This window comes from Xenopus tropicalis, chromosome 1 (genome assembly GCF_000004195.4).
Source record: "Xenopus tropicalis strain Nigerian chromosome 1, UCB_Xtro_10.0, whole genome shotgun sequence".
Classification (NCBI taxonomy): Eukaryota; Metazoa; Chordata; class Amphibia; order Anura; family Pipidae; genus Xenopus; species Xenopus tropicalis.
In genome coordinates, this window is record NC_030677.2 from 54551526 (window position 1) to 54839883 (window position 288358).

Consider the following 288358-nt stretch of genomic DNA (forward strand, 5'->3'; position numbering starts at 1 on the left):
AATGTGGAGCAACACATAAGAAATCTAAGTAGCATACCTCCCAACGTTTGAAAAACAAAAAGAGGGACAAAAAGATTTGGTGCGCGCAGTGCGGCAAATTTTTTGACCACGCCCACTTTTGGACCACGCCCCCAATTAACACACCCCATTTTTTTCTAAAAATACTCCTTTTATATAGTTGAAATGGCGGGATCAGATGCAAATGTGCTATACCCTCATACTGTACTACCTAAGGAAAACAAAATAGCAACTCCTACATATAAAATACAAATATAGAGAGAAGGCAGTCAGTTATGTATGTATGTATGTATACATACTGTACATACACAGAGCCCCCCATACACAGAGCCCCCCAAACGCGCTCCGACTCCTTGTGCTGCTTCTCTCCTTATGCGGCTCTGGCGGTCCCAGGCCCTTTTATAAGGTTGCGCCCCGTGTGTACGTGTGACGTCATTACGCACGGGCGCAACCTTATAAAAGGGCCAGGGACAGCCGGAGAAGGAGCCACAGGAGAGAAGCAGCGCAAGGAGTCGGAGCACTCATCTTAAACCTTCTCATCCCGCTGTCGCGGATCCTTCTATGAATGTCCCGCATTTCCGTAATCTATTACGAAAATGCGGGACATTCAGGGAACTATCCGGGACAGTGGGATGTGCTATAGAAAGCGGGACTGTCCCGCTTGCGGTTGCTAAATGGCATATCTAAGCCAAAAAGAATAGGGCTATGGTTGCCACCCCTTGAAAATCCAAATCTCTGGGGAAAACCTTTTGCTCGGTTTTCAAAATTCTAAAAAAGAAAATGTGCAGCACTCCTCTGAATTGCAATCGTCGGACGTAATAACCCATCAAAAAACATCATGGCATGATGACATTAGCATTGCACTGCACCAATGTCACCACACATGCCCCTTAATACCAGGCAAAGGCAGCAACCCTAAATAGGGAGTATGTGTCACTTGCATGGAAACACCAAAATGAAGCCAGACAGACTATAATTGGTGCAATTGTGCCCAAACTGCGATTAAGTGAACATGCAGTTGCATCCATTTTGGCTAATGGGATGCAATTATGGCACAGTGCATTTGCATCAAGAGAATTGCCTGTCTGCATCTGCAATGATGTTGGAATTTATGAAAGAGCAGTAGGGCCACCAAAAAAAAAAATAAATCCAGTGAATTATGACTTTTAAAAGTCATAATTATGAGATTAAAAGTCATAATTATGACTTTAAAAAGTCATAATTCACTGGAATTTTTTTTTTTGGTGGCCCTACTGCTCTTCTGTACGTACCTTCCGTAAAAGTCAAAATTATGACTTTTAATCTCATAATTATGACTTTAAAAAGTCATAATTGAGATTAAAAGTCATAATTATGAGATTAAAAGTCGTAATTTCGACTTTTAAAAGTCATAATTCACCGGAATTTTTATTTTTTTGGTGGCCCTACTGCTCTTCCGTAGGAATTCTATGAAAAACACTGCATTGTGGGGAAAAAACATAGCACTAGAAATTGCACTCTGCTCACTGCAGTTGTTGACATAAATGAGCCCTATGGGCTAATGGTAAATATGCCGCAGTTCTCACAGGGCACAGGGTCTTTATTGTAAAGTGCTGCTATAGGCAAGTTCAATGGTAACCTTCAGACATTTTGTGGCTGTGAATAACGACAATTCATTATTATGGTTTATTGGTACTATTATACATCAAGGCCAGATTTACAGAAGAGGGACCCCGGAAAAGCAGAAATGCTGAAGTACTAGTGACGAGTACAAATAAGCACGCCTATCAAAGCAAAAAAAAAAAACTGAGCTCCAACTTCCCCCGTATAAACTGCCTACAAATAATGCTGAAAACTGCGGCTCAAAACTAGAATAAAGCGTGTGGGTTAGTGGGTTACAGATCAGTGACAAGTTCCGCTTTAATTTCGCCGTGCCGAACTCATGATTTAACTCATGATTTAACTCCGCCACGCCGCCAGGGGCACCCAGCCAACAGCGCACTGAAACAAAACAAGTTCTTGCTACTCTGTTCCAACTTTGCTAAGTAGTTCCGGTCTGTGTCGTCACGTCCGGTGTGCAGCGTTAGTTTCTGTGTTGGAGGATTCACGTTCGGTGCTGCTGCGGGGATGTCTCAGCGAGAATGGGGGGTGGTGGAGGTGAGTGAATGGCGGGTCTGTACGGAACTGCGCTGTGTATATATTATGTGGTTTTATCACTGGGTTTCCCTTTGCTGCTGCATCATATATCAGGGCGCCACATTGTAGCCTATCAGTGGCTGAAACACAGGGAACAGACTTCCAGGCATGGTAGGGAGGGCAGTTGCAGCACAGAAGCCCCAAGCCGGGGGGATAAAATGCATGTTGTAGAACTACAATTCCTCTACTTTCTACCCACAGCATTGGCTGACTAGAGGTTTTTGTGGGTTGTAGTTTAAAGGGGTTGTTCACCTTTGAGTTCAATGTTAGTATGATATAGAGCAGTGGGGGCCAGTTCTCCTGCTCCATTCTGTCTCCCCAGCTCCCTGCTGCCAGGGCTGAGGGGCCGGGGAAATTTCCTTGGGGGGCTAGATACAGGTCGTAGTTTGAGGATGCCTGATGTAGAGAGTGATATTCTGAGACAATTTACAATTGGTCTTTTACTTGTAGTTTTTTAGTTATTTCATTTTCAGTTCAGGAGCTCCACCTTTGAGTTTCAGCAGCTATTTAGTTGCTAGGGTCCAAGTTACCTTAGCAACCAGGCAGTGGTTTGGATGAGAGACAATTAAACTGTAGCCTCACTTTTTGCATTTAAAAACTGCAAGGAGTTGGAAGAAGGCAAATAATTAAAAAGTTGTTTAGAATTGGCCATTCTATGACATACTAAAAGTTAACTCAAAGGTGAACCTTTCGAGCTTAGATGCTCATAAGTAAGTTATAAAAACGCCCTTTATATGCCGCAGTGCAGTACTCACATATGTTAGTGATACGTATGCAGTGCCCCTGCAGTCGCTGCTCTAATACTGCTTTAGTTTTTAAAGGAACAGTAATGCCAAAAATGAAAGTATTTAAAATATAATGTAATGTTACCCTGCACAGGTAAAGTTGTGTATTTGCTAGAGTAACAGTTTTATAGCTAATATAAATACACTGCCGTGGAGCCACGGGGGCAGCCATTTAACCTTGAAAAAAGGAGAAAAGGCACAGGTTACATAGCAGACAACAGATAAGCTCTGTAGAATATAATGGTGCTTTATCTGTTATCTGCTATGTGCCTGTGCCTTTTCTCCTTTGAATGGCTGCCTCCATGGCTACATAGCAGCTTTGTTTATATAAACTATAGTAGTCTTTCTGAGGCAAACACACCAGTTGTACCAGCACAGGGCAACAGTACATAATATCATAATTGTTTTTATACACTTTCATTTTTTTGGTGTTACTGTTGCTTTAATTTGTTGTAGTTCATTTAAGGACCTGTCAGGTCAGTTGTTTTGCCTTTCATGTGTTTTTTTTTTTTTTTATAACACTTTCAGGCACTGGCTTTAAAATTTGTTGGAGATAATGTTATTATTTCAGTAGTAGGCAAAAGTCTACATATGCTGAGGACTTCCCATACCAGTCAGTTGAACTGAAGAAGCTGCTGGGATGAGTAGTGAAACGTCTTCATTGATTACTTAACAAGTTCAGTTGCTTTAGATTTATTTATACTAGAGGTCCCAAGCCCATGTAGGCAATTAAAATTTCCATGTGATAGACTTGACAATGTCTAGCATTCTGTCTGATATCCCCTGTTCTCAGAAATACTTACCTCTAGGGTCATAAAAGTCCTTCCTACATATAATCAGGGACTGGGGACAAATCATAAACTATGTGCTTTTGCAATTTATTAAAATCTTTATCCAGTACACTGTGCTCCTTTGGGGCCCTGTCCAAACTCCCCTACTGAGGAATCTCCTCTTATTATCCTACTACACCTGCCATGGTTACAGTAGTGCAGGCTTTTCAGAAGTCTCAGAAGAGAGACTTGGTCCCCTCGGACCCCACTGTGGGGCAAAAGGCACCTCCCTCACTTCCATGCTGTCCCAGATATTGCTAGATGGGCACAGCTGGATATTAAAACTCTTGGGGATATAGTTACTGGTGGTGAATGTAAAAATTATGAGCTGTTAAGGTCCCCACAAGGCCCATAAGACTAGCTGTATCAACCCTGGAGGTATGCCTTCATAGACAAGACTCAACCACCCCTTTTTCTGGTTCTCTACTATACTAGCCTCGGCAAGCCCTCAGGAAAAAGCCAAGACCAAATGGCAGAGAGACAACCATAGATGATAAAATGTGGTCTGACGCTATCAAGCTGGTCCCTGATTTATCTATTTCTATAATACAGACAAAGTTTTTAAAGAGAGTATATGTGACCCCTTATTGTCTGGCAAAAATTTATAATAATATGTCTGACCAATGTCCTAAATGTAGAGCGGACATTGGCACTCTGTTTCATATCTTCTGGGCCTGTTTGGTAATTCAGAGATTCTGGAGCGAGTTGTTAAAATTTATTAATGAGAAGCTAGCACTTCCAAATATCTGCTCCCCTGAACTGTGTCTATTAGAAGTAATGGGAGACCTACAACTCCAGTCCTATTCCAGATTATGCTATTCCAAGCATGCCCTTCCAAGTCAGAAATTGTACAATATGCATTGTCTTTGCATTTGCCATTTGGTGCCTAAAGGCCCCCATACACGGGTCGATTATAGCTGCCGATATTGGTCCCTTGGACCGATTCGGCAGCTTATCCGCCTGTGTAGGGGCAGAACCGAGGGGCCTGGCTGACCGATATCTGGCCTGAAATTGGCCAGGTTAGAAAATCCAATCGGATCGGGTATCGCATCGGCTCGTTGATGCGGTCCTCGAACCGACTGCCCCATTGCCGGGTGTAGAATTCGATCGTTTGGCCAAATGATCGAATTCGCCTACATGCCTCCCTGATATCGCCCACCCGTAGGTCTGCCCGTGTATGGCCAGCTTTAGCTGTCTTTTTTTTCGGTCTTTTTTCTTTATTGTTTGTAGTGAAAATATGCAAAATAAAATCTTTAAAAAAAAAAAAAAAAACAATTATTGTTAATATCACGTTAGAAGGTAATAATGCTATGCTTAGAAATATTTTCTCCCTAAAGTAAAAAATGTTAAAAATGTTTAATTACTACAATATCTAAAAAAATAACTTACAATTCTGTTCTATAGACAACATCCTATTCTTTTGCAACTCAATTATATTTTTATAGCATGTCCCTTCTTTTTGCAGGATGTGCAGAAGCACTCTGTCCACACACTTATCTTCAGGTCTTTGAAGCGCACCCATGATATGTTTGTGGCCGACAATGCCAAGCCAATCCCAATTGATGAGGAAAGGTAAATCCTGTATGTTGTGTATTGTATGAAGATTTAGTCCTTCCTAGCACTGTCAGTGACAGCTATTGTCTTCCTTACTAAATCGCATATCTGAAAAGCTTTACTGTGGTTTTATCAGATTTAGCTTGCCGATCAGAACAACTCTCAGGGGGAACTTGGCATCATTAGTGCTATTTAATTAAATATATTAATTGTAGGAGCAATGTATAAGCATAGCCTGCTTAGTTTAAATGATTCCACTGACAGTATGCAGTATCCAGTTTTGGCCACTCCCCTTTTTTGAACCACACCCACTTCAAACCACACCCATTTTATCACAATGGTGGTAGTGCAGCAAAAACCCAAATGCTTGGTCCTCACTGCGGGGATATCAACAGTTATTCATTTATGAAAGAATTATATTATGTCATATTAAAACACACCCTTAAATCCATATGCCTCTTCCTCCCCTGTGGATAGCACAGCAACCCCCAGCAATATAATTACACACCTTAGGGGCCATTTAATGGCTGTTTCCAACTACTAACAAACTCCCAGAACAAACCCCTGCCAGGTTCACTTCTCACAGGCAGCATAGGTCAGGCAGAGTATGGCACACACAGGCAGCACTCTGCCTCCCTTATGCTTTCTGTGTGTGCCATACTCTGCCTGCCCTATGCTGCCTGTGTGTGCCATACCCTCCCTGCCCTATACTGCCTGTGTGTGCCATACCCTCCCTGTCCTATGCTGCCTATGTGTGCCATACCCGCCCTGCCCTATGCTGCCTATGTGTGCCATACCCTCCCTGCCCTATGCTGCCTATGTGTGCCATACTTTGCCTACCCTATGCTGTCTGTGTGTGCCATATACACAGGCAGCATAGTCCAGGCACTACATACAATGTCTGAGGTGTGAACAGGGTAACAATGGGGGTTATTACAGCCTGAGCCTGAGGTGTGAACACTGCAGGGGGTGAACAATGCAGGTATTAAAAGGTGTGAAAAACACAGGGGATTACATTTTTAAACAATACAGGGGGATTACAGCCTGAATCTGAGGTGAGAACCATGCAGGGGGCCAGTTAATCCCAGTACTGATAACATTTAAATCTTACACAAAGTTAATACATCAAAGCAGCCAGACAGGTGGGGGGCCACACAGAGGGGGGTCGCGGGCCACATGCGGCCCGCGGGCCGCCAGTTGGACAGCACTGATCTACTATAACCCATGGCATTGTATTTTAGGTGTTAAAATGTTCATTCTGTGTTATATATTTACAGTTACATTTAAGTTAATATAGTGCATATATTTGCATGGCGTATTATGTATGCTTGAATAAGTTAAAGGATCATGGTAATATATGAACATAAAGCATGGTAAAATTATCAACCCTCTACCACCTCCAAATGTTCATACAGCTACTGAAAAGACCAAACAAGATAAATAGAAATATGTTGTAGGTTGTAAAACGGTAGGTGAAAACACCACACCCAAGTAGAAATCCATGTAGAGGATGGATGAGCAGTCAGATAAATATGGGCAGTATAACAAAAGACCTATGCTATAGCTCTATACACAGAGTAACACAAAATCCCCGCTGCATAGATGTCTGTGTAGGAAGGATTAAGGCTACATCACACCAGAATACTACTACTAAAAAATCATTTGTGAGTGCCAAATAATCCCCAAATAATGACCACCACAGCAACGGCACTCTACTTTTCCCTCCAAAACCTAGAGCCACAGCAAGCATGGATCCCTATTTAGGTGAGTGCATTGTGACACTGCTAAATCAGTCCAAAATGTAGAAGTTTAAACTGACATTTGCTCACTGTTGGGCCATCTTATGTCTAAAAAGTGCTTCAAGAGAGTGAAAAGGTAGAATATGGACACATACACTGAACACTGGCTACTGCCAAATGACAAATAATATATATAACAATATAAAAAGGAGGTTACCTTGCATCTAAGAATAAATTAAAAATATGAATGCCTTCTCCCTGTTAGCCACAAGTTAAAGATGTCTGCAAAGCTACGCACAGAGTACAGCTCCGTCTTACACATGCCAGTTCTGAAGGAAAATCGAGAAAAGGGCCACCATGAAGCATATGAGCATTATACAGCACATCAAGGTACGTTATCTATAGGTTCTAGGAATGGTTTTAATAAGATTTTGTACCTATAAAGTATATTATAAGTACATTAGCCAACTCCATGTTCTGAACAATACAATTATGGTTTACTAACATCCTACATATTTTTTTTACATTTTTGTAAGCGATTTTTATTTTAAAATTTTGTTTTGAACCAGCTTAGTATTTATTATCAGTAAAAGAGTTTATGTAGAAATAGGGTTTGATCTGTTTCTCCAGTAACCTTTGTACAGCTTTGACATCTTGGGTGATTTCTCATTATATTTTTTGGTAGTTTTCATAAATGAGTTTTTAATATTGCATCATAAAATACTTCATTCTGGTTTCCTTAGCATTAAGAAAAGATTTATATGTGATTTGGGTTAAGCCTCAAGATGCTGAACAACTTTTGTTTCTGTAGGGACTGAATCAGAATACATGTTAACTGGAACACACCCATACCCTTCAGGCCCAGGTATGTTCTTTACAGACTTTATACATGTAAAGGTTTTCTATTTACATTTAAGCTATTCTTAAGATATGTTTTTTTTGTAATTATTTAGCTTTGTTCCACAGCTCTCCAGTTTGAAGTTTCAGCAGGTATATCTGGTTAATAGGGTCCAGTTTACGCTAGCCGTCAAGCAGTGCTTTAAATGAGAGAATGGTATATGAATAGGAGAGACCTGTAAAGAAAGATAAGAAAGTGGCTAAGAATGGGCCATTCTATAAAAATACAAAAAGATATCTTAATGATGAATTACCCCTTTAACTGACACTTCTGTTAAGAGTAAGGTTTGTATAAGAGCACTCTCAGAATAACAGCAAACTGCTAATTTGGTGTGTGCCACTGCAAAAAACCACTGCAAAAAAACACTGCCCTTTACCCAATACTTTACACATTAGGGACTTTCAGGATGGACAGACATTTTGAAACTCCCTGATGTGAGCGTAGACAAGCAAAGTTAGATTATTTTTTTCTTACTCTAGGAACAATATGAACTGTGTTCTGCACCCCCAGATATGTTCCTGTCACACTAGCCCATGCTTGTTATGCATGACACTTTTATTGTAACATTGACTTTCTTCCTTCATACTTCTGAGTTTGGAGTGCTGGACGCTACTTTCTAACCTGCATACAGCACTTTTGCTTTTCTCTTTATGCCAGTTCTTTTTTCCTGGCATTTGGATTTGTACATTATAAAAAGTAATACATTACATACAAATATTTTTTTTTCAATAGGTGTGGCGTTAACAGCTGATACTCAGATACAGAGAATGCCAAGTGAATCAGCAGCCCAATCTTTAGCCTTGGCTCTTCCACCATCACAGTCCAGGTAAAAGGCTTGCTCTAAAATAAGGTGACAATGTGGGTCAGTCATACAATATTCTGAATCTGACTAATGCTTTTATATCCGAACAATTATCTTGAGAGATAAGTCATCAGTAATAATTCACCTCGGACCATTTATGGTCTTATTGGCCATATATTAATACTTTAAGCTCCACCACACAGCCTTATATCTTTCTTATCACCATTGGTTTTGTTCTTGAAATATCTAAATTATAGCACTGTAAATGCTGTTTATAATTGTGTTTACGACACAAAAGTGCAGATCTCTGTTCATTTATATCTGTTGTGTTTCCCTCCTGCCCTCCCAGGTTAGAAGCTCAGCGTACTGCTGCCAGTGTCGGAGATATTTACAGGCACGCTGGACATCCTGAACGTTCCCAGCCTCCAGGATTATCAATGGTACGTTGCCAAGTTTATGACACTGGCAATTTCTGTTACTTGTGTTTTATACATCTTTGTTCTAAGTGAGTTTGCACACATATAACTGTGTAGTTTTTGGCTAAACAAGTGCTGTTTGGTTTTTGAAAGGAGGGCAAAGAAATGTAACTGTATGCATTTGTGAAAATGTAACTTTATCAATATACAGGCTTCCATGGAGTCTGGAGGTACCAAAAACTCTGCACTTGTAGCAAAGAAAGCTCCTACCATGCCTAAACCCCAGTGGCACCCACCTTGGAAACTGTACAGGGTAAGTCATGTCTTCTGCTGGATTTGCCTTTATGATTTTTTAGACTGTTGTATGACTTGGAAATGCAAGTAGTTACAGGTTATATTTCTGTTCCAGGTTATTAGTGGCCACTTAGGCTGGGTGAGATGTCTTGCAGTAGAACCTGGAAACCAGTGGTTTGTAACAGGCTCAGCTGACAGAACAATTAAGGTAGGACAACTTCACTGTGTCACTGCAAATTTGTTCAAATTATTTTATATTATATATTTATATTTATTATATGTGTTTATATAGTTAGAATAGAAATTATTTCCTGCTGGTTTTGTCATTAACTTTTGGGCATGACTGAATATGGGACTGGAGTCACACTTCTGCTCCGATTAGCAGTTGGAATCGTGCCACAGCCTAGGGAGAGCATAGGGGCTGTCAGGAACTGACTCAATTACCAAGCCAAGAGTTTTAAGTGTTTACGGGAACATTAGAAAAAGTGTACATGTGGAAATAATTTACATCTTCTAAGTAAGTTTGCCATTACAATTTTCAGAAAAAGCAGATCTTCGATTTCACTTATTTGGTGCTCATAATTATCCTTCCCCCACCCCCAAATTGTAAAGATAAATATGTTAGGTGTCCAGGAGTAAGAAATGGCTCAAACTGAATTGAATTCAAAATCCAGTATTGAAAACTTAAAGTTCAGCTTTTGAGACATTAAAAAATATAAATACTTTGTTGCATATGTAAAAGTAAATCATAATAAAATTTTGGCTGATAAAATACACATTTAATTTAGCTGTGACCTTTTTTGTAGTCTCAACCGAGAAAGCTAGAGCATTTTCCCTGCATAATTCCTGTAGCCTGTTATGCTGCTGAATATGCTGATCCATTTCATGCATTTCATATGTAGTTATATAAATGTTAATAATAATAATAATAATAATAATAATTTTAGAAAATAATAGTGTTGTTTTCCATCATATTTCTATATGTTTAGGTAAATTCAGACTCAGGTGTTTCTTCCCTGAGCTTCTAACATTTAACATTTTTTCCTATTATTTCTGCTCTCACTATAGATATGGGACCTGGCAAGTGGTAAATTAAAGCTGTCTCTGACAGGGCACATAAGCACTGTCCGAGGGGTGATTGTTAGTGGCAGAAGTCCATACTTGTTTTCTTGTGGGGAGGACAAGCAGGTCAAGTGCTGGGATCTGGAATATAATAAGGTATGGACTGGATAAACAAAAGCCCAATTTTTAGTTCTGCATTATTAATCCTAGATATTTTTATCCTTACCTTTTTTTGTTTCTGCTGCATAGGTTATTAGGCACTACCACGGTCATCTTAGTGCAGTCTATGGTCTGGATCTGCATCCAACTATCGATGTGCTTGTAACTTGCAGCAGAGACTCCACTGCACGTGTAAGTAACAATGTCATATTTAGACTTTTTTCCTTAGGACCTCAAAACATAACTGATAGACTTGCTGTATCTTTGCAGCATGTGTTTACTTCCTGAATGCACAGAACCTGCATTACTCATGCTGTAATCTGCAACCTAAACTCTCAAGCTATAGCTTAACTGCAACTTCCATGTCTGCTATCCCATAAAATTCAAAGGCTGCCATTGGGTACCAGGGGTTCTTTTTGTATATGTCATGAAAAATGCCATATTTTGGGGGCAGAGCCAAACATCGTATTTGAGCGGACGTGTTCTCCTGTATCTCTCCTCAATAAATTCCGAAAAGGTGAAATTTAAGCACACTCCCCACATATCTGACCCACCTGTAAGGTCTGATGGAAGCCTACCACCATCTAAAAGTCATGGGACCAAAAACGAAAAAAAGACTCCAGAAAAGTGTTCGAGTTCTTCACGAAGCTGCATACCAAACAAACGGCGCATTATTAGAACAGCATGTGGAACAGTGAACAGAGGCTGACCGCAGTTCCACCAGTCACGGCAGCTGAAATCAAATCCTGCTGATTGGAATTAGAACCTCCTTACAACATGATTTTAAATGGCTCAAGGAGGAAATCAAAAGACAGGTGAGAGATCTAACAAGCGGACTGACCATATAGAGCGCAAGATGGGAGGAGTTTGCTTCAGCCTACCTTATGGACTTGCTCCATAACTTATTACCAGATACGCCACAGATAGAACTGACAAGGTCCCCAAACCCAAAACTGCCACAGAAGCTTCTCACCGATACATCCTCACCAAACTACACTTTTTAAAATAAAGGAGAAAGAGCAGTGGCCAGATAAATATTCAGACCTTAAGCTTTACACAGACCTCTCCATGGCCACCCTAGCAAGAAAGTGATCATTCCTAAAACTAACCAGAGCCAGAGTTCATAAGTGAACATAAAATCTCATACAGGTGGGCATATCCTACAAAATTGTTAGTGGTGACAAATGGAGTCCCCTACTCATTTCCCACACCAGAGGATGCCAAAAATAAAAAAAATTACAAAAATGACTGAATAATGGACCAGATGGAGGAGACAACCAAGAACCCAATAACAACAACCGTCCAACCTCCCCCACTCGCCTGCAATTCGAATGGAAGATCGCATGAGAATCCACTAAGAGAGGGCTGAAGAAGACTTACAGATCTCTTGACAAAAAAAGATATTATCTCCCCCCCTTATCTTTGCACTCATGGTACCGCTCTCGGAGAGAATACACTCCCGTACAGATATTGAAGGCATCAGAGTAGCAGGGGAACAATGCCAAATCAGCCTATTTTCTGACGATATAATCCTAACCTTTAATGAATCCAACCTTCTCTTTAATCGATGTAATACAAGAATTGGTCTTCTTTCAAAAAGTATCACACTACAAGATAAACCACAGCAAGACACAGGCTCCCCCAGTAGGTCTCAACCACAACACAATTACATAACCTTGGAGTTATGTAATAAACTTTGTTGTCAAAATCCCCAAAACCCTTGGCCTCATATATAAAATAAACTACCTCCCACTATTAAACGCCATTAGATTAGATTGCAATAAATGGCAAAAACTAGAGATCTCACGGCTAGGAAGGATAGCAACAGTCAAAAGACTGTTCTACCCCGTATCCTATTCCTATTCAGAACACTGCAGATCCATACACCGCCAAATTTCATTAAAGACCACCAAAAAACTCCAAACCTTCCTATAGAAGGACAAGAAACCTAGAATAGCTCTCAGGACTTCAAAATTCTCCACCGACTCAGGAGAATTAGGCATACCCAATATCTCCCTATATACCACAAGGTACCCTCGAGAATTGATAGGAATGCATAGCACTCAAAATCATAAGAAATGGGTCAACATAGAAGCTTTTTACTTGTCAGGCCACACAATGGCATAATGGCCCAGCCCTACCAAAAGCATTGCAGCCAACTAGACTAGGGTAGTCCACCTTTAAATTAGCTCTTAATATGATGTAGACATTGATATTCTGAGACAATTTGCAATTGGTCAACGTTTTTTAATTTTTTTATGGGTTTCAGTTATTTAGCTTTTTCTCCAGCAGCTCTCCATGTACTATTTTAGCAGCTATCTGGTTGCTAGGGTCTTATTTACCCTAGCAACCAGGAAGTGGTTTAACCAAGAGATGGGAATATGAAAAGTAGAAGGCCTGCATAGAAAGATATGTAATAAAAAGGAACAATAATATTGAATGTGTGTAGCCTTACAGAGCAATAGTTTGTCTGCTGGCTTGTAGCCTTAGAGAGCAATAGGTTTTGGCTGCTGGCATCAGTGACCCCCCATTTGAAAGCTGGAAAGAGGCAGAAGAGAGGCAAATAATTAAAGAACTATAAAAAAAAAAAAAGTAAATATTGAACCAATTGCAATAGGTCATTCTATAACATACTAATATTTAAAAAAATGCGGTCATGGGAAAACATCAGTTAATAGAGCTTCACCAGCAGAATCCTGCATTGAAATCTGTTTTTCAAAAACAGATTTTTTATATTTAATTTTAAAATTTCACCTGGAGCTAGCCATATTCTTCATTTCCAGAGTGCTACAGCCATGTCACCTGTGTTCTGATAAACTTCAGTCACACTTTACTGCTGAGCTGCAAGTTGGAGTGATATCACCCCCCTCCCAGCAGCCAATCAGCAGAACAATGGGAATGGATCAAGATAGCAGCTCCCAGTAGATATTCGAATAGCACTCAATAGTAAGAAATACAAGTCCGGCTTGGGATTCCTCCAGTTACATGGGAGTAGGAGAAACAATAGGTTACCTGAAAGACCCTCCATCCCCCCCCCCCCCCACCCTACTTCACAATCTAAACTTTTGTTCCAAAGCTTTACCCCAGCCGCCACTGTTATATAAAGGAAATAAAAACAAAATACAGAATACTATCTACAGGAACTGCTTACATTCATCTCCCCCATGAACACATGGAAGAAATGGTGGCAAACCTGGAAAAAGAGAGAGATGCCCATGACAAGTTATGGTTACCCTGGCAACATATAGCCAAGATTAGAAACGCACAACCATCACAAAATCTAACCCCAGTCCCAAGGTACAGCATACCCAGTAATAGAACAAAGGACATATAATAAGGATGACAAATATATTAGTCAGAGCAATACCGTTTTCTAATGTTTACTGTTTTAAATGCCATACAAACAGCAATGTATGAACAATCCTACATTCTTAAAGGAACAGTAACACCAAAAAATAAGAGCTTTAAAGTAATAAAAATATAATGCACTGGTAAAACTGGTGTGTTTGCGACAGTAACACTACTATAATTTATATAATAAGCTGCTGTGTAGCCATGGGGGCAGCCATTCAAGCTGGAAAAAAGGAGAAAAGGCACAGGTTACATAGCAGATAACAGATAAGTTCTGTAGAGTACAATAGTGTTTTATCTGTTATCTGCTTTGTGCCTGTGCCTTTTCTCCTTTGAATGGCTGCCCCCATGGCTACATAGCAGCTTATTTATATAAATTATAGTAGACTTTCTGAAGTAAACACACGACTTTTACCAGTGCAGGGCAGCAGCACATTATATTTTAGTTACTTTTATACACTTTAATTTTTTGGTGTTACTGTTCCTTTAACATATATGATCTAAAGCAATGTTTATTTGTGTGGAGTATTTCAATAAAGCACTTTTGGTTTTAAAAAAAAAAAAAAAGTTAACTTGCATAGTTTGCATAAGTTATAGAACACTGGTTTGCCTGTTGGTGAGATTTGTTTTCCTGCTAATATTTCTCCTCTATTTAAAGATCTGGGACGTCAGGACGAAAGCCGGTGTGCATACCCTAGTGGGACACACCAATGCTGTTGCAACTGTTAGATGCCAAGCTGCAGAACCTCAGATCATAACAGGTAAATCACAAATAAACAGAGAAATAGAGGCAGTTCTTACCCGAAGTATTACCCATTAGCAGCAAATTCCTATAGCTTAAAAACTGTTCAGAAATGATGATGCTACATCTTTAAATTTATTTTCTGAGAACCTCTGGGGCAAGAAACCTTGTGACCTCTAAACAGCTACATGTTGCAGCTATTACTCTTCTGATAGAGAGCCATAGTTAGTATGGCATATGCAGCGTTTTGAATTATTTACTACTTATGGGGGGATCAGAATGCTGCATCACATTCTATTCACTTAAATGACAATGCTCTGGGTTGTGTGGCCTGCAGTCCTTTAGGCTTATGATGAGTCTGTGTCCTTCACCTCAGACAGCTGCTTCCTGTGTATTTGAAATATATATCTTGTTGTTTATAGCAGATACTTCTCTTAATCTGTGGGAATTACGTACGTAGTGGCAGGCAGGAGTTCTAGTGGTGTATGGGTTGACCAACAACCAACTGGACCATGTGGGTTTACCCTAAGGTCAGACATGTTAGAGTTGAAATCTGGGTGACCATTGTTCAGACTGGGGAAGTACACTCTTTTCTTTGCCAACTAAGTTTCCCTGCAAAATGCTAGTATATGTCCAACAACTCATCACAGGAGAAGAAAGGCTCAGGTGCAGCCTTCAGCTAGGGGAGCGGATATTGCCTTTTGTGTAGAGCAGGAACTCATCGTGTTCAGTCACTTAATCATAGACCAAAGTTTCCCTGCCTTGTTGCAGAAGTGCCGTACAGAGCGGAAAAGACACGGGTATGCGTTGGGTGTGTGTCCTACAATGGGAACGTTTTGCAGGTTCGGGTTGAGTGCGTGTTAAGGATTTGTGGGTTAGGGGTGGGTTACGGTTTTGTGTTTTCCTGAGCCACACATCACTACCCTTTTCCTATTTAAGGTAATATTTAAATATTTTATAAAATCCAACAACATATTTTCTATTTTTATGCTGCCTTAGGCTTGCTATGTGACCCTTTCATACAACATCACTTTATTAATCATTTGTTCCTTTGTGTATTTCCAGGAAGCCATGACACCACAATAAGACTGTGGGATATGGTTGGTGGTAAGACGCGGGTAACTTTAACAAATCACAAGAAATCTGTCAGAGCTGTAGTACTGCATCCAAGACAGTGAGTATAGAATATTGTGCTAATGAGTTAGGAAGTGCCGGGACGTGCAAAGTAGTGGGACATTTCCTTATAGCATCAGGAAAAAGCAACTACTTTTCATTTGGTTTGGATTTTCATATTTTTTGTTAAAATGGGTCCTGTTGTCAAAGTGGTTATTTAGGAGGTACAGCGTGAAATACCCTGTTAAAGGGCTCATGTTCCAGGTTTTAACAGAAGTTTGTCACTATGCCTACATAAACTATAGTGCTGCTATTCTTTCCACTTGAAAATGCTCACCAGCCTCCCTCGGCTTACCACTTACTAACTTGTGTCGGGCTCCGGCATGGCTTCATAGTTTGAAGTTGAACAGCTTCATGAGTGATGGTGTGCTTGGGGGCAGGACAGTGTTCTGATTGGCTGAAAGACAGCCTAAAACGGCATAGGGGCCAACAGGACTGAGAAGCTCTATTGTTACACCATCAAGCAGGCTGCTATAAGAGCTTTAACCATAGTTAATTGATTCCTAAATCTGTGGGTGGGGTCTTTCTCCTCTGCTTTCCTGTAATATGTTTAAAGGCAAAAGGGTTGTCAGAGTAACACCTTTCTGAGTCAGAAGCTAAAACATTTTCCTGTTTTTTTATTTCACAATACAGTACTATTTTATAAATGCATAAAACAAATGTCACAAAACAGCCTTTATGTAGCAAATCACTGAAGACCTTTTAGTCATTTGAGTGATGATAAACATAGAGAAGGATGTACAGAAAAGCAGTATTCTAATAAAGTGTTCTTATTATATAGAGTCTTGCTTCCTTCTCAGGTGAAGGAATAAATGCCGTAGCTGCAGTTTTGCTTTTCCTTCCATCAGCACAGCTATTTGTATAGAACCATAAACCATATGGCTGTTATGCAATTAAGCAGTTTCTTTTTTTAAATTCCAGGTACACATTTGCATCTGGGTCACCAGATAATATTAAGCAGTGGAAATTCCCTGACGGTAACTTCATCCAGAACCTTTCTGGCCATAATGCTATAATTAATACATTGGCAGTGAATTCTGATGGCGTGCTGGTGTCTGGAGGTGAGGAACAGCTTCTTTCTGCATTTTTATCCTGCTGAGAGTGAAAAAAGCTAATCGTTTCAGCTGCCTCACATCTGTGTAGTGTGAAGTCTCACCCTGTCTGGCATCTTCTCTCTTTGTAGCTGATAATGGAACAATGCACCTGTGGGACTGGCGGACAGGTTACAATTTTCAGAGAATTCACGCTGCTGTTCAGCCTGGCTCTCTAGACAGCGAATCCGGTATTTTTGCTTGCACATTTGACCAGTCAGAAAGCAGGTTAATCACTGCTGAGGCTGATAAAACTATCAAAGTCTACAGGGAGGATGAAACTGCGGTACGTATCAAACTAAAACCCGGGAACCGTTAGTATTTATATTGTTTATAATGTTGTGCAAAAAAAAAAAAAAAAAGTGTTAAGTGCTTGCTACAATCAAAAACATTTGACTTATACAGAGGACTTGGAGCAATTTGGCATTGCAGGGACACCTTCATGTCTTAGGGCTGTGACTAATCTCCCCAAAATGCCATCCCACCGGCTAGAATGTACATTGCTGGTGGGATGGCATGCAAGGTGCTGAAATGGCCGAAGTTTTCTCTCATGGCAATTTCGGCAAATCTCCGCACCCACGTATGCCACCCCACCAGCGATTTACATTCTAGCCAGTGGGATGGCATTTCAGGGAGATTTGTCGCGTGGCAACTAATCTCCCCGTCTGTCACAGCCCTTAAGGAAGGGGGCAGCATTCTCATAAGGCCAGGGGTGCCCTGGTGTTTATGCCATATATGAATTTACTACAAGGGCCACAATTGGTTTAGCTTGTGATGGATTTAACTTTTACTGTTCGCCACTTACTGTATTTCTGCGTATTTCAAGCGTTTCCCATCTATGTACCTGGGATTGGGCAGGTAGGCAGGCATTTTGGCTACTTCTCTGTGGTTTAAACTATAATGAAGAGATAATATAACTGGTAAGTCATGTGTAGCCCCCTCACTATTGATCTGAATCCTTAAGGGCGAGGTGATTAGTCACCACGACTTCTAATTAACACAATCGCCCCGACTTCCCGCCCATAGGGATTACTTGCATCGCTGCGACAAATCGATTAGTCTCCGCGCCTTTCCGAAAAGTTGCAGCAACTAATCGCCCCGTGTGTCTTCGTCCTACAAGTGAAGACACATGGAGCTACTTGACATGGCTACTGAAATAGACAATGCTAATTAATTACTGATAGCTATCTCTACATGTGTTTTAACAGAGGCAGTTCTCAGTATTGTCTATGGCAGGGGATTTTCTGGTGTTTAGTAGCCCTGAAAAAGTAGCTGGTTCTAGAAGCTCCATGTGTCTTCACCCTAAGACAAACTTTCATGCTCGCCATTGTCAGTGTGCACTGCTTTGGGCAACGAGAGAATAACGGTTTCATTCAATTCATACATTTAAGTAGAAATATGTTTGTAATGCAAATTAGCAAGTTGGAGCTGATGATTCCCTACTGCTTCTTCACCCCCTTATTATGTTAACATTTATATATTCATTATTTTCCATGAACAAATGGAGAGTATTATTTGGACTGATCTTGTGCTTTATTAGTGAAAATCTAGCTTCTACACTTATTCAAAGTCCTTCCTCCTTGATACATGAGTAGTGTTTTATTCTGTTTGCTACAGGCCTGTAGTACAGACGCTTTTGAGCTCTGGTGTTCAGTTCCGACCTTTCTGCTTTCATTTTCCTATTATAATTCTGTCCATCATGTAACTGCAGGGTTTTAATAAGACACTTCTCAGCGGTACTTCCCATAATGAGATTCATGATGGGCCACTATCACTTGATGGAAGTCTCACACTGAGAACGTGGTGATCAGACTAGCCATATAAGTGATTGAGACAAGTTTTAGAATAGCCTGAATAAATAGTTTCTCTGTATTTCAGATTTTAGACTGAAATAGATCTGTGCCGGGAGCTGCATAAATGTGTAATGAATAGAGGGAGAGTTTAACCCCAGCTTCCTTGCGGTGTTCAGTGTTTATAGAAAGATGTGTGCTGTTTAAGGATATAATTATGACTCATTAGGCAGCATTGTTTGTTTCTGTTTCCTATAACCCTTTGCTTATTTCATGTAATTGTCTGTTAGTATTTAAAGATCATCAGTTGTAAACATGTTTCTATCCCGGGAGTATGTGATTTAGTGCATGCATATTCTGTTCCTTCTCAGGAGTGCCATGGCTTCAAGTAAGAAGGCATCGTGCACTTTCAAATATAAGGTTTAAACAAAATAAGGAATATTTATTCTATGGCTTGGCCCAACTTGATTATATTTTACCCCATGCAGATGCTAAGGGGTATAAAGATCTGTAATACAAAATGATGTGGGGCTTCCATTCAGGTCTAGAAAAGATGCTGCATTTCTGCCCCAAGTTGCCTCAGTTAGGATCATTGCATGACCATTTCTTTCTGTCTCTTCTGCATTTGCCTGTGCTATGAGCACAGCCTGGGGTGCCAAAATAATTATTTTTTTATTTTTCTTAATGCCTTATCAGTCTGTTCTGGTAACTGCTGATCTTGCAAATACGGTGCATTACATGCATGTAGGACCCAAATTCACTGGTTTAGTGGAGCTTTGGAAGACTGATATTCACGACTCATGAGACAGCCATTGCAATTGTTGATAGGAATATTATGGGGTAGATGTACATGTATAAAATGGCAATTCCAAAAGCTATTGTAGAAATCATTTGCATATTTAGAAAGGCCAGTTCTATTGCCCTGCCGGGCAAGAATCAACTCTGTCTGGCATTAGCCTAATGCCAAAAATGGGCACGTTATTTTACACCACCGCAGCCCTGGCATTGTCCATTGAAGTCAGCCAGGCAAATTTTGGCATGAAAAGTGGTATAAAAAGCAGCAGTGGCCAGCATCAGGTTTATATATTTTCTATATCTTTAAAAGCAACACATAGTAGTAGTTTACATGCTTTACCATGGTTTACTTTATTGTTCCCATAACTTATTCACTCTAGGTGCAAAGGTGTCTGGCTGTTGGGGAAACATTTATAGGATTTAGAGAACTCCCAAAGAGATAAAACTGGCTTGCCCAGGGTGACAATTCGTTTCTAAAGGGATTCCAGCCAGAGTCTCTAACATGAGATCCGGCTGCAGAGGACTTGCATATCGTACCTTCCTTTGAACACAGCAAGTAGCTACTGCCATTAGTCTGTACTGAGCAAGTCATGCCAGCAAGTGCAGATGTTTTGGGGGAACACAGACACAATGTATTTGCTCTAAACCTGTTGATAGAAAACAGAGCAACCGTTTTAACCTTTGCAGTCAGCATATTTGTTTGTGTTTAATGCTGCTGGGCCTGTAATTATCAGGGACATGTGCATGTGGTAATGTACTAACATTTTCCTTTTACTCCCCTTTCAGACTGAAGAGACCCATCCAGTCAGCTGGAAACCAGAAATTATTAAAAGGAAGAGATTTTGATGAGTTGTATCTGCACACTGGTTCTTTCCTTTTTTTTTTTACATTTGTTTATCAGAGGTTGTCTTAGCATGGATTTTGTTTCAGACATTAAGCACATCTTTGGCTAATGTCTTTGTCTTTCATCATTGTATTAAAATACATCCTGTTATGGCTATTTGTTCTGCAATCCCTGGAAGCTAGAACTTTTTTTTTTTTTAAGAAAACATTAAAATGAGAGACTTCCCAATCTCCAAAACAAAAGCTGCTGTTGCCTGCCTGTTCCTTCCAATCAAAGGACAATCAACTCCTCTTGTTGTTTTTCCTGTGCTGCGCTATCCCTATGCTCCTGATCACTTATTAGGTCAATATGATATCCAGTTTTATAACCGCTATAAAGATTGCATCTCAGCTCTATCATACAGCGTAGGGTTTTGTTCCGTAATGGGATTAAAACTATCATTTACATCTCATTGAAACAGAAGCGGTTTAATTGCTGAGTTTTTTTTTTTTCTAATTGTATTTACCTGCATTTGCATAAATGGGGCCTAAAGAATATAAACATGTCCCATTTCAGCTGCTGCCTGTGAAACCCTTTAACAAAACACAAAAAGTACGCTGTAATGGTGAAATATATTTAAAGCAATTTTAACTTGCATTTACTGTTCATCATAAGCTATAAGGGTATATAGACACAGAGAATTCTCCTTGTTTCCATCTATACATATAAGCAAGAGTATTTTGCCTTAGATATGGATCCAAATGTATCCTATGCCATAGTTTTTTAGTTTTTTTGTTTTTTTCACCAAAATTCCATTACACTGTATATGTTGATATATAAATATATTTGGTTTGCTTTACCTTTACAAGACATTAAGTGTGATGCATAACAGTGTACACTTAACATTGATGCTCACGATCTGCATTTATACTGTAACTTGATGTTTATCATACTCATACAGCACAGAAATTATTCCCATTCTGGTAAACACTGTTCCCTATTAATATGGTATTTTAGCTAGGTTTGGGTCTTCAGCCACTTCACGAAGGGTGCTTGTGATTCCTGAAATGTTTTCACATAGGTATATTAAGAGAATTGTTTATACACAGTATAAACTATCCATATTTAGTGCAAGTTCAGATAAACAGCTTACAGTATCCCAGGTGTGTACCACCAGAGGGCGCTGTAGTACTACTGATATTGAACATAAGATTGTCTCCTTGGTTTGTTTGGCTCACGGGGAAACTTTGGAAAACCGAAGCATTGTGTATGCCATCCCACCGACAATTCACGGTCTTGGTGGTCAGAAGAAATTTCCGGGAGTTTAGTCACTTGCTTTAGTGAAAATTTATTGCGGGTCACTAAACTCCCTGTATGCCAGTTCCCTTAACGTAACTACAGTCTCATAACAGATGGCTTGGTGGAAGTTTGCCTTTAATGGTGATGTTAATTTTTGTCTTTTTCTGACTTAAGTATTGTACAATTTAAGCATAGTGTCAAGTATTTTTTCTGGATATGAAGCCAAAAAATGTAACCTACCTGTTCCTTTAAGGTACGTGAGCCCCCCTTTGTTTCCTTACAGGGGTTGCAAATTAAAATATAACATTTGGTATATTAAAATAAAATACAATTCCATGCAAATTTCCAATATACAATAAGTACAATGTATCAACAGTTTTACAATTATTTGTAAATGCTATAGAAAGCAGTATCTGGGTGCCCTTTGCTATTCTCTCCACTGCTGGTTCTGACCGCATGTACCACTGAAACAGTGTAGCATTAGTCAGCTCCTCTCCAGCCTGCTACTGCTTTCTATAGCAAATACACACACACACACTCACACACACACACTCACAGACCAGTATTGGTGAGTTTTTGGAGACATTACACCTATAGGATTTCTTGCCATGTAAAACAGGCACAGAGAAAGACAAAAATGCAATCTGAGCCCACATTTTTGGACATTTGTAAAATAAAACCTGTGTATTCTGCAAAAATTAAATGTTTCATTCAGCCTTCAAAATAAAGTACAGTAATTGTCAGTAATTAATAATGGTATTAGTGTATACTCGGGTCTTTATTTGGTGCCCCAGAACACATGACTTTTACATAGTTTGTATATGGACTCTTTTTATGAATGCTTTGATGCCACAATTAGTCCATTAGCCAAAAGTGGATTTGCTTGCAGCAAAATGTGCAAGAAGGCATATAAATTGATTATAATATTGATAGTTTGGTGTGAGATTGCCACGTGGCGGGACACTTGCATAACCCCTGGCTATAGCTGGCTAATATTGTGTTGGAACATGCACTTTGGGCAGCTGCTTCATGTTTGTGTATCGTTTCATTAGTGAGGAACGAATCCTGCATTTGGCTTACGGTTCATCTGTGTTCAAGGACTTTTTGCAGAATTCAGATATAGTCAAAACCTTACCATTTGGCCAAACTCAACATGAACCCAGACTACATCTGATGCCATGTAATTTGTATTTAGTTGTACAATGCAGAAATCAAATCCCTAATAACCAAAGCCACAAAGATAACAATTCCTCCCAATTCTTTGCCAGTCTATTGCCAGAAAGCTGTGTTTTCTCCTGTTATGACCCCTTATTATTTTTTTTTTTTTGTGTGTCATATACTAGAAAGCGCAATGGGGAGTGAGATCACAAAGTGTTAATAAATAATAGAGAGAGAGAGATTTTAAACAAAAATGACTCATTCTGTGCAGGAGCATAGGTGTATACAGTGACTAAGCTATAAGGGCTCATTATAACATTTATTTGCCATTCCATAAGAATTTTCCAAGCGTAGGCTAACTGTGCTGTGACAAATCTTTGTGATACATCTGTAAGTGATGATGCATTACCTGTGCAAATCTGTCAACCTCAGCTACTATGTGTTTGAAGCTAAAGGTCCTTATGCCCACCCTATGCCACCACAAATCTCTCTGAAGCAGGCTCCCTGTAGACTCTTCCCATACTGGTTTTGACTGAAGTGCACCCAGAAAGAACAACACTGTGAATTGTGACCTACCCTAAAGGCCAGTATGTGCTTCAGTATTACAGACTTTTATGATATTATGGAGGGTTTGTCTGGCACTTCACAACAGCAGGCTTGGGGCCCGCTCCAGACTAGAACTGTACCATAATGAAATAGTATAATGAGCATACCAACTAATGAGACATTGGGAGGTTTAGGGGTAAGAAATGGTTTTACTGTTGCAGACACAATTGAGAATAATAATTGAGATAATAGGCACCTTCCTTACTAGGGCTACGGTTCCTTAGAGAAAGCATTGAATAGGTTTATTACAGCTATTTACACTTAATGATGTATCAGTAAATTATAATTTCCTAACGATCATAAAAGAAAATAGAACATGGAAGTAAGCTTCTTTGCTTCCAGCAGGCCCACCATTGTTCCCTTTACTTTCTGCAGTCTTCGCTCCCTTCAGTCCAGCTCATGCACTCCTCTCAACTCCTAGGGGCACATTTACTAATCCACGAACGCCCGAATGCGTTTTTTTCGTAATGATCGGTATTTTGCAACTTTTTCGAGCGCTCAATACGAAAAAGTCGCGACAATTCGCGAAAGTCATGATGGCTATGAAAAAGATGCAACAATTCTCGAAAGTCATAATGGCTATGAAAAAGTCGCGACAATTCACAAAAGTCATAATGGCTATGAAAAAGTCGCGACAATTCGCGCAAGTTGTAACGGCTACGAAAAAGTCGCAAAATGTTCGTTTTCCAATCTGAATTTTTCCCATTCGGATTTGGATTCGTGGATTAGTAAATCAGCCCCCTAGTGTTAAACTTTATGCAGGTTTATCAGACCATACTTCATACTAGCACATCCCAACTGGTCAGGTTGGGGATGATAGGAATAACCCCACCTAGCACTTGGTTCATGTCCTGTTAAATGGGTTTATAGGAATGAGTCTTTGGTCCCTACAGCAAACGCCCAGCTAGATTTAGGGTTTGATTTAGGGTGTAACCTAGATCCTTCACATCCTGGGAAATTTGCTCTTTAATCAATACAAATCACCTATACACAGACCCACAAAGGCCCGGGCTTAGGGCGGCATGCGGACAGGGGGCAGCCTTAGGGCGCCCGGGTTACAAATCCAGTGCTGCCTATACACAGTGTATAACACATACATACAGCCACATTAACATAAAGAAAATAATGGCAAAACCCAATTTCTTACATTGCTGGATGGTGGAAGACTGTGGTGAAAACATTCTTGGTGCAATGGGGTCTTCTGCCTAAGGCCATTGGTAACTTGCCTGGGCTTTTTGGAACAATCCGGAACAGTGTTCTTGAGCACTTGACCAGAGTCTGGGGAGGAGGAAGGATGACTAAAAAGCATTATTCCACAGTGTAGTAGCAATTTGGGGGACTTTTCACAGTAGAAGCAGGTCTGAGCAACAGAAGTTTAGGATTGAGCTGCCTAGAACATGTCGGGGGCTTGATCCTGTGTAGGCCCCTATAGGTCAGGCATAGTTCTGTTATAGGTCGCACTAGGCGTGACAGATAGTTAGGGCTAGCTAGTTGAGCAGCTCTGGCTCCAACAAGCATCATAGAGGGATTAATATCTCGGTTGTACTGTTGCCCAGAAGTACAAACTCAGGGCTATATAGTGAATTGCCTAGGTTCCACTGGGGAGCAGTTAAACCTGCAAGCTTCGGGAGTAACCCATTGTTGTCCTTGTACTGGGTGACGTTTTGGTGTATCTTATGGTTTTACAAGTACCTAAATTACCATAAGATTATTATTAGAAAAAAAAAATCAAACTTATTGGGACCATCTCCTGTTTTATTGTACAGATTATGCTTAGGATGCAGTCAGCGAAGCCAAGAGAGTATGTGAGGGTACTGTCACAGAGAAGCTTTGGAAGACTAGATTCTGCACCAGTGGCCAAATCTGACTTTGACCTAACTTTGTCACTCTGGACAGAAAAAATACTAAAATATACACCCTGCCCCAGTCTTCTAATGTGCAATGGCCCAGGTCAATCCTTAACCATACAAGCAGGAGAGTACAATAAAAATCGGATTAGATGTGTTCATATATATGAGGGTTTTTTTCTGTTTAATTTGTACTAGTTTACCCAAGTAACCATTTTTTGCAAAGACCAATGACACCTTAGCACCATGGTTTGCAATAAAAGATTGCCTATTAGATATTGGAGCAGCAACTGAGAACAGCACTGCTATGGCATATGCTTTGGTTTTAGCATGTTTATAGCAACTGTCATCAATATCTCCAGAAGGACCCTGACATCCACACAGACAAAAATAGCAAGGAAAAGCTCATTTTTCTGCTACCCAGCCACTCCGGCTTGCAACCAGGAGATTAATATTCAGAAGAGAAGCTGTAGCACTTGGAACACTGCAAGCTTCCCATACAAAACCAACACACACTGAAAACTGTGAGCAAAAAAAGATCAAAGGCTGTCACAAGGAAAACATAGCTACAATTTTACTTTCTTAATCATAAAAGAGTTACCAATCATTCCTCACTCAGTATCCCATATTGTCAGGGCTGATAGTGAACAGGGCCATGAAGGGTTGCTAAATTGGGCATTTTTCTCCCAAAATAGATTTGTATTTCAGTATAGGCAATTCTAATTTCAATTAAAATAACAATGTATCAGAGCTGTCTCTGGTTGGGGGGGGGGGAGGGGGTGTTAAGAGGAGGCCTCCCTGGTTAAGGTTTATGCAGTGAGATGGCCACAGAGTTATGGGCTTCTGATTACTGTGTATTGAACACAAGATGGTGAACACAGGCATAGGATCTATTATCTGGAATGCTTTAGACTTGAGGTTTTACAGATCTTTCCATATTTCAGATCACTATACCTTAAGTCTGCTAAAATTCATTCAAACATTAAATAAACCCAAAAGAATTGCTTTGCCACCAATATGGGTTTATGCAGCTTAGGATCAAGTACAAGGTACCATTTTATTATTAAAAAAAGGAAATTATTTTTAAAAATTTGAATTAATTGCTTAAAGTGGACTGTATGGGAGATGGCCTCTTTGTAACTTGGAACTTTCTGGGTTTCTGGAAAAGGGATCCCATACCTGAGTAGATATTAGCTCAGTGGTTCAATAGGGCAGCCTTATCTCAACCTTTTATTTCATGAACCTTTTTTATACTTATAAAGTTAGTTTTTATTAAATTCCCATAGATTTCAGTGGTATCTTGGTCAGTCTGAGCTGGTTTTGGATATTGAATTATCCATTCAATTCAAGTTTTTTATTGCTCCCAACCACTGATAAATGTACCCCTTACTTAAAATTTGGGAAGACTCCAAAGTGCATAACATTAAGAAATGTGACTTAATGTGCAAAATTACTTATCAGTACAGTTATCTTGAATGACTGGGACCTGGGTTTTTTTTGGATGAGGAATCTTTTCTGTAATGTTTAGCACCTTGCTGAAGGCTACATTTAAAGGGTTAGTTCACCTTTAAATTAACTTTCAGTATAAGATATACATTGATATTCTAAGATAATTTATAATTGGTCTTTATTTTTTTTATTTTTTTGAGGCTCTTAGGTTATTTAGCTTTTTTTCAGCAGCTCTCCAGTTTGGCATTCAGTTGCTAGGGGTTTATTTACTGTAGCTACTAGGCAGTTGTTTGAATGAGACTGAATATAGAATATGAATAGATGAGGGACTGAATAGAAAGATAAACAATAAAAAGTAACAATAATAATAACATTGGAGCCTCACAAAGGAATAGTTTTTGGCTGCAGGTGTCAGTTACACCCATTTAAAAGCTAGAAGAGGCAGAAGAGGAAGGCAAAAAATCCCTAAACTATCAATAATGAAGACCAATTGCAAAGTTGCTAGGAAAAGGATGTTCTTTACCATACTAAAAGTTAACTCAAAGGTGAACCACCCCTTTAAAGAGAAATAGCAAAACAATGACAAATTAAGAATTGTTTGTAGAAATAGAATCCTATTGGAAATTGTCATGTGTCATGGAGCTCTCTGGATAATGCTTTTCAGAATAACAGATTCCCTGCCTGTATTTATCTAGAACCATTGCATCTCTCTCTATAGAAGCTACGTATATATATCTACTATCAGCAGAATTACTCCACCTGCCCTGTTACATGTATAACATATATCGCAAAGATAGGTTGCACATTAATCTAAATTAAGATTTTCTAAACTTTTCACCTAAAAGGACTTGGCATGTTTATAACTCCAAGCTGAAGCGCATTTTAACTAGAAAGCTTGATGTCTCTCTTAAATAAAATCTCCCTTTATTGAGGATGTGCCTGGATTCTCGTATACGCTGCCATATCCTGCATGCTGCTGCCATCACGGAATGATCTTTCCACATAAAACACACTTTGTTGGGTTCTGTTACCGGATACTTTTCACTCTGTCTCATTTCAATGGGGATACAGTCTGAGAGCAGAGCAAACAGTGGAATTAATTTCCAAACCTTACAATAACATGACATTGTCTGCATAAGACAGGATCCAGTATAATTTTGGTGAGCTAAAAAAAGTGCTGTTGTCCATTAAAAACTTTCAAACTACAACATTACATTACATTAACATTTATTTATAAAGCGCCAACATATTCCGCAGCGCTGTACAATAAGTGGGTTACATACATTGGACATACAGAGTAACATATAAAGCAATCAATCACCGATACAAGAGGTGAAGAGGGCCCTGCCCAAAAGAGCTTACAATCTACAAGGAGAAAGGGTTGAGACACAAGGTGTGGGAAATGTTATTGTATAAATATGCAACGAGTGAATCGTTTCACCAAAATGTTTTCAGCAGTGTAGGTGGGCATAAACTACTATAAACTGCATTATAACTACTGCAGCCAAGCAGACACAAAGCTTGGACAAACCATGACAGAAAAGCTGCAAGGGCAAACAAGCTGTATTAAAAGGGACATATATTCACAGGAGGAAGGGGTTATTCTTCCAGTTACAGAGCTGGTAAGGCCCCATCTATAATATGCCGTGCAGTTTTGGTCTCCAGTGTTTAAACAGGACATTATTGAGTTACAGAGGGTCCAGAGAAGGGCAACTAAGCTGGTAAAGGGTATGGAAAGTCTCAGTTATGAAGAAAGACTGGCCAAGCTGGAGTTGTTTACTCTGGAGAAGAGGCACTTAAGGGGTGATATGATCACTATGTATAAACATATAAAGGGATTATATAATAATCTCTCTAATGCTTTATTTACCAGTAGATCCTTCCAACTGACACAAGGGCACCCATTCAGATTAGAAGAAAGGATTTTTTTCTGTGAGAGCTGTAAAGTTGTGGAATTCTCTCCCTGAACCAGTCGTACTGGCTGATACATTATATAGCTTCAAGAAGGGGTTGGATGGCTTTTTTTAAAATAGCTCTAAGTACAAGTTGATCCAGGGACTGGTCCCCCACAGAGGCAGATTTAGAGAAGATTCAGAAGGGTTATATATAGCCATAAAAGGTTGAACTTGAATGTGTATCTTTTTTAAACCTAACTTACTATGTTACTATAATGGGAATCAACATTATGTGCATGGTTTGGCATGCTAACTAACCCCCATTTCATTAAGGTGGTGATGCTCCACTCCAGGCATTTCTGTAACATTATTTCATCCTAAGAGGAAGTACATTAAAACCAGAACCAGATCATTATCACCCTAAAGTGATAATTTAATTTTCTGTAAAGAGGACAAAAAGCCCCATGAATGAGTTGTGTCTAGTTTATATGCAGTTACTTGCCTCAATACATGAGCCCTTGCAAATTCCTGGAACTTCATATGCTATAATCCTTTGCAAAAGGAATGGAATATTATTATTCTTAATAGAACACCAACATATTCCAAAGCATTTTAGAGAGATAATATATGATTCTTATCTGTCCCTGCCTAGAGTTTACAATCAAGGGTCCCTGTCACATTTATACTCATCATGGTTAATTTTATTAGGAGCCAGTTCACTTGTCTGTGTTTTTGTTTTAGGATGTGGAGCTAATATCATCACTGGGATCAAACCTAGGACCCCAGCAATGCCGGGGAAACAGTGCATACCATTGTGCACCAGGCTGACCACAGCAGAGGTTTTCTAGTGCACTAGCCAATGAGCTTAATAATCCAATAAAACTTGGAGTTACCGAGACACCAAATGGCACGACTGTGCCAACATGCAGCAAGATTGTGCATTGATATCACTCTGCACTCACATTTGCAGTGTTTCATGCTCCATCTGTATGCCAATTATGCAGCAGCCTTAGGGAGACGGCCCTCGGGTGTCTATAAAATCGATCTTCCAAATCCAGCAGTGGAGCTGGAGGGATGAGGGGGTCCCACGATGATCGTGGCACATGTGAAGTCACTCCACAGCCTAGGGGGCATAGTTAGGTGCATAGGGTGGCACTGGGCCTAAATACAGCCCTGATTATGAGGATGATGCCTATACTGAAACCTGTTGAAATGCAGCATTCTTTTGTAGTAGAAACTGAAAAAAAGAAACAGAAAGAATGAAGAAGTAAGTGAAAAAGCATTCTTCTTCTCCTGAGCACGATAGCATTCCCTTCTGAAGCTCTACAGGTTCCTTCCAGATCACCGAAGCATCACAGTTTATGTAGAACTTGCCAATGAGTAATTTGTTGCCTACACCTGTGGACAAAGATTAGCATCGGCATACATATTAATGAGCACTTCAGCGATGACTAGGGAATGAGATGCAACAAGCCATGGCTTTCCTGAATCTTAAAGTCAAATTAAAATCCTGGGAGCAACAATATTTTATGTCTGACAATTGTACCCATAAATTCACTGGTAATTACACATTCTACAATGAACAAAGAACATTGCGTGTCAACATCTATCATTCTGTAAGATAGCGTGAGCGCTAATGAGTTCTCAAATTTAGCTCTAATTTTTACATATAAATATATATTTCCTTGAGCTCTGCAATATCTTCTAACTAATCATAATGGAACGAATGAGTCCATGCGTATTAACGGGACTGAGCAGGAATGACTTCAATTACAACCAGTCAGGTATTACCTTTCAGCATTCTACTGACATGAGCCTGATCAAAGCTTATATCTTTATTTATAAAGTGCTACTTTTGTACGCAGTGCAGTAAGTTGCACAATAGTGATGTGCGGGCCAGCTTGGGCAGGTTCTGGATGCCACTTACACAATGTCCTTCCACTGTCCCCACCTGCGAATTACTCTGCCAGACTTCTGCCACCAGCAGCCTCTATTTATATGTGCGTGCCTGCCCCGTCTCCTTCATTATGTCAGGGATGGGGTGGTAGGGCACGGATCTATACAGGTGCCTTGCCATGTTACGTTAGCCGTGGGTTGGCAGTGGGTGGGTTAGGGTTGGGTGTGGGTTAACTTTTTGTTGAACTGCACATCACTATTACAGAATAATATATATATTATTGTCCAGTATATGTCACTGCTGAGTTGGGGTTGTTAATGGGATGTGATCATACCCTTCTAGAACTGCACTATCTTGGCAAATTTAATAGATGCCGCTACCCGAGGCTCTATTTAGGTCTGGTGCCACCCTAGGCACTAGAACTAACTACAGCCCTAGGTTTGCGGAGGTGACATGATTCGTACGGGTACATGTGACGTCATTTCCTTACCCCCCAGCTCAGCCACCAGCTTTGGCCAAAAATCATCTGGCAGTGGCTGGGGAGGGTTTGGTTTTTTTTTCAATTATTGATTATTATATAGGCACCTGAGGGCCATCCCCTAATGCTGCTGCCCCAGGCACAGGCCCTTGGGTCCCTATATATATATAAATACAACCCTGCTGCTAATCCACCTTTCTGTCTCAATAGATTTCTAAATATGCTCTTCTGTCACGGAGAGCGAATGATTCATAGTAAAGCAATAAAATGATAAATAAATAGATCTGCAGTATCACAGTAGGTAAGGCTGGAATAGTTAAAAGCACATAAAAGGATAAGTATTTAGGAGTGCTATTTTTTAGAATTCCAGGGCTTTCTATTAGCTCCATTATAGAGGCAATGGTCTGTTTCATTCTTGCTGTTTTGAAGAACAAAGGAGTAAATTTTACATTCCTTTATGTAGCTCTCTACCTGCCTTGCTTCTAACACTCTGTGCTTATGATAAAATCACAGCTCATCTGTGCTATTCAATGTGCTATACGATATTCCATTGTAATGCGTCCCTCCCTGGATATGAAATAGACGTGGAATGTGTCTGCATGGCATCACTACGGGAAATGATGTGAGACAGTAACACTTCAGCAGAATGTACCTAGTATTACAGGCTAAAATGAATGTTAGAGTGTTGCAGCTGTAACATAAGCAGGTTTGGTTTTAAGTTTTTTCCACTCATCATTTTTCTGATATCCCTGATATTTTCTAATTTTACTGATATAACTCATTTGGTTTGTTTTCCTGCTTTTAAAATTCCATGAGTTTAAGCCATTGTTTAACAATTAAATTATTAATTTCAAATTAACCGCACCTCCTGGCCCCTGACTGTGCCGCTATATTTAAGGTAGGAGAGGGGCCGGGAGGGGGGACTAAGGCACAGCAGACCCCGTGGTCTGGGCAACCCTGGGGTCTGCTGTATATATGCTGTATATATATAGTTACGCCACTGTATATGTAATAAAAGTTGCAAAGAGAAAAAAAATGCACAAATAAGAATAAAAGTTTGCATTTTGCAATGTAATATTCTACATTAGACTTCTGTCCCAATAATTGTGCATAGCACACATGTAAGACATGCTTGAAGGTGGCGAAGGTTTTTTTGGAGCAAAAAGAACAACTTGTTGTGAATGGATGCTCCTGAGGTGGCGCAGACTTTACTCTGGAAATACAACTTCAACTGCATCAAAACAAAAGTGCAATTGCAGTAATCGCCATCTGCATTCTGCTGCAATTCACTAGAATTATGGGAAAAAATGCTACATTGTGGCTACAAAACATGGCAATTGGCATCTGAAATTGCAATCTGCCCACTTGCACTTGTTAATGACCCCAAATTCCATCACAATTAAATAGTATAATTAATCACTCTATATATACATTTTTAACTAATTGACATGTAAAACCTTTTGTTAAACAGTTTGTTCTATGGGGTTGGGGAGTTCGGGAGCAACACAAACATCATAAAAGTTTATGTGGAGCCAAATAAGGGCTGTGATTGGCTATTTGGTAGCCTCTAGGCAGACTATCGGCCTACAGGACGCTCTGTGTGGCAGTACATCTTGTTTTTATTTAAAGGAGAAGGAAAGGCTAATAAAGAGTTAATCTCAAGCTGCAGGCATACCTTCAGTTGTCTCAATAGTGCCCTTAAGTCTCCCCATATTTCTCCCGTTCAGATGATCAGAAGCCAAACAGGAAGAAAAAACACTGAGCTGTGTAAAGAAAGTTCCCATAATGCCTCACTCCTGCACCGAGACCCAGACCAGTGTACATGCTCAGTTTGTAAGACTATGAGTCAGCTTCCTGCTGATTGGCTTAGATCCACATTCCTAAGGGGGAGGGAGTGAGTTCTTATGATTCTTGAAGGAGGGAGGAGCAGGAGAGGGGAGAGAGCTGTGTGCCTCTGGCAGAGGAAAACAGACACAACAAATCTTTTGACAGAGGACTCAGTGCAGCATATCTGTGAGTGCTTATGGCTGCATTTACATAGACCTTTCTGATAAAGCTTACTTAGTTTTTACCTTTCTTTCTCCTTTAATTAAAACTTGCCACCAAGTCAGGAATTCTAAAATAACCATTTGCTTTTGAGACAATGGGAGCAACATCTAACGGGCTGGTGAACAGCATGTTGCTTACGGGCCTCTGGTTGGGGATCACTATCCTATGGGCTAAAAACATGCTCTAAATCCTGTCACTTTGGAAAGGTGCAACACACTGGTAACAGCACTAGAATAAATAGACACAGGGTGAATATTCAGATGATTGTTTTTGTGAAGTTACACAAACTGAAAAGTCACATAAATGTTACAAATGTCACAAACGTTCTGGGATCTATTATCCAGAATACATTGGTTCTGGGGTTTACTGGATGAGGGATCCTGACATAATTTGGATTACCATACTTTATAGCTGCTAAAAGTAATTCCAAAATTAAATAACGAGCGTAGGGATGGTGTAATAAAAGGGGGTGAACCTTTATTTATATTAATCATTTGTATTCATTGACATTATTAACAAATACATATGCAGGATCAATGATTACACAAGTAATAATACAATCAAATAGATTTACTTACTATAGTTACAAGCATAGCCAGTTCAGCATCAGTTCAGCACAATCGGGGAGCCCCACAACCTTTGGTGCAAGACCTTCAGGCAAGCGATGATCCAAATGTCCCGGCACTCGTTCAGGAGTCCTAGGCAAAGCTACTGACACATGGTGGAGGCTCCCTTTTATACCAGAGTTCTTAGCAAACCCCCCAACACCAAGTGCTGACTTGTATAAACTTTATAATAATATATAAACTTGTATAGATTGTGTATAAACTTTTGTCTTGAACAAAACATCTAACTATACAATTTATCTATCAGCTGTCTGTTTGTTTATTCCAAGGATATTTGCTGGGTAACAATACCTGTGTTTACTGTTTGGCAAGCAATATACATAGAACAAAACATTGGACAATAGCTCTATATATTGTAAATCATTATAAAAATCCACCGTGCTACAGATGGGGACAATCTGCACCTGTAGGAACGTGTTTGGGTGCTGTTCTGCAGTTGTCGGTTCAGTCATTAATGACCCCTACTATCAATGTTAAATATAGGGCAACAAGATTGTATTTTATATTACTAAATTATAGTTATACAAAAACATTCTCATAATCATCACCCTACAATGGTACTGGGATGTCTCCAAAAAAGAAAATCAGCAGCCGCCCCAAAGTCGCCTGTTCGTTGCCTTGAGCCTCTGTAGGGGGGCCAGCCCTATGCTTTCAGTACTGCTTTTGGGGTCTTTGGGGTCCTTAAAGTGTTTTTTACCTTTGAGTTAACTTTTGGGGGCACATTCATGAAAACGCGTGTTCGAATCCCGAATGGGATAAATTATGCTTACGAAAAAATCGTATTAGTCACGATAATATCATATTGGCAATCTGAAAGTCACAAAATTTTCATCAGAATGATCATAAAATGCAGGAAAACCTTTCTGACTTTGACCCTTCAGTGCATGATTTTGGAAGCCTCCCATAGGACTCAATGGCACTCTGCAGCTCCAACCTGGCCCAAGGAAAGCCTCCCATAGGGCTCAATGGCACTCTGCAGCTCCAACCCGGCCCAAGGAAAGTCTCCCATAGGACTCAATGGCACTCTGCAGCTCCAACCTGGCCCAAGGAAAGTCTCCCATAGGGCTCAATGGCACTCTGCAGCTCCAACCTGGCCCAAGGAAAGTCTCCCATAGGACTCAATGGCACTCTGCAGCTCCAACCCGGCCCAAGGAAAGTCTCCCATAGGGCTCAATGGCACTCTGCAGCTCCAACCTGGCCCAAGGAAAGTCTCCCATAGGGCTCAATGGCACTCTGCAGCTCCAACCTGGCCCAAGGAAAGTCTCCCATAGGGCTCAATGGCACTCTGCAGCTCCAACCTGGCCCAAGGAAAGTCTCCCATAGGGCTCAATGGCACTCTGCAGCTCCAACCCGGCCCAAGGAAAGTCTCCCATAGGGCTCAATGGCACTCTGTAGCTCCAACCCGGCCCAAGGAAAGTCTCCCATAGGACTCAATGGCACTCTGCAGCTCCAACCCAGCCCAAGGAAAGTCTCCCATAGGGCTCAATGGCACTCTGCAGCTCCAACCCGGCCCAAGGAAAGTCTCCCATAGGGCTCAATGGCACTCTGCAGCTCCAACCTGGCCCAAGGAAAGTCTCCCATAGGGCTCAATGGCACTCTGCAGCTCCAACCCGGCCCAAGGAAAGTCTCCCATAGGGCTCAATGGCACTCTGCAGCTCCAACCCGGCCCAAGGAAAGTCTCCCATAGGGCTCAATGGCACTCTGCAGCTCCAACCTGGCCCAAGGAAAGTTTCCTATAGGGCTCAATGGCACTCTGCAGCTCCAACCTGGCCCAAGGAAAGTCTCCCATAGGGCTCAATGGCACTCTGCAGCTCCAACCTGGCCCAAGGAAAGTCTCCCATAGGGCTCAATGGCACTCTGCAGCTCCAACCTGGCCCAAGGAAAGTCTCCCATAGGGCTCAATGGCACTCTGCAGCTCCAACCTGGCCCAAGGAAAGTCTCCCATAGGGCTCAATGGCACTCTGCAGCTCCAACCTGGCCCATGGAAAGTCACAATACCGAAGCTTGAATGAATCCGAAACTTTCGTACTTGTTGCGACAAATACGATTTTGTTGCACAAATTTTGGTGCAACGTACGAAAAAGTCACGAAAAATACGAAAAGTTGCACAGGTACGAAAAAGTCGCCAAAAATACGCCAAACGAATGCTCGAAGCGTTCGTGCATTAGTAAATCTCCCCCTTAGTATGATGTAGAGAGTAATATTCTGAGACAGTTTGCAATTGGGCTTCATTTATTTTATTATTTGTAGTTTTTTTAATTACTTCATTTAGTTACTTTAAGAGCTCTCCAGTTTGGAGTTTCAGCAGTTATTTGGTTGCTTGGGGGCAAGTTACCTTAGCAACCAGGTTTGGATGAGAGACCATTGAATATGAATAGGAGAGGACCTGGATCAAAAGGAAAATTATGAAAAGTAACAAAAACAATAAAACTGTAGCCTCACAGAGCAATAGTGTTTTGGCTGATGGGGTCAGTGACCCCTATTTAAAAAGAGTTGGAATAATAAGTAAATAATTAAAAAACTATAACAAATCAATAATGAAGACCAATTGAAAAGTTGCTTAGAAATGACCACTTTAAAATATCTGTAGGATATAGAAATTTGATCCATTTTTTATTACAGTCACAGAGAACTACAGCAGACTAGAGGGTTAGAATGTTTATGAAACCCCTATCATACGGAGAACATTAACCCTCTAAGTGCTTTTCATTCATCTTACCATGCTGGATTTCCACTCAGTGTGGCATAGATCAAAGATAAACATGAAACTATAGAATACAAGCAGACTCCCACCTGATACTTTCCATTGGTGCATGCAGAATGTCCCTGGAGGGCCCTGTCCTCCCCCCCCCCCCCCCACCCCGCCCCGTAGTTTTACTGCAGAACATGTGAGAAACAACAGGTTTTCATAGTTCAACCATAAAACGTTGCATGGTTATAGCAATGTTTTACCAAAAGTAACCAAGTGACTCACTCACCTTCCTTTCTGGTTATAATGATGAGAAAGTGTACAGACATTTGGATGTTTTCTCCTATACTAAAAGGATATACTTTTGATAATAAATACCTCTAACCATGGGCAATTTTGTAGAATAAGCTCCAGTTACGTACATACACACACACACAAAACCTACTAGCATACAAAAATAAAGCTACTCAGCCGAAGACTAATTTCCCGTAATACGTTCTAAAAGCTTGTATAGAAAATTTATACTGAAGAAAGCCAGGGTGTTTGTTTTCAAAGCAAGGGCCATTACCTTGACAAATGTTTCTTCCCAATGACATTATTAAACCAGATGCCTGCAAACTTCTTACGATTTTGAAACCAGATAACACTGACACTGCTTTTGAACGGGGACAGTTGCTTCTCTTTGATCCACTGGCATACATCTGAAAGAGGAAACAAGACAGAATTATATTGGGTTTAATATAAGGTGCCTGTTTCTACACAGAAGAAAAAATACTGGTATGGAATCTATTATCCAGAAAGCTTGGAACCTGGGTTGTTCCAGGGGGGGTTTCTGTACCTAAGGTATTACCATACTCTAAGGGGCACATTTACTAAAACTAATTTTTTTCATGCATTGAAAGGCATATAAATTCGAAAATAGTAATATTGAGTAAAATGATGGTTAACATTGTATTATTCATGGCTTCAAAACCACTTATAATATATTACTAACATCTCACAGCTATTAGTGTATTTTATTTCAGACCTCTATTTAGACTCATATAAGCTAAAACTGGCAATCAGTGGTACTATGCTAACCCACTTAGATTGTGAGCTCTGCAGAGCATGGCACAGTGTCTCTCAATAACCATACTTATATTATTATTGCATATTATTATTATTATTACTGTAAAGATAAACATACATACATATATACATCTGTCTATACAAAAATAGCACAATGTGGATAAAATACAATATGCATACAACACTGTAAGAGTGAGACAGGCTTAGCTGATTTGATGTGGCCGAATAAGTGCTCTGCTTTTAACCCTGTTTTGTGGTGCAGTTATAGTTGCGGTGCCACAGATGTTTACGCTTTACATTTGCCAGTATGATATATATTATACAGTTTACAGTGGGGAACTATTGCCTCTATTGCCCTATTTGTCACATCAACAAATAATTTAGTTATCCCCCCAAATGACCTTTTAGTTTAACAAAGCCGGAAATGTTTTTATTGCCCAAGTCAGATTGTTGCCTCTGTGAATCATAGAACAGATCCTTCCTCTAGACGCACAATCATGGTTCATTGCAACAGCTATACATCATTCAGATTAACTTGCACTGAGAGCCTCTTCAGTCACTTCAGCTAAATGTAATAAATGGCTCTGAAATTCATGAGAAAAACTATTTGACATTCTGCACGAATTTGCTTAAAAGGATTCATTATTTGCTGGGTACCATCTTTAGGTATAATGATCCTGTTTGGAAAGCACAGTACATAAACCATATCCTTGGTTTCATTTTGTTTTGTCTAGAGGTAAAATCCAACTGAATCCAATTGAGTTTTGTAATATTCAGCGGTACAGTTCAAAGATAATTGGTTCCATACTTGACAGACCCTAAGATACTGTGGATCATGTGGAAATCTAATATATTAGTATGGGACCTGTTAGACTGCCCAGGATCTGTGATTTTCCAGATATGGGGTCTTTCTATAATTTGGATCTCCATAGTTTGTCTATTATTAATAGTGTAAACATTAAATAAACACAATAAGTTTGTTGTGCTTCCAATAAGTGTTAATCATATGCTAAGGTGGCCATACGTGGGCTGATACAAGCTGCTGATGGACCTAGTTGGCGCTTACGTGCGCATGTATGGGGCCCTCAGACAGGCCCCCAGGGATATCTGAGAGAAAATGTTGTTTGGTCCATCAGCCTGATATAACCAACCTCATCTGCCTCATTTGGTGACCTTGCAGGTTTCTGGATAACGGATCCCATAGCTGTAGTTACTTTTTAGTCACTTTGTTGGTTTGTAAGTCAATTCATTAGACTATATCCAACAAGGTAGGGGTAAAAGGGAAGGCAACAATTAGGTTAAACTTTTAAGTTTTTCTTTCTTTACTCTGATTAAATAACAATGTTTACTTTCTGATCTCTTTTCTATTCATTTTGGCAAAATTCTAATGAAAGTTTTGTCATGACAAAATTATTTTCTAAAGAAGCAGTTAAAGTTTTGGGAACAAAAATCACAAAAATGTACAAAACATTAAAAACGTTCCATAAATCATTGAAATAGGATCATTTGAATGTAATATCTTTTACGATGTTGAAAACTATTTCCGTTTCCTTTAACCCTTTAAGTGCCAGCCGAATTCGTCATTTCGGTTCCCCCCAGTGCCAGACGTTTTTTAAGCATTTTGTACTCATTCGCTTTAACAATGTTTTTTGGTAGGAAAACCTCCATGAAACTAGGGAAATTATATATCGTTTTTTTCGTCACTAATTGGGCTTCGACATACATACCAAATTTTATAACTTTTCTGGAGATATGATGTGTATTTTGGGTGAATTATGTAAAAAAAAAATAAAATTATGAAAAATTTCTGTATATTTTGAGTTTTTTTTCCATAGAAAAGTTAATTTTACACACTTTTTTTTGTTGTTTGTAAAAGCCCTGATACTCCCAAGTCCAACGATACCAAATATGTGGTGGTACCCCACAGTTCCTGTCCAGAAGTAACCCCCAAACGAAAGAAATACTTTGTACAATATCACACCAGAACAAAGCGGAAAAGCGCTTGTAACAGTTGATGCAGCATAACTTATATGTAAATCTAAAATATCCCCTCATGTTTGGTATCTTTAGAAACTACAGACCTTCAGGTTTCTAGGTGCAATGTAGTTTTCACTCAAAAGCCAAATACCTTTTGTCAGTGCATTGTGAAATTTGGAAGTTTTTTTGACATTTTTTTTTTTTTCTAAAACGTAAACTTGGACGCATGATCAAATGTGGATTTGACAAAAAAAAAATCTCATAAAAATTTTCTAACAAAGGCAAATTTGAAAGACAAATTTCTACTGAATAAAATGATGCCCCATATGTATGGGTGCACATAAAGACATGGGCACCAAACACTCCAAAGCAGGGGCAATGCACAAGGGCAATTACAGCTAAAAATGTGGGTGCTGTGCTCTTTGTGCACTACCTGCAGTTTTTCAGTGTTAACCCCCCCTACTTGTGAAATAACCCCCACAAACTATATATTTCTGAAAAGTGCACACCTTCAGCTATTCAGAGACACCACTCTTCTCTTTCTACATAGAAAATTGTGGCCGCAGTCCCTTGCAGAAATCAGCGCTTTGGTGAGAAATCGAGGAAAAAACTGATAAAAAACCTAGATTTCTCCCCAAAATCTCCATGGCAACTACCAAAAACTTACTAAACATCAATATGCAAGTTCCCCTGAATAAAACAATACCCCATATGTATGGGTACACATAAAGACATGGCCACCAAATGCCCCAAAACAGGGGCAATGCATAAGGGCAATTTCAGTTGAAATTTTGGGGGCTGCGCTCTATGTGCACTTCCTGCAGTTTTTCAGTGTTAACCCCCCCTACCTGTAAAATAACCCCCACAAACTATATATTTCTGAAAAGTGTACACCTTCAGCTATTCAGAGACACCACTCTCCTCTTTCTACATGGAAAATTGTGGCCGCAGTCCCTTGCAGAAGTCAGCGCATTGGTCAGAAATCAAGGAAAAAACAGACACAAACCTAGATTTCTCCCCAAAATCTCCATGGCAACTACCAAAAACTTACTAAACATCAATCTGCAAGTTCCCCTGAATAAAACGATACCCCATATGTATGGGTACACATAAAGACGTGGCCACCAAATGCCCCAAAACAGGGGCAATGCATAAGGGCAATTTCAGTTGAAATTTTGGGGGCTGCGCTCTATGTGCACTTCCTGCAGTTTTTCAGTGTTAACCCCCCCTACCTGTAAAATAACCCCCGCAAACTATATATTTCCAAAAAGTGCACACCTTCAGCTATTCAGAGACACCACTCTCCTCTTTCTACATGGAAAATTGTGGCCGCAGTCCCTTGCAGAAGTAAGCGCATCGGTCAGAAATCAAGGAAAAACCAGATACAAACCTAGATTTCTCCCCAAAATCTCCATGGCAACTACCAAAAACTTACTAAACATCAATCTGCAAGTTCCCCTGAATAAAACGATACCCCATATGTATGGGTACACATAAAGACGTGGCCACCAAATGCCCCAAAACAGGGGCAATGCATAATAATGGGGCTGCAATTTATGTGCACATCTCAAAGCTTTTCAGACAAATTTGCCCCTTACCTGTGAAAAAAACCATATAAACTGTATATTGATTAAAAAAAGACAACTTCAGCTATTCAGAGACACCACTCTTCTCTTTCTACATGGAAAATTGTGGCCGCAGTCCCTTGCAGAAGTCAGCGCTTTGGTCAGAAATCAAGGAAAAACCAGATACAAACCTAGATTTTGGTCAGAAATCAAGGAAAAACCAGATAAAAAAACCTAGATTTCTCCCCAAAATCTCCATGGCAACTACCAAAAACTTACTAAACCTCAATTTGCAAGTTCCCCTGAATAAAACGATACCCCATATGTATGGGTGCACATAAAGACGTGGCCACCAAATGCCCCCAAACAGGGGCAATGCATAAGGGGGGGCTTTGCTCTACCTGCAGTTTTTCAGTGTTAACCCCCCCTACCTGTGAAATAACCCCCACAATCTATATATTTACGAAAAGTGCACACCTTCAGCTATTCAGAGACACCACTCTTCTCTTTCTACATGGAAAATTGTGGCCGCAGTCCCTTGCAGAAGTCAGCGCATTGGTCAGAAATCAAGGAAAAACCAGATAAAAAACCTAGATTTCTCCCCAAAATCTCCATGGCAACTACCAAAAACTTACTAAACCTCAATTTGCAAGTTCCCCTGAATAAAACGATACCCCATATGTATGGGTGCACATAAAGACGTGGCCACCAAATGCCCCAAAACTGGGGCAATGCATAAGGGCAATTTCAGTTGAAATTTTGGGGGCTGCGCTCTATGTGCACTACCTGCAGTTTTTCAGTGTTAACCCCCCCTACCTGTGAAATAACCCCCACAATCTATATATTTACGAAAAGTGCACACCTTCAGCTATTCAGAGACACCACTCTTCTCTTTCTACATGGAAAATTGTGGCCGCAGTCCCTTGCAGAAGTCAGCGCTTTGGTCAGAAATCAAGGAAAAACCAGATACAAACCTAGATTTTGGTCAGAAATCAAGGAAAAACCAGATACAAACCTAGATTTCTCCCCAAAATCTCCATGGCAACTACCAAAAACTTACTAAACCTCAATTTGCAAGTTCCCCTGAATAAAACGATACCCCATATGTATGGGTGCACATAAAAACGTGGCCACCAAATGCCCCCAAACAGGGGCAATGCATAAGGGGGGTCTGTGCTCTATGTGCTCTACCTGCAGTTATTTAGTCTAAACACCCCCCTACCTGTGAAATAACCCCCGCAAACTATATATTTATGAAAAGTGCACAGCTTCAGCTATTCAAAGACACCACTCTTCTCTTTCTACATGGAAAATTGTGGCCGCAGTCCCTTGCAGAAGTCACGCTTTGGTCAGAAATCAAGGAAAAACCAGATACAAACCTAGATTTCTCCCCAAAATCTCCATGGCAACTACCAAAAACTTACTAACCATAAATCTGCAAGTTCCCCTGAATAAAACGATACCCCATATGTATGGGTGCACATAAGTACATGGCCGCCAAACCTGAAAATGCATAATATTGGGGCTGCACTCTATGCACCCCTTTTTTTTTTGCCTGCACCCGAATGAATGGAATACGCTCGGGTGCAGGCACATGTAGCCGATATACGCATGAAAACGCGTGAGAATGCAAAGTCTCGCGTTTTCATGCGTATATCGGCTACATGTGCCTGCACCCGAGCGTATTCCATTCATTCGGGTGCAGGCACAAGTAGCAGGCGTAGGGCTGAATTTTCGGCAAGCGTTTTTCCACTTGCTGAAAAAATCAGCCCTACGCCATGTGTGGCATCAGCCTAACCCTTGGCAATAGAAACTACCAGAACAATCTTAGCACCTCTGGACCTTTCTAGAACAACTGAAATCAAATGAAGTTAAAATGGAATAAAACCACTAAAAGCAATCAAAGAACAATAATTGCAATGAAATCGGTGGTCAGAGCCCTGGATCCACCAATGTCACTGCAAAAGCAACCTTTTTGGGGCACTAAATACACAATAAAGAACAATGCAAAGATAAAACACCATAAAATCAGTAAATTCAAATAAAAACCAACAGAAGAACAATTATTGCAATAAAATCGGTGGTCAGAGCCCTGGATCCACCAATGTCACTGCAAATTCAGCACCCAATAGCAATACAAAAGTTATAGTGCAATAGAATAATTCAAAAACAGAAATCAATTATGAAAATGCAAAAAAAACACTAAAATGCAACCAAATAAATCAGATAATTATAGAGCAAGATCAGAAATAAAGTTTTAGTAAAAAAAAAAAGACTGCCAGAGAAAGCAAAGAAAGAAAGAAAAGAAAAGAAAGAAAGAAAAAAAAAAAAAGTGTAAGTGTAAGTGTGTGTGTAAGTGTCTGTGTGTGCTTGGGAAAGTTGTAAATAAGTGTGTATGTGTGTAAAAGTGTAATAATGACAAAGATAGAAGAAGAAATGGAAAAAAAAAAAAAAAAAAATTTTAGACAGTTGAGATAGAAATAAGCAAAATAAACAGTGGTTAGAGAGTTGTAGTTCAGCTTACACAATGCAGGCAGGCGATCAGGGCGACCAATCTGGCAGGAAGGCAGCAGGAAGGCAGCAGGGGGGCTCCAGCAGTCTCACGTGGCAGCAGAGTGAAGAGGCGACGGCGGGGGCGGCGACAATTAAAGGGACAGCAGTGGACACGTCATCAATGCGTGTCCACTGCTGTCATTGGCTGAGGACCCGGATCGGCGGCGCTGGGGGACCCGGATCGGTGAGTATGTCCTCTCTTGCTCGTTGCCTAGGGGGTTGTGCAGGCTTTACAAGCGCTGCGCTGCTTTAAAAGCGAGCGCAGCGCTTGTAAACCCATTAGTGCTGTAGGACGTAGATTCTACGTTCTATGGCACTTTGGTCCCTTGGTACCTAGGACGTAGAATCTACGTCCTATGGCACTAAAAAGGTTAAAGGAATACTGTCATGGGAAAACATGTATTTTTCAAAACACATCAGTTAATAGAGCTTCTCCAGCACAATCCTGCACTGGAATCTGCTTTTCAAAAACAAACAGATTTTTTAATATTTAATTTTGACAGTTCACATGGGGCTAGCCATATTTTTCATTTCCCAGGACTTCCCCCCCAGAACTCTTTTTTGTTCAAAATTTCAGCCGTGCATGTAGCATAGTTCAACGAAGTTATGTTCCTGTTTGAGTTTGTTATTAACTGAAGGCTGTTCGCTGAGCAAGGGGGGATAAAGGGAGAAGGAGTGGCTACAATTCTTACATCACTTCAGTTTCCTGCCTCCTGGTGGGAGGGGCCCTTTACCCCACTGTTCCTGTGTCCCCCTTAGGACTGGAGAGAAAAGGATTTAACCGTAAGTACATAAATCTCAATTTAATTTTAACATTTCACCTGGAGCTAGCCATATTCTTCATTTCCCAGAGTGCTACAGTGACCTGTGCTCTGATAAACTTCAGTCACACTTTACTGCTGAGCTGCAAGTTGGAGTGATATCACCCCCCTCCCAGCAGAACAATGGGAAGGTAGCAAGATAGCAGCTCCCAGTAGGTAACAGAATAGCACTCAATAGTAAGAAATCCAAGTCCGGTTTGGGACTCCTCCAGTTACATGGGAGTAGGAGAAACAATAGGTTACCTGAAAGCAGTTCTAATGTGTAGTGCTGGCTCCTTCTGAAAGCTCAGACTCAGGCACAATGCACTGAGATGGCGCCTACACACCAATATTACAACTAAAAAATACATTTGTTGGTTCATGAATAAAAGTTTAACTGGTAGAGTGAATTATTTGCTAACAGTGTAGTTTAGAAATAAAAATCATGACTGTATCCCTTTAAGTTCAACAGAACATTTACATTATAAGAATTTTAAATCAGCAATTCCTCCCCAGACAAAGGGTCAAAAAAATTCCCTTTATTTTGGAAATTTATAAACTGGGTCTGAAACATAAACTGAATGTATGAACTATATTTTTAGCACTTATCTCCTAGAAACCAGACACAACCGAAATCTTAAATTTTATAACTGTATTCTAAAACTTACATAGTAGAGTTAATTATATTTGGATATAATGTAATTAATCTAGCAGAACTAGCCAAAACATGTGTTATACAGTTATTTCCACTGTGTGAACAAGTGAAACCAGTTGAACAAATATAACAGGATCTGATGTGAAATTGACCATTTTTGCACGGAAGCGCCACGCTCAAAGATTAATAAAGAGCCCTCTGTGTATTTATCTACTTACACATTTATAGGTTACTAATGATACTGCAGCTTTGTTTTTCTGATGAATGATCCTCAACATTTTGACCTTATTTATTTTAAGTAAGACCTGATATCTTCACCAGCCAAACTGCAATGCACCCCATGTTCTATTCTATTACGGAAAACAAAAAATGCATAATATTAGACTATAAACTGAGGTGTAGAATGTTTTACAAAATCACTTAATGATAAAATATATGCAGGGTATAAGTGTGGTTCATACTTTCAGCAGTAAAGAAGAAGAGCAAAGTACTGTGTGCCCAAGGTGCTGTTTGCAAATGTGTCGTACTGCTAGGGTTGCAGCATGTTCTAGCCAGTAAAATATCAGCCAAGGCCTGGGCCAGTATTACAAATTTACCAGCACTGTAGCTGCTGCTAAATTTGTAATCCCTAGTTGCTCAGCCTCTAGCCCACCTACAAACTGCGCTAATAGCCTCAATTCCCTCCCCTGAGTGCCCCCAAACCCTGCCTGCTCACTGTAATCACAATGTCCTTGTCAATTCCACTCCCGCCACATCACAACTCCACCTAGCAATGTAATGACTCCACCCCATGACATCATGGACCTGCTCCTTCTCGGACCCGCCACTCCGCCCCTTATGTCATCAGCCAGTAAAGGGCAAAAGAAAAGGTGGCAACCCTACCTACTGCACATAAGGAGGAGCTGTCATATATATATATGTCTATGTGAAGGAAAGCAGAATGCCCTCTACAATAGGACAATAATTTGAATCTCTATACCTTGAATCTGCTAAAAATAATTTAAACATTAATTACCATCAAAGTAGAAGGTACTGTTTTATTATTACAGAGAGATCACGTTTAAAAATTAGAATTATTTGCTTAAATTGAGTCTATAGTGGAAGAAGGCTGTCCTTTTGGAGCTTTCTGGATAACAGGTTTCAGATAATGAATCCTAGACCTGTACCAGCAAAGAGGATATATTTGAAATTAATTATTTCAGGAATTACTGTCATTTTTTATGCTGTTTGTTTTGCCTTCATCAACTATTCCTTTTGACTGACTTATTTGAAATTAAAGAGCTTCATGATAGCTAGAAGCCTTTTTTTGTGCTGTAAGAAATGCAGCAAACAAAATTCGTAGTTTCTTGCATTAAATGAGAAATAATTCAGATGGTAGTCATGATTAACACATCTTTCCATAAGGAATAGAGATGTTTATTTCTGTCATCCAGGTTTGCCCAAATCCAGTTGTAGCTCAGAGCCTGGCTAAAAACAATTGATTTTTTAACGTGATGTGGATGAAAACTGTCCCACCTAAGATATTCAGGATGGCCTGTTGGTTTTTGGTATAGGGATGTTTGTATGATTCCATTTTTGATGTAGATGGTGGTATCCAGGAAAATGATGTGCGAATAGGAATAGTTAAGGGTAAGGTTGATGAAATTGGTTAAATTTCTGGTGGAATGTCTATAGTTCCTTTTCTTATGCTGTCCATATGATAAGTATGTCATCTATATACAGTAAATAGGTAAAATCACATATTAATGCATTTTCTTAGCACCTACCATAGCATACATGCGAGGGTATAATTCTTTTGCATCTAGTTTTTGTGACCGTATTGTGAAAGCAATAAAAAGTTGCACATAGCTGATCCGTTGTTTAGTTTTATACTAAAGCTGTTTATGTCTTAGTGTTACTTATTCCGTGTAGGAAGGCTCCATGTTTGGGTGATTTGGTAACGGCAGATTAGCTCTCAGAGCTGAGCATTTTATGCAGTCATGACCCATTGAGTTCAAGAAGCATATCATTCCTATAATGCTGGGATTTAGATTTGACTTTACTACAGATTTCCTCCTAGCTTCTTGTCCTCTGCAACGGCCAAAACAGAGCTCACAAGAAAGCCACTCACTGCTGAGATAATTGGTCTATTGGTTTTAAGGATTTCCAATAAAATGAACTGATAGTTTCATTATTATCTCCAGAGGTCTTTATGAATGTGACCCTTAGACGATTGCCCCACAGTGTGATTAATCGCCCATGATAAATCTCTGCTATCGAAGGCAACTAATCTCCCTGAAATGTCTTTCTGCCTGCAACAAAGTAAATTGTTGGTGGAAAGGCATATGCATCACTTCATTTTCTGAAGTCACGTGAAGTTGCCTGCAGCAGGAAACTTTGTGCAATTTTGGAAAAATGAAGCAATGTGTATGCCTTTCCCCCGGCGATTCACTTTGCTGCCTGTGGAAAGGCATTTAGGGGAGTCGCTTGAGGTAGCAGAGGTTTATCGCGGAGACTAATCTCTCTGAGGGGCATTTGCCTTAAAGGAAAAGTAAAGGTAAAAATCACGGGGGGGTGTTAAATGTTAGGCACCCCCCAGTGATTGTTATAACTTACCTTTTACCCCGGGCTGGTGCCCCTGTTAGGAGAAAACCGCACCAGCCTAGGGTAGCTTCAGCAAGTGTTTTCTTTCCCTTCCTTCTTTTTTGTTAAAGTTTGGCTTTTCACTCTACTGCGGATGTGCAAGCTGTGTGAAGACAAAAGAAGAAAGAGGAGACACTCGCTCGCAGGTACCCGGGCTGGTGCAGTTTTCTTCTAACAGGAGCACCAGCCTGGGGGAAAGGTAAGTGATTACAATCACTGGGGGGGTACGTAATATTAAAGCCCCCCTCGGTGACGTAGCCTTTCCTTCTTTAAGCCAGTAGGGATCATACCCCCAGATAAGACCCCTGTTTGTTATAAATTAATGTAAAGTGCCACAGAACTTGCTGGTGCTATATAAATAAATGATGATGACATGGGACCAGCTGTGTGTCTGCTCTTTGCTAAATGACCCTCTGAGATTATTAAACAAAACTCTTATTGATTCTGTAAAGTGCTGCACTACAAAGCAGAGACTGGCAAATACCCAGGCAGCTGTTGGGGTGCTTGAGGCTTAAAGCTGGTGTGCGACGGCAGAAAGGCATGGAATACAGAAAGACACAGCGCAGCACTGCCCCGTCCAGTTTACATTTCAGCCTACTCTATAGACATCAGGAAACCATGTCTCTCACAGCAGCAGGACATTGACTGAAACACAATGCAGAGCTAATTTATTTAGCAGTTTACAATCTGGAAATGTAATTCCTTGGATTTTCAGATCACTGTAAAAATCATCATTAAACCTGCTTAATATTTCATTCCAGCTTTCAGGATGCAAAATAATGATTCATAGCAGTCTGCCAACATACAGATGTTGTTTGTTTGAAAACGGCAAAATGTTTAGCCAGTTATACAGACTGATAATAGCAATGATACAGGGGGATGGGGATTGTTTACTAATAGAGCAGGGTCTGCCTTTACTAACACACAGTAAGGCAATCTGTCACTCATCTCTGACATAGAGCTTATTGGCATTGGTTCAGTTATCCATAGCAACCAATTTGATTTTTTTCTGTATTTATTTGCCATGTAGTGGACTGATTACAATGGTTTGCTATGGAAATTGCACCTTGACAATTTAGCACCTAGTGAATTCACTGCTCTACTTAAAGGCTGTAGTCTTATGCTCAACTTTCTAACTTTGTGCTTTCACACTGCACACTCCATTAACAGCAATTAATCATTTTTATCTAGCCCCATCTCTAGCCCACTGTACCTTGCGTATTCACCTTTTTGCAGTCTACAGTTATCTGTGAGAATAAGTACTGCCTAAAACACTACATTTTTTTGTGCATTCAACGTAAAGCCCTTGCTCAGTCTAACTCCTTGTCAGCATTCTGTCGGTTTATCTCTTCTTTAAGCTGGACAAACATGGGCCGATATAAGCTGCTGATTTGGGGCATTTACCTAGGGTCTACCAGGACAGGGGAACCACCATCAGCATCCCCCTAAAAAGCAGCCCCCACATTTTAATCCACTGGGAGAGCACAGCATTGATAAGTTCTTTATAAAAGAGAAAATACATTTTTCAATTTTTACTTTGTTTTCCAAGTTTTCCATCTAGTTTATCAACTCCCATGACTGTTAGCACAGGGCAGTGCACCTGGACCCCACCTATACATATTATATTATAGTTCACCTTGTGGGTAGCGCTATCATAAAGATCTTATTGGGGGTTGACCAATGAGATCTTTGACCTACTGGTCTGTTTATGGGACCTGTTTTACAGGCTTTTTACATTTTTAGCTGCCTGATCATTGCCCAGATATCTGTCAGCAAGTTTGACAATCCTGTCAGGAAAGGGCGGCATCAGTCTATGATACAGTCTTCTCCAATGGGTCTGGAAGTTGTAGATCTTAGGTTTCAAACCATTTCATGCACTTACACTGGATCAGTGATGCCAAATCTTAAACCTTTAATGAAACAAACTCTTAATCATAGCCCAATATTCATTCATGACATACTAAGCTTTCAACAATGACAAAATGCACCCTGTTTCTCCATCCTGCTGTCTGGGTGTTATAACTGACTCTTGTCTTTCTTCCTCTCAAAACATATAGACAACTGCCATCTTTTTCCATTACTTGCTACATGTGCCCTTTTCTCTTTTTCTCTAAGATGACCAGTTAAAAATTTAGAGCATACTCCAATGTATGTTGAGAGCTGTAGTTTAACAACATCAGGGATGTGTTATTAAAGCAACAGTGCTCAACAGAACAATGTCCTACTTCTTAAGGACCACAGGCTCAACAGATTAAAAAATATCCTTTAACAGAGATTCTTCCTCTTCCACCCTACTCCTTATTTCTGCTACCTAAAAACAATATTAGGTGTATATTTATCATGCTGTGTAAAAACTTGAGTAAAGCATTACTGGTGATGTTGCCCAGGGTAACCAATCAGCAATTAGATTTCAAGAGTCAGAAAACCAAAGCAAAGCATCTTATTGGCTGCTATGACATCACCAGTAATGTTTTACTCCACTTTTTACACAGCATGATAAATATATCCCTAAATGTGCCCCTGAAGTCTGACGTCAGTATTATGTTGGCAAATAAATATTACACATTATTCTCACTATGAGTCAAACCTAATATCTTGATTTATCTCATAAAATGCCATTGGACTCTATAAGGAAATGTGCAATGGAACAAGGAGGTAACATTCTATCAGACTGAATAACAGTTGGAATGTTGGAAGATTCTAACTGGAGGATCCTCTTGTATCTGTAAGTATCCCTTTCCTGCCAGGGCCCTTGGATCTTGCCATGCCATATATTTACTGGCATAGTTATAAATGTACCTTGGAAAAGTAAATTCAGTAGGGTTAGCATCCAGGTCACTGACAGCTGACAACTGACAATGTATGCCAGGCAAGTAGTGAAGGCAGGCATCCACTCACCCCTTGGCAAGTATGTTGTCACCATGCAACCATGTGACCCACTCAACTCCTCTAAGACTTGCTCCACCCATTAAGCTTATTATGGACAAGGCTGAAATTGAAGGGACCCTATGATTTTTATTGGAAGCACAATTAGAAGGCATTAGGGCTGATTCACTAAAGTGCGTAAAACGTGCGCAATTTATAGCATGCGATAAAAATCGTGTCTAAATTTTCACCACTTAACGCACAATTCACTATAAGCATACTTGCGCTAATTTCCGCGCAATATTGCATGCGGCATTTACCGCATGCGCGCTAATTAATACCTATTATTATGTGTGCCAATAGTCGCCGCATATAAATAGTAGCATATAAATAGTAGCATATAAATAGTAGCCACATATAAATTGTGCATATAAATAGTAGCCGCATATAAATATTTATATGTTACTATTTACATGCACTATTTATATGTGGCTATTATTTATATGCTACTATTTATATGCACTATTTATATGTGGCTATTATTTATATGCTACTATTTATATGCACTATTTATATGTGGCTACTATTTATATGCTACTATTTATATGCACTATTTATATGTGGCTACTATTTATATGCTACTATTTATATGTGGCTACTATTTATATGCGGCTACTATTTATATTCGGCAAACTGGAGGCTGCATCACTCTGGGGCCAACACAGACTTGAATAAATCCCACTGCAAAGTCCATATTTTATTGCCAAAAGCTCATTAACTGTACTTTTCTATAATTATCGCCTGCCTAAAGTAGGTGTTAATTTTCGCATAGTTTAATGCGATATTTAGCGCGTCTAAGTGTTTGTGAATCACGCGTTAGTATTCTTTTCTCTGCGCAAATGAACGGATGCGATAATACTGTAGTGAATCGCGCGCTAATTGTCGCATCTTTTTTAACGCAAAAAAGCGTGCGATAAAAATTAACGCACTTTAGTGAATCAACCCTATTGAGTGATATAAAGAGCCAAATAGCTAGAGTGTGGCATGTGAAGGCGAACAAACATTTTATAATCACACAGTTTTAAAATTTCTGTGGGGCAAAAACAAGGATTTTATATGATGGGCATGTCACCTTATTTCATGCTATAGCGGCCCAAATTCCTAGGTCTACTCATTGAGCACTTTAAAAAGAGCTACTGTGAGCTACCATAGAGAAAAGCAGGCAGTAGGTTGGCCTCTTGGTGCAAAAAAAGCTTATGTGAAACTGCTTTCTGTGTTGCTGTTTAGAGCATGAAACCTTGTGCTTACTATATATATATATATATATATAATATTTTTTTATGTATACTAGTAAATAAGGGCCAGGAAGATATTATATTGATATTTCAGAGTTGCCAGGTCATATAAAGCATACTCCCACTCTTACAGGCAGAGGAGGAAGACGTGGATTTTAAATACCATATTTAAAAGTGCTGGGAAGCATCACTCAGTAAAACATTAGAGAGACTGGCACAGCTGCCATCGATTTGATATGTACGAATTGCTTACATTCTACTATGGGCACCTTCCTATTGTCCTCTTTCTAGCCTTGTACCTGATAAATAAGAGCCTAAGTGCTATTGCAAGTGTTGTTAATTACATAATGATAGTAGAATGCTAGAGGAGACAAAGGCCCACCATTAAAAGGTATAATTCATGTCATATGTTACTATCATTACATCTTAAAGGCCAATGCATCTCTTCTACTATTCTGGTAACCATAGAAATCTGCTGTTGGAATGGGAACAAGATTGACTTATGTTTTATATATACATACTGTTAAAAGCCAAGCTGTGCTAGTACATGTTTGGCTGCCTCTCTATTGTGCCTCAAAATGCCTCTTTTTAAGCCACAAACGTACCAGTCACGAAGGCAGTGCTGCCTGCACATAATCACATATTCCAGCCGAATGAAGAATGTCTTGTTTTTCAAGCTGCATCTGTAATTTACATAAAGCGTATTTTTAATATCCGAAATTCAGTTTTTCTCACAGTTCTTTTAGCTCAGTTTTCCATTTGTCAATTTTGATTCTCACATCAGAAGCCTGGTAAGAGACTCCAGTTCCCAGTGGTACCAGATTTCCAGCAAAGCCTGTGTAGTGCAGGAAAACAAATGAACTGCAGGATACAGGGGGGATCAAGTCATTGTATAGGAAAGGCCAAAAGCTGCATGTCTTCCATAAATATTCATTTATTTTCAGAAATTAGATACGGTATCAGGTGTATGTTGTGTTACTATTGTTTTTCCTTTGCTACAGCAATTGTAAACTGATCTCAGTTCTCTATACACTGTATGGGAACTTGCAGAGACATCCAAATGAATCCTTTTCCTTATTGGGGAAATTGTACACATGGAAGTCAGTCTGTACGCATGAACCAATCAGTCAGGTGTGACTGCCATTCATCTCACACAAAGGCAAGATGTGGCAGACAAATCATGGATCATTATTGTAAAGCAGAGAAACACTGTTTTATATATGGTGTCATGGCCATGTGTCAGGTATAGCGGAACTAGAAGAACCCACACAGAGATGCCAGACTGCAGGGTAGAACTTTTCTCAATACACAATATGTTCCTCTCCTTCACTTCTCCTTCCTGTGTGTGCAACCTTTCTCATTACTCTACCCATTTCTGGGTATTTTTTTTAGTTGTAATGTTGGTGTGTAGGCAGCATCTCAGCACTTTGAGCCTGATCCTGTGCTTTTTACAATTGTTTTTTACTATTCAGTGCTATTCTCTGCCAACAAAGTTGGATAAATGCTCATTTGCACATATTAGTAAGCAGATAATTACTGTGAAGTTTGGTCATGTGAGAGGTAAAAGGTTGGTTTTGGGACTTTTGTGCTTTAAAATATTTGGCACTTATATTGTAGTGTCACCCACTGTGACCTACAGCACTTGCATTTGCCCATTTGTGTCTGTTAGTTACCCCTCCCATATAGATTGTAAGCTCTACGGGGCAGGGACCTCCTTCATCTTGTGTTTCTGACTCTTATTGCAACTGTACCTTGTATTTATTTGTATTTATTGTTGTACTTTGTATTTATCCATTATCTTTAACCCCCTGTTTGTATTAATGTATTCTACTGTACAGCACTGCGTACATAAGTAGCACTTTATAAATAAAGATTTACATACATACATATACATACATACTTTGAGAAAGGGGTACTGTGCTATCTCAAAACACCGGTCTGTGTAATATCAAAATAAAATGAGTTTTAATCTGAGTGCCTTGGATTCTGCAGAAAGAATATTGTCATGAGGACTTGGCAAATCCCATCCAATGAGCAGCAGACGATATGTAATTGCTAAGTGCCCTGTATTATCATTACAAGGGCACAGCCAAACCAGTCAGCTGTGGCTGGCATTGAGCACACAGTAAGGCAGGCAGGACTCTCTATCTATCAGCCAATGGGCACCTGTGACATGAGAAATGAAGCAGAGGCATCAGTGAGCTGTGACTAAAATTCAGCACAAAGCAGAGAAGGACTCAGGAGACAGATCACGGATCATTATAAGCCAATAAGCACTCATGACATGAAGAATGGAGCGAAGGAACATGGTTTTGCATGGGGCAGTCAGTGTGTAGGCATGGCAAATCAGTGATCTGTGACTGAAATTCAGCACAAAGCAGAGAAGGACTCAGGAGACAGATCACGGATCATTATAAGCCAATGAGCACTCATGACATGATGAATGAAGCAGAGGAACATTGTTTTACACAGGGCAGTCAGTGTTTAGGCATGGCAAATCAGTGAGCTGTGACTGACATTGAGCACAAGGTAAGGCAGAACTCAAGAGACCCATGGATCATTATGAACCAGTGAATGCCTGTGACACTACTAATGCAGCAAGGCAAAACTGTATAGACAAGTGGTTTTGATGGGGTGTTCCTTACCTGGATGCTCATGGCTGCCCTCTATAATAATGTCACACAGGACATATTGACTGTCACTCCCAAAAGAAAGCAGAAAACAGAAGTCAAGACACACCATTCCACTTGTTAATCTTTCCCATTGTATACAAAATATAGATTAGGGGGAAAAGGAAAAACTTAAACTCCTGGAATGGCAAAAAATACATAATAACAAAAAGTAATTTATATAGACTTGGTATATGGTTTACATAACAAGGTGCTTAAATTAATGCCTCTATTCTCTGTGACAGAATGCAGTGGGTTTCTAAAATCCCTTGATATTATTTAGAAGGACTGGCTTAATTTCTGGAAAGCATGATCTTTATATTGTGTCTCTGTAACATCTTTAGTTTTACTAGTTTGGTTTATGGGAACAGTTTCTAAATATGATTAAACTAAGGCTTTGCCAAACATAATATTAGAGACAACCGACATTAAGGGGGCCATTTACTAACCATCTGATTTTTTTTTTACAATTTGCATATTTGGCATTAAAACTCTTGGGAAAAAAAGTCGCAACTTTTTCAAGATTTACTATGCAACCAAATGGCTAAAAATCCGAATCCAAGAATTCGCCAACTAAATCTTGCTGAGTTTGTGTAGAAATTAATGGCAGATGTCCCTTCCCATTCCTGAAAGATCCTTCTTTTGCTTTTATACTTCAGAGGTTTTGGATTTTTGACGCTTGTTTTTTGTGCAGCAATTTGAAAACTTCTGGATCTCTGCGACTTTTCTTGTGCAGACTTTTTCAGTTTAGACTTTTTTCTAAATGTAAAATATTTGTGAACTCGAGTTTATAGTTAAAAAAAATTACAAATGTTAGAGTTTTAGTAAATGTGCCCCTACGACAACAGCTAAAAAATGGAGAAACACATCAGACACACTGCAATAAAATAATATGACTGTGGCTTAAAAGAAAAAGTTTTCAAATGTTCAGCATACAAATAAATCATATGTCAAATCAGATTAATATATATTCTTTTTGGTGTTACTGCCCTTTAACAAGTCTTGAGAAGATGTGAAGATAAATAATTTTGTCAGTAATATAAACTGTATGGGGGGTAACGTCACTTAAATGGCTTACAACAATAAACAATTCGTATAGAGCAGGAGGAAATCTTCCAAATACACAGGGACAGACACGACTGATCTACATTAGGCTCAATGATCACTCAGTCTCACATTAACTGCTTGACTGAACTCCAAAGTATATAGTAGTTTATCCATTCATCACTGGACCTCATTCAAAGTGACACTTCTTGCAGCAAAAGTATAAAAATTAGTAGAAATGCGGTATGTTATAAGCTGAACTAGTGGCAATAAAAAGGGAAAGTTGTGCTCACCACTAAATGTTAAACCATTAGGTGGGGGTGCAACAAGGCTGTGGCCACAAAATTAATTCAAAGATGAGACGTTCTGCACTCACCCATTTATGAATATATATATGACATTAAGACATTCTGTGCCTTAAGCTACCAAGAAATTCCCCCCCACCCCCACTTTAGCAAAACAGAGATTGTTTATCCATACACTGCAATATACTACAAGTCCGACAATCACTTTCATCTGATTCATTAAGAATTCTACTGTTTCAATGTACATTTTTCACAGGGACTAAGTTTTACCTGCAACTTACTTGCTTTCAAGGTTAAAACCCCCAAATAGTTGCCCTTTTTATTGGCTCCACTGGGATCACCTGACTGTAGCAGGAAATGACTGTGAAATCATGCAGAGATTTAGTCACCTGTGATAGATCTCTGCTACCACGGACGACTAATCTCTCCAAAATGCCTTTTTCCACCAGCAATAATACAAATCGCCAGTGGAAAGGCCTATTTACCAGTTTGGCTTTTCAAAGCAATGTGTAAGCCTTTCCATTTGCATTGTTGCTGGTGAAAAGGCATTTTGGAGGGAATAGTCACCCACGCTAGCAGAGATCTATCGCAGGCAACTAAATTTCTCCTTGGAACATCAGCCTAATTCAGGCTGCTCTAGATTCAAACTTAAGTCAGTAATGAAGTGCTTAGACCTGTGGCTATTCACACAATGCCCCATGCAGTGGGCAAAGTGCAACAAAATGGCTGCTTTCGGCCTTGCACTTTGTGCACTGCATGGTCCACACTGCATGGTGCACACCCCTTTAATGTGTAACATTTCTAGCCTACTTCTTTGTTAAGCTTTCACTCTCCTTTAAACAATATCAAACTCTTTGGATTCTAAAGGCAAAAGAGAGTAAATTTTGCTTTCTGTTACTCAGTAGCAGTTCCATCCTATAAAATCCAATGCCGTATCATTTTAACAAAAGCAAACATGATGTTTTACTTTCATTCCCTGGAGACTGCACTTATAAACAGTAAATCTTTTTTACTGATTTCTTTTTTGTTTGCCCATTTATGCATGCACACAAGAAGAGGAATTAGCCTCACATGCTTCTGCCATATGTTATAGCATTGCATGGATAGACAACTTGCTGGTAAAGAAACTGTGAGCTTTTTAAAGTGACTTTCACTAAACTACAGCTCTCTCTGTTCATATATATATATATATTTGTAATTTAAAAACAGAAAACTATTGTGTTTTATATGCTGGGATTCATACTGCATGTAGAAGTGCTCAGAATCTAATATTAAACTAAAGCCTCCCTGGACATAAAAATAAAAATGTTGAACATGATTCCCTGAATTTTTTTGCAATGTTTTTTATTGAGCTATTTTGTAGGAAAAACCAATTAAGAAATTTTCCGGGAATATCTTTTTTAACAGGCATATAGGCAGCAGATAATGAAAATGTAGGGATGCTAAGTTTTCCAGTGGAATGCCTTCTATTGGTAGCCTCCCTAAAGAAATAAATACATATTACTGGAAACATATATTTTATTTGAGGGACAGTAATAGAGAGGCATATATACAGTAGATGCTGTTGACATACATATCACTGAAGGGGTACACAGGCTTTTATATTCAGATGTATATTGTTTAAAATATTAATAGCACCGGAGGGACACACACAGAACCTGGGGTGGACACACAGAGTACATTCATCCTGCTGCAGGGACTGCTAGAGGACTATTCATAGAGGTGGAGAGGCAGATATTCAACTGTCAGACAAATATTATACTGTTTCCACTTTTATATCCTTCGGATAAATCTTCCCACACAGGGCAACAAGTGGGTCACTAACATAAGTAACATCTTGCAATATATATTTCAAAGAGAATATAAATATCTGTGTGAAGTCATCCATATATTCTGTGGAAATATAAAGGCCCTGCCCATCAGCAGCTATATATTGGTTTAATTCATGTTACTGTCATTATATATATATATATATATATATATTATATATACAGAAAATTTCACCCATAAGGTAAACAGATAGAGAGCAAAGATGGGTTGTCCCATGCCTACATACAGAGACATAGGGGGCCATTTACTAACGATCAGATTTTTTGAGATAACTATGCAACAAAATGGCTTAAAATCTGAATTTGTCAATTCGCCATCTTAAATTTGCCGAGATCATGTAGAAGACAATGATAGATTTCCTTTCCCTTCGCTGGAGGATCCATCTTTGCTTAGAAACTTTAAAAGTTTTTGGATTTTTGATGCTGGTTTTTTTTGCTACAATTCAAAAAAGTAGAGGTCCGACAAGTTAAAAACATGGGGTTTCACTACTTTTCCGTAGTGATCAGCTCATACTATGGAAGACTTTTCATAATGATTTATCTGTTCTGTGAAGTCTGTAGTGCATTGTGGGAAACTAAGGGGCAGATTTACCAAAACTTGTTTTTTTTTCGGATTTTGTGTTTGAAACCATGGGAAAACTCATTTTCACGAATAGCAGTCATTCATCAGAAGACCTGAACTAAAAAAGCATAAATGAAAAAAGTAGCGGAAAAGTCACCAAACTGCACCTTTTTTGACTTGTCATAAGATAGATCTTCTAATTGTAAAAGGGACATCTGCCATTGACTTCTACATGATCTCAAACGGTTTTATTTGGTGTATTTTTGGATAAGTAATTGTTGCAATTTTGTCGCATAATAAGTTTTAGAAAAGTTTTGCTTCTTTTCTGCGACTTTTTCAGGTTTTGAGAAAAACAAAGAGCCCAACAGCTGACTGTTAAAACATTGTTTCAATGGCACCTGTAGTCAGAACCTGCAATGCAAAATATAGCAAAGGCAGACTCACTGTTTTTCAATAGCAATTACATTTTACATAATTTTAACCATTGACATTTTTAGTTAATAATTATCAGAAAGATGTTTATAGGGGCCTTTACTAAACTGCAACTTTTTGGTCAGACTCTTTCAGTTCCGATCTTTTGATAAATGACTGCCATTCGTGGAAAGGAGTTTTTTGAGGTTGCAAATATTAGGGGCACAATTATCAAAGTGTGAGATTACAGCAAACCATGGAAAAACTCAACCACTTTCCATTAATTTCTATAAAATGTATAGAAGTGTATTTATCAAATAGTGAACTCTACATTTCACCCACTGATAAATACAATTCTAAAATTAACAGAAAGTGGATATGTTTTACTGTGGTAAACTCTCTTCTCACATTTTGATAAATCTGCCCCTATAACCAAAAAAAAAGTTTTAGTAAATTCCCCCCTAAATTAGTTGTTTATTTCTAATAATTATGCAGAATGTAAGATAGACATCTATTGGAATTGGAATAAACTTCTACTTATACAAGTAATTTACCCCCAGCCTACAATATAACTTGTATACATATATATATGTGTGTGTGTGTCCCTTGCTGTCCGAGTCAAGCTGGCCATATACGCACCAATACTATCGTACGAAACCTCGTTTCGTACGATATTCGGTGCGTGTATGGTATGTCGGCGAGTCGACCGATATCGCAGGAAGCTGATATCGGACGACTTGCCGATCGGCCAGGTTAGAAAATTTTGATCGGGCGCCATGGAAGGCGCCTGACCAAAATCTGCCGTCAGGGCTGAATCGGCAGAAGGAGGTAGAAATCCTATTGTTTCTACCTCCTTATCTGCTGTTTCAGCCCTGACTGTGCGTGGCGGATCCGACAATGTTTCGTGCGACCATCGTCAGATCGCGGAAACATCATCAGATCGCCATGTGTATGGCCAGCTTTATATCACTTATCATTCTTATCTCTTAGCGCGATTTGTGTAGGGATGAATCTGGCCATACACGTGGCGATCTGACAATGTGCGCACGAAACATCGTCAGATCCGCCACACACCGTCAGGGCTGTAACAGCAGATAAGGAGGTAGAAACAATAGGATTTCTACCTCCTTCTGCCGATTCAGCAGATTTTGGTCAGGCGCCTTCTATGGCGCCCGATCAAAATTTTCTAACCTGGCCGATCGGCGAGTCGTCCGATATCAGCAGCTTCCTGCGATATCGGTCGACTCGCCGACATGCCATACACGCACCGAATATCAGCAGATTTTGGTCGTGTATGGCCAGTGTAGGGAGGCAGATTCAGCATTCCCCGCTGCCCCTATCGGTTATTTAGTCCTTTCTCTCGATCAGTCCGAAGTGGCTGCAGCTCACAGACTTTCCTACCTTTCATTTACTGTACCGATTCAGTCTCCCTGCTCAGACAGTTATTATTATTATACTGTAGCTACACAACCGGTCGGGGTTGCATTGAATACTGGCGCAAAAATGCCCATACATTGATATCTGGAGAAAATAACCTATGGGGCCCCAATAGAAGTTCAAGGCAATTCTTCATACGCAGCTGAGCGTCTGGCTATGTACTGAACACGCACTGCAGTCTGGGCGCTCCGCTTGCGCTTAGTGCTAAGGTGCGGCATGAGTGCGCGGAGCTCGGCGGGCAGAGCGCAGGGCGCAGTTAGTAAGTAAGCGCACCGTACCGCAGTGCTCTATGGAAGCAGCAGCTTTGTCCTTGCCTGGGGATCACGTGATCAGGAGGAGCCGGCAGAGCGCTAGACGCAGGCAGAGCAGCGAGAGGCACAGAGTGTCTGTACTGGGAGGAGGTAGCACTGCGGGGCTGAGCTGCTGCCACACTCTCTCTCACACACTTGTTATTCCTATCAACTTTTTCCCTTCTTTTTTTTCTTCCCTGCTATCACTTATCTTGCCTCCAGGGGATTTCATTCCGCTCCTCTTCCCAATAAAGAGAGAAGGAGGGAGAGAGCACAATACACACAGTCCAGTAATGATGGAGAGCTGCACCTGACCTGATCGGTGGGAAAACTACACACACTGAGCAAAGGAATCCAGATGTGAATGGAAATACGGGGGATTTTTTACTCTGTGTACAGGACAAGAAGACAGACAGGATACAGCTTTTTTTCTGGATCTCTGGACTAAATTAACAGAGACTGCCAGGTCATCGGGACTTTAATATATACATCCTCAGAATATAAAAATGAACTTCACATACTGGAGAAGCTAGGAAACGTCTGGAGGAGTAGGGGGATTTTGCAGCCCCCAAAAGACTTCCTCAACCAAGGGACCTCTGTGCATGGCTGAATGAGAGCAACACTGCTGGATTATTTCTAGGTGTTTTAGGAGCAGGATAGGGGCCCTATCAGTATGTATATAATAGGAAGCAAGAGTAATGGGGTGAAAGTCAGGGCAGAGTGCCAGCTCTTCAGCACTTTCTCTCTGCAGCTGATGCTGCTGTTGTTCTGCTCAGATTGCTGCTGTAGGGCTCAGGTGTATAACCTCAGTTTGGCTGTTGATGAGGGGCTGCCCCCTGGTACTTTGGTGGGGGATATCCGTGCAGGCCTACCCGAGGGAAGCCCAGGAGAAGGTTTTTTCCTGTCAGAGGAAGATGGAGAGTCCCTTGTTCTAAGGGACTTCCAGGTGGACTCAGAGACTGGCATTGTAAGTACATTACAGGTTCTGGATAGGGAAAGAAGGGAACATTACAGCTTTGTGGCAGCTACACTGCAAGGGGAGGTGGTACAGGTGGACATCCTTGTTAGGGATGTAAATGATCACTCCCCAACTTTTCCTGTACACTCCTTGCAGTTGCAGGTCTCTGAACTCACTCCACCTGGTACCTCTTTCAGACTGCCTGCAGCCTGGGACCCTGACATTGGGGAACATGGACTAAAGGGTTATGCTTTACTAAGGGGCAGCCAGGAGGCACCTTTCATTATCAGGTATGGACATGGAAAGCAAGGTTCAGGGGTTGAAGAGGATTTGCCTACCTGGGGACAAACTGTAAAAATTAGTGATAAAGTGCACGGTGATAGGGCCAGAGTGAGCAGAAGTGTTTGGGAAGAGGCAGCAGAAGAGAAACAGTGGGGTGAAGGTAGAACCAGTACTTTGGGAGGTCTAAAAAGCAAACCAGAGGAAATCCAAAAACCCACGGAATATATTGATCTTAGCGTGGGTGCAGGTAGAGGCCTTTTACAGGAAATAGATACTAAAAGACAAGACTATGGCATAGATTCTTCTGCCCATTGGCAGGACTATGCTTCTGAACTACATGTAGATACGTTTGCCACTAATGTTGCAGAACACAGGGATAAAGAGGATGTCAGAACCCACGATAAGAGAATGGTAGAAGGGGTTGGAGCTGACTCTACTCTTCATCCTCTTGATCTGGTATTGATACAATGGTTAGACAGAGAAGAACTAGATAATTACCAGTTAGAGGTGGAAGCTTTTGATGGGGGTAATCCTAGAAGGACTGGAAGGCTAATTGTTGACATTGTTGTAATGGATGCTAATGACAATCCCCCGGTTTTTGACCAGCTTGATTATAAAGGATGGGTATGGGAGAATGCCCCTATAGGTACTTCTGTATGTACTGTTCATGCCACTGACCCAGATTTGGGAAGTAATGGGGAGGTAAGATACAGTCTACGATTTGGGGAGGGTTATTTCACTGTAGATGAGGAAAGTGGTGAGATTAGTGTAAGCAGGCCCCTGGACAGAGAGCAAATATCTATTCATCAGCTTGTGGTGCAAGCTAGAGATGGTGGTGACCAGCCTGAGGTTACAAGTATCTTGCTAACAGTGAAGGTGCTAGATGTTAATGATAACAGCCCAGGTATACACATCACACTAATTACTGAAAGTGGTAGGCCTGAGGTTTCTGAGGGTGCTAGAACTGGGGAGTATCTTGCTAGAATATTTGTGTCTGACCCTGACTTGGAGTCTGAAGATGAAGTTTGGGTGGAAGGTGATACAGAAAGAAGGTTGATGCAGGAAAATGCAGAAAAGAGGGAGGGATGGCCAGAAGAAGAACCTAAAACACAAGGGGTGACAACAAAGATGGTTGACGAGCAAGAAAATGTGATGCACCACTCAATGCCAAATTTAGGACCACTGATCAAAAGGACATTCGTGGAGCAACAGCGTGTGTCTGTCAGACTGGAGGGTGGGGAGGGCTCCTTTTCTCTTCAGCCTGCTGGACCCCAACTTTATTTCTTATGCGTCAATGCACCCCTGGATCGAGAACTTAAGGACATGTATGAGTTGCAAATACTTGCTTGGGATACAGGTTCCCCACCACTACAGAGTCACAAGACATTGCTCCTAAGTGTCACAGATTTGAATGACCAGCCGCCAATGTTCTTGCAGCCAGAAGGCTACCAGGCTACTATATCTGAAGCTACATCAATTGGAACTGCTGTATTAATGCTCAAAGCCCAGGACTTGGATGAAGATGGCCCAAATTCAAGGGTAACTTACTCTCTCCAGGAGAGCCAAAATTCATCATCTTTCATCCTGGAACCAGGTACTGGAGTCCTGAGCATTGCACAATTATTGGATCATGAATCTGCTCCTGTGTTGAATCTAGTAGCAGTAGCAACAGACCATGGTAGCCCTCCTCTCTCTTCCTCTTGTACCATTACTATAACTGTTGAAGATACCAATGACAATGATCCAATCTTCTTGCAGCAGTTTTACAATGTATCCCTCCAAGAACATACTGTTTTAGGCCATTGCTTCCTTCAGGTAAGTGAAGCTTTCTCTCTTTTTATATTGGTTTTGAATTATTGTGGCACTACACATGCATTTTAGTTTTTACAGCTGAGATATTCGGAGACTGTGGCATTTACAGAGGTCACAGATTCAACATCACAGGTAATAAAGTTATACAACGTACAATCTACACAGTAGGTCTGTGTTACTGCTGCCTTTAAAGCAGGGATCCCAAACCTTTTTTACCCGTGAGCAACATTCACATATAAAGAGAATTGGGGAGCAACACGACCATAAAACATGTTCCTGGGGGTACCTAATAAGGGCTGTGATTGGCTATTTGGCAGCCCCTATATGGACTGGCAGCCTACAGGAGGCAGTACACCTGGTTCTATGCAACCAAAACTTGCCCAAAAGCCAGGAATTAAAAAATATTTGCTTTGAGGCCACTGGGAGCAACATCCAAGGGGTCAGAGAGCATCATGTTGCTCACGAGCCACTGGTTGGGGATCACTGCTTTAAAGGGACAGTTATACTAAAGGTGCCAAAAGGTCACAAAGTACAATTTAAAAAACAAAAGGAAAGTAAACATTTATTTAGTTAATTATAAATAAAAATGAACTATGCATGAAAAGTTTAAAAACTATTTTTGGAACTTTTACATTTTTCCATTGTGTTATGTTCATTCAGTGGTAAAATGGTCAGTGCTGCAAGGCTACTATCTCTATATTAAAGCAGGTAGAAATATATTTTTATAACTTTTGCATATAAAGGGCAGATATGGGATCTGCTGTCTGGAAACCTGTCTTTCAGAAAGCCTCAAAATTTGGCAAAGCTAATTTCATCATTTTTGACTGCTTTCATGGTAATAAGAACACAGCACTTTGTGTGTTTCTTAATCAGAAATCAATTCTAATGCCAAAACAATGTTGTTGTTGTTTCTTTTAACCTTTACCCTGGCAGCTTTTTAGGATTGCATCAATTAAACCGCGTTGCAATGCACCTTTTCCTGTAATGTAACCATAAACCTGGAAATGTAGATTCTACATCGACAGGCTGCTATTTTTTTATGCACTGTATGGTACTTACAGGGGAAGCAGCCCTAAGGCACACTTCTCCACATTATTGAGATCTCTTATCTGGTAAGCCCCTTACCTAGGCATTATGGATAATAGATTCCATACATATAAGAGCATATTGTATAGCTTTGCACAAAGATGTAGGGATACAATAGTGACATATGAAAATAAACCAAGTCCCTACTTGTAAGAGAGTATTTAAGAGTAGAGAGATGTTATTATTCCGGTCCTTCAGCTGCTTCATGAATGTGGCTGCTGCGGAGGCAGGGATTTGTAGTAGACAGCTGGAGGGGTTGAGTAGAACATGACTTCTCCAGAGGGTGGTGCTGGCCTGAAATAGTGGGAGGGATGGACTTTCTTAAACACCTTCCAGTTCAGTGTTCCCCTACAGAATCTGCCCTGCCTCTCTATAGCTGTGCACTCTCTTGGTTTTCAGTCAGTTGATTTGTTATAATCTAGTTAGGGGTTCTGCTTTTTTCTTAATATCAGAATTATTATGGAATCCAATGGTGACAAATACATATGCAGCTCATATGTTGTGTCGTTTAGTTTAGGGCAGGGGCGAGCCAAGCCGACCGGGCGCCCTAGGCAAACCGGTCGGCCAACTCCACCCACCTCCCTGCCCCCCCGAACGGCGCATGCACGCCAAAGCACAGGAGGCGGTGGAGGCGGGGCGATTAGATTGGCCATTGCAAAGTAGCACTAGGGGTAGGCAGGAGAGGCTCCTGCCTGGCGCCCCTCAATCGTTGCGCCCTAGGCAGCTGCCTCTTCTGCCTACCCCTAGTTCTGGCCCTGGTTTAGGGATGGGTGTAATCACTGGGGGTTGCTAAAATGTTCCCCCCGGCCTGGGGTACCTGTGAGAGAGTGAACCTCTTCCTTCTTCTGTCTTTGCGTCGCTTGTGCATGAGCAGTAGAGTGAAAAGCTGAACTAACAAAAAAGCCAACTTATACACTGTACTGCACATGTGCGGGCCCCGGGATGGCAAAGAAAGAAAACAGGAGGTAGAGGATCACTCTTGCACAGGTACCCCAATCTGGTGCAGTTTTCTGCTGACAGGAGCACCAGCTGGGGTATCAGATAAGCGATTACAATCACTGGGGGTGCCTAACATTTTGGCAGTGATTATACCTTTCCTTCTCCTTTAATTGTTGCATAGAAGACTGGAGGGTGTAGTTCAACAACAAGCAAATGATGTAGTGTAACAGCATCCTGGGCTTCTCTATAGCTGCTTTAATTATTTCATCTTTTAGCCGCTGATTGTCAGTAATTGTGTGGCCTTTTCTTTAGCCATAATGAGAAAATTCCTCCTGCCATAAAATTGTGTTGTCTGAGTAAATCTGTAAGCTCTGCTGTCTTCGTCTTTTCCGTATAAATCTAGTAGGACAGGACCGGCTGCCACAATCTGCTGCAGTTGCTACAATTCATTCCTTCTCACGTAGTGCTGCTGTTCCCCATAAGGCACTCAATGTTCTTTCTCCTACTGTCACGTCTCAATCCCTCTCTACTGCTCTTTGCAAAGTTACCTTTATGCAGTTTTCCCTGTCACAATTCTTCAGTCCTCCTCTCCTCTTTCCTTAGCTTCTTTGCATACATTTTCCACCACTAGACCTTAATTCATATCTGCCTTTTGTGCCTCTGCCTTGACTGTTTGTTTTCCTGTGTGGGAATCACACCGTTTAGCAGTCGCGCACCTCATGCAGCATAAAGTTTAATACAGGGACAGGCACAGTTTGGCATGATATTGTAGTAGCAGAACTCCTAGCTGCCCACTGCCACTTCAGCTAAAGGAGAAGTAGCTATATTTATAGTATAGGTAAAGGACCTATTATTCAGAATGCTCAGGATAAGGGGTCTTTCTGTAATTTGGATTACTTGAAAATAATTTAAACATTAAATAAGCCAAATAGGATTGTTTTGCCTTTAATAATTATTTTCATCTCAGTTGTGATCAAGTACAAGGTACAAGGACCTGTTTTATTATTACAAAGAAAAATAATTTTGAAAAATGTAAATTATAGAAGTCTATGGGAGATGGCTTGTTTTATTTCAGAGCTGTCTGGATAAGGGGTTTCTGGATAACAGATCCCATACCTGGACTGCAGTTTGGGAGTGCAATGGTGTGATAAACTCCCATACTATATATATATAGTAGGAGATTGCAAAATAACCAAAGTACAATGTGATTAAAGCATGCATCTTGTTTATTTTGGGGGAGTCTGACCCAGCACAACTATACAAAATTGCTCGGGCTCTTGGAATTTCAGAGCTGAATATATACAGCCACGTATTTCAGAATGATATGTAGAAGGCATATACACTGTTAGGGGTTATGGGGGAAAAAAATGAAATGCTGCTTACCAGTTTCAGTTTTTTGTTGTTGCTATGGTTTTGTTGACTTTTTCAATCCTTACATTATGTGCTTAGTCTAGTATTGTCATGTGTTTATTACACTCAGTTTACTGCATTATGACAGTGGCTCGCAGCGCTTTGTGTTAGATGCTGCTGTGCCAAATGAGTTCCAACTGTAAGTCAGAGGAAAAAGGGAACAATATCCCAGTATCCCACAAAGTCCAGCATTCTGGAAGGCATTAATATGTAATTGGGGCTGCTCCCAATGAATGAATTACAGGTACCAGTATATAAAGAAGGACGATGATGATGGATATTGCAAGCAGGGGATTCTGAATGAAGTTTGGGTTCTGCATTGATGAAGCAGGTTAAGACGAAGGTCACAAAATAACTGTTTCCAAATAACAACATCTTTCCTTTTCTGATGAAATGTTAACATGGTCGCTGACATTCTAAACAGTTTGATACCTTACGTCTCTCACCAGCAGCCACTTCAGCCCCTACTGAGCATGCTCCCTGGCTTCAGGCTTTGGCAGCAACTGTGAAATTTTAACACTTTAAACAGGAGTCAGGAGCCAGCATTAATGAGCAGCAACAGGAAACATGGGAGAGAGCATGCACAACTGATTCATGTTTAAAAAATAGAAATTGAAAATGCCCATTTGGTGTACTGCAGTATTTGAAAACAATAAGCTGAAGGTGAACCTCAATTTTAATGGGAAGCTCATGATTCTTGACCATAATAAGGGTAATTTATAACCACAAGTGCAGTGTGCAAAGTGCAATTTCAGAGTGCAGTGAGATGCGCCTGATGCGTCAAAATAAATTAAATGCGTGGTAGCTTATTATATCCGGCACTTGGCGACTATTGGTGCAGCCCCCGCGAATTTCCTGAAATTACCTCCACGGGCTTTTGATGTGTCCATTATGGGCGTGTACATGACAATAGCCCAGATTTAATTAACCAAGCAAAACTTATTTCCTTGTTCAATTGTAGACTTTAAAGGAGAAGGAAAAGTACAAACTAAGTAAGCTTTATCAGAAAGGTCTGAATGTAAATACAGCCATAGATACTCACAGAAAAGCTGCACTAAGTCCTCTATCAAAAGAAACACAGGATTTCTTGTCTTCTTTTTTTGGGAACATGTTCTTCGGTATTAGACTTCCTCTCTTTTAGAGCTCTTTTGGGGTTGGGGCTTGAGTCTGCTCAATTCTTTCCTCTCTCCCTCTCCACCTCCCCCTCCCTTCTCCTGCTCCCCCCTCCCATTAGAATGCATGAGAACTCACTGCCCCCACCCTTAGTATGTATGTATGTATAACTTTATTTATTAAGTGCCACAAAATTACAAAATTACACACAGGGAGGACAAGTGTTATAATAAATAAATACAATAAATATATATAAATGCACAGGGAATAAGTGCCATGTGGTATGAGACACAGTAGGAAGGAGATCCCTGCCCTGTAGCGCTTACAATCTAAGTGATAATGTGTGATCTGAGCTTCCAGTGTCTATAACTGCAGCAGGAAGCTACCAAGACCAAGCTAAAATGGCAGCTGCTATCAGAGGGATCTTCTAGGGCTCTTACTCAGGTATAGTAAAGCTTTCTGCTGATTAATATAGTGTTCTAGGTAGCACTAATGTGACAAATGCCAAAATGACTTTCCTCTCCTTTAATAGTTTCGAGTTTTCATGTGATAAACTACTACTGCTCATTAAATTCAATCTTGGCAGATATATGGGTTGCCAGTGGGCATGGCGAAAATCGCAAAATGACAGGCTTTGCAGGTACTGCTTAATTGTTGCTCTGTGTTCCCTTAATAAATAAGCTCCCCGCCAAAAAAAAACCCCTCTGTATCAGATGTTTTGGCACAAATGTTACGTCTTAACTCTGAAACAGTATGTGCCCTGCTCAGTGTTCAAAAATGATAAAAGGCACAAAATGTCATTGTCAGGAGGAAAACAGCTAAATCTGTTCTGAAAAGGCAGTGAATTTGATTCTGACCTTCTGTTTCATTTTGTGCCATATGGGAGAGTGTGAAAGCAGTGGACGTCATCTGACTCCTGATAACCAAGTAACGGCATGCACTTGAATATTGAAATGCTTAAAGATGGCATTGCAGTTTGTCCCCTCACGGTTTTTTTAAGCTCCTAGCATAGCAATGTGATTATTTTCATTGTAAAGGGCTCCTGTTTAGTTTCCAGAATTAAATTACGCTGCAACGAAACAGCAGTGTTCAGGTCTGAATGGTAGCATAAATACTGATAACTGATATATGAAACTTGTTACAGTGCAAAAACACCTGTCAAAAATTAAGATTTTTAATTGAAACAGGACTACGGGGCATATGGTACTTTTTTATTTGAAAATGGGTTTTTTGAGAATGGGTTTCCCTACCTGTATATGCAACTATCAGTCTTTATTATCTGTGATAATAGTGACCAACAGAAATGCCCTCTTTTGGGTGAAAAACTGTATTCCCATTTATTTTTCATATAGTGTACCAACATGAAATGCATACAGTAACTTTGATCTTGTCTGCGAGAGGTTTTCATAATCATTGTACAAATACATACATATATATATTTAGCTGGTACAAGCAATACATAAGGATTTTCAGACCTGGTAAACAAGGAATGATAAATTGCTGCCTGGTAGCAGCCTGACAATATTTATTTGTAGCAGGAGAGTCACTTTTAGCGCTTTGGTTATGCTCAGCCGCCTCAGCCCCAGAATGATCCAGTATTTATTTTGTGGTCATTGGCTTGAATCGCAGAGCGTGAAAGCTCTTAAACTCCATTCATAAAGAGATGCTGTCAGCACCATTTTCTGATGCACTGGGATACTGTACATGCCCTGCAGTGAATTAGGCCTTTTCCATTGTCCAGTCTGCAAAATTACTTCTTTGTACAATGCTTTGAGAATGTTTCCAGTTAACCTGCTTGCACATGTGCAGTTATAATTAAGGGGCCTTTAGCATCCGGGGGTATAGTTCTTCTTTAAAAGTCAGTTAGGGTGAGACATTTGCTATTCTAGATAATTTTGAAAGGGTGGCTAAAAGACATATACACCAATGTTTTCCTATACCTGTAGAGCTAATGGGGGGTACTGAGAGTGGTACTGTGGGTTTGCACTCATTTGAGCTAATTTATCAATAATTTGCCTGTGGGCAGTAACCTATGGCAACCGCTTGCTTTTTATTACTGTTATGGGTAAATGTGCCAAGTGTTAATAAATGAGCCACAGAATATAGCTAGTTTATAACAATGTAACCAGGTTGTGGCTGGATTGGGGACTCAGCATGACAAAGGAATCAGGGTAGAAATGAATCCACCACTTATTAATTTATAATATCCCAGCAGTCAGAATCCCTGGGGTCATAAACAGTGACTGCAGCAGATTTGCATAAACCATAGAGGAGTATCACCTTCATGTTGTGGAGAAAGACATTTGCCATGATAATAGAAACCTCTATACAAGCAGAGCACGAAATGTAAAATCAGCAGGTAGATTGCACTGTCAGGACTTGCATTACAAATAGACACGGTCCTACTCTTTGTGCATGCACATATGGGATTGATGGGTAAGGGTTGTAGCAGTATAAAGATTAGGGTACAGGATCCATTATTCGGAAACCCATTATCCAGAAGTTTCAAATAATGAAAAGGCCATCTCCCATAGACTGCAAGCAAATAATTCAAATTTTTAAAAATTATTTACTTTTTCTCTGTAATAATAATAATAATTATATCTTGTACTTGATCTCAACTAAGATAATAAATCCTTATTGGTGGCAGAAGAATCCTATTGGGTTTAAACAGTGGCGATTCTGGGGCTGCTGGTGCTTCGTGCTTACAACTTTAGCATCGGAGTGGGTCCAGAGGGGGCTGCATTGCTAGTTAGCAGAGCCACATTTTCGTTTTAAAAAAACAAAAGTTCGGCTGTAAAAGTTACCAGTGTTGGCTTTTTGCTGCCGCTGGTAAGTGGCCGCTCACTTCCGGCTGAGTCAAGGTTCTCACTTTGCCTCATGGTAGAAGCGGCCCTGGGTTTAAATAATGTTTAAAGTATTTTTTAATAAACTTTAAGGTACAGAGATCAAAGTTATGAAAAACCCCAGGTCAAGAGTATTTTGGATTACAGGTCCCATACCAGTACTTCCATTTTCAGTGTCTAGAATTTGTAAGTGTATAAGAGAAGAGTTAGGATCAGAGCAGATTTATTAGTGTACCGAAACCCTGCAGCCTATTCTGTGATATAAGAAAACATATCAATCAGGAATATATTATGCTGGAAACTAGGAGTTTTGTAGAACTGCGTGGCACTAATACATTTCACCATGTTCTTACTTGGAATCCATAACTTCAAAGACAGACATGTGCTACCCAGTGTTGTAATGTGGAAGAATGTGTAATATCCATGTAAGTGGGAGGTGAACACTTCCTCACAGAAAACACCCTGGTTGGAATCAGAGTCCAGACCCCAGCACGACAACGCAAAAGGAACACCATGATTCATTAAAATTCATTAAGCAAGGATGCATTGATTATAAGTGCACTAGAGGTTATACATAAAAGTAGTGCGGCATAAAAAGTGGCGGTGACAGTGTTTGGTTTAAAATTACCCTAACATATTTTGCCTAACATCCTGGGTGTCCACCGTGCCACGTGATATTGTGGTGCAGTAGCAGCTTCCATAGCTCCCAACTGTCCCGATGTTCGCGGGACAGTCCCTCTTTTGACAGCTCAACCCGCAGTCCCAGATTCGTACTGAAAAGTCCCTCATTTCCCTTTGATCTCCTGAAGCTAAAAAAGATACAAATGTTTCTCAAACTTAAATAAAAAGTAGCTTTTGGCAGAGAGCCCAGAAATCTTAACAAGCTTCACCTGCATTAGAAACATTGTTTCTTACATTTAATTAAATAAGTGGGCTTTTGGCAGAGAGTTAAAGGGAAGGGTAATTTCAGCTTTTTTTAACTGTAACAACACATAAAACAAGACCCCAGAAATTTGTTCAAACTTTAAATAACCTGCCAAATTTAGTCAAATGGAAGGGGTATTTAGGGGGTGTGGTTGCAAAAATGGGCATGGTCAACATATTTTGTTTTTGTCCCTCTTTCCATTTTCAGTGTTGGGAGGTATGGCTTAGCCTATGCTGATCCTTTTTTCTACACACATGCATACATATAGGGCAGCAGTCTAGATCGCTGCCCTAGGATGAGAGATGTGGTGTACATGTTCCCATGGCTCTGATTTAGCCAGTGCATTATGTCACTGCCAGAGAAGGCTAGGTAAACCAGCAGCCATAATGTAGGCCCTTGCATTTCAAGTACAGAGGCTCAAACAGCCCCCCACCAGCCCAATAAATAATGACTGTCCATGGCATCTTATAGCAGCCCCTCTGGCATTTGCCAGAAGTCATAAGATTGCCAGTCTGGGAGTGAGTGTGTTGGGGAGAAAGAGAGTGTAGAATGACTATAATGTAAGTAGCATGTGACTGCTGCCTGTGCTTCTCACTACAAGGAGGAGCACAGGTATTTACAGGCCATATTGGGTGCCAGTAACATAAAAAATAGAGGTACCTGCTTCCTGTATTTTTGTATATAAATCCTTGCTCCCTACCATTTCTGAAGTAGGAGAGAAAGGGGGACAAGTAGGTTTTTTCTATTCTGCTCCCCTCTGAAGACTTTTTTGTGGGGGGAGCCTGGCGCAGAGTAGCAAACCCTACTTGGCGCAGAGTTGTGCCACTGTTGTGTGCAATAGTAAAGGCTTTTAAGGGGTGCTCTGCCAGTGATTGCCTCTACAAAGTCAAAAAAACAACAGCTCCAACTTACATCTATGAACAAAAAAAAATACTTATATGGTATATTTTTATAAATGAATGTATTTTCCATGTATTTGCTAGATATATGCAGTTTCTATCAGTAATAATATATTAGTACTGAATCAATGACAAATGATGATTTAAATCTGGAATGCAAATGACATCTTTGGTAAACTCACCACTATTTATTACTGGGCTTCCTGAATTAATTATTAATTTTGTAATTAAAGCAAACGCCAGGGGGATCTGTCCCATTTACATTTGTTAATAATCACATTTCATCTGGTTTATCAAACAGCATCTCCATGTACAACTTAAATACATTACCAAGGTTTGTTCATTGTTCAGGTCTAGGATGGTCTGTGACAGGTGCTGTATATACTATCCTTCTTCTGTCACCCCCCTTATTTCTTATTTCAGGGACATGAATCAGCTTGTGTAAATTGGGAGAAAATTGTGAGAAAGGTTAATATCAGGGAAACTCCCAAATAGGGAGTTGGTAAGACCAATGGAAAAAGCGCAAATTGAAGGTAATATAACATCCATGAATGTACAATTGAGGTCTGAATGTACAATTACAGTTCAGGCTCATTAATAAAGATACACTGCATTTTTCTTGTCTGCTTGGGCTCCACATTTAACCTTCTGAAGCCGCCCACTAGTGATAGCTATTATACTGCTGTCTGATTGCTGAATTAACCTCCCTGACGTATTCTGTCTGATGTGCGGCTGATGTATGACAGGAAAAGACAAATAAAATATAACTAGTGTCTGAGATCACCTTGAGATTGGCTAGGAAAAGTGATAGATGAAGAATAAATGTACATACTTTGTGGGAAAACTTTTGTAAAATAGTAATAATGATTGTGATTGTACATCCCAAGCCATGATGTGCTGCGGTGAATGCATGCATACATTTTTAAACACAGGGATGTAAGTACGAATATTTGTCCCCAGGACTGCTCCGGGGATCAGGGGAGGCAAATGGCAGCATCTGGTATCTTTAAAGAGTCAATTTTTTTTTTTCAATGACAATTCATGTATTCTAGCATAGAGAGCACAATTTTGCTCCTGCACTAGCAATGTGGTCCCCTTCAATGTGTTCCAATGCAAAAAGCCTACTGCCAGCTTCGTTTGTTAGGTAAGTCCTACATTTGCTGTTGGACCTATAGGTGCAGGTAATAACCTTGCTGCAACAGTACAGGTATGGGATCTGTTATCCATAATGCTTGGGACCTGGGGTTTTCCAGATAAAGTTTTTTTCTGTAACTATGATCACCATACATTAAATGAGAACTATACCTACCCTATACCCCAGCACTCCACAACTGGCCTCCACTGGACTCACAGATAAAGATCAGAACAGGCACAAGATAGTACCTGTGAACTCTGCTGCATGTATATGACAGGTTTACATGTAGGAACACTTTTGACTGGAATATACAGTGTAGGGAAGTAGTAGGGGAAGACCAGTTAAGGGGGCCTGGCATTTGTGGAAGGCTAGTTATTTTTTAAACCTAAAATAAATAAATAAATATTAAATAAACCCAATAGGACTGTTTTGCCACCAATATGGATTCATGCAGCTTAGGTACTGTTTTATTATTACAGAGAAAATGGAGACAAAAAAAATTGAATTAGATTGATTAGGTTGCTTAACGTGGACTTGAGAGATGGCCTTTCCATTGTTAGGAGCTATCTAGATGTGTCTGTGTAAGAGATCCCATATCCTTGCATATGTTTGTAACCTCTATTTCTGCTTAATAGCTGCCTTCACGGACTAGTACCAGTAGAACATGGGTTACACTGTACTCTCTTAACCAGAATGGGCCTTCGCTAAGTGGAAGAGGAAGGTGAGGGTGTTGTGCAACTACACCTCTCTTACTGCTTTGCAGAAAAATAAAAACAGAGGGTGCCAGAGGTTCTTGAAAACAACAAAATAATAAGTGTTTATTTAACATCCACAGGGTTACTCACAATACAGCTTCTCTAAGGCCAGTGGTATAGGCAACACCACATACAGAGTGTAATACAGGCTGACACTCCCCTGCGGACAGACTTGGTAGGAGAGATACCTCCAAAACTGCCAGTCCTATGTAGGAGCTCAGAACTGCTCTTTCAAGCTCAACCCTAACTGCCTTACACTCCTAGAGTGTACTGGTGGGAAAAAGAGGCATATGTGCTGCTAGTGATGAATAATTGACTTTACCAAACTCACTTTCCCACTTGACCGACCCAGGTTGTAAAGGAGAGTAATGTAATCCACCCTTTCCTTATGGAACCAGTAATCTTAATAAAACAATGCATTCTCTGCGTACCCAATGTTGGTATTTTCTGTTTTGATTGCAAATACCTATACAGAATGTTTCTGTGCGGTTAAGCAAGGGTTCTGTAAAAGCCATAAAAACAGGCTGTTTTCCTCTTCTGCAATGGGAGCTGCTCTGGCATCCACAGCCTTCCAACTAACCACTGAAAGCAAGTGACTTTTACATCTTGGGATTCTCAGGAATTCTCAGCCTAGGGGTCAGAAACAAAACTGGGTTCCTGTTGTGTTTCTGATGGGTCTCCATTATCTCTTTTAACATATTTAGAATTTGACCTACAACAGACAATATTGAATAAAATTGGCACTTACCCACAAAAAGCCTAATTATATCATGTCACACAATTACACTGCAAGAAGGTAGTTATAAGAAAATATTTTATTTAAAGTATGTAATTCCATTCATCAGCCTCATGTGTTCCTGTACATCATATCAGTCAAATAAATGATCTACTTTGTGACCAGTTAACTAAACAGGTGTGTTTTATCCATTACGTTAGTTGGATTCCCATGAATGTCTCATTCTTGTAGTTGTAAATGATATGAATGTAGTGAGTGAGAATTACCGTTGCAAATGAATTGCAATTCAGAAATCTGATAATTAAAAGACAGAGTCGGGCTAAGTAATTAGCAGTTAAGTGTAATGCTGTAGACACAGAATGAAAATTGTGTAATGTCAGGCAGCTAATTATTTCTGGGTATTTCAGGCAATGATGTTCTCATGTCAGCGATGGATCTTAACTTTTCATCAATGCAAAAAGATAAAAGAGCTTTTCCCACACAAGCAAACATATTTTTGCAGCTTTACTAACTATGGTGTACAGCAGGGATGCCCAACCTTTTATACCCGTAAGCCACATTCAAATGGAAGAAGTGTTGGGGAAAAAGTACCTGGGGGTGCAAATAAAAGCTGTAATTGGCTATTTGGTAGCCAATATGTGAACTGGAACAGAAGGCTCTATTTGGCTTTAGCCAAAATTTGCCTCCTAACCAGAAATTCAAAAATGAGCACCTTCGTTGAGGGCACTGGGAGTAACTTCCAAGGGGTTGGGGAGCAACATGTTGTTCACGAGCCACTGGTTGGGGGCCACTGGTGTAAACAACAGTTCATTTCTTGTTAATGTCTGAAAAAGCCAGTGTCATTTGATTTCTCTAACTCGAGAACTTGTATGGTTTTAATGAAAAGATTTTTTAGATAATATATTGATAGATATAAATAATGAATAGAGAATAGCTCAATATAAATAAAGATAGATGATAAATGATGATTGCTAGATAGATAGATAGATAGATATATAGATAGATAATAACTCAATAAAAATATAGATAGATGATATATTGATAGATAGCTACATACATAAATAATAAATGATGAAGCCTTTCCTTCTCCTTTAAGGAATTCAATTCTGCCTCTCTGTATTCACAGCTATCACCCCTGCCCCATTCAAGTGAATAGAGCAGGGGTGGGCAAACTACGACCCACAGGCCACATCTGGCCCATTGGCCTTTTTAATCTGGCCCGCGCTGTGCGCATGAGTAGTAGGCAGCGGTGTGTGCATACGCCTGTGCGTCATTCATCTGTCAAATTTTAAAAGTTAATGTGGCCCCTGAGCCAAAAAGTTTGCCCACCCCTGGAATAGAGAGTGGTGGAATTTCACTTGGGCAGACTGTAGTGGGCTCTGGTTCCACTCTTTAGAGATACAACTCTTTGGGGCACATTTACTAATCCATGAACGTCCGAAAAGCGTCCGAATGCGCTTTTTTTCGTAATGATCGGTATTTTGCTACTTTTTTGCGAATTATTGCAAATTTTTTGAGCGCTCAATATGAAAAAGTCACGACAATTCACAAAATTTGTAATGGTTATGCAAAAGTCACGACAATTCACGAAAGTTTTAATGGCTATGAAAAAGTCGCGACAATTCACAAAAGTCGTAACGGCTACGAAAAAGTCGCGACAGTGACGAAAAAATCACAAAAATACGAAAAAGTCATTTCCAATCCGATTTTTTCCCATTAGGGATTCGGATTCGTGGATTAGTAAATCAGACCCTATATGTCCACTTTTGCTTTAACCTCCCACCTGAAAATAAGTTTACAGGCATATTAAAACGTGGCCTTAACAATGACACTTCTAATGTTTTATGAATGAGTAAGACAGTAAATGAGCATTTACCCCAAATTTCAACCTAACTGGGCTCTCCATTCACTGCTTTGGATCCCTTGCTCGGGGGAGGGGATGATACGTTTGGGAACCTCTTTCCTAAGAGCAGGATTCTACAGCAACTTAGTAAATATTTTATGCAACTTGATTTTGAAATGAATACAAGTTACATCAGTATCTGGATTTATTTTAGTATTTGACCAGTTCTTGGCATTTACATGGCATTAGGGTGTTTTCCTTGATGCAGCACTCTGAGGGAAAGCTGGAATTGTTGTGTTTGGGCACAAGTACCTTTAAAGGAGAAGAAAAGGTAAATATAACCCAATGTTAGACACCCCCAAGTAACTTTAATCGCTTACCTTCTACCCCGGGCTGGTGCCCCTGTTAGGAGAAAACCGCACCAGCCGGGAGTTCCTCTTCCTTCTTTCTTATGAATCCTGGGGCCGGCGCATGCGCATTAGAGTGAAAAGACGACTTTTTTGTTAAAGTTCAGTATTTCACTCTACTGCACATGCGCAAGTGCTTGAATATAGAAGAAGGAAGAGGAGACACTCGCTCGCAGGTACCCCGGGCTGGTGCTGTTTTCTCCTAACAGGGGCACCAGGACCAGGTAAGTGATTAAAATCACTGGGATGCCTAACATTTTGGAACCCCCCGTGATTTACCCTTTCCTTCTCCAATAGCCACATCAACTTGGGCTCATAAATGAGTCATTTATATATTTAAAATAAACCCTATTTGTAAAAATAATGATTATGCTTGGATTATAGTTAGGGTGCTTATTCCAGCGACAGTGCTCCTTTCAGTATTGTGATGATTATATTCACAGCCTGGGAAAAAATTGCCTTCTGTCTTCCTGTTCCATTTATCGGAAGTAAATATATAGCTGTAATTTTGTGTGCAAGTCTGTTTCTAATCCTCCAACTAATTTATCATTAAAAAGAACAATGTTTAATTGTTTTCTTATGGGCCATTAATATGTCTCCAGTTATGTGAGTTTCCTTGTTTTCCATCATTTTTTAACCTAATTGAAGCTTTTTTAAAAAAAAAACAAAAAAAACCAAAAGCTTTCTTCTGGAATAAAGCAATAATTAGGATTACCTTTTCTGTCAGTAATATAAGAGAGGGACACAGTTATAATGTGAATACAAGTGAAGAATAAAATGTATATTTGGAATGCTTACGAAAGAGTGGCACAAAAAAGTGAAGAGTAATTATTGCAGGCAGAGAGTATCAATTCAAAAAGAATGGCTTATAATTTTTAAGTAGAATGAAGAGCAGCAGTGAGCAGTAAACCCTATAATAAAGCACAGGGGGAGTGATGCTAAAACCATTCCAGTAAAATAATCTAAGCTAATACAAAGAAACAGAACAATTGGACCAAAATGTCACTCTTTCTCTAAAACTCTTGAGGAGCTTAAATGGAACACATTAGCCTCCCACCTTAATTGCCTATTTAAAGAAAGTGGAAAAGAAAGGTAAGAGAGTATTAAGAAGGTGGGGGCAGAGAGGTGTGAAAAAGGTTCAGAAATGTTGGACGTCCCGTTGCCCTAAAACTTTCCCTGCGGACCCTATAGTTATATTTTAGGCACTGTTATAAAACAACATAGTCACCAGCAACATTCCAACCCATGTCAGGAACATTGCAGCTGTCTTGATTTGTGCATAATAGCTCTGATTTTTCACTACAAAACCCACATCTCAGTATCGCAGGTTAAATGTCCCATTATGCCAGTCATAAGAGGTGAAAATAAAGGATGGCTGTGCGTTCTACTGTGATTTTTTTTTACAGAAGTTTCACTTAGGCAAATAGAGAGCCAGAGAGAGACAAGCAGCTCTGGGAAAGAAGAATAAGTTTGTGGTTTATTCTTGTATAACTGTTGGTAAGGTAATGCTTTAAATATGTCCATTAATTTTTAATGGCATGTCTGGGGTTATTGGCTAATTTTTCACTGATCTTACTGCCATGTTTTTTTTTTTGCGTTCATGGTATTTGGAGGGGTTTACCAAAAGGCAGGTTTAGTCAAAAAATGTTTCTTTTACTCCTCTGTCTGGTTTACAGATGTTGGGGGGTATAAAGTTAGGATCTACCCTGAAGACAGCCTATAAAAAGTAATATGCATGTATAAACTATAGAGGTAATTTACATGCAGAATGACAACAGCACTAAGGGGAGAAGGAGCAAGACTCTTGTTGCTCATGTAGGGGCTTCTGCCTGGGGCCTGGCTATGCTTAGCTCATGCTGGATAAAGACAGGCAGTAAGTACAGGGCCAAGTTGCACTGCTCAGTGACAAGCAAGTTAGGCAGTGGGAAAGGGTACAATTATGTGCCTCCTTCCCCTCATGATTACAGGTTCAAAACAGAGCACAGAGGGCTGCAGGAAGTCACTTCAGAGTTCCATAACCTCTAAAAAATTTCAGCTTGCAGCATTGTGTATTTATATGGTCAAGAAGCTTCAATGTGACTTTTGATATTTTTATATATTACAGTAGGCAGTACATTATCCACTATATATGTTTGTATATATTTATATCTATGAAGAGTTTCGTTCATCCAGGTCATGGTATATCTAGCAGAAGTTAATCTAGAACAACTGGACTTGTTGAGTAATCACTGAAGATATTTCGCTGCTCATCCGAGCAGCTGTCACCTCTTTGAATAGTTACAGTGTGCCATTGTGAATTTAGTGCATCCATAATATATTTATATCAGTATGTCCCAATACGTGTATGTTTGTATATATATGTTCTGGGGATAATTAGGAAGGGTTGAACCTGATAGACTGTTGTCAAGTTAGTTGTAAAACTTGGAATTAATCCCACCAGGCTTTGGAGAGAACTAGCAGAGAAAGAGAGATTAGAAATCCTTTCTATCTTCCATAACATCATTTACAGAATTGCTACTACAGATGCCTTGTACAGGTGACAGAGATATTGTACCCCATATTATTATCACTGTAACATCTGCTACCCAGAAAGATCTGTTTATATAAAAGCTGCTTTCATGGACATGCTTTTGTACTCACATTTTAATAGTGGAGTGAAAGAGCTAATCTTTGCACTATCTAGCTATTTGCTTTCAAAGCTTGCCCTGTTAGCAGATGGTTATTATTTTGCTTTCTGAAGTCAGCATTCCATCAACAACCATGAGCATTTCTGTGCAACACCTTCCATTATGTTGTAAGCATCCCACCCATTGTGACCTATTGTATTGACATGTGTCCCACTACATAATGAGATGGACAAAGGAAGAGTTATGGTGGTGGTGCTGTTCTGTTGATGCCAAGTTCGTTTTCTAAATCGAATAAACTTGCATATCGAATGCTTGCTTAGTTATTAATGTGGTAAACTCGTTCAAATAAAACAACTTACAAACTCAAATAAAAGTCAAAAACTCAAATATCTCGAATTGAAAAAATGGCTTGACTTTGCCTAGGACATCTCCCATTGACTGCTATTGAAACTCACAAGCTTTTAGATAGCAAATTCTTGCATTCGAGTTTTCTGGGTTTCCTTATACAGCAAAAGCCATGGCATTTTATCTGAAATGTAAGTTTAATAGAGCCTACATATTACAGGGTAAATACAAGCTTCTGTCTAAACCCTTGTCTTTACGAGGTCCATGAGAGCAATTTCATTTTCTCAGGACTTAATTAAGCAAGAACTGACTGGTCACAATTTGTAACGTGGTCTAAGAATGCCTGATTACTTAGCTTAGAACACAAAATACTTTAGCTACTGCTGGAGTCCCCTAGCTGATCAGGATGTGATAGAGACCTCAATTTTGTTGCACAGATGACCAGATTAGTGCAGTAGGTCATCTTCAAATGACAGAATTGCAAAACATGTGGACCAAGCCATTTGGACATGAAACAAAGAAGTAAATCACCAGCACCATGCTGTAGTGTTAAAGATGCTAGAAATAGCCATATGCCAGTGCTAGATTGAACCTACATTCTGGGGTTAAACATTTGCTAGATGTGAAATACATCTGTTTTGCACATAAGTTAATTCTAGGTAGGTTTATATGAATAAATATAAAGAAAAAAAGTGTTAGAACAGGTAAGGGACCTGTTATCCGGAATGCTTGGGACCTGGGGGTTTCCAGATAAGGGATCTTTCTTTAATTTGTTTCTCCATACCTTAAGTCAGCAAAAATATCATTTAAACATTAAATAAACACAATAGGATTGTTTAGCATCCTATAAGGAAATTATTATATCTTAGTTAGGATAAAGTACAAGGCACTCATTTATTATTACAGAGAAAGAAAAGGAAATTAGTTTATTAAAATGAAGTCTGTAGGAGATGACCTTTCCTAAATTTGGAATGCTCTGGGCAACTGGTCTCTGATAACGGATTCTATACCTGTACTACACTTTGGTCAAAATATGTAAGCTAACAGGCAGTGTCAAAGCCCTACTCTGTCTGTTGCTGATGTAAATACTTGGGTAAATGAGAGTAACTAAGAGGAGCTTTAACATTTGATTGGTGTTCTAGTGAAATTCATGTTCGTAGGCCAATCTATTAACAGTTACCTATAACATCTCCCTCAGGCAGCCCATTTTCGGTGTTGCACAGACAGCTCCCTTTTTCATAGTTACATGGTGCTGTAGTTCTTAACTGTGGGAAAGTCAAAGAAACTGTACAAGGTTAAATGAAGCTATAAGCATGTTAGTTGGACAGGTGCATATGCAGAATAAATGTAGTCCCCCCCTTTCTTCTTAGTTGGTTTAATCAAAATATTTTAGCTCCATTACACTTTATTCCTGATTCCTTATTCTCAGCTGATTAACTGATGCTCACATCTGCTTCTCGGCTTCCTAAATTCTGGTTGCAGTGTTAGAAATTTATTGCTGGATTTAATGCTCTGGGGCACTGATTCATTTCAATGTGATGAATATGAAAACACCTTTTTTTAATACAATTAATCATAGCAAGAGAACTATAAATTAGAAAACCCAACGTTAAACATAAATGCATGGTGAACCCTAAACGGTCTGCTACAAAAACAGGGCAAATAGACGGGAAGCCTGTGTAAACCCTGTTTCTCTCTATGCTGGACTAGCCAACAGTGCAGCACTTATTGGTGCAGTAATATTTAGAAGAAAAAGAATAGCACAGGTGGATCTGCACACGTTAACCACCCACATACTGGTCCATCTGTGCTGCTCTATAGAAATATAGACATGCACAATGGCTTGCAGCTCAAGGACAGCTATAAGAATAGACATTAACTAACTAGCAAGCTGAGATCATTTAGCTGTTTAATTTTTGCTGCTTTTTTAACACGTTTTTTCAGGGCCATTTTTGGCTTTCTGTGTTGGGAATGTGTGCATTATAATTAAGTAATACATGCTGGTTTTCCAAAGTGCATAACAAAGTACGTATCTCTTTTACAAATAAATTATTATTGTTTTGGAGGTAGTAAATAATTACCAATATTTTTACCTGCGGCACACCTTGCTGTTAGCTATTCTAGATCAGTGAATTTTGCTGGAATCACTTTACTAGAACAGGGGTATCTGGCTATAGGTGCAACCTGCTGTTTCAGGTTTCAGGCCAACCTAAGCCCAGCCTATGGCCCCCCTTGGAAAGTTTACCTATTGGCCAAGGCCTGCCTAAGACAAATTTCAATGATCCCATGCATACCTCCCAACCGTCCTGATTTTCGTGGGACAGTCCTGATTTTAACAGCTCAGTTCTGGATTCTTATTGAAAGGTCCCTCATTTCCCTGCACCTAACTCCAATAAAGATACAAAGTTTCTCAAACTTAATTAGAACAGTAGGTTTTTTGCAGAAACCCAGAACATTCAATACCTGCGCTTAGATACAATTGTAATTAATAAGATAAACAGGTCGCTTGGGGGAACTGAGACGTGCATCTTAAAGAGCAATTTTACCTTTATTAGCAAAGCTGTAATAACACATAAAAAAAAACCCAAAACCCCGAGAAATCTTTACAACCTGCTAAATTTTGTAAAATGGGAGTGGAATTTAGCGGGTGTGGTCACAAAATTGGCGTGGTCAAAAGAATTTCTGCGCAGCATTTCTTTTTGTCCCTCTTTGCATTTTTCAAATGTTGGGATGTATGTACATTTGTTCAGTTTTGTCATCAGAGAAAGCTGGTCATGTACATTTGTACTCAACCCAATCATTGTAAAGCAGTCACCTTTTGTTATTTCATTTGTTATTTTTTACTGGCGCTGTGTTCCAAGATATAAAACATTTATTGTAAATGGTAATAGTGCAGCCGTTCTGACTAGCTGTGTATATAGTGTAATTAGAAATCACTTAAAACAGCTATACATGGAGCGCTCATGCAAACCCATTGTGAGTGAACCACATCAGTGGCACAAAGAGGTCCTCATCTTACTTGGATTTCTCTGCCTTCTTGAGTAATAGCTGAAGGAGGCCCAATCTAATATTGGTTAAGAAGGATGATGATCTAGTCCCCTCCCCACATCGACCAACAGAGTCAGCAGCCAATACTGGCCCATGCTTGGCCAACTTTTGTCTATACATTGCTATCACCACAGTTATATACAAATATATTTTATATCTACAATCTATACATTATGAAGATTTTGTTAATAAAAATAAAAGAGGATAATATCAAAAGTGACTTAAAAAGCAAGCACAGGAACTTAGATTTTAATAAAGCAGTTTAATATATTGAGATATCTTTAAATTATGATAGAGGTCATATAAACATGTAGATTAGCAGTGAGGCAGAATGTGAAGGGAAAGGAGGAATACAGAGAAATTAGTAATTCAACAGCACGCTGGTAGCCTTGAAACTTGAGATGGTATTGGATTTCTAAGCAAAGAAATGAATACATAGGATATACTGAATGTGTGGTTTGAGAAGTTGGAACAAAACTATTGAAGAGCGACCAGAGATCAAAGTAATAGTGATTATAACGCTGATTAGTGCTGTCAACTCTTTTGAAGGCCACATAAAGGTCAGGAAAGAGGAAAACACTAATGTTTCCCTAAAACTTTGAGGCGAGCAGAGCATTTGCTAGTTTTGTAAGGTCTGCAGCTGTATAATATTTACTGTGTAACCTAAATGTTGAGGGATAAATTAAATGCATTACCTAAGTCTTACCACAGGAATATTGTCCAGCTGGTTTTAAGCCGGTGGAGAAGCGCATGAACATGTCCCTTTAGTCACGTTCATTAAATTAAATGGCATCTGCCTGTAACTAGTGGGAGATTTCAGCCTGTAAACCCACAACTGGGCTCTTCCCTGCCAGCTGAAAAATGATGGTGAGAAATACACCCTGTGTTTCATAGACCTTAGAGGTAAACAGATGCTGAATGGTGGACTTGTAATTTGATATAAATTAGAGGTAAAGGTAAGGTTAGGATTATGATAAGAGCATGTTTATAGGTAGAGGGGATAACAGCAGTGACAAATAGTGATGAGTGAATTTTTTGGCTAGGCATAGATTCGCTGCAAAAGTGTACATTTTGCCACTGGTGAATTTTTTTGCAAAACTTCTCAAAAAAATTGCCACAACAACAAAAAAAAAAGTTGCAGTTGAGTCAAAAAAGTCACGGTCACATCAAAGAAGTTCCAGTTGCGTCAAAAAGTTGTAGTCGCATCAGAAAAGTTGCACATGTCATTTTGCAAATTATTCACTGTTTTGTGAAATTTTCAGCAAAGCGAAACAGTACAGATTCGCTCATCACTAGTGACAAAGGTTAACAGAATATCTAGCAAGAAACTGAAATTATATTAATTCTTATTATACTAGAGAAAAATGTATTAAGACATTATAGTATACAGCAGTGCATAAGACATAAGAGGAGCATTGATACCTCATCTTCCTGTACAGATATAATAAAACATTAAGTACAAAGGGAGAAAAAATATTGTCTAGAAACTTCTTGGAAATTGCAGTTTGTTTCAGTTTTTGTTTAGTCTGCAAGATCTACTTGAGTCATTTTAGGTAGGACCATATGTTAAAGGATTGAAGGGGAATTGTGCGATGCTTAAAGATATTTTTGGCACAAGAGCAATAGTAAAGTTATAAGAGGTAACTGACTTGGCTTTTCTTGGCTTGTCTTGCTACCAGGACACTCAGAAGAACTGGAGAGCCTTTGGCAGTATCTAGTTTGTTGACTGTACCAAGGGTACCTGCTCTACAGTGACCATTTATAAATCGACATTCTATATGACTTTTCTTTACTCTTAAAGGAGAAGGAAAGGCTAAGTCACTTGGGGGTGCCAAAATGTTAGGCACCCCAAAGTGAATTAAATCGCTTAACTTTTGCCCCAGGCTGGTGCCCCCGTTAGGAGAGAACCGCACCAGCCCGGGGTACCTGCGAGCGAGTGTCTCCTCTTCCTTTTTCTATCTTCGAGTGCTTGCGCATGCGCAGTAGAGTGAAATACTGAACTTTAACAAAAAAGTCAGCTTTTTCACTCTACTGCGCATGAGCCGGCCCCAGGATTCATAAGAAAGAAGGAAGAGGAAACATTCGCTGCAGCTACCCTGGGCTGGTGCGGTTTTCTCCTAACAGGGGCAGGGCTGTGGAGTCGGAGTCGAAGAGTCGGAGGCAATTTTGGGTACCTGTAGTCGGAGTCGGCAAAAAATGAACCGACTCCGACTCCTACTAAATTTAAATGGGAATAAAAAAAAAAATAAAGCAAGTTTAAATGTCCCAATTCACAAACAGCCATAATTAATTACTTCTCTGCTATAAGAATAAAGCCCAATGCACGCAGTGCATAAACAAACACGTTGAGTGACCATGAAGGAGAATTTATCTACCGACTCCACAGCCCTGGTAAGTCACTTGGGGGTGCCTAACATTTTAGCCTTTCCTTCTTCTTTAAATAAAATCATGTTTATTAACAAGTATTGCATTTCGTAAAAATGTTTAAAAGAATCACGTGTGCTACATAGTACTGTCGTGTGGTTGAGGGGAAACGTAGCTATTAATTTAGCATATGACAACATGACTTTCCCTGTTGATCAGAGTCCAGACCAAGCTTGCAAACAAAGCCTTTTAACATTTAATCTCAGAACATTTTAAAACTTTAAATAAAGGATGAATTCATTAGCAGCGTGTATCTGAAACCGAAGTCAATTTATTGCGTGCTCATTATTTTCCTGTGTCTTTGTCAGATGTTACACCAGCATAACATCATCCTGTCAGTGGTAAAAATTTAGGAGACCCATTTATTTTTAGATTTGCACATCTGTTCAGATTTACACATTAAGGATCTGGTTTCCCCCAGATGTTGCAACAGTGTCATTTTCTTATCAAAAGTTATGCAGATCTGATTAGGAAAAAAAAAAAAGTTATTCATGAGTTTGCTCAGTTGAAGTCTGTATTTTGACTAGGCTTGTTAACGCATATGGAACACTTCTTTTCATAGCCAGCTCTGGGAAGCCGCCCAAAAACAATCCTGAATTAAAAGTAAGAATTACTAAACAATCTGACACTAATTTGTAGATAAGTGATTCAATGCCGCGTTTCATCTCGAATTGAGACCAATTCTTTCAGAACGCAGCGCTTAAGACTGTTTACGCAATGGAAGGATTTTTGGGTTTTACACACATTCATTCACAATTTAAGACCGGATAAAAACATTTATTTTTAGATACAATGATTGCTAAAAAAAAAAAAACCAAACCACTAACATTTCTGTGCAGCAAGCAGTAACATTATATGTATGTGTACAAACACGCCATTCTACTAATTAAAAGGAAATTATTATGACAAATGTTTTGTGTAGCAGAGAAATAACTGGTTTGAGATTTTTTTTTCAGTCCCATTATAAATGATATTACAGGTATGGGACCCATTATAAAGAATGCTCAGGAACCTGGGGTTTTCTGGATAAGGGGTCTTTCTGTAATTCAGATCTCCTCTTAAGTCTGATAATAAAATCATTTTAATAGTAATTAAACCCAATAAGATTGTTTTGGCTCCAATGAGGATAAATTATAGCTTAGTTGTGATCAAGTACAAGGTTCTGTTTTATTATTACAGAGAAAAAGGAAATCATTTTGAAAAATGTGCATTATTTGATGAAAATGGAGTTGGCCTTTCCGTAATTCAGAACTTTCTGGATAATGGGTTTCTGGATATGGGGTCCAATACCTGTACAGGGAGCGTAGATTCACATCAAGGCAATATAATATTCAAATATTTTCCAAGGCACAGTTTCATTTAAAAGGGATAAATTGCAAATCATTTTTGTTGTTGAGATTTCACAGGCGCATTGAAATGAATGGAAAAACTCAATTTTTATTAGCGATTGGCTTTTTTTGACAAGATTAAAGGTGATATTCTTAAATATGCTAGCGGCAGCAGGAAAAGAAGTTGCCTGACTTCTGTGTTCTTTTTCTCCCGTGTTACAGTGTTTGGCAAAACCAAATCCAAAGTCTTGAGACTTTATCATATTGTTTTATTTATTTGGAGGGATTTTAAACTTCCTGATGTGCAGATTGGGCATTGGATTCAATTTGGTATTTTGTTGAAAATGTTATAATTCAGACGATTTTTGTGTATTCTTAATTGTTATTAAACTTTATATTAAATACTGTACCGTGTGTATTGCAAAAATGTGTAGCACATCCATTAAATGTTCCTATAAGTGAGTAAATTAAATAAACCAACTGCAATGGAAATTAAGGAGCTAGAAAGTACAGAATGTCACACTTCTTTCATTGTATCACCACTGTCAGGAAATCATGACCTGTTAAGATAATTATTTTTTTTAGCTTATATGTAATGTATTACAGGGATATTTCCCCCAAAAATTACTATTGCATGACTTTATGATAACTTTATGATGCTTTTTATAGAGTTCCTTCCATAAAATGCAATTAATGCAATGAGGCATTCCTGAGCCGCTAAAGGCAAGATATATAGATATTTTACCATATCCCTCCTCTTCAGAAGGAACAAGGAAAAACTGTACTTACACATTTATATGTATTCCAGCCAAACTAGGATGGCTGAGACTATGCCACTGAGCTTTGTAACTCTAAGCAGATCTTTTATTTGCACTTATGGAAGTGCCTCAAAGGGGATATTCGCCCAAAAGCTGTTTTTTGTTTGCACAATACAAGAAAATGTAACTCTAAGCAATTTTCCAATATACATTAATTATAAACAGACAGATACAGCTTTCAATAGCAGTTGCATTTACAAATAACTAAAAATATTGAACATTTTTGATTCAAGTTCTTTTTTTTTTTTTAAATCTGCTTATAATTATATGTTCTCTTATTATGCAAAGTGCCATTTTTGCCATTTTACTGTGTCCAGTTATAGTTTTTTGCTGGGGCAATCTCAAAGAACTGTTCCTTCCAGGGGGAATCTGCAGAATACAGTTACACATAACCTTGTATTACTAATTTAGATGTTAGAATTGATGATGGTTCTAATGATAACAAAATATAAATAATTAAAGTAAATAAAGCTTTCAGTACAGAGTTGATACTGGCTTTTAATACATATGTGACCAAATGGAAGCACCTAACTGATATCTAGCCAAGGCTCAGTATGATGTTGAGTGAAAAGATTGAAAAAATCTGAGCAGAAATTTATATGGTTATTTTGAGCAATAAAATGCCTAGGGTGCTATAGGCTTTAAATGTAATACTGTCAGCATGTGCAAGTATATGTGTTATCAGTGCAAAGGCTGTCTAATAAACATTTTATCTCTATATGTCAATAGGTCATTTACGTAGAGTTGAAACTGGAGGAGAGATGGTGTCACCATCAACCTATAATGATTAGATCACTTTCATTAAGTAGGAATAGGAATTTGTTTTTATGATAGTTAATCAAAACATTAGTGGATAACTCCTTATCTTATTGATGCTTGCCACAGGTCAGCAAACACAAAATATAATACAGGTATAGGATCTGTTATCTGTAAACCAGTTATCCAGAAAGCTTCTAATTTTGGAAAGGCGATCTCCCATTTTAATCTAATAATTCAACAATTTAAAAATATTTCCCTTTTCTCTGTTATAAACAGTACCTTGTACTTGATCCCAGCTAAGATATAATTTATCCTTATTGGAGGCAAAACAATCCTATTGGGTTTATTTTAGTTTTAAATAATTTTTTAGTAGTATTGTTTTATAGTGCCACATAGAAAGCTGTATTTTTTCTGTAGAAAGCCTTACCATACCTGAGTAAACAGCCCTAGAAGCTCCCTCTGTTAAGATTGCAACTGCCATTTTAGCTTGGTCTCAGTAGCTTTCATGCTGCAGATCTGGCTGCTGGTAGCTCTAATTAAACAGCACTGTTGGGAGGGGGAACCAGAGATGATGGGAGGGGGGGAGGGAGAGAGGAGCAAACTGAGCAGACTCGTGCAGTGCCCTGAAGGAATTGTCTCAAAGCAGGAAGTCTGACACAGAAGAATATGTATACACAAAACAAGACAAGGCTTTATTTAAATAGACCTTTCTGATAAAGTTTCTTAGTTTTTACCTTTCCTTGTCCTTTAAAGTATGGAGACCCACATCACAGAAAGACCCTCTTCTCTGGAAAACATCAGGTACCAAGCATTCTGGATAACAGGTCCTAACTGTATTGACATGTCCAGCTCCTGTGTGATTCATTCACGTGACCTACCAGTAGGCAGAAATCGGTGTTGCACATTGCCTTAAGTTTTTTAATATGTGTGTAAAACCAATTGCTAACCATGTATTTTATTATTCCACACCTGACAGTATGAGTCCAGCGCATGCATCCTGCTCTTTTGTTGAATGGCAAATATGTCACCATTAGTAGGTTTTCTCTTTTCAATGTAATATGCTTTCTTGCAAGACAGGTTGTTTTATCATTAATAATAAAACTCATTTCACAAAGAAACAAGTAGTAATAAGTGTGATAAACTGCTTGGACTGAAAGCCGCTGATATTTTTGGAATCTATTTAACTCCAAGCACTCAAAAAGGATAAATCTTGTTGAGAATAAATAGTGCAGAGAAAGTGTTTCTGTTCTCACTGTGGGCCAGGAATCAGAGATTTGCAGCTACAGTCAGGCATAAGGATATTTATTGGTCGGTATTTCAGTAGTAATTGTTCCAGTGTTATCAGATGGAGCTGAAGGTACAAATTTACTGCGGAAACATTAGTTTATAAAAATGTTTTCTGGGAAGCTAGCGATATGTAGGTCCCTTTTATTTATTAACGGCATATCTTTAAAACTTGGGGGGTATTTCTTTTATTTGTGCTCACAGCTGCATACTGTACATGTAAAAGTAAGCGTCTGTCTTATACTTAAGTGTTCCCAGGTTTCTTTTTATAAGCAGGACTTTGTACTTAAGAACATGTGCTGGAGCACATTAAACAAGCCTCGCCTGGCTGCTGAGAAGCAATTGCTAGCACACACATCAAACATAACCTAATATCAAATTGCACAATAAAGCCCTCCAGTTTAAGAAGAGCCTTTATTTGCTTGTGAACTATTAACAGGCACAATGAAAAATTCAGTATACCCCAAAGGTTGAACATAGTTGCCCCATATAACTTACTAAATAAAGGTGTCTACATATGTGTCTACATATGTTCAGCAAAAAAAATTGCTAAACACACACACGTGTGTAACATGTAGCAAAGGAGGTAAATGTAAGAAAAAACAGACTGATACTGTTGGTCCTCAGTTTAGCATAAAATGCCTGAGTGCGAGTAAAAGCAGATATTAAGTGCTCCACTTGCCAGGACTTAAATGGTCCAAAAATGTGGTTTATTGAGTCTCAAAGTTATTGGCCCATTGAAATGTCTCGGGGAGTTCTATACTATATTATTACAAAACATCTGCTTTTGCTATATGTATATATATATATAATATAAAGGGCACACACCAAATAGGAAAATACCTGAGTGCCAAGTTATAGTTCTGAAATAGACCAAAGAGTATACCAGCACTCACAGGGTTCTCTGAAGAAAAATCACAAATTTTTATTAGTAGATTGAAGTTTAGGTCTGTGCTTAGACCTTTCTCATTGAGAAACCCATAGTAACCATTAAGACATTCGCTTTTAAACACGTGACCAGTAAATGCTTCTTGCTGATTGGTTGTTGTGGGTTACTGCTCCTGGGCAAAATTCCTGTGTCTTTTATTATATAACCCCATAAGTCTTTTTTTCTGCTAAGTCCTGTCCTGGTTCCTGTGTGCCAAACCTTTATATTTAAACTTAAAACTGTTCAAATGTGGCTTCATTTGTGTTTTACAGATAGATAGATAGATAGATAGATAGATAGATAGATAGATAGATAGACAGACTATAGATAGAAAAATATTAATATTATATTATATAATTATTATATTAATTATATTAATATAATTGGTGGTTTCATGGTTTCATTTTGTTTCCCAGTACATCTTTCTGAGTTGCCAGCTGTCACTTTTTTAGTGTGAAGTACTGGATAATACACAGCACTTACTTCTGTCCATAACACCTGCTGAGTTGATGTGCTTCAGGCTGTGCAAATGAGCCATTCTCATGTGGTGTGTAGTTTACGGTTTCTCTCTTTCATCATCTTTACAGTGACGTTTTTGTCTGGGAATTAAAAATGTACCAAACGAGGCTGATATTAAAGAACTTCAAGAGCCCATGATTAGAGGAATCATGGCTCATACCACACGGATGATGCAGTAGTAAGAAGACAATCCTTCATTGCTAAAAGCCGGAGTGTCAGTCCTGTAACTATCCACCTGTTGCATCTCCACACCCATTATGGTTTACTTTGTTTCTAAAGGCTTGGTACCTTCATTGCCACACAGATACATAGCATATAATTCACTCTACTATTTAAAATGTTATTCTTAAACCAATGTATTTTTTAGCTGTAATATTGGTGGGTAAGCAGCGATCTCAGTGCATTGTGCCTGAGACTGAGCTGTCAGAAAGAACCAGCGCTACACATTAGCAAACGTTTTTTCTCCTTGAATTGAAATAAATGTGATATAAACCATGAGATAAATTTTCCTCACTGAACTGCATATTTGAATAGGCAAATACATTTAAAAAAAACTTACTTAAATGAAACTCTGTGGAACATACCAATGGGTTTCCTATAATAAAATCACACACATACACACACTAGCACATGGACCAGGGCGGATTCACTAGCGTAGAGCGCACATATGTGCTGCTTGCACTAAAACATCTGTATTTCTGGTTAAACAAACAGAATTTTAGCTATTAATGGCTTTTTGGTGCCACTGGGAAAGTTCCACCACTTCCACCTGAGGCAACGTTGTCACCTGCAAAAACAGATTTGATGCCATACGTGTAGTATCTTTCTGTAGGCAGGAGGTCCAAAACTGAACATTCTACAAGTATTGCTTCTCCTTTTACAACCAGGTTTATTTGCTTTCCCCACCACTTATTTGCTTACTTTTAAAGAACTGGAAATCCTAAATCCCAAATACCTTCCAGTATTGCTCACAGTAAATGACTATTTAGTCTGGGTTCAGGAGTAGGATATCTGTGCTATTTATCATTAGTCTACATTTTGCCCCACTGAATTAAAAATCCCAAGTACAAGTATAATAGCTCAATGTAAAACTGGAGATTAAAAGTGCTTCCATGTGTTCAGTTGGGGAAGTTTAGTAGCAACAAAATGAAAGCATCTTTATTCTTGTGGAAGCCATAAAGGGCACTTTATTTTATTTCTCAGCAAAATATTGTCTACATTGTACTGTACAGGTATAGGACCCATTATCCAGAATGCTCAGGACCAAGGGTATTCCGGATAAGGGTTTTTTCTGTTATTTGGATCTTCATATGTTAAAAAAAAAGCAATAAAACGTTAATTATCCCGGTAGGATTGTTTTGCATCCAATAAGGATTATTTACAAGGTACTGTTTTATTATTACAGAGAAAAAGGAAATCAGTTTTGAAATTTTGCATTAGTTGATTAAAATGGAGTCTATGGGAGACACACTTTCCGTAATTCGGAGCTTTACTGCAGTTACAGTGTCATTTGGACCTGCCATCCTGCATTACATACAGAATGACACTATATACAGGAGCTTGCCATTGCTAATTGAATGGTTCAATAAGATAAATCATTGCAACTGAATTTCATATTATAGCCCTGCAGTATGAATTCAGATGTTTTATTATGAAAATGCTGGGAAAGATTAGGTTTGCTTGTGGAAATTGCACACAGAACTTATGCTTTAGTAGCAGATATTCAGTTAACTTGTTTGCTGTGGAGACTGCATTGCAGAGAAATTACTGTAAGTGGGCTGGAGAATACATTTTGCCTTGCTTTTATCTTACGCCTTCAACTTTTTATAATAATGTTATCTTTATAGGCTTTTACCATTAAAGGAGAAGGAAACGCTAATAAAGAGTTAATCTCAAGCTGCAGGCAGACCTTCAGTTGTCTCAATAGTGCCCTTAAGTCTCCCCATATTTCACTTGTTCAGATGATCCGGAGCCAAACAGGAAGAAAAAACGCTGAGCTGTGTCAAGAAAGTTCCCATAATGCCTCGCTCCTGCACCGAAACCCAGACCAAGTGAACATGCTCAGTTAGTAAGACTATGGGGCAGATTTATCAAAACACGAGTTTGAATCCAGAATGGGAAAAATTCGGATTGGAAACGAAAATTTCTGAAGATCGCAAATATCACGTTCGCATGAATGCTCCGAGCGTTCGGGTCTTGGTAAATCTCCCCCTATGAGTCAGCTTCCTGCATCTCATTTGCATCTCAAACCTGGGGTAAGGTCAGGCTCATGAGAATGTGCGGGTTTAGGTGTGTGTGGGTCAGAAAATGCTCCATCACTAGTGTGTAGGCAAGCAGTGAGGCCAGGCTCTGTGGGGGCCATGTGAGCTCATCAATCATTGTTCTTTATATAAAATATATTACAAAATGTCAGTCTCTTCTTCTCCTGTACTAATATGACCTTTGAGTCATGATTTTATTCTGAAATGCCACAAAAGGTCCAAAAGACATTATTTTATATAATTACAAATTTACAAGTAAGATTACAAGTACAGTTTCTTCTGTGGCCTCAATGTAAAAATGCTTAAAGTACCATTTGAGGACACCTATAACCTTATTTTAGACATGGTGTTCCAGACAAGTCTGACGTGGGTCTAGAACTCAATGTGGCACCTTTTTTTAATATTGTTATAATAAATTAGTCGCTTTAGGAACAGAACGTTTCCCCCAAATTTCCTACATTGCCTTAGCCTCAGGGCTGTTTAGTAGACTATAAATACCTCTGCCTTAAGAAGAGTTTCCTGGGCAGAGCAGGCAGAATGCAACAAAATGTCCCTGCTGATGAATATGCTCCTTTGAGTACATGCTCTCCATCCTTTTTAATTCTTTTCTCTTGACAGCAAAATGAGTCATAGCTATTCATTATAAATAAACACTTACAATGAAAAGAGTTTGCCCATATTAAAAAAAAAACACTTAGAATAAAAAAACTCTATTAACCCCACATGTTTACAGCTACAGACTACAGTGTGAATGTCTGAACATCTACTTTATAGCTATATACTATGCCTACACTTTATATTTGTATTGTGAGATTTGCTGCTTGCCCATCATAGGATCCCCTTGAGGCACCTTAGCCTAGCTGGATTCCATTTATTAAGGTCCAACTGCAAACTAAGATGCAGATAGAAGAGATAAATGGTGAGCCCCTGGGTACTTTGTACCATATAACCTGGTCCCTACCCCCAGTAAGTACATGTCAAGCTACTTTAATCTTGGAGTGATGAAGCTATGGGTATAAGACCTACTCTGCTCACAAAAGGGACCCTTACTTTTCTTAGTGGCAATTACCTTACATTTGTTTGACATGAGCACAATGAATAGGGTTTGTAAAAGACTGAACTGATTCTTTCATATACGGAAATGAGGTAAAGTGCAAAATAGACATGTCTGAACATAAACATGATATTTCTTTAATATAGATATGGGATGTGTTATCCAGAATGCTCGGGACCTGGGGTTTTGCAGATAAGGGGCCTTTCCATAATTTGGATCTCCATACCTTAAGCCTACTGAAAAATCATTTAAATATTAATTAAACCCAGTAGGATTGTTTTGCCATCAATAAGGACTAATTACATCTTATTTAGGATCAAGTACAAGGTACTGTTTTATTATTACAGAGAAAATGGTAATATTTTTTTAAAATTAGAACTATTTGCTTATGATGGAAATGGCTGTCCTGTAATTCTGAACGTTCTTGATCTCAGCTTTCTGGATAATGAATACGATACCTGTATTTCAAAAACCCAACCCAAACCCTGCTTACTGAGCTCAAAAGAGATCCAAATCCATCCATAAATTCTGTAATACTACACACTGGTATGAATCTAGACATACACCTTTTTACTTCAATCCCACTGAATAAAATTCCATGTTTGTAAATATACCAAGTGCCTGAAAGATAAAGTAAAAAAATAGGTTAGCTGGTTCAGAAGTATTCTCTTCTGATTCATTCTGATATTATTCTTAATTATTTTATGGGGCACCATGAATTTGTAAGTATATTGGCAGTTTTATAAGTTTGTAAAGATTCTGATAATAATATGTTCCTGCAAAAGTGTTGAATTCCTTCCCTTGTTATTAGTGTAGAAGTGGTTCTATACAAAAAAACATTCATACAAAGGACCAGTGACCACTATGTGATGGGATGGTACCCATGGCAGGGTGTGAAGACCCCTTGTTCCTGTATAACTATGTAAAAAATAATAAATGCTCAGTCTCAGTAAGTTTATAGTTGCAAGAGGGCTGACAGATTCAAGAATAAAGTTAAGCACTAAAAATCAGAGAATATCATAATATCATATTGCCTTTGGTTACTTTGGGGCTGACCCATCTAGGAGGATGAAGAGCATCAAAAGTGGGAACCCAGCTTGGTGGCCAATTGTTATATGAGGGGCCCGATTCCATTGTATATCTGCAAAAGTGGGCCTGATGTTAACAGCTCTGCTCATATTCCCAAAGGAATAAACATGCACCAGCCAAAGCCAACACCAAAAATCATATATATTCTCTAGTTTTTTCTAAATGTGCAGTAGGAGTAACAGAATATGGATATAGTTTAGCAGTCTGCTTAAAAATGCAAAACATGAAAATGGTTACTCACATATCATACCCACATTTATATAGACACATAGCAAGATAGTGCTTGCCTACCTGAGTAACTATTTAACAGGAGTTTTTCTTACGTCTCATATCTTTATCTGAACATATACCCTTTAAGTTAGAGAAAAAATACTTGAATAGGTAAGGTAAAGTTACAAGTTCTAAAATGTAAAATCAAACTAGTGTAATCACGAAGGAGGAAGAGGCAGTAAAATTTACCCCACTTTGGCTAGCAATGAATGCACCTCCTGTATCTGTATCTGAGCAGATTAACACGCAAAGATCTAAATATTTGTGAATTGAATACTTTTAGCTGAGACTGTGCCAGCCCTTGTCATGAACAAGATCTATACAGTTTGGGACATTTCTTAACACCTCTATTGCTTTGTAACATTTCAGTGCAGCCCTTTCTGTGGCTTAAGGTGTTAAATGTAGCTCGGTGCTGTTTAGCTTGTTATCCTTTAGAACAGGAAACTTCTATGCAATGAAGTTTGGATTTTATAGTCAATCCATATGGCTATCCTTGTCCATTCATCACATGAACACTCAAATTCCATTTTGGATATGCCAATATTTTCATAAAATATAGTGCTATCCGATATCAGGCACATTACCAAGGTAGCAAACAGTGAAGTAGCCCAGTCCGATTCCTGCTGTTACAAGCTGAAATGTTTAGCCTTGGAATATCTTTAACGTTTCCTTGCCAACTGGTGGGAGTAAACCACTATTTATGGAACAGAGAAGGAAGTCAGAGTTGTAAAAATGCAATAAAATCTGGATTATTATATATTAATTAATATAACAGGTATGAAAATATTATGCTATTACTGAACTGAGTTTCTGGAGTTTTATAACTTATTTACAGATTATAGTTGATTTGGGTTATGCTGTTATTCTTTAGGTTTACGATCAATCAGTTCATTGCCAAAACAACTCAGCACCTTCCAAAAACATGTTAATTAGGAGTTTATTTAGCAAATACAGAGCTTGCCGATTGGTCTGCAGCATCAAACCGTATAACGAATTGCTATAAGAAAAGTAACTTTATTGTTACGGACAATGTTATTCAACATTACTAATCCAGTTTATGCAGTTTAATCAGTAAAACACTATTTGGTGCAGTATAAATATTCCGCAAGTATAAAAACAAAACGGATTTCCAGAATCTGGAACAAAAAACTAAAATGAAACAGGTGCATGTGAGTTTTGAAAGTAAAACTTCTATCTCTGCTTTAGTTTTGCCTTCCTATCCAGGTAACAAGGATGAAAGAAGGAGGAAGGGAGGGCATTACATCCAAATCCATCAAAAAACAACTTTGGAGTGGATTGAACCAGATTTGGGTGGGGGTTTGGGGCCCCAGATCTCATATTTATGGAGCATCTGAGATACTGTACCAGGATTTTGGATAACAGGTACAAAGTATGAGGCTGAAAACAGAGCTTTATCAGTGGAATCAGCCAGGTTTTTTGATTAAATTTATTATTTCTTAAACTGGCCTTTGCTGAACTGCTAGACTTACCACATGTTATAAATCAGTGCCGAGAAACTGAGACCATCAGTTTAAACCCTGTAGGTTCAGGACTGGGTGCAAACTGCAAAAAATGTTAACCTGCCTATATGTTTTTGCAGTGTGGAAGAAAATGAGAATACAAGTAGAAAACTGACACATAAACAGTGAGAACATACAGTCTCCTTGACCAAGTCAGAAGCAAACACAGGAGCCCATCTATTTACAGATATACAAATAAAGATGTTCTGTCTGGGTGCAGTTTTCCCCTTCTCTGCCAGCATTGGTGGGTCTGGTAACTGGGGTAATATATATATATAATATAAAAAAAATCCTAAAAACTTGGACTGTAAGCTTTGGTGGGCAGTGACCTCCTTTTTTTATGTTTCTTAACACTGAGGGGGTTAGTGGGAGTTTTTTTTAGACCATTAAGGGACAGATTTATCGACGTTCAAATCCAAATTTTTCTGAAATTTGAGTCTTTTTGCTCTAACTCACAAACTCAAACTTAAGTTTCTGAAACTTGTATGTTTGAGATTTACTATGTTCAAGAACGTTGAAAAACATGAAAGTAAAGATTGGGCATCTAAAGCTGGCACATTCATGTAGAAGTTAACAGCAACTGACCTAGCAAAATTCAAGAGATTTTTGTTTTTTAAAAGTTGATAGACTAACTGAAAATTAAGTGATCAAGTTTTTCAGATTCCAGTTTTTTAATAAATAAGCGTGCACTTGAGTTTTATGAGTTTATGAGTAATAAAACGTTCTCCAAGTGCTTGATGTTAAATGTTATTGGTCATATTCTATATGGGATTTCTAGTCCGGAAACCCTTTGTCCAGGAAGCTCTGAATTACTGGAAGGCCATCTTCCATTGACTCCATTTAAAGCAAATAATTTTGATTTCCTGTTTGTCTGTAATAATAAAACAGCAGTTTGTACTTGATGGGAACTAACCTGCATGGATCCATATTGGTAAAACAATCCTATTAGGTTAATTTAATGTTTAAATGATTTTATGCAGACTTAAGGTATGGAATGATCCAATTTTAAAGATCCCTTATCTGAAAAATCCCAGGTCTTAAGTATTTCTATACCTGTAGCACTATATAAATAAAATACATACAGTATTTAAAACAAGCTGAAAGGCTTCAGGGTGGACATCCCCAATCTCTACTGAAATAGTGTTATGGAATATGAATTATTAGAGCTCATTAATATCTTAGAACAGAACCCTATTGAATTCACATTTAGATATTTTTGGACATGAATAAAAATTTTAGAAGTCATAATAGTCTTGTCCAAAGAATATTGAATAACACCAACCGAGCTTTGGGAATCTTATTTTAGAAACATCAGCTTTAATATAGTCACCAACTTTCTCTTTTATGGCTTGGGCATTAATAGTAATAAAATAGCCACAATAGATCTGTATTCACATGTGCAGAGACAGGCCTGTCATGAGAAACATGATTTATAGTTTGAAATGAACTGATTACTATAGGTACGGCTTTACGGTAATTCAAGACGCGCCATCATTCTTGAATTTTTGAAAAAACATTTTTCTTGGTTGTCTTTAAATTGAACCATTTGAAGTCCCTATAGAGTTGCCGTTTTACATGTTTTGTTGTAGTAGTGATGGTCACCTCAGTATAAGTTCTTGTGAGCAGGGCTATCTGTAACCCTTATTTGTTAAATTATTGTTATTACCCCCTTCTTTGGTATAAATGAAAGCGCTGCATAACTGGTACTATATAAAGAAATGATTATGGTATTCACCAAAGCAACGTACTTTTTACTAATCCGAGATGATCTCGGGGGTTTATATTCAACACTGAAACCCATGAAACAGCTGCAACTATTTGTGTGCAGTGCCATGTTTGTAAATATACGCAACAGTGCGCATAGTGCTTCAGTGAAGAGATTATATTAGGCAATGGAAAACAGATTATCTTTTTTTTTCTTTCAAGATAAGTTGCTGAATGGGATTTGAGTACAGAGTAAAAACATGGGGTCAGGGCCATATTTCTATATATGGGTAGGGATGAGCCTACTGCAATTGTGCAGCAAAATTTGCCCTTCAAGCTGTGCAAATTTTTGCTAATCCATTCTATAATTTTGCGATGTGTTTTGTTTCATCAGAAAAAGAACAGAAAAAACATAATTGGCATTAACAGGCATGGATTTACTGCGTTTCGCCATTGGCGGATTTATTCACAAAACGGGAGCAAAATCTCGCTGTGGAAAAATTTGCTGCGCAACAAAAATTGTTGCATAGGCTTTGGCACATATAAAACAGCATACATTTTATACATTTTTTTATTCTGCCGGAATTTACGTAAAATAAATTTGCCATTTATTGTACACATTTTTTTTTACACCTTTTTTTCTGCAAATTTCGTTTTAAGCAGCATAATAAATAGGCCCCTTATTTTAAAAAAAGCTGACACAGGAAACCAGATTAGTATCACTTTGTAGATCATCCAGAAGCTCTAGTAACATTGACCAGTTGAGTGTAATATTTAGAATATGGGGATGGGCTGTTTACGATGATACCACAGGTGCCCACAGAAAAAAATCATTTTTTGGTTTGTCTTAGTTACAACTGTTTGTATTTTTCCCTATTGTAGTGTTTGATTAATAGTAATTAAATAGATATATAATTTTTCATTTTTCATACAGCCCTAGTCTTTTGGAGGTTAAAAAAACGGCTAAAATAGTCCAAGAAATAACATGGTAACAAAATGCATTTGCATGAAAGTAGGCATGTTTATTCTAAATAAGGAGGTGTCTAGTGTGAATGGAATCCAAAGGAAGAGCAAATTTGTTCTACTACAGTGTAAATACTATCACATGAAAACTGAATATTATAGTTCAGTTGTCAGTTATTAATTATTGTATGTATTATTCCCTTATTTATGTAGTAACAGACTACAGTTTCTTTTTCTGTTGAACAAAGGAGAACCTGTGGTGTTTTGTGAGAGACAAATGGTTCCCCTGGGTCATTTTCAACACATATCAAAGAGGGTAACCTCAATTACCAATTAAAACACTAAAATAATTGCATTTGATCTTTTGGTCCGAGGCGTCTTTTCAACACGGTCCCAGAAGTAAGGATATATATTTCCAGTGAAATTAATCATGAGATTTGCAAGGCTGTTGCCACTGATGCTTTTATGTTCAGTCTGTGAGAAAACTTTATGTACCATGGCAGCAACGTAACCAAGGATATTAGCTGTCTCCTAATTTAACGCATACAAATACAGACAGCAGCTGTGACTTGTCCAACAGTCCAAGTATAGGATGGTCTCCTAGATAGACACACATGCCTGACCCGTGTAAATAAAAAAAGCTCAAATACCTCAAAGTTTTGAGCATATAAATTTGAATAAAATTTGAAAACCCGAATATCTCGAATTGCATATATGGTTTGACTTTGCCTAGGACAACTCCCAATGACTTCTATAGAAACTCACAAGCTTTTCTATGGCAAAATTTTACATTCGAGTTTTGGGTTTTTTGCACTTAATAAATACCAGACATTCAAGTTTTTAAACCATAATTAGAATTTGCGTTATTTTAGCACAAATAAATTAAATTCATGAAAAAGAAATCAAACTTGAACACTGATAAATCTCCTTCTAGGTGCACATTCATTTTTCAACATGGGTTTTATCCAGGCTACTGTATGTCATTTTAATAAATAAACAAAAACATTTTTTTACAAAAATGTTGTTTTACATCAAATTATCCAAAGTGTATGTAGGTTTGGGGCTGGCTACCTAAAATATTTCCACAGTGCTGCTTGCTTTCCCATGCCATCTTTATGCAGTATGTGCAGCTTCTCTATGTTGCCATATTTCTTCCAAGTTTTCATATGTGCATAAACCCCAAAGTATAATTTTAACAGAAGCCTAGACAATGGAAATATGCTATGTTAACATTCCTCCCAACATTTGGAAAATGAAAAGAGGGAGAAAATGAATTGTTGCACATATTGCTGCATAAATATTTGACCAAACCCATTTTTGTGACCACACCCCCTAATTTTTCAGTGTTTGGTGTGTGAGTGACATTGGCAGAGCTACAGCCTAGTCAGGAGGTAGTAGCTTCAGCATTCTCGCGCATCAATAGGCACAATAGCGCCTGATTCAGAACAGAAGTCTTTTGTGGCAGGTTTGTGACAAAGCAATTTAGAGTAGAAAATAATTGCAGAATGATCATTTCATTTCTAATCTATAACCGTATTGATCTATAATCTCTATCCACAGTTAAATGCTGTATTCATGACTGTTTAAAACAGCAATAAATTACTTAATGGAAATTTCTGTGTTTAACATTAAAAATTTAAATATTATACTATGCTTGACATGCCCAGCACACCAAAAATGCTTATTAAGGCTTCAGTTCTGGCCAGGGCATTGGTCAACATTTGAAGAATCGGAAGAGGAACACAAGAGGATTTCCGCATTTCCGCAAAATACACACTTCCATTTAACAAAGCTACATCCCTTTTCATCTCTGAAGACTATGACTAGTAGTGCAAAGGGGACAGCCTACACCAGGGGTGGGCAAACTACGCCCTGCGGGCCGTTGGTCTTCTTAATCTGGCCCACAAGTCTTATCACGCGAGACTTGGTGTCTGCGGACTGACGCAGGCCCGTCCCTGTCTGTCTGTAAGTCAATGTGGCCCCTGAGTCAAAAAGTTTGTGGGACAGTGTAGGCTGCTATCCAGGATAGTAGGAGAAAATATAAAAACATGGACTCTTCTGCAGGGCAGTCGGGAGATACGCATGGTGTAAACATGAGTGTGCAAGGATGTGTATGCTCTTCCGAAAAGGGATTTTGGTGGGAGAAACGTCTGTAAGAAACTTGTAACAATCTCTGTTGAAGGTCTAAGTGATATGTTGGAGCTGCACAAATAAAAGATAGTAATAAAATATTCTTGGCCTTAATTGTAAGATGCGGGTTTTGGATGTTAAAGCCTTTTAAAAACTAAAAGGGAACATCTTCTGCCTTTTTTCTAAGCATTTACTTTTCCTTATAACATTTTATTTGTGATTTGTTCATTATCTAAGTATAGAAATCAAAATGAGAACATAAAGGAGAAAAGGTTAAACCTGCATAATTAATGTAAATATGCAAAGGTAGGATTTATAGCCAGTGCATTAAACTAATAAATACGCTAACATTAAGATGTTGTCAGTAAAACAGTCAAAACAATCTATAATATAAAGCAAAAGTACATGAGTATAAGACATATACAGTATTTTAGTTAGAAATCAACGTATATACTGTATACAGAAACAGTGGTTAATTCATCTGATATTCCCAAAAATGGGACAAATAATCGTGTAGCTGCTCTCAGCTGGGATATCGTTATCTAAATGCTGATGACCACAAAATTCACCAAAATAATATTCCACAACACTTGGGGATGTTTTTTTGAGAATTGCCACTTAACCCCTTACAAAGTATATGCTCTTAAATTATTTGGGGGAAAAAAAAAATGGAACAGTTGCTTGAACTGCAGCCAAGGTTTGGGTGGGGTACTGGGAGCTTACCTGCAGATGCAATAGCTTCCAGCATGTTGGTATGTGCTGATAGGGGACACTAAGGGGCACATTTACTAATCCACGAACGCTCCGAAGGCGTCCGGATGCGTTTTTTTCGTAATGATCGATATTATGCGATTTTTTCGTACATTGTCACTACTTTTTCGTAGCCGTTACGACTTTTTCATAGCCATTACGATTTACACGAATTGCCGCAACTTTTTCGTAGCCGTTGCGCCAAGTACGAAAGTTTCGGTTTCATTCAAGCTTCAGTATCGTGACATTCCTTGGGCCAGGTTGGACCTGCAGAGTGCCATTGAGTCCTATGGGAGGCTTCCAAAATCATGCAAAGTCTGAAAGGTTTGCCCGCCGTTTACGAGCGCTCAATACGAAAAAGTCGCATTAATATACGAGCAAATCGTAACGGCTACGAAAAAGTCGTGACAATTCGCGCAAATCATAATGGTTACGAAAAAGTCGTGACAATTTACGGAAAAGTCGTAACGGCAACGAAAAAATCGCAACAAATACGAAAAAGTCGCAAAATGTTTGTTTTCCAATCCACATTTTTCCCATTCAGATTCGTGAATTAGTAAATCAGCCCCTACGTTTCTGCATGGCCTTGAACAGTCTCTTAAAATGTAACCATGAGCATCATTCAGTATTGTTTTATTTCAAAATATACACATGGGGCAGATTCATTAATGTACGAATCCGAATCACAAAATCTGATCATTTCTGATGATCGCAAATGTCACGAAAATTCTTTTTGTTTGAATACGAAAATTTCTTACTTACAATCCAAACCTTCCTAAATTTCCGTATTAATAACGATTGTTTGTGAAAGGAGATCCGATAGTCACAAAATGTTCGTATCCCAACGATCGTAAACGGCGCAACACCCTTTCTGACTTTGACACTTCAATACATGCTTTGGGAAGCTTTCCATAGCACTCATTGACACTCTGCAGCTCCAACCTGGCCAAAAGAAAGTCACAATACTGAAGCTTGAATGAATTCCAAAACTTCTGTACTTGTTGCGACAAATACGATTTTGCACAACGTACGAAAAAGTTGCACAAATTAACTAAAATATCATAAAAAATACGCACAGTTCTAAAACTTAGAAAAAACACGATTTTTTGTATTCGGACTCAATTGTACATTGATGAATGTGCCGTGCCTAGTCTGGTCTTCACAATGTATCACTCATAAACTGTTCAAATGGTGCCCATGATTCCGTGTTCAGCCAAAATAATATCATAATATCTGTAAAATGAATGTAAATCTGATGCAGATAGAGACATTTCGGCAGCAAAATGTGAATACGAAAGGCCTCTATGGTATTTGCAGGACAAAAAAAAATGATACAAAAGGTGAAAAATAGAATGGGAAATATAGAAAGAAACTAGAAATGATTGTCTGAGACTTATATATAGACAACAGGTTATCCTAAACCTCCCTTGACTTTTTAAAAATTATTAGTGATGAGTGAAACTGGGCTAGTAAAATTTTACTGAAGTCAATGAAAAGGCAAAATGATATTGTGGTTAAAGTGTTTTTCGCTCTGCAATAATATATTGCCCTTCGTTTTTAGAGAAGCTCATTTCCTATGCTAGAAGAAAAAGGCTCTAATGTTCCCAGTTTCTTCTTCTTCAATAATAATGTTCACCGCTAGCGAAACTGCATATTTTGTCATGAAACGGTACTGGATAAAAAATTTTGTTCAGCAGTAATAATTATTATTATTAGCACAAAGGTATTTTATTTACTGTTTGCTGTTCTGTGATGGAAAATATAGTCTTTTTATTGTTTAAATCTTAGTTTAACATATTGGGCAATGGTTGCACAAAACAGACTTATGAGTAAAATACAAAATACTGCCACATTGTGAATGCCATTCATTTTTTATGCCTTCCTTTATCAAAGCCCAATATATCATATAGTACAATATATCATATAATTTATAATAATCTGAACACATCCTTAATTATATAAACCAGAATGCACAGCGACTGAACCCACAACCAGACTTAACACTGTCATGGTCATCTTCTTTGCCTTACAAGGAGTTGGACAGTAGTTCATAGCAGAATGTTGCAGGTTGGACATCACTGTCTGATATAAACCAAACAAGTCTTATGTTTTCTCAGACAAACCAGCTGCATTTGAATGTATTCTGTAACCTGCTGTCTCGCTGAAGAAAGCCAGCATTGACTTGGAAAATGAAATGCTTTGCTTCATCAGCTGTTTGAATGCATTGTACTGTTCTCCTGTCAGTACCAGATAACTCCTACAAAGGCGCTGGTACAGAGTGGGATATGACTCCACAGTGCTCTATTAATGCTGACAGAACATGTTTTGCTATATTGAACATGAGCTTTCATTGATATTGGGCTTTTGTTTTACAAGTTACTTCATGCTGTCTACTTAATTTTTCATCTCCATTATACATTATTTGCTTTTCTTTGAATTCTAGCAGACTCATTTGGGCTGTTGCTTTGCAGACTTGCAACATATCTTAATATATAAGTCATCCTTTTGTTTTTTCAACGCTATGGAGTAGGGAAAGTCTCTGGTTTTGGCATATAACCAGTGGTGTAACTTGAAAGCACCATCTTTGGGGGGATCTGTAGATTTTAGGGCAATATTTATTGATGAATCCATAGCTGGGCTTCCTGTGTCAAAGTAAAATGTGAAATGAATTGTTCAGGTCTGAAACGAAAGCTATTAGTGGTGCTGTCCAACCAGGGTTGCCATATCCTGAGATAATTAGAACACGAGTTTGTAGCAATGTTTGGTTATTATAGATACAATCGTATTCGGTGGTGGAGGAGTTGATGAGCCCAATGTTAAGTGTGTTACTGGGCTGGTATAACCATTCTGTACTTGCAGTGTTGATATGTGTATTTTTAAGTGTGAGTTGTTGGATGTGTGTGTAACTTTTATTCCACTCAGAACCCAATTCCTATTGTTGAAGTATTTAATTTACTAGATGGAAATTTTAATGTGAATTTAAAGGTAATAAGCCAAATATCTTATATACAACAATGAAAAACTGCACTTACTATGTTTAAAAATGAAAATCAGATGTTTACAAAAAAATAACATCAAATGACATGAGGCAATTGGAAAAGTCTTTAAAGCCAGACTGAGATTCATCTTGCTTTGGATCCAATTGCTGTGAAATGAACACTTGGGAAACACTGTAGTGGGAAACTTGACAACTTGCCATCTTCGCATATTGAATTGAATCCGGCCCAATGTTTTTGTTTTTCATCCAGTATGTTTGAACATATCCCCTATTATATGGATGTTTAACCATTGGTTATGGGAAAGGTTTTACTTAATTGTAGTCTCTCGGCTCAAGGGAAAACTTGTGCTTGGACACAGACATTTTAAACACTGTGACGAAATCCATAAAACAAATTTGTATATAAAGCAGTGAAAAGAAATCAGGCCTGTAGGGCCTTGTTAAATGTTATATTTTAAAGACATTTTAACCCTTGCACCATGGAAAATTGCTTTGCATGAGGATCTCTCTGACCTTAACATTAAACATTTATTAAAGGAGATTAAAGAGATTTTGAGATACAAACTCAAAAAAGGGCCCTTACACAGGAGTGTTGATAACACGTTCTCTTGTGGTGGCTTCCTGATGAGTTCCAACACACAGGAACACAGGGGATAAGGAATACTATTATTTTCATGTTTTAGCTGCCTAGTTATTATCTCAAATTCATGGAAAGAAAAAAGTGCTTTTACCCTAAATGGCCTTGAATAGGACTGTTAGCAGAGCAAATTTTCCATAAATCTCATCTTTACTGTTCCTCAATTTGACTCTTCAGCCACTTCTCCAGGTTCCCTCAGTTGGGCTGCCCCACAATATACGAACCACGGCTTTAGTGTAACATATAAAATTGCAAAACACTATAAAAACTTAAAAGAGAGGGAAACAATTGCAATAATAAAAATTTTATATAAGCTTCATCTAGGGTTGCCACATTTTTTGTGCAGAAGGTCTAGGCAGAGGGGTGGAGGAAGGTTATGTTGGGTTACTTTGTGCAGGAGTTAGCTCCTTTACTGAGCCTTTAGAGAATCCGCTACTACCACCCCCTCACCCACCTACCATCTTACTTAGCTGCTCTTCGGAAACATTAAAGAGTGGAAAATGAAACATAAATTGTAGAAAAACAGTAATCAATAGAAACAAATTGAAAAATATTAATTATTTCTGTTATGTTTGAAAACATTGGAACTGAAAATGTGTTTGTTAGGTGAAATACCATTTTAAAGCTGCAAAAACCCTGCACCATATATATAGCATTAAACCAGAGCTATCTACAACAAATAGGACCAAACTAGATAGGCCCGGATTTGAGGAAAGGCCACAAAGGCCCGGGCCTAGGGCAGAGGATCGCTGGGGCACTGGTGTGCGGCCAGTGTCAGACTGAGATGCCAGGGGCCAACCAGAAAACCTTGGACCATAGGCCCACTTTCTACACTATTATTTTTCCTTTCCTCCCTCAACCTCTTTATTTTCCAAGTCTCTTTTTTTCTATCCTTCCATCTCTTTTTCCCCAGTACAGAAATAGGGAATGGCCATGCAATTGGCCAAATGGTTAGAACCAAGAGGGCCCACTAACACCTGGGCCCTCCGGGAGTTTTCCTGGTAGTGGGCCAGTCCGACACTGGTTGTTGCTAACCTTCAATAGCCTGGGCATGTCTGGAATCAAACAACTATGCTTGCATTGATCCACAGAGCCACTGGTGGCTTTTAGAGCTGGCTTTGGTCAGTTGATGTGCATCCGGTATCTCTCCCTTCCACCCTTTTGTCTCTGCAATCCTTTTTTTTATTTTATTGGGGGGGGACTTATACGTGTATATCCACAAAATTGCCCAGACGCATACAGTCTTTCAGATTTCCCATGTCTTTAGCCAGCCCTGTACACCCCCCCCCCCCAGCCTGTTACTGGATTCTGCATTTGCCTTACACTAGCCTTAACCACTGCCTTGTATTAGGACTTACTGTTTCTCAGTTTAAATATTATTTTGTTATTTTCCACTTTCTCATTACATTTTTGTCTTCACCATAACATGGCTTGTGATCATAATCTAGCTATTAATGATTGTATCTTGAATTACTCAGCACATAGTCCTACCTACTAGTCACTCACTGGTGGGCAGACCTGACAGGGCAAGAGCTGAATCAGTTGGGGGCTTGAGAAAGATGGCTGCTGAGATGTTTCTTGAAATCAGACCAGACCAGACTTCTTTCCTGCTGAGCTATAGTTAAAATTATTACTGTTCAGTACACCACATTGAGGGCTATCTTTGGGGAAAACCTTATTTGTGGAAAACCTTATTTGTGGAACTTTTATTTTTTTTAAAGGAACAGTAACACCAAAAATGTATATATTTTAAAGAAATTAAACTATAATGTACTGCTACCCTGCACTGGTAAAAGTTTTGTGTGTTTGCTTCAGAAACATTACTAGAGTTTATATAAACCCTGCTGTGTAGCCATGGGGGCAGCCATTCAAAAGAAGAGAAGAAAAGGCACAGGTTATATAGCAGATAACAGATAAACCCTGTAGAATACAATGGTGTCTTATCTGTTATCTGCTATGTAACCTGTGCCTTTTCTCCTTTTTTCCAGCTTGAATGGCTGCCCCCACGGCTACACAGCAGCTTATTTATATAAACTATAGTAGTGTTCCTGAAGCAAACACCCCAGTTTTACCAGTGCAGGGCACTTTCATTTTTTGGTGTTACTGTTCCTTTAACCTGATACTGAAGTTTAAATGCAAAACTACAGCATCGAAAAGCCTGTAAGATTCATGTAGAATTCATTGGGAGTTGTCCCAGGCAAAGTGTAAGCAATTTTTTCAATTCAAGATTTTCAGGTTTTTCAATTTTTTTTTTGAAAGTTTGTATAGCCATTAAAAATGATAAGTGGAGTATGAATTTGATGCAATCAAGGTTTTTTTTGTAAAAGTGTTTTACAGTAGGAATTTTGAATAAATAAGCAAACATTCAAGTTTTGTAAAATGTTGAGTTTACTCAAATTTCCTAATTTCAAATTTTGATAAATAAGTCTCCCTAAGAGAATATGTTTATTTTTACTTGGAACTGTGAAACTGAATTTCTAAATGTACTATCTTACAGGTTACACAATAATATAAATATTTAGTTGAAGGTTATTTAACCAAAAGGAGCATTTTTCTTAGCACAGATAAGTAAGGGGCAGATTTATTAACAATCTGAATTTTGTGGTTTAAGGTTTTTGAAACCACAACTAAACTCATTTGAACTAAAACCACCAATGTCTAGTCATTTATTAGAAATTGAAAAAGCACGAACAAGTTAAATGTTGAACTAAAAAGAAGAGAACACGTTTCCACAAATTGCCGTGGACTTTTATACGAAAAAACAGCCCCAAAAACATTAGAAGCAAAAATTACAATTTGCCTAGGATATTTACCATTGACTTCTACATGATCTTGACAGCTTTTAGAAAGTGAAGTTTTGTATTTGTGGTTTTCATGGTTTTTACTAGGGATGTAGCGAACCTCAAAAAAAAAGTTTGCAAACCCGTTCGCGAACTTACGCCAAAAAGTGCGAAAGTTCGTGAACTTTGCGAACCCCATAGACTTCAATGGGAAGGCGAACTTTAAAACCTAGAAAAGCCATTTCTGGCCAGAAAACTGATTTTAAAGTTGTTTAAAGGGTGCCACGACCTGGACAGTGGCATGCAGGAGGGGGATCAAGGGCAAAAATTTCTCTGAAAAATACGTTGTTGACACAGCGTTGCGTAAAAACGCAAGCTATTCCTATCTATACGCAAAGGCATCTGGCAGACCTAGCGGAAATACGCAGCATTTTTTGCTATTTCGCACTATTAGCACCATGGAAACGGGATTTGCTTACACCAGTACTAGGCTGAAAAACGCCATGTGTGGCTTGTGCGGCGTTTTTAGGCCGAGAAAAAACGCAGCGAAAAAACGCAAGAAAAAACACCTAAGGTGAACCTAAGTTGCGAACATTGCAAAAAGTTCGCGAACTTGCGAACTTGCGAACACCCGATGTTCGCGCAAATTAGTTCCCGGGCGAACAGTTCGCTATATCTCTAGTTTTTACTCTTAGTAAATTTGAGTTTAGCGCAAAATATCACAAATTTTGAAAAAAATAAAATACGTTTGCCCTAAATCTGCCCTTTAGAATTAGAGATAAGTAATTAGAGTTTGTTCAATCCTTAAAAGGATAGTATCTTCAGCTGGATTTAGTAACACAATCAGAGGCTCCATGGGTATAAAGAGCCATTAGGGCTATCTCCTTAGTTAGCCCTGGTTCATTATTCTAATTGCAAATTTATTAGAAAGAATAATAATCATGCAAATGTAGGCAAGGAAATGTATGCAGTATATTTTCATCAGTAGAATCATTTTTAGTTATTGTAAAGCATAGGGTTTGATTGAATTTGGCCTGCTGTATTAATACATGTACAATCCCATGATATTATTACTGCGTTAAATAGAAAGAAAATGGAATCCCCATTTTCAAACATTCCAGTTAATAAATAATAATGCTTTAAACATATTTCATAGTTAGTAATGATAACTATCATTAGATGTTTGCAAATCCATAAACAGTTTGAACAACTATTCCTGATCCGCCTTTAGGCTTTTTCAATTATAGATTTTAGATATATTTCCTATCCCCAGTGTTTACATTTTTATAGTGATGCAGTTAGGGAAAGAACAAAATTGCAAAGTAAATTATTACTTCTAATTAATCAGTACAAAACTCATAGCTGGGAATTTTTAATTAAAACTCAATAATCCTATAAAGACTGCTTATTGTTGTATATCTTGTTGAACTTTATTTAAACAATTTCTCCAGTAACATCCCAGATTATGGATGCCATAAGGCATGTTATTGTATATTACACTTCTAGATTGAAGTAAAATGCAAACTTCTGAGACTCAGGGTACACAAAGTGATTTATTATTTATTTATAATGGCAAGTGTATCATTTACCAATTTATGAACAAATATGGTGAGACAAGTTATACAGTTAAAGGGGTTGTTTACCTTCAATGTCCAAATCTTATTAAACCATCATGTCAGAATATCCATTTTCCATAATAAAATTAAAAATACCTGTTACATAAGTCCTTCTGTCTCTCTGTTCATCTTTTCTAAAGTGATGGGAGTGGCCTATTTCGAACCTGACACACTGAGAACTTCCTATATACTTATATCATCACGCCCAGGCTTTGCCCTTACTTTTTTTCCTATTGGACCAGTTCATTAGTTGCTTGTGAACTCTGACCAGTTGCACAAATTAAAAGGCCATTGGTGAATTTCTCCCTTGCAATGGCATAGGCAAACAGACTCAGCATATCACAAATCTACTATGCTGTTATGTTAGATATACAGGACAGGCACAGGAAGCAATATCAGGCTGACAGGAGACACAGCCAATAGAAGATAAGTCTGCTGCCAGTACCATGTGTGACATCATATAAAAAAAGTAAAAATGCAACTGTAGTGTTTATAGGGGTCACTGACCCCGCCAGCACAGGGTCTGTTCAGAAGTGAAGGATCAGCAGAGGAATGATTCTGAGGTGAATATCTCTTCAGCTGCACATTTTGTGTTAACCATGTATATGGCAAATATTGTTCTGTTAATGTGAACAGGGTCGGACTGGGGGGTGCAGGGCCCACCGGGGCTCCCGCCCCAGGGGCCCTGCAGGTGCCCCAGCCGCGTCCCCTAACCCCCCCAGGGGCCCCCCTAACCCCCCGAAGGGCCCCCCTAACCCCCCTGAAGGGCCCCGCCTGACGTCCTCCCCGAGCGCGTATAAATTGAACGCGTCAGGGGAGGAACAGTCAGTAGGGGGGAGCGCCGGCAAAGGTCGGACTGGGACGCTGGGGCCCACTCAGATCCAAATTCCTAAAGGGGGGGGAGGGAGTTCTTAGCATTCTTGAGCAAGGGGGGAGCAGGAGAGAGGAGAGAGGAGAGAGCTGCGTATGTCTGGTACAGAAAAACAGACACAACACATCTTTGTGCAGCATTTCTGTGAGTGCTTATGGCTGTAATTACATAGACCTTTCTGATAAAGCTTACTTAGTTTTTACCTTTCCTTTTCCTTTAAGATATGTTGCTCACTTACTAATGAATGGATCATGTTGGAGTGTTCACTGATCTCCTCAAGCACTCATTTAGTAATGAAATATATTTATTAACATGTCTACTCAAAGTCTGATTCTAAGAACATTTCAGTCAAAAACACTAACCCACTCGTTTTTGAACCTAGTGAGCTGGATCTTCTCAGCAGTACTCACAATAAACAATGAATATTGCTACAATGGTTACTTAATTTGTTCTGTGGGCTAAAGGTTCTCTAGGAAAATACTTACCCAGAGCAATTATTCAATTATTCTCCTGCATCCACTCTGAAAAATGTTTCCTGGGACATCAGTTATGGTCTTATAGGGTCTTAACTGTATGCCTGCTACTTCCATTTCCAAACCTGTCCCCTACAGTTACTAATAATAAAGCAGGAGCTCTATATCACATAATCCCAAATTAAAGTTAGCTTGAGTAAAATGAAACTTGCAGAAATTGTTTATAGAATATAGAGGAAGGAGATTAAAAGTGTCAGGGAGATATAGATTCATAGATGTTTATATAAAAAACATATTATTACACTGGTTGCTACAAAAGTTAGTTCCTTTATTTTAATGCATCACATTGCACCATATTTACTTGGCTTTTACACATGCCATCTAGCAATGTATCAAGCCCCAAAAGATAAAGTAATAATAGTTTATCGCCAGAATTCCTTTCTTCTTTAGAATGTTTCTTTGCAATGTATAACAGATTTTCTATTCAGCTGTCTTGTAATGTTTATTCAGATTTTATATTATGCATTGTACACAATAAAAATGACATGTTGTCATAATAAGTAGATACTGTTTTACATTTGAATATGACTTGTGAAGCTGAACTTTAGAATGACATTCTGTCTTTGTCTCTGAAATTAATGTTTGTGTTTTCCCTGACCATGTTAGCCTTTGAAATTTTAGTCTCACCGGGTCAATGTGAAAATTGTAGAAACACAAAATGAGATGCATAGACAATAAATAACTCATTAGTAGTAGCCCTACTTTCTTGAAAAAAATGCTTTCCTGTTTTAATGTGAGTAGTGTAAAAAGGAATGTGGATAAGAATTGTATGTATGTATGTATGTATGTATGTATGTATAACTTTATTTATAAAGCGCCACAAGGGTACGCAGCGCTGTACAGTCTTACAGAATACAAAATTACACACAGGGAGGACGAGTGATATAATAAATAAATACAATAAATACATATATGTATATATATATATAAGTGCCATGTAGAGATTACAATCTGAGAATTAAGAAGAATTAACAATAGAACCTGATTTGGGGAGAGACAGAATAACAATACAACAAGAATCCAGCTAGTAGTACTGATAACATTACATCCAGTCCTCAATCATGTGGAGTGCCTTGCTAGTACAGGTATGGGATACCTTATTCGGAAACCCGTTATCCAAAATAATTCTAATTTTTAAAAATGATTTCCTTTTTCTCTGTAATAATAAACCAGTACCTTGTACTTGATCCCAACTAAGATATAATGAATCCTTATTGGGGGCAAAACAATCCTATTGGGTTTAAATGATGTTTAAATGATTTTTTAGTAGACATAAGGAGATCCAAATTACAGAAAGATCCCTTATCCGGAAAGCCCCGGGTCTCGAACATTCTGGATAACAGGTCCTATACCTGTACAGAGAATGAACCATCACTGGAGACTAGATAAGGATGAACTACATGTAAGCTTGAATTGGAAAACTCAGACATACAGGTACTGAAAGATTATTGATATTTTAAGATTTACACCACTAAAACACAAAGAAGACTTGTTCTAAATTTCTCCCCATGTGACTTTGCTTGCCTGTGTGATCTATAACAGAATTGTCTGATGCTGAGAGCTACACCAGTAAAGTTTTGAGACTGGCAAAACACAGCAGCTATGCCTAGTTACTGTATATTGAAGGCAACATAGGAATGCAGCCAAAAAGTTCTGCCTGAAGCTATTTCTTTTGACACTGGTTTTTTTTGGCACCCCACAGGGGTCCGACTGCCACCGCATTTCAAATGACTTCCCTATGAGTTTTTATACCCTCTGGGAAGTCCCTCATTGTAAAATTGTCTTATTGTCTTTAGAAATGGAAAACCTGGAGATGTAAAAAAAATTAACTAAACCATAGTAAGCATTGCACAAACGTTTGACTTATACTGTACGTCTATGAAGATTCTCATTCATCCAGGTCATGATATACAGTATCTAGTAGAATTAAGTCTAAAACAACTGGACTTTTCTGAGTTTTTCCTTGAAAACGTTTCACCACTCAGATGAGATACTAGATACTGTTTGACTTATACAATTATTTAAAAATAATAGAAAATTGTGCAGTAATAGTATAATTTTATTACATCATGTTGTGTAGAGAAAAAAAAAAACTTTATTTTATTTTTTTATTTTGTATGCCTTGAAAGAATTTTTTTTTTTTAAAAACTGAACATTTTTGTGTACTCTACATTTATATACTGGGCTGCCACAAAATAGTTATCCTTAAAAAATAAAACAGAATAAATGGCAAACAGTGAGTTCTAGCCTGAGATCAATCACTTTTCTTTGGCACAGATATGGCCAATAAATGATTGTACAATACACAGATAAAGCTCCTCCTAGTCTGCAGTGAAGTGGCATTCTTCCTAATGATGGCAGTGGAAAAATATGATGGTTATGATCCTGTTATGTTTTGGTATGTATAATTAAGTTGGTTTGTGCATACAGTATATCCCAGGGATCCCAAAACTTGTTTACTCCTGAGCAGATGTAAAATGGGTTAGTGAGCCACACAAGTCCACAACGGCCTACACATATTGTGACAGCAGCTGGGGAAAAAATCAGGATTTAGTTTCATATGTGCGTGAAGGATATTAATATTATCTAGTCAGCATGGTCTAGGACAGTGATCCCCAACCAGTGGCTCACAAGCAACATGTTGTTCACCAAACCTTTGAATGTTGCTCCCAGTGGCCTCAAACAGGTGCATATGTTTGAATATCTGGTTAGAAGACAAGCTTTGATTGCATAAAAACTCAGTGTAATTGCCAAACAAAGCCTTCTGTAGGCTTCCATTCAACATAGGGGCTATCAAATAACCAATTATAGCTCTCATTGGCACCTCCAGAAACTTTATCCATGCTTGTGTTGTGCTCCAAAACTTTTTCCATTTCAATGTGGCCCATGGGTATAAAAGGTTGGGGAACCCTGGTCTAGGACCTACAACATGAGTTCAGGAGATTTAAAAAGAATGCAACGAGAGATTTAAGTGTTTAAAGTGTGGGAAAAAAAACAGATCCAAACCACTAACTAAACTAAGCATTGTGGGTTTGTGAATGCTAGAGTTCATAGTAATATACAGTATGTAATGATGGAGAAAATATTTAACCCATCATCTGACCGAATAATAATATTTTTAAAATTATGAATTACTTTTTGCCATTCATTTACAGCACATCTATCTATCTATCTATCTAATTAACTGTCATGGCAAATTAACTAGAAGAACCCTTGAGGGTCCAGAATGCTTTTTAAGGCAGAGCATGTGTTTAGAAAAACAAGGGCTGTGTAGACCCAAGAGCCAGTACAGATGTTGGGTCTGTAGGCTTGGAGGGGGCTCTTGACCAGGAAGTGGTGGGCAAACTATGGTAGCTTAAAGATCTGAGGAGAAACACAGAGGGGTCATTTCTAAAATTTGTGCAGCACGTTTGTATTCGCATATGGTTGTTTTGCACATTTTTCCCCTAAATACTTACATTTTGCACTGCTGTGCTTGTCTTTACTTTTTTTTGTGAATCACAGTGAACATGCCCTCTGTACTGTTTAATGTGTGCAAATTTGCAATTTGTGAAATCAGTTTAGGAAATATGTTTTCCATCACCAGAGTTGTGGCATAAGAGTGTGGGCATTAATATTCGTAATTTGCGATTTTGCTATATTTTGAAAGATCCCTGTCTTGTGGAAACCCCCTGCTGTGAATAAAATACAGGCACTTACCCTTTTGAATTTATACTGTGTGTTGGTTGTACCTATCCTTATCCAAGTCTGTCTGTCTATCTGTCTATCTATCTATCTATCTATCTATCATCATCTATCTATCTGTCTGTCTGCTATAATATATTTATAACTACCAGCCTCCTTTAACATATCTGTGAACCCAAGGTTAATGCAACTCTGTAAAAATGTAATTGGACCTGGACTCACAAACGGGCCTCAGTGCCACCTGATTTAGAGGTGCTCTAATGGATTTTGCCAGCAAGAAATATAAGCTTTTAACCACAGGCAGATTTTCAATAAGGCTAGGCTAAACCTCCCCAAACCTGCCTGGCACCTAACTAAATGTAACTGACTTCAGCTGCTCTGGTACTTGAGAAAAAAAAGCTGCTCACTTGAACATTTGCTACAGATTTCATCCCACAGGTTTTGTACCATGTACTATATAAAGTCTGACTGTTTTTTGTCCCCTAGCAACATAATATACCGGATACCCTTTCACCAGTCCTGAATAAATTCTTTCCCCTGAAAAAGCAAATTGTGCTTTGGGGTCTTTTTGTTTTTGCACTTGTTTTTTTTTTTCTTACTTTTGTAATTGTCTTGTTCATTTGTAGTTAGTTAAGGCAGAGCCATCATGAGACTGGCTGGGATACAAACCCATGTTTTGTTTCAGTGCAGTGTTACAGTGTGGGGGGCATGCCTGATTATCTGGCATCTCACTGTATATAATGTGCCAGTACCTGCTGCTTTTTACTGTATACCTAGCAATGCATTTTTTGTTTTCATTAATTTAGACACAGTGGGAAAAATTCAGAATGTGTGTTGGTTGCACTCTGAAACTTTTATTCCAGCAACAGAATCTACATTGTTGGCAATTAAAGGGTTGACGATGACGACTGAAAATCATACTTGAAATATTCACTTTGAGACTGAAATACAACACAGTCTTCATCCTGTTAATTTTATTTTATGGAAAACATTGTATTCATTGTGAAATAACAGATTTCCAATAAATTTCACATAGTTAAAACAAGGCTTGAATATTTTATGAAGCTAGCCAGGGATGTGTAACCTCATCGTTATGTAAGCAATGAATTACAGTTTAAGGTTTACCACAGAATTTGGCTTGAAGAAGTCAGATTTTGTTGCATGCTGGGCTGTGTGAAAGGCGCACTATTGCATTAAACTCATTTGCACTTCAAATTTTTTCTCTGCTTTTGTTCTTCTTGAGTGGTATTTCTGTGTCTCTGGTACTGTATGTTGTCACAGTCACCAAGGCCCCTGCAACAAGGGGGGAACTGTAATAACTGTAATCACTCACCCAAAACATGGCAGATATATGTTTATTATTTATCATTCTAGAGATATGCAGGGTTAGTCAAAACTGGTCTTTTTCAAACAGTTTTCAGTTTCTTTCTGTTTGCTATTTTTTTCTAAAATGCTAATTGTACAAGGAATTTGTTCTATTTAGTCCCTTTCATGTTTCCTGGGATCAGCACAATATGCACTTACTTCATACACTGTTACAGTTTCATACATAAACCTGCTTCTGGTAAATTAAAGGGCACCTATTACCCCTATATTGTTTCCCCCCACTAGAGGTGCCGGCTAATAGAGCCCACACACCGGCTGGGGAAACAATAGTTTATATTTTAATAAACTCCCCTGCCAGGACAGGGCTACCTGCACTGGGATGGAGCTCCTGGTGCGGGCAACCATGTTGGTTAGCGCACATGAGAATAATAAGCAATCTCCCCCCCCTCGCTTACTATGCGTATGCTCCTGATGTAGGAGTGGTGAATGTAAATTACCATCCTACGTCACACACATGCACATAATGAGTGAATTGCGGCACTTGCTCATTATGTGTGTGCCAAAACATTGGGGACTCCCTCCTGGTGTTGGTAGCCCAGCACTGGCAAGGGCAGTATTTTTTTAAAAAAATAATGTTTCCCCATCTGGAGTCTCTATGAGACCACACTTCTGGTGGGGGAAGCAATATAGGGGTGGTAGGTGCCCTTTAAGTAGAAAACAGAAAGCAAATGAAAAAAATAAAAACGCTGATAATGTAATATTATTTGAAAATGAAGATTTTTGTACCGTTTTGAGTTACCATGTTTTCCTCAGTCCTGCTGTTAGCAAGTTACACAATCCAAACACATTTGTAATCAGTTTGTTAGAGATGAGAAATCAGTAACTGAACTAAATAACTAACTGAAGCAAAACCGTAAGTGCATTTTTCAGGAATCAAGCTGGATCGCTGTGCGTAATGTATTTTACTTGCGAAAATTTGCAGTCGCGTCAAAAACGTTGCAGTCGTAGCAAAAATTTTGGTCCCGTCAAAAAAAGATGCGCTCCGCGAATTTTTCTCCGTTTCACAGATTCACAGTTTTGTGAATTTTTCGGTGAAGCACAACAGGACGGATTTCTCAGCATAACTGCAATTTTAGCAGAGGTTTCCTTGCATGATGTACAACAATGTGGTATTTTTCCCATCCCTAATACATGGTTTTTCTATTAGAATTTGTTTTGCACTTTAAAAACTAGAATGCTAGTTCCACCTTAGTTGGGCTAACACATGAGTTTAAAGAAAAATGGCACGCACTCCTTGGTCCACTAAAACTTGTCTTTATTGCAGAGATCTTAAAACAAAAAGGTCCTGACGCGTTTCGTATACAGAAGATACGTAGTCATAGGCTAACACATGAGTCTTTCTTGCTTCCTTCTTTTCTTTGGCACTTTAAAGTGGGTCTGTAGAACTACAAGTATTAACAGATCCGGCATTAGGAGTTCTTCCAGAAAAGCTTTGCAAGGGTAAAAACAGGGGTGACTGCCCTGAGCCATGCACTGGGAGGGGCCTCACAGAACACCAGTATCATGAATGGCATAGGAGACCCTTTAAGTCATTCTGTGGTTTGTTTGTTTTTTTCATTTTCTTGATTTGTTTCCTATGCAAAGTGCATTGGAGTCAATGAGCATTTTTTTTGTGCACGAAAAAAAGGCAAAATCACAAATATAGGTTTGGGATCCGTTATCCAGAAACTCGTCATTCAGAAAGCTCCAAATTACTGAAAGGCCATCTCCCATAGATTCCATCCCAGGTCCCGAGCATTCTGGATAACAGGTCCCATACCTGTATATAGATCTTATGCAAACCTCTAAGGCTTGACACTCTTTTACACAGAAATATTCTAGCACATAAAGAACAATGTAGGTTACTGTGTGAATTTGTATTAAGTATATAACTTTGTTCCTGATTTTACTTAGGAAATAAAAGGGAAAAAAACACATACACAAGCTAAATGTGGCGTTAAAAATAGTCTATATATAATAGTGGAAAGAGCCAAAGCATCTACTTTTCATGGAATATATGTGTTTAATAGTCTGGTCTTCAGGCTTTGCTTTGGTAATGTAAACATATTTCAATGTCATTTTAGCCAGACATCAAAGGACTGCTAACTAACAATTTATTTGTTAAATTTGTTTCTTTTTTCCTCTAGAAATTTAAACAAGCTGATTTGTGCCCTTTTAAGCCTGCATTTATTTTTGTATGCCACAGATGAATGGACTGGTGAAAATCTAGGTTATTAGTTCAAGAAAGAGGGCGATTATGGAACATTCATTAAGTGGCTTATTCCTTAGATTTATATCGGATTTACACTAGAAAAAAAGCTCTGTGGCTCATTTAGGTAGCAAACACTTCCTAAAATGGGGTCATGTGCTGCATTGTTCTTTTACCACCAATCAAGCGGCCTGAAAGTCAATATGCTACATTTAATCATCCAAGAGTTCAACTAAAAAACACATTGTTTATAACCAATGTTACATTAGCCTCTATTATCTCCATGTCATACACTATATGATATTAAAACCATATTGCCTTGCATAAAGTATATCAGGAATCAGAGAAAACAGTAACGTTATCTTCTCCAAGATAAATATTCTTATGGCTTTAAATGTCCAGTAATGTAACAAACACTGACAAAATTATACTGGTATAATCATTTCATTAAACCCCTTTCCCCTTCCTTCGCTGAGCTTATTTTAACAAGCTTTTCAGAAATCTGGCTGAACAAAAACAAGAGTTAGACATGAGTAAAACATGCACACAGATGTTCCCTTCATTCTAACAGTATGGGAAAACAAATGCATCTTAGATATTTTAACTTGATAGAGGGACAGAGATGACTCATAGATGTGTTACAGACATTAGAATCCCTAAAAATAACTTAATCTGTACTATACAGGAATGGGATCTGGGATCCGGAATGACTGGGACCTGGGGTCTCCAGATAAGGGGTCTTTTCTGTAATTTGCATTGCCATAACTTAAGTCTAATTAAAAACATAGAAACATGAAATAAACCCAAGGATTGTTTTGCCTCCTATAAGGAATAATAATATCTTAGTTGGGATCGAGTACAAGATACTGTTTTATTATTACAGAGAAAAACAAAATAATTTTTAAAACTTAATGAAGATAAGATAAGTGATCCCATACCTGTTTGTTATTTTTATAAAGATATGGCCTTTTTTTCCACTCCCCAGCGCCTCAGGAATCCCTAACTCTCCTGCAGAAGAAAGCTATATGGTTGCCATAAACACTTTTTTTTCCGTTCACCGATAGCCAGTCAGAAGCGAGTATACATGGCATGCTAAGGCACAGTGTACACTTGCTTCCAGTTAGGCTTCCTATGGGCTGCAAAAACTGGAGCAAACATTGTGCCATTTGCTACGTAACCCACTAATATATCCTAAGTATCCCTCAGAGGTCTTAACTTTTAAATAGTGGCTTAGAATACATGGCAAATTTTCTGCATTGTAATATAATGTGTTACTATCCAAGTATAAAAACAAGAAGAACTGTAGAATGCTGATCAAATATACACATTGTTACTTTGATATCATGTTGCCCAACTGTTGCTCTATTATTTCTGATATGGAACTTGCATTGTATATATTAAGTGAGGTCCCCAGCCAGATAAATTATAGAGGAACTTTAATGTTATTGCTGTTGAGGTACAATGATGTCTGTAGCTGTAATTATGGCTGTGATGGATTTCTGGCCCCTTCTGTGATATCAATATGCTCCAGAATTACAGACAGCACAGCCTGATCCACAAATGTCTACCTCAGTTTTATTAGTCTGGAAGAAATATCATGTTTGGCTATATCATAACTAGAATTAAATCACTAAATATCACCCAAAGTTTATTGGTTGGATTCCAGGAGATCTACCATTTTATATTGTCATTAAATAGGGACTAGGGGCAAGTTTTTAAATAAAAAGGCATTCCATAAATATCTATTTAAATGTTTATTTAAGCTGGTGTGGACATGCTGCTCACTTATTGAATGTTGCATTTACTTTATATTTGAATTCATATGCAGTGGCGAGTTAAATTTTACTGCGCATAAGAAATAAATTATGCTTGAAGTACACGTTTTGCATCTGAAGGCAATAATAATCATATTGTATATCATTGTGGGACTCAGCAATCAGGGTATCATGTGCCTTACATTTATCACGTCATGCTTTGGAAGATTAATGGTTCAGTTCGCTGTTCTTGGTAGAGTTTTATAGCCCATTGTTTTTAAAACTGTAAAGGCATAAGAATAAGGTATTGCTCTATACGTTGTGACATGCTGACTGCCTGTACATGCAATTTTGGGGGAATTAGCAATGGTAGACAGTTATGCAGAGGATCTGGAGCATAGAGACAGGGACACCACGTCTTCAGGCAAAACACAGGTTTATTTAGCCAATTCTTCCCAACAGAAACATAAGACAGTTCATAAACAGTTCAGTGTTATGATATGTCCCTCCTTCAGGGCTCTCACCTTCCAGGGTTAGTTCCACACTCTTGAACACTAAGGCTTCACATTAAGCCTTGCTGACTCCTCTCAGCACTCATCCATCGGGTCATAACTCCCTCTGCTCCCTGGCAGTGGCAGGTGGCACCCCCAGCTCCTCTGGGAGTTCCTAACACAGGCAGCCCTCCTGCCCTGTGCCCTGCTCTGAGAGTGACCTTCACTCAGTCAAGGATCAACCTCCAACTCTCTCTCTGTGTAAATCACACAGCCCTTTTATTGGCTGCTCACCTGCAGCCTAATCAGGCAGCTACCTACAGCTGGCCAAATGAAAACCTTAAAGGGAGTTTGGAATGAAGGACCTACCCAATTAACCCTCCATTTACTCCAGGGACCTATTCATTTGGCTTTTCCTAAGTCAGTATCATAAACCCAGCATCACCTGCTGCAAAACCAAACAGCAAAATGAGAATTTCACTTACCTCTTATCGTAAATTCCATTTCTTCTAGTCCCGACATGTCAGTACGCACGGGCAGTATTGCCCCCACAGCTAGGAGGTAGGACCTATATACCAAAGCCAATCAAAATTATCCCTTACCTATAAGACCATGTGACTTCCTCCTCACCACTGTTATACATTTGCCAAGCAATACAAGAAGCAAATAATTGGGATGGGAAACCCCGTACTGACATGTCGGGACTAGAAGAAATGGAATTTACGATAAGAGGTAAGTGAAATTCTCATTTTCTTCTTCGTCCCTTCCATGTCAGTACGCATGGGATCTACCAAGCCATGCCCCTAAAATATAAGGGGTGGGAATAATAATATCAACAGATGCTAAAAACAAATCAAGCATCACAAGAAAAAACGGACCATTCCCGGCTACAAGAATCCTCTCAGGGACCAGAGGGATTGCCACACTACGGTTGCCATAAACATCCAAGCCCGGCTCGGGAGGATCCTCTGCCAACAAGAAGAAAATGGTCACAATCATAACTCTGACACTGGGCAGTTCACTGGTGTTACCAGCCCCGCAGCAACCGACCAGTTAACCACAACTCTGATGCATTATCCACTAGAGCTGTCTCTATGCCCCCAATCCTTAGCACTAACCTGGGGCCCTAGAAAAATAATTGTGACACACAAGCCTCTAGCTCCAAAGCATACCAGTATCAGCTTAAATTGGTGTTGACAGCCATCAAACTCAACAACCCCCAGAGATCAGCCAAAGATAATCCAAGCACAGATCTGAAGCAACGAACAGTGAAAGGGCACACTAGCCATCAAGCCCCCCTATGGCACAAACAAGCTAGGGACTCCAGCCTGTAACAGAGCATGACAGGCTGAAACCCAACTTCCTACCACTCACTGTAGCTACCAACCTTGAGAGGCTACCTAACCAGCAATGTTAGGGCCAGGTTTAGGAACTGTACACGACCTGCAGATGGAAGATCAGCTAACCAGTAAAACATGACTGGATTCAACTGGAAAACATGCATGGAACAACTGGTGCACAGCCAGCCCATACTCAATGTACCATCTAGCCACCCTGCATGAAAGTCAGAAGCGCCATATACTATGCATGCTAAACAACCAGCGGACAAACCAACACCCTGCCAGAAAGCAGCGGTGGACATGTCAAGCAAAGCACTGGAGAACACGGCAGCTGCCATCCCTGCATGCAAGAGCCCAGAGTGAAAGACAGCTAACACACAAGCAATAGCAATTGTGCTTGCAATACATGACTCTGCAACCACTGATGGACTGTTCAGATACTGTAACTGCAAGAAACCGCTTCCCAAACTAGCCACTGCTAGTAAGGAGTGGAATACAAGGTGAAAAACAAGCACCCACACATGCCAAGAAAGCAGCTAAGGTAGACAGCCACAAGCGCCAAGGCAAACCATGACATGAACCAAAGACCATATCAAAGGCAGCCAACCACATGCCTGCACCAAGGACCACAGCATGACTGGCAACCATATATGCCAAGGACTAAGCCAAGGCCAGCAGCCACCTGCGCCAAGGAGCACACCAAAACTGGCAGCCTCCTAAACTATTGCCAGCATCCTATGAGACTAAGCTCCTAACCAGGGCCAGTCTCCCTGGGAGCCAAAGGACAGAAAACAGGGCAAGTTGGCAAGCAAACCAAGGCTAAAACCCGGCCACAAACCAGGACCAAAGGCCAAACTGGTCAAACGCCAAGCAAGCCAAAGGCCAGAACTAGAGCCAACGGCCAAGCAAGCCAAAGGCCAGAAACAGAGCCAACAGCCAAGCAAGCCAAAGGCCAAATCAATGGGCAAGCAAGCCAAAAAGTCAAAACTGGAGCCAATGGCCAAAAGCTGAGCCAATGGCCAAGCAAGCTGAAGGCCAAAAACAGAGCCAAAAGTCAAAACCTGAGCCAAAAGGCCAAGCAAGCCAAAGGCCAGAGCCAAGCAAGCCAAAGGCCAGAGCCAAGCGGCCAAGCAAGCCAAAGGCCAGAACCAGAGCCAAGCGGCCAAGCAAGCCAAAGGCCAGAACCAGAGCCAAGCAAGCCAAAGGCCAGAATCAGAGCCAATGGCCAAGCAAGCCAAAGACCAGAACCGGGCCAACGGTCACACCAGCCAAAGGCCAAAACCAATGGGTAAGTGAGCCAAAAGGTCAAAACTGGAGCCAATGGCCAAAACCAGAGTCAATGGCCAAGCAAACTAAGGCCCAAAACAGAGCCAAAAGGCTGAAACCAGAGCCAAAGGTCTGAACCAATGGACAAGCAAGTCAAAGACTAAACTAATGTCCAAGCGAGCCAAAGGTCAAAACTGGAACCAATGGGCAAGCAAGCCAAAGGCCAGAATCAGATCCCACTGCCGAGCAAGCCAAAGGCCAGAATCAGATCCCACTGCCGAGCAAGCCAAAGGACAGAACTGGGAAAAACGGCAAAGCAAACCAGAAGACAGAACCAGCGGCCAAGTGAGCTAAAAGCCAGAATGGAAGAAGCAGCCAAGTGAGTCAAGGCCAGAACCAGGGCCAGCGACCAAGCAAAGAAAACTGCCAAACCAAGGACCAGTGGCCACTCAAGCCAACAAGGACCAGCAGGCAAGCAAGCCAGAGTCCAAAACAAGGACCAGCAGGCAGGCCTATAGCAAAAATTCTGCTGCCAGGGGTGAGAGGCAGTAGCAAAGCAAGCCAAAGGCCATAACCCGGAACCACAGCCAAGGGCAACAAAAGCCATAAACAGACCCAACAGCCAAGCAAGCCAAAGACCGTAATCTGGGCCAACAGGCACACAAGGCAAAGTCCATGACAAGGACCGGCAGCCAAGCAAGCCAAGGCTATAGCAGAAAGTCTGATGCCAGGGGTCAGAGGCAGTAGACAGATGAGCTCAAGGCCATAAGCAGAAACTGCAGCCAAGTTAGGCAAAGGCCATAGACAGAACCAACAGCCAAGCAAGCCAAAGACCGTAATCTGGGCCAACAGGCACACAAGGCAAAGTCCATGACAAGGACCGGCAGCCAAGTAAACCAAGGCTATAGCAGAAAGTCTGATGCCAGGGGTCAGAAGCAGTAGACAGATGAGCTCGAGGCCATAAGCAGAAACTGCAGCCAAGTTAGGCAAAGGCCATAGACAGAACAAACGGCCAAGCAAACCAAAAACAATAATCACGGCCAGGGTCAACAGGCACACAGGCAAAGCCCAAAACAAGGAACATCAGTCATGCAAGCCAGAGACATAGCAAAAAACTGGCTAACAGGGACCAAGAACAGCGGTCACGCTGACCAAAGGCCATAACCAGGACAACGACCAACAGGCACGTAAGCAAAGGTCATAGCACAAGCCGGCAATCATGCAAAATGACAGTCACAGAGCAATCAAACATTTACTAATGTTGGCTCCTATCATGCTAGCAGACAGAAATATACCTGTAAACACACAAGAAAAAGGAGTTGTTGAACTACAACTCTGTTCATACCTGGTAGGAAAAAACTGCCTTTTAAGCCAAAGACCCAACCAGGGCCTGCAGAAATAAAATAAGCAGGAAAAGGTACAACACTGCCACAGCAGAAACCCCAGTTAAACCAGGAAGCCCCTGATGAAATAAGGGCTGCTATACCTGCTGTGTCTGCACAGTAGATTTGACTCACAAGGAATTCTACATATATGAAATAGCAATAACAAGGAGCCCAAGAAGCATACAAACACCTAACAAGATAACACTGGCTTGTAGGTAAAGGCAAACTCCAGTCAGAACCCTGGAGAAAGACTGGTTAAAAGGTGCAGACTCCCTGTGAGAAAAGGAGACACCATACTGCTACAGCAGTGCAACTCCCAGCCAGTCTGGGCACACCTGGTGTAATAATGAGCTCCTATACCTGCAGAGTCTGCATGGTAGACTCACAAAGAAAAGCTAACAATATGAAACAGCAATAGCAAGGAGGCCTAGAAGACTACAAACACCTTACAGGATAAAATTGGCTTGTAGGCAAAATGCAAACTCCAGTCAGAACCGTGGAGAAAGGTTGGTTATAAGGTTCAGACTCCCTGCGAGAAAAGGAGATACCATACTGCTACAGCAGTGCAACTCCTAGCCAGTCTGGATGTACCCAGTGTAATAATGAGCCCCAATACCTGCAGAGTTTGCATGGCAGACTCGACTCACCAAGAAAGGCTAACCATATGAAACAGCAATAGCAAGGAGGCCTAGAAGCACACAAACACCTTACAGGATAAAATTGGCTTGTAGGCAAAATGCAAACTCCAGTCAGAACCCTGGAGAAAGGCTGGTTATAAGGTGCAGACTCCCCGTAAGAAAAGGAGATACCATACTGCTACAGCAGTGCAACTCCTAGAACAGTCTTGGAAGCACCTGGTGTAAATGAGCACCCATACCTGTACCCATACCTGCTGTGTCTGCACAGAGGACTCAGGCTTACAGTAAAAACACTAAAGATATCAATAGCAAAGTGCCCTAAAGGAGCTTTACCAGATAGCAGTGAGTAGTCAGCAGCATGGCAACTCCCACAAGAACCCAGACAGCATTCAGCTGAGGGACATAATTAGCTCATTAGTATGCAGGCTTCTCAGTGCACTGAGCATTTCAAACACAGTGGAGACTGAAGATTCATACTCACCAGATTCAGGCTTAGTTATCACTAGCCCATATCCATACCCATGGCCCTTTAGTCCGAAATGTCTTCAAAGGCTCAAAACACCATAGGAAAAAGGAGACTCAATTGATCACAGGCAGGAATGTGGAAATACCCACGCCTGTATACTTTCCCACTAAGCAGCTGTTTGCATACTGTGCATACATGGGAATAGAGCAGGGGGCTATTTTAGCACAAGGCTAGGACCATGGGTATGCCCACACCTGAATTTCTTCCCAATAGGTGAAAGTTTGATTACTTTACTTATTGGGGCATCAGGTAAAATCTTCTCCATTACCTGGGAATCATCCCTCTATGTATACACAGAGGTAAAAAATAAAATAAATAAATAACATGACAAAAACAAAAGAAAAATCAAACTGTGAAATCACAAAATGGTGAGGAGGGAGATCCTACCTCCTGTTCAGTAGGACAAAAAATAACAGTGGTGAGGAGGAAGTCACATGGTCTTATAGGTAAGGGATAATTTTGATTGGCTTTGGTATATAGGTCCTACCTCCTAGCTGTGGGGGCAATACTGCCCGTGCGTACTGACATGGAAGGGACGAAGAAGAAACAATGATCTTTTCCATTGCATCTCTCACAATGTTTACTTCTGCCTGAATCTGCAGTCCGTTAGTATGAAGGGGTGGTTGCATATTGTATGCTATAACCTGTTTACTAAGGGGCCCTGACCCTCACTATCTATCCTTGGTAAAGCCTCATCTGCCTTCTTTAGAGAAAAACTAAATCCTAAAAATTCATATGGCTAGAATGCTGTGTTTTCTACACTGAACTTAAGGTACCAGCAGAGATCTTGAGCATCCCTTTAACAGTGAAGATCCAATTAGGCTTAGGGAGTCACTGGAAATCATAATTTGTCACAGAAGCTGATGCTATTTCTATTACCCTACTATTGTGACTTGTCATCTAAATTCTACCCACTGACTTGAATAAGTTATGCCATAAAAATAATGATGTAAAAAAAAAAGGCCACATACACACTCTGTAAATGTGTCATGTGTTTTACATCATTTTTCCAGCATGATACATAGGCTTCTGTGTGTGTGTGATGTGTCACATAGAGCCACATGAAACTATACCCATACTGGATTCACATAGGTCCTACCTGAAGCTCTTCCAGTAATTCAGCAGATAGGTTCCATCAATCTCTAGCAGGCAGAGAAACCAGGGAACACTTGGATTGCCATTTTACTGCATCCCCACAATAGTTAAAAAGTATACTACTACATCATAGTCCCAAAGCAGAAACAGCAAACTGCCTTACAAAGCGCACAGTCCAGCAGGGCTGCTTTTAAAACTGAAATTATTGTAATTCTATTGCTCTAAGTGGCAGCTGCTAAAAATTTCCTTCATTTGATTTGCAGCCAAACACATTATAGGTTTATTATTTACAGCTGCAAATACACCTTAACAAACTAGATTTAAATGCTGGCTTGTAGCTTCAATAAATAAGCAATCTGTTGTTCTCTGGTAAAACGAAAACACAGGTTTCTGTTTACATTAGCTAATTTTCTTTTTCCTTGTGTATGCGGATATACTTGTGCTTTGCAAGTTTGTGTTAGTAGTGGAAAAAAAAACCAGACTTCTCTTTCAGAAACAGAAAATAAATATTGCAAGCTTAGTGTATTTAGAAGAAAAAGGTTATTTAATGACTTAGCCGGAATATTAATAATTAAGCAGAGCTCTGTGTGATTCATTTGCTTTTGAGGTTGCGCTATTATGCTTCTTGTGTTGTCTTTGGAATTCCGTGTGGTCCTGATTGTCCCATGCTTTGGGCTGATGAGTATTTTAAGGATTTGCTTTTTAAAGCAGTGTTTTTTTTTTTAATTAATGAATTTTATGTGAATGTTGCTCAATCACTCTGACATTTTGGCACAGATGTTCCACAAATGCTTGTGGGTTTTGTGAGTTACTGATATTAATTTATGCAGGATCAGTCTATGCATGTTCTAATCCATCGTCAAGATGGACTAACAGAGTTGAAGCCAACTCATCCTTTTCATTGTCTTTGCATTACCAGTTGCCTTGAGATGTAAATGCCATGTGAAAAGCTATTGATGGAAAACATATTTATTTGTTATGTTTACAGGCAAAAGTATAGATCACGATGATACTCATAATGTAGCACTAAATTGTTTGGTACCACAAGTACATTTACAGATATCAGTGCAATCTCTGGAAAAGCATGCTTCATTCACTTTTTTAAGATTACTGGGATATGCTATTGCTGTTCCTTCCACTGCTGAATTGGGCCATATCTCCCAAATGACAGCAGTATGCTATACAACAGGGTTGTCATAAAGGTAAACAACTGTGCTCTTGTGTAAAGAAAATAGTCAGGGAGGAGAGAACACTAACCTGCATTACCAGAGTGGTGTATTGACTTACAACATAGTGCTTAAGTGGGTATTTCTGTGATCCCAAAGGAAACAGGTTGAGTAACGTTTTACCTGCAGACAGTTAAATGCTGTAAAATATTTTTATCTAGGTTTGCCTCCTAGTTGGTGTTGGTATTTGATGATACTTTATGCCACTGTTAGTTCTAGGGAAAGCCTATAAATGAGGCTTGTGCAGTGTTAGACTGGGGTGTCATGGATCCACCAGAAAACCTTAGATCCCACAATCATTATTTCTCATTCTGTCTCACTCACTTTCTTTATTCGCTTAATCACTTCTCCTACATATTATTATCTATCCTTTCTTTAACGTCTTCTCTTTGTTCTCATACAGAAATGATAAGTGACCATGGTATAAAGATACAAGGCAAATGGTTGGGTGGGCAGGAGGGCCCATGACACTAGGGCCCCTAGTATGCCAGTGGGCTTGTAGTAAGGGAAAATGAACAAAAAAACATATCTTATAATGCTTTGATTTTTACTTGTGCATAATACAAAATAGTGATGCACAGTAAACATAGAGCCCACTGAACGAACTTACCCAGGATATTATGTGTGTCCAATATCCACCCTATTTCTTTATGTCCAAAATCCACAGTAGTATAGGGTGTATTTCACAGGAGCATATAATAGTTCATTTGATAGAATAGAGCAGACATTTCACACTAACAATGGGAAACATGTTGCCTTTGGCACAGTGCTAAGTTCATACTTGGTGGATGGCAATATTTTGTACAGAAATACTTTGTGCAAATAATGATTAAAGCTACAGCACAAAGTAAATCTGATAACAATAAACAAGGCAAAAAGCCTTTGAAACATAAAAAAAGGAAAACCTGGATTTTGGTTAAGTCCTAAATTCTTCTGTTTTAGCTCACAAAACCGTTCTTTTTTATGAAATGCTAGATACCCTAATCTCCATCTGTGAGGTTTAACTAAAGCCAATAAGATTTTGTTTGTTTTACAAACTTAATGGAACCCTTTTGTTGTGCATCTCTTGTATCGGCATGCTGCCAAAGAGAAACTCTGATGCTTGTGTCGCTGTGACCAAAGGGTCTCTGACTAGAAAGGAAAATACCACGAGACAAACCCTCCTAATCCAGCAACCAAATAAACACAGGCCTTGGGATATAAAGATCTCAGTAAATGAATTGCCTAAATCTGACATGTGTGGGAGGTTTTATATCCTGTATTGAAGGTATCATATGTTTCCTCTTGCTCTACATGACCTGATTTTGTCCTTTGACATCAAATATTGCTTCAAGATGGTGGTAGAACACATTACTTTTTAAACTGTGCATTTGTTCAAGTCAATACCTTAACAGAGTACAGTGTATAAATGTCATCTATACTGTAAATAGCCAAGATGACCTGACCAATAGTATTGGGTGACATTTAAGTAGCTTTTGGACTTCTCAAATAACATGAATAACTCAGTTGGACTACTGTATTTAATGGTGAAGAATACCTGCCACCAAAACTTTGTTTGGTGGATGATTCCTCTGAATGCTGTAATTATATTCTGATTATACTATATTCTGATTATATATCACTCCCCTATATCTTTAGATCTGGACAAAGGGGTGTGCATGATGATCATCACGCAAACCACTGATATCATCAAAGGATGTCATCATGTGATGACGTTTCTGGCCATGTGATGACATCAGGGGTCGGGTTATTGCAACCTGCAAACACAAGGATTTATGCCCGGTTATCTGAATGTTGACAACCGGGCAAACGGTTTTGACCTGGACAGGATGTTCAGATCGAAACCAGGCAGAGGCTGTTCACTGGTTAATTGTTTTGTGGGGTTTACGTGTCCTTTGAAGGGAAAAGTTATAATTATCAATAGTAGTTTTGAGTAGTTTCTGTAGTCTTGAGTAATTTATCGATGTGAAAAATATGACACTAATGACAGTGGTTGCTTAATTAGCACAAATGTTCTGGTTCTACTTTTTTAAAGAATTAACCAATTCATTTGTAGCTGATGTTTGATTGTATTAGATTGTAAGCTCTACGGGGCAGGGAACTCCTTCCTACTGTGTCTCATACCACATAGCACTTATTCCCTGTGCATTTATATATATATATTTATTGTATTTATTTATTATAACACTTGTCCACCCTGTGTGTAATTCTGTATATTGTAAGATTGTACAGCGCTGCGTTCCCTTGTGGCCCTTTATAAATACAGTTATACATACATACATACATGTTTCAACTGTAATAGATCTGACAGCGTCAACAGAGGCTTTATTGAACAGCATATTTGCGATTTATGTTGTCCAGGATTTTAAACTGTTGCCCCATTGATGACTTTATAAGGGGTAATTTACAAAGTGAAGGGCAGTGTGCCCTACCCTACACTCTTTTGAATTACTGCAAGTCTCTGCACTTAAAAGTATAGTGCAGAGACCTATGTGTGGCCATGGCCTATGTCAGGCAGTAAGGACAGGGCTGCCTTGCACCTTCCACACTTGCATACAGGATCTTGCTGTGCTTGGCACCAACTGGAAATAGAACTGAGCGCAGAAGTAGCAGGACAAGGCAGTCCTTTGCCTAAAGCTGCCATAGTGCTCCCTTACTTGTGAGTCTTGTGTTTTTTGCACTTTCCTACATTTTATGCATGACCCCTTGTAGTGCTTTTTTTCTTTGTATTTCTAGAATAAAAACGCATTTCAATTTACTGTGTAGGCAACAAACATAACAACACTTGCAAACATCTAGTTAGATGTCATTTGCTGTTGTCATATTTTAAATAGTTATGTGTTGGATACTAACTGTGGAAAGCATGTGAGGCCTTGGTGAAATAAATATGTTAAGAACCACTGATCTAGAAACCCCCTGGAAGACCAACAGATTCCGTAGTCACCAGCCATTGAAATCTCATCAGGTGAAAAGAAAACATACAGTAAATTATCAATCCAGATGCAGTCATCGTGCCCTTGGGTAAAGCAAGTTAGGAATTTTCCAGAACACCTGGTGATAATCACTCACTACACAATAACTGCCAATGGCCGTGTTTTATGAGAGTATGGCATGATTTCCCTACTGTATGTAGTCTGTATTCACTTTTATATCAGTTGTTTGCCCCCCATTGGTTGACTTATTGGTTTCATGTTTTCTCCCTTGAAGTTACTCCAGTTTCAACACTGTTGATCTAATGCTTATATGCAATTCATGAGTTCCCTTGCCCACAGGAGGTCATATGTTTTATGGATAGTTTGCCCATAGTTTTCCAAGAGAAAATTATATGTACAGTGCAAAAACAATTATTAGAAACTTCAAAAGCTTGATGGTGATTAGTTACTTGGCTAGCAAGAATACAGTGTGTATGCTGAGGCATGAATATCAACACAATATTAACCAGGAGCTACTTTCATATTTCTTTTACTATCTACATATCTATTTTAATAGTAGTGTAATAGGTATGGGACCTGTTATACAGAATGCTCGGGACCAGGGGTTTTCCAGATAAGGGATCTTTCTGTAATTTGGATCTTTGTACCTTAAATAATCCTTTAAATCAAATTAATTAAATGCAACAGGATTGTTTTGCCTCCCTAAGAATAATGATATCTTAGTTTGGACCAAGCACAAGATACTGTTTTATTACTACAGAAAAAAAAGTAATTTTTTTTACAAATGTGAATTATTTGCTTAAAAAGGAGTCTATGGGAGATAGCCTTCCTGTAATTGAGAACTTTCTGGACAATGAGTTTATACCTGTAATTTGGTAGCCTTTGTCAGTACTAAAACTGCATGATGTACAGATATGAAGGGACTTAAATAACACCTGGGGGGGGGAGGGGGGGGGGGAAGCAAGTGCACATTTATTAGAACTTAATCACCCTGATCATGGCATGGGGCATTGTAAATTAGCCCAGTGGTGTTTTATAGATTTTAAAGGTAGATTTTAGAGGTAGAATCAAGTTGAGTAATGATAAGGCTATAGAGGTTTTTTACCTCACCCTCATTAGATTAATAGAGCATGAACCAGGCTCTGTCAATGCAGGCATGTTCTTTAGTTTTTAAAGTGACAGGTGATAGTTACTTCTGGACATTTCCTTTTGTACCATGACCCATTAACAACACCGTGTTTTGGTATCTTTTGAACATTTTGGTTCAAGCGCCCTCTGTAATCCAGCATTTTACTAAGACCCCTTTTAGAGTGCCTTAAAACATGTTTATATGTTATCTGCTAATACAAAATGATCTTTAGGAAATATTTACAATCATAACTAAATGTTTAACCTGAACTCACCCTTGTGGCAATAAGGTTTGGCTTCCAATAATATCTAAAATGATGGAGAAATGGAGCTGCCTTCTGTCCTGGAGTGATAATGCATAACTTTTAACACTGAAATCCACTCCATGTTTGAGCATAAAGATTGCGTTTTCTCTGTTGGTGTATATGTTTTGGTGGGGGTGAGAGGGGAATAGGTGGAGTTGTGACGTCCCAGAGCGGGGAAGAGGTGGGGCTGTACCATCGCAGGGGTGGGGCTATGGCAAGGGGATTGCCTGATTGCCGCATCAATGTTAGTGAGTCCTGCCTGGTTTTCCTAATTTGGGAAACCGGGCAGGAAGTTTTGACCCCAACAGCCTTACTGAAAACTGGGCTGTCTAGGTCAAAGCCGGACAGGTGGCAACCCTACTTCTGGTGCGATAGAACGCCATTAGTGTGTGACACTTTTGGTGACATTTTGCTGCGCCTATTAACCTTGCATGCACAGAATATCCCTGCATTAAGCTGTCAGTAAACACAGACATTGAACAACCACATTGATATTAATGTTTTAGCCATAATGTAAAAAGCAATCTGACCCGTAGCTTATCACCTGCAGCGTTGTCTGTACAGTGCTTATTGCAGATTGTGGACAGAATATTGTTCCAGCGATCTAAAAAATCTGTAAATGTACAGAGAGAATGGCATGACTGCCAGGGAACAGTTATAATATAGAGAAAATACACCTCTCCATGCAAGCAGAAAATGTAAATAATTTGTATAACACAGCTCTAGCACTAAACATTGTTCCAACGGCAAATAAAAAAGTACAGATGAAATCATCCCTTTAAGGTATTTTCATTTAATGTGCCCATGACAAAGAAAGAGTAATTTGAATTTTATGAAGTGGAATGTATCTGAGGTAACATCCGTGTCTCAAATTAGAAGTGAATAAAACACCATCCCTAAATAATGAAAGTTAGGAGGCTCCTAAAATACTAGCCTTAGGGTGACATGGCAGCAATCAAATCCTTCTATTTATAACTTGGTACATCATGCATTTAGGAAATGTCATTCTGTGATGTGAACTCATTTTTATTCCGGGCCTGAAGAAATACATAATATTGGGGGCAGATGTAATTTGAGTCCAATCTCAAAATTCAACAGTCTGCCTATTATTGTAATGTGTGGAAAGCTGGTGTGGTCCATATGAATGTCATTATAGGCATTATAATGTATACATCTTTTAAATAGCAATGCACTTATACATATTTACAGTTGGAGTAATTAGGGAACAATGCATACAACATGTACGTATTGAAGAACTCTAAGAATGGCTGTTTAACCACATATTTATTGGCAGAACTGCTATAGACTGATAGAAACATAACAGATTCATAAATAAGGGACACATTAAATAAACAGCATAGTTAGTACTAGGCTTGGGACTGGAATTCTTGGGACCTGGGGTTTTAGCTCTTGATAGTTAGGGACAACGCTTCATGCAAATCACACAATTCTATGTTGACTTTAAAATGTTTTGCCTGCAGTCCTCCAGCTTTAGTTTAACCTTATATACAACATACTAGAATGCTCTATAGAGCTTATTATGAGCTTCTTATGTACCTTGTATTACACAACAATGTTGTTTGCTTGAGAAAAAATGTTTTTTTCTTTCATATGCCTGTAAAAAAGAAAAATAATGAAACACAATTAAGGTATAGTTATAGGTAAGGTATATGATCCCTGGAAACCCATTATCCAGAAAGCTCTGAATTAAAAATTAAAATTAAATTTTTTTTAAAAATTTCCTTCCTCATTGTAGTAATAATAAAACAGTACCTGATAGCTAAGCTGGATGAATCCATATTGGTGACAAAACAATCCTTTTGGGTTTATTTAATGTTTAAATGATTTATAACAAACTCAAGGTATGGAGATCCAAATTAAGGAAGGACCCCAGGTTTCAAGCACTCAGGATAATAAAACCTATATCTGTATTAACGATGCAGGAATCCAGTTCTGTTCAGCATTTGGCCAAACTGCAGCATTTGGATTCAGCCCACTTTTGTACCTGGTTGAACCAAATTGGGATTCAGGCAGACCTATTTATCAAAATTCAAATTTATAAATGTTAGAGTTTGTTTTTAATTCAAATAAACTTGAAATTTTACCGAGTGCAAAAAAAAAAAACTTGAATTAAAAAAAAAATCTCTTTTTCTGTGCTAAACAAATATTGAACATTTGAGTTCTGGAGGCTCTTATTCGAATCCATGAGTTTTAGCACAAAGAAACTTAAATTGATGTAAAAATTTAAATTCAAAGGTTGATAAATATGCCCCTTCATGTCATATGACAGCTGAAGATAACATGTTTTCAGATTATACCATTATTTTTATATTTATATTTACCTCAAACAAAGTTTTAAGCCAGGGGTGGGCAAACTACGGCCCGCGGGCCACATCCGGCCCGTCAGCCCTTTTAATCCGGCCGCCGTCTCCGGCACAGCGTCAGCACGCACGGGGCGCAACCATATAAAAGAATGCACTGGGGAGCCAGGGAACAGAAGGACGGGACGGAGGAAGCAGCGGGTCGCTGGGGAGGAGCTGAGAGGCCCCATAATTTTTTATGGCAGCCCCGGGCGTAACGCTGTCCCGGCCCAGTCCGGCCCCTATGTTAATTAATGTGGCCCCTGAGCTAAAAAGTTTGCCCACCCCTGTTTTAAGCCCAACTAGTGCAAAAAAATTGTTATGTAAAATATCAGTGCAGCACATACAGTTTTACACTTTATACACTGGTGTAAAATCAGGGTCATTTTTAAAGATATTTGTGTTAGACAAATTACGAAAATATCAAACCCATGAAAACAGAGCATAACTAGGCTGGAAAACAATATCTATATTTGTGTTTTCAGATTAATGTTGTCTTTATGGTAATTATTTTTAGTATTTTTTATGTATTTGAAAGATAAAAATATTTAGCCTGGTTGGCCAGTAACAAGGCCAGTAACAATCACTGCTATTTTGTTATGTACCTTGAGTAATACCATTAAACAATTAAACACATCTTCACCGTCATTAATTTGGCTAAAGAAACATACATTAAGCTGTACATTCCAGATTTCCAATTATAGCCCAGATGCCTTCTTTAGTACCTTTTAATAGCAGCCGGTAGGATTACCATAGGTTTTATACCAATTCTTCATTCCAGAATAAACATCTGTGGTGTTTTTATTGTTTCTTGCACTTAGAAATTGTATTTCATTTGCCGTTGAAAAGACTGCACTTATTCACTCCCTTTGAATAGCACTTTGTCATAAAACTGATCAGTGGTTCCTACATACAGGTGGGTGGCATTATTAATAAGAGGTCTGTTACCATTAACACTCTGCTGCAAGGTTATTTGCTGGGATTGGACCAACCACCAACTCCTTACTATAGCTTGACAGCCAGTTTTAGGTGGTTAACCCAATGTTTAAATCATACTCATTTATTGCAACATGCAATTCGTTTGCTGTACAACTACCCTGTATATATATTTTTTCCTTGTATTTATATAGCACTGACATGTTGCCACCACACTTTAGAGATTATATACTGTAGTACCAGTGCCAGTGGAGCTTACACTCTAAGGTCCCTATCACAATCACACCCAATTTTATCAGGAACCAATAAACCTGTGTGTATGTTTTTGGAATGTAGGAGGAACTGGAGTATCTGGAAGAAAACACAGACATTGGGGGAACATACAAACAGATGTACTGGCCACAAAACTCAGGCCCCCAGTGCTGCAAGGCAGTAGGGCTACCCACCAAGCCACCCTGCTGCCCACCATATACAAATCTGACACCAAAAGACCTTGGGGCTAATGGTCTTGCACATATTAATTAGTTATGCTGTTTCCTGGCCATAAGGGACCCCATCAACAAATAAAGCAACATTTACCACATAATTTGTACACGTGTACCCAAACCTTTGCATTCAACTATACATGCTAAACTACGCAGCTGCGTACCTGTGTGACATCTTCCCTGCAATCGAACATTCTTTGGGTCTCTCCGCCGATACAAACCCTGCTTGCGCAGTTTAAGCTGTTCTCCTGCTACCACCAACTGCGCACATGGAAGCAGGGTTTGTATAGGGGGAGAAACCCGATGACTGTTCACTTGCAGGGAAGATGTCGCCTAGGTACGCAGCTGCGCTACTCTGCTCTTTTAGGTTGGGGTTAGTGATAGGGACAGTTTTTAAAGTTAGAGGGAGAGGTGAGAAGGGTCAAGGCAGACCAGTTAAGGGGGCTTTTACATGCAGGGAGGATGTTGTTCTCCTTTAAACCCGACTGTTTTGCCAACCTGACTGTCCCTTCTGAACTTGTCAGTTACAGCGTGACTTCTGGAACACTCAGATAACCCAAACCGAGGGAACTGAAATGCCATTCCCAAGCATTCCGTATAATAGATTCTATGTGTATCTATATATAAATATAGAGGGAAGGTACATATCTCCCAGAATGCTCTATTAGATCCAGCATATGAGGAGAAGCACAGAAGCTGTGAGTACAGGTACTGTAAGTGATGAATCACCACCTGGGGGTGGGGAGCTCTCTGCCAAGGGAAGCAGGAAATAGGAAGTCTGTGAGGTTCTGGCAAAGGGAGTTTTGGTGTGGGAAACAGTCCCTAAGAGAACCGGGGATGGTGAAACAAATGTATATGACTCACTGCCCTAAGCAGAGCTAGGACATTGGTGCAGGAAGGCAGACCAGTGTATGCAGTCTGCCAGTGAGCCAGGCTGTTTTGGTTGATGAACAAAAACCGCATGTTGCTGTTACATTTGTTACAAACTGTTATCATTTACTTCTCTCTTTTGAGTGAATTCCCATATCTATCTACCTTTACCTCAGCTCAGATACAATTAAAACAGTTTAGTCACCACGTCTATTATTATTTCCCTGCTGGACTACTGCAATTTACTCCTTGCCAGCATTCGAACACATTGCCTCTCACAACTACAACTCATTCATTTATTTAATCACTTCCCTATGCATATCCATTTACTGGCTCCCAGTATCCTCTAAAATCAATTTCATATTACTATTATTCTCATTCAAGGCCCTAAACAATAAAACCCCTCCCTATAATTCAGCTTTGATCTCAAAATACACTCTTTTACAAAAGCAATGCTCTGCTACTGACCTTTGCCTCTCTGCTCCTCTCATCACTTCATCCGATTTTTAACTGCAAGGCTTCTTTCAGACTTCTGCCGGTCTCTGGAACTTGCTGCCTTGTGCTAACAGATTTCCCTTTATTCCAAACTTTCAAACACTGTCTAAACACCCATCTGAAATGTATTCAATGTATCTTGATTGATCAGACATTAATGTAATATAAATCACCATTTTGTTCTAGTATTATGTTTCAAATGTACCTTAACTCTTTAGAAGAGTATGGCCCTCATATCCTATTCTTACTCTGTAAACCCTTTTTTATTGTAAGATCCCTGTTCGCTATAAATTAATGTAAACCACTGCATAATTTGCTGGCACTAAATAAGTAAATGACAATAATGATATGTTCACATGTAATTATAAATAACCCCAAACAACAGTCCCCCCCTCCTCCTACAGTAACTACTAGGGTGTCACTAATCCAAATTTTTCTGGATTTGGCCAATGCACAGAACACTGCACAAAAGATTTTAATGAATACAAACCTATTGGCATATTCACATTTGTCCAGTGATTTAAACTCACAACATAATAGATTCTGTCCAAATACTGCAAGAAGTTCTGTGATTCAACTGAATCCTTAACAAAATCCTGGAGCCCTAGAAGCTTCACTGAAAGGAATTGTTATGGATTTTTTCATTAATGCAGAGTACACTCTCTCTCCTTTCTGCTTTGGTCAAAGAGCAGGTTTCAGTGTGAAATAACCCTGGCTAATCTTTTTGTTGGGATAATCTTGACTGTTTCTGGAGAGTTAAGCTCTGTTATTTTGGAGCCATCGATGGCAGTTAAGGCTTGGGAGCACAGCTTTGAAAAAGTACAAACAGAGTCTTCATGTTCTTCCAATGTTCCTGCCTCACAACCACAAGCAAATGAGCTTTGAGCTGGAGGATTTTAGAGAAATAGTTTAATTGGGATATTATGGGAAGACTGTTTTTATAGGGGTAACTTGGCTCTTGGATTTATCTCTTCTAGGAGCCGAGAAACAGTTTTTGTTCAAATGAAGAGCTAAGCACCAATGCAGCAAAACAATAGGAAGCAGGAGAAATCCAAACATAAATTCAAATACACACAGTGTTGTGGTTTGAAGGTGTTAGCAATTTTATACTACAAAAAATTGTTCAGCAGTACAGGGAGGGCAATAATTTGCTACAGTAAGACAGAAAAACATAGGGAGAAAGCTTACTGAGAAACAGCTTATTGTTTGTTTGTCATTATATGAAAACAAATATGCATAAATATTAAATAGTATGAAACCAATATCTTGCATAGGTGCAACTTTTAATTAGGTTAATTGTGTCTTATACTCAAAGCAAAAAAAATGTTTTTGCATTACCTCACATGGCCTTTTAAAGCTCTTTCTTGTGAGGAAGGAGTTGGGAATAACAGGCTCTAAGTATTTAGGACTTAATCTTTTATGACAGTTTTATACCTTTGCCACTCACTCTTTCAGCACCACAGATGCTTAACCTCACCTTAGCATTAATGTCTTTAAGGGATCAGGATTATTATTCGCAAGGACAAAGAGAGACACAACAGCTTATAATTTGCCATATGGGGAAATGCTAAACCTACATTGAGTTCTAAAGAGAACCTAGTTTTCTGCAAGGTGTAACAGAAGCCTAACTAGAGAGAGGGAGAAGGATGGATTCTTTATTCTATGTTAATAATTTGATCAATCACACAATTACATTTATTTATATGACTATTATATTACTACTGGGCTGCCAGATGTATTTCTGAGTGCTGCCAGGTTTAGTTCTGAGTGCTGTAGGTAGATGGAGCCCTGGTATATTCAGTTAAATGAATTCTCTGGTGACTACTTCCAATAAAGCACTGTGGCTGTTTTTAATGCTGACTTTGCATAAATAGATATATCATAATCTGGTCTTTTAGAATTGGGCATATACTGGATCAATGAGGAGACTATAGAAACTTGATCAAGCAACGCTAAGGAAGTGTGCCTTATTTGAGGGACTGCCCCTTGTGGGATAAAAAGCAGTGAAACAGGGGAGTACACTGAAGGAAAATCAGGGTGAGGTTTGGATATGTGCGTATTTAATGTCTATGATAGCCGCTGAATTGCAGCACTGATCAATGTGACCTTGTATGTAACATTATTTCAAACAAAGGTGTTACATCTAGAGATGAGCAAAACTGTTTTTGCTAAAAAATGTGCAAAACCACAGAAAAATTTTTAAAACTGCATAATTTCACCAAAATGCATTGAAGTTACTGGTAAGGCTAAATTACATTGCAGGGAAGGTGTCTTTTTCTGGCAGGTCCTGATGGTGCGCTGGGTTTTTACAGGCTCCCTGCTCCATTCATTTGACACTTGCCAGACTGCAACATAATACCTCTGATGTGCTGATCTTGACACAGGATTGTCAGAAGTGTCAATCTTGACACAGAAACACTGGATGCATAAATCTTCACACATGGATTATACATGTGACAAACTTGACACAGAGATGTCTGATGTGTCAGTTGTAAAGCAAGGACATGCGTTGATCTTGAGGCAGATTTGTAAAAAAAAAATCACTTTAAGATCTACTACCTGGGCAAATAACAACCGCTGACTAAATCCCGCTGCTATTAGTATATGAAATTTTAATTTTTTATGAAATGTTGATTAATATGAATTCTATTTAATGAAATACTTTTGATTAATTTTAAGGTATATAAATAAATGAACTGTTTTTAATACTGATTATGTTCTCCACCTACTTGAATCACTGAGACTTATAATCAAGTGCGATATAGAGGGCGCTGCTCTTATAAAATTAGCTAAGGTAAAAAAAAATCACTCCCAGCGAAACCACAAATACTGTAGCTTATCAATAGCCACAACCAGATGTGAGGTGGCAAGATTTAATATTGTGTTTTAATTTTAGTACCGTAAAAAGAAAAACAAATTTGGGAAATCATTTACTCGTAATGACCGAATAGACACACTGTTATGTATTGTCACTTTGTTCATTTTCATCTTACAAAGCATTTTTAATATGAATTTAGAAGCAGGTTCAAAACTGAGCAAAATGCTGTAAATCCGGGTCCTAATGAAAGCTTATGAAACACAGGCAATATGTATTTATCACCTGTCTCTTACTTTTCTGTAATATCTAAATATTCTTGCTAGAAAAGCCATGTGAAGCATAACTCTTGCCTACTGGCATCTCAATGAATCAATTTTGCAATGAACAAACACACTTCTGTGCCAAAACTTGTATTGATCTTCCTTCCAATCAAAGGCAGGAGATATCTTCTTTGAAAAAGGATGCAGGTAGTGCAGGAGTGTTTTCTTCACACTAAAGATAAATGTTCAGATGAAAAACATTATTTATGTTGATATTAAAAGCAGTTACATACATAAGAATCCTTTTTGGACTGCAAGAGCGTAGGTTCAGATTCTCTTCTCTAAGACACTTTCAGAATCTGTTGGTTCTATGAAACTATATTTTTAATAATGTGTGATTTATGGAAATAAGTTTCCAAAGTGTTAGTATGGGCCCCATGATCAGTTATAAGACACAGGTTACTTTTCTTTTGGAAAACATATGAAAATAAAACAGCTAAACACAAATTCCTGCTGTAACATTAACTCATGTAGCTGCCAGTAAGAATTTGTCTATGTCTTATAGCACTGACATGTGCAAAAACTTGTATGTGAGATGTTTACTGAAATAGGCGCAACACTGGTACAGGTATCGGACCCCTTATCCGGAAACCCATTATCAAGAAAGTTCCGAATTATGGTAAGGCCATCTCCCATAGACTCCATTGTAAAAAATGGTTTCTTTTTTCTCTCTAATAATAAAACTGTACATTGTACTTGATCCCAACTAAGATATAATTATTCCTTATTGGATGCAAAACAATCCTATTGGTTTTAATTACCGTTTAAATAATTTTTTTAGTAGACAAATAGTAGACAAATTTCGGTAGGAAATCCGAATTATGGAAAGACCCCTTATCCCGAAAACCCCAGGTCCCGAGCATTCTGGATAAAGGGTCCCATACCTGTATATGTGCAACAAAGGAGAGAAATCTTTTATCCTAATCTTTTATCCTTAATAATACATTTTAATAGGTTTAAAGCAACTGGACTTGTTTAGTAATCATTGAAGACGTTTCACTACTCATCCGAGTAGTGAAACGTCTTCAATGATTACTAAACAAGTCCAGTTGCTTTAAATTTATTTATACTAGATATACCATGACCTGGATGAATGAAAATCTTCATAGACATATTTTAATAGGCTTAACTATGAAGAAATGTAACATACATCAGGTATTGTATCAGAAACAATTCAATAGGAGATTTGATGTTTTAGCTACTAACCATATAAAGTAAAAGGAGGTGTTATAATATTATTTTTCTTTCTTTGCTATGAAGGTTAAAGCCACTGATGCAGACTCGGGTCCCTTTGGCCAAATTCACTATTCTGTTTATGATGGATTTCACAATACGAAGGAATCACAAAGCTTTCGGATTGATCCAGATTCTGGGCGTATCTGTGTATCCAATGATATAGACAAGGAAAGCGGGCCAACCAGTTATGATCTTCTTGTCAAAGCAGAAGATGAGGTAAGTTATAACAAAACTATGGTCTGCCCTTATACCTTAACTGACATTGGTATTTGTGCAATTATTAGGTAAATATTAGGTGTAAAATAAAATGAAAAAACAAAAACAGCTTACTGTTACTAAAACAAGAAAGAAAAAAAAATGTTTTGGTTGACATCAAAACGAGCATAATGTACATCAAATATAAGTCAATAAACCCCTAGTAAAGTCATTAGCCCCTCTTTGAATAGAGTCTGTTTAAAGGGGACCTGTCACCATAAGAAATAACTCCAAATTATTTTCTATATTGTTAGTTGAGCAAAATAAACTTTACTTACTCTATATAAATAATATAAATCTTGTTTCCTTCCGTCTTGGAATTACTCAATCACAGCCAGCAGGCAGGCACCATTTTGCTACAGGCACCTTTGATACAAAGGCAAGCTTTGTATCATGTCAAAATCTTGTTTATGTGCCAGAATGGGGGACCTGATGCCCAGGCCCATGCACTGGTTACACAATTAGATAAGGAGGAGGGAGGGGAAAGGTGAGATGTGTAGTGACATCTAGGTAGTGCTGAATGGAAAGCTAAAGTTATTGTCTGCCCTGCCTCTATGCCTAAGGCATAGAGGTGGGGCAGGCAATATATGATTGACAGCTGGGATTTTTAAATGCCTTTATAATGGGTTTGGATGTGTTAATATGTTTAATTTGAAAAGGACTTTTATTATACAGCTTTTTATGTCTGGGTGACAGGTCCTCTTTAAGAAGAGGTTTCCTGGACTTTCAAACATAAAACCAATATATACAGTTCTTGTCTCAGCACCATAGAAAGGTTATAATTAGAAATGTCCAAGCTATTTTGCCAGTATCAAAGGAGAATACCAGCAATATGACACTTACTATTAAAGCATATCTATGTAGAAAACTATAGAAAAAACATGTTACAGTAGCATAATACTGCCAAGAACGAAGGACTCATCTTACACCGCCCACTGTTCTGTTTTACTCTTTTTTAAATGTTTAATGAGTGCTCAGTGACTTGCAATATTTTAAGGATGGGTACTTAATAGGATATTTGCCAAGACTATAAGTTCCATGCAGGATGCTGCCTTTTTGCAGAGTGATTTAAATAAATTGGAGAACTGGGCAGCAAACTGGCAAATGAAGTTCAGTGCAGATAAATGCAAAGCTATGCACTTTGTTAGAAATAACAGTTATATAGTGTTTTGGAATGTCTTTAAGTGAGAGGGATTTGGGGATTTTTGTGGATAACAAACTGTGTAACTCTAGACACTAAAGATCATTGGCTACAAAAAAAACATAATTTTACCTCTATATAGATCCCTGTTAAGGGCTCACTTTGAGTTTGCAGTGCAGTTTTGGGCTCCAGTCCTTAACAAGGATATTAATGAGCTGAAAGGTGTGCAGAGACTGCAACTAAACTGGTAAAAGGAACAAAGTAATGTAAAAATTAAAATATGGGAAAAGACTGTAAAGGTTGGGGTTGTTCTCTGGAATAAAAAGCATGTGAAGGGACATGATTACTTTTTTATAGTACAGTAGAGGACTTTTGTGCCTTGAGGAGATGAACTTTCATCTGAAGCAGTGGAGGCTATAATGATCTTAAGACTTACAGTTAGTTAGTATAGGTATCAGTATATATAGTTACTGTATATATGTGAGTGTATAGACAGGCCTGTATAAGTATGTGTATATACTGTATGTGAACTGGGTTTCGATTGGAGGGGTTGAACTTGAGGCATTCTGGTCTTTTTTCAACTCAGCTTAACTATGTAAGAGTTTTAAGTGTCATTCATAATTAATTAAAAAAATAAAAATCAACAATGTGGCTGTAAAATTTGCATTTTAAATCTGTACTTTTGTATCATCTTATTAATACCATATTGAACTGCAAAGTACAATATATCTATGTATATCCTTTTTTTATGCTTTTTAGTTTTCCCACAACCCTAGGGGGTTCATGTCTTTGTTTTCCTTTACTCCTTTACTCAATTAATTCTTAAGAAATATCTTATTGCTGTAGGTTGGGTAAATTTTGCCCTTGTGCCAATGCCAGGCAAACCTACTATTAATCCTCATACATTTTTATTTGTAATTGTTTTTACTCTCACTTTATTTATAAAGAAGTTCAAAGGTCATCAAACATTTTTAAAGACCATTTGGAGAGTATTCCTCATGCATCAGAAAGATATAAAATTGTTATACTTGCTCCTGTCAGCGACACCTACCCATTATAATTTTTCTCATCCGGATGATTTGTATTTTTATTTACAGACATATGTGCAGTAATATTGTTAATTTAGACTGGAAAAAATACAATTGTCTATCAAGTGCAACACCACCAAATGATCACAAGTGCATATATATATATATTTTGATATATAATTTGATCAAGTACCTTTAATGAAAGTGGTTTTACTTGCAACTAGCTGTAGGGAAATTGCAGGGACTGCAATTGTGGGCATAAATGGTTCCTTATATCTTTATACAGTTTGGTCATTTCCCTATGGGACCAAACTGTAAATTATATCCTTATAAATGGTGCTTAGTGATGTAATTTCTGTCACATGACTCACTTGTAAATTACTGCATAATAAATAAAGTACCCCCCGTTGTAAAATATGGTGATATTAGAAGTCACCTCGGAGTTCCATGACCTGTATAAAAAGCCTTCAGCCTTGTGCTTTTAAATGGTCATGGAACTCCTCAGTGACTTATAATAGTCATAGTTAGGGAGTACCTTATTCAATATATAAAGAGTGCTTAGTGATGTCATCAGTTATAATCCATTATGTACCCCCTGTTGTAAAGTATGAGGATATTAAAAGTCACTTTGGAGTTCCATGATGTATATAAAAGTTCTTGACATTCGGACTTTTGTCTTAAATGGCCTTGTAACTCCTTGCTGGCTGTATTTTATGACAGGGGTTACATTATTCCCTAAATAAACAGACACCTACCTAACACAAACATATATATTGTGCAAAAATGATGTTAAGTTAGCAACCATTCGTTAGGTAGCGTTAACTGGTCAGCTTTTGGAAACAAACATCTGTTTGCTATCTATTACTAGATGTTGGCAAACTTAAGATTTTTTATTACGTTACCTGGTAAGTCTTTTTTTTTATTTGATTTGTGTTATTGAATCATACTCTGTCAAGTATAAGAGTGGGGAAATGAAAGAGAGGAAAAAGCATATTGTCATATTATATACATTGCATTGTAATCAGCATCATGAGACAAAAGATAAAAAATGAGTGACTCACATGACTAACACAGGATATCCATAATCTAGGGGGGATGCAGTTGTGTAGACATTTTTTTTTACTGTATGTATAACTCAGGGCATCCTTAGGCAGTTGCAAAGTAGATTATTATAATTGGGAGACTGATGTTTCCCCACCCCTGCATTAAATGATTAATATCATCTCTATGTATTTGCAAAAGGCATATGCGTTTCATGCTAATGAATTATTATAGTGTTAGAAGTTCAGAATTAATATAAATCAACTGCACCACTCAATAGGAGCAGGAGGCCTTCATTACACTGATGATATATAATTTACAGAAATGTCCAGGGGATGCTCAGTGGAGCTTAGGCATGAACCTGAACTAACATTTTGTCTTTGAAAATTTACATTTTGTTTTTTTAACTAGAATTATTATTTCCTGGTGGGATCTTAAATCTGATTTTGTGGTCTTTGCACTTTTTCCTTTCACACTCATTATCTCTTTCCTCTCATCAGTAAATGGTACTACCAATATTCTGTTAAAAGCCTTATGCTTATTTCAGCAAACCTTCATCTGGAACATATGCTTGCCTTAGTAAACAGATCAGCATCTCAGAGAAATAACAACTGTTACTTTTTCATTTAAAGTGAGAATTAATATAGAGTATCAATTATTTTGTCTTCCATACCTTGCCTACTTAAAGGAAAAGTAACACCAAAAAATGAAAATGTTTTAAAGTAATTAAAATATAATGTGCTGTGTAGTCATGGGGGCAGTTATTCAAGCTGGTAAAAAGAGGAAAAGGCACAGGTTACATAGCAGATAACAGATAAGCAGATACAATATATTACACAGCTTATCTGTTATCTGCTATGCAACTTGTGCCTTTTCTCCTTTTTACCAGCTGGAATGGCTGCCCAATGGCTACACAGCAGCTTTGTTTATATAAACTGAAGCAAACACACAACTTTTACCAGTGCAGGGCAATAGCACATACATATATTCATTACTTTGATACACATTAATGTTTTGGTGTTACTGTTTCTTTAAGTGTATAAAAGTGTGTATGCACAATAGGTGGATGTTGCCTTTAACATGACATGTCCATCTGGAGATTCAGTGCAAGAGATTCTCTGAAGGTAGCACGTTTATAAGACATTCCAATAATGGGCCTGACTCTTTCTATGCACAGGGTTAATGATCTTTCATTATTGTGGGGCTGCAGTGGCTAGGGGGCAAAATGAAGTATGTTAGAGTGAGGTTTAGAGATAATGCTAATTTTTGCTCTCTAAGATACTACTAGAAGCCTAGTTTTGAAGGTCATTTAGGGTGGGATTTAAGGAGAATGCTTATTTGGTGCCCTTGGAACTGGAACTGATTGGCTATTTGTAACTTTTTTTATGAGCTGAAGTACAGCTCTGGACCTTAAAGTTGTTGGTTACCTTGTAACCCATAATACCTTGTTGTAGAACAAGATTTTGAGACAAGGTTCTTGGCCTCATTGCCAATGGGGCTGTCAACGCTTCTCTGTACATATTCTATATGTGTTTGGCAGGCAAAGTGTTAAATACTGCTACCAGAATTCTCCTCTCATCCAAGAAAGTAAAGGCCCCATCTCTGCTGAAGTCCTTATCATGGCTTCCCATAAAACAAACTCATTTTCATTACTTACATACACACATACACACATTAATAGGAGAGGAGGTGGCATCTAATGTACTTCATTATTTTTGCTAATGAGCTGCAAAGTACCTGATTACCAGCATTACTTTCCCACAATATAAACTGGTTCAAAAACTGTTATATTGAGAACTACACAGAAAATATTGCTGTATAAAAAAAAGGATGAGTTTATTTGAGAAAAACCAGGTCTAGAGCACAGAGGGGTGCAACAACATACCTGTCAGTGCTTATTAAAAAAACACTTTCATCTTGGTTTACACTGCAGTCTGCACCTCACACTGTCTGAATGACACAAACATTATGGGAGGGGTAGGGAAACTTTGTGACACCCCACAATCACCCCTAATGAATACAGCATCAGTCAGCTGTGACATGTGACTCTTGCTGTAATATCATAGGTAGAGGGTCTCCAAGCTAAGTCACGCACACAAATATCAAACTTCTTTAGATTAATTTTAGGTACCAGTGGATTGTAGCAACAATAACTTGGACATAATTGTTGAACAAAATATTCAGAAACCGGTGGTACTTCCATTGATATAAAAGAATTGCATCAATAGATCACACACCCAATAAATACCAGTTGCATTAATAGGATAACTTCACCCACAGCTGTCCAGCCCTCAGCGTACTAGAATTCCTAGCATAGAGTCAGGTGCCTGGAAACTTTGCATCGTCTCAGATCTAAAGTATGCCCCAGGAAGGAGGACCTTAAGCACATACCTATATAGAGGCTATGCAATTATAGACAGTAAGGAGGGAAAAGAATTGAGAGGCATGCAGTGATGTACAGGGAGTGCAGGAACAGAAGTGAAAGTACTTGCTATGCCTGAGGAATAGAGGCAGGGAAGGTAGTATATGAATAAAAAAAACATTTATAGCAGGTATTGATGATTTAAAGGAACAGTAACACCAAAAAATGAAAGTGTATAAAAGTAACTAAAATATAATGTGCTGCTGCCCTGCACTGGTAAAAGTTGTGTGTTTACTTCAGAAAGTCTACTATAATTTGTGTAAATACGCTGCTATGTAGCCATGGAGGCAGCCATTCAAAGTAGAAAAGGCACAGGCACATAGCAGATAACAGATAGAACACTATTGTATTCTGCAGAACTTATCTGTTATCTGCTATGTAACCTGCGCCTTTTTTCCAGCTTGAATGGCTGCCCCCGTGGCTACACAGCAGCTTATTATATAAATTATAGTAGTGTTACTGTAGCAAACACACCAGTTTTACCAGTGCAGGGCAACAGCGCATTATGTTTTTATTACTTTAAAGCTCTTTCATTTTTTGGTGTTACTGTTCCTTTAATAAAAAAAGACTTACGGTTCATGTTTAATTAAAAAAAAAAGGGTTTTATTAAATAACTTTTTATGTATGGGTCGTTTCTAAAGACTGTGCAAAGCTTTAAACACTAAACACTGACCTGGAAAAGGAAATAGCTACTCCTCCTAATGCTTATGGCACTGCCTGAAGTAAAGGTGAGTATAACCTTTACCGTACTACATATGGCTACAATCTGTTTGGAATTGCAGCCCATTATCGATGCAGCCCACCAAACCTAATTACCGTACTTGCTTAAGTCAGTCTGTCACTACCATGCCAGTCAAATGCAAAAGTAACAGCATTGATCTTAAACAGAAAACAGCTTAATTTTGCATTTGAGAAATTAGCTTTTAACATTTGGGAAGTGATTTCCCACCTTAGTAAATCAGCTCCTAGATGGTATATTCTGTTATATATTTAATTTGCTCAATTTTTTTTCCTGTCAATTCCAATAAAGTCCTTTTATCTATAACAATTTAATACCCTTAGTGAACAAAATCCTTCACATGAAGAATGTCTTCTTTTGTTGTCAGTGGGACACAGTCAGTTGCAATTGTGATCACGCTGTCATTTGCTCTTTTTTTCCAATAAAAACTGCTTTTATCTTCTAGGAATTTTATGACAGAATGGAAGAGCAAAACATTAAAAAAGACTTTTGATGACTTCAAAAAGTAGACTGCCGACCATATGAAATCCTTTATAATTATAATCAGAGTCCAAATCCCAAGAGTATATTGCATGAGTGGCTCACATATTGTGCATTTGAGTTTAGAAAGAGCTTTATAATTCTATCAGCAACATTCAGTCTCACATTGCCCTATTAAAGTTAAATTACTTTTGGGAGACAGAAATAAGAAACTATTTGGATAATCTGGCTTTTGCTGTTGTGCAAATATAGAGACAGCCAATGTTCAAAATGTGCATTGTGCAAAACGACACCATTCTTTAAAGGTACTTGTGGCCTAAGCCCCTGCTTGAACCTCCACATAGTTACACTTATTCATACTGTGTCCGTCCCACACCATGTTCCAAATCACACAGAGGTGTCATTTCTACACTGATCACTAAAAAATATTCTGTGCAAATGTAGTTACAGGTTGCATTGGATACAATTTTGTAAGGAACATATTTTCCTCTAGGCTACAATTCCACCCTAAGCATGGGTAAATATACTGCATTGCGGTATAGAAACATTGTGAATTGTGTCTGAAATTTCACTTTGCACACTTCACTTGCACTCATGAATAACCCCCTATATGTCCTATAAGACACTTACATAATGTGTATGATATCTGTGAGAAGGTTTAAGGTCTAATAGATGATTTTAAACCATCTGGTATTAGCTGTGTCGACAAGTTAAGTATAGAAATTTTCATGTTTCAAGTTTGACCAAAGTGTGGACAAGGGATTTATGGTATTTCACCTGGTAAATTATAGGTACCCTGTTTATAAACAGAGTGAAGTATCTAAACGCCCTTGTGGGTTGGAGATGATGAAACACCACAAATATAAACAGACAGAGAAAGGACCTCTTACTTAACTTCTCAGTTGTTAAACAGTTGAGCAGTAAGTTGAGGCACTCCTGGTGTGCTATTTTAAATGTTTCTGTGTTGCTATAAATGCCTTTAGCAAACAAATAAACAAGTCTACAAACTTCTTGACAACCATGGGCTGTAGAGTGTAGGAGGTAGGAGTTCTAGTACTCTTTCAATTAATTGGGGGGGGGGATGCTCAGAGAACCCTGCTCAGATGCAAAATGTCCCACTTAGTTTGTTCAACATAAACAAAAATCTTCAGCACACCACTTACATACATGTTCTCAAAGGGTGCTTAACTTCCACAGCCGCTCCCAAGCCTTTTTTCCATGTAGATTTTTTTATATGCTTTTTGGGGAAGAGAATGGAAGTGGTGGGGCCCAAGCATAATACCTCGATGCTTCTGATTAAAGTTGCCATTTTACCAACCTCATTTTGATGATGTTTCTTTGTGAAAAGCTGCTTGATCTTAGAGTCCTTATAAAGTCTAGACCCTGAAAAACGAAAACCTCTCTCTCTCTCTCTATATATATATATATAGTAAACTTACTGCCCCGACCCAGCATTTATCAACCTTATAATAGTAATGATCCAGGTGTTTAAAGTTGTAGTTCCAAGATGTAGGTAATTGTGATCCATAGCAGTATCAGTCTGACTGCTTACATTCTCTGCATTGTTGGATCTGACTCCTAAAACAATGTTGTCAGTCAGCCAATTAAAGCTATATAAAGAAATGGAGGATAACTCTTCTTACAATGACCCAGAGAACAGAAAGCAATAGGGCAGTATGGTGGCTCAGCTGGTAGTACCTCTGCCTTACCTTGCAATACTGTGGTACGGTGCTCAATCCCTGCCTGGGGTTGTCTGCATGGAGTTTGTGTCTTCTCCCCATTTCTCGTCTAAAGAGATAGATTGACTTAGATCCATATAAAGTTAGGCCTCTTTGTCTTTCACAAATATTTTCATATTGCCTATGATTATATATTGGATTAAAAGTACTTTATCCATGATGCCACTAAAGGGTTAGATTTGCTGTGCGGTTTTCTGCTGCTAAGCCATTAATTCACAAGTGAACCAACTGCTTTACATTTTCAAGGTGACTCAACTACTCGTGTGTTTCCATAATGGAGTTATAATGAAAGCATTTTGGCAGCATGTTACTTCATTCTGAGAGTATACACTCTGCCTTTAACAGATTTTAATTCTCTTAAAGAAATAGAGTATTTTGTAACATTTTTAAATATGTTATCACATAATTGCTTATTTGTTGCACATTTAAATATATGTATTAAAATGTCCTTATTTGTCTGCTGAATTTGTCACCTGATATTCTCAGAAATAATAACAATCCTTTTTAGCATTAAAGTGAATTAAAGGGGTAATTCACATTCAAATTACATTTTGGGTATGATGTAGACAAGAATATACTGAGACAGTTTGCACTTTATTTTTTTGTGTGTGTTTAGCATTTTGTTCAGCGGCTCTCCATTCTCTAATTTGGGCAGCTATCTGGTTGCTAGGTTCCAGTTTATCCTACCAACCAGGTTGTGGTTTGAACGAGAGGCTTAGAGATGAATATAAGAGAGCCGGAATAGATATCTTTGGAATAAAAAGTAACAACAACAATACAATTGTGACATCAAAGAGCAATAGTCTTTTGGCTTTCAGGGTCAGTGAACCCCATCTGAAACAGAAAGAAAACAGGAAAGGAAAATAATTCAAAATCTATAAAAAATAAAAATATTTGTTTAAAAGTTACTAAGGATAGGCCATTCTATAACATACTAAAAGTTAGTTTAAAGGCGAACTGCTTATACCTGTAAAAAATGGATGAACCTTTCTTGGGCTGCAGTTCAATTTGGCTAAATCACTATGCATTAACTCACTGCAACTGCTAAGTAAATCACCGAACAGATCTCACGCTTCATGGCTGTGTTAACTGCCAGAACTCACTGGTGTCCTGCTTGTAGAGAAAACATCTCTACTATTATTGGCTGCAATTAAAGCAGTGTTTATTTCATGAACCAGAGCCTTTAGCTGAAACCCAATAGGAGAATGCGTTGGTGGTGGCAGAAGAGAATATCAAGGATTAAACATTTTACAATACATGCTGTTACTGGAGCAACACTGATTGCCATGAACAATGTCCCTTTACCTACTTGCTGCTTTTTAATTAGTTGAGGCTGACTATAGTTAATGTTATAATTGTTTAAAATTATATATGAAAATATATATCTTTCCAGCTTATATGATAGAAATATGTATGTTCGTGCTGCTAAAATACACACAAGAAATCTTGGTGTTGCTGGTCTTTTTTTCAATATATATAAATATTTGCAAAGAGCAAAAAAAAAAACAAAAAAAAACAGGCACAAGCCTTTACACTTTGCACCCTTACTGTTTTTGTGCCCCTTTGTGCTTAAGCAATTTGCGTCCGGAGCATAGATAAATCACCCCTATGGTTTGCTGTTATTGATGCATAGAAAAGCCACCAGAAAACACAGCAAGGTGTCCGTAGCTTTTAAAATCTTGCTGAAAGATACTAAAACTACTTTGTTAAATCATATACCACATAATTGTTGCTTAGAGATCCATGATCCAAGATCATTATTCAAAAAGTTGTATTCATGTAATCATATACAGCCAATGTGATGTTCCGGTCCACATTGAGAACTTTCTCAAGGTGTTAGAAAGTGCCTGCTTATAAGTATAACAATATTAATTTAAAATTGTTAGGTTGTACGAGATGTTAAGTGTTGTTCTGATTGCCTTTATCTTTGCTTTTCAGGGTGGGCTAAGTGCCCAAGCCTTTGTTCGAGTTGACATTGAAGACATAAATGATAATGCCCCCGTGTTTGAGCCTTCTACATATGTGACAAGCATCAGCAGCCATACTCAACCAGGAACAGAGATCCTTAATGTCATGGCTATAGACAGAGATGAAGGATTGTTCGGTGATGTGACGTATGAACTTCTATCAGGAGAACACTCGTCTTTGTTTACCATTGACTCATCTACAGGTTGTGACATTCATTTTATCATTACTGTGGTCTTTATGTTATTAATAGTTTTAGGATAGCTTTAGAAAGGGCATGCCTACACAATAGAATATACACAAAGTTCTCTGGAAACATCAATTACCCAGATACAGTTACAGATCTCCTTTTGTTAGATCTCACTGTATAAATACATTTATTATTTTATTTATTCCTTAGTATTTATATAGTGCTGACAAATTTGCGCAGAACTTTACAGAGATTATACATCTTTCGCATCAGTTCCTGCCCCAGTGAAACTTAGTATCTAAGATCCTTATCACATTGACACACAGTAGGCCCAATTTAATCAGATAGTACCCTGTTACCCAATGTGTGCTGAATAGTTTGGCATTTATTAAGCAATTCATAGACTTACAGTATGAAATATATACTGAAAGTAATGGCAATAATGTGTACAGTGGGTATGACATTAATAGACAACAGACATTAAAATAATGTTCAATTCATCAGCCTTAATATAAGTGTTACAATAACATGATGCGATCATTAGTAAATGAAATTCAAAAAACCCAGTGCTATTAAATTTTTGTCTGGAACACATGGTATCTAATACTGTATAGTGGGGTTTGGCGAAGACAAAAAAGGTTAATATAGCCCAGAATTTGTAATTCCCCACCCACATGCAATGCATACAGGGAACGAAGCCGCTGATTCTCATGCTGTACAATTAATGATTTTCTGGAGCACAGACGTTTTGGGAAACAGAAGAAATATGAGTTGCTAGACAGGGAAAGGAATGTTTCTCCACTGATAGAAAATTAAATATCACCAATAGTCTCCAATAATACACTTTTGGCCATATCATTATGAGAAAATGAAAGAATGCACAATGGCAATAACAGTTAACAAAACACCTCTATTTTTGTGTAATTTCCATATTACATGGCAAATAAATAATTGCAAACGCATTAATTGGCTGTGTAATGTCCCATGTAATTCCTGACCCGTTAAAATCTAAATCACCACATAATATGATCAGCCAATCAGATTCCAGCAGTTATTAGAAGATATATTAACAGTTTTGCTTTTATTTTGATGACAAACTGGGGGACCAACCTATATTCCAATCATACTAATGAGTTCAGTAAGTGATTACGTGTTTTTGCAGGGCATTCATCTTACATCATTGCCTAATTAACATTTATCTTTTCGCCACAGCAATCTAGCATTGTGACTCAGATGATGAGCTGCAGTGGCTGGGAGAGAACACAGTATGCATGCCAATGCTGTTTTATAGACTCCTTCATCATAGAAACTGTAATGTTTGTATATAGCTACATTTATATTTGAAATTCTTTCTTGAAATTCTTTCTTTAAACATGAAATAAACCCAATAGTATTGTGGTGCCTCCAATAAGGATTAATTATATCTTAGTTGGGATCAAACACGAGGTACTGTTTTATTATTATTACAGAGAAAATAATTACAGAGGAAATCATTTTTAAAAATGTGTCCATGGGAGATGGCCTTCATGTAATTTAGAGCTTTTTGAATAACAGGTTTCAAGATAACAGATCCCATACCCAGGGCCATATTTTTATATAGGCACCCGAGGGCCTGTGCCTAGGCAGCAGCTTCATGGGGGGCAGCCCTTGGGTGCCTATATAATTGAAATAAAAAAACCTCCCCAGCCACCAGATGATACCTTTGCACATCCCGCGGCAGAACTTGGGGGTGAGGGTTCAAAGGGTGATAGCAGGCAAAAATTATCACTTCAAGCAGACACCACCTGGGGGCGAGATTAAGTCCGGTGCCTAAGGTGACACCGAACCTAAATCCAGCCCTGCCCATACCTGTACTAGTCAACAGCAGTTTGATGTACATTTTGCAATGTTGCTGTTTAAAGAGCAGAAACTGTCATAGTTACATAGTTACACAGGGTTGAAAAAAGACCAGAGTCCATCAAGTTCAACCCATCCAAGTAAACCCAGCACACACAACCCACACCTACCAGTCTATACACTCACATACATACACTATATATACAACCACTAATAGTAACTGTATATATTAGTATCACAATAGCCTTGGATATTCTGATTGTTCAAGAACTCATCCAGGCCCCTCTTAAAGGCATTAACAGAATCTGCCATTATCACATCAGTAGGAAGGGCATTCCACAACCTCACTGCCCTCACCGTGAAAAACCACCTACGCTGCTTCAAATGGAAGCTCCGTTCCTCTAATCTAAAGGGGTGACCTCTGGTGCGTTGATTGTTTTTATGGGAAAAAATAACACCCCCTATCTGCCTATAATCCCCTCTAATGTACTTGTACAGAGTAATCATGTCCCCTCGCAAGCGCCTCTTTTCCAGAGAAAACAACCCCAACCTCGACAGTCTAACCTCATAGTTTAAATCTTCCATCCCCTTTACCAGTTTAGTTGCACGTCTCTGCACTCTCTCCAGCTCATTAATATCCTTCTTAAGGACTGGAGCCCAAAACTGCACTGCATACTCAAGGTGAGGCCTTACCAGGGACCTATAAAGGGGCAAAATTATGTTCTCATCCCTTGAGTCAATGCCCTTTTTTATACAAGACAGCACTTTATTTGCTTTAGTAGCCACAGAATGACACTGCCTGGAATTAGACAACTTGTTATCAACAAAAACCCCTAGATCCTTCTCCATTAAGGAAACCCCCAACACACTACCATTCAGTAGATAGTTTGCGTTTATATTATTTCTACCAAAATGCATAACTTTGCACTTATAAACATTGAACCTTATTTCCCAGTTTGCTGCCCAGTTTCCCAATTTTGTCAAATCGCTCTGCAAAGCGGCAGCATCCTGCATGGAACTTATAGTTTTGCACAATTTTGTGTCATCAGCAAAAATAGAAACAGTACTGTCTATGCCCACCTCCAGGTCATTAATAAACAAGTTAAAAAGCAAAGGCCCAAGGACTGACCCCTGCGGTACTCCACTAACCACCCTGGTCCAATTAGAAAATGTTCCATTTACCACCACTCTTTGTAATCTATCCTTCAGCCAGTTCTCTATCCAATTACAAATATTATGTTCTAGGCCAATATTCCTTAATTTGATTATTAACCTTCTGTGAGGTACTGTCATATGATTCCTGGTTATTTATTCTATATTATTAGATCTGAGGACATTAATGTAGTCGGTGTACATGTAGTACATCCTTAGAAATTATTTAAAATAATTTACCAGCAAACTCCATTAGTAATCTGAACCTTGATTATGGAAGCAGGTACCTTTCTCTAAATCTAGCCTTATTGTTGTGCTTTTGTGTAGGTGTCATATTGTTCATCTAAAGCAAAACTGTGAATCTAAGTACAGTTTTGTTTTCCACACAACCAATGGCCCACACACAATGCTATAATTTTCAGAATTCATCTTTCTCTGATGTATGATATATACAGGTATAGGACCCATTATCCAGAATGCTCGGGACCAAGGGTATTCCGGATAAGGGGTCTTTCCGTAATTTGGATCTCAATACCTTAAGTCTACTAAAAAATCAATAAAACATTAATTAAACCCAATAGGATTGTTTTGCATCCAATAAGGATTATTTATATCTTAGTTGGGATCAATTACAAGGTACTGTTTTATTTCTACATAGAAAAAGGAAATCACTTTTAAAATTCTGAATTATTTGCTTATAATGGAGTCTATGGGAGACAGGCTTTCCGTAATTCGGAGCTTTCTGGATAACGGGTTTCCGGATAAGGGGTCCGATACCTGTACCAGCTTTTATGTTCTGCAGTGAAGCTCTGAACTAAATACTGTGCCTCTAGGGTAAAGTTGAATGTTTGTCACCAGTTAGATTACTGAAAGTGTTTTCTGATTTAACCATGTCTATTTTGTTTTGGCACTATGTAATGAAGGTGATGACTAAACACTCTCATTATTAGTAGACCAAATTATACCTAGTTTGTGTTTATTTTTGTTTAAGGACCAAACTTTAAAGAAAATTGACCAATTCTTCCTAAAAGGACAATCATTTTTCCTGAAAAGATAATTTTATTAGTATCAATATTCAATTAAATTAATTGAATCCATGTAAAAATTCTTTATCAAAAACAAAAATTATCATTATCGCCCATAGCCTGTGATTGATTCAGACTAGTAGATGTAACTAACAATGATCAAATGGATAGAAACTTTGCAGGATTTTACATTTGAGCTTTGATAAATCATTGTATCTGCCCCCAACCTATTTGCTGAATGAAACTCTCGCATTATTAAGCAAGCATTTCTATCTTGATTTTGTTATTGGAATGAATAATAAAAAAACACAAATACAAGAGTTTTATATAAATGATACCTATATTGGCTAACAATAAAAATACATTGCAACTTGTAAAGATAATAACATTAATTAATGTTTATTAGGATGGGTTGAAACAAACAAATCATTAGGGTTGGGGAAACTGCCTCATACAGATACAAATAAACAAAAGGAATTCTGGGAATGAATTCCAAACCAAAAAAAGTCCCATTTACATGGGTTTATCCTATAGGCAAAAGCTCACCCACTGGGTTTTTAAAGCAGAAGCCAAGAAAGACGAAAATGGTCTGTAGTTGGGAATCTGATCAGCTATTATCCTGGCTTCTGCTTTAAACCCAGCGGGTGAGCTTCAGCCTATAGGATAACCCCATGTAAATGGGATTTTTTTTGGAGCTTGTTTGGAATTCATTCCCAGAATTCCTTTCGTTTAATAGGATGGGTTGTAAATAGTCATGACCATGTAGTCATAATCATGACCACAGGCTTCAGGACATGAAGGTGTTAATTCTTAAAGGAAACTTGGAAACTGAACGAGAAAGGAAGATCTATGAATTCAAATGTATGGAGTTATTTAACACATTAAGACAGGGCCTTAATTTGTTGTCAGGTTTCATGTCACACTGTGTGACCTGACTGAATCCAGCATTAAAAAGCATTTAAGCTTCAGTCTAAAAAGAATCTTTGTGTATTTCCTTACAGTGCTGTGAAACAAATTGTGCAATATACAAACCATGAACATATGGGGAGCAGAACTCCCCAACCAAACTCCCATAAATAATAGAAACAAATAATGGAACAGCACCTAATACTATTCATCATGACTTCTCTTTCCTTGATCCCTGTGCAGTTGCCCTCTATCCAAGGAAGCCTAGGGGTCCCAGTATCCTTAGTATAATTATTACAAGGCCTGGTAACACTTTTGATTTGTTTAGGTACTTAAGAAGCTAGAGGGCAAATATGAACTCCCTCTGTTTAAATATTCCAGTGAAATGCAGCAAAATTCTGCAACAGGATAAATCAAAGTCTGTGTGTTAGAAAGGATTACAAGAAAATATGTTGCAGACTTTCTTAGTAGCAAAAGGTTTAAGTTCCCATGCATTGTTCACACGAGATTCCCCATCTGGAGTTGTCAAGCCAGCATACTAAAAATAGTTTATTTTAGCGTTAGACTCACAAAACACTATTGTTTATTGTCTATTGTCTACACTATTGTTCTTAATAAAATGCAGCCATTTGGGCCTTTAAGGTTCAATGCATAAAAAGAGAGCAGGTCCCTTTATGAACACCCAACAAATCTTTTAATACTTCCAGGAGTGGATGGATGGAGGCAGACCCCTTAACAAATCTCGGACATGCTGTATAAAGTACTGATATCATAACTATGACAGTATCAATTTGACTTGGCTAAGTTGATCTAGCTGCTTTAGACGTGTACTTTATACTCTATATACTCTATATCATGACCTGCATGGCTAATATGTGATATGACTTTATATTTTAAAATATCTTGTCCTCGCCAAATCCTGTGACAAATAGGCAGAACAGATTTTATATGAGAAAGCCATGTGTAAAAAGATAAGTCCACCTTACAATTCAGCAACTTGTAGAATCTGTTTAGCAGCAATGAATTCAAATAATTGGTTTCTGCATTACTAATACAATCTCTGCTGGTATGCTTGAGATCATTGTCCTGTCCAATTTCAGCCAAGATTTAATATCAGTTGCATGGCCTTACATTTCCCTCTGCAATGCTCTGATGTACATGATTAGTTTAGGGTAAGCTTATGACTGGGAGGGGTCAATGTTTTGAACTGCAATCATCCTAAATCGTCACCCCTCCACCAAATTGCTTACGCATTGGAGTCATTATTAATCAGTTCTAATACAAAAAGCATTTTGCGTGTTACACCAAAGGATTTGGCATCTTGTTAGTGCATATTTATGTGCATGTACAGTACAGGTTATAAAATGAATGAGTTTCTAGGGTGCTAAATGACAACCATATGCCAATGCATTGGTAAAAAGACTTATAATGAAACCTAAACAAGTTGTTTAATTAAACAGCCAAGCATTTTGCATTTTTGCCTCTTCAACAACCATAATTTTGCTGAATGTCCTTCTTATATATATAGCAAAATAAATAAAACATCAATTGTAAAAAAAATCCACAACTTAGTTTTTCTTTCCATAATGGACTTAGAAGAACATATAATGTTATACATATCTATATACCACATACGCACAATAATAATGGTTAATATCCCTGTAACTATTTAAAGGACAAGGAAAGCCTTTATTAATGGTTTTGCCCATTAGATACAGACCCCTTTGATGCACATAATCGCAAAGTTTATATTTCTGAAAAGTGCCTTCTTCACACACACCGTGCTGGTTTGCAAGTCTCCTCCAGTCCTTTCCACACTGCCATGATTTATGCAATAATGTAGTTATTTCTACTCTGCCACTCAATCAATTCTGCTTCCCTGGGAGACACTACTGCACAGAATCATTGGTCTTGGTCTTGTCTGAAATAGCAGCTTCATGGGAGATTCAGAATAGACTCAGATAGAGATTCTCTGCATGACAGTGCTGCTTGTAAATGACTGCTGTTGGAGGGGATTACAGATCACTGCTGAAAGACAGAAGATGTATCTTTTACTTTGGCGTGTGGCAACTGTAGCTGCAATGTGTATTGTGTTTTAATCATGGATTCTTTGTCTGTTTGGGGTGGGTCTCCATTTCTTTTCCCCCACATTGAGGAAAATGCTATTTTTTCCGTATAATGTTAAAGTTGCAAAAATAAAGTTCTAGTTTCTTCTTAATATAGATACTATACAGGATACAGATATATAGTAGCTAAATGGAAAATATTTTTCCTGTGAATAGAGATCACCTTAAGAATTTGAACACATTTTAAATAAAGCAAACTTTAAAAAGGAGCCTTTTAACAACCAGAATGCAGGGATTCATTGTCTGAGGCTGCAGTATATACTAATGTACTTCCACCCTACTCTGATGGGTTATCTTTTTAATTTTGAGGATTCTTTTTAATTGCAATATATATTTAGTCTATTAATCTATCCCTTAGATTGTAAGCTCTATGGGGCAGGGACCTCCTTCCTACTGTGTCTCATACCACATGGCACTTATTCCCTGTGCATTTATTTATATTTATTGTATTTATTTATTATATCACTTGTCCTCCCTGTGTGTAATTTTGTATTTTGTAAGATTGTACAGCGCTGCATACCCTTGTGGCGCTTTATAAATAAAGTTATACATACATACATACATATTAAGAATATGAAAGGACTGTCTCTAAATCACATTTCAAAGGTTTTACCTGTGAAAAGGTATTGCATAGAAATTTTAGTACAACTATTTTATGACTCAAATAAATGCTTTGTACAAGCATTTCTACTGGGGGCAAAGTTGTGAGTAGTGTATATTCATTAGAATGTTTACAGGCATTAATGGATTCATTAAGTTGCAGAAGAACGTTACCTTTGTGGCTTTACTTTTACTTCAGGGACAAAGTAGAACACAGTAATTGAATAAGTATCTATTCCCAAATCAACATTAACAGATTAAAAGAAAGTACCTACAATTACCATGTCTGTGAAGCATCAAATGATTACACAGAAATCTTTAAATACAAAGGTGAAACAAAGTTTTTTAGCCCAAGGGATGGCTGAGTGCTCGGTCATTTTATATACTTTCATACAGGGCAGTAATCAGCATGGAAGACATAGAAATTATGTGCAGCTTGCAAAACAGGTTACACTCATTCTTGGCTGATTCTTATATCAATTAACAATGTTTAATAAAAGCAAATTTAATTTAGAATTGTACAACATAAGAACATGAAATTGTTTTCTAAAAAATATCTGCTTTAAATTTGGTGCTAACAACAGCGGCAACAAAAGACTGGAAACGTTGTGTAATTGTGTAAAAATAGTGGATCCCAGAGAGGCTGGGTCTCTCAGTAGTAAAGAGCTGAAGGTGTACACAACTCTTAATGGGAGCAAATATTGTGACAGTTTAAAAATAATGTTCCTTGATGTAAAAATGTAAAGAATTTAGGGATTTCATCATCTGTAGTAAATAATATCATTAAAGGATTCAGAGAATCCAGAGAAACCTCGGTACGCAAGGCACAAGACCAAAAGCCAATATTGGATGACAGTGATCTTCAGGTCTTTAGGTGGCACTGCATTAAAAATACACTCAATTCTAAAGTGGAAATCACTGCAGGGGCTCAGGAATACTTCTGAAAACTGTTGTCTGTGAACACAGTTCATTGGAGCAATTATAAATGCAAGTTAAAACTCTACCATGTAAAGAAGAAGCCATATATAAACATGATCTACAAATCATGGACTTGAAGGAGAAGGAAAGGTAAAAATCACTGGGGGTGCCAAATGTTAGGCACCCACATGACTTTAATTACTTACCTTTTACCCTGGGCTGGAACTCCTGTTAGGAGAAAACCACACCAGCCCAGGGTAGCTGCGAGAGAGTGTCTCTTCTTCCTTCTTTCTTATGAATCCTGGGGCCGGCGCATGCGCAGTAGAGTAAAAAAGGGGACTTTTTTGTTAAAGTTCAGTATTTCACTCTACTGCGCATGCAAAAGCGCTCAGACATACTGTAGAATAAGGAAGAGGAAACGCTCACTCGCAGGTACCCCGGGGCGGTGCTGTTTTCTTCTCACAGGAGCACTAGCCTGGAGCAAAAGGTAAGCGATTAAAGTCACTGGGGGGTGTCTATCATTTTGGCACCTCCCAGTGACGTAGTCTTTCCTTCTCCTTTAAGCTCATTTAACATAGACTGAGGTGAAGTGTCTTCTGTTCTGACAAATCTAAAATTTTGGAAATCATAGACACTGCATTCTCAAGGCTATGGTATGGGGGTACATTAGCGCACATGGCACTACTTGCACATCAGGGAAGGCACCATTACATCATGAATGATATATACAGGTTTTGGAGCAAAATATGCTTCCATCCAGACAACATCATTTTCAGAGAAGGCCTTGCTAATTTTAGCAAGAGAAAGCCAAACAGCATTTTTCACGAATTACAACAGCATGGCTCTGTATTAACAGTCTGAGCCCTAAAACGTCCTGTCTGCGGCGCAAACTTGTCACCCATTAAAAACATTTGGTGCATTATGAAATGACAAACATGACAAGGAGACCTCAAACTGCTGAGCAATTAAATGTTTACTTCAAAAAGAGAGGCTCTCAACTGAACTACCAACGAGTATCAATAGTTTAAAACAGTAATCTTTGGGAACATAACAAAAAAGTTTTTAAAGTTATGCATTTTTTATTTCAAAACTACGACAACTGGTCTCCTTAGTTCCAAAACGAGTTCCAAACGAGTGTTGCAAAAAGAAGAGGAGATGCAACATGGTGGGAAACATGCCACTTGCCCAACGTTTTTGAAACGTGTTGCTGTTATCAAGTTCAAAACGAGCACAAATTTTTCAGAAAACAAAAAATATCTCAATTTCAGCATCTGATATGTTGTCTTTACTATTTGCAATTAAATATAGGGTTTCAAATAAAGATTTACAAATCATCCCATTCTCTCATTTTTTGTATTGTATCATGCCCCAACTTTTTTGAAAACCAGGTTGTAAATAAAGCTTACTGGACAGAATAATGTATAGTTTATAAATATTTTCTGGAAACTTTTACCTTGAAACTGATTTGTACATAGAACTGAATGTAGAACAGTTTCTTGGAAATACTACTGCTTTTCTCTGTTTACTCCCCAATACTGTCATCGTGGGCTTGTGATTATTAAAATCCCTTTATACTGTCATAAGTCATCCTCGGCACAGCTAAGAATAGCTCACACTAATTATTTTCAACATTTTAGTACTTCACTGTTAGAATTGTTGTAAAACAGATGTGCCACATGCAGACTTTGTGAATTGTGCCACATTCCTTACTTATTGTGCCTCTTTGCAAAACATTTAGCTTTTCAGTCACGCATTCATTTTAAAGGTGAGCATCAGTGTTTGGAGACCTCAAGAGAAGTGGTTTGTAGGACACAAAGGGGTTGGCTTACTAACCAAGGGCAAGTCATTAATTAGGTACAGAAAAGTATTCATAGTTGTGAATTTTTACCCATAATGGTAGTGATTGCATGTTGATAGCAAGAATGAATGAAGTTTAAGTAGTCTTACAAGGGCACCATTATCAAAGAGCAGGCAGGAAGTATAGGGCTCCTTTGCAGCATGCCAGTGTTATCAAAGGGACCAAGCACCAAAATGGAGCGTACACTTTAACCCTTACCGTCCCATCCCATCCCCTGTCCGCCCACTGGCTCACATCCCCAGCTTCCCACTGCTTACAGTGCGGCAGGAGTGGGGGGTTTCTTTAAAGCTATAGCGGTAGCACATGCCCCATGCGACGGTAGGGTCTGTTTTCTCTATACTTATGCCACTGGGTGTTACTTTACGTTAATTAAGAATTCTTTCATGTTAAATTAGGAGAATGTAATATTTTAAAGATCTTGAATAGAAATGGGAATTGTGGTTTGTTTGGGACATAATGGGTTCACACCTTGCAGTTTCTTGAGTTAAGAATGCAAATGTTTTCTTGGTCAGTTGCTTCAAAATGTCCAATTGCCCAGGCACAGGCACTGGTGGAAGTGCCACTAAGAAACCAGGGGAACTAAAGCCCTGTCACCTTGTATGTTTAGTTGGTGCTAAAATTAGAAGTGAGGAAAAACCTTGTAGTAAAGTAGTAAAGATTCATTTAGTTCAGTCTGTTTTTATCTGTTTATTTATTTGTCTTCCCATTATCCCTTTTTGTTCCAAGATAATAATAAATACAATAAATTTATTTTCCAAACTCAGTGACTACTGAGCTTTTTTTAGGAGGAACAAACACAGAATTTGCCAGTTGGGTTATGAGGTTTAATATAATATTTACAATTATATTTGTAATTGAAGTCTGCATTGTGCAGCAGAACTTTAGAAATATATTCCGGGGAAGGTGTATGGGATTCTTGGGTAAATAAGTAACATATTGACATAAAGAGAATGGAACATCATTAACATTTTTCAAGTGTGCCCAACAGTCTCCTTCCAAAGCTATTTTGACTCAAACACACAAGTGTTTATATATAACATGCTACAGATTGCGTAATACTTTTGTGTAGTGACTTGTTAGGAAATTGTGAACTGTTTATTGCAAATCTAATGAATTGGAAAAACATTGCTTTTTTTGTATTTAATTGATATCAAATGTGTTTTAACTGTAAAAAAAAGGAAAAATGAAAATATTCTGTTATTTTCTATGAGCTGTAGTAGAAGTAAGCATATTTAAAAATTAAGTTGCAAAAAGAAAAAAGCCACACAAAAGGCTGAATCACACACATATATAGTACACACATCATTTACAAACCACAGGGCATGGTGAGAACTGCAAAAATAGGCAAAAACCACAACCCCTGCCCTGCACATAGTGCTCATTCTATATGTACTGGTCTCTGCAGTCCAGAATGGTGCACAAAGACCTTCATTCCTGCAATGAAGACAGCATTGCAGGCACTCAAAAGCACTGTATGCATGTGGGGCAAATGCTAGTGAGGGTAATAGGTGTCATTCAGATGTGTAAGCTAGGGAGCACCAGTAGGCTCAAATTATTTTGCATCCCTGTACTTTCAGCCTGCCTATGGCAGGTATTATGCTCTGGGTTGCCTTGTGCCCATTTATTCTGCGATCTAGAGTGTAGACTGCAAACGCCAGGTGTTAGAGGCAAGTGAATGGGCCCAAAGGGTTTGCATTTTTGCTTTAGTTAGTTACATAGTTAAGTTGGATTAAAAAAAGACCAAAGTCCATTAAGATCAACCCTTTCAAGCAAACGCCAGCACACACACATAGACCAACCTATCTATACACTCACATACATAAACTATATATAGTAACATCAATGCTAATTGTAGATTTTATTATCACAATACTATGCTTGTTCAAGAAATCATTCAAGCCCCTCTTATAGGCATTAACAGAATCTGCCATCACAACATAACTAGGAAGCACATTCCCCAACCTCCCCTACATCCCCCATCTGTCTATAATCCCCTCTAATGTACTTGTACAGAGTAATTACAGTATTTCCGCTCACAAGATCCATTTTTCCAATGAAAACAAACCCAAGCGGCCAAGGGGCACATTGTATCATGGACAAAAAGACATGGTGACTTGTGCATGTTTGTTGCTCTCTGCACTTTCCCTCCATTGACAAATGAGCCCTATTGGTTTTCTTTTCAGATAAATTAGAGATATTTATAAGCTCCATGGTGCTGGGATATAGATTCTTCATTCACTGGTTTCCTTATGTTCTGTTAAATAGTTAGATAGAGTTAAAAAAACCATCAAGTCCAACCCTTCAAAGTAAACCCAGCACACATAAACCTATACTGACCTATCTATACCCTCACATACATAAACCATATATACCAACATCAATACTAACTGTAGATATTGGTCTCTCCAGCTTATTAATATCCTTAAAGACTGGAGCCCAAAACTGCACTGCATACTCAAGGTGAGGCCTTACCAGGGACCTATAAAGGGGCAAAATTATCCCTTGAGTCAATGCCCTTTTTATACAAGACAACTAGTTATCTACAAAAATCCCCAGATCCTTCTCAATTAAGGATCCCCCCAACACACTACCATTTAGTAGATAAATCGCTTATATATTCTTTCTACCAAAGTGCATAACGTTGCACATGTCCATATTGAACCTCATTTTGCTGCCCAGTTTTTCAACTTTGTCAAATGGTTCTGCAAAGTGGCAGCATCCTGCATGAAACTTATAGTTTTGCACAAATATCATCAGCAAAAATAGAATCAGTACTTTGTATGCCGACCTCCAGGTCAAGGACCAAGGACTGACCCCTGCAGTACTCCACTAACAACACTGGCCCAATTAGAAAATGTTTCATTTACCACCACTCTTTGTACTCTATCCTTCAGCCAGTTTTCTATCCAATTATAAATATTATGTTCTAGGCCAATATTCCTCAATTTTATTATTAATTTTCTGTGAGGTACTGTATCAAACGCTTTAGCAAAGTCTAAGTAGATGACATCCATTGCCATTCCAGCATCGAGGTTCCTACTCACCTCCTCATAAAAAAGCAACTAAAGAAGTCTAGTAAGATCTGTTACTCATAAAACCATGCTGGCATAAACTTATAGTCTTGTGATTTGAGATGTATTCAAGTACCCTATCCCTTATGACCCCCTCCAAAAGCTTTCCAACTTTGGATGTCAGACTAACAGGCCTATAGTTTTCAGGCTGAGAACGGGATCCTTTTTTAAATATCGGCACCACATTAGCAATTCTCCAGTCCCTCTGCACCATGCCAGACCTCAATGAATCCTGAAAAATTAAGTGAAGAGGTTTGGCAATCACAGCGCTCAGCTCATTTAATACCCTGGGATGAATCCCATCCGGCCCTGGACCTTTGTTTACCTTTACATGTTCAAGTCTCTTTTGAATTTCCTCCTGAGTGACACATGTATCAGTAGTTATATTACAAGAATTGGGTCTATTAAAAGGGAAGCCTTCATTAGCTGGCTCCTTAGATGTATAGACAGATGAAAAAAAAATTCTGCTTTTTCCCTGTTCTCGTCAACCAACTTACCCCCCCCGTGATAATAAAGTTCCCACCCCTTCTTGCTTCATTTTTTTACTATTTACATATTTCAAAAATAATTTTGGATCCCTATTACTCCTAGCTGCAATATCCCTTTCCATCTCTATTTTAGCTGCCTGATAGCTTTTTTGCAGGCTTTATTTGCTTTATTGTACCTGATGAAAGTTTCCACTGTCCAAATAACATGAATGTTTTAAAAGCACGTTTTTTCTCACCAACCTTGACATTGTTAGGGGTATATTTATCATGCTGTGTAAAAAGTGGAGTAAAACATTATTATGATGTTGCTCATAGCAGCCAATCAGATGCTTTGCTTTGATTTTCTAACTGTTGAAATCTAATTGATGATTGGTTGCTCTGGGCAACATCACCGGTAATGTTTCACTCCACTTTTTACACAGCATGATAAATATACCACACTTTTATTTAACCATAAAGGTTTTGCTTTTGCAATGCCTACATTCTGTGCCACGCTGAGTGTTTGAAGGCAACAGGTGTGTGGCACATATAAAAGAGCCTGCTAATTAACAGACTATATATTTGAACTTCAATCATTTTGCTAGGTCAGTTAAATTAATATATTGATAGAAGAATAGGGAATCTGTTAAAGGTCTATACAGTTCTTTTGTGATATAGGTAGCATTACATATAAAAGCTTTGGTTAAAGGCTTTCATTTTCTTTTTAAACTTTTGAAGAATAAAAATCCATGAAACCTATTATTTTGCCTGCATTGTAATAGCCACTATTGTTACATTGTAAAACTCTTTTGGCTAAAATTATTTTGTTTTGTAAAAATACTATAATCATTGTGGGAAATAGACAGCAGTAAAAAAAAGCATCCATATAAAATGTTGGAGAGTAGAGATACGCTTTTCTTTTTATATTTGGGCATAATTAGAAGAGAACGCTTGGGGGCCAGTACTTTTAGGCTACTGAAGCTTAAGAATTTTGCTAAAGCAGACAGTTTTTGCCTGCAGCGCACAGTTGTTGGATGATATAAATAACTTGTGCTCGTGATGCCAGAGCAGCAACTTTTATAGATCTATTTGCCCATATCTGAAAAACTTTTTTCTAATGTATGTGGTTATTTTTAGCAAAGCCACATTAGTGAATAAATTGGTATATTTATAGTGAATAGAATATATTACTGTTGTTTAAGTTGAGTTTATCAGTTTTTAAAATGATTGAAAAGGACTGGGGCTACTGATTTTTTTGTGCAAAGACTGTATTGGTTGCTATTGGCAACATCACCGGTGATGTTTTTCTCCAGTGTTAATAAATACACTCCTTTGTGTTTCTGGTATGAAGGACAAATAGTTGGGCCCTTCTACAAATATGTTACCAGAGGTAGACAGTTGTGTCTGCCATGAAAGTATCTACATTTGAACAACGCTCAAGAATCCCCTTGACTGCCCTTACATGCAACAGGAATGTCTGTGAACCTAGCCTTTGGGAGATGTTAAATACAGGGTCCTCTTATTCCCAGACATCAAATACAGGGTCCTCTTGCTAAATTCTTTCATGCTATCTTTAATGTTGCTTTAGTAAAATATATGACACTGCCTAAAGTGCCTTGGTCTGGTATGCTACTACTGCATTGTATCTTTGTGAGATGGTCCATGACTTCCATTTGTAACAAGATGTATTGTTAAGTGTCCCCCTCCCCTCTGCAGTACAGGGGCAAAGCTGGTCACAATGCACTCAGCTGCACGCAGCAGAGAAAAATAACATAGGGCACTGTAAGGTTATCCGCCCTCTTTGCAATGGAACATTAGAACAGTAGCAGGTCACTGAGGTTTATTAAAGCTCTTCAGTTTATGCTGCTTATCTAAGTATGTGACCATGACCAGGTTCTTTTACAAGAACAAAATATATTTGTTCCATACCTTACTTGTACTGTGTTAGGGAGAAAAAGACATCTGAATTGCTAAAACTGCTTTATTGGCATAATATATTACATATCGTGTGGCAGAGCCCTAATGTATGTAAATAACATTTGCAGTTGATATGTTTTTAAGTTTAACTGAACTTCAGCATGCTAGCCCCAGATCCTACTTGTTTTTCCATTAATCAACACTATGATATATTTAACTGGAACCAAATGACGACATTAGAAGATAGTAACACTGGCTTTATTCGTTGCAACCCACTGTGCCAAAACACATGCTGTCTTTCATTAATTCATCAAAGTTACAAATAAGCCTCTAGACTTGGGCCAGTTATTTGCTTGAATCTTATTTTCCAACCATTCTCAGCTGAGTGCCGGTCACCTTGTCATGCCATGTTTTTTCATACAACACACAGTGCAATGTAGATCAAAGAGTAACCTGAAACGTAAAATCTACGATGCTGGCAATTAGGTACTTAACAGCCAGCCCACTGATTCTATTATCTGTGGCGGGTAAGTAGTTAAAGAGCATATATGGAACTTATAAAAGATGTTGAAATTAACTTTATCACACAATAAATTTGTTAGAGGCTTTTATAGCACATTAAGCAAGCAGCGCTGAGTGGTTACATGCATCAAAACATCCTTTTCTGTTTCGTCACTTAACATAATTTATGGTAGAATACTGATTGTTGAATTAGCAGCAACATTTTGCTTCCATGTTTATGTCTGATTGAAAAACCATAAGAAGTAAACACCTTAATTAACATGGATGAAGAAACGCTGCAAAGGTACTTATATGCTGCTGGCAATTTAGCAAAAAAAAGTTAATTAAAGCCTTAGGGTATTTTGTTTAATTTAATTTTATCCAGATTATCTATTTCAAGCAAATCATTTATGGTGGTAGAAAGAACCTTACAAACACAAAAATGTATTTCTGTAAGCAAGAAAACAGATGTTTCCGAAACTAAACATTGATTTATTTATATTTGTTATTTTAAAAATGTTTGTCAAGGGTCATCTGAGGAGACCTAATTCACAGAATTCATTTAAAAAAATCTGTAGTGAAGCACTGAATATAGTAGTATTGGTATTATGCCTGTGCTTAGCTTTTTAACCTTTCCTGTCCTGCCTGCCCCAATGCTTGTCTTGGCCCACCCTGCCTGCTTTCCTGTGCTGACTTCCTACTCCTACAACCTAATCCAGAAACAAATGGCCCTGGCAAAAGCTGGGCAATAGTCAGGTTGCTCCAAGTGCAAGAGAGGTAAGCCTGGAGGGGTGAAGTGGGACAGCCTTAGTGCTGATTCTTCAGGAAGGAGCAACCCTGGAAACTCCCCTGCTGTTAGTTGGGGGTGCCAAAATGTTAGGCACCCCCAAGTGACTTAAATCTCTTACCTTGTACCCCGGGCTGGTGCCCCTGTTAGGAGAAAACAGAACCAGCAGTTCGGCTTTTCACTCTACTGTACATGCGCGCGCGATCGATCAGGAAGAAGGAAGCGCTGCAGCTACCCTGGGCTGGAGCTGTTCTCTCTGTACAGGGGCACCAGCCTGGGGTAGAAGGTAAGCGATTAAAGTCACTTGGGGGTGCCTAACATTTTGGCACCCCCAAGTGACTTTGCCTTTCCTTCTACTTTACAGGAGAATGGAACCCTTTTTATTAAGTTGGACCCCCCAGAAATCCTTCCTACTTTCTTCAAAATGGTACTACTATGGTACTTTGTGATCTTCCAACAGGAGCACTGAAGGTTGAAGCCGATTTGGACATGGCTCCAAATGCTTGTGCTTGGTGTTGACAATCTTAAAGAAGAGAACCTAAAGTAGAGCTAGATGGCACTGGCCTGCTGTGTCTCTCTGCTTTATAGAGCCAGGTGCAGCAGACAGGGAATATTAGGGGGCCACAGTATTTATGTTTCAGGAGGAGACCAAACTATTAGGTGTCAGTTTTCCCGAGAGACATAGTCAATTACTACATTTAGTATGATAAGTGAATTTTTTCGTCAGGCATGGATTCGCAGCAAATTTCTGCATTTTGCCATTGGCAAATTGTTTTGCGAAACTTCCGTGAAAATTCGCCGTGCGTAAAAATTTTTTTGTTGCACATCAAATTGGGCGCAGTTGCATCAAATCGGGCATGGACGCTTCAAAAAGACACTGGCAACAAAAAAAAATTATTTATTTTATGACAAAGCGAAACGTGACAGATTCGCTCATCACTAGTTTTAAGTATTTAAGCTATTAGATGTTTCATTAGAGCATAAACAGTATTGCTCCATATCATATTTACTATTATATTGATGTGAGTGTGACAATATAGAAATACTTCGATGTTTGATGTACAAAGTTACTTAACTAAATTATTATCAGAGGGTTCAAAGCTAACATGCAAAAAGCTGATTTTATGTCTCCATTCATGGAAAGATATAAGTAAACAATGGCATCTGCGTCTCTGTTTCATTGCTTTTGAGGATACAGCAAGAACTATTTGTATTGGATCAAAGTTTTTTTTAAATTGACAGGAAATCAATATATATTGGATTTTTAGTTAGTACTTGTGACTCAAATGTATTCTGCCATGGGTTTGCATGTTATTGCTTATGACTAAAAAGCAAATCTGTTAGTATCTACTGGGCAGAAAATGAATATTAAGAATTTTAAGTACTGTCAGTTATGGTTGGAGCCTTAGGGCTTGTTTACAGTTACCAGATGCTAAAATGAATCGAGAATTAAAATGACATACAGACGTTCACTTGTCACCTATACTGGGCCCATGTGAACTTACTTTGTTGCAGAAGGTGCAATGACAGAATGTTCTGGCTCAAGGGAGCCTTTTGCATAACACCGTTTTTAACCAGAACATGGCTTCTCTGTGTGTGCCCACTTTTGTTTCACTATTTGGATTCAAGCAAATAAGTGTATGCCCATGTCATGGTATAATAGCATTTTCATGCTTTAAACAGTCTTAGGGAACTATAAAATTTAACATTAGAAATGCTAACTTTAATGAACTCAGAAGCACTTCAAGAAGAATCAGTTGGCCCAGAAGTCAAGTATCAAAGTAATATTAGTTCTCTTCATAAACTTCATATGTAAAACACTCATTGAGCACCTTCTCATTGTCTATCAAATATTCTTGCATAACTGATGATAGATAATAAGACATAAGATGAGAGGTGCCTTAAAAATAGATATGACTGAGCAAATAGTACAGATTAAGCATAAATCATAGCAATTCAGGGGTCATGAAAACCCTTGCAAATATTTTTACATGAGGCACTGCCACAACTTGTTAAAAAACACCAAAATGTAATTATTAGTTTTATTCATTGATGCATAAAGCTGTTTGCAATACAGGTATGGGAGCTCTTAATTAGAAACCCATTATCTAGAAAGCTCCAAATTACAGGGGGGCCATCTCTCATAGACCCCATTTTAATGAAATAATTTAAATTTTGAAAAATGATTTCTATTTTCTTTGTAACGATAACGCAATACCTTGGGTTTAACCTTTCCTAACTAAGATACAGTTAATCCCTATTGGAGGCAAAACAATCCTATTGGGTTTATATCATGTTTAAATCATTTTTTAGTAGAATTAAGGTATGGAGATCCAAAATCCAGAAAGGTCCCATGTCCTGGAACCCTTAGGTTCTGAGCATTCTGGATAACAGGTCCCATACCTGTATGATGACAGTTGGGTATACTTATTTTGCAGCAGCTGCCACCTTACTTTTATTTCTTTTACTGTCACTAGAGATACTTTTGTAGGCAAGCAAAAGTAAGTGTAGAGAAGGGATTCTGGGTCACGGGGGGACAGAAGGATACACTACAAAGTAATGGAATGTTTCCTTCATTACTACTTTACATAACAATTACTTTTCCATATGGAAATCATAAAACCTTTTTTTATGTTTATGTTGAATGTAGTGCTGTATATCCCCCTAGATTTCTTCCATTTTAGTATTGTATAACGTGTTCATTTGTTTTGGTCTATGCCACTTTAAAAATGTTCTGAAGGACATTCATATGAAATCCTTTAATCCTGAGCAGTTCTTTCAATTATTTTTCAATAAGATTTTAAGGTTAGTTTGGGTAATGTTGTCCATCTGCCTCATGTCTTGCTGAAATCTTGTTAACTAATTGGCGTGACACAGGGACTATGCTTACCTATTTGCTTACAGCATTTATTATAATCTGTACATTTTCCTTCATTTTATCAGTCAAAACAAATTACTAAATACACTTATTTGAGACATTGTAGGAATTAATTTAAACTATTATGGGTCTATTAATCAAGTGTCTTTTCCCACTGTGTAACCACTGATTAAGCTACACCCAGCATGCTGTATGTATAGGAGGTGCTGTGCTTGATTGGATACAGCAAACTTAATAGATCTTGGCTCACCACCAATCCATTCTAGCAAAGTATAAACCAATACACCACTTTTATCAGTGATACCTTCATTTTCTTTTATCCCCTTGCATATGCCTGATGGAGCAGTTAAGAGGTGAATATTAATTAGTTTGCTTACAAAAATCTAGGTAATTTTTGCTTAACGTTTTAGGGCAATATTTAAAAAGCTTTGTAAAATATTTACAAGAACGGTGTATCAAGGGGAATAGAATAAATATCATAATCATAAAGCTGTGTTGGGTTATGCTTGAATTAACACCATGCATGTAGTAGTCATCTATTACAAAGAGTGAATTTCAGTTTATTTATATAAGTCTTTGTTTTCTTATTTAGTTATACACACAAATATACATACACACACACACATATATATATATACATTTATATACAAGTACATACATATACAAAACTAACTGGAGACTTTGAGATTATTGTAGCTTTCTCTCTCTTTCTCCCTCTCTCTCTCTATATATATTTATATATTGTTCTATCCACTTGTATGTTGCAGTGTCCCCTGTACTGAACATAGTTTATGGGTTTATAATTTACAGGTACTTTTTTCCTTGCATCAATATATGTGTCCTGTCCCAATACAGAACCATTATTTAATCATTTGCATTCTTTAAATAAAATGCCACAGTCTGGGTTTTAAAAAAAATTTATTAGTAGACTATCAAAATATACTCACTGTATATCAATGGTGTGTAATAATAAGATCAACTTTTTATTGGTTATGCTCTCAGTTGCTTTCTTGCCAATATTCTGGTATGAGTACATTTGTAATATGATGTACATTTTACTCAGCAGCTGTAAATTGTATAAGCATATTAGTAGATTCTTTAAATTCCATGGAAATCCTCAGTCATTAGAAATAACTACAGAAGTAGCATTATCCCCAATGTAACCTTTTGTGTTTTGTCAGCATTAATAAGCATTGCACATAATTCTTTGTAAATAAATATATAATTTAAGACAGGTATTGTGCTAGCATGCATTATGTCAGAGAGGCTTAATATCAGGGCTCACAACTGAGTAAGACGCCAGTGATTTATGTTCCTGAAAGAGTGTAGGCCTACTGGCCTTGTAACCTGTACTGTACTATTCTTAATTTAGGATGACACTGAAATTTTAAAATTTGGCTGAGAATGGGAATGTGCTTATGTGCTACAGGGTAAAATAATTGCATATTGTGAGAGTTGTAGATAGTGATGGCAGATTCTAAGTCCTTTAAGAGTGGTTTGGATGTCTCATGGACAAACAGTATCCACAGCTTTTGTGATCTTAAGATCTACAGTTGTTTTAGTTGAGGTATGGGTATATATAGATTATACATGTGACTGTATAGATAGGTCTTTATAAGTATGTGTATAGATGTGCACTGGGGATCATTTGGAGGGGTTGAATTTGAATGTCATTTTTCAACCCAAATCAAGTATGTAATGCTACTTGCTCTTCATTATTAAGAATTTTGCTGTCCATCTATATTTTTCAGTTTCAACAACAGGTATGGAACCCGTTATCCAGAATGCTTGGGAATCTGATCTTTCCATAATTTGGATCTTCATATCTTAAGTCTACTAAAAAAAATCATTGAAACCTTAATTGGACCCAATAGGATTGTTTTGCCTCCACTATAGATTAATTATTTCATAGTTAAGATCAAGTACAAGGTACTGTTTTATTATTACAGAGAAAAAGAAAATCATTTTTAAAAATCTGAATTATTTTCTTGTGGAGTCTATGGGAGATGGCCTTCCTGTTATTCAGAACTTTCTGCATAATGGGTTTCAAGATAACAGATCCCATACCTGTATTATGTTAACATGTTATGTGACCTGCTACATCCTAGCAGTAGTTCCGTAGTTGTATGTGTAGTACATTTTCTGTTAAGATTATTTATTCTACTTTATAAAACAAAGAACTGTATCCTGTTTCACAACCATTTTTTTTCTCACATACAGCCATACAGAGCGTAACAAGCCTTTCTTTTATTTAATGTCTAGGAATTATCTATTTGATCTCTGTGCTTAGTCACTTGGAAGATTCCTGGGTGTCCTTGTCTGTGGCTGCTCGGGACAAGGGTGGTCTTACGTCTGCTGTCAATGCTACTGTCACCATGAACATCCTGAAAACTGCCACAGCTCCTGCAATATTTGAAAAGTCTCGATACACATTTGTGATTGCAGAAGATGTTCCAAAAGGTAGTGCTGTTGGTACAGTCAAAGCTAGAGAACCTTTAAGTAAGTAACACTTAAGCTTCTCTAAATAAACCCTGTTTTATTTTTTAAAAGTACTGTACAAAAGAAAATACAGGGGCCCAGTGCTACCTGGGTTGCACCACTAGTGGCTGACTTGTGCTGCCATCTTTTATACAGCACAGCTAATGTCTTATGTCATCAGGGGTAGAAGACAAGAGAGGGTAAATAAGAGATCACTGCTGCCAGCTTAAGCCCATTTTCTAATTGGACTACCCTCAAGCAATAAGGGGAGAAAACATAGAAATAGCTTGTGCTTACTAAAGCTCACATAAAGTCCAGGCACTCCACACCGCACCAACAGCAATGGGAGCAGATAAACCATAATCCCAAATACCAGCTGTTTATTAAAAACATATCCCCTAGAAACAAAGTTCTAATGGAAATTAAAGTAAATAATAATAATATATGGGTCCAACATGTGGTGCACACTCGAGTTATATAAACTTTGGCACTAGGTGTACAATACTCAAATTACAGAGAGTCAGTCCGTTAATTAATATACCATCTGATCGAGTCACACTCTGTCATATAAAACTTAGCATTTAATAAAGCGTTAAGTTAAAATCCATGTTCACACTTAAACTTTAATGAAATAGAGAGGCATAAAAAGTAATAACTTATCTGTACCGAGTGCCATTTTCCTGTGAGACGTTTTGGGATTATCACACTGCTTTTCTGTATCAGTATCTTGTAGCATCAATCGCCATCAAACTTCTTACATACAAAGAAGGGAGAAGTGGCATGTCCGTTTACAATGGAGACGCAGCGTATTTTTATTAAAAGCTACAATACAACTTTACACAACAACACTGACATCTGCTCTAAAAAATAAATCAAAATCACTTTTTTACCCTTTTGGGGCCAACATTTGACATCTATGTATCCACTGTACTTCAGCTCTCTGAAGTGACTGGATACAATCCCCACCTCTTTTATGAGTGGAACATATTGTATCATCCAAAATTGTAGATCAGCTGATGTATGTCCCATCTCTAAACATGTCTTGACACTGGAAGTGTCCAATTACTAGTTGGTAATAGTCGACTAGTTGTTTGCGTAACGCATTTGTCACGCAATTTTTTTGTGGCCACGTCTTTTTTGTGGCCCACGTCTTTTTTTGTTGCCTGCACAAATTTGCAGCGACCGTGCCCAAATTTTGACGCGACCGCGCCCAATTTGACGCGCAACTAATTTTTCCACAGCGAATTTTTACGGAAGTTTCGCAAAACAATTTGTCAATGGCGAAATGCAGAAATTTGCTGTGAATCCATGCCTGGCGAAAAAATTAGCTCATCACCAATAGGCACACCAGACTGGCAGAATGCCAGAATGGCATAACCCACCTTGGAAAATGTTATCTGTAACTTGCACCCAATCTGCTAAAACATGTATGTGCAATTGTGTTGGATTTGATGCACCAGGCTCAATTGTGGTAGGGGAAAATCAGCAGATGGCTGCAAAAATATTGCAAGCCTGAGAATAAACACTGCATTGTGGGTAATAAAATGGCAGGTTGTATCTGAAAATTGCACTTTGAATTCTCCATCTGGTTTTAGTCTACTGATTTTCTGCCAGAAGACTCATTTAATATTTATAGTCCTGTTATTTAACTTATTTTGAAAATATTTACAGCAAATTATACATTTATTACTAATCATGTAACACCTTATTTATCAATGGAGTTGTTTTTTCTTGAAACTGATAAATGCTGTTGTTTGTTCATTCTTATCAATAGCCACTTCCAAGTGACAGTTTAGAGCAGAGGTATCCTTCTATATGGTTTATACAGTGGCACTCTTCCAATAGTTCTCCATCTGCTGCTAAAGGGTCAATGTAATATAAAATCACACCTGGCACAATTCACAAGTATATATTTAAAATGTATCATACTCTGTCAGAACCCAAGATTTTTCCCACTGCATTCATGCTGTGCTATGTGGCTAAGAATAAACCATTGTTCTTTGTGATCAGACCTGTCTTTGAACTGAGTGGAAACCGGCTGTGTCCTTCAATAGACTTACAGAAAGAAAGTAAACACAATTTCTTCTTGATGTCATAAAGCCTCTACATACCCCCACTGGTAATAAGTAGGGCAGTCCCTAATTTTGGGCCCCACACAGGGCAGGGCTCACCAAAAAGTAGATGATGTTTTAAGAGGATTTGGAACATTTCTTGGTGTGACTGGGCTTGACCAACGTGGATTGTGGCTGCAGGGACATTACAGAAGAAATTATACTGTATAGGCTGTATTTTTAGCTTGACTAACCCTTAATGTAATGGATCAATATTATGAAACTAAGAAGTGTTATTTCTGATAAACTGTATTCACAGTTATGATAAAAAAAAACCTAAATTGACACTATAGCTTTATTTTTGATTCATTATATATTTATCTAAATGAAACATATACAGGTGAAAGTTAATTTCCCATTTACCCTTTAGCCTAACCTTCTAAAACAGTTTTTCCAGTTCAGTTTTCAGTTCCAGTTTTGTCTATTCCTCCAGTACTCTCAGACATAGTTACATAATATAGGGTTGAAAAAAGACCAGAGTCCATCAAGTTCAACTCTTGTTACTCCAAGTAAACCCAGCACCCACAAACCTATACTGACCTATCTATACACTCACATACATAAACTATATATACCAACATCGATACTAACTGTAGATATTAGTATCACAATAGCTTTGGATATTATGCTTGTTCAAGAACTCATCCAGGCCCCTCTTATAGGCATTAACAGAATCTGCCATTACAACATCACTAGGAAGGGCATTCCCCAACCTCACTGCCCTCACTGTGAAAAACCACTTACTCTGCTTCAAATTAAATTTCTGTTCCTCTAATCTAAAGGGGAGGCCTCTGGTGCGCTGATCATTTTTATGGGAAAAATGAACATCCCCCAACTGCCTATAATCCCCTCTAATGTACTTGTACAGAGTAATCATGTCTTCTCGCAAGCACCTTTTATTCCATAGTTTAAATCTTCCATCTCCTTTACCAGTTTAGTGGCAAGTGCTCTCTCCAGCTCATTAAATCCTTCTTAAGGACTGGAGCCCAAAACTGCACTGCATACTCAAGGTGAGGCCTTACCAGGGACCTATAGAGAGGCAAAATTATGTTTTCATCCCTTGAGTCAATGCCCTTTTTTATACAAGACAGCACATTATTTGCTTTAGTAGCCACAGAATGACACTGCCTGGAATTAGACAACTTGTTATCTACAAAAACCCCCAGATCCTTCACAATTAAGGATACCCCCAACACACTACCATTCAGTAGATAGCTTGCATTTACATTATTTCTACCAAAGTGCATAACTTTGCACTTGTCCACATTGAATCTCGTTTTCCACTTTGCTGCCCAGTTTTCCAGTGTGGTCAAATCACTCTGCAAAGTGGCAGCATCCTCCATGGAACTTGGAAACCATAAAAGTTTTTCTTTGCAATGCCTTTCCATGCATGCAAGGGGAATATACTGATCTGTATACTTGCTAAGCAATGTTTTAAAGATATTCCATTTTCCTTCTGTGTCTAACCCTATGAAAAGCCTTTCCCAGTTGACACATTGCAGAGATGCCCTTATACTGGCAAAGTCTGAATGTCTAAAATTGAGTGTTTTAGTTACTCCCTTATAGAGCTGTCTTTGCAGTATTATCCAAAAGGAAACCATGTTGTGATCACTGTTCCCCAAATGCTCACCCACACAAAGGTTAGAGATGAGTTCAGTATTATTAGAAATCACCAGGTCCAAAACAGAATCATTCCTATTAGGTTTTTGAACTGCCTAAAAAGAAAAAGTTGTCATTTAGCATATTTACAAACCTACTAGCTTTTTCTGACTTAGCCACCCCATTACTCCAGTCAATGTCCGGATAATTAAAGTCCCCCATAATAATAACTTGACCTAGTTGTGAAACCTCCTCCATTTGCAGTACTAGCTGGACCTTTCTGTTCTTTTATTATTTGCATACAATCGTCTCTCTAGGGCTATGGCTTAGCAACCTAGGAAGCATGGTCTGCTGTTATTGTAGGTGTGAACATTTAAATTAGGCCGTTAGTAAAATACTCTGGCAGGGCCCTTTTACTAACTCTTTTTAGGCTTCCTATCCCTAGTATTAAAACTGCAGCATCAGTCAGGCCCCACCCAGTCCAGTCTGGCAAAGTCCATTCACAGATTCTACAGATTTAAGAGATGATTATATCAAATGCTTAAATGATGGTTGAATTCCTTGATTGTATTCACTTTACCTGTACAATTTTATACTTAACAGATTCATTGGAGCCAGTTTCATACAGAATTATATCTGGGAATGTCCATCAGATGTTTACTATCCACACTCAGTTTGGTATCATCAGAACACAAAAGGAGCTGGATTTTGAGTCTCTGCCTCTGGTGGTGCTCACCGTTCAGTCACAATTGGGCAGCTCTTCTGTGTTCAGCAGTACTCAAGTCAATGTTACCATAACAGATGCTAACGACAACCCACCAGTATTTTCCTCTGAGAATGAAAGGATAAGCGTACACCAAAATACCTCACCTGGAACTGCTATATACATTGCTCAGGCAACAGACCTCGATAGTGGATTCAATGGTCAGATCTCATACAGTATTGCAAGTGAAAACCAAGACCTGTTTATTATTGACTCTACCTTTGGTGTTTTGTACCTGAATGCTACATTATCATCTGTCAGAGAACATGTTCTTCTTGTATTAGCTGAGGATTATGGTCACCCTGTCCTCAGTTCTCTTCTTACACTGACCATTATTGTAGAGCAAAACAAACAATCAAATACTTTGTCCTTTTTTAACCTGGTGCATCGGACAGAAATAAGTGAAACCCTTCCGATTAATTCCCATATCTTGCAAGTGAAAGCCTATACTCGTAACACACAAAGTACATCATCTGAAATAATGTATTCTTTAAGCCCAACTATTGATTCAGCTCCATTTAGGATCCACCAGAGCACCGGATGGATCTTTTTGCGCAGGTCTGTCGACTATGAAAAGTCTAAAACCCACAATCTTAAAGTGGTAGCAACAAGTGGTGACCGTGAAGACCAACAAACTGCGACAGCTTCCATCATTGTGAAAATACTTGATGAAAACGATAATTCTCCTTCTTTTGATCATGCAACACATTTTTTCACTGTCAATGAAAGCCCGGTCCCCCATGGTGTGATAGGCTCAATTCAAGCATTTGACAGAGATTCTGGGAATAATGGACAGCTATCATATTTCCTCTTGTCTGAGGGAAACAATTTCCTTATTAGTTCTAAGACAGGTAAATGAAATAATGACTTATTTATATTCTTTTCTCCCTTATTACAGTATTATTAGATTTTATAACTCATTAAGGAGGACATTATTCTAATATCTTGTTATACACCGTAATTGCTTTTATGATTTTTCATATTGAAGTCATTTAGAAATAAGTGACTTTATGATGAGTGCCTGAGTGATTACTGACTAAGGTAATGGCTTGGTGTGCACTTGAAGTCGACAAGTCATTTGTACTACTGTACTTGCTAAAACTTCACCTACTGATAGCAAGAATATTTGCTGAAGACGGAGTTTAGTCATTTTTAATAAAACAGACAAGAAGAAAAGGCATTATTTGATCTTAGTTTCTGTTGCATTCAGCATTTTGTGGCATAAATTGCTTTCTGGAGGCAGCCAATTAGATCTGTAAGGAGTAGCCCAGGACATATACAAAGCAAGCCAAATCCTAAACTGAAGTGAAAGAATACTTGTTTATGGCTCAAATAATTTCCTTATATGTTATTAGCAGTTTGACATGCAGAATATCCCACCTGTATTTATAAAGCTTATAGATGGAATACCTCCTACAAACAAACAGTAAGAACAGGGTGTTGATGAATGTTTGCTGCTGGTATAGTTTGTAGAAAACAAGGATCTGTTGGCATTTTGTGGTCATCTAGATAAAAGTGTGGTAGCTGGGGATTACTAGATCTGAGAAAACTTTGTTCGCTTTATTACATGAACCTTCTGTTTGATGTGGAAGTGATAATGTAAGGCAATTTCCAGCAGTACAGAATACCCAAATTCCCCCCCAAAAATGGCAGTCTCTAAACCACCTTTGCTGCCCTCTTCTATATTCCCTTTATATCAGATTTCTTCATGCACAATAGCATTAAGCCAGTGATTCCCAACCAATGGCTCACAAGCAACATGTTGCTCCCCAGCCCTTTGGATGTTGCTCCCAGTGACCTCAAAGCAGGTGCTTATTTTTGAATGTCTGGTTAGGAGGCAAGTTTTAGTTGCATAAAAACTCAGTGTAATTGCCAAACAGAGCCTCCTTTAGGCTTCCAGTCAACATAGGGACTATCAAATAGCCAATTATAGCTCTCATTGGCACCTCCAGGAACTTTTTTCATGCTTGTGTTGCTCTCCAAAACTTTTTTCATTTAAATGTGGCTCACAGGTATAAAAGGTTGGGGATGCCTGCATTAAGCAATGATTTCCATCAGCCCTAGCTCCCTTCTACTATACTATAAACTACTGTACTCTCAACTAATCCAATCATCTGCAAATTATTTATACCTGTTACTATAGTTTCATTGGTTTCTCCTGCCCCTCTGAATGTGTAATTTCACACACTCTCTGTTCCATTCATAACAGATTGTATTACAATGTCATGGCCTGGATTTGCCCATGATTGTATGGTGCTGGGAACTCTTTTCTGAATAAATGATAATTGCAGTCACAAAGATAATGTATATAACAGTTATTCCCAGAGTCTGAAATTGTTGTAAATGTGTTCCCATGGAATATCTGGCAGTCTATAGTGTAACTAGGTTGTGTTTATGAACCGTAGGATCCCTTTGTTGAGTGCAGTGTTGCATCTCGCTGTTATGTATTCTGAATATGTGTTAACTGCTAACTTAATTCTTATATTGTTGAAGAGGCGATACAGGGCTGATAAACATGACTTCTCTGTGGCCTAATTTTACTAATGACGACTATAAGCTTGGAAATATGAATGGGTTGTGAATACTATTTCTCCCTAATCTTGGACCAAATGCCTTCCACATTAATTCAGTGGGGGAATACAAAATTTTAGAAAAGCCATTCATTATGTTTTGCACTGTTTTTGATACCTTACATAGACCTGTTTATGATCATAGGCAATTTTAGGTTAGGCTTTTTTTTAGAGCCCCTGTTTAAGTCCATTTCTGCTATGAATGCCATTTGTGACCTCCATGTTTACTATCTGCACTCTAACAGACAAAGCTCATTGGCACTAAAGCACATATCCAAGGGCCCAAAAAATGCTGTTGATAAGTCTCAAGGAACTGAATAATCTTCCCACTCATCTGAGCAACTTCTCCAGTGCAAGTGGTAGGGAATTCACCAGCATTTTGAACCAATTAATAAAATATGGTCACTCAAAATCCAATCACAGTGGTTCCATTGTAAGTGCTGATTCTCACTGGGATGTGCAAGGGTGATCTAGTCATAATGGTAACGTGAATCTCTTTGAGACAGGTATTCATGTTCTGAGTTACATGACTAGAAATGTAGATTGTTGTGATCAGGTTAAAGATGTTAACGTGAGAAGCGGTGTCGCAGGCCTTTTCCTCCATGTGTTATTCAGTCCAGAGTCCTGTCCAGATTTCCTAATTTGGGGTGATTTGCCAAAATCCTCTGCGCAGCATGTGCCATCCCACCGGCAACTTACATTTTCGCCGGTGGGATGGTAGTTCGGGGAGATTAGTCGCTCGTGACAAGGGAGATTTGTTGCGGGAGACTAATCTCCCCGTGTGCCAGAGCCCTTAAGCAACTGTACTTTCTTGGAACTATTTCACCACTAATCCAAGCAGCTTCTTTAGTTCTGAACAAAGGAAGTGGCTCAGATGAGTGGTAAAAAGTTTTCAAGAAACTCAGAAAGTAATTTCTGCTTGATACTGCATATCATGACCTGGATGAATGAAAATCTTTATAGGCAACTGAGTGGTTAATTTTATATCGCCTTTCCTGTCATTTGCTAAGAATGTGCACCTATGTTTCCCAACTTTGTGGAGGGTAAGAGAGCAGCCTGCTCTGGGGGGTCCAGGATATTAATGTCCCTGGGAAATATCATTCTAGCAGATATTTTTTCTTTTTTAGGTGAAATTATAAATTGTGCTTCATTAGACCACGAGCGGAAAGCTCACCATGAGCTCAACGTATTAGTGACTGACAATGGCACACCACGCCGCAATGCCACAACCACGGTCTACATTATAGTAGCTGATTTAAATGACAATAAGCCTTATTTTCCTCAGTTAGCTTCGGGAAAACAACTTCATGTCAAGGTTTGTTGCTCCTTTCACATCTGTATTTCTGTTCGACCATTCTATACCCTACAGTGATTTTAAGTTAAAGTCTGACTGCCATCTAGTGGTGTAATGTTTTAATAGAGACTAAATCATTGTTAAAAATTATGAACTTAACCATGCCTAATGTTTCCATAAGAGATTAAACAGGTTAAGTGCAACCTATATCTTCATACATACATAAATATTGAGAAGAGGTGATTTTTTTTTTCTGTGGACATTTTGCAGATGTATTGTCCCCTTGTTATAAGAAATGACATTGCAATATATGAGGCAGGGATCAGTAACTAATAAGAACGGTAGTGCTAGAATTTCTGGGCACTAGCAGCCTGGTAATGCATTGGGAGCACAAGAGGAAACAGATAAGTTTGTTCTTGATCATGATTTCCAAAATAAAACCCGTAAGCCTCTCTCTCTCTCGCTCTCTCTCTCTCTCTTTATATATATATATATATATATCAGTAACTAATAAGAAAGGTAGTGCTAGAAATTCTGAGCACTAGCAGCCTGGTAATGCATTGGGAGCACAAGAGGAAACAGATACGTTTGTTCTTGATCATGATCATGATTTCCAAAATAAAACCCGTAAGCCTCTCTCTCTCTCTCTCTCTCTCTTTCTATATATATATATATCAGTAACTAATAAGAAAGGTAGTGCTAGAAATTCTGAGCACTAGCAGCCTGGTAATGCATTGGGAGCACAAGAGGAAACAGATACGTTTGTTCTTGATCATGATCATGATTTCCAAAATAAAACCCGTAAGCCTGTCTCTCTCTCTCTCTCTCTCTCTCTCTCTCTCGCTCTCTCTCTCTCTCTCTCTCTCTCTATATATATATACATATATTTAATTAATTTTGTTAAAGGTCATGGAAGGCCAAGCAGAACCTATGCTGGTGGCAACAGTATATGCAAAGGATCCAGACGCTGGGAATAATGGAACAGTTGTGTACTTCTTTGCTTCAGGTAGGTAAAACCTGCAAAGGAAATCATTGATCTGCTTCTTATTAACAACTTCAATGTGCAGAACCTCCAGTGTTCCTTTTTGATCACAATGTAAATAAAACTACTTTCTTAAAGTATAATAATAGTTGGGGGCATAACGACTTAGGAAGCAGACCATGCAGGGGGGCCCAGGGTTGTAGATTAGTGTAGATTAGATATTGTTCTCCCTTTACACCCTTTCTTCGGGAGATCACATCTGCTCATTTTGCTTTAAATATCATCTAAATGCTGATGATATCCAAATATACTTTTTGACCCCTTTATTAACAGTTGAAACTGAGACTCAAATCTCTATCTGTCTCTTAGCTATCTTTAAATGGATGAACCAACACCACCTCAAACTCAACCTAACAAAAACTAACTGATTATCTTTCCACCTAAGTCAGGTCCTACTCTTCCCTATACTTTCTCTATCAATGGCACCCTCATTAATCCTGTCAACTCAGCACATTGTTTGGGGGTGATGTTTCTCTCTCCTTCGCTGACCATATTAACACCACTGTCAAAACCAGTTTTTTTACACAATATTGCCAAAATCAGTCCCTTGCTTTCAAATGTAACAGCTAGGATGCTTATGCATGCTCTCATCCTATCCCGACTAGACTACTTTAACCTGCTACTAACTGGCCTCCTTAACTTACATCTCTCCCCACTACAGTCTGTTTTCATATAAAGTTGATATTTGCTGCAAACTGTGTGTGATTATTTCCTAGTGGAAATCCCCTTGAGGTATGCTCCTCAGTGTCCATTAAGTGGAGGCACTGCGCTAAATCCCAGTTCCCAGTACCTTTTATCTGTTTTAAGCATATATACAGCCCAAAATAAGTGAGTTTGCCAAGAAAGGGTTATAAAAGTATACCGTAAAAACCTGGCATTATCCCTTTAAACACTGCTGCCAGAGTTCTCCTACTCTGTACAGGCCCTTCCACTGCTAAAGCCCTTATCATGTCTTCCCATAAAAACAAGAATAACTCCTTCTCTTAACCTTCAAAGCCCTTCATTCTTCGGTGCCTCACTACATGGCTCCTCTCAGAATGGCCTCTTGGTTGAACACCCGCTACTACTGCAGTTTACCGCTTTAAAACTTTCTGCCTTGTTGCTCCTACATTTGAAATGCCCTCCCTGGTTTCCTATGGAGAGAACCCCCCCTCAGACTTTTTAGAACTAAACTCAAAGTCTCCCTGTTGGAGCACTCGCACAGCACCTGATCTGGGAACTAGCACTTATATCAGTGTGTCACCCACTGTGACCAACAGCACTGTTATCTTCCTATTTGTGTCTGTAAGTTACCCTCCCACTTAGATTGTAAGCTCTACAGGGCAAGGACCTCCATCCTCTTGTCTCTTTGGTTCCTAACTTATTTCAACCATACCTTGTATTTATTTGTATTTATTATCATACTTTGGGCCCGATTCACTAAAGTCCGAAATAAGGAGTGCTATTTATAGCATGCGTTAAAAATCTTATCACATAATTAAGAAGCGATGTTCTTGGCGTTATTTATCTTGCGACGACATATTTTCAAGCAACGTGCTGCGTAATATGTTGTGCGCTGCGTAATATATTGCTTGAAAATATGTCGTCGCAAGATAAATAACGCCAAGAACATCGCTTCTTAATTATGACAAGTGTCCTTTTAGTGAATCGAGCGAAAAATAAGAAGTGATAAGATTTTTAACGCATGCTATAAATAGCACCCCTTATTTCGGACTTTAGTGAATCGGGCCCTTTGTATTTATCTGTTATTGTAATAACCCCCTGTTTGTTGTATAAATCTATTGTTCTACTATTCAGCCCTTCATAAATAATTTGTGCTTTATAAATAAATAAATATATACATACAATCATACAACAGTTAACAGAATTGTGATCATGTTTTCCCTACAGATGAAAGTTTTGGTCAATTTGTTATAAATGCCAGTACTGGTGAAATATGGACAACCAAAGCTCTTTCTGCAAAGCTAAGGCCACAATATGGACTAACAGTAACAGCAAGTGACCAAGGCACCCCTCCGCTTGTTGAACACACAGTTGTTAATATTGAGGTATGGATGAATATGCTGTATGTGTATCTTCAAAACACCACTCACATATATCTCACTTAACTCATTTATTATTAGTATGATCATTATAATGATTATTAATAAGTAATAGTAATACCACATCTTTTGAGAATGCTTGTTCATTTAAAATAACAATCACGGCAGAAGTCTTACAACATGAAAGATTATTGGCGGTTCTGTGATGTCTGGGTTCATATACAATTTTTTTTTGCCACACATATGGGGCACAAGTGACCCAGCCTGTTCAATATGTGTGTGAGTGTGATATTGAGTTGGTCAGTGCATTCCCCAATCCTGTGTTACATGCATGTGCATAATGGGTGAGGTTCGCATTTCTTCAATTACAGGTATGGGATCCATTATCCGGAAACCCATTATGCAGAAAGTTCTGAATTACGGAAAGCCCATCTCCCATAGACTCCATTATAAACTGATAATTCTAATTTGCTCTGTAGTAATAAAACAGTACCTTTTACCTGATCCCAACTAAGATATAATTAATCCTTATTGGAAGCAAAACAATCCTATTGGGTTTATTTAATGTTTAAATAATCTTTTAGTAGACTTAAGGTATGGAGATCCAAATTATGGAAAGATCCCTTATCTGAAAAACCCCAGGTCCCCATCATTCTGAATAATGGGTCCCATACCTGTACTTTGTTTTATAATGACGTCTGCACATAATTCTCTAGGGGCAAGTTCACAGCATTTATTGATGAAATTACCCCCAGCTTGAAGGTGGCAGTAGCTCCAGGGTGCCCTTGTGTCAATAAGTGCAAAGAGTGTCTTTGCCTGCAAGTTGCTTTATTGAATGGCATCAATATGTGCAACTAATGTGCCCATTATATTGCAACAGCAACTGCCCTGTATACTAGCCTATTATGGAGACTTCTTAGCACTTCTTCTTTGGCAAAGAAACATCTGGTACTCAGAATCTCACATACGGGAGCTTTAAGTGTCAGTTTTTTGTTAATTATATTATTACAAAGGCAGGTCTTTATGTATTTAATCACTTGCCAGAAAGGTGAGGCCCACTATTTATTTTGATTAACATAGTCCTCTTACTAGGGTATGTTGCCATAGGCAACTATATGGAAGTTGGGCACAACTTGCTGTATGGAATGGCATCAAAAAGGGGGGGGGGGGGGGCAACAGCAGCTTCTTGTTTTTCAGCACAGGAAGTTAAAGTTATACACATATACTTAGAGGCACATTCATCAAAGTACGAGTTCCACAGCGCTGTACAACAAGTGGGTTTATACATTGGACATACATACTGTAATTACATACAAAGCAACCAAAAACTGATACAAGAGGTGAATATTAATTGACACTCCCACAACCCTAGCCTTGGAGGTTCATTTGTTCATTGCTAGCCACTGTAGCCAAAGCCTGGTGGATATTATAGTCACTAAAATTCAAACTTTGAGTGTTTGGGCACTTTTACATGAGCAAGTCCACTGCACCCATTTGTTGCACTTTGCCCAGGAGATGATAAATTACCCCTAATTTGTTTTTATTACCTAAGGGGCATAAACTGGAAAACATTTGTATAGATAATAACTGAATTTGCATAGCAATGGCTCCTCATTTGACAATTATTGCAATTATTTTTTTTCCCACTGGTTAATGGGTGGCTGAATAGTTTAATGCAGGGATCCGCAACCTTTCTTACTCGTGAGTCACAGTCAAATGTAAAAAGACTTGGAGAGCAACACAAGCATCATAAAAGTTAACGAAGGAGCCAAATAAGGGCTAAGATTGGCTATTAGGGGCCTCTATGCACACTATCAGCTTACAGGGGCTTTATTTGGTAGGAAATCTTGTTTTTATTCAACCAAAACTTGCCCCCAAGTCAGGAATTCAAAAATGACTACCTGGTTTGGGGGCACTGAGAGCAACATCCAAGGGGTTGGGGAGCAACATGTTGCCCCTGAGCCACTGGTTGAGGATCCCTGGTTTAATGGGTTCGTAAAAGTAATATTCACTATTGATTAAGTACATTCCCACACACATAAATTCAAAAGATCTGATTAAGATGTTGCCAAGCCACACAGTTGTCAAATGAATGAGCAGAAAAATGAACAAACACTAGGATGTATCCATTCAACATAACATTTTCTTCTCTAATTTACTTTTGGCAAGTAGTGCATGTAATAAAAGTTTTTTTAAACTTTAGTTTATAGGGAGAAAAACAAATTAAATATTTAAGCACGTCTAAAAAATTTGCTATATTAAGTTAAAATTAATGATTTAATAAGTGTTTAAAGATAGTTATTACAATAATATTCTACTTTTATTATTTATGTCTATTGAATTATTTGAATTATTAAGGTGTTATGTATTAAAGGGCACTAAGTTTGCCCAGGAGTAGTAGCCCATAGAGATGTAGCGAACTGTTCGCCGGCGAACTAATTCACACGAAAATCGGGTGTTCGCAAGTTCGCAAGTTCGCGAACTTTTAGCAATGTTCGCAATTTTGGGTTCGCCTTAGCTGGAGCCAAATTTTGACCTCTCACCCCAGAGCCAGCAGATACATGGCAGCCAATCAGGCAGCTCTCCCTCCTGGACCACCCCCGGACCACTCCCTTCCATATATAGACTGAAGCCCAGCAGCCATTTTACATTCTGCCTGTGTGTGCTTGATGAGTTAGTATAGGGAGAGAGCTGTGCAGGGGTTTGAGGGACAGTTTAGGTAGCTTTGCTGACTAGTAATCTACTTTCTACTGCTCTGTATGTAGCTGCTGGGGACAGCTGTCCTGCTGATCTCATCTGCTGTAACCCAATAGTCCTTGTAAAATCAGTTTATTACACAAGTTTAGAAACGTAGTGTGATTTCTGCCCTTTACAGCACAAAACGCAACGCTGTGTCAACAACGTATTTTTCAGAGAAATTTTTGCCCTTGATACCCCTCCTGCATGCCACTGTCCAGGTCGTGGCACCCTTTAAACAACTTTAAAATCAGTTTTCTGGCCAGAAATGGCTTTTCTAGGTTTTAAAGTTCGCCTTCCCATTGAAGTCTATGGGGTTCGCAAAGTTCGCAAAAGTTCGCACTTTTTGGCAGAAGTTCGCAAATGGGTTCGCAAACTTTTTTTGTGAGGTTCGCTACATCTCTAGTAGCCCATAGCAACCAATCAGCAGGTACTGTAGCTGGTTACTCATCATTTGTTTCAAAGCAAACATCTTATTGGTTACTATGGGTTACTGCATCATGGCAAACTTAGTGCCTTTTATTACATATGGCAATTGTCTTGCATAATAGTCTGCTTAAACCTTGTCACATATATATCTGTCTATATTAACATCCAAAGGTTCAAAATGACCTTATCAGACTTTATGAGGCATTACCCATCAATCTCAATACCTCAATACCCATCAATACCTGAAAGCTGGGAAGAATAACATTTCCCAGCTCTATGTTTTGCTCCCAAAGGACTTTCTTCCACAGGTAACTGTGTGCTGATCCTAAAGGCTGGGCATTTTTTCTGCCAGGATGGCCTGGTGTCTCCATACATCATTCTTGCCTCAGGCTTTACAAACTCAGATTTAGCCATGCTGGTCTCCTGCTGACCATCAGGACAGAAAGATATTTCACTACTGATCATCAATCAAGATGCCAAGGCTCCTATGTGATACTTTTTGTTTCACAGTATCAAAGACCTTAACCAGTGTTCCCATTTCTTACTTCACCAAGGCCCTCTAAGTGTAAGCTCCCTATTGGGGATATAAACCCTCCTAAATCTAGTATAAATAAATCTAAAGCAACTGAACTTGTTAAATAATCATTGAAGACATCAATGATTACTTAACAAGTCCAGTTGCTTTAGATTTATTTATACTAGATATACCATGACCTGGATGAATGAAAATCTTCATAGTCAAACCCTCCTAAAGTCTCCTATGAGGACTTTCGATTTTTAGTGGTTTCTGAGATATTTGCATTTCATAGATCTTGGAAACCACTTAACAAAGAAATTCAGCACTCTGAATAAATCTACACCAATTCATTTTTGGTTTAAGATCTGCTTTAATTCACATAGCCATTAAAATTAATTTAATGTTAATACATTGTATATGTCATTAGTAATGTCTCATGTCATTACACATTAAATTGAAATGGTGAAAAATATAACCGTGGTATTATTAATGCTAAACAACCAGTTTTACTCTATTTTTTTAGGTTATTTCTGCATTTAAAGAGAAAACTAAGACTGTTTCCAAAATAAAGACAATGAAAGTTCCTGAAAACACCTACCCTACCCAAAAAATTGGATCAGTAATTTCACACGAGGAAGCATTTTTATTGAGCAGTAAAATGCATTACAGACTTGCTAATGAGGAAAACAAGGGGCATTTTGTAGTTGACAGTTTGACTGGAGATGTATATGTTTCTAGACATCTAGATTTTGAAACAATCTCATACTATGGATTAAGCATTGACATACAAGAAATTGATAAGATATCTCCTCCCAATCTTTCTGTTTTCCTTACCATTTACATAGAAGACACAAATGACCATCGACCATTGTTCCCTGATCACATTATAGTTTTAGGAGTTGATGAAGATGTACCTGTTGGAACTCTTTTATATACCTTTAAAGCTAATGACAAAGATGGCAGTTTAGAGAATAGCAAGATAAGGTATTCCTTAAACACTCACGGAACTGGAGAGAATCCATTTTTTATCCATGAATGGGAAGGTGCCTTGACCACCGCCAATGAACTGGACCGAGAGATGGCGGAGTCATTTGTTCTTACAGTAACAGCAACTGATCAAGCTGCCAACATATCACATCGCCGATGTACCTCAGTAATTGTTAGGATTGTTATACAGGATATCAATGACAATCCTCCACAAGTTTTATCATTGCCGGTTGCTTCAGTTATGGAAGATGCACAAATTGGCTCTCTTGTTCATCGTATTGTAGCTAAGGATCCAGATGAGGGAAGAAATGGGAAAATAGGATTTCACATTAAGGAGGGGAATGCTCAGCAAGTCTTCCTTTTGGATGAAACCACAGGTATTTTTCAAGTTAAAATGGCACCCATTTCCACAAACTTCAGGATATACACACCCTGTTGTTTTATTTATGGGTTCATTGTTCAGCTCCATCACACTAGACTTGTTCAGTCTGAAGGGCTTTTTTGCATACAGAGGGACATGGCCAGCTAGTGGTCATATTGTGCTAGCACATCAGGGCAAAAGCACACAAAACAAAAACTGTTGAAAAAAGAGAACAGTTAATAAAAACATTTCCAACAAAATGATAATTAGTTGTTGTAAAACATGTCAGAAAGTGATTATGATGTAATTTATATATTTAATGGAAATGTACATAGTTTACATAAAGATGCTAAATTTGTATAAAAACAAGGTTGAACTGAGCTGGCAAAACACTAGGAAAAAACCCCATGGACCGAACCAACTCAGTGCCAGTCCCCACTCTGAAATATGGGCTTTCCCCCACGGTGGGAGATGGTGGTGGACAATGGCTGGCAGGTTTGGCAAGTGTTGGAGTTAGCGACTGGGGTGGGGGCCCATGAGGTGGCATTCCAGGTGCGCCCCAGACACCCCAGTCTGACACTGTATGAAAAAACAGTATAAACAAAGATAGATGGTGCTGAATATATAATAAACAATTGCAATTACTATATTTCTAATCAATTACTAATCCAAATAGTTGATAAACATGTATCATAGGAAAAGTTCATATGATTAATTTATTTTATATTACACGCCATTAGAGTAGGCAAAAGCAACCAGGGGTGAAATAATATTATTGCTTGTCTTGAAGCTTACCTTAAATTATATTTACCCTGAATCATTCCTTGCATACAGGCTAAGGCTGAAATAATACAGCCGACATCTGAAAAGGTCATCACACACACAAAAACACAAAATAACTATTGTATTTCCATTGCATTGTCTTTCTGTAAAAGTTCTAGCATAAGTTTGTTCAAATAGATATATAATGGAGCAAACTGGCCTTACAGAGCAGGTCACTCGGTTAAAACAAATGTATTTTTTATTGCTATACAATTAAGTGTGTGGGTATGGAAAGACTGTTTATTTTATTTATTTATTATTCTTATATTTCTGACACATTTGCACTGCATTTATCATTCAGCTTCTGCATATTCACACACAAAAGCTAATTAACCCATTGTATGTTTTTGGAGTGAGAGAGGAAACCCAGAGACAGTGCCCTGGTTGGAACCAGACTTAGGACCCTTTTGCTGCTGGGGCAGCATTGTACATTGTAACTCACCAAACTCACCAACAAAGCTGAGGCCCAATGAGACACGTCTTTAACTAATATTTTACCACATCATATATTCTATGGAGAACTTTGTGGACCTAAACCTCTTATATTTGAATTGTACTGTATTAAGTCACAGAACTTTTTTGAATTTGTAGGATGGCTGACCTTACACTCTGAAATAGACCGTGAAGTTCAAGACCATTATATTTTGACCATCTTAGCTTTGGATGATGGAATCCCATCTCTTTCTGTGACACAGACATTAACAATCAGTCTTATTGATGTCAACAATAAGACTCCAACATTTACGCAAGGTCTATATGAGGCTGCAGTTCCAGAAAATCAAGATCCTGGACTATATGTCATAAAAGTGGCTGCTGTGGACTATGATTTGGGTGCGTTTTCTTGGTTCTTTATTAATGTACTGTAATATATGGGGTCATATTCTATTCATTAGTTACAATGAATTATTGCTCTGGTGCTATTAGCTGTAAAAGAAATATTATAATTATAATAGTGATGAGTGAATAGACTTTTAAAGCCAGGAGACACTTCATGCAGAGCAGGTTTAGGTTGATAATATATTAGCTACAAATGCAGCCAGCAAGTTTTCACATTTTGTCGAGACAATATTTTTTGATTGTTAAATCCTGCCTCTAGATGGTGCTAGAGTGCAAAGACTTGCCAGCAATACGCAATAGAAAATGCCCACAGATAACCCACAGACTCTTTTCTGATGCTGGGTGCAGCAAAACAGCCAATGAAGATTTATTTTATATCAATTATATAATTATGTGGGTTGATCATGCATTAATACACATTTGCATCAGCAATGTATGAATTGCATAAGTGACTGGTGCAAATAATTATTCTAGTTACATATTTAGAGGTTAATTTACAAATGTAAATGCAATGCAACTGACACAAAAATGCACACAAATTGTAATGGTTTTTACCGACAATGCATTCTTTTTTCCAGATTATCAGCATTATAGTGGCTACCGGTAAAAACTGTTTAAAATTGCATGCAATTTTCCAATACTGATGCAAATGAATGCCTGTGTTGGTAAATTGATGCAAGTTGCAGCCCTGGTTCACCAGAGTGTGTTTAAATGGCATCATTTTAAGTGTGCTAATATTCACTAAAAGTCAGCTGTATGAGTCAGTTGCATGTATAGGCAGGAGTTAATTCTGGAGCTCCCTTTTGTCCATGGGTCCCATATTATATATTACATTTCAAAATATTGCATGCATTTTCAGTCAGTACAGCAAAGTAGACTGGAGGAGCACATTGGAGCTAGGCACAATTTGTAAGGAGCATATACAGTGTAGGTGCAAATTTAATTCATCGGGTCTTTAACATGTATGGGACACATTATCCAGAAACCCATTACCTAGAAAGCTCCAAATTATGGAAAGCCATCTCCCATAGACTCCATTATAATGAAATAATAATTACAAATGATTTCTTTTTTCTCTAATAATAAAACAGTACCATGTACTTGATTCCAACTAAGATTACAATTAATCCTTATGGGATTCAGAACAATCCTATCAGGTTTGTTTAATGTTGAAATTATTTTTTTTAGTAGACTGAAAGCATGGTGATCCAAATTACTTAAAGACCCCTTATTCAGAAAAACCCAGGTCCTGAGCATTCTGGATAAAAGATCCCATACCTGTTATAATAATTAACATGTAGTAATATGTCTTTTTGTGTCTTGATTGCACATACAGTACATAAGCATTTTTAGCTTTATAGACTATTCATATAAATTTTAAGATATTTCTTGGCATCATTTTATATGATTTTACTATTGCATAACTCTGCCATTCTAACTTAAGCCAGATATTATAATGGATTCATTGTAGAGGGAGGTGTTGGTTTTTTTTCAGCATTGAATGCTATTATTGTCAGAATTCCAAATTACAGAACGATTCCTGTTTCTCCTATTTTCCATGGTGCTAAAAGATGGCATCGCCCTGCAGAACACTGAGTTTTATATGAACAACTAAAAACATAACCCAAGAACTGAGTCTTAAACCTGAACATTCTGTACAAACCAAAAACTCTCTCATTTCTTTAACATTCATTCCCACCAATTAATCTGTTCTTTCTCATGACTGAGGTAGCAAAAACATCCAGACATGCCTATTAATGCAGCTTTATTTATCTGCTGTTTGCTAATCTGCTGGCGGGCTAGTCTGTTGGATATGGTACAATATGGCCAGATACATGGATGGCTAGAACACACTGATCTGGTGTATACTCCTCTAGGACAGGCAGTAAGACCACTATGTATAAATGCTGCTCCATAATCTTAAAATAGGGGTCATGGGTCTGTCTAGGTTCATTTGAGAGCCCCCCATTTATGGGCCAGTAATTATATAGATAGACCTATTCTATAGCTAAATTACCTTGTGTGTGTCAAATTTACTAATTAAGGTGTTGCCATTGTTATCCCTTTAGCAGTATTCAGTGCCTTTGGGTACACACTGAAATTCTATACCTTGGGTTCCAATTTCCGTGGGATACCTTAATCCAATCTTTTTATATGTATAATACAAAACCTTATAAAGCCACATATTAATACGAATACAGAATCAAAGAGCAATATGTATTAGGGCAAGGTCACATGGAGCTTAGATCCGCTTCTCTCAGCCTGACAGAAGAACACAGGGCTAAGAGATCTAGGCTCTGTTTGACCTTGCCATTAATTGCATAGTGCGGAAATATCCATATTTATTGTGCTTTTTTGGCAGTATTCAGTTTGGGGCTCATGTATCAACATTGGGCAAATTTGCCCATGGGCAGTAACACATAGCATTGAACCAGTGATTGGCTTTTTTTAGCCAGCTGCAGGTAGAACAATGAATACATCAATTTGATTGGTTGCCATGGATTACTACCAATAGGCAAATTTGCCCAGTATTGATAAATGACCCTCGAGTTGTCTTTTTTACATTTAGACCATTAGACCTATCTTGCCCAAGTGTTGGGCACCCCTGTCTACTTTACAAACCCTTTTAAAATGTATGGTTTTTCTTAGTGGTAAGGTCATAACAATTTTTTTTCTCATCTTACCTCTGAATGGCCAGCTGTAAAATAATACTTATTATAATGATTAGACTTATGAGAGAACCTGTCTGGGATCCCTCAAACAAATGTATCTTGTGGTTTTATTAAAGGAACACTAACACTAGTAGTAACACTAAAAAATAAAAATGTTTTAAAATAATTAAAATATAATGTACTGTTGCCCTGCACTGGTAAAAGTTGTGTGTTTGCTTCAGAAAGACTACTATAGTTTATATAATAAGCTGCTGTGTAGCCATGGGGGCAGCCATTTAAATTGAAAAAAGGAGAAAAGGCACAGGTTACATAAGAAGATACCAGATAAACTGTGTAGAATACAATGGGAATCTGCTACTTATCTGTTATCTGCTTAGTAACCTGTGCCTTTTCTCCTTTTTTCAATTTAAATGGCTGCCCCCGTGGCTACACAGCAGGGTATTTATATAAACTGCAGTAGTGTTTATGAAGAAAACACACAACTTTTATCAGTGCAGAGCAATAGTATATAATATATTAATTATTTTTATACACTTTCATTTTTTGGTGTTACTGTTCCTTTAAGCTCAAAATAAAAAAATGTAAGCTACTTTTACCATACATTTATCCAAGTTCCATAAAAGACCATAGCAATAAGGGGTGAGAGATTGTATAAAGTAAAAGAATACAATACTCTTTCTGTTGCACTATGCTAAGGGTAGAGCTACATGGCTGGTTTATAAGAAATTTGAAAGTATTTTTGCAGCATTAAGCCACTATTTAATAGTTCACTTAGCCATTAGGGACACAGTGGGTTTGAAAGCTATGGTAGATCACCTTTTCTCGAGAACAATATAGGAAACTGCCACCTTTACAAATGAGTCTGCTATAATTCCCTAAACCACATGTGTCAAACACAAGGCCCAGGGGGCGAATATGGCACTTCTGGGTGTTTTATGTGACCCCTGGTGACTGTGCCTGACCATACAGCAGGGATCCCCAAACTTTTATACCCGTGAGTCACATTTAAATGGAAAAAGTGTTGGTGAGTAACACAAGCATGAAAAAAAACTCCTGAGAGTGCCAATAAGAGCTATAATTGGCTACTTAATAGCCCCAATGTGGACTGGCAGCCTACAGAAGGCTCTGTTTGGCATTATACTTGGTTTTTAACCCAAAATTAAAAAATAAGCACCTGCTGTAAGGCCACGGGGAGCAACATCCAAGGGGTTGGGGAGCAACATGAGCCACTGGTTGGGGATCACTGCCATACAGTACCTGTATGTGCTTGAGTTTGACACCCCTGCCCTAAATACTGTTAAGCATTTCTTGTAATAATAAAACAGTACATTGTACTTGATCCCAACTAATATATAATTAATCCTTACTGGAGGCAAAACAATGATATTGCCTTTATTAAATGTTTAAATTATTTTTTAGTTGACTTAAAGTATGGAAATCTAAATTACAGAAAGTTCCCTTTTCCGGAAAACTCCAGGTCCTCCTGAGCACTCTGGATAACAGGTCCCAAACCTGTACTTCAAAGAAGAGAAAATTCATTTAAAAAAAGGCACTGAGCAGGATTTGAAACATTATGACTTACCTCCATTTGTCCACAGAGGGTCACTGTTGCCACGTTCTAATCGATTTTACCACATGTAAATACAGAGCAAAGGAAATATTTATATCTAGTTATACCTGTTATAAATATTATTGATGTTAAGTACCATATTAAAAAGTAAATTCTGTTAAAGAAATGTACATTATATAAAATATCTGCTGCATAGCTATTTTATTCACGATAAAGTGGTAGCATCGGAGCCCACAGATATAATTTGGGTGCTAGTTCTCATAAAATGTTATCTTTTCCCCAGAATATCAGAGATTTATTTCTCTCTCTTCTCTCTACCAACGGAAATGCATGCAATGAGTATGGTATTCTGAATGTATTTCCTGTGTAAAACATTAGTGTGCAATCAAAGAAGGATCCCATTGGTCACTTGCCCTTGACTGATAAACATTTATTATACAATTTATTTACACAGGAAACAATTCCGTTCTCACATATGAGATTTTGCCAGGACCAGCATATGGACATTTCCGAATAAATCCAGAAACTGGGGAGCTAGTAACGACAACTGTTTTTGATAGAGAACAACAGGATCGTTTTATCATTGAAGGTATCCTGAATGGATTAAGCAATAACATTTTTATTTTGTTTACATGTGGATTATTTTATAGTCAACTGACAAATGATAGATTATTAGATACTTCAGCTAGACTATACTGTATCTCTGTGGGTCATATAGGTATTAATATCTACCTACCCTAGGGCATAAGTTTCCAAACCCTAACCCCCATCACCCCACTTTTATCACAGTGTGGCACTGAGACTAAGGGGTAGATTTATTACATACAAGTACGACAGGTCCGATTACAAAAAATTTAGTTAATTTGCATGACTTCTTCAAACTTTGTGACAATTTGCACAACAAAATCGTATTTGTCGCAATGAGTACAAAAGTTTCGTTATTCATTCAAGCTTTGGTATCGTGACTTTCCTTGGGCCAGGTTGGAGCTGCAGAGTGTCATTGAGCCCTATGGGAGACTTTCCTTGGGCCAGGTTGGAGCTGCAGAGTGCCATTGAGCCCTATGGGAGGCTTTCCTTGGGCCGGGTTGGAGCTGCAGAGTGCCATTGAGCCCTATGGGAGACTTTCCTTGGGCCAGGTTGGAGCTGCAGAGTGCCATTGAGCCCTATGGGAGGCTTTCCTTGGGCCAGGTTGGAGCTGCAGAGTGCCATTGAGCCCTATGGGAGACTTTCCTTGGGCCAGGTTGGAGCTGCAGAATGCCATTGAGTCCTATGGGAGGCTTCCAAAAACATACGCTGAAGGTTCAAAGTCAGGAAGAGTTTCACGCCGTTTACGATTGTTGGGATACGATAATTTTGTGACTTTTGGATCGGCAATCATAAATGATCGTTTCAATACGAAAATTTCGGAACTTTCGTATCATAAGTACAAAATCTTCGTATTCAAACGAACAGAATTTTCATGACCATCGGAAATTATCGGATTTCGTGATTCGGATTCGTACATTAATGAATTGGCCCCTAAATATTTGTGCATGTATGCATGTATTGCTAGAACTAAAGTGGGATGACAATGTTTCACCCATCTTTAAAGGAGACATATCCTATAACAATTATGAATGTACCAGTGAATTATACTCCTCTAGATATAGAAGGATTGTGCTTTAAAAAGTTGTGTTTCTGACTGATTTATTGAGAAATTCCACCAAAACCCCACTAGCCCCGCCCATCTGTTCCACTTCCTGCTGGCTGAATTCTCTGGATGAGCTGGGGAGCCGGCGGCCCTCCATACCCTGCACTGTAGGATAGGAACCAATCAGCAGCTAGGCTGACCTGATAGGGAACTGAAGCCTGTCTTTGCTTGTGTGAGTGCAGGGCTGTGATTGGCTCTCCCCCTCCTACTGTGCTTCTGGCAGGGACCGTTAGGACACGCCCACTCTCCATTTCAAACTCGGACTGAGAAGTGATACGATCTATAGGGAGCTCCAATAAAGGGGCCATTGTTACAGAGAGGATTAATTTCTAGCCCAATGGGAAACCAGCACCGTATATTATTCATAATTGCCTACAAAATTAGGGTTTTTCCCATTTATCCAATATGTCTCCTTTAATCTTTAACTAATTAAGGGACTGTGGCCAAATGTTGGGCCACAAAAGGGGGCACAAACCCAACAAGCCTGGAAACATTTGCCCTGGGTATAACTGGTTACTAGACTCAAGGGCAGATTTATCAAAATGTGAGTTTAGAGCTCAATACATAAAAACTCACCCATATTCTATTCATTCCTTTGGGATCTTAAGAAACGTATTTATCAATTGGTGAACTCTTACTTTCACCCATTGATAAATATGCCTCTAAACATTTCATACGAATACAACATGGGTTAGTTTTATGTATTAAGCTCTAAAGTCAAATTTTGATAAATCTGGCCTTTAAAGTTTCTGTAGTCAACAGTTCATGAAGTTTGTATAAGATGAAGCATTACACCTTTTACTGAAAAAAACTCAACTTTTTAATTTACAGAAAATATTCAAAAAAGTAGTAAGTGATGAAAATGTTGCATTTGCCAATGTAATAATTGTCTATATCTAAATAAATCTAAATAGAATACTCATTGATTTACAATAGTGATGAGCAAATCTGTCCCACTTTGCTTTGCCAAAATATTTGCAAACTGCTGAAAAATCAGTGAAATGTTGAAAAATGTGCAAAATGTCACAAAATTGAGGCAGTTGACTTTTTTACACGTCTGCGCCAGTTTCGGCAAAAATTTGGCTGATGGTGAAATGCAGAATTTCGCGGCAAATCCATGCCTGGTGAAAACATTTTCTCATCACTAATTTGCAATAATTGTTTCAATGATTTAAATATATTCTTCAAGATCTAATGCCAGTTAGTAGTTCTATTTAGGAAGGAATGATACACCAAATTAAGGAGTAAAACCTTAAACTGACTAGGGATGGGATCTCTTATCCAGAAACCTGATATCCAGACAGTTATAGTATGGGGATCCTCATCTGGAAAACCACAAGCATTCTGGAAAATTGATCCTATACCTGTATTTCCTTTACTACACAAAAATGTACTTATTGTTCAGAGCTGAACTATAGTCATTTGTTAAAATTTTGACTAATTATGATAAACTGTTTTTACATTTTGAAATATTCAGATTAGAATTTTGCATGAAAATCTGAAAATGTACCCAAGTCCTAACATTATGGATTCCCCAAGTGTGGCAGTTTTGACATTAACATAAATGTCCTATTACAGGTATGGAATCCATTATCCAAAAACCATTATTTATAGGAAGGGCATCTCCTATAGACTTTATTATTAGCAAATAATTCCATTTTTTAGGAATGATTTCCTTTTTCTCTGTAATAATAAAACACTAGCTTGTACTTGATAGAAACTAAGCTGCATTAATGTATAGTGGAGGCAAAACAATCCTATTGGGATAATTTAAAGTTTAAATGATTTGTAGCAGGCTGTAAAGATCCAAATCTGAAAAGAACCCTTACCTGGAAAACCAAGCATTCTGGATAATGGATCTTATACATTTACTGGATTTTAAAAGAGTATATTATTCTAATACAAATACTGGTTTGCTGTCAATGTTTAAACATTGTAAACGTTTCATAAACTTTCGACTGCCAAACAGTAGAACTGCGTTGTATGCAGCTGCATTTTACAGCTAATCTACATCCATGTAAATACACTTGTACAGCGCCCTATTGAGTAAAATACGTTAAAGTCTTGTATAAACTTAACATAACCTAGAAGATTAGCAAAGCTTTGTTTTCCTTTCTTTCGTGTTAGTGCTTGTGAAAGACGGTGGATCCCCTCCACTTTCCAGTACAACAGCCATTCTGTGCTCCATATTAGATGAAAACGATCATACCCCAGAGGTTTTATTTCCTGATGTCGAGATTCGGGTCCCCGAGAACCAAGATCTGGGAATTATTCACACAGTCCTGGCTGCTGACAAAGATGCAGGAAACAATGGGCGCCTTCATTTCCAAATAACTGGTAATTAATTATGCTTGCTAAACTGGCCCAACAGCTGTTTAAATGCACATCACTGTTTATTGTCTGCAGTATGCTTACATTATTTATAGATTTTGGCTTTGGGGAGATTACACAGATGATTTATTTCTTTCTTAATGTAAGATACATAGCTAGTATTACACCATGTTCCTGAAGTACTGTAGAAAAAGGAAATAATTGTGCATTTACATGTAGCTTATTATGTCTACTAATAGGCGGCTTGTCATTGGTTCTATTTGTTTGCCAACGGAATTAGCATCAGTATAGAAGGATTTAGGGGAGGGCAGGAGAATCCTATCCTTCATTAGGAAAGGATATTTAGCAAAATACAGATATTTTAAAAAGTTCTGTAGGTCTTGCCCCCTTAAAGGGGTGGTTCACCTTTTAGTTAACTTTTAATATGTTATAGAATGGCCAATTCTAAACAAAGTTCAAATTGGACTTCATTATTTTTTTCCATAGTTTATGAATTATTTGCCGCCTTCTTCTTCTTCTTCTGATTTTTTTCCAGCTTTCAAATGGGGGTCACTGACCCCAGCAGCCAAACAACATTAGCTCTGTGTTGCTACAATGTTATTGTTGTTGTTACTTTTTATTACTTATCTTACTACTCAAGCCCTCTTCTATTCATATTCCTGTCTCTCATTTAAACCACTCCCTGGCTGCTAAGGTAATTGGGACCCTAGCAACATGAGAGCGGCTGAAATTCAAACTGGAGAGCTGCTAAACAAAAAGTGAAATAATTAAAAAACTAAAAATAATAAAAGATGAAGGCCAAATTGTAAATTGTCTCAAAATATTACTCTCTACATCATACTAAAAGTTAACTCAAAGACTCAAAGGTGAACAACTCCTTTAACTTGTCCAGATAGGCAGCAGTATTTACTGTGATGTATAGTATGAATAGTCCATAGTGAAGCTTCTGTAGCCAAGAAATCCAGTCCTGGAGTATCAGGTTCATACTACAAGTGACTTCACTAATGAATATTCCAAGGAGTTTCTGGTTGTTTCTTTTCTAGCAGTTCATCCACATTATAAACCTTATCATATTTTCTCCTATAGGGTATGAACAAATAAAAATTAATAAGGGATTAGCTGCCAGACCTGTACTTTAACTATATTCTTCTCTCAATACCTAGTACAGGTATCGGACTCCATTTTAATCAAATAATTCAAATTTTTCAAAATGATTTCCTTTTTCCCTGTAATAATAAAACAGTACCATGTATTTGATCCCAACTGAGATATAATTAATCCTTACTGAAGCCAGAACAATCCTTTTGGGTTTAATTAATGTTTAAATATTTTTCTAAGTAGACTTAAGGCAGGAGATCCGAATTACAGAAATACCCCTTATCCAGAAAACCACAGGTCCGAGCATTCTGGATAACGGGTCCCATACCTGTAGTCAAAAATTATGAACTTATTTATGTAGATGAGTGAAACTTACATAGTTGCCACTACCAACTACATGCACTTGTAGTACACGGCTGATTGGTTGCTGTTGGCAACTATACGTGTCAAATTTGTACAATTTGGACCCTGTGTTTTGAATCAGCCCTTATGAGTGGAATGTATGAAAACACCTAAATGGCATAAAATATTGAAAAAATAACATCACATTTCAATTGGAATTAGGCAGGTGCCATTTTTTGGTGCAAAATAATGCATTTTTCAGTAAGACAATTTATTAAATATGCTGCACAAAACACACATTTATGTATTTGCTGAAATAAAAGAAATTATCTTTACACTTATCACGTAAATAGTAGAATGCTGTTTCACGAAAAGTCATAATAATTTACTTTCAAAATGCATACAGGGACAATCTAAAAATTCCTTTGAAAACCTGCTCAGCATGAACCTGAGAAGTGCGCTATTCTGAGGGCAAAAAAAGAAGAACCAGAAAATAGTTGACTAGTTTATAACTATGAATGTAGCCAGAATATTTTCAACCACACACATTGAGAGAAACCACAATCTATAGCGTTATTAGAAACACGTTTCATTCAGAAGAGTGAGCCACCATCATCCGGCGAAGCAGAATCCCATACTTTCAAACTTGATGTACTTTTAGTGGTTGAAGCAAAGCCATTGTTTTGATAGAGCAGCACATTAAGTCAGGCATTTTATAAGGTGCGTTGCAAAGGAGGATAGGCGTCTGCCAAAGTCATTTCACTCTAAAGACATCCTGTAGTTGCTGACTGTCCATGCCACCCACTGCTTCAAATAAAATACAGTTTTTAATTCAGACAATCATGTGCCAAAGACATTAAATGCTCTAGTTGGACAAACTGAAATGTTTTATGTTATTACAGTTAACACGTTTGTGTGGTGCTACCGTCATATATATTTCCACTTGCTATTTTCTTCTTTTTATTTGGTGACCTTATGTTCTTTTGTTTTTTTTTTTTGTTAAGATGGAAACATGGGCGGATACTTTGCCATTAATAATACCTCAGGACAACTATGGGCCACCCGCACCTTAGATAGAGAGGATGTCAGCAGTTTTACCATTACGGTGGAATGCCATGACCTGGGCACTCCTCATAGAAGCACCATTGCCAAGCTTCGCATTACAGTCTTGGATGAAAACGACAATCCGCCTACGTTCCCTAAGAGCCAGTACCGCACATTAGTCAGGGAGGATTTAAAGATTGGATCTGCTGTTCTTAAACTTCAGGCTTCAGATGCAGACGAAGGCTTAAACAAGGAAATTATATATTCGTTAATTGATGACACTCAGGGTGCTTTTACTGTAAACAGAACAACTGGAAATATTGTGACTATAAGGACTTTGGATAGAGAAGTCAAACACCAGTATGTGTTTAGGGTTGTGGCAAGTGACTGCAGTTTGCATAACCCAAAAAGTGCCACTGTGAAAGTTCTGGTGTATATAGAGGATGTAAATGACAATAGTCCAGTTTTTACAGAAAATCCCATTCATGTTCTTATCTCCCCTAAAGTACTAGAGAACAAGACTATAGCTAATGTACACGCCAGTGATGTGGACTTGGGTTTGAATGGTACAGTGGTCTATAATTTGATAAAGTCTAATCCATTCTTTTACATTACTCAAGAAAAGGGTGAAGTAAAACTACAAATGCCCCTCCCAGCCGAATTCAGTAGTACAGTTCTCCAAGTACAAGCTTCAGATCTGGGCATCCCGCCAAACACGGTCACAGGTTTAGTGATCATTGATATCCAAGGCCTGGATAAGGAAATTGCCTTTGTGCACAACTTCTACGAAGCCATCATATTGGAAAACAGTGAGGCAGGTTCGTTGCAATAATGAACCCTTCATTCAAACATTCAGAAATTCTATTCTGCTTTACTTTCCAGATAAGATTAGAAAAAAACTCCTAAATGTCTGTTCATGTTGGTTTTTGGATGCTTGGGATTATAAAATTTGTAGAACTTTAAAACTTTGAATTATTATAGCTATAGAAAATATGATATGATTTTTCATTCTGTAAAATCTCCTTACAGAATATATAAATATCTACAGATTTGTCACTATTTAACAGCACTCTAGATCTAGGGGCTGGTGTATTATTCAAGTCGGCTCGGGATCTGGTAAAACAAGGTTAAAAAAGCAGTTGAGTTCATCTGACTAGCCTTTTTTTTTTTATCAGTTTTTTTATCAGTTTATCAGCCAGGTGAGTCACAAAGAGCATTTACAGATTTAACAGTGGGAGCAGAAGCTGACTTATACAAAATTTAAGCAATTTTTACAATTACAGTTTTGCTAAATTTTTAGAAAGTTGGTAGACTCGTTTAAAACGATGAGTAGAATGCAATATTGCTGCGTTTGATTTTTTTTTTTATACATTTTTAAGCACACATTCAAGTTTGGTGAGTTTTCAATTTTTTTAATTCAAATTCACAAACTCAATTTTTGATAAATAGGCCTCCCCATGTAACCTTTTTCTTAATGTGTCAAATTTAGGCAGCAAAGATTTCAGGAAAAGTGCTATATGCACAGGGGGGTTTCAAGATAACACCTGTTATTACATAGCAATTTGCTACAAATCAATCCCCAGCTTTAAAATTCTGTTAATGAGTTAATATGGTTAATAACTGTTTCTTTATTTTGTATTTCTGTATTCTGTTATTTTGACACAGTTTTATTAATAACAGCCCACATTGCAGTACATTACTCCAGAAAAACTCTCCTATCATATTGGTTTTATAGGCTTTTATTTTTCCTGTATTTATTGAACAAACATTATATGATGTTTTAATCTATTTATTATGGACTAATTTGTCATCATGATTGTAGCCAAAATGGGAGGCAATTATCCTTATTCATTTTAAACAAATTCAGTTGAAAAAATACTAATGTGGAAGAGAAATGAGAGAAGTATTTGTGTGCCTAAAAAAACATATTTTTTTCTTTTCCAATAGGAACTTTAGTTGTGACTGTAAAAGCCCTCTATCATAATCCAAATGATGAAATAATACACTACACAGTTTTCAGTGGAGACAAGAAAGGGGCTTTTAATTTAAATCCTATAACAGGTGAGATAATAGTATAAATGTGTTTTAGATATACATGCAATAATTATATACGGTTGGGCCGGAACTAGGGGTAGGCAAAAGAGGCACCTGCCTAGGGAGCAACAGTGAGGGGGCGCTAGGCAGGTACCTCTGTTGCCTTCCCCTAGTCCAGGATCTCTTGGAGATTTCCTGCGCTTCCCCATCTGCACGCCTTACGCGCTGCGCTCCCCCCCAATCGTGTGCGAGTTGATGGGGGGGGGTGGAAAGGGAATGCAGCGGTGGGGAAGAAGTGCCGGCCGGGTTGCCTAGAGCGCCTGGCTGGCTTGACCCACCTCTGTATATGATGATAATAATAGTTTGTTTTCTTCAGTTTGTTTTCTTCAGTCTTTTTGGTGGCAGTCAGCATTTCCAGTTAGCCCAGAGGTATAGTATAAAGCAAAAAGGGCCTGACACTTCATTATGAATAGCAGTAGGGGCACTTATATTAACTTATATACATTTAAGTTTAGCTGGTGAACTAAATCTTAACTGAAGTAGTTGGATAGAACTGCTGCACATTTTTTGGTTGTGTGCCAGCCAAAGGCAACCACAGCCCTTTAGCAGGCACAATCGTTGCCTCCAAATATTCTCCCAGTAGCTCCCCATCTTCTTTTCCGCTGATTCACATGCTCTGCCAGTTACTGGGCTTAGGGACAGAAGCACAATATACTGTGTATACAGACTATAAATGTCCCAATATAAGGCTGAAGTAATTAATTTATATTCTCATTACATAGCAGTTAGCATCAGAATAATAATCAGCCCTGTAGCATCAGCTTCTATGACAGGCCAGCCATCATTTGCAATAAGCCCTAGGTTTAACTTAAAGGAACAGTAACATCAAAAAATGAAAGTGTATAAAAGTAACTAAAATATAATGTGCTGCTGCCCTGCACTGGTAAAAGTTGTGTGTTTACTTCAGAAAGTCTACTATAATTTATATAAATAAGCTGCTATGTAGCCATGGAGGCAGCCATTCAAAGGAGAAAAGGCACAGGCACATAGCAGATAACAGATAAAACACTATTGTATTCTACAGAACTTATCTGTTATCTGCTATGTAACCTGTGCCTTTTCCCCTTTGAATGGCTGCCTCCATGGCTACATAGCAGCATATTTATATAAATTATAGTAGACTTTCTGAAGTAAACACACAACTTTTACCAGTGCAGGGCAGCAGCACATTATATTTTAGTTACTTTTATACACTTTCATTTTTTGATGTTACTGTTCCTTTAACAGCAACTGCCATCAGCATGCAAGTGTCCCTGATGCTTTTAACAAAATACAGGATGTGTACAGCTTTGAAGGCCTGGATCATTACTGCTATAGAGATGATGAATGTTTAGACTGGTGCTTTAAAGGAGAAGGAAAGGTAAAAACGAATCAGAAAGGTCTACATAAATACTGCCATAAGCACTCAGTAATGCTGCACTGAGTTCTCTACCAATAGAAACACAGGATTTTTTTTTTTTGTGTATACATGTTCTTCTGTGGCAGACTTCCTTCTTTTAGAAAAATCCTTCAGGGCTCCTCCTCCCCTCCCATAAGAATTTACTCTCCCTCCCATTAGAATTTGCACCCCTTCCCAACTCTGTGTAATCTGAGCTACCAGCAGCCAGCTGCAGCACTGAAGCTACTGAGAGCTAAAATGGCAGCTGCTATCTTAAACAAACAGAGGGAGCGTCTAGGGCTGTTTGCACAGGTATGGTAAAGCTTTCTGGGAATAAATAAAACGTTCTAGCTTGCACTAATGTGGCTGATCTATTGGCAGTAAAATGCCTTTCCTTCTACTTTAAGTTCAGTATATAAAATATTGGCATTTTTAGCCATATTCGTTTTTGGGGTTTTGTTCTTCTTTAAGCAAGCAGTTACTATATATTTGCTGCAAAGATTGTTTTTTAAGGAACCTGTGATGTGCAAAATCTATAACCTCTTAACACTCAAAGAAATGGACTTGAATATGCATTCACGCTACCTTGTCTTTAGGCAATAATTACATGATAGCCAAGTTGTACTTGTGATAGAGTAAAAAGACATATACTGTATTTCTGGCCGTTTATTAACTAGTATCTTTTATCTTGATGTTAATTAGGAGACCTCATGGTAAAAGAACCCAGGCTCCTTGATTTTGAAACTGTCAATAAGTTCAACCTAATCATCTCCGCTGAAAGCAGTCAGTATACCACGTACTGCAGAGTAACAGTTTTCATCCAAGATGACAATGACAATGCACCTGTTTTTGACCAACTGGATTATATATCATTTGTATCAGAAGGACAACCCTTCAATACGTTTGTAATACAGGTAATTCTTGTTCAATTTTATGATTATTTTTACACAGTATTGCATATTGCATCAGCCTTTAACCTCCATATTACACTTGTTTTTCCATTCTAAAGTAAGATGTATGTAAACGTATATATGTAAAAATTTGCTGCAAAAAAAGCCCATAGACTGTAACAGCAGATATAAAGTGTCACAGCAGAAAAATAATTGCTTCAGAAAAGTCACCATGAAAAAACACCCATAGACTCCAACGTATTTTGCTTTGAAAAAGTCGCTACAGAAAATTGATTTCAATCTGGCAAATATTTTAGCTAAACATGTCTACTCTAGAATAAAAAATATTATTATTAATAATAATAATAATAATAATAATAATAATAGTGCTCATTTATAAATAATTGCTTGTGCTTTTCCCTGTAACCAGTTGCGCCTAGAACCATTTTCATTAAAGGTACTTAAATGCACACTTAGCACATATAGTTGTACTTGGCACCACTCAGTCCTTCCCACTTTCCATTTCAAATAAGGCACTGCTGCACTTATTGATGCAGGGGAACCCTGGAGCTACTGCTGCGTTCTGACCAGGCGGTAGTTCCAGGTTCCCCTTAGCACCCAATAGGCGCAGCATGCTAGTACCAAAAAAATAGGGCACACACATCACTCAAATACTGAACACCCGAATTGATGCCAGGCAGACTTGGAAAATATTCAGCACAATTGTGCCAATTTACAACGATAGCCAGATAGGCCAGGGTAAAAAGTGACAATTAAATAGGGGAGACAGGGCCACTACAGGCCTGCAGGGCAAGATAGAAAAATGGTGCATGTTGCAATCATGCAAATCTCCTTTGCCAGCAGTGAGGGGATGGTGTGGGTCAGCGTAGCATGTTGGCCTATGGGTGTCAAAAGGAAAATTAATGTCTGCGTCCGGTAAAAGGTATTGCATGGGTATACCAAGTATGGGTTCTGTTTAGTAAAGACCCAGTTACATTGTAAAAAGGCATAAGTGTCAGCAGATTTAATAAACAGTAATGGGAAAAGCTGTAGGTACTGGCAAATAATTATGGAAGCAAATGTATTGTGCTCTAGTTTCCGGTACATCAGTCACTGACACATTTTAGAGCAAATACAGTCAGAAAAGGTATTAACAAATGAACGCATTTATTAGTTCTGTACCTGTATGGTTCAACATGACAAATGTGGTGAAGCTTTAGCCAACCAAATGCCATTCTCATCTTTTGGGTGGTAGTGTTTAGCTCAACTGTCCAAATAATATTCAGACAATAATCTTCTATGTTGGAACAAATCATTTCAGCACTGAAAATAAACAGCATCAAAAAAGTATTGCTAACAAAAAGATCACTAAAATCTTCTGACTATTAATAAACCTGCCCCTGGTTCTTTTTGTGGAAGAAAATAGTAAAGAGATGGAGAAAGACATGAACAATACTGATATGCAATGAGATGTCACCAAGCAGTTTTTTTTATACAGTTATTTATTTTATTTATTGTTTTACTTATTTCATTAATGTACAAATTTTATTCTGCGAACAGTAATTTAAAAAAATATGAATTATGGGCTATTCATTTATGGTAAATTGTGGGAAAAGTGTGCAGAGTTCTTCTGAAATTGCTGTACAAAATTAACTGAATCTCTGTAATGATAGGAAATGAAATAAAGTCAAGTCCTACAACCATACTACACTGGAACTTGCCATTTTAATAGTTCCCTAATGCCAGCTGACATGTTCTCATTTATTTTATGCCCAGGATGTTGCTTTAAAACCTTAAAACATAATTTGATAGTAATGACTTCCAATAACAACATGCTACATTTTCTTGCTCCCAAGGTTTTTGCTGCAGATGGAGACAGTGGAATAAATGGGCAGATTGATTATTCTATAATAAGTGGTAATGAAAACAATGCGTTTGTACTCGATTCAAGACATGGCATCCTTTCTACTAATGTAATTCTTGATCGGGAAATAAAATCCTCCTACAGGTTTGTGACAACAATCCTTGGTATTTCTTGGTAGCTTAATGCCCTATATATATATATTGATAATGGGTGAGTGCAGAGGACCTCTTGTTGTTGTCATGTTATATCCTGTTCATGTTATAAAATAATTTGAAAAATTTGAGAAGCAGTCTTTGTGGTTGCAATTGTGGAGGGATTGTAGCAAGTGTTGTTGTAGTTAATGCCAATACATGATACAGATTGTATATATATTCATTTAGATATTGTTGTGCATTCCATGGATCATTAATAAACAAACAAACAAAATGGCTTCTTCCCTATCACCTAAACATGTTTTATGAAAAAATCACATATAGGCATGATGTTGCCCCATGCAATGGGCCTCCCAAGCTTTGCCTACAAATCATGTTGAGGATTCTTTCTTTAGCTTGGCATCAGTCTTGGAATGGGACTAATTGTCTTCTAATCCTTAACTTCTTTCAGTAATGTAATCATCAAGAACACAAGAGAAAAACCATGTCCCTTTTACTGACTTGTAATCCCTGTAAAATCAGATGCCTTACTCTAAAATTGTATCTTGTCTGGGAGAGTTTATGACCCTTTAGTCTCTTGTAAAGTAAGATGTCTTACCCTAGAACTTCATCTATGACCCTTTTACTATCCTGCAATACCTTGTCAGAGGCCTCAACCTGGAACTTTACCTTTGTGCTCTGTACTGGACATATTGCTGTGTTGTATTCTCTAGGCTACATCTGGACACAACCAGCAAAAGTGCAAAATAATGTAACAGTAAGTGGCAATTGGCAAGACCCTGGCAAGAATAAGACCCTGGATGGGATATGGGATATTTCTGTTTTTTGTAATCAGATGCCCCTGTACATGTATAGCTATTACTTTCTATATACTACGTCCCTTACTGGAAGCTCATATGCCCCCAGAATTATATTTGGTTCCCTGAGCAGACTGTAGATGTTACAGAATGTGCTATACTCCCTCTCTCTGTAAAGGCTGTAAATATTTATGTTTTGTTTTCCTCACATACTGGGGTTCTCTATTCCATCTGTATCTTTCCCTCTAGGCACCTAAATTCTCTCTGAATCTATCACCTACTAGGTTTGCTCACTTTGTTCACTCTTGATGCTCACATCAAAAAACACACAATACCTCCATAGTGGCGCTGACTATGCTTTCTATAGGCTTTCAAATCCTATCCAAAATTAGCATCTCACGGGTTCATTAGGTTCTCATTCCTGAGATCTCACAGAAATCGCCATAGAGACTTGTTCAAGTTAAGTTGCCATCATCCAGCTGTTGGATATCGAAGGGAAGACTGGAGAGGTGATTGCCCTGGTCACTGAATTTCACAATGAATGTACGCTGTTTGCACACCCAATTATGCTGCTGACAATTACAAGAAAGCCATTTCCAGAGATTTGACACAACTAATGATATTTTACAAATATTTAAAATGAAATTAGACAAATAGTAAAAAACTAAATTCCTTGGTAATTATACCAAATCAACAGGAAAGCTTAAAAATGATGGAATAATATCTGCAATATGGCAAGGGAAATGCAGACATTCATTACAGAGGAAACAAAACACTTTTCAAGATGTTCAGCAGTCCATTAGTAGCATTTTATAGGCATTTCTCTAACATTTGTTATTTTTTGAACTCTGTTTAAAATCTTGAAGTGCTATCTTAGAAATAACAAGTCATTAATTATGGTGCTCATGGACAGGAGGAGGTTTGGATTTTTCCTTCTGGCTTCTTTCCATGTTCATACAGCATTAAACCAATAAATCCCAACTAAAATGGTTGAACACATAATGCTGCAGACTTAAAGAATGAGCTAAAATGACTAACCTTGGTGTTATAGTATTCCAAGTTTTTGTTTATTGGGATCCATGAATGATCTGTTTTTCCCTGCTGAGGTTTAAGTACCAGAATTTTGCACCATTAGTGTCAACAGTTCATCAGTCATAAGAATGATCTGTTTTTGGAAGAGGAATACAGAAAGGTTCTTGTGTTTTTTGAATGCAGACTTTTTTTATACTCTCTGTATGAAGCTGGATGCATATTTTAAAGTCTATGACAGGGATAAGAAAAGTGTGTCAGACAAGAACATACAATACTGTGCCATCCAATAGAGTGTAATGTTAGAATGAAGCCAAATGTCGACTCCTTGCCTTGGGATATTGTCAGGTAGTTATGCAGGATATGGTGGTTTGTACATATTTTATACCATTACACAAATATATTCAACATGTTTTCTTAATTTTGGAAGAAGGAATGGAATACAGTTGTTTAATTTATGTTACATGCACACTATTCTTTAAGAGAATCCTTTAATCAATAAATCCTTTAATCAATAATAAATATAGTGTTCGTTTTAACTTATGTACAAGAAACATATAAATTAAGTGCTATTAATTTGACAGCACTGAATCGCTTTTATATTTACAGTATATATATTAACCTCTTCTATTATACTCACTCCCTTACTTTACAATGCATCATGCCTTATTTAAAGGAAAAACATTTATTCCTAAGTACTGATGAGCGAATCTGCCCTGATGAAATGATGAACAACGAAAAATTGGTGAAATGCATTGAAGTCAATGGGCAACAATTTTTTTCGTTACACGTGACCATTTTTTCTTACATGTGCTGATCTTTTTCTCACCCCAAATGCATCAGTCAGCAAGCGTTTTTTCTCACTCCTACAGTGTGACTTTTAGGTGACAAATTTTTTTACGCTTTGCAATTTTTTCTTAAGAACACAACTTTTTTTTCTCACTCCAATACATTAAAGTCAAGGGTCGTGTTTTTTTCTGCAAAACACTTTTTTCTCTATGCGGCAATAGGTTTTTACTACACAGTCAATGCACTTTAAGATAAAACCTCCTTTCTTCTAATCTCAAAGAGGATGCCCTCATAATGCTAGTTTCCTTCTTCTCTATGCAAACCATCTTGCCTTGTCCAACCAATCTTAGTTACGGAGACCCTGCATTTACTGTTTTAGCTTGGCTATCCATCTTGCCATTTTGGGACTTTTTGGTCCATCATATCTTTATAAATTCTGGAAACCAATACTCTGCATCCTCTAGACTGGGCATATGCAGGCTTTATACAGAGAGTATTACAGAACAGTATCCCTAAATGTCAAAGAGAGGCAGAAGCTGTCTACAGTCTATTATCAATAAGTACTCTTGGGTCCTTCCCTATCAAGCATTTAATTCAAAAAATCATATCCCATTAAATTTGTAATCATACTGCACATGTTAAACCCTAAAGGTAAAGTTTCCTCTCTTTTATTTACACTAAATCACAATTGTTACCTGCTACAATGGTTATTTATAATAAATCCTACATAGGTTCAGTTACTGTGTATAGCAGGGGGCTCAAACTCAATTTACCTGGGGGCCGCAGGAGGCAAAGTCAGGATGAGGCTGGGCCGCATAAGGGATTTCACAAAAAATTGGCTTTCAAGGGATAATGCAAGGCACGGCAGGCGGGAGCTGCTGATTGCGGAAATGACGTTATGCCATCATAACAGTTATTATGGGAAGACGTTCTGTGTGCACAATTAGCTCCTTAGCAGCTAATTGTGCACACAGAACGTCTTCCCATAATAACTGTTATGATGGCATAACGTCATTTCCGCAATCAGCAGCTCCCGCCCGCTGTGCCTTGCATTATCCCTTGAATCGCAATGAAAATCGTGATCCATTCATTGCTTCTGAGAAGGCGTTGGTGCGGGCCACAAAATATTGTACCGAGGGCCGCAGATGGCCCCCGGGCCGCGAGTTTGAGACCCCTGGTGTATAGTTTATTGAGCAAACATTGAACGCAATGCCAAACTCATTGATAGACAATTTTTTCACATGAAGGAAGGTGGCTCCCCTCAAACATTGAATTAGGTGATGTCCTCATAAAACATTTAAAAGATTCTTAGCAGTTACAGTGTGTGCAGGTTTCCTTGAGAAGAATGCTGAATCTTCTTTAACTCTTCCCAAGCCTAATGCTTGACACAACACGCTGCTGCTAAATTCTTGCAGCTAATAGCAAGATATAAGTCATTTCAGACCACCCTTGAAGCTGCAATAGGCTCCAGCTACCGACTTGGCCAGCTGCTCCTGTGCTGTCTTTGTTTATTTTTATTTTTTTCCAAGCTGTTCTTAGAAGTAATTATCAGGGAAATGATTAACATAACATATATACAGTTTTTTGAGTACTTTTAAATGATGCATACTTATTTCAAGTGCCAGGGTCATTTAATATGTACCTGATCAAACTGAGTTCTAGCAGAGTTCTGAACTGAACAAAGCCCTGTCCAATCCACCAAGATATTGTTAGAGCTGCACTTTTCATTTTAAACCAGCTACATTCCTGGTGCATGTCTCTATAAGACACTACTTTAATACAGGGAAGGACCTTGATAAATAGGCGTGAAACATAACTTCCCGGTGCGCAAAATAATGCAAAGAAGGCATTTGTTAATATTGGTGGCCTGTCATCTAAATAGAACCACTACTAGCTACCACATGTAAGTATTTACTTTTATAGCCAATCATAGCTTGAATTTAACTGGACATTTAATAACCATACAATATGTGACTATACCTTCACTGGTCTAGCAATGAATGTTTAAGTTGAATTAGGCCAAATTTAGGCACAAGACTCTGAATATCAGTAAATTATACTGATACCTTTCCATGGTAAGTACGCCAGCACTCACTTAAGATGTAGAATCCTTCTACCGGTATAATCATTTTAAAATATGTAACATGAAATAGAGAATTTGAAGAAGTTCACAAATGAATTCAGCTGAGCCATACACCATATTTTGGAATGTCTGTATTAAATTTCCATTTTACTGACTTTTCAATGCTTTGGTTTCACCAACAAACATTTTAACTGTATCTGTGCGTTATTGATCATAATGTGTTCATTGCAGGTTGACTGTTCAGGCAACTGATCGAGGTTCTCCCAGTTGCTCTTCAACAAGCGTAGTTACAGTATTGATTCTGGATATCAATGACAATGCGCCCACAATTCCCCCTATGAATACTGTGTTGATTGCAGAAGGTAAACTTTCATAAATGTGTAATGCAAGAAAAACTGACATTCAGTATGGACAGAAATGCTATTACTTGCTATTACTATAATAATAATGTACAGGGACAGTAGTATGTCTCAAGCTATCCTAGATATTTATCTTTATAGATATTTGGTTTGCTCTTTCAAAATGTCTCAAAATAAGCTAAAATATTTAGTGGTATATCTCCTCCATCTCTACTTTTGACAATACAACTTAGTTTTCCTCTTATTTAGACTGCACCACATTCAATAGATTATCATACCTGCAATATCTCCACACCTTACTACTTACCTTTACTCACCCCTAGAACCCATGCTGTGTTGCATGATGGGAATATACAATTTATTTTTAGTTAATTTACAAAAACTGCTGAAATATGTATTCACCTGCTCTTATTCTACCCATCTATCCATTTGCTGTTCCCCTTTTAACAATGCTAGTGCTGCCTGTTCCAGTCAACCTTGGATACAGAAGGCAAAGGCCAGGATGGAAATTAAAACATAATTTTATAAATCATTGCATTAATAAAAAATCTTGAAGCTGCTGCTACTTCTTTTCTCCAAAATTATTCTTAGAACTATTTTTCATTTCAGATGCTGCTCCTGGATACAGCATTGGAAGTATTTCTGCAAATGATGTGGACTTAAGGCCAGACTTGTCATATACTTTTACAGAAAATGGAAATCCTGGTTTGAAATTTGCCATTGATAGATATTCTGGAATTATAACACTAACTGAGTCATTGGATTACGAAGAATCATCTCAGCACTGTCTAAGGATCCAAGCCTCCGATTCAGTATATCATACAGAGGCAGAGCTTATTATTAAGGTTCTGGATGTGAATGACAATCCTCCTGTATTTACTCAGAATATATATAAGGTAAATGTTTAATGCACGAGCAAAAGGGAATAAACGTAACAATAAAAATGGCCAATTCTTGTGACAAGAACTTTTATTACATATACATATGGGTGTAACTATCTAACTCCTTTGCATCTTACATGCCTTATTTATGTATCTTGTTATACTGAATATAAGGTATACGAGACAAAGTGTTTTATGAAGAAGCTGAACAAATGGTTCTATATTCAGTGACGCCACAAGGGTGCAAGCCCAATAGGCGCCATAGAGAAATGACATATCGAAGGTATTAGTGATTTTTGTTACCACTAATAATAGTGAAATTTGGATCAACCTGCTAATATCACTATGATAGTTGCTCTATTAGGAGAGTATCTTCCATCTGAGAGATGTGTTATTTCTCATGTAATTGTATTGAATTAGGTCTACCTCTGGGAAACTTGTCATTCAACTTAACTATTCCTGTGCATGGTCAGGGAGACTCCACTATCAAGTCTTTAACTTTACAGAAGCTACTGCAGATAACATGGTATGGCAGAATTCCAGAATTCTAGTAAGGTCTAGGTAGGCTAGAGACCCTCTTCCTACAGAATATGGTAGATAGTCTTTGGGTGGTGTAGGAGTTGTGTTTACAGGTTGAGACTGGATGGAGTAGCTGACTAGGGTAAGCGAACTTCTGACAATGTAAGGATAGGGAACTTGGGGTGTTGAGGGATAAACTAGAGTGTACAGAACCTGGATATGGAAGATGCATCTAGCACTGGCATGGTTTTTTGGTATGGTTTGTTCTATGATGATTCACTGTCATTTGTGTCTGACTGCCAGAAACCAGTTCTTCAGTGCTCCTGGCCTCTTTACGACTTATACACTGTACTTCTATTTATTAGATTTCATTAGATGAGAGATATTTCCTCCCCCAAAGTGAGGATAAACATATTAACTGCCTCACTTGGGTCTTTAAAGCTGAATTTAACCTTGCTGCCTGTCTAACGCAATGCAAAGTGAATCTGACTACCTCTCAAAACATTCCATGTGACACCTTCTGATGGTGCAGAATAAACTGAATGTCTCAGTTATTTGCTAAAGCTGCCAACATACATGGACACCCTAGACTGAGTCTGAAGCTTCTGGGATTTTAGAGCAATGAAACCTTTTATACAATTAATAGGTAAAAGTCTTTTCAAATTACAAGATTTTGTAGCTAATTCTTGACCTGTTTGACACCTCTGAGGCCTGTGTATAGTATGTAATGAGCCCCCTGGAAGAGGAGGAAGTATTTAGATCTGAGGACAGAAAAATAACAATCTTGGCTCATGATAATGTAGCATGTCTGCTCACCATTTAAAATGCATCACAGCAGTGTCTTTAATTTTACTCTAGAGGCCAATTTGAGTCTAACAGACATCAATACTGCTTGTTAAAATGTATGTCATTTTAGACTTTGACTAACTGTGTCATAATTGGGCTGCAGATCAAAATGTGCTGACTCATAGGAACCACAGAGTTTGACAAATGGTTTATGCACAGGCATTTCTACACATGGATTTAAATATTCATCTGATTCCTCTTTAATTGAACCCAGAGTTTCCCTTGTGCAACAACATATTTTAATGAAGCATAATTTTTGTCCTACACAAAGAAAATAATGGACTTTTCAAATGGTCTATTTATTTTTTAACCAAATTCCGAAGCTGTAAAATAATAGCGAAGCATTCTAAATTAAATCTTAATTGATATTTCTTTTGGCTTGCTAAAAAAGCTTGCCACTGGGACATTTCCTTAAACAGCAAGATGCAGGAGAGCAGTCAGATGTATCTGTAATGTTGTCTCAGCCTTGATTGCAGTGTGATGTATGAAACACTATACCAGTTTTACACTGTACCTCTCACAAACGGGCAAACATGCAATAATCCTTTCAAATAGACTATTCATTTTGGCGCAATGAACTGTATGGGCACTTTAACTATGTTTAATTCTTTATTTGCTTTATATGTCGATTCCGCTTGACTTTTGGAACTTTCTCTCCCAGTTCCAAAACTAGAAGGTCAAATCTAAAACACAAGTGATCTCTGTGCCTAAAAAATGTATATATTTATAAATATATATATATTTTATATCCCTTTCTGAAGGTAATCATATTTACATTGTCTGCAAGTGGTATTACTGTTGCTATCTATACTGACTTTCCTTAATAAGAGCAAAACATATGGCAACTTCTATTCAAAAATACTTCATTTGTTTCTCCATCGAATGATAAACTCAAATAAAAGTTTTTTTGTAATATATTTATAAATGTAGTAGACTTGTATATTTTTCATGATGTTCCTTTGCTTGAAGGTTGCATTGCCTGAACTGACTGAATCAAACACATTTATTACAACTGTATCAGCTACAGACCAGGATTCTGAGATCTATGGCCCCATTACTTACAAGATCATTTCACCCTTAAAAGGATTTGTTATTAACACAACAAGTGGTAAGTTACTTATTTAGATTTCAGTGTACTAATTCTGGTAATGTTCCACCCATTTCCCAGACCTAAAGGGGAGGTAAAAAATACTGACACCAACATATGTGAATTATACATTTTTGTTGATAAATTGTTAACATACAGTGTGTTCGCTAAGCAAACTGTACTGGTAACCTTATAATGGTAAAATCTAAAAATAATAGTCCAGTAATTAAGTGTAATTAAATGTAAAACAGCATTTGTGTCTGACTATGTTAAAAAATTGTATCCCATATATTATGTGTGTCCAGGACAAATATATTTCCTGTGAAAAGATCTCAGCATTAAAATATCATGGTTTGCCAGCCACTTTCACACTCTTGGAGTCCGTTATCCAGAAAGTTTCAAAATATGGGATGGCCACCTCCCATACACTCCATATTAAGTAAAGAATTTTAATTTTCTTTTTCTCTGTAATAATACAACAGTAGCTTGTCCTTGATGGGAACAAAGCTGCAGGAATTCAAATTGGAAGCAAAACCATCTTATGTCCTGGAAGTCCTATCATAAAAATAATTTAGACCCCATTTTATAAATTGGGTAAAGTTTTTCTAATCTTAACTCACAGCAAGAGTTATAAGTAACAATAATTAGAACAATTTTGATTGTAAAGGGGAATGAGGTGTGGTTGTTCCCTGTCTATTGGCTTCTTTGTGATTGCTAAGGAGCGTTTAGCCAATCTTCACTCGCCAGTTTAAAGTATTTGGCATTATTTTGGCAGAAAAAAATAGCTAAACTGATCTTTTGCTCAAATTTATATTTGACTCACAGCAGGTCCCAAAATAAAGGTGGCTTAGCTGTCCCATACATGTTTCCATCCTTTTCAGCTACTCAGCTATGACATGGTGATTAACCATATGCAGAAAATACATCAACAGTTCTGTCTGCAGCTATGATTTGCACATTTGATCATGTGGTTCACCTCGCCACTTTGGAAGTGGATGCAAAAACTAGTAACCCAACCACTGTGGGGGAACACATACCACTTCTGGGCACTCAGGGGGAAAAATATGCATTACAGGTGTTCACAGAGATAAATATAGAGATAGATAGAGAGAGAGAAAGAGATAGATAGATAGATAGATATGCCCTTCAAACAGGTGGGTAGGGCATTCGATCTAGCCGAGGATAATAGGACAGTGATAAAGGCTGGCTAGTGTTTAGCAACCTTTAGTCGCAGGTGCTTTCCCCTCAGGTTTGAAAATCAATGTAAAATGCATTAGTCAATTCTGTAATATCTTTTAGTAAATATGTTTCTAGTGCTTCCTTAGCGCATCAGGGTTAGAGCAGGAATTTTAGCAGCAAAACATATAGGGGCTGATTATCTAATGCAGGTGTTAAATTGCAGTGTTTTAAATTATTTCTTAGAATATCAAATATAATAAAATACAGTATAATAAATAATACATTGTTAAATAGGTAAAATAATAGTAGATGATAGATTGGAAAATGGGCCATTATTGGCTATTAAAATGTGGCCAAGCTTGATAATCCAAATGTCATGTATGCTGTCTTAACCACAGGTCAGAAAGACAATTGACTTGTTCCCCCATGTAACAGAACATTCCCTTCAATACATATTGTTCCTTGGAACAATGAGCTAACATGTTGGACATATGGTATTTTTAGAGGAAATGTGTGTCTAATTTTAATTTGTACTTAGAGAACTGTTTTTGAAAACTAGCACTACTGTTTTTATGCGTACTAAAGCCTAATTATGCAAATATATTTATTGGCTTTCTCCTAAAATTAACGAGTTATAGAAAGCATGTTATATTAGAACTCATCCAGACTACTGTTTCCAATACCATTGCAGTCAGACTGCCTGTCTTTATTGATTTTATTTAGTCTTATTTTACTGCAGGCATCTATTCGATACAATGCTGACCCATTGCATTAAAGTCAAATATAGGTTTGTAGTATGTAGTGGGCAATGGGACATAAACTATCACACCAACTCCTGTATATTGCCTCACCTACACAGCCAATCAAAGATTTCACAAGAGTTTGCAGTGCTACTCCATTTAGATAATACTGTATCTCCAGGCAACGGCTTATATTTTTTGGCCAATATGTTGTTAATCTTTGATGAAGAAATATAAGTTTGCACGTTACTGTTGGTAGTTTTATCTACTGGAACCTTATTTTATATAACTCAGAGATAAGCCAGTTTTGCAGAAATGGTTCCTTATTGTAAGTCTGATAGTATCTGATAGTTTATCAGATAAGGAGCTTCCGTTACAAGGAAAGCAGTCTCATAATTGCCTTAGCTCTAATTCTCCCTTAGCTAATGTAAACATCAGAGGGAGAAGTAATAATCTCCGCTGCATGCTGGCTAATGCGCGTAGCTTGTCGGGTAAATTAGGGGAGCTGCAAGCTATTGCATGTATTGAAAATTATGATTTAATAGGTATCACTGAGACCTGGTGGGATGATAAATGCGACTGGGCTGTGAATTTAAATGGGTATACACTTTTTAGGAGGGACAGAGAGATTAAAAAGGGTGGAGGGGTTTGTCTTTACGTAAAGTCAGACTTAAAGCCATGTAATAAAGATATTACCAATGAAAACGTCGAATCTCTTTGGGTAGAAATTTCAGTAGGGCTGAAGGTCACAAAGAAAATGATCATTGGTGTATGTTATAAACCACCCCGTATAGATGAGGGGGATGAGGCCCAGCTATTGTTGCAAATGGAGGAGGCTTCAAAACTGGGTCAAGTTGTTGTTATGGGGGACTTTAATTATCCGGACATTGACTGGAGTAATGGGGTGGCTAAGTCAGAAAAAGCTAGTAGGTTTGTAAATATGCTAAATGACAACTTTTTATTTCAGGCAGTTCAAGAACCCACTAGGAATGACGCTATTTTGGACCTGGTGATTTCTAATAATAATGAACTTATCTCTAACATTTGTGTGGGTGAGCATTTGGGGAACAGTGATCACAACATGGTCTCCTTTGAGATAATGCTGCAGAGACAGCGCTATAAGGGAGTAACTAAAACACTCAATTTTAGACGTGCAGACTTTGCCAGTATAAGGGCATCTCTGCAATGTGTCAACTGGGAAAGGCTTTTCATGGGGTTAGACACAGAAGGAAAATGGAACATCTTTAAAACATTGCTTTGTAGGTATACGCAACAGTATATCCCCCTAGTAAGCAAGGAGAGGCATCGCAAAGCAAAACCTTTATGGCTGAATAAAAGTGTTATTGTCGAGGTTGGTAAGAAAAAACGTGCTTTTAGGGCATTCAAGTTAGCTGGGACAGCAGAAACTTTCATCAGGTACAAGGAAGCAAATAAAGCATGCAAAAAAGCTATCAGGCAAGCTAAAATAGAGATGGAAAGGGATATTGCTGCTAGGAGTAAAAAGAATCCAAAATTATTTTTTAATTATGTGAATAGTAAAAAAATGAAGCAAGAAGGGGTGGGAACTTTATTATCACGGGGGGGTACGTTGGTTGATGAAAACGGGGAAAAAGCTGAAATTTTGAACTCTTATTTTTCATCTGTCTATACATCTGAGGAGCCAGATAATGAAGGCTTCCCTTGTAATATGCCCAGTTCTAGTAATTTAGCTACTGACGCATGGGTCACTCGGGAGGAAATTCAAAAGAGACTTGAACATGTAAAGGTAAACAAAGGTCCAGGGCCGGATGGGATTCATCCCAGGGTATTAAATGAGCTGAGCGCTGTGATTGCCAAACCTCTTCACTTAATTTTTCAGGATTCATTGAGGTCTGGCATGGTGCCAAGAGACTGGCGGATTGCTAATGTGGTGCCGTTATTTAAAAAGGGATCCCGTTCTCAGCCTGAAAACTATAGGCCTGTTAGTCTGACATCAGTAGTAGGAAAACTTTTGGAAGGGGTAATAAGGGATAGGGTACTTGAATACATTGCAGTTCACAATACTATTAGTTTGTGCCAGCATGGTTTTATGCGTAACAGATCTTGCCAGACTAATTTAGTTGCCTTTTATGAGGAGGTGAGTAGGAACCTTGATGCTGGAATGGCAGTTGATGTCATCTACTTGGACTTTGCTAAAGCGTTTGATACAGTACCTCACAGAAGGTTAATGATCAAATTAAGGAATATTGGCCTAGAACATAATATTTGTAATTGGATAGAGAACTGGCTGAAGGATAGAGTACAAAGAGTGGTTGTAAATGGAACATTTTCTAATTGGACCAGTGTGGTTAGTGGAGTACCGCAGGGGTCAGTCCTTGGGCCTTTGCTGTTTAACTTGTTTATTAATGACCTGGAGGTGGGCATAGACAGTATTGTTTCTATTTTTGCTGATGACACTAAATTGTGCAAAACTATAAGTTCCATGCAGGATGCTGCCGCTTTGCAGAGCGATTTGACAAAATTAGATAACTGGGCAGCAAACTGGAAAATGAGGTTCAATGTTGATAAGTGCAAAGTTATGCACTTTGGTAGAAATAATATAAACGCAAACTATCTACTGAATGGTAGTGTGTTGGGGGTATCCTTAATGGAGAAGGATCTAGGGGTTTTTGTTGATAACAAGTTGTCTAATTCCAGGCAGTGTCATTCTGTGGCTACTAAAGCAAATAAAGTGCTGTCTTGTATAAAAAAGGGCATTGACTCAAGGGATGAGAACATAATTTTGCCCCTTTATAGGTCCCTGGTAAGGCCTCACCTTGAGTATGCAGTGCAGTTTTGGGCTCCAGTCCTTAAGAAGGATATTAATGAGCTGGAGAGAGTGCAGAGACGTGCAACTAAACTGGTTAAGGGGATGGAAGATTTAAACTATGAGGTTAGACTGTCGAGGTTGGGGTTGTTTTCTCTGGAAAAGAGGCGCTTGCGAGGGGACATGATTACTCTGTACAAGTACATTAGAGGGGATTATAGGCAGTTGGGGGATGTTCTTTTTTCCCATAAAAACAATCAACGCACCAGAGGTCACCCCTTTAGATTAGAGGAACGGAGCTTCCATTTGAAGCAGCGTAGGTGGTTTTTCACGGTGAGGGCAGTGAGGTTATGGAATGCCCTTCCTAGTGATGTGGTAATGGCAGATTCTGTTAATGCCTTTAAGAGGGGCCTGGATGAGTTCTTGATCAATCAGAATATCCAAGGCTATTGTGATACTAATATCTACAGTTAGTACTAGTGGTTGTATTTATAGTTTATGTATGTGAGTATATATTGGTAGGTGTGGGTTAGGTGTGCTGGGTTTACTTGGATGGGTTGAACTTGATGGACACAGGTCTTTTTTCAACCCTATGTAACTATGTAACTAACTATGTAATAAGGGAAAACATTCCTGGGAAACATTCAGCCACACAGAATGAAATGTATAACATAAAGCTTCAACGCACCATTCTGTACTATGTAATATACCTGTATATTTGCCATCCTAGCTCACCTGTCTTGGGTTGTCTTTCAGGTGACACCAATGGCAGTCTTAGGCTGGTCCAGACTGACAGCCAGAGGGGCTGCTGTAAGATGCCATAGACAGTCACTATTTATTACACTGCTGTAGGCCCTTTGGGACCTGTATAATACCAAGGCCTATTTTGAATCCCAGTCCAGATCTTGACTCATGTGTTCCTTTTAGAACATACCTGTCATCAGTGAATGTCCCTAACATTACATTAAGTACTATATTATTGTCTTACATGTATGTTGTATTTTAATGCATTGGCTCTGTTCCAAAAATATGGTTGATGGTTTGCTATTTTAGATTCAATTTGTGTATTTAAATGTCCAGGGCAATACACAAGCAATATATTGCAGCTAATTATGATTACTAACTACAGCCCATGAACAATATCACTGAATTTGACTTTAAACCCACATTTGTAAACCTTCCACTAGTGTAAGTAAGCCTTTGCAATTAGGGCCTATCGTCACAACTGCTGAAGCTACAGCATATGTGCTGTATATTAAATATATAAAGTTGCTAATCATATAATATATCTTCACTATGGTAGTATAGAGCTGACTGTACAGTGGCTGTGTATGGAGCCAAAACAGTGGCATCCTAGAGAGATAGCTGATCACATCCTAGTCACATAATGACTGGAAAAGCTGTAAAATTCCATTGGATTAAGGGCTGTATTGCACTGGATAGTGCTTAATTGGCAGCTCTGAACTGGTCCCCATGTAATCTGATAAGTGGCACAGAGCCCAATCTGTCAGAACATCCTGATTTGACCCAACAATTGGGTGGACTAATTGTACAAAGATCCATTAAGTTGGTGATCTTATTTAGTAAGTTTACTGTTCATTGTTTTAGCGACATTCCCTACCAGTCATATAAACTGAAGAAGCCACTAGGATGATTAATGAAACGTTTTCAAGAAAAACTCAGAAAAGTCCAGTTGTTTTAGACTTAATTCTACTAGATATTGTTTTAGCTCTTTTTTTAATGTTTGATTATTTTACTTTCCCAATCTGTAAAATAATTTTCTTTCTATGCGTTTCAGGCTCGGTATACACAGATATGCCTTTGGGAAAAGAGAATAAAAGTACAGAGATTCAAATTTTGATCGTGGCCATGGATAATGGCAGCCCACCATTAACTTCCACTGCAATGCTTTCAGTTACTATACTTGATGTCAACAATTATGCCCCAACATTTTCTGAAGACATTTACTATGTCAATGTCAGTGAAGATGCCTTAGTAGGGGATACAGTTCTCACATTAACAGCAATGGATTTGGATTGGTCACCTAAAAATGCACTCATTGACTTTTCTATTATTGGTGGCAATGCCCATAACCTGTTCTATTTGGAGAGCAGTGAAGTACTCTCCCATATTCCTTTTATAGTAACTGGAAAACTTATAATAAATCAGCCTTTGGATTTTGAAGTTGCCTCTGCACATAGGTTAGACATATTTGTGTCGAATCAAGGGTTTCCTCCACTAAATTCTAGTGCAACCATTATAATAAATATCCTGGATTCAAATGACAACCCCCCGCTGTTCAGCAATTCTGAATACCATGTAAGTGTGAGAGAGCACTATCCATTAAAAAGTACAATAATTATCATTTCAGCAACTGACTCTGATACAGGAGAAAATGCAGATATTACATATAGTATTGTGTCTGGAAATGATGAAAATGTTTTCACGATTGATGCACAAAATGGTACTGTTACACTGGTGCAGCCTCTGGATTATGAAGAAACCATGAAATATTCACTGACTTTACAAGCTAGGGATGGGCATGGAAGCAAAAGAAATGTGGCGTTTGCCTTACTGTCCATCACTGTACTGGATGAGAATGACTTTGCACCAAAGTTCCTTTTCCAGAGCCAAAGCTGCAATATCTATGAAAACGTGCCATTCTTTTCACCTGTATGTTCAGTTAATGCCATTGACTTGGATTCTGGACAGTATGGTATCCTGAGCTTCTCCATTCAGTCATCCTGCTTTAATGACCAACAGCACCCAGCTACTTTTTTAATTGATTCATTAACTGGAGATATTTATACTAAGCACAGAATTGATTATGAAATGCAGGAAAGACACTGCCTTGTAGTGCAGGTGAAAGACAGAAGTGAGTCCTCTGCTTGTGTTTTAGTTTATATAGACATTGAGGGAGAAGATGAGTTTCAGCCAGTTTTTTATCAAAACCAATATTTATTTGACTTGCCAGAAGAGAACATAGGAGGACAGGAAATTGGCAAAGTAGGGGCCTTAGATAATGATGAAGGACTTGATGGAGTAGTGCATTATTTTCTTGAGAAACCGTCTCAGTTTTTTTCCATTAATATGACAAGTGGGATGATATACTTAACAAGGACTGTCCATAAGAAAAGAAGTAATACAAGGAAGAATGATGAATTTATTGAGTTCCATGTAAAAGCGCATAGTCCAAAATTTGATTCTAAGTCAGCAATGTGTACTGTGAGAGTTAACATTTCTTCAGCGCTTGAAGATTACCCCGTTATGTCGGCAAACATACTTTCCATCACTTTCAGCATTTCTTTTGTGGTTTTCTTGCTTTTGGCTATAAGTCTTATTGGTATTATCCTGAGACATAAGAAGAAAGAAGTTGTAAATCCTTGTGGGATTAAGGATCTTGCCATTCCAGCACCTGATTCAAACGGAAAAGACTGCAAAAGTAAAGAATGTCCAAAATATGATCATATCAAAACTAGCATTTCTCCAGATACCCCTGAGTGGCTGGGTTTAGTTGATATAAGAGAAAAGAAAGATACAGGGCCTAAATGCAGGAATTCAGACTCTAGTGGACATGGCTCAACAGAAGGAGAAACTGCTGAAGATGAAGAAATCAAAATGATCAATGAATATCCTATTAGGAAAGAATCTGGATCCGTTCTGAGTGATAGAGCCTCTCGGGTGCCAGACTCTGGAATCCCTAGAGACTCTGATTTGCTGTCTTGTGAGTCTGATGAAACTGACCTGGTGTTGAGGACAGAAAGCACAGAGAGTATAGTCATTCTTAGACATGGTAAAGATGAATGTAATTCAAATAATATTCATGACAAGGAACTGCCACACACCAATCACAGTCCTCTAAAAAAAAGTAAAGATACGCCTTTGCATAACAGGATGGACTACATATTTGTTCCAACACCACATGAATCAAGATATGGGTCTCTTGCATCACTGGTGGCATCTGACGAGGATCTAAGAGGAAGTTATAATTGGGACTATTTGCTGAGCTGGGAACCAAGATTTCAGGCTCTTTCTTCAGTGTTCTGCGATATTGGAAAGTTAAAGGATGAGAAGATGCACAGGCATGGCTTACCAAAACAGAAAAAACCTTTTATATTTCCACCTCCTTTAATTACATCTGTAGCACAGCCAGGTATAAGGGCTGTGCCCCCACGAATGCCAACTATAATGTCTGGACAAACATTTTTAAAATACCCACGTTCTCCTTTTTTCACTAATCTTGCATGTCAGCCTTCACCCATGAGCCCAACATTTTCTCCTTCTCTATCCATGCTCACAGTACATACTCCTTCAACCTCTCCTGTGCTGTCAGGTACTGGTGTTTCTGGAACTTCTATGCCCAGCCTGTCAGAAGAACTATTAATACAACAAGAGTTTCAAGTGTAAACCTTAAGGAATTTATGGCCAATTAGCACTTATATGGACCAAATAAAGCATATCCTATGTAACCCATTCTGTTTGCTACAGATAACAAGGAAATATTGACATTCTGCTTGTAACACTGAAACTTTCTAAATCAGACAGTAAGTCAATGGAGTGTTAGGTCAACAAAATGTTATCTTAAGAAAATGTCTCAATCTTTTTTATTCTTGTTGTAATGAACTGCACACATATTCCTTCTCTCTTTGTACATTTACTTTCCAAATGTACATATAAGAAAATGTTGACAGCAGTAAGCTCATTTTTACAGATTAAGACCTCAGCATATTCATGTATTATATTTAGGTTCAAATTTAATTTAGTATACAACTTCCCAGTTTTTATTAACTACTAAACTTCTAACTATTTGATTTCATATGGCTATTTATTGTCAATATTGTATAGGTGCTGTAGGTTCTAAAAGTGCCTTCCTTAAATAGCCAGAGAGATTTCTCATCATGCTGCACTATTGTTGCCATATGAAATATGCTATAAATTGTTGCCCAGATGCACATTAGGAACAGTCAATAGACGAGCATATACTATAACAGGAATTTAAATGTCATAAACTATTCATAATAAATCATCCTATTCATTTATGAACTGCACAGATGCCTTCCAGTTAAGTTTAGAACTGAGGAAATCACCTTCCTTCCAGTAGGAAAGTGCCTAAGGAAGGCACTTTTCCAGTCATATTGTCCCATACGGCACACCCATACCTGGAATACCTGAATTCCTATCTTGCTGTGCTTTTCTGCCTATAACAACCCTCTTTGGCTGTGGGCCTGGCTCTCAGCTACTCAGGTGCCGCCAGGTCTTACTACATATGAATTCAGTCCCCACAGGGAAAAGCAAGGGAGACAAACATATACTGCAGGGATGGAGCTAGTAAGGAAAGAGCTGGACATAGTCAGACAGGTCAGTACCAGATAAAAGCCATAGAAGTGTTCGACAAACCCAAAGTCAGGAACAAGCCAGGGTCAAAACCAGGAACCAACATAGTGGACAGGACCAGGGAAGCAGGAAACAGCAATGGGAAGCAGAGCACCTAGGAACAAGCAAGCTTGACCAATAATGGGCAATTAATGAGTTCAGAACTGTGGATTTTTTAGGCAGAATGATGGATAACACTAAGTACCTGTGGCCAGATTGTCAGCAGCTGAATAAGGCTTGCCAACTTAACCAGGCAGGGATACCAAGGATTGATTTGCTCACAAATAGCTCAAGATGCTGTTGGTACTGGGCTATAAAAAAGGAAATATTGAAAACCTAATAAAAACCCTATATATAGAGTTGGTTATATCTGGCCTCATTTTTACATGCCATTCCATTAATAGGTGCAAAATAAGGACACATGTATGGCCTATATCTAAATAAATATTATGATTCTCATAGCAATTCTCTTTTACTAGGGCTGCACCAAACATCAGTCCCTTAAATCCTATTGGCACCTTCCATATTCAGTGTTCTCTGAAAGAGGCCTGAGCTGCAAAATTTCATTTATACCAAGGTTAGAACGGCCTATGTAGTTGAAGCATTGAACTCATTATTGTGATCTGGTAAGATGACAGCAACAGAAAGAACACTGTAGTCTCCATTCACTAAAGCTGCAGTAAGTGTCCTTTCTGCCTTTGTTACTTCTAGAATTACAAATCTATCTTGAGTGAGTGAGCATGCACATTAGCATTTTTAAACAAATGAAAAAATAAAAATGAATATCAAATCATTTCCATGATTTCACTTGTTTAAGCTTGATGGATCAAGAAGTTATACAATATTAGCTGCCAATATCTCCCACATCATTACCCAATAAAAATAACTCCAGTCGCATTGCATGAATGAATGAAGAGATAAAATGACCTTACATTTTATTAACCCAAGAGTTATTTCTTATTGCTCTAAGTGAAAGGACAGGGCAATCTGTATTTTTGGAAGGTTAGAGATGCAAATATATAAATATATGAATCTTGTGATTTCTACAAGTTGGGCAGATGCTCAGCCAGCCCACTTAAACATGACCTAACAGTATCCTCAGGATGGGTCAAATTAAAGGCACCTATTCAGGGATTGTTAATTAACAGTTACCCATAACAACCAATCAGGAATCAGATCAGACTTCTGCAGATGGAATCCTAAAAGCAAATGAACCCACAAACTTTTGTTTCTATGCTTTTCACAGTGCAGCTAATTTAGATTGTATATTATTATATTTTATAAATTCTATATGTTTACATAGTGAAACAAAACTGACAGACAAAATTGTGGTTTATTAGGACCATATCTAATCCGTCTTTTGTCATAGAAATCTAGTTTCCTACATACAGTTGTTTTCTATTTTTCACAAGGGGAATAGTACACTATTTCTAATGCCATGTGCCATATTTGGTGCTTCATTTAATCCCTAGCTTTATCATTTCAAAACCAAAAGGAAACCAAACAAAGAGCAGTCGAGCCCTCTCCCAAAGTACAACTATACTATATAATGTTTGGTACCAAATACTATAGGCTGTAAATGTTATGTTTATTGAAATTTACTGATAGTATTGTTTTATATTTTATACATACATTGCATTCAACTTACAGAATGATAAAGTTATTTATGGATTATATAAATACTTTCTGTTTTGACAAAATACTATTTCAAGGCAATTGTCCTAATTCAGTGTTTTCAGTTCAACTTTCATTTAAGCCAAAATAAAGAATTTGTATATATCTTTTTTTTATAATAATATGCAAAAAAAATATACAAAGAAATAATGTTTAAGTCACTTGTGGCTTGTGTTTATTTATGTCTGGTAACTGCAGGAGAATGTGGGCATTTTATCTTCAGAATGATGAAGGAGAACAGTCAGAAGATCACACGGGGACATCTGGCTTGATGTCAGAATTCATATATTTATACATTCCAGTTCTTCTACCAGCAGGTATATCATTTATATATGGTGCACACAGAGAACTCCAGGTACTGCCTGGGTGCATGGTTAACATAACATAATTAGTAAGCACAAACAAACCGCACTCACAGGACTTGTATGAAGCAAAAGAATGGTGTTTAATTCAACGTTTCGGCTTAGACTCAAGCCATCTTCAGAACAATTTTACACACAATTACAATGTGATCAAGTGAGGTCTGTAGTAACCCATAGGGCCGGTAAGTTGAGGATAATAACACTTCATTTTAAAGAAATCATTTTTCTGGCTGTCTCATTATTAGCACTGTCAGTAAAGAGTGACAGTCAGTGCCTGTGTGTACTCGATAATGACAAAATCACCCTTTTTTCCAGTATTATACCTTGCATTAATACAAGGATGCAAAGATTTCACAGTTATGAAAACACAGTTGCCATTAACAGTTCATGAATATGTTTTCCCATAATTAGAAAATTAAATTTCTGCAGAAAATTTCCCACCAGGCTGAAGGGATTTCAATTTATTTTTTTTTAAAGAAAATCTATTATATAGGCACCCAAGGGCCGCAACCAAAAAGCCACCACCCTAGGCATAGGCCCTCAGGTCCTGCCTTCTGACATACCCTGTATTGACCACTATTTTGCAAATACATATTTGCTAAAAGAAATGTGTCACTTAAAGATGATACATATATAGATAAGTTACCGACATCACAATGAGCACACACAGTATAACCATGCGCTCCTTAGCCATAAAACTGTGGGTGTCCCCCAGCTCCTTTTCCTAATTACAAGGCATGATTACAAATTGTTTCAAGTAATGGAGTAAAGCTCAGAAATCCAAAAATGAAGATATAAACGTAGGAGAGGTTCCTGTGACTTTTTATCAGGATTGTTTTATTAAGAGTGTTTTCTTTAGCCTTAGCCAGCTCTAAATGCATTCAAATTGCAACATCGTACGGCTGTGAATAAAAATTTCTTTGATGTCTTTTAGTGTTAGTTTTGGCTGTCAGTAATTCAGGGCAAACCCTGTTTCACCAGCCATGTTTTCTGCAGTGCCTTGGAGAAACATTTTATGGATCTTTCAGAACTTTCCAGAGTTTAATATGAACAAAGAACCTTCCTACTGGATTATTATGGGTTTACGCCCACTAAACTCAATTAATTCTATATAGGGGGGGGAATGCTAATCCATGGAGTAACTTGAGCGACTGAGTAACTTGAGCAACACCTTGAGCAACTGAGTAGCTTTGTTCAAAAAAAGAATATTTCTTTGATATCTTTCAGTGTTAGTTTTGGCAGTTGGTTGCACGCAGAAAGGCCTGCTGCACCACCCTGTTCTACAGACTTTGTAAGGAACTTTCTGGACTTTCCAGACATAGTTTTATAGGTACATAGAACCTAATTGTGGAATTTATACTGGCCAGGTCACCTGATGAACATAGCGCTTCTCTGACTGCTCACAACTGTGTGTTTGTATTGTGATTATAATCACAGAATTGGCTGATTACTGGGTTCCAATGGGGACAAATATAGTGCAGCATTCCTAATCAACAAATATGAACCCTAATTAGTTGATTCATACACAGTACAATGATCTTAGGGAAAGAAAAACAAAACGAATTGTGGCCATATATGTATTGATAAAAGGTTTCCTGTGATTTTCAGTGTGTGTATCCGGCCTTCACAATGCCAACTGATATCTATGAACAGCAGATGAGGATTTGAAAAAGAGCCACAGCTCAAATACCTTACAGAATAAGCTCATTACATGACTGCCTTACAAAGTTTAGAGACATTATGTTCATGTTAAAAAGCATACAGTATTTGGGGAAAGAGTACCATTATGATTTTCATGGTGAATGCTATAAGGGAAGGCTCACAACAAGAAGTTACTGGGTTTCATTGTAAAACCTTCCTAAAGCCCCCAAATACAAAACATATATTGAATATGTATCTGCCAGATCCCCACTGGCGCCTCGATATCCCTGGGCCCTCCAGATTATTTTTGCTTCTTCCTTTAGAGAATCTTCTTTCTTCTTGCTCTTGGTACACAAACCCTGTGCAGCGATTCATACAAGCAGGAACAACCCTGAATCAGAGCTCTAACAACCCTAATAACTGCATTGCAACTTCAGCAAAACCCCACACACCATATATTAATGTTCAGTGTTTGGGGAACATCAGTGAAGCCCCTTACCATTCATTATAAGCCCAGTAAGATGCTAACGCTCACTTAGATCAATAACAAAAGCCCTGCTGCTTACAAACCTTTCCAGATTTGCTGGGACTGTCACACATAGTGGGTTACAAATGGGCAGGGCTTACAATAAAATGGGGATGTGGCTTAGGAGTGATCAAGGATGTGTATAACAGGGCATGGCTGGGAGTTGGGGCATAGTCTTAAATGCAATTCAGTTTATAAATATTAACAACTGGTTACAATATTAGCTACATGAAAGATCGAACATGTATGTATGTATGTATGTATAGCTTTATTTATAAAGCGCTACTTATGTACGCAGCGCTGTACAGTAGAATACATTAATACAAACAGGGGGTTAATAAGATAATAGATAAATACAAAGTATACTAATAAATACAGATAAATACAGCAGCAATAAGTTAAGAGTCGAGGACACAAGAGGAAGGAGGTCCCTGCCCCGTAGAGCTTACAATCTATGTGTGTAAAGGAATGCTGCATCAATTAAAACATGTTTTTGTATGAACCAAACGAAGGGTCTTGGAACAAAACAATAAACTGTGAGATGCAATGTAGGAGATATGGATGAAGCTAAACCCTGGGACAGGCAGTACTTTTTTATATTGCACCAAAGAAAACAGCTCCAAAAACCACAAAGCTAAAATGGTTTAATTGTAATGCTGGGTTCTCTGGCCACGTGTCTTTGTGCTCAGTAAGTTGCTTTAACTAAGGGAATAAGTCTCAGCTAATTCCTTCCATTCTGCAGGTTTCCTCCCTTAGAAGTGCTCTATGGGCCACAAGTGTTGTAATACTGCTGTTTTGATTTTTCCACTTGATATCTGCATGGCGTTTAATATAATATACATATGTTGCTCTAATCTGATCGGCTGCCGATGCTCAGAACTTGTGTAACCGTGAAGAGAAAACTGAAACTTGTGCAATGCCAGACTGCTCTGGGAACGCATGGCTCTGTGTGAAAGGCATTCCGGACTGCTGGATCAACTGGCTATTCCAGCTGCTGCTTTATTGGTCTTTTCAACAGAAAAAAGTAGCAGAAATAGAACCCTGACCAACTGCAACTTACACATTGCTCCTTTATTGAACATGCTAGAAATACAGATATATAGGGGGGGCATTTACTAACTCGCAACTTTGTCAGGTTGCAGTTTTTGAAAAAAAGTCACATAACAAGATAAACTTGAGTTTTAGTAAATCTGCCCCCTAGGGCACATATTTCAGTTGCAGCTTTGGTCCCACTCCTCACAAGATTTTTACAGGACAAACTCCTTATTAGTGTGGCCACATTTTAGTATCACTAAATGCAAAGTACAATATTTGGAGAAAAGGCCTGCATTTTCCAGCAAATTTAATCCTTATTGTGGGAGCTGCTTAATAGCAAACAAACCAGTAACATTAGGGGGGCATTTATTAACATTCAGAGTTTCGTGGTTTTAGAGTTTTTTGAAAGCACGGACTAAACGTATTTCCATGAATGTCAGTCATTTATCAAAAGATCTGAATTGAAAAAGCATGAATGAAATAGACACAGAAAAAAGCTAAACCACGCCTTTTTAATTTTGTTGCACGAAAACTGCAACTTTTTTCCTGTTGTCTTACAAAAGCCAATTTGTCGTGGTTGTGATAAAATCATGACAAAATTATGTTTTTTTTCCATGACAAAATCGTATTTTGGTGTCAAGAAACCCAAACTGAAAAAATTGAGCATCATTAAATGCTTCCCTAGCATCCAATTCACTGGATGTAAGGAAACCCTGGCATTACCTGCAGGTTGGGAATAATTCCACGTTCCCTTGTGTCCATGACATTCATCAGAGAAGACGGGCAATCATGGTCACACAGGAAGGAGTGTATATAGGCATCAAATTGCATTCAGTTGTGTATTCATTTCAGGCTCATACACCTCTCCAACCGCTCCTCCTCTGCCGTGCCACTCTGCCAATCCCTGCACTGGCTTCCCCTACCATCCAGGATAAAATTCAAACTAATGACTCTCACATACAAAGCAGTCCATAACTCTGCCCCACCCTACATCTCTGAACTCATCTCTAGGTACCATCCAACCCGCTTGTTATGCTCCTCTACTGACCTGCTCCTCAACTCCTCTCTCATTCCCTCCTCACATGCTCGCATTCAAGATTTTGCAAGGGCTGCCCCCCTTCTCTGGAATTCGCTCCCACAAACTATCAGACTTTCTCCCAATCTCTCTGCCTTCAAGAGATCTCTAAAAACACATTTATTTAGAGAGGCTTACCCTAATCTAGTTTAGCAACACCCTGTGCCACACCTCTCACAACTCTGGTCATGCCCATTCCCACACCTTGTGTCTCAACCCTTTCGCCTTGTAGATTGTAAGCTCTTTTGGGCAGGGCTCTCTTCACCTCTTGTATCGGTTATTGATTGCTTTATATGTTACTCTGTATGTCCAATGTATGAAACCCACTTATTGTACAGCACTGCGGAATATGTTGGCGCTTTATAAATAAATGTTAATAATAATAATTTGCTCATGTGAATTCATAAGGAAGCCCTCTCTTACTGTTGACATGACCTCCACTAAGTAAATTAGATGTCTCTTTACTACTGCTACCACGTAACAGTCCTGTTAAAGAGATACTGACACCAGAAATTAAAATTTTTTTTTACATCTTTCACAACATTGTCTTTGCAAGAACTTTATAAATTTTGCCATGAAAGTATTTGCCCAATGCTTGTACATTACCTGTCTAATCCCCCATGTTCCTCTATGAGGGGGCGGCCATATTTGTGCAGCAGGAGGCAGTTAGCATTAGAAGCTGTAACTGACAGACTGAGAAGGGACAGTCAGGTTGGCAAAACAGTCAGGTTCATGAACTTCAAGTAGCAACAGTTATCAGTAAATGATCAGCACTGTCTATTTTAGTAGCCATGATAAGTAGCTGCTACTAGTAGCTCTGTGTGTCTCTACTTTAATTCTATTCTGTGTAAACGCATACGCCCTGACCACTATCCTTCTAGAACTTTGCATGGAAGGTTTTCAATAATTCAGTCTGATAAGGACTGCTTGTTCCACTCATGGAGAGCATGGAGAAAAAATACAGCAGATATTTTTTTTTTTTTACAAATTCCTGATACATATTTATAAATTTAGCAGCTTTATATATTTGTATGTGTATATATTATGTATATAACATATGTTATATAACTTGCATGTATGACTGGATATTTATAAACAATTGAATGTAACAATAAATTACAGATATACTAACAAAGTACTGAGCAATTATTCATGTGCTGTGTCCTCTGCATAATAGTTATATCACTGTAGAAATAAAGTATACACTCCCTTGACTTATTATATTGTATACTTTGTACACATTTCCTGGAATTGCTTTGACTACAGAGCCTCGTATGAGCTTTATACTGAGTGATTAAAGTAGGTAAAACGGCAACAATTAGAAACAAAGTTTTAAATCTGGAGTCAATTAATGGCAGATTCATATCCCTCTAATCCCAATAATAATACATCTGCCCACAGGATGCCAAATATACAATGCATGGCAGAATAGGAAGTCTGCTTCACAGTTGCTAAGTAATCAGATGCAGAGTTACAGATGAAGAAGGATATCCAAAATCAGAATAGTTAGGGGTCGTGGACTGGTACTGCATAGTAAGTCTGAATACGGAATATAAGACGTTAAGCACATTTTCTATAGTTATTTCTCCTTTAAACGTATTTCCATAAAGGTAAGAGAAAAGAAATCACTGGGAAAATAAATGTCTTGCTATGTGTCCAACTCCTTGACAGACGAGCTTTGATATTGACATGGTAATATTACTGTGGGTCACCTGATTTTTTTTTTTATTAAAAAGAAGGTAGAAATAACTGGAAAGGAATGAGCTGCACGACTACTGTGAGATATTTACTTTATGTCCCCCAGTTTGGTGTTTTCTAGGCCTCAACCATCAATGGATAGCGTTACATCTTGTTTGCTGGAGGTGTACTGTACATGGGAGCCTATGGGTTACCAGCAGCCTGTAAGCTTAACTATTTAGATTCCTGACAGTTCTAGAAGCCCTGGCTTTGCTTTGCACATTTGATTTTGATATTACAGTAACTACAATAAGTGCCTTCTTATTTGGAAACTTTACTGAAGGACTATAGGAACACAAGCCTTTTGTTCAGTATACTGGATACTGTATAAAGGGATATTTCCCTAACAGAAACAGCTATACAGTTTACATGACAACAGATAAATATATGCAAGTAAATCATCATATTTCCGGGTATATTAAGAACTAGGAGTTTTGCCAATCAACTGTCCATTAATGCTGAAACAGCTAATTTAAAGTGTTTTTGATGTTAGCAGGGGTACAAAGGAACAGTAAATTAGTAACAGAAACCATAGCATCCGTCTACTTAAGAAGAAATGTATGTTCTCTAAATTTAAAAACCATCAGGTATCAACTTCTTTGCTAATGCAGAATAGAAATTGGTGGAATCCACAGCATAGTCCAGCTATTTTATTTTCCATGACTTTCATCTGTAGAATGTTTTCATGCATTTCTTTTCTTTTTGCTTGCTAAAACAGTGGTAATGTGGGTAATGGGGGAGCTGCTTTACATAGTTGGTGGTATAGAGATTCCTTGGAAAGCAGAGAGACTTCTTCCCTCCTTTATTTCACAATAGAATAAGGAGAGAGATGTTGCACAAAAATGGGAGGTTAAGGGATGCTGGTCCTTTACATAGTTACATAGGTTACAAAAGTTGGGTTAAAAAAAGAACATCAAATTCACCCAAATGAACCCCATGTATACACAATATGTACACACACTCTTATACACATAAACATCTCACATATATAAACTGTATATAGCAATATCTATACTAATTATAGATTTTAGCCTTGGATACTATGCTTGTTCAAGAACTCATCCAGGCCCCTCTTATAGGCATTAACAGAATCTGCCATTACCACATCACTAGGAAGGGCATTCCCCAACCTCACTGCCCTCACCATCCCCTATCTGTCTATAATCTGTACTTGTACAGAGTAATCATGTCCCCTCGCAAGCACCTTTTTTCTAGACAAAACAACCCCAACCATGACCATCTAACCTCATAGTTGAAATCTTCCATCCCCTTTACCAGTTTAGTTGCACGTCTCTGCACTCTCTCCAGCTCATTAATATCCCTCTTAAGGACTGGAGCCCAAACTGCACTGCATACTCAAGGTGAGGCCTTACCAGGGACCTATAAAGGGGCAAAATTATGTTCTCATCCCTTGAGTCAATGCCCGTTTTTAATGGGACAGCACTTTATTTGCTTTAGTAGCCACAGAATGACACTGCCTGGAATTAGACAACTTGTTATCTACAAAAATCCCCAGATCCTTCTCCATTAATTTCCCCAACACACTACCATTTGGGGGCAGATGTATAATTGCCCAAGCAATCATAAAGGAATCGTAAAGGAAACCCTTGTCAGTTAAGGGGTTGAGGTATTTTTCCCTGAGCAGCTTTCTTAAATAAGAAAAAGTATGGCAGCTTTTAGTGCATGACCTTACACTTATCAACATTGAACTTCGTTTTCCAGTTTGCTGCCCAGTTTTGTAATTTTGTCAAATCGCTCTGCAAAGCGGCAGCATCCTGCATGGAACTTATAGTATCACCAGCAAAGATAGTACTTTCAATGCCCAGCTCCGGATCATTTATAAACAAATTAAATGCAAAGAACCAATGACACACCCCTGTGGTACTTACTAACACTGGTCCAATTAGAAAATCATTCACTTATTATCATTCTTTGTAATCTATTCTACAGCCAGTTCTTTTCCAAGCTACAAATATTATTTTCCAATATTCCTTACTTTAACCATTAGCCTTCTGTGTTGTACAGTATTAAATGTTTTATCAAAGTCTAAGGACATCACCTCCACTGCTATCCCAAAGCCCAGGTTTCTGTTCACCTACTCATAAAAGGCAAATAAATTAGGTTGGTAAGATGTATTACACATAAAACCATGCTGGCACAAACTCACAGCATTGTGATTTTCAAAGTATTCAAGTATGTTATCCCTTATTACCCCTTCTAAATGTTTCCATACCACTGATGTCAGCCTAACAGGCCTATAGTTGTCATACTGACAACATGGCCCCTTTTTGAATAGCGACACCATATTAGCAATTCACTAGTCTCTCTGCACCATGCCGGACACCATTCCTCTAAGCTGTGCGCGTAATAATGTATAATAATAATTATGTACCTTGCACACCAGTTTTTTAAAAACAATTTTAAAAAGTGTGAACAAAAGAATTGTTTTGCACTCACAGCCAAGAAGAAATTAGGGGGAACACTAATGCTAGACCTGAAAAAAATGTGTGTATAAGAAAAAAATACATTTATATTTGTAGTCCCTTTACTGGGGTTCTGCTTTAGGCATACCTCCCAACATTTGAAAAATGAAAAGAGGGACAAAAAGATTCGGTGCGCGCAGCGCGGCAATTTTGACCACGCCCACTTTTGTGGCCACGCCCCAATTACCACACCCCATCCATTTTTTTTTTCAAAAAATTCTCCTTTTATATAGTAGAAATGGCAGGATCAGACGCAAATGTGCTATACCCTCATACTGTACTACCTAAGGGAAACAATATAGCAACTCCTACATATAAAATACAAATATAGAGAGAAGGCAGTGAGTTATAAGTGAGTTATAACTATCTACCCCCATAGAAAGTTCCCCCCATACACAGTGCCCCAATAGCCTAAAAGACAGTACTACCCATACACAGTGCCCCCATACACAATGCCCCCCATAGAAAGTGCCCCCCATACACAGTGCCCCCAATAGCCTAAAAGACAGTACTACCCATACACAGTGCCTCCCATACACAATGCCCCCCATAGAAAGTGCCCCCCCATACACAGTGCCCCCAATAGCCTAAAAGACAGTACTACCCATACACAGTGCCCCCATACACAATGCCCCCCATACACAGTGCCCCCAATAGCCTAAAAGACAGTACTACCCATACACAGTGCCCCCATACACAATGCCCCCCATAGAAAGTGCCCCCCATAGCCTAAAAGACAGTACTACCCATACACAGTGCCCCCATACACAATGCCCCCATACACAGTGCCCCCAATTGAGACAGTGCCCCCCATACACAGTGCCCCCAATTGAGACAGTCCCACCCCATACACAGTGCCCCCAATAGAGACAGCCCCCCCATACACAGTGCCCCCAATAGAGACAGCCCCCCCCATACACAGCGCCCCCAATAGAGACAGCCCCCCCCATACACAGTGCCCCCAATAGAGACAGCCCCCCCATACACAGCGCCCCCAATAGAGACAGCCCCCCCATACACAGTGCCCCAATAGAGACAGCCCCCCCATACACAGTGCCCCCAATAGAGACAGCCCCCCCATACACAGCGCCCCCAATAGAGACAGCCCCCCCATACACAGTGCCCCCAATAGAGACAGCCCCCCCCATACACAGCGCTCCCTCCTTCTTCGTCCCCAGTGGCTCCTCGGTGTATGCAGCTCCTTCTGCGGCGGTCCTAGGCCCTTTTATAAGGTTGCGCCCGTACGTAATGACGTCACCCGTGCGTAAGGGCGCAACCGTATAAAAGTACCTGGGACCGCCGGAGAAGGAGCTGCATACACCGAGGAGCCACTGGGGAAGAAGGAGCGCCAACGCATCGCGCTGTCCTGGGTCAATGAACGTTCTGCATTTCCGTAATTTATTACGGAAATGCGGGACATTCATGGAACTATCCGGGACAGCAGGATGCGCTCTAAAAACCGGGACTGTCCCGCGGAAAGCGGACAGTTGGGAGGTATGGCTTTAGGCAGGCATGCCAGCAAGTGACCTTTATTTAGATGTGCACACCTAAAGGTGGTCCTAATAATGTGCTTACTATAACTATTCATTCCAGGTTAAAGAAGAGATTCCCCTGCAGTTCAGGAGTGACCACTAGGTGGAAGTGTTCTCTAATATAAAAGGGGATGACTCACATGTTCATGAGGTCTTCTTCCTGGGACATCATTAAGGAGTGTGTTTAGTTAATGTAGCTAGATCTGTTATAGTCCCTGTAGTTGCAGGGAAAACCTAATGGTTAGCTTAGGGCTTAAGTAATACCCGAAGAGGAAGGATCATTGATGTGCAAGAATTCCCTGGGTTGGATATCCATAAAGGGAAACCTGTGTCTAATTATACTACTGATGCTGTACTGGAGTAAATAAAGAAGTTATTGTTAGTTTGCAAGCAACCTCCAGTGTCCTATCCAGTCACTTCACAGGATCTCCAGCTACCTGGTAAGCACTCATTAAGGGGCAACAAGGTCCCGGGAGTTGCCATTTAGCAGGCCTACATAATCGTGCATAGCTCAAATAACACACGTGCTCCAAATACTTCTAGCCAACACTCACGGGTGTGCTACATATTTATATCTGGATACATTGATGCATCTTTTCTACATAAGCCCACCTAAATGTGCTCAAGCCAGAACAGGGCTATAGTTTGTTGCTCATACTTTTTTTCTGGAACACCAGGGATAACAAAACATTGCATTTCTGTTGTTTTGTTTGTCCTTAATTAATAACAAATAAATAGTATTCCTAGACTCAGAACAAGGGATGCAACTTTATCTCCTGAGTAAGAAACCTGCCTTAGGGATTCTTGTTGCACACCTGCCAGGAATGGAGTGATGAGCGTTAGGTCTCCACAAGCGCAGGGAGAAATAAAGCAAACATAATCTGAAGAAAGAAACAGAAAGGGAGAAATGAGAATGCAATCATGGGGATCAGAGAAACAAAAACAAAGCACTGAACTCTATATTTGCAGATGAATCGCAGACGTTGCCCCTGTAATATTGTAGCTAGGGTCTGGCAGCCATTCAAGCGCAGCGGTTTTTCGCATATTAAGATGATTATCTCCTCTAAGATGTCTGGCAGGGAGAAGCCATGTTCTTTTGGAACGGTGTAAGATTTTGTTTTTATCAAAAGAACACGGATATGAGTCTGTAGTTTTCCCTCCTAACTATATGTCATGAGAAATTCTCAGAACATCATTATTGGATGTTTTCAGTGAATCTCTGGGTCTTGTTCCTAAGGATGCAATGGAGAAAGAAAACACCAAATAACCTGATTTATGTGCATTTAAAGGAAAACTATACCCCCAGAATGAATACCTAACTAACAAATAGAGTCAGAAGAGCATTCTGACTTACTATAATGTGGAAAGACCATAACTTATGTTTGCTTCCCTGTGCACTAATCGTACTGCAGGAGGGCTAATATAACTCTGTTGCACATCATTAGTGATTAGAATAAGAGAAAAGGTCAGCGGGCGCAAAACACTTGTATGTGGGGTTTTTTCAAGTGATCACCTCTGTTTGCTCACTTATTTATTAATAAGGAAAACTCATTTGAATAAATAATTTGAATACCTTATGTTTCAAGTTTACAAGTTAACAAAATTGGAAAACTCCAAAAATTTTAGTTTGAAAACATGGCTTGACTTTGCCTAGTGCAACTCCTTTCTACATCTATAGAAACTCGCAAATTTTTACATTGGCGTTTTTGGATTTTTTGCTTTTAACAAATACCAAACATAATTCAAATTTGAGTTTTTTTAGTGCAAAAAACCTTTAATCGTGAAAAATAATCAAACTCGTACATTGATAAATTACCCCCTAATTACAACTGGTTTGTTTTACTCCTCAGTAGTGCTGAATTTCTATCTTTCTGCTGACACACACACCCTTACCCGCATACATGCCTCATGCTCCCAGTCCCTCCTAGCCGCCTGCAGTCTTCCCTGGGACCCCTCCTTAAAGGAACAGTAACATCAAAAAATTAAAGTGTTTTATAGTAATTAAAATATAATGTGCTGTTGCTCTGCAAAAAAAATGGTGTTTTTGCTACAGAAAAGCTACAATATAAATAAGCTGCTGTGTAGCCATGGGGGCAGCCATTCAAGCTGGAAAAAAGGCCCAGGTTACATAGCAGATAACTAGTAGATAAGCCCCATATAATGGGGGTTTATCTGTTATCTGCTAAGTAACCTGTGCCTTTTCTCCTTTGAATGGCTGCCCCCATGGCTACACAGCAGCTTACTTATATAAACTATAGTAGTCTTTCTAAGGCAAACACACCAGTTGTAGCAATGCAGGGTAACAGTACATTATATTGTAATTACCTTAATACACTTTTATTTTTTGGTGTTACTGTTCCTTTAAGGTGCTTAATTCTCCTATATGTCTCTGTCAAGTGCATCACTGCCAGGCACAATTTGTTTTCTGCTCCTTCTGGTAATCCCATAGGTTCCCACACATCGCCCTAGACCATCTCACAACCCCCTTATAAAGGTTCCTGGGCTTAGGACCTCCTCTTTTTCAGAAACTTCCCAGGATTCCTAATCATAATTGCCCTTAGGGGTTGCTGCCATCTAGTGACAAAATTACAAATTGTATTTGCCCACATAAAAAAATCTAGCTTACCCCCTTACATAATTATAATTATTAACAATAAACCTCCGAGATATTCCATAGTGCTGTACAACAGAAGGGTGTATACATTAAACATACAGATTAAATATGAAACCCAGAGGTAAAGTGGGCAAACTGTTGTAGAATATCACCATCTACAATATACTGAAATTTCATTTAAAGGCAAACTACCCCTTTAGCAAAATAAAAAAGGGAAGTGACTGAAATAGGAAGGTTTAGCAAAATGAGGAATTTGATTCAGTTTTACCATTTTCTGAACGTTAGATGCAGTTAGCACCATAAAACTGCCCTGTACTAACAAGCCAGGGATAAACAAAAAGATGGTATGAATGTTTATTTTTAATCCCAGGGTTCCACCATATTTGCTGTCTGTAAGTGTACATTAAATATTGGCAGATACTGACTGGTTCTTAGGCAGTACAATTGCAAACAAACAATAGATATAAAATATTATTAAAAAATAAATTGACTTTGCACAATGAGAACTTCAGTAAATCAATAAAATGTGTGAGCTGTTTCTAATTCTCTCTCTAAGCTTTTCCTCTTTGTGTATAAAGCGTGGGTTTCATGCGTATTGTATCCATTCAAAATGCTCAAGATCAGTTGATAATTTTTTTGTTTCTCCTTTTTATCTTTGATTTTAAATTTGCTTCAGATTAAAATAATGATTGTTTTGCCAAAAATTATGTTCTTTTTTTTCTGATATTTTTTTTCTGCATTTTTATTCCACTTAAAACGCAATGGGATCTATTTGTCCAGTTTTCATTTCAGAGATTTTAAAAAAATGTTTGTTTCAGAAGTGCTAAAAACTGCAGGACTTTCACTAATCATTTAGATTCCATATTTACAATTTATCCCAACTGGCTAAACGAAAAGCAAATACGGGTATGGGATCCATTATCCAGAATGCTTGGGGTTTTCTGTATAAGGGGTCTTTGTATAATTTGGATCAAGTCTGCTAAACATTACTTTATATAAACCCAATAGTTCTGCCACCAATATGGAATCATGCAGCTTAGTTACCATCAAGTACAAGCTACTGATTTATTATTAAGAATAATAGCAATTAAGAATTATTTGCTGAATTGGACTCTATAGGAGTTGGCCCATATTTTGGATCTTTCTGGATACTGGGTTTCTGCATAATTGATGCCATATGTTTATAACAATCAATATAACAGTATTAGTATTTGTAGATTGTAAGCTCTTTTGGGCAGGGCTCTCTTCACCTCTTGTATCGGTAACTGATTGCTTTATATGTTACTCTGTATGTCCAATGTATGTAACCCACTTATTGTACAGCTCTGCGGAATATGTTGGCGCTTTATAAATAATTGTTAATGTAATGTAATAAATCTTTCAGCTAATTCCCATAGATACAGGGCACAAGCACTGGTCATTTCTCACTGTATATTTGTGTGTTTGAATCAACAGAACAGGGTGTTATTATTTCTGCTACCAAACTGGGGAGAGAATATTTGCAAAAGATTTGCCAGTTCCTTATTGAGCAGACACAGATATCTGGCAGGAGCTGAATGCTTGCCTACCCAGCTTCATTTATTTATAAAGTCACTTGGCTGGATTTGCACTCTTCCCCTTTCCATAAACTCATTTTTCAGGAAGGTGTTATCAGTTTTACGCATTGGGGCACATTTACTAACCCACAAACGGGCCGAATGCGTCCGATTGCGTTTTTTTCGTAATGATCGGTAATTTTGCGATTTTTTTCGTATCTTTTGCGATTTTTTCGGCGTCTTTACGATTTTTGCGTAAAAACGCGAGTTTTTCATAGCCATTACGAAAGTTGCGCAAAGTCGCGATTTTTTCGTAGCGTTAAAACTTGCGGCTTTTAAGAGTTAACGCTACGAAAAAAATCGCGATTTTGCGCAACTTTCGTAATGGCTACGAAAAACTCGCGTTTTTACGCAAAAATCGTAAAGACGCCGAAAAAAATCGCAAAAAATACGAAAAAATCGCAAAATTACCGAAAAAGTCGCAAAATGTTCGTTTCCAATCGGAATTTTTCCAATTCGGATTCGAAATCGTGTCTTAGTAAATCAGCCCCATTATGTTAGTTTTGATTTGAATATGAATATGGTGTGTTTCACTGGCGTATAAGAACCTATTGTATTCTGACTATTATCCTGTCTACACACACCACACACACACATGTATGGGATCCATTATCCGGAAGCCCGTTATCCAGAATTACGGGAAGCTCATCTCCCATAGACCCCATTATAAGCAAATAATTCTAATTTTTAACTGATTTCCTTTTTCTCTGTAATAAAAAAAAAACCTTGTACTTGATCCCAACTAGGGTATAATTATTCCTTATTAAAAGCAAAACACTCCTTTTGGGTTTATTTAATGTTTAAATAATCTTTTAGTAGATTTAAGGTATGGAGATCCAAATTACGGAAGATCCCTTATCCAAAAAACCACAGGTCCCATTCTGGATAATGGGTCCCATATTTGTATATATATATATATTTATATAAAATAATATATAATGTATATAATATATATAATATATTTATATAAAATATATATATATACAATTTGTTTTGGAAATATTTGATTATACCATTTGCATATATTGCCCATGTTATTTGCAACACAGTTGGATTGTTTTGTATTTTATTGGTAACATTTTCAACTAAATTTAAGGCAGGGTGTTTCATATTAATTTAATAACCTTGCCAACACAAGGCCCTAAGCATTCTAAATAATAGATTCCCAACAATATATTTTTCTATTCGAATTTTTTACAACTAGGAAGGCTTATTCACCAGTTATTTTAATTTGTAAATTTTGGGATTTTTTTAAAATTTTAATAAACTCAAAATTTGAATGTTTGCTTATTTATGAAAAAAATTGAATATAAAAAACTCAATAATATTAAACTGTAAAAAAAAAAACAACTGTAAGTTCACCGTATTTTTATTCTTCTCATCATTTTTAATTGGTCTACAAACTCCCAAAAAGTTTTTAAGATTTTTTTACCTTACCTTATTGAACATTCACATTTTTGAAATCATCATTTGAATTTGTTGGGGGCAGGGGGGCAACACTGAAAACAATTTGAGTTTGAATGTTAATAATTCACCCCCTAAGTTCCTCACATCTCCATCACACAAACCTGCGCAGCCAAGCACGGCTACATGCCATAGAAAACATACACACTTATGAAGGGCTATTTCAGGGCCTACACAGTTCCTACATGGGTTACAGAAATATGTGAACAAACTTGTGCCTAAAAATGGCTGCTAATGGGATTTTAATGGCAGGGGCAAATGATGGTAAAATTGTTGAAAAATGCATTGTGGGTAAAACATAGGGGGATTTGCATCTAAAAATAAAAATACTACATATTCTTATAGCTGAATATTTTGGTGCTGGAGTTAAATATAGATGAAAGACTTGAAAAGGAGGATGATATAGATACTTGTAAGTAGTTAATAAAAAGTCATAAAAACCATAAACAAGTTTGTTAAATCAAGAAGACAATTATATTTTGCAGTGTGATATTGTTTACTAGACTACATTACTATTTGCATTGCACATTTCGGAGCTGCTTGAATGTATCAGATCTTTTTTGGGCCAAGGACATTTCCAGCAGGACTGAGCACTGACTAGAAAATATACTTTTTTTCTGGTGGAAGGCAAATCTATCTATGTTGAACACATCATTTGCCTTTTTATTACATAATTACCCCTTTTTTGTGAGTTATTGAATCCTTTAGGATCATATGTACATAATATAACCCAATATACCTCCTTGTTCAGATTTAATATATGCAGTATTCATTCCACTTTAAGTTGCACTTATACTTTGCCTGCTTAAAGGGGCCTTTTGCCCAACCAAGTGATTGTGATCAGGACTGACTGAAAAATACATTGAAATCATTTTTTAGTTCCAGGCTTTGACTGGTCTGAAAGGGGATCAGGTTTAGCTCCTCGGGATCTGATATGTTTATTTGGAATATTTTCCTTCACAGCATACTTTATACAAAGTGATTGGTTATAGCGATAAAATCTTCTACTAAAAAGCAAATGCTGGTATGTAGGTGGAGTTTTGCCCAAAGCAGGAGGAACCTGGCCTGAGAAGTGAAAGGGAGATTGTAAGCTCTTTTGGGCAGGGCCCTCTTCACCTCTTGTATCAGTTATTGATTGCTTTATATGTTACTCTGTATGTCCAATGTATGTAACCCACTTATTGTACAGCGCTGCGGAATATGTTGGCGCTTTATAAATAAATGTTAATAATAATAATAATAAAAGGGAGACTGGTAGCCTTTTAATTGAGCTTTCTGGTGTTGGACTTGTTCATAGGAATCCCTTAAGCTTGTAAGAGGATGCTAAGAGATGTTTATCTGCACCCATCATCATAAGTGCTCATTATAAAGCGAGCATTTAAGGTTAACAAGGTATTGGCTGTGAGCTGAGAGGGTTACTAATATTGTGTACAGTATGGTGTCATGCTCAATGTCATTAGTAGTTCTAGAATAACGCACATAATAATAATTATTTTTGAATATTATGTCAAGAACAGGAACTGGGATAGTAATACAACTTATAACCTTGGTAGCTTTCCATATAAGTAATAATATACATTGAAATAAAATCTATACAATTATCTAAGGTGCAGGTGTTGGTGATCTACAGCTCACAGAGAGTTGAGATATAAGCCATGTTTTATGTAAATTACCTCCCAGCCAACTAATATGTACAATCTATAAGAATATCTCTAGCCTGGTCCTCTAGCCAATGTTCTACAATGCTTCTATTTTTTTTTATTTTTATTTTTTTAAATCTTTATTTATAACTTTTTAATTTGGGGAGGGGGGTACAGAAAAAAAAATGGGGGGCTGGGGCGTGCTCAATTTTAGAGGCAAAAAATAGCATTTCACAGTAAATCTCGTCATGGTTAATACTATATTGCTTACTTTTATAAGGAGAGCTGTATGGTTTCCCTATCTGGAGATAGTCTTTTATATAAAGAACCAGAAAGCGTGGAAAATAAAACCTTTGTGTGTTTGAAGGCTTTTCACTTGTTGATAGTGATTCCTTTTGGGATCCGTCTTGTGTATTTTGGTCAGCGTGTGTGACATGGGTTTAATAATTTCTTGGGGCAAGACCCCCTTTATTTAGTGGCTTTTTCTACAATGCTACTATTGGCCTGGTTACTACATACCCTCATTGTGTTAAATGTAGTTTTCATTCGGATAAGTAGTGTCATGGAAAATAATTTGCCCAGGCACTGTAACCCATAGCAGCCATTCAGAGGTGAGCATTGCCCCTAAATGTGCAACTAAATCCTGCTGTAACAGAAGCAATCCTTATTCATATCCCCCATACACAGTTTTGAAATGATAAGAATTGTAAGTAGCATTTGTTTTCAGATTCTGCCCATTTGAATGACAGTGATGAAACATAACTTAAACCATTTAATAAAAAAGAATTTATATCCTGAAGCTAACATTCACAAGATAACAGATAACTTAAAAAGAAAGTTATAGTTTTTAAACAGGGCATCGTCAGATTGAAACGTGTGCATATGGCCTTTACTTATTTGGAATTAGGTCCCAGTAATGAGACTCAAACAGACCATCACAGTATCTTATTATTATGCTGCAGTGGGTGGAACATCCCAGAATATCAAATCCTGGATTCATAAAACAAACAAATTAAATGTGGCTCCAGTGGTTTTGGATGCCGACCAGGAAGTTATCTTTATTAATGCATTTGAGGAGAAAGTCTCATTTTATTACATTATTTTCCTAATGATAAAGGAGGTAATGGAATTTCAGCAGAGAACATTAAAGAAAATTTTGTTTTTTGGCAGCTTGGCCAATATTACTTTGTTTGGTGCATGGTTATGACTTGGCAGTGTCCAGAAATGACTGACTTCTGTCTTAAAAGCAGTCAGTGTAGCTGTTTCATGGTGCATAGCTTACAACTTGACATTTATTTGGCTTAAAAGGGAATTTTGACACGTAAATCCCACATGTCAAATGATACTGTAAAACAAGTATCCAAGTGTCAGCACATAGTCCAATAGTCTAGGGACCAGGGAATTGAATGAGGAACACCTTTTTGGAGACTTTCATCTACTATTAACCATCTGCAAATAATTTAACTATGTTCAAATGGATAAAGAAACATCCTTGAAATCTAGATCTGATTTAATTTAGAAGGAGACTGCTTGCCAAATTGAAGTATATGGATAGGCATAATGCTAGGATTTACTATTATCGACTTCAATCCCTAGTCTGCATGTGCTTGATGAGGTCTATTAGAGGTTCTAGATGCTCTGCATAATTTTCACATAAAAGGAATGTCTCCACATGAAGGTCTATGATTACACGTTTATATCATACCTCCCAGAATGTCTACTTTGCTCTCCATAGTGCGTATGTATGTGAGCGGGTCCATGCAGCCCTTTCTGTACTTACATGTTTGTACTAATAATGAATTATCTGTAGCTATAAATCAGTTATCAACCAAGTTGACATTGATTAATACACATTATGATTAACACCTACTGAATAAATCATTATTAGTGACCTCTTATAAATGTGAACCTCTGTCTAATGCAAACATCAGCTAAATATACAGGAAAAAAGACATTAAAAATTCATCATAATTATGACCCTGATCATACCATGTTCTAAGCTATCTATGTAAATGCCTTCTCTGATAAAATCTGCTATAATTTGGTTCACTGTATAATTTCTGTCATATAATTTCTATTTCAGCAGTTATGATTAAAGGCACAAATGTTAGTTTACTTTCAAGGATGGCATCACCCACCTGTCTATTCTATTCCCCTGATTGTCTAATTGCCCCATAGCTCTATACATCTCTTCTATTTAACAGACAATATCTCACATTAAGTCCATTACCAGGCTTTCTTAGGAATTTCTTTGTAAAGGAGGTGTGGTCAGTAATGAATCTCAGGTTCAATACACACCTGGGGGCCCATTCATTAAAGTACGAATTTCGGATTGTTAAAAGTATGATTGGAAAAAATTCAGAGTAACCACAATAATTTCTGATGTTTGAAAATGTCATGAAAATTTGTTTCTTGGACGTACGAAAATATTGTGGTTACGATCCGAAAGTTACGAAATTTTCTTATCTGAGTGATCGTAAACCTTTCCGACTTTGAAATTTCAATGCATGATTTTGGAAGCCTCCCATAGGACTCAATGGCACTCTGCAGCTCCATCCTGGCCCAAGGAAAGTCTCCCATAGGACTCAATGGCACTCTGCAGCTCCAACCTGGCCCAAGGAAAGTCTCCCATAGGGCCTCAATGGCACTCTGCAGCTCCAACCTGGCCCAAGGAAAGTCTCCCATAGGAATCAATGGCACTCTGCAGCTCCAACCTGGCCCAAGGAAAGTCTCCCATAGGGCTCAATGGCACTCTGCAGCTCCAACCTGTCCCAAGGAAAGTCTCCCATAGGGCTCAATGGCACTCTGCAGCTCCAACCCGGCCCAAGGAAAGTCTCCCATAGGGCTCAATGGCACTCTGCAGCTCCAACCCGGCCCAAGGAAAGTCTCCCATAGGGCTCAATGGCACTCTGCAGCTCCAACCTGGCCCAAGGAAAGTCACAATACCAAAGCTTGAATGAAATTTTCGTTGTCGTTGAGCAAAGTATGAAAAGTATGACTTTTTTGTGGAATAACGAACGTATCACGTAAAAAGTCGTACTATTTTAATGATAGTATCGTTAACAGTACAAAAAATTCTAAACTTTAGAAAAAAAGTGAATTTTTCACAATCGTGGTCATTGTGCTTTAATGAATGGGCCACCTGAATTGCACTTTTCACCTTTGTTTGTATGCCTTTTATCCTTTTCAATTGTAAGCTTTTTGAGACAGTAGCCTGCCATCTGTGTCATATTTTCTTAGTGCTTAGCTAGAGTGAGTGGCTCACATCCATCCTAATATACTGTAATTCTGGACAGAAAAAGTAAATCCATAGGTCACTTATATGCAGTACCACTCAAATAACTCTTAAACTATTCATAGGCAAGTAGTGCAACCTTTACTGCTGTTCCCTGTAGGAGACACAAATCTGTCTCACACACAACAAATAAATCCATAACATCTCCAGTAGTCTCTGGGGGAACACACTCTCAGTAGAACACACTAAGGGGACTTGCTTGTTGCATCAGAAACTTGGCAGATGGCAAAATACTCCTGTTACAGTGGGTAGGGGCACACTCCTGGTCTCTATCACAAGTCATGCTCAGTAGTATCAGCCCCCTGCCACTTTCTCAATGTGGTGTTTAAAAACCTCTAAACAAAATTGCAATTGAAGGACCACCTCTCTTCTATCCCAAAGCTTCTTTGGTTAGTTCCCCTCTAGTGAATCACATTATTTTTTAGTCATTGGGTCAGTAGACTAGAAGGGGATGCACCACACTGAAGCTAGTAGGAAACCCTCACCATACAATATTTTAGCTATATATTTACATTTAAAGACATGAGAAACAGCTGGCACATCACTTGCTGTGCAGAGGTAACTACTCTTTGTCCCATTATATCTACAAAAGCAGTCACAATGGTGGGGGAATGAACCCTTTGCTTAAGCAGACATGACCCCTAAAGTTTGCATCTTTTGGCTGTGGCTCTATTTTTCTTTTAAGCAAGGAAGGTTAGAAATATGGACTTTTTTAAGCCACACTTTCTCTTATTGTTCTTCAATGGTCCAATTCTCTTCATAACACTCCTGCTACTAGCTGCTGCTGCCCAGTGCTTAGTACTGGTAGCCCTTTATTCATGTAAGAAAAAAAGTAACTGAACATGGCATTGCCTAGAGGAAGTTGTGAATCCAGCGAGCTCTGAATCGACAGAGGCTAAGCTATGGCTGTTGGACCAATGACAGCCTGCTGCATTAATCTAATTATATATAAATAAAGGAATACTAAGTCTGTACCTTTTGTTAGAGGAGCAGTCAGGTAACTGAAAAGAAAACGGCTAAATTGTCAGCAACAGAAGAGCCTGTATAGCAAGGCAGTTATCCCAGCGTGCGCTTTATTCATGTTCTTAATTAAGAAAGAAAAGAAAAAGCTTTTATAGGTTAATGGTAATTAGCTTTAGTAGTATTCATTTTAGGATACACTTAATGCAAGGGTGTTTATTGTAAAAGGGAATTGATGTTGTAATGTATTATTATCTGACATAGCTTCATTTGTTCATAGTTTTTGGAGTACTTTCGTCATAAAGTAAAAGTAAAGCAGCAGGATCTTCAGTTTGTGGTTTTGGCACCGGTTGCCGGAGATTCCTGGCAAATAAGCTTGTTTGTGCCCGCTGGCTATTTTGGTAAGCAAAACATTGCTATTTGTTTGGATTTAATTTTGAATTTAATTTTTAAAATATGGTCATTATATTCAGCCGCAGACTTTGTCTGATTGTTTCTTGGTGACCACTGTGGTCAAATTAATATGATTTTGCACTAACCACCCATATAGCACACAGAGATGGGGCCATGGGAGTGTAAGATGCACACGATCCTGATAATACTAATTAAGATTACATTAAGCTTAATTATCAGTGCAGAGTAGAAAAAAAATGTTCTGAGAAAGGCTATCTGCCATATTGATTTGTACTAAACTAAAAAAGGAAAAGAAGATTGGGCTGTGGGTGGGTTCAGCCAGTCTACCCAATGGGATTATTCTCTGCTTCTTTATGCTTGGATTTTCTATTGAGTGGCTTTATTCACAAAAGAAGGAGTTATAAACCCAGAACTGACCAGTGCCATCCTGCAGAGCAGAAAAGTAAAACCCCTTCACTTCATTGTAGAACTTTTTGCTAGATATTTTTTTAGAGATTATGATCTGCTTTTTCAATTTCTTTTCACATCATGTGAACATAAGAGACTGCGATGATTATCTAGCACACTGAGTTCCATTCAAATTAGAAGTCAGAAGAACATAAAACATGAATAATTGCAAAAGAGAGAGTCATAAAGTATATTTGCTTTGCAGATCTCCCTTTAAAAACGAATAATTCAATGGACCTTTACAATGCTTTGATGCACAATTGAAAAAATGTGTGCTTTCAGATTTTTATGGCAGCAGAACTTGAGAACAACATCGACTATAAATAGATTTTTTGGCATTGTCATCAGGAGATACAGGGGTAGCTAATTTGGTGAGGTCACTCAATCTTCTTCGTTTACATCCTTTAAAGGGTCAATGCACATTCATTTAACCAGAACTGTTGCCCTACCTAAGGCAGGTAGTAAAAATCATGCCCCTCCCTGCACCTTCCAGCTATACACAAAGCTAAATAGATGGATCACCATTAGTCACAACTCAATCAGCAGTGGCTGTGGCCTGAAGGACATGTGATCTATTACAGGGCCTGCTGGTGTGAGAACCTATAATGAAGCCAGGCCCGGATTTGTGGAAAGGCCACAAAGGCCCGGGCCTAGAGCGGCACAAGTTTAGGGGCGGCATGCCGCCCCACCGCAACAGAATTTTTTAAATTTGGCTCCCATACGAAGCAGTCGGGACCTCTCCCCACTACTCCGTATGGGAGTTTAAATGCGCGAATGCGCATGCGCACTCAGGGGGAGAGGGCGCCGCGCGATTGCGCATGCGCACTCGCGGTGGCGCCCGCGGGGCGCCGCCAAGTGAAATCCGGCCCTGAATGAAGCAAAACTGGTGGAGAATCTTGTGCCATGTGGCTCATTATGGGGCATTTCAGGCAACAAAGCACCCAATAGAGAATAGATATGAGACAATTCCTCAACAGATAGCCTACTAATTTTAAAATAAAACTATTTCCCATGTGTAGGAAGTTGGAAGTAGGAATACCAATTAATTGATTCAGCATCTCCAACCTTTTACTATAGACCAGTGATCCCCAACCAGTTGCTCGAGAGCAACATGTTGCTCACCAACACATTGAATGTTGCTCCCAGTGGCCCCAAAGTAGGTGTTCATTTGTGAATTTGTGGCTTGAAAGCAAGTTTAAGTTGCATAAAAACCCAGTTTAATGCCAAAAAGAGCCTTCTGTAGGCTGCCAGTCCCCATAGGGGCTACCAAATAGCCAATTATAGCTCTTATTTGGCATCCCCAGAACTTTTTTTTACGCTTGTGTTGCTCCCCAACACTTTTTCCATTTGAATGTGGCTCATGGGTATAAAAGGATAGGGATCCCTGCTATAGACCCTATCGCCTCAACACAGACCTCTATCACTATGTGGTAAAGTACTATACAATTGAAAAAGAAAAAATACTTTCATTTGAGCACATTGTGCCAGATTCAATTCCATGATAAAAACTGATCTTATGGTTTATCTCATGAAACTCAATAAAAGTCTATGGGAAATTCTGGATTTGAATTAGATTTTTCTCATCAAATTGAATTTGCCTCATTATCTACTATGCATAGAAAAATGTATTCCCTATATATAGAAAGGTCCTATTGAGGACTGAAACGTCGGATTCTTTTAAAACAATATGTCTAAAATAAATTTATGATCATTTAAAAGGGTGTGCCGGTCACAGAATATTTATTGCTATATATATATATATATATGTCTCATTAACAATGTCTATGAGTCAGAAATCCTTCTGTTTGCACGAGGACTGTGGGACAAATGGATATAATATAAATATAACACAACAATATAAACAAGCTAGAGAAACTATAGAAAACAATTTTACTGTATTAGTTAATCATACCTCCTACAGAACAGATAATTTACCAGATTTGCAAAGTGAAATCCAAGAATACAGATGGAAATGTGCCATTCTATTTATTTATCAATCAGGCTCCCACTATCAGTACAAAAATTGTCTTTACACACCAGACAACCACATGGAATGTGAATTAAATGTGAATTTAAAAAATCAAGCTTTATTTCACCTGATAAAAAAAAATGCCGGTTTTATACAGGAAGCACTAACTCAGTCATTTAAATTCAGGAAATTACAATGATTTCAAAGCTTCCACACATTGATTTCCTGGAATGTGGCACGCCACTGTGCTATGTAATACTTCTTTAAAGAGGTGGAATGAGGGAACACATGACCCAGATTGTTTCAAAAAGCACCAACATATTCCGCAGCGCTGTACAATAAGTGGTTTTCATACATTGGACATACAGAGTAACATATAAAGCAATCAATAACCGATACAAGAGGTGAAGAGAGCCCTGCCCAAAAGAGCTTACAATCTACAAATGTGCATTTATCCGCTATCTAATCTCTCATATTCTTTATGGCTGCTCTACAAACAGTTTGTTTCCTACTCTTCTCCGTTGACTGTCTACTTTTAATACAAGGTCAACTGCCAGACCTTAACTATTTGAAAGCTTACTATTAAATATATTCAGTGCCTCCTAGGGATGCACCAAACTCACTTTTTTTTTTATTTGGCTGAACCCAGAATATTTTGAAAAATATTCGGACAAATACCGAACCAAATCTGAATTTGTATATGCAAATTAGGGCAGTGAAGGGTTAAATAGAAGTGTGCATAAAAAAAATGTTTACTTTTTTGTTTACGTGCCCAAAAGTCACATGATTTTAAACATTCGGATTTGGGTTGGCCAGATCCCAATCCTGTAGAAAAATGGCGAATCTTGGCCGAATCCTGAACCGAATCTGAACCAAATCCAAACCGATCCTGGATAAAACTGTGTAAGAAGAGAAAGAGCAATATTTTCCTGGACTCACCATTTCAGTAAATTGTATGCCAGAAGCCATAAATGTTGGATGAATTCTACCCTCATACGTTTAGTGTAAGACAAGCCCATATTATGAAACCTTTAAATGAATCACATTCTAGGGGACGATTTTAAAAAAAGGAGAGTCTTTTAAGTGCTTTACACATCTTTGTTCTTGCTTTATCTCCTTTTGATTTCATTCCCTCACTTATTGTTTTTTCATTTCATGAATTCCCTGAACAGTATGTTTCATTACAAGAACTTAGAAACTTGTCCCAATGATATGTTTCTAAATGTTCATAGTAATATTTTCATGCAAATGTTTGTTCTGGAATCTTCCTGATTCATCTAGACTCATCTAGACTCTATAAATATATTTTCAGTCATATTCAATATTAGGAAATGTTTTTCTTCTTTCTCTCATTTTGTTCAGGCAATAAAATGATCAAAGTAAAAGCTGAAGAATACACTGTTAGACCAGTCATCTTTATTTTATTCTTCACTAATGAGGTCTCCCTGCAAGTGAAAACCATAAAATAAAATAAAAAATTCCTACAGAAAATATTGTTACTGTTACTTCCTTATTCTTCAAGGCAAAATACAACATTTTATATTTTCCCATTTCCTGAAGAATTCTGTTCCATGCTTTATATCCTGATTCTGATCTAAGCTCTGGAATGTAGCACTTTCCTAATGTTAACGCTATTGGAAACTTGTGGGTCCCGAAAAAATAAGAGAAAGAATTTGAATTTTCATCATCAGACTGCAGTTTCTCAGGGAGGATTTATTGTTACGTTACAAAAAGAGCCACTCTGTGGGTCATATATTGAGATATAAACAATGCTTTTTCAACCAAGCATAGGTCATAAGGTTTTATAAAAACTCTATACCTTCAAGAATGAGGTGTGAAGAGCCCTTATTTAATGCTGACCGGGGAAAGATAAAAGCATAAAAAGTAAAAGGACTATAGGGGAGAAAAAAAATGTAATAATAATAACAAAAATAATAATTTTTCAATAAAAAATAAAAGTAGAGTAGAGTAAGGTTTAATGATAATAGACCCATAAGAAAAAGGAAAACCAAAATCATTTAAGGCCAACCTTCTAATGTAATGGTACTAGGCACTCAGATCTGTAAGGCTCATTAGAAGTCATGAGAAAGGTGGTACAGTTCATGTGGTCTCTAGTCTTTTGTTTTTAATTTTATTGCTGTCTTCTGCACTGATTAGCCAGTTGTAGCTCTTGGTTAGCCAGTTGCAGTTCTTGGTTAGCCAGTTGCAGTTCTTGGTTAGGTAGTTGACGTTTTGGTTAGGCAGTTGAAGTTCTTGGTTTGGCAGTTGAAGTTCTTGGTTAGGCAGTTGAAGTTCTTGGTTTGGCAGTTGAAGTTCTTAGTTAGGCAGTTGAAGTTCTTGGTTAGGCAGTTGAAGTTCTTGGTTAGGCAGTTCAAGTTCTTGGTTAGGCAGTTGTAGTTCTTGGTTAGGCAGTTGAAGTTCTTGGTTAGCCAGTTGCAGTTCTTGGTTAGGCAGTTGCAGTTCTTGGTTAGGCAGTTGAATTCTTGGTTAGGCAGTTGAAGTTCTTGGTTAGGCAGTTGTAGTTCTTGGTTAGGCAGTTGAAGTTCTTGGTGTGGCAGTTGTAGTTCTTCAATACATTTTACCTTTGTAACTTTAACTATCTTGCTGGAAAGTTAGCAATTTTTATTAAGATAGGCCCTCCCATACATGCATCAATTATGCAATTTCTCTGGTATTCAAACAATTCTGCCATTGTCATGTTAATAGATACAATACAAGGTATAGTTCTAGATCCATGCTTACAGAATAAGACAGTAGTTGGTAAAACCAGATTGCCTGATGTAAAACTGGGCAAACTGAAACCCAGGATGCTGAAGCTGCAGATGAAGTGATGTTAAACACCTTCTGTCTTATACCCCTTAAGCTTATAAATTGTAAGCTCTTTAGGGTAGGCCCTTTTTTTCATCTTGTATAAGTTACTGCTTGGTATATGTATCTTATAAATGTATATACCCATTTATTGTTTAGTGCTGCAGAATTGGTTGGTTCTTTATAAATATGTGTTGTAAATAATAATAACTTAAATTACTACTAAATTAGTTTAAATTACTACTTTCTTAGTAAGTCAAAGAATTTAAATATAAAGATCTGTTCTTTTTCTGAGGTTTAGATTTGAGGAAAGATACAGTCAGCGATCATGCACTGAGGGGCTCCAACTATTCAAGATTCTGTTTTGGGGCTATAGTGGAATTCACACTGGTGGCACACATTGCAAATTTGCTAAAACATAGACTATAGCCCTTTTATAATGTGTTTAGTCCCAATATCATGCTGCCAGTCTAAAGAAACCAATGTACAATAACAAAGACAAATGTGCATTTTATTCCAACATATCTTTTCACACTCTTTTAGTTTAGTAATTCATCATTATGGCTAGCAATTAATCATCATGGTTATTTTATGTGATGGATTTTGAAAAGCTGCACTCAAATTTCCCCCCTTGCCAGTGAGACTTGGCTCACACTTCTGTTGAGAAACATTTTAGCCAGAGTTTCACTTTTTTGCAGTGCACAAAATCCACCTCCCTGTGACCCTTACTCGACAAAATCTAGTCTTGCCACAGTATATATGATGATAAACCCTTCCCTCCAAAGCTTGCTTCAACCGTTGGCAGACTCTCTAGAGCTCATTTACTGTCACTGGATGCAGTAGGCACTACACGTGGGGCAAAACTCAAGAGCAGTAAAATAATGAATGAACACCAACATTCACAAACAGGTTTAGACCCCAGTAATAAGAAGAAGCACAAGCCAGTTGTGTACCACCTTTTTTCTGGCTAGGCACTTACTAACCAGTTAACAAGATTTGAAGCAAGGTGAATGCAAACATTAAACACAATAGAATCAATGGGTATGACTGAGGAATGGTTGTATATATGAACTTTGTAATGCATTATATCTGTACAAACCATACCATGCTACTTTTCTTACAAACCACTTAAATAACAGGTACATTATGTAACATCCCTATAGAATGAACGAAAATGGACATATTTTGATAGGGGATAATTACCTGTGCACAATATGCCAATTGTGAAACAGTCTATATACCGTATTTATAATGTAGTATAACATCTCGGACAATTAGAAATATGCCTTACATGGTCGAAATTCAAGTATTGATGCTCTGTGGGTAGCATCAGTAATATACAGTATAACCTGGTCAATCAATTAAGGTTTTGGAGGTTGTAGATCATTAATAGATTCTTACTAGTAACTTCTCTAAATACCTGAAGAAGGATCAGAGTCATCCAAAACATATAGTCCAACTTCAAATCTCTAAATTAGTCATGAATTCACTGTTTCTCTAATGGATTTTTGTTTCTTACAGTTCCTACCCACTCTTTGATTGTTCACAAAGCTATACACCGTTCATATTCTTTCCTCCAAAACCCTGTTTTCATTCTTTGTAAGCTTTTTAAAGGAACAGTAACACCAAAAATGAAAGTGTTTTAAAGTAATTAAAATATACAGTTGCCCTGTGCTGGTAAAACTGGTAAGTTTGCAACAGTAACACTACTATAGTTTATATAAATGAGCTGCTATGTCAACATGGGGGCAACTATTGAAGTTGGGAAAAAGGAGAAAAGGCACAGGCACATAGAAGCTCTGTAGAATATAATGGGGTTTTATCTGTTATCTGCTATGTGCCTGTGCCTTTTCTCCTTTGAATGGCTGCCCCCGTGGCAACACAGAAGCTTTATTTATATAAACTATAGTATTTAGTATAGTCTTTCTAAGTAAAACACACCAGTTGTACCAGTACAGAGCAGCATTACATTATATAGTAATTACTTTTATACGCTTTCATTTTTTGGTGTTATTGTCCCTTCAAGGGGCTGATTTATCAATGTGCAAATTAAAAATTTTTCCACAGTTCTACATTTTTTGCACTAAAACTCATGAATTCCAATTAGGGTTTTCAAAGCTCAAATCCTCAATTTTTATAAATAGTAATGAGCGAATCCGTCCCGTTTTCGTTTCACTGAAAAATTAGCGAAGCAGCAAAAAATTAGCAAAATGCAATAGGTGACTTTTTTACTCATGACAAATTTTACAAAATCAATTTTTTTGTCGCAATGTTTTTGTCTCTGTGACAATTTTGTGAGTTTGGTAAAATGTTTATTTTATTTGATTAGAAAATAAATTGAAAATGTATAAATTAGAGTTTTGCTAAATAAGCCTCCCCAGCTCATTTACGATCACTAGTGAAGAGTGACATTTTTTGCCAGGTATGAAAATATATTGCAATTATCGAATATTTGCACAAAACGACCACAAACATTTGTCGTGAAAATTGTAACCTCATTGCTGCGATAAATTCCTTTAGACTCCAGTGTATTTTGTATGGAAAGGTCGCTGTGAAAAAAAGTCGCCACAAGAAAGTTGCTGCAAAAAAACACCCCAACGGATTTCTTGAATTTTTGCCATTTGGCAAATTATCCCATGGGCAGACTAATTGATCACCAGATGCAACAGAAGGCGCTAAAATATAACAAGGCTTTACTCACTGGCAATGAATAGCATTATCACAGAGATTAAACACATAGATTGTGGATTTTTACATTTAATGCAATAAAAGTTATGTTTTAAGTATTTGGAAAACCAATTTTGCTTTGGCTAGTGTTAGTCTGGAGTGGTTAAAACCACAGTACATAAGATATCAGATAAATAAGCACTGGTATTTAGGAGATATGTAGCATTGTTGCCCGCGTATTATTTTCATAGACAAGAAGATTTGCATGTAAAACAATAGTGGCAGCATGCTAAAGCAAAGTATGGCATTAAGTCCCCCTTTAGTCAGAGGGCTGTTGGATGATGAATACAGAAATACTGCGGTTGCTTTTCATGAAGGCTTTGGACAACATATTCTTCCATTTCACCATCAACAGCACTGGTTCCAGCTTATCTTTCAAGATCATTTTATGAAATACCCAAACACTAATCTTGAATAAATAGCAGATGCAAAAATGGAGTATCTGTTGTTTATGTTAAAGGGCCAAATATAAATATTCATAAAATCTTTGTGCATAATATTAATTTTGGGAAGCTCGGGCCCACCATAAAAACAATTTATGTCTCTAACCTGAACAACAATAAATATCCATGTGTTTTGCTGAGAGTTTAAAGCATGATTAATGCAAAATACAGACATTACATCACTCTGAGGGGAAAACAGACCTAAAGAAAATCTTTCAAAATGAAAAGGCATTAAATAAAAACTATAGTGAAACCATATTCTTTAGCAGTACTATTCAGATATCAGAGGGCACATCTGCAAGTGCAATTTGGAGCACAATTACCATGTTTTTTTCCCACAATGCAGCATTTCCCCCCACGAGGATTCTGGCATTGCCCTTGGCACAATTACACTCAACTCACCACAACTTTATGCGATTTGCCAAAATTACAGCAACAGCATGCACATTTCATTGTGCTCCAGGCATGACTTTCAGCTTGCAAGTGATATCTGCACCCGATTCTTTAGGCGCAATTGTGCTGCGTCTACTGACACTGGGGAGAAGGGAACCCCGGAGTAACTGCCTGGGCAGGAGGTGGTGACCGCTCTACATTTCCCTTGAGCCAATAGATGCAGAAGTGCTTGATTTGGAATGAAAGGCAGGAAGAACTGAGCAGCACCATGCACATTATATGGATGCACAAAGAGCACATTTTGACATAAGTCCCATTAATGAAAGTGGTTTTTACGTGAAACTGAATGCAGGGAAAATTTGGGTACTGCAACTGCACATGCAGACATACATGATACCTTAGGTCTTTTAACTGCCGTTGCTTGTAAAAATGAGCAAAATGTACAAATTATTTATTTTAGTCTTATTCTCTAATTAGGTACATTGTAATTGTTGAAACACTAAGCCAAAGTGGCTCTATTTGGCTGCTTACAAAACGTAGATTACATTGCACACAGCAAGGGCTCTCACCATAAATCACACAAACTATTTGTTATCAACAGTCTGACACAGAATATGTACAGTGTAAATGGAAATGCTATTTCTTCCCTTTTACCCATATCAGAGTCTTCCTCTGCTTTTACACACTAGGGAGTTTTTTTTTAGTTTTAGTCTTTTATTTACTTCTGCCTCTGAATACACATCCGTTCTTCTCTCATTAGGGTCCAAGAGATTCACAGCAAGTCGACTAAAACCTTTTCTACACTAGGGGAGTGGCCTGAGCTGCCAGTACCAGTTATACTGTAACTCACAGGATACCTGACAACACATCTGGAGCAAGTAGTCCTCTACTCACTGTTTACATTTCTTAATGTAGACCCTTCTCAGGGCAGAAATGGTACATGAGATCCACAAGGGATTTTTTACAAAGTACAATTTTTAGACAAAACTTGCCATTTTTTTTAGCAACAGTGCTTTGCTTTTTGCAGAATTGCAGCTTAATAGAAGTAGTAGTTAAGTAGTGTCCACCCCAGTGTTTGCAATGTACATGTTAGAGCCAGCTTTTTATTAATTGTAAATCAGTTGTGTCTATGGATGCAACGCACTAAATCGCGCCGCCGCGTCTGCCATCCCGCCGGCGACTTACATGTTCGCCGGTGGGATGGCAGGGGAAGGCAACTCGTGGAGATTAGTCGCCCGTGAACAGGGAGTTTTGCCGCCGGCGACTAATCTCCCCGTGTGCCAGAGCCCTAAGGGGACTGTGAAATTACTGCTAGGTGTGGGGTTTTGGTAGTTCCAGGGTTACTAGCATCCATGCATGCAATTCATCAGACCAGGCTAATAACACTGGCTCTCTCCACAATTTGCTAGGGGCAATAATAACAATTTGCACTTTACATTGTCTTTTGTAATAAAGCTCCATGATAGAATTTACACACATCTTTTTAATTCTAGTGTTGCAGAAAATTTGAATTATATAAACATAACTGAAAACCATTCAGTTCACTATTTTGGTGGTGTTAAATTAGAAAATGCAAAGTTGCCCAGTGTATTATATAAATGTGTCTCATTTATCCATATTTCCTTAGATTGCAAGTGAGTTTATTGGCCAAGGAAGCCCAGTGGAGTGGGTAAAACGTGTAGCTAGATTGTAATAATGCTATACAGGCATTACAAGGTGAACCCTGGTTGATTCATATTCACCTGGAGAGTGGCCCCATACCTTACATGCCTTTTTCAACACATCACCCAACCCCATCACCAACACTGGAATTCTGGTAAAAAGTGCTGCCTGGTGGGAAAAAACATGGGCATTGCCATTGAACTTTGTTTACTGCACTTGCGGATGTAAATGAGCCCTAGGGGCAGATATATCAAAGTATGAGTTTGAATCCGAAATGGGTAAAATTCGGATTAGATACGATTATTTCTGATGATCGCAAATGTCACGAAAATGCTTACGATAAAATCATAATAGTCACGATAATATCATATTGGTGATCTGAAAGTCACAAAATGTTTGTATCCCAATGATCGTAAACGGCAGGAAAACCTTTCTGACTTTGATCCTTCTGTGCATGATTTAGGAAGCCTCCCATAGGACTCAATGGCACTCTGCAGCTCCAACCTGGCCCAAGGAAAGTCTCCCATAGGGCTCAATGGCACTCTGCAGCTCCAACCTGGCCCAAGGAAAGTCTCCCATAGGGCTCAATGGCACTCTGCAGCTCCAACCCGGCCCAAGGAAAGTCTCCCATAGGGCTCAATGGCACTCTGCAGTTCCAACCCGGCCCAAGGAAAGTCTCCCATAGGGCTCAATGGCACTCTGCAGCTCCAACCTGGCCCAAGGAAAGTCTCCCATAGGGCTCAATGGCACTCTGCAGCTCCAACCCGGCCCAAGGAAAGTCTCCCATAGGGCTCAATGGCACTCTGCAGCTCCAACCCGGCCCAAGGAAAGTCTCCCATAGGGCTCAATGGCACTCTGCAGCTCCAACCCGGCCCAAGGAAAGTCTCCCATAGGACTCAATGGCACTCTGCAGCTCCAACCCGGCCCAAGGAAAGTCTCCCATAGGGCTCAATGGCACTCTGCAGCTCCAACCTGGCCCAAGGAAAGTCTCCCATAGGGCTCAATGGCACTCTGCAGCTCCAACCTGGCCCAAGGAAAGTCTCCCATAGGGCTCAATGGCACTCTGCAGCTCCAACCTGGCCCAAGGAAAGTCTCCCATAGGGCTCAATGGCACTCTGCAGCTCCAACCTGGCCCAAGGAAAGTCTCCCATAGGACTCAATGGCACTCTGCAGCTCCAACCTGGCCCAAGGAAAGTCTCCCATAGGGCTCAATGGCACTCTGCAGCTCCAACCTGGCCCAAGGAAAGTCTCCCATAGGGCTCAATGGCACTCTGCAGCTCCAACCTGGCCCAAGGAAAGTCTCCCATAGGGCTCAATGGCACTCTGCAGCTCCAACCTGGCCCAAGGAAAGTCACCATACCGAAGCTTTAATTAATCCGAAACTTTCGTACTCGCAACAAATACAATTTTATCACACAAATTGTTGCGCAAATTGATGCAAAGTACAAAAAAGTTGCGCAAATTAACGAAAAAGTCGCAAAAATATGCACAGTACGGAAACTTAGAAAAACTACTAATTTTTTGTATTTGGAAACAAAGTCATAGACAAATCAACCTCAATACCATCTGAGTGATTGCAAATAAACTGTAAATGAGGGTCATTATGCCAAATCTGTTTGCTTTACTTTAGAGGATGGTTTACTTCTGTGCTAATGCCATAGGCCAACATTATAATACACTTAATTCTCTTTACCTAGTTGCCAAAAATTGCGTCTACCCATGGAATCGATCCACTGATGCCCTAATGCATCTCTTTTTGTAATCTTTGTTATTGGACAGTAGTTTTTGCCTTGGATTTACAATGGTACATACATAATAAACAGAGAATTCTCATGTATTTATAGTTTTTTTATTTTCTATAGCCTGGGCAAGCACTTAATAGCCCAAAAGCATGTAGCTGCTCTTGTCATAATACTTCTGTAAGCGCCACCGCAGTCTCAATAAAAGTAACATAAATAAATACCCATTAGCAAAATATTTCTTGTCTTGACAAGTACATTTTGTATCCCGCAGCACCACAGATTAGAACTTGAAGAAAATTGTTTGGTTCTGTAGTGTTGTTTAGTTGTTCAAGCTAAATTACAATAAGTTCCAGTACCAGCAGTAGGAGTATTCCATTTACTTTGTTCTGAAATAGTGGTATAAAAATGCTGTTTATTTTATATTTCCCAAGGGCCAATTACTCACATTCTAGCTCTTTAACTTGTTTATTAACTTGGCTTTATAGAATGACTTGCTCGGGCATATGACGTTAATTTCATGGAGGACGTGTTGAATCTTAGCTTTATTAACTTCCTAACATCTTCGTACCACTTCTCAGGAGGAGGACTGAACCATAGCATCAAGGATTGTGGCAACACAATTTATCAGGCAAATGAGTTTCAAGGAAAGCAAATTATTGTCTTTAATTGCTTTGTCTATTTAACTTTAACTCCAAACAATTTACGGCAACAGCACTAATGTCAATGCTTCCTTAAATCTTGCCATTTGTGCTACTACAATGTTATTAGAATATCCCAATGATCATTAGCTTGAAACGGTAAACTAAACATCGGTTTACTATTTCTGTTCCTTTATTACTTACAATAAATCAATTGTAGGTGTCTCCTAACTCAGCTTCTTAGAACAGCAGCAGAAGGATAAACTAGGAGAGGAAGATAGGAGAGGAAAACTGGGAAAATACATCCCAAATCAGTACAGTTTCGCTGAGTATTTTCCATGTCTGGTGCCCTTTACAGTGTTCGCTGGCATCATTTTCAGTGTTCAGTGTGCACCCTATTTTGTAAGCACAACTGAACTGCAGCAATTGTCACAGCGTTCTGAGAGAACCCTGGGGCTAACACCTAGTCAGGAGCTGGCAGGAGTACTTGGGGTTTTCCAGATAAGGGATCTTTCTGTAATTTGGATCTCCATAATCTCCATAGTCTGCTAAAAATCATTTAAATAATGAATAAAAGCAATAGGCTTGTTTTGCCCCCAATAAGGATTAATTATGTCTTAGTTAGGATCAAGTACAAGCTACTGTTTTATTATTACAGAGAAAAAGGAAATACTTTTATAAAATTGAAATTATTTGCTTATAATGGAGTCTATGGGAGATGGCCTTACCGTGATTTGGAACTTTCTGAATAATGGGTTTCCGGATAACCTGTATCTTTAATGAAAATGTGTTTACATGCAACAAACTGTGGAGAAATTGTGGGGGCTACAACTGCTCTTCTTGATGTACATGAGCCCTCATAATAAGATTTAATGTTTATATTTGTTTTGTAGAACAAGAACAGCCAAACATAAAAAAATCATGACTTTGAAGGTTAAATCTTTTTGAAAGGCTAATTTAAAGATTAGCTCATTGATAGGGGCTTTGTTTTGGTTTTTATGGAGGGGGTAGAGCTGGAATCTGGACTTTCCTGCCTCACATTTCAGTAGTAAGTGTGCAGCAGTACTGAGATACAGCAGGTAACCAATATATATATATAATTTGTGCTACAGCAACAACACTGGGATTGACTGTGCAATATAGTTCCCACAGACAGACTCTGCAGAAGGAATGCTCTGTGTCAGTTGCTACAGGATGTATATACTGCACCAAGCTAAGGTGGGAATATTATTGCTGACTAACACAAAGTGTTCATACAGTGAAAGTATTACCTAGAGCCAAAGATAACTATATTTAAAGTGACAGTATACACTTAAGGCTACTATACAAGGCTTAGACATTCTGGAAGCTAGTTGTTGTTTAAGGGTCCCAAATGTTGCCAGCTTTTAGTACCTTATTCTATTTTTTCCATTTAACTACTAATTAATTTTCAGCCCAGTTGATGTGTAATAAATCTGGGTTTGCTCTCTACTTGTGTTGGTATTTACTGAGAATGTTTGGGGTGTCACCACCACAGTCATATTGCTAGTACACTAAGAGATACCTTTGGGTAGGATTTCTGAGGAAAAGCCGCAGAACATCTCTGCAAAAAGTTAATATTAATACTAAGACCTGGGCTAAATCAGGTCATCCATTAAATATACAGCACAAGATGATGTCAAAGTGTGCATGTTATAGTAATATCCCATGTACTTCTCAGGCCCTATCTGAATGGCAGTTAAGGTAAAAATTAATCTTAGAGTAAGACTTGGTTTTTGACCTAGCTGCTCTTGAAACTATGGTTGTAACCTTGCAGACAGCTATGGGGATCCTGAACAAATGCTGGACCTCAAAGCTGGGCTTGAACCCAGTCAGAAATCCACTTTACTAGAATGTAATAAAAGTTCATACTGAAAAAGTGACACCCTAAGAGCACATTTTGGTGAGCCTCATACTCTACTGATACATAGCGTGATACATTATCAACTACTCTATAAAGCATAAAGGCAGCAGTATTATTATATAGAGAATTTTCTCATCTGCAATGAACTGGCCTTTGAAAAATAATGGAACAAACTACAGATTAGTCATTCAAGACAAACTATAGCCCTCTGAAGGAATTCTAAAATGCATAAAGACCATAATTAAAATGGCAAATGGTCATGAACAGTCAAAGATGTAGTACCTGTACAGATAATTTGGGAAAAAAGTGGTAACGTTAGAGACTTACTTGCCACCAAACTATGTATGCTAGTTCAGGTATTGTACATAACCCTGGGCCATATAGGCACTGCATGGTAGGATGATATTGTATGTGCACACATAAGCTCTCACAGGTTTGTACAGACTGAGGGGACATGTGATGTTATACAGCATCAAACTAACATTACCTTGCCAGCACTATAAATAGGTGTCTTTAATAACAAACATGAATAAGTAAAACAGATATAATAACCAAAACATTGAATGATTAAATATGATGGTTGTTTGCATAAAAATAATTTACTTAAAAATTACAGAAAATGTAATATATTGCAAGACCCTGGAATGACTAAGCTTCGGCACATTCCCTAATTTGTTATTAGTATGTAATGATGTAAATGCAGAAAACAGGCTTCTTTAACAAAAGGCTGCCAAATATAAGGTGACATTTAGTAGAGAGGAGTGGAAGGGAAAGGTGTTGTGTGCTAGAAATGAATTTGGATGAGGTAAGGGGTTTCTGGCTTAGGAGTTCTCCAGTGGACTCATAAATTTTTTGGACAGCTCTTTAATAACTACCAATATACTGCTCATGATTCATTAAACTGCAGGTGATTTTTTTAAACCTTTTTTTTGGGAATTATTTTAATGGATAAGGACATAAAGTTTCAGGACAATGGCAACTACTCCATCACTTGAGAATGATTAATAATAAAAAACACATATTTTTAAGGATACTTGCAGTGGCCTAACACAAGAACAGCAGGTGCTCCGACTTGTTCATGCTCCCCAGGAGTTGCATTTTTTATTAAGAACTGACTGAAAACCACAACGTTATGAACACCTATTTGTTTTACAATTATTTTTTACAGCTTTTATTGCAGTGCTCCCAAGGTATTAATGAAAGTAAAGGTAACAGTGTTAAAAGCTATCAGCAATAAATGGACTACAGCATTCAGCCACCGGCTCAGCTTCATTTATTATGTGGTGAATGAAGATCAAACAGTTTCAGGGACATTGCTCTTTCTCAAGCTAATTCAGCTGGTGCTGTTCATTCAAACCCCAGTAATTGTTGTTACTTCAGTTCCGTGCTTTTGATGATCTTCAGTGCATTGTGGCTTGAAGAACTTTTTACATTATAACAATTTGATCAGTCTAGCCACTGCTGGGGTGGAAGCACACAGTCACATATGCCGTATTTGTATATTAAAGACATTCATTGAAAATTATAAACATTTATGCAGAGGCAGATATTTATGTGAGGCAGATAAACATCATGGGAATAAGCAATGTTTGTCGAATGGTGGTGATTGTAGCTCAGCAAAAGCTGGAGGGCAGCCATCAAATGTATAATTTAATATAGGAAATTTCTAGGTCAGGTGAACATTACAGGTCGTATGAGTTCAATGCAATGCAATTGCAATTTAACTTTTTCAGAATTGCTGTTCTGTTCCAGCTAAACACTTGGCTGATACACAAGTGCAGCTATGTCTTAAGCTGGCCATACACCTAAAGACCTGCTCATTTGGTGACCTCTTCCACCAATATGTCCACTTGAGATGGGTAATATCGGGCTGATACAATTATTTGGGTCCTGGGCCCCATGCAGGCACTCTGATCGAGGACGCATCAATGCGCAGATGTGGTCCCCGATTTATTGGAAAAAACAAATCTGTCTGATAGACATTAAACTTGATGTTTGCAGGTAAGTTACTGATCTCTAGAGAAAGTGCTGTATGCAAAGCATCATTCCATTTTATTAATTAAATGTCTAACTAATAAACTAATTAAGAACTTTTTAAGAATGCAATTAAAAAAATGTATAATCGCTAAGCTGGCTTAGCTGTTTTTGTACAATAAATTCATTCTACTGTTAAACCCCCAACCCAAACAGAAGACCCTAGAAGACCCAGGAATACGTAAATGTGCTCAGAACTTGGTTTAATAAGAACTTAAACATATGACAATGATGAAACAGAAGACAAATGAAAATCAAATCCGAGTGATAGAATAGAGGATACAACCTGAAGATAAGTCCGTATAACAAGCCAGAGGTTGGGGGAAGGCTGCAAGCTGAAAGCTGAAGCAAGTCCATATAAACAGGTGAGAGGCCTGGGGGGGGGACGGCAAGTGGTACAAATCAGTGGAACAGACCAGAGGCAGCAGGAACAAGGGACTAACGGGACTAAAGAACAAGCAGGAACAGGGCAAATCAGGTTTCAGGTACAAGTGGCAAGAACACTGACATGAGTCAATGATCCAACAATAACTGTCAGGAAAGCATTGGCTTATATAGGGCCTTGACAACAAGATTATTGACACCAGGCATTAAAGAGATTAGAGGAGGAAACTGAGAAAACAAGTTAGATGGACTGTGAGCTGCAGTAGGAAAGAGGGAAATGCACAGTACAAACAACCCGCAGTGATAGGTTTGAAACCCAACAACCCCTGACATTATGTAAATATATTTACATTTTTTAAAAATCATACAAACAGGTGACTTCATGCTTAGGTCACAGGTTACATCTGACTGGATCAGCAACAGCTTCCTGGATTAGACATGTTCTGAATCTGTAGTCATTTTTTTAAAAATATAGTCTTTGAGAAAAGCAACAAGAGTAACGTTAAAAGACGAGCTTCTAACACAATAAGGTACTATAGTATCATTATATTTTCTCTATTATATTGTAAAAATCTGTAGCGGTTCCTTCTCCAGTGGAGCTGTGCAGCTATTTCTACTTACATAAGTGCTACAATGAAATTCAAGAATCTTTCACTGGGAGCAATTTACCATTGAGTGAGTAAAAAGGTTTGTGACATTGCTCACAGGACTGTGCTCTTTGGTTTTTCTCTGAGGCCTATCATTATCGCCCTGCATAATGGATATCTATAAATCAGCCACAGTAGGAACTCCATGGAGAATCTGATTGGCTTGAATATTTGATGAAGCAGAAAATATTTTCGGCAGTCCTGGACTGGTTTGCATATCGCACAGCTGCAGTGAGAGAGCTGCACCCCTGAGAGCATCTCAGATTTGATGAAGGTGCACTGTAATAAACCCTGAATAACATTTGTAATGTTTATTTTATATCATGCATATTTAAGTTATTGGAAAATCATGCTGCATTTTGTTTTAATTTTCTCACTTCAGCATTTAAGAGAAGCAAGCAAATGAATCTGTAAACCTTAGCATTGAGCTTAGGCTCCCAAGGCTGCATTCTCTAAATGCAACCCACTGTAGACTAAAGCATCTCATTATAAACACTTGTGTACTATTAGCTTCTATTGTGAAAGGAAGCCCTATTTGGTCTTGAAGGTCAAAGTAAAACTAATACCCCCAGAATAAATACTTAATTAACAGATTATATCATATTAAGTGACCTATTAAAGAATCTTACTAAACTGGAATTTATATATCAGTAAATTTTGCCCTTTTACATCCTTTCCCTTGAGCCACCATTTAGTGATGGGCTGTGTGCTCCCCCAGAGATCACATGACCAGAAATAATGCAGCTCTGACTGTGACAGGAAGTAGTGTGGGAGCAAAAGGCAGAACTCTGTCCATTCATTGACTGATGGGCCTAGCATGTATGTGTGCCTTGGCTTCTTCTTAAAATGGCATTTTTCTATTTAGGAGTACCCAATAGCACATACTACTAAAAACTGTATTTTTATGAAAATGGTTTATTTAGATAAAGCAGGGTTTTACACATGAGCTTGTTTTTGCAATATGTTTTTATAGAGACCTACATTGCTTGGGGGTATAATTTTACTTTTAACTATAACAAAAAACCTGTCATTTAAAATCAGCCAGGGCGGGAAGCATAGATTTGTAAAGTACACAGAAAAGATCTTCCCACTGTAAAAGAGACATCTGCCATTGACTTCTATATGATCAGTGTTAGCTGGCATATCTTTACATTCTGATTTATTGTGGTTTTGAAGTATAATACATAATACATTGTGAAAAAATTGTGTTTTTGTATGCAACAAAACTGTATTTTAGAGCAAAAAACCACAAATCCTGGGAAAAAAAATCAACCATTAGTAATTGCCACTAAACTATTGAAAAGTGAAATGAGTTTTCCCAGACTTAGGGGCACATTTATCGTACGATTGATTCCGAATACAAAAAAATTGTATTTTTTCTAATTTATAGAACTGTGCATATTTCCTGATTTTTTTTTGGTTAATTTGCACCTTTTTTGCAACTTTTTCGTACTTTGCAACAAATTTTACGCAACAAAATCGTATTTGTCGCAGCAAATACGAAAGTTTCAGATTCATTAATTCATTTGTTATAGTGACTTTCCTTGGGCCAGGTTGGAACTGCAGAGTGCCATTGAGCCCTATGGGAGACTTCCCTTGGGCCAGGTTGGAGCTGCAGAGTGCCATTGAGCCCTATGGGAGACTTCCCTTGGGCCGGGTTGGAGCTGCAGAGTGCCATTGAGCCCTATGGGAGACTTTCCTTGGGCCGGGTTGGAGCTGCAGAGTGCCATTGAGCCCTATGGGAGACTTTACTTGGGCTGGGTTGGAGCTGCAGAGTGCCATTGAGCCCTATGGGAGACTTTCCTTGGGCCAGGTTGGAGCTGCAAAGTGCCATTGAGCCCTATGGGAGACTTTCCTTGGGCCGGGTTGGAGCTGCAGAGTGCCATTGAGCCCTATGGGAGACTTTCCTTGGGCCGGGTTGGAGCTGCAGAGTGCCATTGAGCCCTATGGGAGACTTTCCTTGGGCCAGGTTGGAGCTGCAGAGTGCCATTGAGCCCTATGGGAGACTTTCCTTGGGCCAGGTTGGAGCTGCAGAGTGCCATTGAGCCTTATGGGAGACTTTCCTTGGGCCAGGTTGGAGCTGCAGAGTGCCATTGAGCCCTATGGGAGACTTTCCTTGGGCCAGGTTGGAGCTGCAGAGTGCCATTGAGCCCTATGGGAGACTTTCCTTGGGCCAGGTTGGAGCTGCAGAGTGCCATTGAGCCCTATGGGAGACTTTCCTTGGGCCAGGTTGGAGCTGCAGAGTGCCATTGAGCCCTATAAGAAACTTTCCTTGGGCCAGGTTGGAGCTGCAGAGTGCCATTGAATCCTATGGGAGGCTTCCAAAATCATGCACAGAAGGATCAAAGTCAAAAAGGTTTTCCTGCCGTTTACAATCGTTCGGATATGAAAATTTTGTGACTTTCGGATCTCAAATACGATATTATCATGACTAATACGATTTTTTCGTAAGCAATTCTGATCATCAGAAATTATTTTCTAATCCACATTTTACTCATTTTGGGATTGCCCTTGGGGGCAGATTTATCAAAGTGTGGAATCAGATCTATGGAATTTTTATAGGCATTCGCCACTTGATAAATATCCCATAGAAATTAACAAAGAGCAGTGGAATTTTTCTTGCACACTAAAACAGATATTTGTTCTTCTTTCTATAGAAACACATACACCCAACCGCATGGTATTGTTACTGTACGTAGGCGATTTTGACAGCACGTCTGCATTCCATCAGAGAAGTAGAATGATTGGGACAGGGATAGGGGTAAAAACAGATACAGACAGTGCTTGCATAGGCTTTCCTTGGCTGGGCACCTTATTTACTGCAACAGTGTTTTGGAAAAGGTACATATTTTTATATTACAATTATATGTTCTCATTTTGGTGGCGATTGTATCGTTATGTAATCTTATCTAGCGCCTGGCCAAATGCATTCAATTAGAGTTTGAACTGAAAAATATGATTTTGATAAAAGTATATACAGTATTTGTTTCTTATTTAAGAGAAACATTCTCAGCTCCCATTCAGTTTAAATAGGCTACATAATAAAATGTAGATTAAAGAACAAGTTGTTTTTATGAGGTGCTTCTCATATGTGGATATGTTCTGGCTTAGTTTTATCACTGGCACATTCTTATTAAATAAAATCCTGCAAGTGGGTCTATCTAGCTTACTGACATATAGATGATCTAAAATGTATCGCCCTCGACAAAACCGACCAGAAAATGTCCTTCACTTTCCCATGATACTTTCTGTTAGGTCATAAACAGCGAGGCAGCTTATGCACCTGCAGGGCCCCTGGGGCGGGAAGGTGGGCCCTTCACCCCCCAGTCCTACCCTGTATATACAACAAGAAGACTGGCCAGACCGGGGACCACTTTGACATAGTTGTTCAGCTTGAAGTATACTGTAATATATGGACAAACAATCCCTGTTTTGCTTAAAGGGGAGGGCATATCTTAGTAGCTTAAAGGAGAAGGAAAGGCTAATAAAGAGTTAATCTCTCGCTGCAGGCATACCTTCAGTTCTCTCAATAGTGCCCTTAAGTCTCCCCATATTTCTCCCGTTCAGAAGATCAGAAGCCTAACAGAGAAAAAAAATGCTGAGCTGTGTAGAGAAGATTCCCATAATGCCTCGCTTTTTCCAAGACTTGAGGACTCATTTCTACAGGCAGCGCATGGGCAGAGAGCAGAAGCATCCGGTTGCCATGGCGACACAGCGTTGCCAAGTTCTCTCACAAGCAGGAGGGGGAAGGGGGGGCGGGCTGGTGCTGCGAGGGAGATTGTTTGTGGCAGGGGCGGGGGTTTGTGGAGCTTGGGGGGGTTTGTGGCAGGAGCGGGGGGGGGTTTGTGGAGCTGCAGAAACTTTGTAACAGAAGCAGGGAGCTGGCTTGTGCTTTTCAGCCCATACAGACACGCTGGATAAGATGGCGGCGCCGTTCACTGAAACAAGCATGTAAGTTCTAGTATGTGTATCTCTGTAATTCTTTCATTAGGCAAGCCAGGAATATAGCGATTTTACACAGCAATAGTAGTACTTTTTAATAGTGTGCTTAATAGATTTTGCCTTTCCTTCTCCTTTAATGCACAGAATCTCTTAAATTCCTATATATATTGTTAATAAGTGAGTGCTCACAGCCTCATTGCACCCCAACCTACAGCGCCAGATTTGTGTTTCCGGATGCCCCGAGGCCGTCCCTGTTGGTCGCGCCCCCACCCCCTCTCCGAGTGCGCATGTCCCCATTGCTCCGTATGGGAGCAAAATTTGAAGATTTCTCCACAAATCCAGGCCTTCCCACCTAATGGTTTAAAATTTAGTGGTGAGCACAACTTCCATTTTTTTGTTATATATACACATATACAGTATATATATATATATACATACCTCTCTACGGGTGATGTCCAATTTTTGCCATATGGTGCCAGTTTACAGTTAATAATAAAGTAAAGCATAGAAGCACCCTTTGTGAACCTTAACTGTCCCATAAAGCTCTGTTCAACTGGAGCTCTAACATTTACATGAAGATATACAGATTCATAACAGTAATAGAACATAATGAAACACATTAGTATTATAGGTATAGGATCTATTATGCAGATTGCTGGGGACCTGGGGGTTTCCAGATAAGGGCTCTTTCTGTAATTTGGATCTCCATACCTTAAGTCTACTAAAAAATCATTGAAACATCCAATAAACCCAATAGGCTTGTTTTGCCTCCAATAAGGATTACTTATATCTTAGTTGGGACCAAGTACAAGGTGCTGTTTTATTATTACCGGTACATGGAAAAGGAATGTGGATTATTTGATTAAAACAGTCTATGGGATATGGTCTTTCATGTCCTTTGGAGCTTTTTGGATCACAGGTTTCTGGATAATGGATCCCATACCTGTATAACATATGTAAAACTTACCAGACATGTACTGATTAGACACAGAACAGTTTTTGGGTTGCAACAGGAAGCAGACTTCATGTCAGATCAGTGGTTTAAATGACAAGGCAATACTGTCAAAAGTGAATATTATTCGGATGCTCAGTGTGTTCTTTATACAGTTGGCAGCAACAACAGTATGTACCTGATGATTGCCTTTAAACATAAGTCATTTAAACATAGAGTGTTGAAAGATTCAAGCCTTACATTCCTAGATGAAATCATTACCAGCTCTCAGGGACTTTTAAAAAATGCCTGCATTATAACTTTCATTAGAATCTGTTATAAAACTTAAAGCTAGCTTAATGTTAACTCCTGGAATTTGGCAGAAGCATCCAATAATAATCTATGAGTAATACTGCATTACAATTAAAGGCAAATGTATATTAAAATTGAAGTCTGTGACATCTGATCTTTTCCCGTTTCTGTAACATTTACAATAGGATGGCTTTCATTTATTTCCAACTATAATCTGTTATTTTACATTGGAAATAAACATAGGAGAATAATAAAATACATTCAATTTAACAGACCATGTCAGCTAACAACAACAGTCAATGGGACGAATGCCTGGCAATGCAGCTCCAGTCTGAACTGTATTTAGGTCACTGATTTTGTTTTCTTAATAAAACATTTCTTTCAGGAACTCTTTTTTAAATGATGAATGGAGCATTTCTTCAAATACGGAAATATCTGTTTATCCCTAATGACCAAATGATGCAGCTTTGCGCAAATTGTTTTATTTTGATTACAGTCCAGCATGTGAAGACTTACAAAGCTTCTTACATTTTATTTAATGGTGAAGTTTTTTTTTAGGTAACAGTGCCATAATACAGCAAATCCTATCCTTCAAATAAGAGTTAGCCCTAACTTATATAAATACAGTTCACATATCAGTATGGGGTTAATATATTTTTTATTTATTTACACCACCTACATTATCTCCTTAGCTCTCCATTTGCTTATAGTAATTAAAGGAATGCTAGATATAACTGTTAGTCTGTTTTAAACGGACTATGTCCAAAGGAGTTTGGAGATCTGCCTAAAGGTTTTCAACTACAGTTCTGAGGAGTCATTGGCATGGTCAGCAATGCTGAATGCCCAGTTTGTGTACAGCTTAGTGTCAAACCACAGGAATCAACATGTTTTAGGGCCCTATCCAATCATATAGATGAAAAAATGGAGAGAGCTACTCCTTGGTGCTTCAAAGGTAGTACTGTAGTACCACCTAACTGACCCTGTTGATTTAACTATAGCTGGTACTGAAGGAGCAAGGACACATAGAGGATTACAGCGCTACAGTTATGGATGAAGCCTGATCAGAAGCCTGATCCTGCTACCAACATACACCAAGGATATGTGCTTGTGCTAAGATCAGTGTCAGGACGTGGGCTTCTAGGGACTTGGGCCTAGATATTGCTACTTAATAAACAGTGTTGCTGTCTGGGCACCCCCTGAGCTTAAAATTTGCAGGGCTTCTTATAGAAGTCCCAGTTGCCTCTACTGAAAGCCCAGACAGCAACACTGTTTATTAAGCAGCAATATCTAGGCCCAAGTCCCTAGAAGCCCACGTCCTGACACTGATCTTAGCACAAGCACATATCCTTGGTGTATGTTGGTAGCAGGATCAGGCTTCTGAGCTCATTTATTACACCATAATCTGCTTTGATGATTACTCTAGTTAAAGGAGACGGCAAGGTTGACAGGTACCAAAAGTTACGCACTCCCCTTCCCCAGTGAATGTATTTATCTTCTCAGTGAGCACCATGGAGCAATCCTCTTTTTCCTCTTTCTTTGTGCAGATGCTCAGCACACCCCCAGTAACTTCACCTTTCCTTCTACTTAAACATTCTCAGTCTAGTGTCAGTAGTTACAATTCAGCTGATCTACACATTAAATCCGTATAGTCATGGAGTTCCACAGAGCTCAGCCAGGATCAATAAGGGGTGCTATAAGTATAGAGACGTATCACAAAGAAAAAAAAGGTATGACCTGCTTTATGGCGTATGATCAAATCAGATCATTGTGCAAAAATAGGACTATAGAGCCAGTTGAGCCACTTGAACCTTGGACTCTTATGTTGCTCCTTTCTCTGAGTGGCTAGATACAAGTATATGCACAGACTTATTAATGACAACATCTATCATTTAATTGCCACAAACATACAAAAGGCCTGCATAAAATGTAGACGGACAAAATGCATTCCAGAAAATCCCAACAGAAATGTGTGTTCCAAAAAAAAATTGGAAAGCACCATCAGCAATTGGGGAAAATACTGGGTTGCCAAAAACCAAAAACTCTGACATGCAAATATGCAGAAAATATACAAATAAAATGAAAAACAGCCCTAGTGCAGATCAACCAAATAAACTCTACATATTTTTGTTTTAAATAACTAATTGCCAGTTATATTTTTCAGTTTTAGTTAAATACTGATAAAAGAATTCATTCTGCCAGGTGGTTTGATCTTGCTGATTATACATAAATAACACGTTGTTCTCAAACTGGTCATTTATTTGTTTCATTTTTGTTTTGACTAAAAAGAGAAATTACCTTTCTTTAAACATAGGCCCAGCTGTACACTATGAGGCGTTGAGGCAGAGAACAAAGCAAATTAAGGAAACACAACTTGCATAGAATGTAGCAACATCAAAATAAGGTGAGTTCCATTTTTTAAATGTAAAATGTTGGAAAATGCCTAGCCCTGTGACCAGGCAAATATCTTTCTTATAATAGTTTTAGGCCACATGGGGCAGATTTTCAGCTTGCGAATAAGCACAGGCCAAGAATCTATCCCTATGTTTCAGAAATCAGATAGCTGTTCCTGCACCTGGAGCCATTGCATCGGCCTGGATGCAGGCACACTAAGTGGAATTTGGCACAAAACTGCATAAGTGAATTCTGCTAGGTGTGCCTGCACGTGGGCCAACGCAATTGTTCTGGGTTCTGGCACAACAATCAGATTTTTGAACCGTATGGTTGGATCCACCCCATGTGATATTAGTCTAATACTCATCCAGAGGTCCTAGTACATGTTGTTTTTAACAGTACAGTAATACAGTTGTAGAATCAAATATCCAGAATGCTTGGGGTCTGGAGTTTTTCAGATAAGGGATCTTTCCATATTTTGGATAACAATTAAGGCTTAAGGCTGCTGAAAACATTTAAACATTTTATAAACTCAGTAGGATTGCTTTGCCACCAATATGGATTCAAGCAACTTAGATACTAATACTATACAAGTACAAGCTACTGTTCTATTATTGCAGATAATACATTGAATTATTTGGTTAAACTGGACTCTAAGGTACCATTTGAAGCCACATCACGTCTGTTGCCTGCGTGGACTGTGCTGATCAGCAAGAAGTCATGTGTGTTTCTCTGGAAAAGAGGCGCTTGCGAGGGGACATGATTACTCTGTACAAGTACATTAGAGGGGATTATAGGCAGATAGGGAATGTTCCCATAAAAACAATCAACGCACCAGAGGTCACCCCTTTAGATTAGAGGAACGGAGCTTCCATTTGAAGCAGCGTAGGTGGTTTTTCACGGTGAGGGCAGTGAAGTTGGGGAATGCCCTTCCTAGAGATGTTGTAATGGCAGATTCTGTTAATGCCTTTAAGAGGGGCCTGGATGAGTTCTTGAACAAGCAGAATATCCAAGGCTATTGTGATACTAATATCTACAGTTAGTATTAGTGGTTGTATATATAGTTTATGTATGTGAGTGTATAGATTGGTAGGTGTGGGTTGTGTGTGCTGGGTTTACTTGGATGGGTTGAACTTGATGGACTGGTGTACTGGAGAGCAATCCATGGTCCTGGTCCCAAGCGAATGCTGCTGGTCATCTTTTAGCACAGGGATCCCCAACCTTTTATACCTGTGAGCCACATGCAAAAGGAAAAAGTTTTGGAGAGCAACACAAGCATGGAAAAAGTTCCTGGGGGTGGTGCATATAAGAACTATAATTGGCTATTTGGTAGCCCCTATGTGGACTGGGAGCCTATAGAAGGCTCTGTTTGGCTTTACACTTTGTTTTATACAACCAAAACTTTCCTCCAAGCCAGAAATGTAAAAATGGCAACCTACTTTGTGGCCCCTGGGAGCAACATCAAAGGGGTTGGTGAGCAACCTCTGGTTGGGGATCACTGTTTTAGCATATTCAAGTGATGCAGCCAAGCACAGAGGAGGATAACTGTGTAGAACTGTTCTGCATTTCAAAAGCCTACCTCAGTTTACTGTGGTGTACAATTTGGGACATGGGGATTCTCTGTACTGGCCCAAAAAGTTAAATATGAAGGATCAATTAACTGATCTGATTGGCATTTTGGAGTTGGAAAAATTTGAGGCAAATTAAAGATGGCTTGGGATTTTTTTATCCAGCTGGATCAATTTGAAGTTATGCAGGTTTCACTTAGGAGCAGATTTACTAAAACTCTTTCTTAGTAAAACATTTCTCTTTTGAGGCAAAAGAAGAATCTTTCAGGAAAGGGAAGGGATATCTGCCATTGTCTTCTACAATGATCCGGGCGAATTGTCGATTGTCAATGGATTTTTAGCCATTGGACGCATAGTAAATCTCAAAAAAGTTGCAACTTTTTTTCCCTCGACTTTAAGCACTAAAGATCTGAATCAACAAAAATATCCGACGGTTAGTAAATGGCCCCCTTAGTCTTGATGGACATGAGCCATTTATCACACTCATATACTATGTTACTATACAACTACATGTGTCACTGTTTTTAATACAAACCAATTTTCCTTAGCAGAAAAAGCTGAGAAACAGTGGATTACACACTACTTTTGGCTTAATACAATGACAGTCTCTGGTTTAACTGATGTCATGAATCCTTGACTGTGCATAACATTGTAATAAAGCCAAGAGATTCACAACAAAGTACTTCATTCAGTTTTACAACCTGCAGTGATAAATATTTATGACCTTAATTACAAATATAAATCATTTTCACTGATTGAAGCAAACATATGTGATAAATTATATTGTTTGGAGTGAATTGTTTTAAGACCATCTTTGATTCAAGTTCCTTTAGGATCCAACATATGATCCAGACCCCCTTTAGCGTATAACAGTATTACAGATCCATAGAAACATTAGTGTCTCAGTCACACTTGTTCCAGTGAACCCATGGAGCAAATTGACATACTAATTGGCCCTAAGGTTGGTCACCTATTTAGACAAGAGGAGCACTCAAGGGACTTTATTGAAAAGGAATGTTATATCATTTATTTCATTATATTTTTCATAAAGTCTCTTGGGTACTCATTGACTATGTTCTAGGGTTAATTTATGAATGCACCTACAAGTGGTGGTGCTCTAATAATGAAAAGCACATATTTGACAAATGGTGTATAGCTATGGTCCAAAAAGGGAAACCTTGGAATTACCACCACCCTGGATCTAGTTGGAGCTTCAGGGTTCTCATAGCAGGTTGCATCAGAATTCAATTAGATGCATAGGCGCATTAGATTTCATTGGATGCAAATGCAGTTTTAAACATACGCTCTGGAAGTGATGCACCCCCCACTCTGCAAATACTAGATACAATTTGCCACTGATTTGTGTCAATACAAGAACAATTGTGTCTATTTTGATGCACTGAAGCACAGCAACAATAACACTAGGAAAGAATGCTGCATTGTGGGTAAATACATGGTGATTTACATCCAAAATTGCACTTTGAACACTACAGTTGGGTTTAGAAATGATCCCTTACAGTACAAAAGACAGAGAAGGAATTGCTTAATTCACTCAGAGGCTTTCTTTAATCAACTGTGCTTTTAGTGTTAGTAAAGGTTAATGCCTAGAAACATGGCTTTGTTGATACCATGGCATTTCCTTTGAATAATTTCGGCAGACTACTCCTATTGTAGTTTGATATTGTGTTTAATTTATGGCCCTTCAGAGAAAGCTGCATTTCTAGCATATCAGGCTGCTTTTAGATGCCATAGAAATTAACAGAACAATAAAAAACACAGGTTTTATTTACATTTTGTTACTTTGTGTACCGGACTGTAGACAATTATCCTAAACTACTAACTCATGTTTTGCATTGGAAAACTATTTTATTTAATATGGTACCCCTTAGAAATGACCATTAGTTAACTGATTTGCTGGCTGATTCAGATTGTTCAAAGAAACTGCCACTTAAAATTAATGGGAAAATGTAACAGCTGAAATTAGAAAATTGTTTACTAGAAAGCTCATAAACTAGCTTGTAACTTGCAGGCCACCGGATCATTGATTTATAAACTGCTCTATTAAGCACTGCATAGTTTTCTAGCAGTAACATTAAAACATTCAGCGAGTAGCTGTAACAAAAAGAGCATACTTCAATAGACATGTAGATATTTAATAGAGTATCAGACATCTTTGCATGAGGTTAGGAAAGCAGATTTTAGGTACATTTTGCCAAAGCCATGAGGCTCTCTATCTAGCCATTCTAACCATTTTATTTGTATGCTTTATGTTTCATAAGTTTCTGTTTTTTCTTTACTAGACCAGTTTCCTAGTTCCCCGTCGCTTATACCCTTCATAGTTTTCTTTGGACTGAATTGCAGTTACTTTTGTGTACACACTAGAAGTCTAATACCGCACAATTAATTATTTTCATGAGAATTAGTGTATGCCTCTTTTCACCATTGTTTTCCTTATCTTTGTCAAATACAAAGATCTTGTAGGTGCTGTGTGCATGGTTCTTTTCAACCCTTCTGAAGCCTTATTTACATCTGCAAATTGGGATTAGGTTTGCTATTTGGCCCAATCTTTCACAAAGGATTGAGGGTTCAGCTGAACCCCAATATAGTGGATCTCTAGTTACATCACAGTGTCACCAGATAATGGTGCTAAGGTCACAGAACATGTACTAGAATGCTATACTGTTGTGTTTGTTTCCTACAGGAAAATCTGCTCACGATATGCTTTCCTCCTCCATTACTGATACCGCTGAGCTGTCACTTGTTACCTACTATTTTCCACTTTAGGAATACACTTTTGTGCTCAGATCAACCATAAGGGGGGAGTTTCTGTGCTATAATAACGTGTAACCCTTAGCTTGTATTTTCCATTGCCTTAACCCAAAATGGGCAAAAATATAATGAGCTTAAACGTATAAGTCTAATCCCTGCTATGGCACAATCTCCAAGGATTTTATATGCTTTCTTTGTGCTTAAGTGAGTTTTCTCTGGGTAATTGCAAAACATGAACCACACACACAGCTTAATGTAAACAAAAAGGTGTTACCCAAATTGTATTGCAGAGAGTGCAGGTTTCCTCCCGCACTCCAAAAACATAAAGGCAGGTTCATTGGTTCCTAATAAAATATTGAAGTGTGAATGTAATAGAGAGATACAGGTGACTAGTAAATGCTGCCTGCTGATTGGCTGCTCCTGGGCAAACTTAGTGCCTTTTCTAAATAACCTCCCTAGACTGTAAAGCCCACTTGGGCAGGAACTGATATCAATGATGTATATTCTCTATGACGTTATATAGAATATGTTGGTGCTATATACATAAACTATAACAATATTAATGAACTGGAAATTACAAAGCAAGAAAATAAGGCAATTGGTACATCCCATTGTGCATGCAGCCAGTCCTGATGGGCTCCCAGTGCTTCACTGCATAGGAATTGACCATGACCAACAAGTACCCCCAGCCAACAGCTATTATTGTTATTATGCTGTGGCTTCACGCAAGAGTCAGGTCAAATAGAACACCAGACACTGGGTGCAGAAATATTGCTGGTCATCAATTACATGGAATTCCACATAGAATGAGAAATTAACTTATAAGGGAAGAGTAATATTTTTCACTGTTCCATTCTGTTTTCATTGCTTCTTTAATTGCTTTTTCTTTGTGTCTGTAGGGACCCATAGGGTTAAGCTCCCCTATGGTTTTAATTCCCTATTTCTTTCTCATTTCACTGTTACTGGGCAAAGTCCCATGTATCTAGTTACATTATACTTTGCACCTTATTGCAAACTCATATAGTGTCTAGCAGGAGGGCGTGGCTTCCTATTTGGCTGCCTCTGTATCTCAGGTGAAGGTCCACTGAGCCTGGGAGTAGAACTAGGCCCAGTAAAGTAATTTGCCCACTGCATACACTCTGGTGAAGTCGGGGACAGGGACCCTGTGAACGAGGACCAGTTAGATAGTTACTCTTGTCGAGCACTCTCTAGGAGAGGGAAGGAAGCAAGGGCAGTTTAAAGCCCCACCAAGGAAAGTAGCTCTGGAAGTATCCTTCCATCCAGCAATGTTGCCTCAGTGTAGGGCCATGGAGTAGGCATAGGAGACAGGTTAGAACAAACCCTGATACCTACTCACCGGAGGACTCTTAAGCTAGGGGTTATTAACCTGAGGACTGAGGTATCTATTCAGACTGTTTCCAAAGAGGTGCCAAGCTGACCAGGTGCATTTACCCAGCATCTGCCCAGACTCCCAAAAAGAGGTGGGATAAACCGGTGTGCATCCTCTCTTGTTGTCCTCAGAGTACTACTATCATTTAACATCTGTATCTGCATTGTGAGTATAACCCTGCATATTCATTTGTCTCTGACAATAAACTGCAAGAACCTTCTGGCATCCATCTTTACTTATTCTGCACTACACAGCTACAGTGAGTTGTAGTTCCATTACACACTTGCTCCGCATGGTATCTTCCACCTAGCGAAGGCCCATCCTGTTTAAGAGAGCCACATGTAACCCATGCTCTAATCCTAATACTATACTGGGTTTTATCTAAATATAGCCAAACAAGCGTTACATGTCCTTTTAACTTTTTCTGTAAACACTTCCTTTTTATTTGTTCTGTCTCTTCCAGCTTTCTGTTTATTCTTCTTTTGCATTCTCTGTCCTCTGCTCTTCCATTTTCTCTCCTTCACACATTTCTACTGCTTTTTGTCCCTCCATTCTTATCTGTTTTTTCACTTATTGTTTCCCTATAAGCAACACATGATAGAATGCATTGAATCTTGGGCGATCACTCATTTATGGAGGCCATATGGCTTAATCAGCAACACACAGAAATGAATTGTAATATGGAAGATCAGGGTGGACCAGAGACTTGTGGGTAAGAAAGGGTTACATTGGCAAGACTTTAAGCTGAAAACTCACAGCAGCCTTACTTGGTTGATATAATGTTGACAGGACATATTGCTGGGTTTGGTAACCATCTTGCTAACCCCTATATTATTAAATGAGAATTTGCACATGGTACATGTTACTGCAGCTGGGAAAACTTAGTGCCTTTTATTACTTATGGTAAGAATGTTAAATTGCCAGTCTTAATAAAAGAAACAAAGTTAGATTAATGTGCTCAGTTCCATGCAAAGAAGCTTTCACCTATTTTGTTTTTAAACAGCAAGTTTCCCAGATAAGAAATAATGGGATAAATTTTAAGCCTGCTACAAGCAGCTTTCAGAATGACCCACCGGTGTACCGGGAATTTTATCAGGGGGCTTTTTGCTACAACTGATAACCTGCCCCAGCTGCCAGGGGCACAGTCACCCTGAATGTCGGTGTAACCCCTATTTGGCTGTGAAACCAGGCAACACCAACTAGAATGGCTTTAGAGTATGGGGTACATAGGACTCTACACATCAGATGGGTTTTCACTATTTGGAAATTATCCTTGGGGTGTAGTGCAACTATAACTCACTTATGCTGTGTGGAAACTAATGGAAAATAATGGATGCCAGAAGATTCTTTGCGATGAAACAAACAATAACTGGTTTATTGTCCCAGACAAATAGTGCACAGGGTTTAAGTATATACTCACACAGAGGAAATAGTAGTCTAACACTCTGAGGATAGAAAGAGACGATGTCCACCGGTTTATCCCACCTAATGAGTCTGGGCAGGGTAAAGACACCTGACAGTGTGGCACCACGATGGAGGGCAGTCTGGACAAATACCTCAGGTCCTCAGGATGAATACCTTAGCTGTTTTAGGATCCCAACAGCCGACTATGGATCAGGGATTTACACTAGCCTGAATCCTGCGTCTTAACCGTGGCCCTATGCTAAGGCAGCAATGCCTGTAAGGAAGAGTACTTCCCAGCTAACCTCTCCTGGTTGGAGCCAGAAACGGCTCTTCCTACCTATGCCTCTCTGCCTCACTTTCCTAGAAAGTGCTCTTAAGATTGTTACTATCTAGCTAGGCCTCGTTTACTGGGTCCCTGTTCCCCGACTTCACTAGAGTTTGGATGGTTACTCTAGCGTAGATTGGTTTACTGGGGCCCTGTTGATCCCAGGCTCAGTGGAATTTCCACCTGAGACACAGAGGCAGCCAAAGAGGAAGATCCACCCCTTTGCTAAACACTATATTAGAGTGCAAAGGGAGTGGTCAACCTATGAACCAATAAGGCACATAATGCAAATTGTAAACTAGATAAATGGGTCTTTGCCCAGTAACAGTAAAAGAATAAAAAGGTAGGGTTTAAAACCATAGGAACATGTTAATCCTGTGGGTCCTTACACTGGCTTCTCCCCTTGCCTTATTGCAGGAGCAGCCCTGATCTTGTAGGAGTATTTCAGTATATAAAGGTGGCCATACACCTTACAATTATGATCTTTCCTGCAACCATTGGTTGTTCCTACCTTCCACTGATGTTCAGGGCTGAATCGTCAAATATGGAGGTAGAAACAACAGGAATTCTACCCCTA

At 38.4% G+C, this 288358-nt stretch overlaps 2 protein-coding genes across 2 annotated transcripts; both read left to right on the plus strand.

Moving 5' to 3' along the window:
• Positions 1-2099: 2099 nt before the first annotated feature.
• On the plus strand, positions 2100-20754 carry plrg1 (pleiotropic regulator 1). Its single transcript, NM_001037254.1, is given in 15 exon segments — positions 2100-2154; positions 5274-5380; positions 7367-7491; positions 7913-7966; positions 8732-8825; positions 9151-9241; positions 9429-9530; positions 9627-9719; positions 10580-10729; positions 10823-10924; positions 14742-14844; positions 15891-15999; positions 16920-17059; positions 17182-17375; positions 20461-20754. Coding segments are annotated over 15 exon segments (1554 nt in total). The 5' UTR covers positions 2100-2124; the 3' UTR covers positions 20521-20754.
• Positions 20755-60544: 39790 nt separating this feature from the next.
• dchs2 (dachsous cadherin-related 2) lies at positions 60545-232761 on the plus strand. The gene is made up of 20 exons (XM_012955977.3): positions 60545-63492; positions 143729-143920; positions 154488-154719; positions 177009-177245; positions 181538-182548; positions 185395-185582; positions 186468-186567; positions 188494-188651; positions 192851-193691; positions 195089-195328; positions 200031-200165; positions 203394-203603; positions 206042-206899; positions 208029-208142; positions 210256-210467; positions 212300-212451; positions 217389-217519; positions 218126-218412; positions 220732-220870; positions 227352-232761. The coding sequence occupies exons 1-20, from the start codon at positions 61111-61113 to the stop codon at positions 229958-229960; spliced, it is 10428 nt and encodes a 3475-aa protein (XP_012811431.2). The 5' UTR covers positions 60545-61110; the 3' UTR covers positions 229961-232761.
• Positions 232762-288358: the final 55597 nt, after the last annotated feature.

What these genes read in the sequence shown, in the direction of transcription:
- dchs2 (XM_012955977.3), top strand. Translation starts at nt 61,111, where the DNA reads ATGTATATAATAGGAAGCAAGAGTAATGGGGTGAAAGTCAGGGCAGAG. An exon ending in TTGTCAAAGCAGAAGATGAG is followed by an intron (nt 143,921 to 154,487) that starts GTAAGTTATAAC and finishes TTTGCTTTTCAG; the next exon opens with GGTGGGCTAAGTGCCCAAGC. An exon ending in ATTGGAAAACAGTGAGGCAG is followed by an intron (nt 206,900 to 208,028) that starts GTTCGTTGCAAT and finishes CTTTTCCAATAG; the next exon opens with GAACTTTAGTTGTGACTGTA.